The following is a 288,358-nucleotide window of genomic DNA, read 5'->3' on the forward strand; positions in this document are numbered from 1 at the left end:
TGGGCCTGCCCGATATCCCCTGCTTCACCTTCTGCTCCCGAAAGAAAGACAGCAGATCAGGGCTGGGATTCAATCAAACCCAGTAGCTACCAAAAAAAACAATGGCGTAAATACAGAAATGCTGTTTTGTTTGAATTGAGCCCCATGTCAAGAAGAAAAGCAACCTTAAAAAGTACATATTAAGTATTTCTCTTGCATTAACTGCAGTTCACGTTACAGGGCGGGAAAGTGTTTGCTATGCTGTTAAATGCATTGATGGGATAGATAGACAGGACGCATTAGCAGGATGCACTGTAGCACAATGGTGTGCAGAAGGGAATTATACATTTTATAGATTCATGATTAATATAAAGGTTTGGTTCACTTGGATGTATTTCTTAAACTTTAAAAATAGGGTGTATTTATTTGCAGAACTGATTGTTTATGAAAAAACATTTAAGTTGAATCTGGACTACCTACCATGGGTGAGCTTGTGTGCATCTGTGAAAATGTTTCTCTTATATTTGTGAAGTACCTATTTGGACACATTCCTGTGAAGTGCATATTATAACCTCATTCTTCCTCTGCTCCCCTCTCCAGAGATGACTTGATGTGCATGCTGTTGTGGTGAACCAAAATGCCTACCTCATTGCCTGCTTCAATCTCACTTTAATAACAAAAATAGGCCAAGGAGAAGGTTTAATGTGAATTAGATTACGTGGGGAGGAGAGGAATAAATACACTGTGACAACACCATTATGTACAGTTTTTGGATAGTGTGTGTAAATGTTACTGACATACTGTAACTCACGATGTACTTAGATATTAGCAACACTAAAGATGAGTAATTTCATAATTGTATATATTTTATAATTTCAGTTTGTGACTAAACAAGCAATGTAGAGAATCATTGTACCATCTAAACCACTGAAATATCGTTTCAATTTCTAAAAATATTGTATTTTCAGCTGTTTGAAGCTGGTGTACAAAACCGAAAGTAAAAAATGCTAAGGAAACTTAAGAACAGAAAGCATAGAAATAATGTATATAGACTTGCTTTCAATGAGAATGACAGATCTATAACTAACATTTCTATGTGAATTTGGTCAGTCACCTCAAAAATGACATATTGCAGTTTTAAGCCTAGTCCTGGATTTACAACCCCTTTGAATTAAGAATCTCCCATAAAAATGCTTCTTCTTAGTCTAGGACTAGGTTTAATCTGTGTCTGGCAAACTGGCCCATAGTGAACACAAGATGAAACTCTTGATTCAAATAGACCTGCACCGTCATTCAAATAGCATGCATTAGAGATCCATGATTTGTGAAGGTGCATAATGTCTGTCCAATTACAATTTGTTCATGTATAAATCCTGTATTAAATTAGTTCTTTGCCATTTGTTCTGAATGTCAGGTTCTCTGATTCTGTTAATTGATACAGATTTCAACATACAGTAGAACAAGTTACGTTTCTAAAAGTTCTGACTACTGTTGATTTCAAAATGACAACTCTCTCTTAAAATAAAAGCTTCAAAGGCAAAAATGTCCTCTGCCCGAAATATACTCTCTGATTATGCAATCCCCTACAGAAGGGTAGTCAGCATACAACAGCAGTTTCCCATTTCACCCACTAGAGGTCCTACTCTTTTCAATGTGAGAGTAGAGAAATGCACAACGTTCAATGCCAAATGTGAGAAGTTCCTTGGTTTTATTGTTGACATAATAATGTTGTGACTCTCTTTTCACGCCACTTCGATACATCTATGACCGGAAGTGATTTTTCCTAACCCTTTTTCTAACCTTAACCGGGGTAGGCCGTCATTGTAAATAAGAAGTTGTTCTTAACTGACTTGCCTAGTTAAATAAAGGTTAAAGAAAAATAAAATAAAACCTAATTCTCCTAACCTGCTAAATTAATTATCCTAACTTGCTACGTTAATCCTCCTAACCTGCCATGCTAAAGAAACTTCCCGTCATAGCTGTACAAAGTGGTGTGAAAAGAGTGTTTCTCAACAATGTGTGAACCCGTTACTGTATCCTGTTTAAATCCATGTCACTGTTTTGTTAGTCATTAGTAATGCTGCCCTGTGGTCGAATTGAACACGGATACTATTTTAGCTGGATGTTGATATGTTGTCGCTTTTGTTGATTGCATATGTGAATTTGGATACATTGTTATAGGCTATATATTATTTGGGGTGGCAGGTAGCCTAGTGGTTAGAGCGTTGGACTAGCAACCGAAAGGTCGCAAAATCGAATCCCCGAGCTGACAAGGTAAAAATCTATCATTTTGCCCCTGAACAAGGCAGTTAACCAACTGTTCCTAGGCCGTCATTGAAAATAAGAATTTGTTCTTAACTGACTTGCTGGTAAAGTAAATGATTGATTCCATATATTTCACTTTTTATTGTCTTTACAGTACATTTTTGTCTCTCAAAAAGTGAAATATATGGAAACAATCATTTATTTTACCAGGCAAGTCAGTTAAAAACAAATGTGTGGACATTCCAAGCAGAATATGCTTATTTTTGGCTTAAGGGTCACTTGTGCAGAAGGATTGAGTCTGTTTTCAGCACCAGTCACTGATATTGATACTGCTAAAAGTATTTCCTGTTGCCATAGATTAAAGAGGTTCACGCCAAAATGTAAGGTCTTCAGTAGACCGGTAGATCAGTTTCAAAATTATAAAAAACTAAATGCATTGAGGCTGGCTTTGAAAACTGAATTTGGTCTTATGTTTGGATTGCCTGTATCTGATGCACTTTGTGTTGGCCTTTGCTCTCATGTTTGTCTGAAAGGTGGCAACTGGAAAGCATCCTCAATAACAAGTGTGGAGCAATAGCAATCATCCCTACAGTTCTGCACAAGGTTGAACTGTCTCACCTCAGCCGAAGTTACCGCCATTTTGGTGACTCATGTCATGACCGAAACACACACAAACACACACACACACACACACTGAGACTAGCAAACAGGTCGATGATTAACTCCTCAAGCCAGGAACACATGCACCTCACACACACCACTATCAATTTCCACGTGAAGCATGGTAAGAGAAGGGCTGTATTCCTAAAACGAAAAAAATTGTTTACATGATGTTCATGTACTGCTACTGCTGTGACAAATCCCAAGGTTGTTTCATCACATATTGTGTGATGGCCTTTGGGCATAGCCTTTAGTAGGACAGACAGCCACCCTGTAGAGCAGGTCAGATCTCAAAGCACTCGAGCACTCCAAACTATTTGGATCCCTTGACAGGGTTGAAGGAGGCTTCATGTTACTGCCTACTCTCTCTCTCTCTCGTCCTCCCCTCCCACACACACTCTCTCTCGCTCTTTCGTCCTCCCCTCCCTCCCTCGCTCTCCCCTTCCCTCTCACTCTTCTATCCTACTACCGTTCAAACTTGCAAACATCTTGTTTGTCACCTTTTATTCCCCCTAATATCAGGATAGTGTCAGCATAGGCAATAAAGGTTTCACATTTATCCAGAGAAAACCATTTAAAATAAGTGTTTCTTATTGGACAAGTCCAGGTGGTCCCTCCCTGTTTCAGTCTGTATTCTTCCGTTCGGTGCCCAATGAACACAGCCCATGTGATAGGTTCTTCAAAAGGGTATAGTGGTGATTTGGGGTTGGGGAAACTTCTCTAACCATTAGGAACCAAGCTGACAAGAAACCTTCCTAGAACATAAAGAACATTTACACCTAGTTCCTGGTTTGTTAGATAATAACCTTCTAACATTATTTGAATATTCCTATTCAGGCATGGAATTAAACTAGAGTTCTTGAAATGTTGCTAGACTGTCTTTAAGAAATGTTGTGGAAAAAACGCCTGTTGCCTAAGAGACTTCAATTGAGGAATGAGTCAGACTCTATTGCACTGACCTGTCATCTCTCCAAAATCCTAATAACCCACTGGGCACACCACGTCATTTCCATGTTGATCAGTGAAATTAAAACCTATTTTCACCCACCACAAAAAGACAGATAAAAGTTTGTTGAATTCCTAATGTGTTATCACAATGCTTTCAACCATGCAAAAGCACAACTAAATTCCAATTGCAAATACATTTCTGATTTTTGGTTTAGTTGTCACCTAAATGTGTTATCACTCGCTTTCAACCATTTAAAAGCACAACAAAGTTCAAATAGGAATACAATGTCAGATATTTTGTTAATTTATACAATTTAATGTGTTATCACTGTGCTTTATCTAATTGCACAACCAAATGACCAGTATTGCAGTTGAGATTACATTAAAGTACATGGTGCAAGTGATCAATGCCATTTGAGATTCTGCACAGATTATTATAGCAATTGTAAATCTCTCCACAGACATGTGACCTTTGCATGCTATCTTGAACATGCACCCTTTCTATGATTACATTAGAAGACATTTGTTGTTACAGTAACCTCAAAATGCAGACATGGTTGTGTTACTCATTTTAAAGTTGAATAAATATGGTTACATTAGTTTGTAAGATAGCTTTAACTTTAGGCTATTTACTCTATTACAAAGTGATATTGAATTGTGTTTGGTTGTCATCTCAACCAAATATCAACATTTGAAGGAGATGTATTTTCTGCTTGGATAGTTTTATCTGTGCCTCTAAGTCTGGCATTAATTCCAGTTTGTCTACAAATTAATAATTTAAAGAACAGGGCTAAAGCAAACTTTAAGTACAGTTTGATATCATTTAGTCCTATTCTTTAACTTAGATTTTTGGTTGAGATGGAGATGTGAATCCAACATATTAATTATTAACTTGTAAGATGCAATTTGAAATCCACCAAAGCTTGAAACCCTAAGTCTATATGTGTTATCTATTTTAATTGAACCCTGGTTGAAATGAAACAATAGCTGTTGATGACTTCGCAAATGGTATATAGTGTAGGTCTAAATAGCATCACTGATGATATGACTGATGATGGTTACATTTCATTTGCTCTGTTAAACATACCCTTTGGAATGACTTCGATAGCAACAGTGAATCTATTTAGTGGAGATTTCTCAACAATCCCCCTCACGATAGCACATTGGTAGTGCATTGGCAGGGCTTGGTTAAAACCAAAAGGATACCTGTAGATAGATTAACTCATCACTAGGAGGTGCTGTCCAGCTTATTGTTTTTTTCTTATTGTTGATATTACGTTGAAGATCTGATGATGTTTCAAAGGTTGAATATTGGTTACCATGATGACATAATCCTGTGGTTGAAATTTTAGTGGAGGGTGATGACTTTTTGCAAATCCAATGTATTTTCCACGTAGACTCCACGTCACAATACATTATTGACAAATTAAGTTGAAACAACGTTGATTTAACCAGTTTGTGCCCAAAAGAAAGAGACGTTACCAAAGAGAGAGAGGACGAGGACATTCTTGCGCTTGTGGCTAATATATACTGTAGTTTCCCAATGTAATTGTTGCTATTCTCTTCACCTCTTCATTTCCATGTATTCCATCCAAACTATTTTATGAATTGACACAAAGGTAGATTAAATGCACTTAAATCAGTAACCCTTCTCTTGGGGTCAAGGGTGTTATAGACATAATAACCAAATGATGATTTATTTGTAATTAATGTAATACAAATTAAAACATAAATGGATGACAGATGGATTAGGATGTTTGCAAAACATTTGAGAGATCACAACTTCACTCATCCTCATTTTCTAAGTTATTTTTTTAGCCAAAGATACCATACACTTTAAAAATGGACTTAATTAAGGGCAAACTGCGACTAGGAAGTGGGTGCACACCATTTGTTTGTGCATATTGCGCCCCGTAATAAAGAATGAATCAGCAAGTTATAAAGAGAGAATTTACAAGTTGCCCTCATGCACGAAGAGTCTCCGTGCAGCTATAGTGCATTGCAGACTTCAAGGCAAACAACTGTTACCTACAAATCATCCGTCACCAATGGAAACCGGTTTTTCACCACTCCCCCTGTCCTCTTTGCATTTACTTACAAGCACATGCTGGAGCCAGCCAGGGCAACATCTTTAACAACCTGTTTAATGTGTTTCACATAACTACTTACTTTAAGCACAAAGTCCATTTCTGCAACACATGTATGTGTCAAAAATTCAATAGAAGTTTTAAGCAGTTAAATAGACTCCATAGGAAAGGAAACTAGACATTCAGTCCACAGTCAGTTGAGTAAGTGCAGCATGTGCTTGTCATCCCCCACACAACCAACAGGTGTTTATCTCATGTGACTGTCGATGGTGCGAGGGTAGAGTCAAATACAGTGTAATTACTGTGTGTACAGGAAGACAGCGTCAAATAGTTTTTAAAGTTAAAACATAGTGAACCATATACGTCGAGTGCTATCACTTTTTCGACTCTTGGAAAAATGCGCTCGAGCGCGGTTCAGACCAGTCTGGAACTTGTTTTACAGAATGTGAGATGCTGTGGTCGCCTCGCCCACGATGGATGAATCCACCCTTTTGTTGCTGTCGAATTGGGATAGTTGTTCCCAGCAACGGGGTTGAAGCCATGATTACGTTCAATAAATAACATCACTCTCATTTTTGTGGATTTTGTGACTGAAGAAAGGCACACTGCCATTTCTGGCAACTAAAATACGCACGTGCGCGCACACGCAATCTCAACTATTGACCACCATCAAGTATAGGCATGCTACAGGTCTTACTTGAAACTCAAGTCAAATTGATGAAATTGTCTTTTATTATCATAAAATCACATAAAGCTTTTTAAAATGCCTATTTGAGAGTTTTGATGGAAGATCATTAAGTTTGAGCAACCTAAAATTAAAATGGTTATTTAGCATACAAGCCCTTGAAGACAAAGACTGATACCATGAGGGGAAAGGCAACAAGTTGGTGAATCAGTTCAAGGCAAGCATGCACAGCAGCTTGAAACTAAATGTGCTAATTGCACAAAAATACAAATCATTATATTGCTATGGCTAATTGTTTGTCAATATTGTTCATTGGAATTTGAAAGTAAACACTATTAGATTAGTGATGTAATGTAATTACGTTTCATCACAGGCTCATGAGGCTGATACTGTGACTATTTCCTTTATATAGGCTAGACACTGCAAAATGTGTGTGTGTTTATGTTAAACATTCAAGTTAGAAAAAAGTATATTTATAAACTACTTGACTTGGACTGAAATAGGCTCCGGTACTCATTTTGGGTGCCGGTACTGTTTATATTTAGGTGCAGGAGCTCCACAATAGTTTTGAGGTAATATTCTATAAGAGTAACAGGAGCGCATGCAGTAGAACATTTGAGATGTTGGTACTCAGCTCTGGTGAGCTCCTGCCCAAGTCATGCACATTATGAATGTGTAAGAAGGTCCATATTTGCCTTTAATTGAATAGCTCATCAATGACCATCTTTCTTTAACTCTGCATTGGCAAATACAGTGCCTTCAGAAAATATTCACACCCCTTGACCTTTTGCACATTTTGTTGTGTTACAGCCTGAAATTAAATTAGATTAAATTGAGATTTTTGTCACTAGCCTACACACGATATCCCATAATGTCAGAATGAAATTATGTTTTTCAAAGTCTTTACAAATTAATTAAAGATGAGAAGCTCAAATGTCTTGAGTCAATAAGTATTCAACACCTTTGTTACAGAAGCCTAATATGTTCAGGAGTAAAAATGTGCTTAATAACAACTCATAATTAGTTGCATAGACTCTTGTGTGCAATAATAGTGTTTAACATGATTTTTGAATGACTGCCTCGTATCTGTATCCCACACATACAATTATCTATAAGGTTCCTCAGTTAAGCAGTGGATTCCAAACACAGATTCAACTACCAAGACCAGGGAGGTTTTTCAATGGCTCACAAAGAAGGGCACCTATTACTAGATGGGTTAAAAAAAGCAGACATTGAATATCCCTTTGGGCATGGTGAACTTATTAATGACACTTTGGGTGGTGTATCAATACACCCAGTCACTACAAAGAGACAGATGTCCTTCCTAACTCAGTTGCTAGAGAGGAAGGAAACCGCTCTGGGATTTCACCATGAGGCACATGGTGACTTTAAAACACTTATAGGGTTTAATGGCTGTGATAGGAGAAAACTGAGGATGGATCAACAACATTGTAGTTACTTCAGAATACTAACTTAATTGACAGAGTGAAAAGAATGAAGCCTGTACCGAATAAGAATATTCCAAAGCATGCATCCTGTTTACAACAAGGCACTAAATTAATACTGCAAAAAATGTGGTAAAGCACTTCACTTTCTGTCCTGAATACAATGTGTTAGGTTTGCAGAAAATCCAATATAACACATTACTGAGTACCACTCTCCATATTTTGAAGCATAGTGGTAACTGCAACATGTTATGGGTATGCTTGTAATTTTTAAGGACTGGGAGTTTTTCAGGATAAAAAATAAACAGAATGGCGCTAATCACAGGAAAAAGCCTAGAGGAAAACCTGATTCCGTCTGCTTTCCACCAGACACTGGGAGATTACTTATTAACCTTTCAGCAGGACAATAACCTAAAACACAAGGCCAAGTCTACACTGGAGTTGCTTACCAAGAAGAAAAGGAATATTCCTGAGTGTCCAAGTTAAAGTTTGACTTAAATCTGCTTGAAAATCTATGACAAGACCTGAAAATAGTTGACAGAGCTTGAAGAATTTTAAGCTCTTAGGGGTGTGAATACTTATGTAAAAGAGATATTTCTGTATTTCATTTTCAATAAATTTGCAAAAAAATTTGAAAAACATGTTTTCACTTTGTCATTATACTACCAGTATTGTGTGTATATGGGTGAGATTTAAAAAAAAAATCCATTTTGAATTCAGGCTGTAACAACAAAATGTGGAATAAAATCAAGGGGTATTAATACTTTCTGAAGGCACTGTATGTTAGGTATCTTCTTTGATTTTAAATTAGCTATAAAAAAATAAGATCTAAGATCTCACTCCCAAGATCATATGTTTGCCAGATGTTTTAAAACCTCCTGAAGTGGTCTATCAAGATGAGTCCATGTCTCAACCCCATATTAATAGGAAAGCTAAGCACCATCTAATTTCTTTATTTTATTTGGTGCATATCCTTTCCATTCAGTTGGGGTTGATTGAGCATACAGCTGGATAGAGCCTAGAGTTTAACTTTCTTAGAATGTTTAGTGATCAATGGTCAGATCAATTTGCAATAAGTGTCTTCATAAGTGTCATAAGAATGAGGTGATGCAAACAAAATTACATCCAATTCATCATATTTTGTTTTTTGAAATCTAGCACTAAAAACATCCCAAATTAGCATCATTATTATATATAATTCCTGAGGAATCACTGGCCTATTTGCTTGGCAATGGCTATGGAGGTTTAGGTTAGGTATAATCAACAGAAGCCACAATGACCAAACTCTGTAGGCTAGGCCTATCCTCTCACATTCACTATTCAGCTCATTAGGCCTACATGAAAGTTGTTTGCCTAGATTTATAATAATTAGTAGCCTAATGTATCTGACTACATCTCAATGGGGCCCAGACAGTGTGAGGGCTGTGCAGGCTCCTACCAGCTCAGCTGCATAGAGGGGAGGGAATGTTTGTCGGCCAGTGGTTGATGAGTAAAGGCACAGGGAGGGGTCTGTATCCAGAGAGGAGGGCTTGGAGGAATGTGGGAGTATGCCAGCACCAGTTGAAACTAAATTTAACAATTTAAACTAGTTAAATATAGTTTGCTTATGCATCCATCACTGGATCCTGTACCTACTTAAACATGATTTAATCATTACACTTACTTAAAAGATGATAGGTGTGTATTCGTGTTCGGCTTTTATTTTATAAAACGCATATGTTCATCGTTCAAAGTTGCCCCATAAAGAAATGTTGATCAACAACAAAGTTCTAGAACTTTAAAGGGCTCGAGTTTCCTCGACGTGCACTTCCTCTCTCGACAAGTTTTCATGTTGAGGGTACCACGCCGCTCGATAAAACTTTTTGCTCTTTTGAGACCCCTCCTGTAGAGATGCTTACTGGCTTAAGTTTTGTGGAAGCAGCCTCAGTAACACGTCCCCTTGGAGACTAGCAGGAGCAACACGTGATGCGTCTTACTTATCAGGTTAGGGGAGAGGAGAGAGCTGCGCTTTGGGGACGGTCAGAGAGGATAGCGAAATAAGTGTTTTCCTCTCGTCTCTGGACTCTTTCTTCTATCTTCCTTTTTAGGAATTTGGAAGAAAGAGGGGGGAACAAAGTTGTCGAACTTTGCACATCCTCAGAAACGCCATTTTGATTCCTCTCCGGAACAACTTTGCAGCTTCTTTTTTTTTTCTTAGCCCATCATCACCATCATCAGTATGTCTCGGCGTAAGCAGCCCAACCCCAACAAAGTCAAACGTAAGTACCTAGCTAGCTTATCGGCTTATTCTCTCAATTCTGCCTTATTTGTCTGGTTTAGTCGATATGTGATGTTAATTGCGTGTTTGGCGAAGTTTACAGTTGTTGTGACAAAGTTGTAAAACTTCGAAAAGCGACGTGGATAGGATAGTTTTCTCGACTCCCATTCGCTTCCTAGTTTCGCTGAGGATCTGATGCTCATCCATGATTAAAACGCCTGAGCGATGGAATTTCTCTTCCTTATATGATTATTCGTAACCGACGAGGTTAAGTTACTTATCGCCACTTAAAATTAACAGAAATGGTTGGAGTTCTAACTTCCATCATCGGTAACGTTTGTTTTAATTAAGGGGGCTCGAGGTGGAGGTTCAAAGTCTGCTAGCTTGCTAACTAACCGCCTGTTGCTCCGCTCGAGCATCCATATCTTCAGTGCACTTTGATCGAGCCTAGCTACAGCTTAGTGGCCATGTGTCGGTATAGCTAGTTAACGTCTTGACAAGGTCAAAATGTTTCGAAACTTATTTGTTTTTCAAGAGTAGCCTGTGTGTTAATTCGATTTATTCAATGATTCGATATCATTATTTTTTTCATTGTTCAGGAAGTAAACATAATAGTTATCCGTACTCATCACGCCGCTTGTTATCCTGGTATATATTTGTCCTAATAATTACATCACTAGAATTAAGAACGTCATTATTTGTCTTTTCACATTATACAATTATCATTCAGTGATATATGCTAATTCATTTTGCATCATCTACGAGGTTGATGTGTAAAGTATTTCTTGGTGATCATTTATGGTTCTTTTTATTTTTTGTTACTCTTTTAGACGCTCAAAAGTTACTCAAGTAAAGTGAAGAACTGATGCGTATTTGTCTCTGTCTCTTGTGGAACTGCAACGTAGCGAGGGCTGGTTAGATAATGGTTGCTAGGCATTTTTTTTCATTCGTCCCTTGCTCTCGTCGACTACTGTGCGCATGCATATAACCGCGTTGGGTAAAAGTGTAACTTTGTCTCTACTGTGTTTTTCTGTTTGCAATAAGTTATCTGGTGATAGAGAAATTACATGTTGATATTTGCATTGCATACTTTTTTTTGTTGGGGGTTGAAAATAGAAGCAACACGGTTTTAGAGCGTTCGGTGGTCGATGTTCCTCTTCTCTCGAGCTCTCTGACCACTTGGAAGAAGACAAGGAGGAGAGTGCTGATCTGGATGAGCAGTTCGCATTCCATTACGAAATTCTACACTGTAGTCGAGTAGGTCTACGACGAAAGCGGGATCAAACGCACTCATTTTGCTGTAGGGAAACTCGCCATCCAAATCTAGACACTATCAAAGATGGTGGGTTTATTTCAGATGAAGAAATACTGAAGTGTGAATAGTTTAGTTGAATGTGTGATGAAACTAACACCTCAAGGCAACACGAGGGGACGATGATGATAATGATGTGTGTGGGGGTAGTAAGCAGGATGCGTCAGTTGACTTAATTGCTTGAAGTGAATTGAGGAAAGCCTGATATAGGCTAGACAACTTTGGTTTTAAAAAAGTACTTTTTCTGTGGTAGAGAAAGATGAGTCTGTCCTGGTTTAGGGCCTGCAGTCATACTCATGCAAGGCCATGTAAATAAAATGGCAGACTAGATCAGAGGAGAATGCTTTTGCACTGTCTAGAAGACAGTTGGTTTAAAAATAAATAATGTAATCATCCCTCATAAACTATCATGTTCTTTTTGGAGGAAGTTATATAGATGGTGTGATTGAATAAATGATCAACAATTTGGCTAATTGACAACATTTGAGTCAATTGGAGGTGTACCTGTGGATGTATTTCAAGGTCTACCTTCAAACTCAGTGCCTCTTTGATTGACATCATGGGAAAATCAAAAGAAATCAGCCTAGACCTCAGAACAAAAATTGTAGACCTCCACAAGTCTGGTTCATCCTTGGGAGCAATTTCCAAATGCCTGAAGGTACCACGTTCATCTGTACAAACAATAGTATGCAAGTATTAACACCATGGGACCAGGCAGCCGTCATACCGCTCAGGAAGGAGACGTGTTCTGTCTCCTAGAGATGAACGTACTTTGTGCAAAAAGTGCAAATCAATCCCAGAACAACAGCAAAGGACCTTGTGAAGATGCTGGAGGAAACGGGTACAAAAGTATCGATATCCACAGTAAAACGAGTCCAATATTGACAACCTGAAAGGCCGCTCAGCAAGGAAGAAGCCCCTGCTCCAAAACCGCCATAAACAAGCCACACACAAAACAGATGGAATCATGAGGGAGGAAAATTATGTGGATATTTTGAAGCAACATCTCAAGACATCAGTCAGGAATTTAAAGCTTGGTTGCAAATGGGTCTTTCAAATGGACAATGACCCAAAGCATACCTCCAAAGTTGTGGCAAAATGGCCTAAGGACAACAAAGTCAAGCTATTTGAATGGCCATCACAAAGCCCTGACCTCAAACCTATAGAACATTTGTGGGCAGAACTGAAAAAGCGTGTGCGAGCAAGGAGGCCTAGAAACCTGACTCAGTTACACCAGCTCTGTCATGAGGAATGGGCCACAATTCACCCAACTTATTGTGGAAGGCTACCCAAAACGTTTGACCCAAGTTAAACAGTTTAAAGGAAATGCTACCAAACACTAATTTATTGTATGTAAACTTCTGACCCACTGAGAATGTGGTCAAAGAAATAAAAGCTGAAATAGATAATTCTCTCTACTATTATTCTGACATTTCACATTCTTAAAATAAAGTGGTGATCCTAACTGACCTAAGACATGGCATTTTTTACTAGGATTAAATGTCAGGAATTGTTCAACTGAGATTAAATGTATTTGGCTAAGGTGTATGTAAACTTCTGACTTCAAATGTAGTTGATAAATGATCAATGTGGAATCACACTTTAAAAGAGGAGGTCCCTTTGTATGTCCTCAGCTCTCCACCCTCCAAGGTCTCCAAATCCACTGCATTATTGGTACTCATGACCCTTGCCTGTTGACAAAATAGACTAGCTATGGGTCTCAGTTAGGCCCAGGAGTTTGGAGGCAAGTCAGTTTGAACAGTAAAACAAAAAAATCTTGATGTGGGATGCATAGAGTGCAATAATGTTTGATTTCATGTGATGTTGACCAGTTGTAGGTAGTTACACACGCCAGAAGGCTAAAGGCATCTTTATGGTTTAAGTTTGTTGGACTTGGATCTTACTCCAGCAAGAACGTCTTACTTACTCTTTTGGTTAGAAATGGCAGTTTGACTGCATGCCATCTTGTGGTGTTCCATCTCTGCAATTTGATGTGATAGGCTTTAATGTAGAGATGTTTGTTTTGTCTTCGGCCTAGATGGTCCTAATAATAACAATGTCATTATACACAGAGTACAAAACATAAAGGACACCTGCTCTTTCCATGAGATAGACTGACCAGGTGATTTCACATGGAAACTATGATCCCTTATTGATGTCACTTGTTAAATCCAATCGTGTTGACGAAGGGAAGGAGACAGGTTAAATTGAGACATGGATTGTGTATGTGTGCCATTCAGTGTGTTTGGGCAAGACAACAGATTTAAGTGCCTTTGAACAGGGTATAGAGTACCACAGTGTGGTATGCTATTTATTAGGATCCCCATTAGCTACTCTTCCTGGGATCCACGAGTCATAATGCCCATAAAACCTAGCTGTCAAACAAGGAAATGGTTCCAATAGTTTTTCCACCATTCATTTTTCCCATAGGGGATTTTAGAAACACCTAAAATAAGGGCTGTGTTTCGTGTAGGTTTACCCTGGCGTACCGTTTTGATAACTGTGTAAATCTATCAAGGACAAGGGGCCCTTTATCAATATATTCACCTATTTATCCCCCAAAATGAAATGCTAATTAGCTGCTAATGTGGTGATCATAAAGAACTACAAATTCTATAATGATCTGGACGAGATTGCCGCATCGAAGCGAAAGGTAAGAATCTCTGGATTAACTATCTAATGTTAGCTAAATTTAGTAATGAGCAAATTGGCTACATTTCTTTTAAATTGACAATACTGTGAACTGCCTTGTGCATGTTTTAAATTGACACAATACCTTTTAGAAAGCGTGTCAGCTAGAAATAATAATAATAATAATATATGCCATTTAGCAGACGCTTTTATCCAAAGCGACTTACAGTCATGTGTGCATACATTCTACGTATGGGTGGTCCCGGGGATCGAACCCACTACCCTGGCGTTACAAGCGCCATGCTCTACCAACTGAGCTACAGAAGGACCATGACATGACATGCAGGGATTTGCAGTTTTTCTTGATGTCTCCTTTGATGCTTATTAGTATTTTCGGATCTGAGAGTAAATGGAGCCGACTATATTGATAAAAGTCACTTTGTCTGAGAGAGATTTACATGGTTATCAAAACGTCACGCCAGGGTAAGCTTACATAAAACACCGCCCTTATTTCAAGAGTTTCTAAAATTCCCTATTGGAAAAATGAATGGTGAAAGAATGATTGGAACCATTTCCCTGTTTTGACCGCTAGATTTTATGGGTATTATGGCACCTCCACTGTGAGGCTCTATGGTAGTTGGTGCCAGGCCCGCAGGTTTGTGTCAAGAACTGCAACGCTGCTGAGTTTTTTTTTTACACTCAACAGTTTCCTGTGTGTATTAAGAATGGTCCACCACCCAAAGGACATCCAGCCAATTTGACACAACTGTGGGAAGCGTTGGAGTCAACAAGGGCCAGCATCCCTGTAGAATGTTTTTGACACCTTGCGAAGTCCACACCCTGATGATTTGAGGCTATTCTAAGGGTAAAGGTGTGGGGTGCAAGTCAAAATTAGGGCTGGTTAAAGAATATAAGTAAATAGGCCACTCAAGGGAATGATTAGTCCAACTAAACACTTGATAAAATCCAGATGTGAACCATGGATTTTCTAGCATCACTGAAACGATAACACAAGTAATTAGGAGTTTGGGTAAGCTAAAAGGACAATCATTTATATATTCTTTGACAAAAAAACAAGTCCGCCGATCAACATTCCTCCCAATAAGGTTTGGGCCAGACGAGGATGTTGTGAGCTCCCTCTAAGAGAGGTAATTAAGAGCCTTCACCCCCCTCCAATCGGGTCCCTTATGCTCTCATTAGCCCACCATTTAACCTAATAATAACCCACCCATACCCCCAAAGACACCTACTTAAACACAATGTCCCCTGATGGCAAGCCGACAGTCAAGTCCCTTCAACAATGCAGGGCATTGGTATTAGGCCCCCCCCCCCATTCTTTCTCTTCTCTCATTTAGCTGTTAACCTGTTGTTCTCTCTCCTATTCCAATGATTTAGCCTCAGAGATGTATGGGTCGAACCCCCCCGGGAGACACAGTCAAAATAAAAAAAAGTTGTGGTATTAAGACACTTTCTCTCTCTTCCTGGTGGAGATGGGTTGTGGTTTCCCCAAGGGTACAAATGGGTTGGCCCTTCGGCTCCCAGAGCTATTTTTAACCCGCCTTTTTTAGATAAGATTAAGTTCCATCTCCTGGCCGGCCAGTGGGGCATGGAGGGGACACAGGGACTTACTTGTAGGTGCAGGAGGAGGAAGGAAAGAGGGAACCTGAGGAAGATGGTTTCCAAAATGGAATCTGGGGTTGGGCCTCACTGTGTCACAACGCCCCTCCCCACAACGCCCCTCTTAAACCATCTTTGCCTCCGGAATTTCTCAAATGTAGGGTACTTGTAGCTGCTACATTGAAAATTGAAGTAATTCACAACGTATTTACTTTGCGATTTTGGGAAATGGCTAAGTTCATACATTTTACGCCTTGATGCAGTTGTTACTAATCATTGACTACTTGTTTAAATATGACAATGCACTGTATTGCACCTCATATGTTACATACCCAACATTATTGATGGGAATGTTGGGGAGGCTCCAGGTACGTGTGGGTGTTTAATGGGGATGCGGTAACAAAGTCAAGTGAGATGACAGAAATTTGAGAAGTGGACAAAGCGGCTAAGTAGGACGGTGTCGGGGCTTCCATTGTGTGCACATAGGCCGCTTTAAAGGGATGTTTTCATTGGGACCGAGGCGGGAATGGACTTCTTTTACAGGTGTGTGAATGTAAGCTGCAACTAACAAACACTCACTGAGGGACCTTAACAGTAGACATTACAACATGTCCCTGGGGTGAGTCCTTAGTTAGCCCTGCTATACTCTGCCTGTGGTCTAGGCCCCAGTGTAAATATAGGCCTAGTGGTGAGGCTCGGTGATATTTGTAGGCACAGTTACACATTTGTGGTATAAGTCCCAAATCTAGATTAATATCACTGTCTTTTTATAGGCTATACTTGGCTGTACAGATGATGTGCAAAGTAGGTCCTAATGTTTGTGGCCCGTCTCTCGAGGTACTATTGCATCACAATGCTGGATTCGGTAAACATTTGGATGAATTGATTGCTGCCATGACTACTACAAGCCACTACTAGAAAATCCATACCATCCATCCTACATTGGTGAACATTACATTTTTTGTTGATGAATGGATGGATGCCTTTATTTGTTGTTACGGGTACTAGGTGACTTATTTTACTTGCAACCCATGCCATTACAACCAGGTAGCACCTTGGTTGTCCAATAGTTCTCTCTCTCTCGTCGATCCGCAAAAGTGTGTTGTTAATATTGGCTAAGTCATCCATCTCACAGGGTGTGTCCAGGGTCTAACTGATAAGCTGCAGGGAGGGAGGGAGCCCTGCATCGGGGTGATGTCTGCCCTGTCTCAGTGCAGAGCCCTACGTGTTCTTTATCCCTCTGCCCAGCTCCGAGCTGTCACTACCACCCCCCCACCACACACACACACACACACACACACGTATACACCACAAACATACACACACCCTTCCCAACCACCGGCCACCACCTAGTCTTCAACCTCCAGCACAGGCTGCAAATAAAGCAGGTATTTACTGTGGGTTCAAAGTCTAGCTCGACGGCTGTGTCACTGATGTGAAAGAATGTCACAAGGAGGAGGAGGAGGAAGGGGGTAGAAAAAATGAAAATGGAGGCTGCAGCAGGACTTGGGGTGAAGCATGGGGGAGACAGGAAGTTAAACTGCCTCCTTTTCGAAGTGGTGGGGGAAGAGATGGAGGAAGTGGAACAACAATGGGTCTGCTCTCCAGTGTTGTCCCCTTCTCCCAAGTCAGCCCGTTTCCAAGCAGCTAGCTCTGTCTCACAGGTGAGAAATAAAGTTTAAAGTCTTTTTTTGTTTTGTTAAATTCTTTATTTGAGTTCTAGTCCATTGACTCCTATTTACCTGCAAAATAACCCTAAAAATACTCTTACCACAAAGTGGACTGTCTTTCCCCCTCCACAAGTAGCCATCTCTCTGTGTCGGCTGTCTCGGAGAGGAAAGGGTTAACACTGTAGAGAGAGTGATGGAGAGGAAAAAGGGAGGCTAAATGGAGAGTGCGCAGTAAGAATGTCTCCAGCTCTTTCGCTGTCCCTCCCTCTCTCTCCCTTTCTGCCTCCTCGCTCTGTCTTTACCTTTCTCTCGCTCTCTCTCCCCCTCTCTCTCCTCCAGCCCCACATCGCTCCCTCCCTCCATCTTTCTTGCTGACTAAACAGTTTTGTCAGCTGGCAGTTGCTCGCAGGCTGAGGATTTGCGATAGCTTCTGGAGGTTAGGGGGAGGGGGAGGGGTGGTACTCACAGGCAGCACTTGTTGCTCACTGGAGCTAGGCAGGGGAGGGAAGGAGGAACCAATGATGTGTGTAAACCCTGGATGACTGACAGGGGGCGCTGTATTGAAGCCACTGCGCAGCCATCTTGGTACTCTTACTCCATTGTAAAAGAAAGATTTTGGAAGCTATATAAATGTATTTATTAATGTCTAAATTCGTTTTTGACAAGTTTATTCTATTACAGACAACTTTAATGCATACTTATAAATGATATGTGAGCTAAACATAAATAATAATATATTCCTTAAAGTATATATTTTTTTAGAGAGTACTAATGTTACTGTCCCCACTACATCGACAAAATACTTAAATACTGTATAATTCCTTTCATTCCTATGGAGGATTGCTCCTACTGGGGAGTGCCAATATGGCCGACCAGTGGCTTCAACGCTTCAATGGCCAATAGATAGCATCAGCAATCCAGGGTTTATATACGTCATTGGGAGGAACAGAGTGAGAGACCGAGGGAGAGTCGGGAAAAAAAGTGAGTACGGCAACCTCATCGTCCAACCAGTTTTGTTTGTGTGTGTGTGTGTGTGTGTGTGTGTGTGTGTGTGTGAGAGATGAGAGAACATGCAAATATAACATACTTTATCATCAACACAGCCAGATTACTGCAATTAAAGTTTTTGAACTTATGGACATAATGTTTCAGGCAAACATTTTTTTTATACTACCTAACATTGTGTGGTGTCTTTAGAATGTAAATAAATGTCTTGAGAAATGTAGTCAAATAAATGGATGATTATAGGCTGTATCTGCTAGTTGTAATCGAGAGAAGGCTCTGTTAGTCTGTGTGTCTCAGACAGTCAGTCAGCTGCACAGAGACGATAAATATTGAAGGAAGAGCTGCCCTAATGACAGCCCACCTGAGCGCTGCATGCTGGGAAAAGATGCCAGTGAGGTCAGAGGTGACTGCTAATATTGTGCAGACGTGCTAATATAGCTTTGAGGCTTCTGACTGAATGTACACATCTATTTCCTGCAGTTTTATATTTTCATTCCTTGTGCATAACTATGGTGGAGCATTTTGACATGCATCTGATTCGTGTTACTTTTAACTCAATGTGTGGAGGTTTAGGCTAACTTCGTTATGTTTTTCTGTATACCTTGGTTTCTGGTACAAAAGAATAAAGAATAAAATAAAAAATTGAAATCCAAGGCAATATTCAAATTTCCTTTGCATTTTAATTGTTAAACCCAACTCCACCTAGGTAATCCCTATTAATCCTGCTAGGCTAGCCCTGTGTAATGCCTCTTCAAAAGGGCATCATTGGAAGAAACACTGAGCTGCCACTTCCTTGTCCCATTCTCACACACACACACACACACACACACACACACACTAGCCGTCTTTCCCTTCATCAGTTGAAAAGGTACCATTTGTTTGTTCTACAAACAGACGGCACACCTTGTCTCCATCGAGACCGGAGCACATGCCCCCAGACTTGTTGCTTGTCGCTCCTCCTTGGCCATGAAAGGAAGTTAGCTCCATACACCTTCACTCACACACACTTTCACTCACACACACACCCCCTACACACACATACCTTCACCCCCCCACACACACACACACACACACAAACACACACACTTTCCTCCCCCCACACACCTTCACTCACCCCCCGACACACACACACCTTCACTCACACCCCCCCACACACACACCTTCACTCACATCACACACCTGAGAGCATCCCTTTGCACAGCTGGGTGGGGGAGGGGACAGGGATTATGGGATGGGAGAGGCTTTAGTGTTGGAGGAGACTGGGGGGGCGGCAGAGTATGACTGCTTGATGTTACTGTTTTTTTCTTTCTTCCTGTTTTGAAATGATTCAGCGCTTACAGCAAGTAGTTTTGAACTAGCCTAGTCCTATATAAATGCACCATTTCTTTCAAACATTTTCAGGAGAGAAACAAATTTAGAGGAAAACACAAGAACTTTTCATTCTTACTGACAGGAGGAACTGTTTGAGTTTCAGTTTTCTCTTAAAAGTCCTCTCTGGTTATTAGACATGCTCTCATCATCAGCTGTGAGACAGACAAACCACACAGACTTTACAAGATGGGGTAATCTCTGTGACGTCGGCTACACACGTAACTCTGTATCATGTCGTTCCACTGGTTATAATTCAACCCCTCCCTGCCTGCTTCTGTCTCACATCACAGAATGAAAATGGTGTCGCAAAAACAAACATTTGCTAATGAGATTAAACTATTTGTTTCGAGACAGCTTTTGATTATGATTGGACAATGGATAAAGATGCGCACTGTTTCCAAAATACCTCCTCCGTCCGAAGCAGAGATGGAGCTGGAGAGGAGGAATGCATAGAGGGGAGAGGGGTGCTTAGTGGGGGGATGGATAAGAGAGGTGTGTGGGGTGGGATAGGTGTGTTCACTCTGTTGATCTGAAGTTAACACTTTCACCCCCCCAACACACACTGGGAGTAGAGTTGATGGGATAGGCTCTCTTCTGACATGCCCTGGAGGCAGGGCACACAAAGGCAAAAACACGGTCCTTTCTCTGGGTTGAAACCTGGCCTCTTCTCCCTCCACCCCCCACAACAGGAGCAGCTCGCTCCCACACAATGGAGGGACCTACCTTTAAAAGCTTAAACCCTGCCCAGACAACACTGGTTATATATAGGCCACACCGCCACCCATCTCACGGAAGGTGTACACACAGGACCACTTTTTACTTTTTTAGCCCCCCCTTCCAGTCCAAATATCACCAGCAAAGACCCTATATCATCCTCCCCCATCACTCTCCTGAGCTGTGCTCTTCCCAGCATCCTCGGCTTGGCGTGAGGTCGCGGCACCTCCTTCAAAGAGGAATTATAATTAACCAGCCATTCAGACCAGTCTGCCAGCCAGCCCTCCTCCTCTCTGCCCCCCACCCTCAGGTACCAAAGTTCACCAAAGTGGAATCATAAACCCCGTCCAAGGAGAACATTAGACATCTTTCACAGCTCTCCCGCAGGCATTGGTGCCCAGTTGAAAACCAGGTTAAGGCTTTCCTTTCGAAAGAGCAGCTGCATCAGGACAAAAGAGGAGACTTTGACCCCTTAATGTTGCTAACTACTTTCCACTGAGATGAGTGCACTCCCTCCTAGCTCTTGCTCCTTCACTAGGCATTGAACAGTAGTTGGCCAGTTTTGTCTTTGTCCATCATTCATCCTTCCCTGTCTACTGACAAACGCTTTGCTTGTTATTTGTCGCCAAATACCATCAAACATCTTCAGTCCTCTGAGTCATCAAGGCGGTCTCAATCAACACCATCTCTGGAAGATGATTCCATTTCAGGTCCGTTATGTCCAGATATGTCTCCACTTTCTTATCTTTTCAGAGCAAGGTCACCAAGCTTGTGATGCAATGACTCAGTCAGCCCCCTCAGTGTTGAAGACTGTAACAGTGTAGCAATGCCCCGGAGACGGGAGTGTTATGGCCCCGGAGACGGGAGTGTTATGGCCCCGGAGACGGGAGTGTTATGGCCCCGGAGACGGGAGTGTTATGGCCCCGGAGACGGGAGTGTTATGGCCCCGGAGACGGGAGTGTTATGGCCCCGGAGACGGGAGTGTTATGGCCCCGGAGACGGGAGTGTTATGGCCCCGGAGACGGGAGTGTTATGGCCCCGGAGACGGGAGTGTTATGGCCCCGGAGACGGGAGTGTTATGGCCCCGGAGACGGGAGTGTTATGGCCCCGGAGACGGGAGTGTTATGCTCATTGATCCCTCTAATGATCCTAATGGAGATAGACTTGCATGTTGACAATTAAAGGCTCTAAGGAATTGTGTTGGTTTACGTCTGTACCGCCATTTGGTTTGTTCGGTCATTGATGTATTTTGTTGCTGGGACTTAGCATTAGTGTGTCATTTATCAAGATTAAGACTACTTAATTCTGTCAGTGCAACTTTTTTGTGAATATTCTTGACATCATATTCTAAACTCAGCAAAAAAAGAAACGTCCCCTTTTCAGGACCCTGTCGTTCAAAGATGATTAGTAAAAATCCAAATAACTTCAGATTTTCATTGTGAAGGGTTTAAAGACTGTTTCCCATGCTTGTTCAATGAACCATAAACAATTAATGAACATGCACCTGTGGAACGGTCGTTAAGACACTAACAACTTACAGACGGTAGGCAATTAAGGTCACAGTTATGAAAACTTAGGACACTAAAGAGGCCTTTCTACTGACTCTGAAAAACACCAAAAGAAAAATGCCCAGGGTCCCTGCTCATTTGTGTGAACTTGCCTTAGGCATGCTGCAAGGAGGCATGAGGACTGCAGATGTGGCCAGGGCAATAAATTGCAATGTCCATATTGTGAGACGCCTAAGACAGCGCTACAAGGAGACAGGACGGACAGCTGATCGCAGTGACAGACCACGTGTAACAACACCTGCATAGGATTGGTACATCCGAACATCACACCTGCGGGACAGATACAGGATGGCAACAGCACCTGCACAAGTTACACCAGGAACGCACAATCCCTCCATTTGTGCTCAGACTGTCCTCAATAGGCCAAGAGAGGCTGGACTGGTGGTTTGTAGGCCTGTTGTAAGGCAGGTCTACACCAGGCAACAATGTCACCTATGGGCACAAACCCACCATCGCTGGACCAGACAGGACTGGCAAAAAGTGCTCTAAGTTGATGAGTCGCGGCTTTGTCTTACCAGGGGTGATGGTCGATTTGCGTTTATCGTCGAAGGATTGAGCGTTACACCGAGGCCTGTACTCTGGAGCGGGATCGAGGGTGAGGGCCCGTCATGGTCTGGGGCGGTGTGTCACAGCATCATCGGACTGAGCTTGTTGTCATTGCAGGCATTCTCAATGCTGTGCGTTACAGGGAAGACATCCTCCTCCCTCATGTGGTACCCTTCCTGCAGGCTCATCCTGACATGACCCTCCAGCATGACAATGCCACCAGCCATACTGCTCGTTCTGTGCGTGATTTCCTGCAAGACAGGAATGTCAGTGTTTTGCCATGGCCTGCGAAGAGCCCGGATCTCTATCCCATTGAGCACGCCTGGGACCTGTTAGTTCGGAGGGTGAGGGCTAGGGCCCCCCTCCCAGAAATGTCTGGAACTTGCAGGTGCCTTGGTGGAAGAGTGGGGTAACATCTCACAGCAATAACTGGCAAATCTGGTACAGTCCATGAGGAGATGCACTGCAGTACTTAGTATCTGTAACCGTCAGTACATTGACTGTTACTTTTGATTTTGAGCCCTGAAAATAAACGCAGTTGACAGTGAGAGTACGTTTAATTTTTTTTGTGGGTTTGTAAGTGTGTGCTGGTTGTGATGCTGTTAGCCTAGGCCTGACTAGTCAGAATAGTATGCCACCAGAGACATTTTGAGATGGAGGGACAATGTCAGGGATAAATAGAACTCTGAGAGGGAAAAGAAGACTTCTTTCTCATGTCATTCTTTGCTGAGGAAATGGGCCATCCCACAAGACTGCAAAATCTTTTGGACTTCCCCTGAACAGGAAATGGTGGCTAGTGGATGTTTTTCAGCTTTTCATAATTATGATTAGCACTTGTGTGCATCATTAGGGGAATTGTTGTCAGAAGGTGAGGGGAAATAAACTGGTTCAGAAAGAAGTAGTTGACAAAGAGAATAATCAAAATCTAGTCAAAGCGTATCCTTTGGGCACTCCCTAAGCCAGCACTTCTATCCCAGTAAACATTCACTTTTTCTTTATCAGGCCTTGTGCTCGACGAGGAGGCACTTTGCTCAGAGCCTTGAGGCAGGTATCAGAGCAGGAGCCTCCTAGATGCTAACATGTCTAGCATCACTATAAAACTTGGAAAGCAGAAACAAGCTGGCTGTCTTTGTAACTGTTCCTTCCTGCTCCATTCTCCCCCTCCCATAGTGTGTTGGGGGGGTGACTTTGAACACTTTCAAGCCCTGAAAGTAGCCCATCTAACCCATCCTGCTCTACCACTCAATAATGTCTGACATGCAACAGGCTCCATCACTGCCTAACTTGGGCAAACATTGGGCTGGACAATGAGGATGTAAATGAGATCTTTACACTCAGTCAGCTGAAATGTTACATGTCTTTTATTTCCCCACACAACACTGGGCAGAAGACCAGGGCTCATTGTGACCAGCCTCTGATGTTCCGACCCCTCTCGGCTGTAGGGGTCCCTCTGTTTGGGCCACAGACTCTAATAGTTCTACGCATTGTGTGCTGGTGGGTGTATTGGTCATGCTTTCAGAAAATTATTAATCACTTGTCTGTTTTTCTTGCTTTCTTTCTTGTCAAGGCTTTCTTTCTTGTTAAGACTCCATCTTAAGAATCACAATTCTAGACCTTAGATGATCACTTAGATGATCACAAGTACTTTTCAAAAAATGTTTTTTTTATGACACTTGTTGGATGGGTGTACTTTACCATAAGATGGCAGTTTATTTCTGTGCCCCCCCAGAAAAAAAACTGCTCTGTGAAGTTCCAGCATCTCCACCTCCCACCCCACCCTCCAGATGAATCACTCCCTTGTAGGAGCTCATGTCCCCAGGCAGTAAGGCAGGCAGAGAATCCATGTAGTGAGATCCCAGCACTGCAGGAAGAGGGGGAAAAAAACAATGTGACTCTTATTTCAGAGGGGGGTGGAGGAGAGAGGGGGGGGGGAGGCAGACAAGACATGATGTGATGCTGCTGCTGTGGGAGTCGTTTCAGTGTAGCTGTGCTGCACGGCCGGTCATATACCCCCGGGGGCGCCATGGACCCCCCCCCCCTGCTAGAAGTTGTGAGAGCCCCCTCCTACCCCCGCTCGCTGTCATTCACACGTGCGGTTCTAGGAAAACAGCTGGCCGCGGAGTACCTGATTGGGCAGAGAGCAAGGGGGCCGGTGCCCATGTGGGTAGGAGGGGCTTAGGCACTGGGCGGCTCAGTGGGTGAGTGCGAGCTGGTGACGGAAAATAGTTGGCCGATGTTGTCTGGCCTTGTACTTTGGCCTGCATCCTCACTTTAGAGTGTTAGGTCATCTAACATCAAGAAGCCAAATAAGGGGTTGGAGGATGGGGAGGGTTGGAGGATGGTGGTTAGGTGTAGAAGGACCGATACAGATAATACCTGGTGGTGCCTCTGCTGAACTGATCCATCTAGTTTTACACTTTGCTAAATGTTGGCAGACACACACACAGAGAGAGGCAATCCTCTACAAGGAGGAGGGAAGAAATGGTCTTGACAGCCACAAATCGTGTGTGTGTATGTGCGCCCGCCTTAGTCCCCAGCCCAGATGAAGGGTGTATTCTTCTTGGCTGTACAAAGAGCTCCATTATGGTGAGAGTGGTGAAGAGGCCTATCCTCCCGACCTGGGCTGTGGTTCCTCTGCTGGGAGAACCCCCACCCCCCTCCAGTGGTTTGTCCTGCTCTGTCTCCTCATCAGACATGGTGGCAGGCAGACAGACAGACAGACAGACAGATAGATGATGCTTCATGCTCCAGTTAAAGAGCATCCCAGACTCATAGGGATGCAGCATTTTAAACACAGAGACCAAGTAGTGTCAAAACATTTCACTCACATTTCACTCACTGCATTTCAAGCAGTTATTGTGTGAAATGACTTATTACAAATGTCTGAAGTGGCATACTTTTTACATCTGACAAACAAGTAGACCAAACTCATCCCAGCTGTGTATATTCACTGTGTACACAGTGTTATGTATTAAGATGAACGCTACTGTCTGTAACGACTGACTGTGAATGGCTGAAATTATTGTCTGCTTTTTAAGATCTGACACACAAGCAGTTCAGATGACTACATGGGTTGGGAGATGCTTTGGGTGGGCTTTTTTATTTTTTTGTGGTATGCCTTTGCGCATAAGTTTTCATGTAGGATGGGCTAATCCATGTGACGAGGGTGTGAGTCTTGTCTGAGGGACTTGGTGTGTTGGGTAAGTCCAGGCTTAGGCAGGTATGGCATGTATGAGCTTGTAGGCCTGAAGGCAGCCCCCCCCCACAACCTACACTCTCACATATATATATATACACACACACACACACACACACACACACACACACACACACACACACACACACACACACACACACACACACACACACACACAAGTGCTGAAAGACTGTGAGGGTTTGCGTTTGCGAAAGACAGCGACACACCCAAGTGCATTGTTGTAACACTGGGGATGTTGTTGAACTGAGCCCATCTCTTTTCACTTCAATCTCCCCCAAGATGTTATGTGCCTCAACTGTTGGTGTGTCACCATTTTATGAAGAATCTAAATAGTCATAGTTATTGGTGCTTGGCTTCATGTGGATACAAGGCGTCCTGGACCGTATGTGTAAACCTCAGCAACAAATGTTGTGGGTTGGTGTCGAGTTGGGCCTCATGGCCTACTTCGGGTGAATCGAAATGCCAACTGGAGGATGCCCCATATGCAAATAGGAGCAGACCATCCCATACAGCCTTAATGAAACAAAGTGCTTTTACAGGCTGTTCTGCTGTTCATTGGCTTGGAATACTGATACGGTAGTCAATGCCTGTTGGTAAACGAGACTATTAACTGACTTGAACTTAACAGGCCTTTTTAAGAGCTGCACATAAAGTGTGTGGAGCAGAGCAGCATTAATACAGCAGGCTCTGTTGTTGGATGTGCTGCTACTAGCTGCTGTGTGTGCGTGTGCGCGCGCCCCAGAATTTATGGAGTGGGGCTGTCACTGCCGCCCCTGAATGAATGTGCCATTTGTTGCACAGATAGACAACTGTCAGTGGAGAGCAGTCCAGGCCCACTGTGTCCTCTGTGTGGAGAGAGAGACCCATGTGACTGATAACGGGGAGGTATACTATTTTTTTGTTTTGTTGTATTGATGACACAAATAAAGTTGTGGAACATGAAGTACCAGTAAGAGCTAGACTCATCTTTACCACAGACCTTTACCGGCCCCAAAGTGTACTGTAAAGGTACGTGTGTGTTTGGGGGAAGGGGAGTGGTTGCCAGAGAGGAAAAATGAGCAGAACAGGATAGGTAGCAGACAGAGAGATGGATGGGTCTCCGTCTCCCTACATAAAAGTATCTGCTAAATAAAGGACTGGGAGATGAACATAACAAAGGGGGGGTTAAAAGCGTACCCTTTCTGCTCACTGCTGTGATTTACTCATGGCGGAGAGACATGCCAAATAAGTAGCTTGCTAGCAGGGGCTATTTATTCTCAGCCTGTTGGGGATGTCAAGCCAACTCTCCCCTACATCTATCTGGCCTTCAGAGAAGACCTTGCTTCATGTTTTGATAAAGGTATAGGCTAAGGCAACACAAGTACACACACATACACAGCAAAATAAACTCAAAAGTTATCTCTTTGGAAAGTAATCAGTCCCCTTTTTTTCCATCACTTTTATTTGTAGGAATGTTTTTAAATGAGCATTTGCTTGTAACTGTAGTGTAGCTGGCTAGCTGTTATGTGTTTGTGGCACTAAGGGCACATGCACTAAGGGCACATGCAGTACATTGCAGCCAGTTAGCTATCTGGTCGGTGCGGTTGGTTGGGTCCACGCAGCTGTCAGTGGGGCTGCATGGGATCTGTCAGGACACAATCTACATCTGCACTCTCACTCTATGTAACTGGCACCCACCACAACGTCTGTTTGTGTGGGGGGGGGGTCTGTGTGTGTGACGTCAATATAGCCTAACTTACATAAAGGTATTTTTGTGTTTGAGTGTGTTAAACTCGCAGTGATAGCCTAGCTTTGTCAATAGAGTAGTAGAATAATGTAGGATAATCTGGTTGTCGTTATCTCCCCCTACATATTTTCAACTACTGAAGATGTGGCTGAAATAGGAGCTTATCATGCCCCCCAACACAACCACCCCCACCCCACCCTGTGCTCCCAAGTGGCGCAGCGGTCTAAGGCACTGTGTCACTACAGTCCCTGGTTCGAATCCAGGCTGGATCACATCTGGCCGTGATTGGGAGTCCCATAGGGCGGAGCACAATTGGCCCAAAGTCGTCCGGGTTTGGCCGTCATTGAAAATAAGAATTTGTTCTTAACCGACTTGCCTAGTTAAATAAAAAATAAAAAGCAGGCTCATGTGAGCCTGTCAAACAAGACTCTACTCTGGAGAGTCAACACTCACTCCCCAGAGTGGCCTTGCAGCAGACCTCCATTCCCAGCCAAGGCAGCATATGTCCCATTTAGGGCTTGAATAAAGCCCTGTCTTTTCTCCTCCAGGAGAGAAAGGCCCCCAAAAGTCCCTGGCTGTCGCAGGCACCTGTGGCTGGCTGACAGCTGAGCCCCTGTGTTGCCAAGGACCCTTGTTTCCAAACCCTACTATGCCACCCTTGATCTGTGAAGTGTGTTTGTGCCGCTGGGCATCTTGACAGCTTTCCTCTGAAGCATCCAGTGGCTTATAGTCTTGTTTTTGTGTTAGTGAAATGGTCTACAGTGCCTTCAGAAAGTATTCACACCCCTTGAGTTTTCCACATTTTGTTGTGTTACAGCCTGAATTTAAAACGTATTAAATAGAGATTGTGCCACTGGGCTACACACAGTAACCCATAATGTCAAAGTACAATTATTTTTTATATATATATTTTTTACAAATTAATAAATTATAGTGTCTCGAGTCAATAAGCATTCAACCCCTTTCTTATGGCAAACCTAAATATGTTCAGAAGTAAAAATATTCTTAAGTCACATACGTTGCAATAATAGTGTTTAACCAATGCCTCGGTTTTCCAATATCTTGCAAAGAAGGGCACCTATTTGGGCAACCGGCTGGCCACAGGTTGTGTGTCTAGTAATGCCTCTAGCACTGCGTTTTGACCTCTTTGCCACTCGGGAGGCCCAACTATCATTGCTTTTGATACAAAGCCTAGAATATACTGTATGGTACATTTTCCCATGCTTTTATCAACCATACTTTTATCCATAATTTTAGCATTCCACCATTGGCTAAGTGAATCTTTTTATATGGGAAGTTATAAAACAATCTGGGCTGGAGGCAGAATGGTAGCAGATGAACATGCAGTCTGTCACTCTTTCATAATGGGCTTTAGGTTCAAATGTGAGACGACATGAGAGAGACTCTTTTTACCTCACAAGAACTGCAATCTCTACCCACCAGTTTCTCAGTGGGTTTCACAACTCTTTTTTTTCAGGAGTCACATTGATCAGTCTTCTCACAGTTCATGAGACTTTGTTTGTAAATGTTGCATCTCTGTGTGTTCTCAGCTTTGAGAAGGGGAACCTGAAATCACAGCGATCAAGTTGTTTCTCCCTGGTGTTGGATAGAAGGAAGTGTAAAGAGCTCCGTTGCCGTCAAGTTTTTCTCTGATATAAAAACACACAAGGAACTCAAGACCACATTAGGAATTGCCACACGTTTGACACGTGTGCTGGTTGGTCAGATGACTTCAATTTTTTGCATTGCTGTCATTTTTGCTCTGAAAAAGTATTCAAATGACTTAAAAAACACCATGGAAAAACATTCCCTACTCAATTCCTCATGATGCTGATCGACAAGTTTGATTTACGTAGCTTATTTAGCTGAGGGCAAGTCACAAATAAGCAACTTACACCAAAGTTTTTGATATTTCAATGTCAGTTTTTCTTCTGAAAAAAATAAAACATTCATTAGAATTGTCTTGCTCATTGGAGAAAGCAATCTCTCCAAAGTAGTCAACATGCTGGTTGTTGTGCACTGTTTGTCTCTATAAGGATGCTTAGACCAGAGCGAGGCATGGCTTATCCTGTAGCATGGGTTAGATTTGACTGGAGAGCCAATGAGCAGTTAGTTAGCTTCTCCGTTCTGGCGGCAGCAGAGAGCTGGTGGAAACAGACATGGGGCTCTCTTCCTCTCTAAACCATAATGGAGGAAACTGGCTCGTCTAGTTTGTCCAGATGATCCTCCCTCCCTGCCTCCACCTCTTCTCTTAGTGGGCTGTGCACTGCAAAGCCATTCATCTCTTTCACCTCCCTTTCGCTCACTTCCCTTTTCTCTGCCTCCATTTTCCTTTTTGCATCTGTCTGTTCCCCCCACACCTCTTTCTCTTTCTCTCTCTCTCTTTCTCTTTCTTTCTCTCTCTTTCTCTCTCTTTCTCTCTCTTTCTCTCTCTTTCTCTCTCTTTCTCTCTCTTTCTCTCTCTTTCTCTCTCTTTCTCTCTTTTTTGCTCTCTTTTGCTCTCTCTTTCTCTCTTTCTCTCTTTCTCTTTCTCTCTCTTTCTCTCTCTCTCTCTAGCTCTATCCACCCCCCCCTCTTCGCCCCCTCTCTCTGCTTTTATCTTAACCTTTCCCTGCTGTAACTGATATAGCGGGGATGCTGTCGTGTAGAGCAGGCAAAAAGTGATATCTCCCTGTGCCAACTGCTCTGCTCTCAAACCTCCAGGCTTTAGCACTTGTCTGTGCCTGTCAACCGGCTATGAGAGCAGCACAGCAGCATTCTTACACACACACACACACACACACACACACACACACACACACCCCATTGTCACTGGCTCTAGTTCTACTCCTCATCCTGTAAACTTTTTTTTTCTTCACAAGACTGCTCTCTACATAATAAAAATATACCAGTATGCCGTTGAGAAGAATTGCCTATCTTGCATACACTAAAGCTATTTTAGGCTACTTACTTACTAGCAGAAGCTCTAGGTGCCCATAGGTCCCTCCATGGGTTTAAAGTGTCTTAGTGTAGTAATTAGGCTAGCCATAAGCAACAGAGGCTACCAGTTTAGTGAGGGCTTTGTTCTGCCTGCTGATGAAACAAAGTGATAAACCTCCAACCAGTAACAAGCTGATAACTGGGCAGCTCAGTTTACGTGCTTGTATCTCAATTAGCACTGTTGAGACTGTTATTTTTGAAATTATATATACAGTACCAGTCAAAAGTTTGGACACACCTACTCATTCAAGGGGTTTTCTTTATTTTTTGATGAAGACATCAAAACGATGAAATGACCCATATGGAATAATGTAGTAACCAAAAAAGTGTTAAACAAATGAAAATATATTTTATATTTAAGATTCTTCAAAATAGCCACCCTGTGTTGTGATGACAGCTTTGCACACTTGGCATTTTCTCAACCAGATTCATGAGGTAGTCACCTGGAATGCATTTCAATTAATAGGTGTGTCTTGTTTAAAGTTAATTTGTGGAATTTCTTTCCTTCTTAATGCGTTTGAGCCAATCCGTTGTGTTGTGACAAGGTAGGGTTGGTATACAGAAGACAGCCCTATTTGGTAAAATACCAAGTCCATATTATGGCAAGAACAGCTCAAATAAGCAAAGCGAGACGACAGTCCATTACTTTAAGACATGAAGGTCAGTCAATGCGGAAAATGTCAAGAACTTTTTAAAGTTTCTTCAAGTGCAGTCGCAAAAACCATCAAGCGCTATGATGAAACTGACTCTCATGAGGACTGCCACAGGAATGAAATACCCAGAGTTACCTCTGCTGCAGAGGATAAGTTCATTAGAGTTACCAGCCTCAGAAATTGCAGCCAAAATAAATGCTTCACAGAGTTCAAGTAACAGACACATCACAACATCAACTGTTCAGAGGAGACTGCATGAATCAGTCCTTCATGGTCAAATTGTTGCAAAGAAACCACTACTAAAGGACACCAATAATGAGAAGAGACGTGCTTAGGCTAAAACACACTAGCAAAGGACATTAGACGGGTGGAAATCTGTCCTTTGGTCTGATTCCAAATTTGAGATTTTTGTTTCCAACCGCTGTGTCTTTGTGAGACACAAGAGTTGGTGAACGGATGATCACTGCATGTGTGGTTCCCACTGTGAAGCATGGAGGAGGCGTTGTGGGGGTGCTTTGCTGGTGACACTGTCTGTGATTTATTTAGAATTCACGGCAATTAACCAGCATGGATACCACAGCATTCTGCAGTGATACACCATCCCATCTGGTTTGCACTTAGTCCCACTATTATTTGTTTTTCAACAGGACAATGACCCAACTCACTTCCAGGCTGTGTAAGGACTATTTGACCAAGAAGGAGAGTGACGGAGTGCTGCATCTGATGACCTGGCTTCCACAACCACCTGACCTCAACCCCCGTTTGGGATGAGTTGGACTGCAGAGTGAAGGAAAAGCAGTCGACAAGTGCTCAGCATATGTGGGAACTCCTTCAAGACGGTTGGAAAAGCATTCCAGGTGAAGCTGGTTGAGAGAATGTCAAGCGTGTGCAAAGTTGTCATCAAGGCAAAGGGTGGCTACTTATATTTTGATTTTGTTTAACACTTTTTTTGGTTTCTACATGATTCCACATGTTATGTCATAGTTTTGATGCCTTCACTATTATTCTACAATGTAGAAAATAGTAAAAATAAAGCAAAACCCTTGAACAGGTGTGTCAACTTATGACTGATACTGTGTGTGTGTGTGTGTGTGTAATATATATATATATATATATCTTTTTTTTTTTACAGTATGAAACAGGTAGCCATAGCACTTTTTTTTTTTACACCTGCAAGTGTGTAGGCCTAATAAAGTAGATTTGAGACTTTTTATTTATTTTTATGTGTACTGATCAGTGTCTAATCATCTGTATCGATCCCTTTTTGCACCACTTGTAAAGCTTAGTTCAAACCAAGCTTCTGTGGTGGGTTTTATATGTAGGTTAAGTTATTCTCTGCTCCAGAGTAGCATGGCCTTTCACCTGTCCGACAGCTAAGTCGTGTACGCAGCACGCACGGTGACCCTGCTGGACTTACAGTGGGTCACAGTTAGTCTCCTGTGACGTGTACACAGACCAGGACGCGCATGTAGCATTTCATGTGAACAGGACTTGAGATGCTTGGGGACACAGTCCACTGGTCGTGGCTAAACAGGCATTTTGAACCGAAAATGTCTTCTCCGCCCAGCCCCATTATAACTGCCTCTCTTTCTGCCTCTTAATTAGGCCCTCTTACCAGCCACTAATCTGATAATCTCTGTTCTGTCCCTCCTTTCCTCTCTCTCGACCCCTCCTCCCTCTCGCTCATCCCTGTCCTCTCCAGTCTCTCTCATCCATCCTATCTGTCCTGTTTTAGCTAGTCATTTTCCTCCTCCCTTCCTCCCTCTTTTTCTTATCCATCCTTTGCTCTCTCTCATACACAGATCCGTACACACGGACACACTCCTCTCGGGAGACAACTCCCCACAACACCCTGCTATAGCCACCATTTAGAATGCGTTCTCCCTACCTTCCCCCCTCATCTTAGTTTCCCCCCCCCCCCAAACCTCTTTCACAAAGTAGATAAGCTGTCGGTGGCTCTGCACTGTAATGCCATGTTGTGTCCATCTATCCTTGTTTGTCTCACCTATTACCAAAATAAAATCAGCTGTCAACAGCTTTTAGTGCTAGTCTGACATGTTGGAAATAAATGCCATAATGAGAATGACTGTCTCGTGTTGGGTTCTTGGTTGGGCCTCCGTTTCAACTCGCCATCCTGCAAAGGGCCACGGTTTCGCTGTCGGCAGTGTGTGTGTTGGTGCTCAGAGACAAGTTTATGTGATAAGAGTACACGTTGTTTGATTAATTTACAGCTTAACAAGGCAAGAAATCAGTCTACTACCTCTTGAGTGTCTCACACACACACACACACACACACACACGATCTGTCATTGCATGCTGCTCTGGTCTAAGATGAGAAGGCGTGTGTGTTTGTGTGTGTGTGTGTGTGTGTATTGACGCCGGTCTCTGTGCTCTCCCTGCAGTGTGAGCAGTGGGGTGCTGACACTCGAGGTGGGCAGGCAGGCCGTGGTCTCCCACCCAGGCCCTGAGCTCCGAGCCCAGACGCGTTTTTGCCCTGGTCTCTCGACGGGTAAATATAAGGCTCTCTCTTCCATCCATCCCACCACTCAATACTGTAAACTCCCTATATACTGAAGGCTGTGCTTTAAGCTTCACTCAGCATGTCTACTTTTTTTATCTCTTTATTCGTTCGTCATCCGTATCCTTTTTCACATTTTCACATGTTCTTCCATTCTTGCGCTTTTTTTGAGTGTTTTGACATTCATCAGTTGCTTTCTATAGACGTAGGTGGAGAACAGTACAAGTTAAAGGCATTCTAAAGACTCATTTTGCTTCATTACCGATTTTGGATGAAATTGTGTCATTGTTTTCTTCCAGTAGTTTTGGTGTGTGCGTAGAGCACACTGATACTCACTGTGGCTAGCACTCAAGTCATTGTCCAGGCTCTGCGCTATGTGCATGGCATGCTGTCATCTCTACCCTCTCTTTATCTGGCTGTGCTTTTGTTAAGAGGAGTCCTTTTCCTCAATTCTTTGTCTCACACACCCCACCTCCAACGTGTGTAGGTAAGTCACACAGATTACACACTTTGAGTCACCACTCTTTGCCTTGTCGGCAGTATGGTATTCCCACCTCCCTCACCCCTCTGATTGTTGGGTCGGCCCTTGGATTGATGGGAGTCAGGACTGAACCATTTGAGTATGCACTGATTTTTTTTTTTTTCATTTTCTACCATTCTCTCAGTTCTGTTAGGTGTCATATTTAGACCTGAATATAGGCTACTGCCATGATTTTATTTACATATTATATGCAGCTGCAGCATTTCTAAATAATTTAATTGTAAATGTGTCCTATAAATTAATTATTGATGTCAAAATCCTGGGCTTGTCCATCCTATCTTTACACGGATTAATTAATGGTGTTCCTATACTTATTGTACTCCTGTTATGTACAGTCTGCCTGTCCCTAGTTAGGCTGAGAGCTTGTGTAAAGTGTGTTCTAGAGGAAGCCATGTATCCAGTAAGAACATGTTTGGGTCCCAGCATGCATACGGTCTGTCTGAAACAACTACCCTGTAACTACCAATCGCATTCATACTGAGGAGAGGAGGGGCGAAAGAGAGAAATGAACAAAGTCCTAGAAATCTACACAGTATTACAATCAAGTGTTTTTAAAAATGTATTTATAACAATTGAGAATATTAGTATAAAGTGATTGTATCAAGATGAGCACCTCATTGAACTCGGCGATCACCTCCTTGAGTTATGTGTGGGTGAAAGTATGTGTATACTGTTATTCTGTGTCTTGGTGCATGAACTGTGGCTGATTTAAAAAAAATAATAATAATAAATAAAAAAAAGTGTGTGTGTGTGTGTGTGTGTGTGTGTGTGTGGAGAGAGACGGACAGGGGGGGGGGCAGACGGGAGGTATGAAGACGGACGCACAGACTGGTGAGAGAGTGAGGACGGACAGACGGGGGGGGGGACGACGACGACAGGACAGACAGGGGGGGGACGACAGGACAGACAGAGACGGGGGGAGACAGGACAGACAGACTGGGGGAGAGGACAGACAGACTGGGGGAGAGGACAGACTGACAGACAGACGGGGGAGAGGACAGACAGACTGGGGAGAGGACAGACAGACTGGGGAGAGGACAGACGGACGGGGGGGGAGACGGACAGACGGACGGGGGGGGGGAGGACAGACGGACTGGGGGGGAGGACAGACGGACGGGGGGGGAGGACAGACGGACAGACGGGGGGAGGACAGACGGACGGGGGGGGAGGACAGACGGACGGGGGAGAGACTGACGGACGGGGGGGAGAGGACAGACGGACGGACGGGGGGGGAGGACAGACGGACGGGGGGGGAGACTGACGGACGGACGGACGGGGGGGAGGGACAGACGGACGGACGGGGGGGAGAGGACTGACGGACGGACGGGGGGGGAGAGAGGACTGACGGACGGACGGGGGGAGAGAGGACTGACGGACGGACGGACGGGGAGAGAGAGGACGGACGGACGGGGGGAGAGAGGACTGACGGACGGGGGGAGAGAGGACTGACGGGGGGGGAGAGAGACTGACGGACGGACGGGGGGGGAGAGAGGACTGACGGACGGACGGGGGGACAGAGGACTGACGGACGGACGGGGGGGAGAGGACGGACGGACGGGGGGACTGACGGACGGACGGGGGGAGAGAGGACTGACGGACGGACGGGGGGAGAGAGGACTGACGGACGGACGGACGGACGGGGGAGGGGGAGACGGACGGGGGGAGAGGACTGACGGACGGACGGGGGGGAGAGAGGGACGGACGGACGGGGGGAGAGAGGGGGGAGAGAGGACTGACGGACGGGGGGAGAGAGGGACGGACGGACGGGAGAGAGGACTGACGGACGGACGGACGGACGGGGAGAGGACGGACGGACGGACGGGGAGAGGGACGGACGGACGGACGGGGAGAGAGGGCTGACGAACGGACGGACGGGGGAGAGAGGACTGACGGACGGACGGGGGGGAGAGAGGACTGACGGACGGACGGACGGAGGGGGGGGAGAGAGGACTGACGGACGGACGGGGGGAGAGAGGACTGACGGACGGACGGGGGGAGAGAGGACTGACGGACGGACGGGGGGAGAGAGGACTGACGGACGGACGGGGGGAGAGAGGACTGACGGACGGACGGGGGGAGAGAGGACTGACGGACGGATGGGGGGGAGAGAGGACTGACGGACGGACGGGGGGAGAGGACTGACGGACGGACGGGGGGGGAGAGAGGACTGACGGACGGACGGGGGGAGAGAGGACTGACGGACGGGGGGGAGAGAGGACGGACGGACGGGGGGGGGAGAGGACTGACGGACGGACGGACGGACGGGAGAGAGGACGGACGGACGGACGGGGGGGAGAGGACGGACGGACGGACGGACGGGGGAGAGGACTGACGGACGGGAGAGAGGACTGACGGACGGACGGACGGACGGGGGGGAGAGAGGGCTGACGGACGGACGGACGGGGGGGAGAGAGGACTGACGGACGGACAGGGGGGAGAGAGGACTGACGGACGGACAGGGGGGAGAGAGGACTGAAGGACGGACGGACGGGGGGGAGAGAGGACTGACGGACGTGTCGAGGAAGGGAGAGAGGACGGACGGACGTGTCGAGGAAGGGAGAGAGCACGGACGGACGTGTCGAGGAAGGGAGAGAGGACTGACGGACGTGTCGAGGAAGGGAGAGAGAGGACGGACGGACGGACGTGTCGAGGAAGGGAGAGAGGACTGACGGACGTGTCGAGGAAGGGAGAGAGGACTGACGGACGTGTCGAGGAAGGGAGAGAGGAGAGGGAGGAGAGGATACTGAGAGGGCAGGAAAATATATATTTGGCTGGGCTGTGGGTCTCGACAGACATTTTCCGTGGCCACATTGTTCCGTGGTTGGTTGAAACACACCCCTCCCATCTCTTCCTCCCTCCCATCTCTTCCTCCCTCCCATCTCTTCCTCTCCTCCCTCCTCCCATCTTCTTCACACCAGAGCCCAGATCTGTGAGAGGAATGCAAGCCAGTGGAGCTTCCACATTACTGATGCTATCTGCATGGCTTATCAGATCGAGTTTAAACTATTTGTGGGTATGTGCGTGACTATTGGTAGCCCTATGTAGGTCTAGATGTAGGTGTGTGTGTACACGTCTCCTTTATTAGTCCAAGGAGAGGATTGAATCCGGTTATGTTAGCAGTTTGTTTAGGAGAGATTATCCTAACTCTCATTTGTCACCGTGGGATGTGGTAACTCACTTCTCTCTGCCTAGCAACTGACTCTGTTGTGACATGCTGCCCATACTGAGCCAAGAACTTTCCCTTTAGCAGAGAAACAAATATCCCGATTTATTGAATGAACTGTGTGTGTGTGTGTTGACCTGAACACATGGGAGATCGATACTTGCGCACTGTCAAACCATTTGGGGAAAACTACAAAAAGATATTAAAATCCCTGAACACAGCCATATAGCCTAACGCGTGTTAAGCATTTACCATAGGTATAGCCTTAGCTTATTATAAAAGGAGGAGGAAGCGACTGAAAGAGGGATGGAGAGAGACGGCGAGAGTGAGAAAGGGAGACGATGGAGGGGAAGGGGAAAAACAGGATGATTGAGAGGAAGAGGAAACTGAGAAGAGGCTCTGTCCGTTCCTGTATGCCTCCCCCTCCTTGCCTCTGTAAACATTGTACTGCACCGACACCCTGACCTTTGCTCTGTGAGAGGGGGTGGAAGAGCGACAGAGCTAGAGGCATTGTAGATGGATGTGGTTAAAAGTGTGTGTGAATTTTCTCTACCTGTTGCATCTGTGTTGCATTTGAGTTGGCCCTACCTGTTGCGTGTGCGTGTGCGTGTGTGTGTGTGTGTGCGCATGCGACATGTCAGGGCAGGGTAGTCTGAGGGAGGGGAAGGAGAGGGAGGGAGGATGGGTAATTGCAGCTGAGTGTGAGCTGAAGGAGGAGAGAAACAGGGGAGGGGGAGGGGGAGGGTTGGTCCTCCTAAAAACTCACAAGAAGCTGGCCAGTGAGAAGGGGGAGAGAGAGAATGCTCCCCATCAGTCAGACACAGCCACCACACACACGTGCAGAGAGAAAGAGGGAAGTGGAACACTGACTGGCGAGTCTGTGCTTCCTGTTGTGATCGAGGAGAGTGTCATGCTCTGCCACTTTGTCTAAACGCCAGTCAGTCACATCATCACAGGCAGGCCAGACAGGACCAACTGTACTTTACTGTTCTGTCACTCACAAATACACAAAACTATGCTGCTATGTATTGGCCGAAAGGCTATTCTATTCTGCATTTTCCATCAATGACCCTACATTAACTTGGATTAGGCTATTGCATTTCTTAAACCTTACACTTGTGGGAATTGGCCTATAGTGCCTTCAGAAAGTATTCATACCTCTTGACTTATTCCACATTTTGTTGTTACAGCCTGAATTCTAAATTCTTTTTTTATTTTTTATCTAAATTCTACACACGATACCCCAATAATGACAGTTATTGTACATTTTATAGAAAATAAAATATGAAAATATTTAATTTACACCCGAGTCAATACTTTGTAAAAACACCTTTGGCGGAGATTACAGCTTTGAGTCATCTTGAGTATGTATATCAGCATTGTACATCTGGATTTAGGGATTTACTCCCATTCTTGCAGATTTTCTCAAGCTCTGTTAAGTTAGATGGGGAGCAGCAATCTTCAAGTCTTCCACAGATTTTCAATGGGATTCAAGTCTGTGGTTTGGCTGGGCCACTCTAGCAGACTTTCACATTCTTATTATGAAGCCATTCAAGCGTTGCTTTGGCTGTATGTTTGGGGTCATTGTCCTGTTGGAACGTAAATCTTTGCCCCCAGTCTAAGGATGTTTGCACTCTAAAGCAGATCCCTTTCAGTCTCCCAGTCCCTGCCCCATAGCATGATGCTGCCACAAATTTGCAAACATTTCTAAAACCACGTTTTCATTTTGTCATTAATGTGTATTTTGTGTAGATTTGTGAGCAAAAAATAGATTTATCAATGTTGCAACAAAATGTGGAATGAGTCGAGGGGTATGAATACTTTCTGAAGGCACTATATGGATAGGGCTAAATTGAAATGTTTCTTACAGAAGAATTTTGAAACGCATATGCATTATTACACTGAGAAAAAAAAAATCCTATAAAATTGTATTTGTCACATGCTTCGTAAACAACAAGTGTAGACGAACAGGGAAATGCTTAATTATGCGTCCTTCCCAACAATGCAGAAAGCAAAAAAGGAGAGAGAATAGAAAACTAACACAATGAATAAATACACAATGAGTAACAATGACTTGAGTATCACGGGGTACCAACACCGAGTCGATGTGCAGAGGTACAAGGTAATTGAGGTAGATATGTACATATAGGCAGGGATAAACTGACTAGGCAACAGGATTAGTAGCAGCAGCATATGTGAGTCAAAAGAGTTAGTGCGAAGAGTCAATGCACATAGTCCTGCACATAGCTATTGGTTAACTATTTAACTACACTGAACAAAAATATAAACGCAACATGTAAAGTGTTGGTCCCATGTTTTACGAGCTGAAATAAAAGATCCCATTTGCACAAAAAGCTAATTTCGCACAAATTTTCTGCACAAATGTGTTTATATTCCAGTTAGTGAACATTTTTCCTTTGCCAAGACAATCCATCCACCTGACAGGTGAGGCATATCAAGAAGCTGATTAAACAGCATGATCATTACACAGGTAATTTAATAATCATGCCAGATCATTTAATATTGATTTCTTTACCATTCATTTCTTTACCATAAGCTGCATCCAATGTCAGTAAGTCACACCGGCCTCACAACCGCAAACCACGTGTATGGTGTGTGGGCGAGCGGTTTACTGATGTCAACATTGTGAACAGAGTACCCCATGGTGGCGTTGGGGTTATGGTATGAGCAGGCATAAGCTACGGACAATGAGCACAATTGCATTTTATCTGATGGCAATTTGAATGCACAAAAATACCGTGACGAGATCCTGATGCCCATTTTTTGGGGGTCGTATCTGTGATCAACAGATGCATATCTATATTCCCAGTCATGTGAAATGCATACATTTTATTTATTTATTTAAACGGACCGATTTGGCATGCTTGTATGCCATCAAAGCGGTATTTATTATAATACTCAACGTCTCATCTTTCCAAATACATTGAGTCTTTGTAATTAACAGCAAATCCCTCACTCAAACAACAAAAATATTGCATAACTGACCCCATATAGCAGGAGGGAGGGGGGGCACTTGTCACGAGTGGTGCTCAAGTTCAAAATGGCTGTCTGTCAAAACCCATAAAGAGCTGTGATGCGCAGAGCCTGAGCTCTGATATCATGTATAGCATGTTACTGTACAGCCACTGCGTTCCAATGTACAGTTGAAGTTTACATACACCGTAGCCAAATAATTTAAACTCCGTTTTTCACAATTCCCGACATTTAATTCTAGTACAAATTCCCAGTATTAGGTCCATTAGGATCACCACTTTATTCTGACATTGCAGTTCTTAAAATAAAGGTAGAGAGAATGATTTATTTCAGCTTTTATTTATTTCATCACATTCCCAGTGGGTCAGAAGTTTACATACACTCAATTACTATTTGGTAACATTGCCTTTAAATTGTTTAACTTGGGTCAAACGTTTCGGGTCGCCTTCCACAAGCTTCCCACAGTAAGTTGGGTGAATTTTGTCCCATTCCTCCTGACAGAGCTGGTGTAACTGAGTCAGGTTTGTAGGCCTCCTTGCTCGCACATGCTTTTTCAGTTCTGCCCACAAATGTTCTATGGGATTGAGGTCAGGGCTTTGTGATGGTCACTCCAATACCTTGACTTTGTTGTCCTTAGGCCATTTTGCCACAACTTTGGAAGTATGCTTGGGGCCATTGTCCATTTGGAAGACACATTTGCGACCAAGCTTTAACTTCCTGACTGGTGTCTTGATGTTGCTTCACTATATCCACATAATTTTCCTTCCTCATGTTGTCATCTATTTTGTGAAGTTCAACAGTCCCTCCTGCAGCAAAGCACCCCCACAACATGATTCTGCTACCCCCATGCTTCACGGTTGGGATGGTGTTCTTCAACTTGCAAGCATCCCCCTTTTTCCTCCAAACATAACGATGGTCATTATGGCCAAACAGTTCTATATTTGTTTAATCAGACGAGGAGATTTCTCCAAAAAGTACAATCTTTGTCCCCATGTGCAGTTGCAAACCGTAGTCGGGCTTTTTAATGACTGTTTTGGAGCAGTGGCTTCTTCCTTGCTGAGCAGCCTTTCAGGTTATGTCGATATAGGACTCATTTTACAGTGGATATAGATACTTTTGTACCTGTTTCCTCCAGCATCTTCACAAGGTATTTTGCTGTTGTTCTGGGATCGATTTGCACTTTTCGCACCAAAGTACGGTCATCTCTAGGACACAGAACACGTCTCCTTCCTGAGCGGTATGACGGCTACGTGGTCCCATGGTGTTTATACTTGCATACTATTGTTTGTACATATGAACACCTCCTATTGACTCAAATGATGTCAATTAGCCTATCAGAAGCTTCTAAATCCATGACATAATTTCTGGAATTTTCCATGCTGCTTTAAAGGCACAGTTATCTTAGTGTATGTAAACTTCTGACCCACTGGAATTGTGATACAGTGAATTGTAAGTGAAATAATCTGCCTGCAAACAATTGTTGGAAACATTACTTGTCATGCACGAAGTAGATGTCCTAACCAACTTGCCAAAACTATAGTTTGTTTAACAAGAAATGTGTGGAGTGGTTGAAAAACAAGTTTTAATGACTCCAATCTAAGTGCATGTAAACTTCTGACTTCGACTGTAGGTACCTATCAGTGTCCAAATATGCCATTTTCAACCTGTATACAGGTACAAGTGTAAAGGGCTACACAAAGACAATCCACAACAACCAACTTTGGTCTGCTGTCTCTCTTGGCATGTAAAAGAGAGAGACTGTTAGGAGGGGGGAAGTTGACTTCTCTTGGTGTCAGGATGAGTGAGACCAGTCTCAAGCTGGCCTCAAGCTAGGCCCATCTCATGGCTAGCAAATTAATTACACCAACTACAATACCTCTCTTGCCAATTGGCATGGACCCTTTGTCGACACGGAGCCCCGCCGATCCATCTCAACTGGTCTGCTGACGTAATTCGGCCAATGTGCTCTTAACCGGCCTTTGCGTCATGGATGTTGGTGATGATTCATCTGATTGCCCGGCCCGCTAGCTTCTTGAACGCCATGTCTCCTGCTCGCCTAGCATAGTCATCGACTACCAAATGGCTCCCTGTTTCATCTACTGCTTTTCCCCCCCAAATCAAATCAAATTTTATTTGTCACATACACATGGTTAGCAGATGTTAATGCGAGTGTAGCAAAATGCTTGTGCTTCTAGTTCCGACAATGCAGTGATAATCAACAAGTAATCTAACTAACAATTCCAAAACTACTGTCTTATACACAGTGTAAGGGGATAAGGAATATGTACATAAGGATATATGAATGAGTGATGGTACAGAGCAGCAGAAAGTAGATGGTATCGAGTACAGTATATACATATGAGATGAGTGTGTAGACAAAGTAAACAAAGTGGCATAGTTAAAGTGGCTAGTGATACATGTATTACATAAGGATGCAGTCGATGATGTAGAGTACAGTATATACATATGCATATGAGATGAATAATGTAGGGTAAGTAACATTATATAAGGTAGCATTGTTTAAAGTGGCTAGTGATATATTTACATTTCCCATCAATTCCCATTATTAAAATGGCTGGAGTTGGGTCAGTGTCAATGAGTGTGTTGGCAGCAGCCACTCAATGTTAGTGGTGGCTGTTTAACAGTCTGATGGCCTTGAGATAGAAGCTGTTTTTCAGTCTCTCGGTCCCAGCTTTGATGCACCTGTACTGACCTCGCCTTCTGGATGATAGCGGGGTGAACAGGCAGTGGTTCGGGTGGTTGATTTCCTTGATGATCTTTATGGCCTTTCTGTAACAACGGGTGGTGTAGGTGTCCTGGAGGGCAGGTAGTTTGCCCCCGGTGATGCGTTGTGCAGTCCTCACTACCCTCTGGAGAGCCTTACGGTTGAGGGCGGAGCAGTTGCCGTACCAGGCGGTGATACAGCCCACCAGGATGCTCTCGATTGTGCATCTGTAGAAGTTTGTGAGTGCTTTTGGTGACAAGCCGAGGTTGAAGAGGCGCTGCTGCGCCTTCTTCACGACGCTGTCAGTGTGAGTGGACCAATTCAGTTTGTCTGTGATGTGTATGCCGAGGAACTTAAAACTAGCTACCCTCTCCACTACTGTTCCATCGATGTGGATAGGGGGGTGTTCCCTCTGCTGTTTCCTGAAGTCCACAATCATCTCCTTAGTTTTGTTGACGTTGAGTGTGAGGTTATTTTCCTGACACCACACTCCGAGGGCCCTCACCTCCTCCCTGTAGGCCGTCTCGTCGTTGTTGGTAATCAAGCCTACCACTGTTGTGTCGTCCGCAAACTTGATGATTGAGTTGGAGGCGTGCGTGGCCACGCAGTCGTGGGTGAACAGGGAGTACAGGAGAGGGCTCAGAACGCACCCTTGTGGGGCCCCCGTGTTAAGGATCAGCGGGGAGGAGATGTTGTTGCCTACCCTCACCACCTGGGGGCGGCCCGTCAGGAAGTCCAGTACCCAGTTGCACAGGGCGGGGTCGAGACCCAGGGTCTCGAGCTTGATGACGAGCTTGGAGGGTACTATGGTGTTGAATGCCGAGCTGTAGTCGATGAACAGCATTCTCACATAGGTATTCCTCTTGTCCAGGTGGGTTAGGGCAGTGTGCAGTGTGGTTGAGATTGCATCGTCTGTGGACCTATTTGGGCGGTAAGCAAATTGGAGTGGGTCTAGGGTGTCAGGTAGGGTGGAGGTGATATGGTCCTTGACTAGTCTCTCAAAGCACTTCATGATGACGGAAGTGAGTGCTACGGGCGGTAGTCGTTTAGCTCAGTTACCTTAGCTTTCTTGGGAACAGGAACAATGGTGGCCCTCTTGAAGCACGTGGGAACAGCAGACTGGTATAGGGATTGATTGAATATGTCCGTAAACACACCGGCCAGCTGGTCTGCGCATGCTCTGAGGGCGCGGCTGGGGATGCCGTCTGGGCCTGCAGCCTTGCGAGGGTTAACACGTTTAAATGTCTTACTCACCTCGGCTGCAGTGAAGGAGAGACCGCATGTTTTCGTTGCAGGCCGTGTCAGTGGCACTGTATTGTCCTCAAAGCGGGCAAAAAGTTATTTAGTCTGCCTGGGAGCAAGACATCCTGGTCCGTGACTGGGCTGGGTTTCTTCTTGTAGTCCGTGATTGACTGTAGACCCTGCCACATGCCTCTTGTGTCTGAGCCATTGAATTGAGATTCCACTTTGTCTCTGTACTGACGCTTAGCTTGTTTAATAGCCTTGCGGAGGGAATAGCTGCATTGTTTATATTCGGACATGTTACCAGACACCTTGCCCTGATTAAAAGCAGTGGTTCGCGCTTTCAGTTTCACGCGAATGTTGCCATCAATCCACGGGTTCTGGTTTGGGAATGTTTTTATCGTTGCTATGGGAACGACATCTTCGACGCACGTTCTAATGAACTCGCACACCGAATCAGCGTATTCGTCAATATTTCCATCTGACGCAATACGAAACATGTCCCAGTCCACGTGATGGAAGCAGTCTTGGAGTGTAGAGTCAGCTTGGTCTGACCAGCGTTGGACAGACCTCAGCGTGGGAGCCTCTTGTTTTAATTTCTGCCTGTAGGCAGGGATCAGCAAAATGGAGTCGTGGTCAGCTTTCCCGAAAGGGGGGCGGGGCAGGGCCTTATATGCGTCGCGGAAGTTAGAGTAACAATGCTGCTCATTGGACCATATGATCACTCAGCTACACAGATGATGCCTGCCGGACTGTACATTAACACGGTACTTCATTTTGTTTATCTGTTGGCCCCAGCTTCGAACTCAGGCCCTGTGTGTAGCCAACTGACCCTCTCTGCCCATTCAACGCCATTTACCCGTTGTTGTTGTCCTAGCTCTTTACCCATTGTTGTCTCACCCGTTGTAGTCTTAGCTCTCCCAATCAACACCTGTGATTGCTTTATACCTTTCTCTAATGTCAATATGCCTTTATACTGTTGTTTAGAGCAGTTCTCATTGTTTTATTTTACTGCGGAGCCCCTAGTCCTGTTCAACATGCCTCGGATAGCCCCCTTGTACCACCACCCACACATGCGGAGACCACACCTAGCTTTACTGGCGCCTCCAGAGATGCAACCTCTCTCACAGTCACTCAATGCCTAGGTTTACCCCCCACTGTACTCGCACCCTACCATACCCTTGTCTGTACACTATGCCCTGACTCTATCCTACCACGCCCAGAAATCTGCTCCTTTTATTCTCTGTTCCCAAAGCACTCTAGACGACCAGTTTTTATAGCCTTTAGCCGTACCCTCATCCTACTCCTCTCCCCCTCTGTTCCTCTGGTGATGTAGAGGTTAACCCAGGCCCTGTGTGTCCCCAGGCGCTCTCATTTGTTGACTTTTGTGTGCTTTAGCACACTCCACCAACCCTGATGTCCTAGCTGTGTCTGAATCCTGGCTTAGGAAGGCTACCAATTTCCATCCCCAATTACAACATTTTCCGTCAAGACAGAACTGCAAAAGGGAGAGGAATTGGAATCTACTGTAGAGAGCCTGCAGAGTTCTATCATACTATCCAGGTCTATGCCCAAACGGTTTGAGCTTCTACTTTTAAAGATCCATCTCTCCAGAAATAAGTGCCTCACTGTTTCCGCTTGTTATAGACCCCCCCTCAGCTCCCAGCTGTGCACTGGACACCATATGTGAATTGATTGCCCCCCATCTATCGGCAGAGTTCGTACTGCTAGGTGACGTAAATTGGGATATGCTTAACACCCCGGCTGTCCTACAATCTAAGATAGACGCCCTTAATCTCACACAAATGATCAAGAACCTACCAGGTACAATCCCCAAATCCGAAAACATGGGCACCCTCATAGATCTCATCCTGACCAACTTTCCCTCTAAATACACCTCTGCTGTTTTCAACCAGGGTCTCAGTGATTACTGCCTCATGGCCTGCGTCTTGTTATGCGTCCGCGGTCAAACAACCATCCCTCATCACTGTCAAACACTTCCTAAAACACTTCTGCGAGCAGGCCTTTCTAATCATCCTGGCCCGGGTATCCTGGAAGGATATTAACCTCATCCCGTCAGTAGAGGATTCCTGGTTGTTCTTTAAAAGTGCGTTCCTCACCATCTGAAATAATGCCCCTTTCAAAAAATTTGAACTAAGAACAGATATAGGCCTTGGCGTACTGCACTAGCTTCAAATAGTTCCCGCGATATGCAACAAGTCAGGAACCAATAAACACATTCAGTTAGGAAAGCAAAGGCTAGCTTTTTCAAACAGAAATTAGCATCCTGCAGCACTAATTCCCAAAAGTTTTGGGACACTGTAAAGTCCATGGAGAACAAGAGTATCTCCTCCCAGCTGCCTGCTGCACTGAGACTAGGAAACACGGTCACCACTGATAAATCCACGATAATTGAATTTTAATAAGCATTTCTCTACGGCTGGCCATGCTTTCCATCTAGCTACCCCAATCCCGGCCAACAGCTCTGCACCACCCGCAGCAACTGACTGGTCCAAGCCCCCCCCACTTCTCCTTCACCCAAATCCAGACAGCTTATGTTCTGAAATAGTTGCAAAATCTGGACCCCTACCAATCAGCTGGGCTAGACAATCTGGACCCTCTCTTCCTCAAATGATCCACCGCCATTGTTGCAACCCCTATTACTAGTCTGTTCAACCTCTTTCGTATCGTCTGAGATTCCTAAAGATTGGAAAGCGGTCGTGGTCATACCCCTCTTTAAAGGGGGAGACACTCTAGACCCAAACTGTTAGACCTTTATCCATCCTGTCCTGCCTTTCTAAAGTCTTCGAAAGCCAAGTGAACAAACAGATCACGACTATTTCGAATCCCACCATACCTTCTCCGCTACACAATCTGGTTTCTGAGCTGGACACGGGTGCACCTCAGCCACGCTCAAGGTCCTAAACGATATAACCACCATCGATTAAAATACAGTATTGTGCGGCCGTCTTCATCGACCTGGCCAAGGCTTTCAACTCTGTCAATCACTGTATTCTTATCGGCAGATTCAACAGCATTGGTTTCTCTGAATGCCTCGCCATGTTCACCAACTACTTCTAGGAGTTCAGTGTGTCAAATCGAAGGGCTTGTTGTCCGGACCTCTGGCAGTCTCTATGGGGGTGCTACAGGGTTCAATTCTCGGGCCGACTCTTTTCTCTGAATATATCAATGATGTCGCTCTTGCTGAGGGTGATTCTTTGATCTACCTCTACGCAGACGACACCATTCTGTTTACATCTGGCCCTTCTTTGGAGACTGTGTTAATACCTTGGTTTCTGGCTGGACTGTAAACTCTCCTTCCAGACTCACATTAAGCATCTCCAATCCCAAGTGAAATCTAGAATCGCCTTCCTATTTCGCAGCAAAGCCTCCTTCACTCATGCTGCCAAACATATCCTCGTAAAACTGACTTTCCTACTAATCCTAGACTTCAGCGACATTATTTACAAAATAGCCTCCAACACTCTACTCAGACTGCATCCAATTTGCTATCACAGTGCCATCCGTTTTGTCACCAAAGCCCCATATGCTACTCACCATTGCGACCTGTAGGCTCTCATTGGCTGGTCCTCGCTACATATTCGTCTCCAAACCCACTGGCTCCAGGTCATCTAAGTCTTTGCTAGGTAAAGCTCTGCCTTATCTCAGCTCACTGGTCACCCACTTGTAGCACACGTTCCAGCAGGTATATTTCACTGGTCATCCCCAAAGCCAACACCTACTTTTGCTGCCTTCCAGTTCCCTGCTGCCAATGACTGGAACAAATTGCAAAAATCACTGAAGTTGGAGACTTATATCTCTCTCTAACTTTAAGCGTCAGCTGTCAGAGCAGCTTACCGATCGCTGCAGCTGTACACAGGCCATCTGTAAATAGCCCATCCAACCTCATCCCCATATTTATTTGATCTGCTCTTTTGCACACCAGTATTTCTACTTACACATTCTCATCGGCACATATATCACTCCAGTGTAAATTGCTAAATTGTAATTAATTCACCATTAGTGGCCTATTTATTGCCTTACCTTTCTATTGTGTTATTGACTGTATGTTTGTTTATCCTGTGTGTAACACTGCTGTTTTTGTCACACTGCTTTGCTTTATCTGGGCCAGGTCGCAGTTGTAAATGAGAACTGGTTCTCAACTGGCCTACCTGATGAAATAAATAAATAAAAAGAACGTTAGGAGGGAAGGTTGACTTCTCTTGGTGTCAGGAGAGAGACCGTTAGGACGGGAGGTAGCCTAGTGGTTAGAGCGTTGGACTAGTAACCGGAAGGTTGCAAGATCGAATCCCTGAGCTGATAAGGTAAAAATCTGTCGTTCTGCCCCTGAACAAGGCAGTTAACCCACTGTTCCTAGGCCGTCATTGAAAATAAGAATTTGTTCTTGCCTAGTTAAATAAAGGTAAACTATATATATTTTTTAAAGAATGGGAAGTTGACTTCTCTTGGTGTCAGGAGAGAGACAGTTAGGAGGGAAAGTTGACTTCTCTTGGTGTCAGGGGAGAGACTGTTTAGGAGGGAAAGTTGACTTCTCTTGGTGTCAGGGGAGAGACCGTTAGGAGGGAAAGTTGACTTCTCTTGGTGTCAGGGGAGAGACTGTTTAGGAGGGAAAGTTGACTTCTCTTGGTGTCAGGGGAGAGACCGTTAGGAGGGAAAGTTGACTTCTCTTGGTGTCAGGGGAGAGACCGTTAGGAGGGAAAGTTGACTTCTCTTGGTGTCAGGGGAGAGACTGTTTAGGAGGGAAAGTTGACTTCTCTTGGTGTCAGGGGAGAGACTGTTTAGGAGGGGGTAATAAATAGCCAACATGTGGTCATCGGATCTCTCCCTCCCTCTCCCCTTCTCTCCTTTCCCCCAAGTCCCTACCTAACCCAGTCTGAACTGACAAGCCAGCCTTGATAAAGATGGCTCCTCTCTCTCATACACGCACACTCACACAAAAACACTCTTCTACGTAAGACAACTCCCCACAACACACGGCTGTAGCCACCAGTGGAATGCTTTGAAAAGGCATCCATGCATCCTCCCTCTCTCTCCATCTCTCGCTCTCTCTCATATTTAACACAACGCTAGCTAGTTAGCGTGCTAACGTCGTGAGGGACCCAAAGGTGAACGGGTTATAAACAACACTGCTCTGTTAGTGCTGGGTGAGAGCAACCCCCCCCCCCCCACTCCCAATGTTTGCTTTGAAGAGCATGTGTCAGTTTTGGCAGTTTGGCTCAGGGCTCATTGTCTCTATCTGCCTTGCTGGTAGAGGACTCAACTTCCTTATTTAATGTATTACTCATTGAACATAAAGCTGCAATATGTAACTTTTTGACGACCCGACCGAATTAACATATGTGAGTTGTAGATCTGTCATTCTCATTGAAAGCAAGTCTAAGAAGCGGTAATCTCTAGATCTGTTCTGTGTGCTATTTCTATTCTTCCCGTTAAGTTTAGTTTTTGCGTCTTATACTTTTGGTTTTGTACACCAGCTTCAAACAGCTAAAAATACAATATTTTGGGTTATTGAAAATATATATTCAGTTGTTTAGATGGTACAATGATTCTCTACACTAAAATTGCTTGTGTTGTCACATAAACTGAAATTATGCGAACTATTAGGAAATGGCAGAAAGATTTCTGCATATTGTGTCTTAAACAATGGTTGTAGTTTTGAGTCTAATACAAGTAGCAAAGTTGCTCAAGGTGATGCAAAGTTAGCCCTGGTTTAAACACAATGCCTTCGGAAAGTATTCATACCCCTTTACTTTTTCTACATTTTGTTACGTTACAGCATTATTCTAAAATTGATTTTTTTTAAAGAACATCCTCAGAAATCTACACACAATATCCCATAATGACAAAGCAAAAACAGGTTTTTAGAAATGTTAGCAAATGCATAACTAGTATTCAGACCCTTTGCTATGAGACTCTAAATTGAGCTCAGGTGCATCCTGTTTCCATTGACCATCTTTGAGATGTTTCTACAACTTGATTGTTGTCCACTTGTGGTATATTCAATTGATTGGACATGATTTTTAAAGGCACACACCTGTTTATGTAAGGTCCCACAGTTGGCAGTGCATGTCAGAGCAAAAACCAAACCATGAGGTCGAAAGGAATTGTCCTAGAGCTCCGAGAACGGATTGTGTCGATGCACAGATCTGGGGAAGGGTACCAAAAGAATTATGCAGTATTGAAGGTCCCCAAGAACACAGTGGCCTCCATCATTCTTAAATGGAAGAAGTTTGGAACCACAAAGACTCTTCCTAGAGCTGGCTGCCTGGCCAAACTGAGCAATCGGGGGAGAAGGGCCTTGGTCAGGGAGGTTACCAAGAACCCGATAGTCACTCTGACAGAGATCCAGAGTTCCTCTGTGGAGATGGGAGAACCTTCCAGAAGGACAACCATCTCTGCAGCACTCCACCAATAAGGCCTTTATGGTAGAGTGGCCAGACGTAAGCCACTCCTCAGTAAAAGGCACATGACAGTCCGCTTCAAGTTTGCCAAAAGGCACCTGAAGACTCTCAGGGCATGAGAAACAAGATTATCTGGTCTGATGAAACCAAGATTGAACTCTTTGGCCTGAATGCCAAGTGTCACATCTGAAGGAAACCTGGCACCATCCCTACCGTGAAGCATGGTGGTGGCAGCATCAAGCTGTGTGGGTGTTTTCAGCGGCAGGTACTGGGAGACTAGTCAGGATCGAGGCAAAGATGAACGGAGCAAAGTACTGAGAGATCCTTGATGAAAACCTGCTCCAGAGCTGAAAATATCTGTGCAGCAACTCTCCCCATCCAACCTGATAGAGCTTGAGAGGATCTGCAGAGAAGAATGGGAGAAACTCTCCAAATACAGGTGTGCCAGGCTTGTAGCGTCATACCCAAGAATATTTGAGGCCGTAATCGTTGCCAAAGGTGTTTCAACAAAGTACTGAGTAAAGGGTCTGAATACTTATGAAAATGTGATATTTACATTTTATTTATTTATAAATTAGCAAACATTTCTAAAACCCTGTTCGTTTTGTCATTATGTGGTATTTGTGTGTAGATTGCTGAGGATATTTTATGTATTTAATAAGGTTTTGCAATAAGGCTGTAACCTAACAAAATAAGGAAAAAGTCAAGGGGTCTGAATACTTTCCGAAGGCACTAATTTTTAATAAAGTAAGGGAGACTGAACGGTGGCTTTAAATCTATGGAAACGTGTCACAAGTGATTTGTCACCAGCGTTTTGTCCTCACACTGGTGTCCCCTCTAGCCCAGCAGGAGGGCTGTGGTGCGACCACCCGTATGACCTTGTCAGCTGACTCATGCGGTTGCCAGATTGGTGGCAGACTGACTGTGTGTGGAAGGGGATGGTGGTGGCGGTTGCTATATTTAAATCAATGTCTTTGGCTTCTGCAAGTTTCCAATAATCTATTGAAATAGTTGATTGCATAGCCTAATACTTCCATTAATCAATCCAACTTCATGAACTTAGCTGGCTATATACATAATATATATGAGCACCTTGTAATTAATTGAACACGATTATAAAGTTTTGCAAATAAAGTGTAACAACCAATACAGACAGATGTGTTGTTCAGATTGAGGTTAAAGAGTTACAGAAGTCGACAGGAGTTACAATGAAGAAAAGGAGAGAAGCCGAGAGGGCGAGTGTGAGAGGATGGATGGAGGGAAGGACCCAGCCAGGCAGTCAGACAAAACAAGATGGAGAGAGAGGGAAGAAGATGGAGAGCAAATGGAGGTGGGAGGAGTCTGAGAGGAAGGGAGTGCGAGCTGCAAGGGGCCCAATGATAGATGAGGGGAGGGGACAGGACAGGATAGGACAGGACAGGAGAAGAGAGGAGAGGCGTGGGGAGGCATTCTTGTTTGCTGCTCTTTGGCACAGTGTGGCGACTTTTCCATCCACACACACACGCAGTGTAGTGTCTGTGTGTAGGATGGGGGTCAAAGCTGTAGTGAGAGTGATGGCTGGGAACAGATGTAGTAACAGCAGCCACTGCTGCCCCTCCTCCCCCGCACCATCTACACGCATGCACACACTCCTCTCCTGTAACACACAGCACTTTCTCTCCATGAGAGTGTGTTGGAATCTCCAAACAAGTGCAACACTCTCCTCCAGTTGCCTGCTTTGAAACATCACAACAGAAATCTGGAAACCTAGCACGGCCCTTGTGCAATCTCTCTCCTCTCCCCACACCTTTTTTCCCGCTTGGCCTTCTTTCGTTTCTCCAACTCCCCTCTGCATCGGTATCTCTTCTCTCCTCCTGTCTCTCCTCCCCCTCTTTCTTTCCTCCATCTATCCCTCTTTCATCCTTCCTCTCCTCTCCCTCTTCTCGGTTCCCACCATCTGTTGCAGTTCATTTTAGCAGGCCATAAAAAGTGCTGCCCAAGCGTTTGATCCACCAATCAGAGTGCGGGATGGAGGAAGGGGGTAATACTCAGCTAATGAAAGAAAACAAATCCACGGCTAATCTTGAGATCTGCGGTTAACACACACACACCCCTTGGCCAACCCCCCACTATTCAACATGACCATATTACTTAGTCTGTGCTTTGTATTGCTAGTTAGAGCTGCTACTCCATTAGCTACATACTACTCCACAATACTTTGGTAGTTGTAAACCAGTTGCTTTCATAAATTTTTTGCATTATTTAATAAGGTAGTCAGTTTTAATGACTCGGGTGGTCTGGGCATGGTGCTACCTGCAACACCAGGGAGTTTATGGTTTTTATATCATGTGTGCGAGTGATTCCTCACGAAAACCCAGACAAAAACAATGTAATCCATAGAATAGTACTTTGGAGGAAGGATTGTTGACATATATTTGACATTTGTATCTAAAAGCATAATTAAGAAATAAGTGATCAAAGTTGGCATATTTATAACATTTTGGCCTTACCCAGGCCTCCTTCAAGACTCCAGTGTTACATCTGTAGGTGCTATAAGGCATTGGTGTCATATGAAGCTTTACAGCTTGCTCTGTAATATGAGTACTAGTAGTGTTTTGATTTCAAAACAACTTTTTTAAAAACATAAATGTATGAATTTTGACTATACCATTTGATTTGTCCCCCAAAAATGATAGTGTGTAAGGAAAGTATTCAGGCCATTGACTTTTTCCACATTCCGTTTCGTTACAGCCTTATTAAAAAATGAATTACATAGTCCCTCCCATCAATCTACAGACAATAAATACCCCATAATGACAAAGCAAAAACAGGTTTTTAGAAATGTTTGCTAAAGTTTTTTTTTTTAACTATGACATATACATAAGTATTCAGACCCTTTACTCAGTACTTTGTTGATGCACCTTTTGGCTTCAACAGCCTCAAGTCTTCTTGGGTAGAAAGTTTGGCACACCTGTATTTGGGGAGTTTCTCCCATTCCTCTCTGCAGATCCTCTCAAGCTCTGTCAGGTTGGATGGGGAGCGTTGTTGCACAGCTATTTTCAGGCTATTTTCAGGGATTTTCGATCGGGTTCAAGTCCGGGCTCTGGCTGGGCCGTTCGGACATTCAGAGACTTGTCCCAAGCTACTCCTGCATTGTCTTGGCTGTGTGCTTAGGGTCGTTGTCCTGCTGGAAGGTGAACCTTCGGATCAGTCTGAGGTCCTGAGCGCTCTGGAGATGGTTTTCATCAACGATCACTCTGTACTTTGATCCGTTCATCTTTCCTTCGATCCTGACTAGTCTCCCAGTCCCTGCTGCTGAAAAACAGCATGATGCTGCCACCACCATGTTTCACCGTAGGGATGGTGCCAGGTTTCCTCCAGACGTGACGCTTGGCATTCAGGCCAAAGAGTTCAATCTTGGTTTCATCAGACCAGATAATCTTGTTTCTCATGGTCTGAAAGTCTTTAGGTACCTTTTGGCAAGCTCCAAGCGGACTGTCATGTGTCTTTTACTGAGGAGTGGCTTCCGTCTGGCCACTCTACCATAAAGGCCTTATTGGTGGAGTGCTGCAGAGATGGTTGTCCTTCTGGAAGGTTCTCCCAGCTCCACAGAGGAACTCTGGAGCTCTATCAGAGTGATCATCAGGTCCTTGGTCACCTCCCTGACCAAGGCCCTTCTCCCCTGATTGCTCAGTTTGGTCGGGCGGCCAGCTCTAGGAAGTAAATAAGAATTAGTTCATAACTGACTTGCCTAGTTATATAAAAAAATAAATAAAAGAAGAGTCTTGGTTCCAAACTTCGTCCATTTAAGAATGACGGAGGCTACTGTGTTCTTGGTGGACCTTCAGTGCTGCAGAATTTGTTTTGGTACCCTTCCCCAGAACTGTGCCTCGACAAAATCCCAACAAAATCCCTCCGACAAAAGTCTCGGAGCTCTACGGACTGCGCTGACATGCACTGTCAACTGTGGGACCTTTATATATAGACACGTGCACCTTTTCCAAATGATGTCCAATCAAGTTGTAGAAACATCTCAAGGATGATCAATGGAAACAGGATGCACCTGAGCTCAATTTCGAGTCTCATGGCAAATGGTCTGAATTCTTACGTCTGTTATTTTAATACATTTATAAAAATTCTAAAAACCTGTTTTCTCTTTGTCACTATGGGGTATTGTGTGTAGATTGCTGAATATTTGTATTTATTTAATCCATTTTGGAATAAGACTGTAATGTAACAATGTAAATGTAAATGTAACAAAATGTAGAAAAATGTAAGGGGTCTGAATACTTTCCGAAGCCACTGTATATGATGTTGAACATAATATACTCTACTGGCATATCAAAGTTCCAGTGTGGGATCTTTGCTAGTTTTAAAGTTATGATCTGATTTGTAAGCACTACTGACAGAGTGAACGTGAAAATGGATTCAAAATGGTGGTGATTTGCAAGATGTTTTTTAAAATGTGTTTAACTAGACAAGTCAGTTAAGAACTAATTCTTATTTACAATGATGGCCTACTCCAGCCAAACCCTAACGACGCTGGGCCAATTGTGCGCTGCCATATGGGATACCCAATCATGGCCAGTTGTGATACAGCCTGGAGTCGAACCAGGGTCTGTAGTGACGCCTCTGAGAAGCGGTGCCTTAGCACTGAGATGCGGTGCCTTTAGACCGCTGCGTCACTCGGGAGCCCACGTGATGCAAGTAAAGGACATAGTCTACTATTGGTTACATTGCCTACTATGCCAATTTCTCTGTATAAAATGGCCCATAACTGTTTTAAACTATCAAGGATCCCACTCTGGAACTTTGATATGCCTGTAGAGTAATTTATGTCAATGAAAAAAGGTGAAATATTTTGTACATGGGATGCAGTAGCAATAAGACTTAGAGTGAGACATGCACACACACCCCTCGCACTCTGACAGAAGGGTTTGTGACACTGCACCTGCTTAGGCCGTGTTGCTGTTTGTAATAGGGGTGTTGATGAGTAATCGTGTTTTCATTTAAGAAAATACATGGTGTTGGTATTCCGTGTTGGTATGCCTTCATCATAACTCTGATTCCAGGGTTTTTCTTTATTTTTAGTATTTTCTACATTGGAGAATAAAAGTGAAGACATCAAAACTATGAAATAACACATATGGAATCATGTAGTAACAAAAAAGTGTAAAACAAATCTAAATATATTTGAGATTCTTCAAATAGCCACCCTGACAGCTTTGCACACTCTTGGCATTCTCTCAACCAGCTTCATGAGGTAGTTACCTGGAATGCATTTCAATTAACAGGTGTGCCTTGTTTAAAGTTAATTTGTGGAATTTCTTTCCTTCTTAATGCGTTTGAGCCAATCAGTTGTCTTTTGACAATGTAGGGGTGGTATACAGAAGATAGCCCTATTTGTTAAAAGACCACGTCCATATTATGGCAAGAACCGCTCAAATAAGCAAAGCGAAATGACAGTCCATCATTACTTTAAGACATGAAGGTCAGTCAATACAGAGCATTTCAAGAACTTTGAAAGTTTCTTCAAGTGCAGTCGCAAAAACCATCAAGCGCTATGATGAAACTGGCTCTCATGAGGGCCTCCACAGGAAAGGAAGACCCAGAGTTACCTCTGCTGCAGGGGATAAGTTCATTAGAGTTACCAGCCTCAGAAATTGCAGCCCAAATAAATGCTTCAGAGTTCAAGTAACAGACACATCTCAACATCAACTGTTCAGAGGAGACTGTGTGAATTAGGACTTCATGGTCAAATTGCTGCAGAGAAACCACTACTAAAGGTAACCAATAAGAAGAAGAGACTTGCTTAGGCCAAGAAACACGAGCAATGGACATTAGACCGGTGTAAGTGAACAGATGATCTCCGCATGTGTGGTTCCCACTGTGAAGCATGGAGGAGGAGTTGTGGGGGTGCTTTGCTGGTGACACTGTCTGTGATTTATTTAGAATTCAAGGCACAATTAATCATCATGGCTACCACAGCATTCTGCAGTGATACACCAACCCATCTGGTTTGCGCTTAGTGGGGCTATCATTTGTTTTTCAGCAGCACAATGACCCAAAACACACACCCAGGCTGTGTAAGGGCTTTTTGACCAAGAAAGAGAGTGATGGTGCTGCATCTGATGACCTCGCCTCCACAATCACCTGACCTCAACCCAATTGAGATGTTTGGGATAAGTTGGACTGTGAAGTGAAAGCAGGCAACAAGTGCTCAGCATATGTGGGAACTCCTTCAATACTTTTTTAAAAGCTTTCCAGGTGAAGCTGGTTGAGAGCATGCCAAGAGTGTACAAAGCTGTCATCAAGGCAAAGAGTGGCTACTTTGAAGAATCTCAACCAATAAAAAACGCTTGAATGAGTCGAAAAAATTAACTACAGTCAATAAAAAATTAAATGTTGGCATTTCAATTCCCTGTGTACCAAAAAGGAAACCATGACCCCACAACCGCAATACGTACCCATCCGTGGGTTTGGCGAACCATTACACCCTTAGTCTGTAATGTCACTTCTCTACTCCCTCCCGGGACTCACTAGAATAAACACAACCAGCCGTCACCAGTCTGTTCAAGCTCACCTCTTTCACCCACTCTCCCCCCTCTCATCTCCTCCTTTTCCTCTCCTCCATCTCATCTCTCATACTTCTCCATTTCCAAGGCTTCCCCCCCTTCCCTTTCTCTCTATCACCCTCAACTCCTGTCCTCCATCCCTTTATTTCTCTACCTTTTTTATTCACTCTGGTTAGGGTGAGTCGTTTGGAAAGCCAATGTAGAGGAATGTAGACACTAAAACACACACACCCACACACACACACACTCCAACCCTCCCACCATGAGGAGGAGGAAGTGGCCTGGACCGGAGAGGAGCTTCCTGTGGGGCTGTGAACGGGAATCTGCAATTAACGGGGTGGGGGGGGCTCTCTTATTTGGGCTCTCTCTCACCCCTCTTCTCTCCTCTTTCTTGCTTATTCTGTGTCCGTATCTCTCATTCCCCCTTCTTTCTTTCCTTTTTCCATCTACCCCTCTCCTGCATCCTTTTGTCCTCTCTCTCTGTCATTCGTCTGTTTTTCGGTCACCATCTGTATTAGCTGGATCTCCTGTGATACTGTGTCATAGCATGTTAGCTGGGCCAGATAACAATAGTAGGCATAGTTAGGGATGTGTGCTGGATACAGGATGGGCCTGGGGGGATGGTACAGAAAGCGCCAGTCTAGCATGGAGTTAGAGATTAGCCCCCCCCAACCCTCCCATCGGAGACTGGCCCGGGTGCGGAGAGTGGATAGGGAAACCAAGGGCTTGAATCTGTGTGTGTTTGATTGGGTAGTGGCTGGGGGCCTATGGCTTTACTTGACCATGGACCATAGACACTATTGGTGGCCTGCTGTGATTGGTTTCTTACTCAATTTTTTAACATTTTTTTTATTTAACCTTTATTTAACCAGGTAGGCTAGTTGAGAACAAGTTCTCATTTACAACTGTGACCTGGCCAAGATAAAGCATAGCAGTGTGAACAGACAACAACACAGAGTTACACATGGAGTAAACAATTAACAAGTCAATAACACAGTAGAAAAAAGAAAAGAAAAAAAGAGAGTCTATATACATTGCGTGCAAAAGGTATGAGGAGGTAGGCGAATAATTACAATTTTGCAGATTAACACTGGAGTGATAAATGATCATATGGTCATGTACAGGTAGAGATATTGGTGTGCAAAAGAGCAGAAAAGTAAATAAATATAAGCAGTATGGGGAAGAGGTAGGTAAAATTGGGTGGGCTATTTACCGATAGACTATGTACAGCTGCAGCGATCGGTTAGCTGCTCAGATCGCAGATGTTTGAAGTTGGTGAGGGAGATAAGTCTCCAACTTCAGCGATTTTTGCAATTCGTTCCAGTCACAGGCAGCAGAGAACTGGAACGAAAGGTGGCCAAATGAGGTGTTTGCTTTAGGGATGATCAGTGAGATACACCTGCTGGAGCGTGTGCTACGGGTGGGTGTTGCCATCGTGACCAGTGAACTGAGATAAGGCGGAGCTTTACCTAGCATGGACTTGTAGATGACCTGGAGCCAGTGGGTCTGGCGACGAATATGTAGCGAGGGCCAGCCGACTAGAGCATACAGGTCGCAGTGGTGGGTGGTATAAGGTGCTTTAGTAACAAAACGGATGTCACTGTGATAAACTGCATCCAGTTTGCTGAGTAGAGTGTTGGAAGCTATTTTGTAGATGACATCGCCGAAATTGAGGATCGGTAGGATAGTCAGTTTTACTAGGGTAAGTTTGGCGGCGTGAGTGAAGGAGGCTTTGTTGCGGAATAGAAAGCCGACTCTAGATTTGATTTTAGATTGGAGATGTTTGATATGAGTCTGGAAGGAGAGTTTACAGTCTAGCCAGACACCTAGGTACTTATAGATGTCCACATATTCTAGGTCGGAACCATCCAGGGTGGTGATGCTAGTCGGGCGTGCGGGTGCAGGCAGCGAACGGTTGAAAAGCATGCATTTGGTTTTACTAGCGTAGTAGTTGGAGGCCACGGAAGGAGTGTTGTATGGCATTGAAGCTCGTTTGGATGTTAGATAGCACAGTGTCCAAGGACGGGCCGGAAGTATACAGAATGGTGTAGTCTGCGTAGAGGTGGATCAGGGAATCTCCCGCAGCAAGAGCAACATCATTGATATATACAGAGAAAAGAGTCGGCCCGAGAATTTAACCCTGTGGCACCCCCATAGAGACTGCCAGAGGACCGGACAGCATGCCCTGTTATGCTGAGGATAGAAAGAAAGGGGAGGATATTTCATCCTCTTTCTCCCTCCCGCCCGCCCCTCTTGTCTCATACGAGACCGGTTTAATGTCATAAAACACAGGCTATCATGTCTAGCTAGCGACATCAACTCGGCCAGTATTCTTTCGCTCTCCCTATCACAAGGTCACCCTCCTCTTCCTCCTCCCCTCTGCATTAACCTTCAGCCCCCTCAACCCCTCTAGGCCCTTCTTCCACTCCATAGCCAACCTATGCTCTAGTGCACACTGAAGTGCACTGCATACTCACTTCATTTACTATCTTCTGACTCCTCATGTTAACAAGTATGTACGTATGTGGCATCAGTATCTCTTTGCGCATGCCTTGTACTTTTTTAATTTGTTGTAGTGAAAAATGCTAATGCTAGTAGCTAGCTACAGACCATTGTGCTAATGCTAGTAGCTAGCTACAGATCATTGTGCTAATGCTAGTAGCAAGCTATGGAACATTGTGCAAACGCTAGTAGCAAGCTATGGAACATTGTGCAAACGCTAGTAGCAAGCTATGGAACATTGTGCAAACGCTAGTAGCAAGCTATGGAACATTGTGCAAACGCTAGTAGCAAGCTATGGAACATTGTGCAAACGCTAGTAGCAAGCTATGGAACATTGTGCAAACGCTAGTAGCAAGCTATGGAACATTGTGCAAACGCTAGTAGCAAGCTATGGAACATGCAAACGCTAGTAGCAAGCTATGGAACATTGTGCAAACGCTAGTAGCAAGCTATGGAACATTGTGCAAACGCTAGTAGCAAGCTATGGAACATTGTGCAAACGCTAGTAGCGCTAGTGCAAACGCAGTAGCTATGGAACATTGTGCAAACGCTAGTAGCAAGCTATGGAACATTGTGCAAACGCTAGTAGCAAGCTATGGAACATTGTGCAAACGCTAGTAGCAAGCTATGGAACATTGTGCAAACGCTAGTAGCAAGCTATGGAACATTGTGCAAACGCTAGTAGCAAGCTATGGAACATTGTGCAAATAGTAGCAAGCTATGGAACATTGTGCAAACGCTAGTAGCAAGCTATGGAACATTGTGCAAACGCTAGTAGCAAGCTATGGAACATTGTGCAAACGCTAGTAGCAAGCTATGGAACATTGTGCAAACGCTAGTAGCAAGCTATGGAACATTGTGCAAACGCTAGTAGCAAGCTATGGAACATTGTGCAAACGCTAGTAGCAAGCTATGGAACATTGTGCAAACGCTAGTAGCAAGCTATGGAACATTGTGCAAACGCTAGTAGCAAGCTATGGAACATTGTGCAAACGCTAGTAGCAAGCTATGGAACATTGTGCAAACGCTAGTAGCAAGCTACGGAACATTGTGCAAACGCTAGTAGCAAGCTACGGAACATTGTGCAAACGCTAGTAGCAAGCTACGGAACATTGTGCAAACGCTAGTAGCAAGCTACGGAACATTGTGCAAACGCTAGTAGCAAGCTACGGAACATTGTGCAAACGCTAGTAGCAAGCTACGGAACATTGTGCAAACGCTAGTAGCAAGCTACGGAACATTGTGCAAACGCTAGTAGCTAGCTACGGAACATTGTGCAAACGCTAGTAGCTAGCTACGGAACATTGTGCTAACGCTAGTAGCTAGCTACGGAACATTGTGCTCACGCTAGCAGCTAGCTACGGAACATTGTGCTCACGCTAGCAGCTAGCTACGGAGCATTGTGCTCATCTTAGTAGCTAGCTACGTTATCCTTAAATTTTTTGGGACTGGCAACATGTTGCTAGTAAACGTTAATGTAACTTCCTGAATTTAAATGGATTTGACCCCAACCCTGCGAAGTACCGACGCCTTCTTAGTTTTTGTGTATGTTGTGTTCCTGCAGTGATGGAGAGCACCACAGAAGACAAGCGTCCGGGGGGAGGGGTGAGCGCTGAGTTGAGCACTGTAGAGACTGAGCACTCTGAGGGGCAGGAAACCCCCGACTCCACACACACACAGGACGAGCACACAGGTGAGGGTGGTGTATGCGCCTGTGTCCGTGTCCGAGTGTTCTTGTGTGTGTTGCAAAGCTGGTGTGTGTTAGTTTGCTTTTACTAACTGTGGTTTCCTCACTCTCCCCAGGGAGTAATGGAGCTATGGAGGAAGGAGAGGAGGAAGATGAAAATGGAGAGAATATGACAGAGGGCGTGGACTTGTCATCCATCAATGCCATGTTGTCAACGGTGATGAATGCAGGCCAGCTCAACGGCGCCATGGAGCCCTCAGCCCCTGCCTCAACACCTTCCATCTCCATTAGCAAGACCACCCCACCCAGACCCACTAGTGTCAATCGCAATGCCAGGAGAAACACGGTACAAACACACACACGTAAAAAAAAACGAACCGAGGAACAGGGAGGAGACTGAGTCAGTGTGGCATCACATTTGAAATGTGTCAACTGGTTGAAGTAGAAGAGAACAGTACAGTAAAAGCTAGTTTTTCCACCAGGCTCCAACAATGATGTAAAGGTGTGTGTGTGTGTGTGTGTGTGTGTGTGTGTCAGTACTGAGGGATGGGGGGGTGGGTTGTAGGGGCAGGTGAAGAAGCATCCCCCGTCTCACTCCACAACTTGCGTCCCAGCTTCAAACGAATAGCGACAAATGGTCCTTGCCTCTCAATTCCCCTTTTGTCCCCCCGGCCATGGGTTACGTGGCTCCTATTAAAGCATGGGATTGGGGGCCATAATGCTCGGGTGTAGGACAAACAGTTGTCACTTATGGCGCGAGCGAGCACGCACACACACACACACACACACACACACACACACACACACACACACACACACACACACACACACACACACACACACACACACACACACAGGAGAATGAATGATTAAGGATGTTTCTTGACCTCTATTGCCACACACTATACAGTGGAGTTGAGCACCAGATCACTTGAGTCTGTGTGTGGAGAGAAAATGTCTACAATGCACTGGATGCCAGCGAGACGAAGGGCTGTGAAACAGACTTGAGCCCAAGCCAGCGGTGCAAAGGAACTGAACAATTCCTTTACTAGGCCTCTCCAAGAGAGGAAAAGGAAGTGCTTCCTAGAGATTGTTTTTGAAGATTCTCTGTCTGTGTGTGAAAGAAAGTATGCATATTTGTGTGCAAGTCGGGTTTTCTGTGTGCATGCATTTTAATTTTGTTTCTGCCACCTTTACACTTATACAGTGTGTGCGTGCATGGGGCGATCCATGGCAGTCCAGTGCTATGTTCAGTCAGTCCGAGTTAATTATCAGCTGTAGTGTCAACAAGAGAGAGAGAGAGAGAGAGAGAGAGAGAGAGAGAGAGAGAGAGAGAGAGAGAGAGAGAGAGAGAGAGAGAGAGAGAGAGAGAGAGAGAGAGAGAGAGAGAGAGAGAGAGAGAGAGAGAGAGAGAGAGAGAGAGAGAGAGAGAGAGAGAGAGAGAGAGAGAGAGAGAGAGAGAGAGAGAGAGAGAGAGAGAGAGAGAGAGAGAGAGAGAGAGAGAGAGAGAGAGAGAGAGAGAGAGAGAGAGAGAGAGAGAGAGAGAGAGAGAGAGAGAGAGAGAGAGAGAGAGAGAGACGCACGCACACACACCCAGGCTACAGGCGAATGAGTGTCAGGGTCAAATCCAAAACTCGCTGGGACTAGCAGGTGCAATTCTCTGTCTAATTTCTACCGCAGAATACAGATCATCAATGGGGGGGTCTGCCAGACAAAAGTAAAGTACATTTTTCACCTATATTAATTCGCCCTGACCATTCTGGTCTTTATTATCAAAAGAATATAAGTAATGACATTGCTGTATATCCCTCCACTCATGCAGAAGGATAGGATGGCAGACCCTATGGTGAATGAAGTCGCCCATCAGTGCTTCAGGCCCCACCAACCACAGACCAACTATACAATAGTTATGAAAGAGCAAGTGTTTTTATGGTATAGACTGGTTGGTTGTTTAGCAACAAAAACCGATGAATGCGCAACTGTGGGGCGAAACAGATGGGGTTGGCTTAGATTGTTAACTATTTCGTCTCCAATGTTTACTGAAAACATCAATAAATGTGCACAATGAGCAATTGTTTCTCAAATACATCATTAAAGTTGTTGGTTAGCTAACTAGCGAATTTGAGCCATATTAGCATTGGCATGAAATCAGTTAAAACACCTCAAAACAAGACATGGTATCAAGAAAAAGATGAAACGAGCTGAAATGAGCCGCTTATGATTCCCCACATGACAGTTCCTTGTCATCATTGCTAGCTATCTGGCCATGCAGAATTACAACACACAGACATTTGCCCCATTTGAAGCTTGCACATCGTTTTTTTTTACTTTGTCAGCCATCCCCTCTATTGCCAACCCTCTCAAACTTCTCCCAACGATGAAAGCTTCATAATTTCTAACATACACAGCGATCCACAAAGTTTTTTTATTTTCATGCATCTTTTATACTTTCCAATATCAAATTTAGCCGCAGTGGAAAGTTCTTGTCTCACCTGTCAATGGGATGAATCCCAACGCGCATAACCCAGATCCTCCATTGACACAGTATGCTCCCATCTTGCCTCTCTTATTAGTTGTAACTTGTAGTCTTGTGTGTCTGCTTTACAGGAAACCAAAGACGTCAATACAGATTTCATCTGTCCGCTGTGTGACAAAGACTGTATGACCCAGCACCAGCTCACTATGCACATCCGACAGGTAACACTACTATTACCATTACTACTTCTGCTGCTACTTCTACTACTTCTGCTGCTAGTCCTACTACCACCACCACCACTACTACCTCTGCTTCTACTACTACTTCTGCTGCTACTCCTACTACTTCTGCTGCTAGTCCTACTACCACCACCACCACCACCACCTCTGCTTCTACTACTACTTCTGCTGCTACTCCTACTACTTCTGCTGCTAGTCCTACTACCACCACCACCACCACCACTACTACCTCTGCTTCTACTACTACTTCTGCTGCTAGTCCTACTACCACCACCACCACCACTACTACCTCTGCTTCTACTACTACTTCTGCTGCTACTCCTACTACCACCACCACTACTGCTTCTACGACTGCTACTCCTACTACCACCACCACTAACTTCTGCTACTTTTACTCCTACTACTACTTCTGCTGCTACTACTACTACTAGTACCACCGCCACTACTACTTCTGCTTCTATTTCTACTACTACTTCTGCGGCTACTTCTACTCCTACTACCACCACTACTACTTCTACTTCTGCTGCTACTCCTACTCCTACTACCACCACCACTTCTGCTTCTACTACTACTACTACTACTAGTACCACCACCACTACTACTTCTGCTTCTATTTCTACTACTACTTCTGCTGCTACTTCTACTCCTACTACCACCACTACTACTTCTACTTCTGCTGCTACTACTACTCCTACTACCACCACCACTTCGGCTTCTACTACTGCTACTACTACTACTACTACTAGTACCACCACCACTACTACTTCTGCTTCTATTTCTACTCCTACTACCACCACTACTACTTCTGCTTCCACTACTTCTGCTTCTACTACCTCTGCTACTACCACTACCACTACTACTACCACTGCTACTATCGCTACTGCTAATAGTACTGCCACTACCGCTGCTACCACTACTACTACCACTAATACTACTGCTACTACCACTACCGCTGCTACCACTACCGCTACTAGCACTACAACTACTGCTACTACTGGTGCTACTACTACTGCTATTACTACTGCCACTACTATTACTACTACTGCTATTACTACTGCCACTAGTATTACTACTACTGCTATTACTACTGCCACTACTATTACTGCTACTGCTACTACTACTACTACTGCCACTACTACTACTACTACTACTACTGCCACTACTATTACTGCTACTGCTACTACTACTACTACTGCCACTACTATTACTGCTACTACTATTACTGCTACTGCTACTACTATTACTGCTACTGCTACTACTACTACTACTGCCACTACTGCCACTACTATTACTGCTACTGCTGCTACTACTACTACTACTGCCACTACTATTACTGCTACTACTATTACTGCTACTGCTACTACTACTACTACTACTGCCACTACTACTACTGCTACTACTACTACTACTACTACTACTACTACTACTATTACTGCTACTACTACTACTACTGCCACTACTATTACTGCTACTACTATTACTGCTGCTACTACTACTACTGCTACTACCGCTATTACTACTGCTACTACCGCTATTACTACTGCTACTACCGCTATTACTACTGCTACTACCGCTATTACTACTGCTACTACCGCTATTACTACTGCTACTACTGCTACTACTGTTACTGCCACTACTACTGCTACTACCACTACCACTGCTACTACCACTGCTTCTACCGCCGCTACCACTACCGCTACTACCACTACTACAACTGCTACTACCACTACTACAACTGCTACTACCACTACTACAACTGCTACTACCGTTGCTACTACTGCTACTACCACTACCGCTATTACTGTTACTGCCTCTACTACTGCTACTACTGTTACTGCCACTACTACTGCTACTACCACTACCACTGCTACTACCACTGCTTCTACCGCCGCTACCACTACCGCTACTACCACTACTACAACTGCTACTACCACTACTACAACTGCTACTACCGTTGCTACTACTGCTACTACCACTACCGCTATTACTGTTACTGCCTCTACTACTGCTACTACCACTGCTACTACCACTGCTTCTACCGCTGCTACCACTACCGCTACTACCACTACTACAACTGCTACTACCGTTGCTACTACCGTTGCTACTACTGCTACTACTGCTGCTCCCGCTACTGCTACTACCACTACTGCTACTACCACTACAACTGCTACTACCGCTACTACCACTACTACTGCTGCTGCTGCCGCTACTACCACTACTACTGCTACTACTGCTGCTCCCGCTACTGCTACTACCACTACTGCTACTACCACTACTGCTGCTGCCACTACTACTGCTACTTCCGCTACTGCTGTTACTACTACTGCTACTACCGCTACCATTACTTCTGCTATCACCACTGCTACTGCTACTACTTCTACTGAAACTACTACTACTGCTACTACTACTACTTCCTCTCGCTCTCTGACATTCAGTAATGGAAGTAATAATGTATAATGTGTCGTAATAATATCTCTTTCACTGTCTCTCCCCTCCCAGCACAACTCGGACAACGGGGCGACGGACCACTCATGCAGCATCTGTGGCAAGGCCCTGAGCTCAGCCAGCTCGCTGGACCGCCACATGCTAGTGCACAGCGGAGAGAGGCCCTACAAGTGCTCCTTCTGCGGCCAGACCTTCACCACCAACGGCAACATGCACAGGTCAGACACGCACACACACTCATTCTCCACCTTGCTCAGTATTAAAGAGCTACCTACTAATGTTTAGGCATTGTGGTGGGGGCGGATGTGATTTCTGCATTTGGCGTTGTTTTTGCGCATCACACAGAGGCTCGAAGAAAACGTCTCATTGCTAATGTGCGCCTGTACAGCACCTCACAAAATGGACATTAAGAAATTTAGTGGACTGTGTTAACTTCTTGGTGACGGCAGTATTTTCATGTCCGGATGAAATGCATGCCCAAATTCAACTGCCTGCTACTCATCCCCAGAAGATAAGATCTGCATATTATTATTGGATTTGGATAGAAAACACTCTGAAGTTTGTAAAACGGTTTGATTCATGTCTGTGAGTATAACAGAACGTATTTAGCAGGCGAAACCCCGAGGACATTCAGATTGTTTTATTTGTTTGAGGTAACTCTCTTTTCAATGGGTTTTCATTGGGAATCCAGATTTCTAAGGGACCTTCTTGAAGTTCATCTCGCTTCGACTGGTTGTCAACAGTCTTTAGAAATTGGTTGAGGTTATTCCTTTGTGTAATGAAGAAGTACGGCCATCTTGAACGAGTGTCACTTGAAGTGTACTGTTAGATAGAGGCGCGTGACCAGAAAGCTAGCTACATTTTGTTTTCTTCCTGTATTGAACACAGATCATCCCGTCTTCAATTTTATCGATTATTTACATAAAAAAATACCTAAAGTGGTATTACAAAAGTAGTTTGAAATGTTTTGGCAAAGTTTACAGGTAACTTTCGAGATATTTTCTAGTCACGTTGCGCAAGTTGGAACCAGTGTTTTTTCTGGATCAAACACGCCAAATAAATTGACATTTTGGATATATATCAACGGAATTAATCGAAAAAAAGGACCATTTGTGATGTTTATGGGACATATTGGGGTGCTAACAAAAGAAGCTCGTCAAAGGTAAGGCATGAATTATATTTTTATTTCTGCGTATTGTGTCACGCCTGCAGGGTTGAAATATGGTTTCTCTCTGTTTACAGAGGTGCTATCTTCAGATAATAGCATCGTTTGCTTTTGCCGAAAAGCCTTTTTGAAATCTGACATGTTGGCTGGATTCACAACAAGTGTAGCTTTAATTTGTTATCTTGTATGTGTGATTTAATGAAAGTTCGATATTTATAGTAATTTATTTGAATTTGGCACTCTGCATTTTCCCTGGCTTTTGGGAGGTTAAAATTGTATGCCGCTGAAAGGCCCAGAGTATTACCAACACTAAAGCTTTGGTCTTTAAGCCTTTCTGTAAATGGTTCCCTACCCAGGTGTGATAGCAGCACCACCCAAACACATGTGGAGTACTGCTCCCACATAAAGCCAGCAAAATCCAAGCGTTAGCACCTGTCGCTAACTGCAGACACGCCCTTTAGAATAGCCCAGCAGTTGTTATAAAACAAAATAATCTGTAAACAAACAAACCTTTTTAGTGCTCAGTTTTTCCCGGAGATAAAGCATTTACAAAAATTATTACAGAAATATTCTGCTTTTACAAAATGTTATACTGTTTGTAAATGAATTCAAATGTCTTGCTCTTGTTTAATCTTTTAGAATTGACACGCTAACGTTGGTCAGGGCAGACCGTTTGCCTGGAGGGGGATGGGGGACTGTGGCACAGAGATAAATATATAGGCGTTGTCGGGGGTTGGGATGCTCTGGGTAAGGTGTGTGTGTGTGTGTGTGTGTGTGTTGACGCTGTTTAGGCAAAGCAGAGTACAGGAAGTAGGAAAATGACTTTGCCCCACTTCAACACACACACAACAACAACTGTTAGGGCATCTGCTCCCAGCATACTTGACTGATGGCAGGGTTAAATACCTACTTCCTCTCTCTCTGCTCTCTTAGGGGTTTTATTGTGGGTGTGTGTGTTAGAATTGGGGGCTTGAGGTTTAATTGATGTGTGATGTGAGAAGCTCCATCCCTTTTGAGTTGGCCAGCCCTACAACATAAGCTTCTGAAGTTATCCTGATAAAGTGGTGTTGTAAAATCTAAACGGTTGGCTGTTGAATCTATCTGCATGAGAGGGATGCACCAGGACAGTAGTCTGCCTGCTCTGCCGTCGGAGCGCTCATATTTTCACCCTCATGTGTATGGAATGAAGAGGTGTGGGCAGGAAGGAATGAGTGTAGGCAGAGTCAATCCGAGAGAATACGAGAGTGTGTTTATGTGATGGTCTCTAGTGTTAAAGAATGCCACTGAATTCTGTGTAGAAGATACTAGGCGATACTAAGATTGTTGCATAAAAAAAAAAAGTTTTTCTTTGCCTATTCGTGTTCTTTTTCACCATTCTGTTTAGCATCTTCTCAACACTCCAAAAAGAATCGAAGCACAGGGGTGTATTTGTAACATTCAGAAATTGAGTGGTCTCTATTCATCCTATCTGCGACCTTCCTTGTGAATGTTCCACGGTACTGAATTGATCCAGCCCTAGTCTGATGTGATGGAGCTGTCCATGTGGCTGGCAGGGGAGCAGCCATTTTGTTGCCAGAGCATCACATGAAATGGGGCCTGCTGTTGTGAGCCTGTTGCCAAGGAGAGGCATCCTAACCCTACGAAGGGCCTGGCGAATAGACTGATCCAGGGGGTAGTGGATGGGCACTCTGCTTAACTCTTTACAGGACAGGGAGGACACTAAAGGGTAGTGGGGAAGAGCGGGATAGAGAAGCTGCGATGGTAAGGAGAAGTGCCCTTGGTGTGACATTGCACAAGAGCAGGCGGCATCATTTTGATGCTACAGCGCCCCCTGTCCACCCACTGTGGTGATGCAGCGGATTTTTTTCAGTTTGGATGAGAAGGGAGCTGTTGAATCTCTCTCTCTCTCTCTCTCTCTCTCTCTCTCTCTCTCTCTCTCTCTCTCTCTCTCTCTCGTAGACTTTGTTGACATGGCAAGTTAAATGACATACATTGTCAAAGTATACATATAACAAAAAATGGTAGGACCAATAGTAGTAGTGGAAATATTAATGAGAATAACAATACATTAAAGCAATAGTAGTAGACCAGTCTCTCTTGATAATGAGTTTTGTTGTAACATTTGTTGTTTCATGTCTGAGAGCCTCTCAGTAAAATTACCTCTTCAGTCCTGAAAGTAGTGTTCTTGCAATTTACAGACGAATGCATTATTGCAGGTGTGCGTCAAACCAGAGCCAACCATCAACCAACTAGATAGACTGATGGGAAATGTTTTTTTTTAGGCAGGTGAATTTAGGAGGATGGCTGAGGTGACACAAAGACAAGTTGGTTTCATCCAATCACGCTGTGCTGACATGACAGCTTAGCTCTCTTGGGATTGGCTGACGCAGTGGTCAGAGTCCAGGGGATGCGGCTGCAGCCTGTCAGGTCCCCAGATGGGTGGCCAGCTCGCTGCCTGCCTGCTATTTCTAAACCAGGCACTGACGGCAGAGTGAAAGCTGAGACCTGTGCTGCCGACCCAACACTGGCTGACCTTTCCTCTCTCATGTTGGCAAATGCACACACACACACACACACACAACACACACACACACACACACACACACACACACACACACACACACACACACACAGGCGTGCACACTCACGCCACGGACATAGTTTTACACAGACAAACACACTTATTGACGCGCACTCACATGCTCGCAGTCACACTCACACAAACACATGTCTACACAGATATAGCTAGAGTACAAATACATGCATACACACACTATCAAAGTTACTCGCAAACAAGTTCACCCACACAATTGCACAATAATGTACCCACCTTTATTAAAGCAGATGCGCAGGGACAACTTGTGAAGTATGGGTGCACAGTCACGTACACACAGAAATGTTAGTACACTCAGAGGCCCTTTGACTGACTACTGATGTAGGGCTCAGTGGGCTAGGCCAGGTCTGTCAGGGATGTACTGATGTAGGGCTCTGTGGGCTAGGCCAGGTCTGTCAGGGATGTACTGATGTAGGGCTCTTGTGGGCTAGGCCAGGCCTGTCAGGGATGTACTGATGTTGGGCTCTATGGGCTAGCCCCAGGGATGTACTGATGTTGGGCTCTATGGGCTAGCCCCAGGGATGTATTGATGTTGGGCTCTATGGGCTAGCCCCAGGGATGTACTGATGTTGGGCTCTGTGGGCTAGCCCCAGGGATGTACTTATGTTGGGCTCTATGGGCTAGCCCCAGGGATGTACTGATGTTGGGCTCTGTGGGCTAGCCCCAGGGATGTGCTGATGTTGGGCTCTGTGGGCTAGCCCCAGGGATGTGCTGATGTTGGGCTCTGTGGGCTAGCCCCAGGGATGTACTGATGTTGGGCTCTGTGGGCTAGCCCCAGGGATGTACTGATGTTGGGCTCTATGGGCTAGCCCCAGGGATGTACTGATGTTGGGCTCTATGGGCTAGCCCCAGGGATGTACTGATGTTGGGCTCTATGGGCTAGCCCCAGGGATGTACTGATGTTGGGCTCTGTGGGCTAGCCCCAGGGATGTACTGATGTTGGGCTCTGTGGGCTAGCCCCAGGGATGTACTGATGTTGGGCTCTGTGGGCTAGCCCCAGGGATGTACTGATGTTGGGCTCTGTGGGCTAGCCCCAGGGATGTACTGATGTTGGGCTCTGTGGGCTAGCCCCAGGGATGTACTGATGTTGGGCTCTGTGGGCTAGCCCCAGGGATGTGCTGATGTGTTTTCCAGGGTCCTTAGTCCTCTTGTCCTCCCTCCCTTGACACACACACACACACACACACACACACACACACACACACACACACACACACACACACACACACACACACACACACACACACACACACACACACACACACACACACACACACACACACACACACACACACACACACACACACACACACACGCGCGTCCTTAAATCAACTGATGGCATTTGACCTTTCACCAGAAAGTGTAGAGGGGGGAGGAGTTCTGTATGGTTTAGCCCCCCCATTCATTACTCTTTTCCAAGCTCTGCAGTTATCAGTGACCCCCTCTCAAAGTTTAAACTAATGTAATCAGCTTAAGAAGGACACACTCAAGTCACGTACACCTTTGCCTCTATCCCCCTCCCGCAGCTACATTGTCCCCTCCTTTTCCTCCTACATCCTTCCCCCCTCCCCCATAGATAACTCAACTTCCTGTCTTGATTGTCAGGGATAGTCAGGCCTCTTTCATAATGCCTGTGTGACATTATCTCCTCTCTTCTCTTTTTCTAGTATCTTTCCATCTCACATCTCTATCCATTCGTCTGTCTTTCTCCCTCCCCCTTTCTCTCTGTACACTCCTCCCCATCCCTCTCTCTCTCTCCCTCCCTCCGTCCCCCTCTTGATCTCTGCCTCCATCTCCCTCTCCCTCCCTCCCATTCTCTCCGCCATTTGACTCCAGCCCGACAGCTGAATGTTGTGTTGTGAGGAAGAGAAGAGAGGAGGAGAAGGGGGAGAGAGATTAGCAGCAGGAACAACAAATGCTTCCAGAGGTCTCAACAGGATTATTTTTGTGTTCCAATCATCCACCACAGTACTAATAAACATATTCTATGTCCAACTGTATTACTATATCTGAATGCCATGAATAGAGAAATAAATAGCTGAACTACTCCTGTAAACGTTACTAGAGAAGGCAAATTTGATAGACATAATATTACAGGGATGGAGATGACTGCCCTTCATGGTACCCTCGACCCTTTTCCCTGGCCCGGAGTTAGGTCCTTACATGGACCTGCTGAGCCTGCTGGATAATTGGAGCAACTTAGACTATTACCGCCTTCCCTGCCCTCCTCCCAAGTGTGTGTGTTTGGTGTGCTCGCGGGCCAGAGTATGTGAGCGGAGCTGGATCAGCGAGGAGCGGAGCATGCACAATTTGACTAGTGCATGCCCGCCCAGCATGCATTTGTAGTCTACTTGTGTGCTGCTATAGCTCCTGTCATGAAGTTCATTAATATCTTCATAAAGAAACTGATAAAACACACATGTGCAAAATCAAGGTTAATTACAAAGATGAGGAGGAGCAAGAGCGGGAGTGCGCTGTCCACAACTATAGAATCATTGTAGAATCTGAAAAGACGCGTATCCTGAAAGCATAATGGTGTACTAGGTTCACATACTAACAGAAAGGAATGAGGTGGGTAGCTAACTAAGTGTATCATTGTAGCAAAGTATTAATAAACTCAAAATCAGATCTCTTAAGTTTCCTTCATTTTGGTTCTATTTTCTATACAATAGGCTATCATTGATTTTGGCCCAATAGGCCTGACCTCTTTCAAGGAGCTTTCTGTTTTGATAAGGTTATTTTACCTGAAAACCTTTAGGCCTACCTATAGATTTAAAAAATAATAACTCTGCATCCCTACACAGCCTGGCAAGAGTGACCCGAAGGGTGTTCAGCATCCGCAGTGCCTGTGCAAGAGGGGAAGAGCCTGAAGCCACTTGTGTTTCTAAAAGTGAATTCAAAGCCATTTTTTATTTAATTCTAACTTAGTTTTACTATATGCACTATTTAATAGACTATAATGATTTAACACAACAAAATGTTGTTTAAATGCTGAGCGTTTAATGTCCCTGCCAGCCTAGTGTGTCGCACACACAAGTGCTTCACAACGTATTAATTTGTAGACTATAGCCATGAAATAATAGGCTAGTAATATGGCCTAAATAATTCATTTTTGTTCCTTCTCAGGCTACATGTCTGGCTCCTGTACAGTGTTGATATGCTATTTAATATGACATGTGGCCTATTTGAAATGATGAGCGCTTCTCATCTACTTTTCATAAAAATTATATGGTTTGGTTTCAATACTTCAAAATCAAATGGTAGGTTCAGGTAGTCACAAAAATAGTGTTGCTTAAATGGGGATTCTAATGAATGGATGGAATTCGGAACAGCATTTTTTTTTTCTGTGAGCGAGAAGCGGGATTTCCGATCGCTCAACCCCGCTCACATACTCTGGCGTGTGCGTGCAGAGATTATTGAGCCCAGCTCCCCAATCTGGCAACCCTCCAAGCTCTCTTCAGTAGATCTGAAGTTCTGGGAATGAAATAAGTGGTGTACATCAATCCAGCATTTGTTTTTAGGATCTTTACTGTAATACACCTTTCAAACCATTCTGGTGGCAGAATTTGTTGTAACTTCTCAAGGGATATGTTTTGTGTTGGACTGTGATGTTATGCCTTTCATAGACTCTTGTTGGCTCATCTATTAGCACTGGGCAGAACATTTTGCCTGCATGTTATGTGGCTTAACAAGTGGATTATTTTGTTGTTCAGTTGCTTAGTAACCTGGGCCTACTGCCGATCAAAAGCCTGTGACTTGTCTTAATCAACCAATGGGATTTTGTTTCACTGAATCTCCGTCGGTATATTTGGTTAATTCTCCGGCTGGGCAAAGAAGTGGAGGTGGTATAGCTCATCTATCACTGATCAGAAACATTTAGAAATGCAATAATGTGGCCTAAATGAAGAGTAGGCCTGCGGAGGTTGTGAAGTATGAACTCAAGTAAGACCCAAATAATTTGGAAAATAGAGACTGCTGTTATTTTCAATAGGTGTCATGATGAAGATACGCTCAATGTAAGAACCTACGCCTGCTCCCTAACAAGGCAGAGTGAGGGTAGGAAAGAGATGAAACATGATGAAAAGCCGCATGGGCTTGCCTTGGGCTCTGTTTCAAAATGTATATATTTTTTTATATGACCTCAGTTCCACACGTTGCCATGAAGTTGTGTGGGAAACATATTTGTTGTCTTTTTATTATGTTTCATAATATTCTTAGCCTATTATAAAATGTGTGTTGACTGTGATCAGGCTAAGTGTGTCTCATCTGTTTAATGAACATAATAACTATTGATTGCATGTGCATGCCACAGCCAAATGGGCTGCACAGACCAGTAACAAATTAAACTTCAAATATTTGATTAGTCTTAGGTTTCTTAGGACCTGCCTAAACGTGATATCCAATTGGTAGTTAGTCTTGTCCCATCGCTTCAACTCTCATACGGACTCGGGAGAGGCGAAGGTCGAGAGCCTTGCGTCCCCTGAAACACGACCCGCCAAGCCGCAGTGCTTCTTGACACACTACCCGGTTAACCCCGTAGCCTGCCGCACCAATGAGTTGGAGGAAACAACAACTGGTGACCTGAAGTCAGCGTACATGCACCCCGGACACCACAAGGAGTCGCTAGAGCACGATGGGACTGGGACATCCCAGCTGGCCAAACCCTCCCCTAACCCGGACGATGCTGGGCCAATAGTGCGCCGTCTCACGGGTCACCCGGTCGCAGCCGGCTGCAACACAGCCTGGGATCAAACCCAGATCTGTTGTGACACCTCTAGCACTGTGATGCAGTGACTGAGACCGCTGCGCCAGTCGGGAGCCTGTGGATTTATTTTTTATGGTATATTCTCAATGGATTTATTAAAATGGACGCCCACCCACATCTTCACACCACTACTGCCACTCGTCCCCAGCATGCCGACACGCGCACGGGCCATATACAAAAGGCATGTTCAGGCAAGAATGTGGTAAAAATGTGTCTGTTTGTAAAGGGTCCTATAAAAAAATATATATATATAACGACCATAGTTGTAGCCTGAGTGCCAGTCTTTTTCTGCTCTCCTGCCTACTCTTAATGGAATTGTCATGCCAAATAGCTTGCCAATGGAACCTGGCTATAGGAGTTGGCTTTAAAGCACAAACTGATCTGGGACCTGGCTACTTGTTCTATTCTGATGTCTTTTCTCCTTCTCTCCTCCCTGCAGACACATGAAGATCCACGACAAAGACCCAGCCGGCGTCATTCCTATTAGCCCCCCCTCGCCCACCAAGAGACGCCGCCCCTCCGCCAAGAGGAGGTCAGCCATGGACGAGGACACAGAGCGAGGCGACGAACTGCCCAACAAAAAGGTAATGCACACATATACACACACACACAGTCCGCTCCACCGCATTACATTCCCAGTTAAGTCATTGTTATTGTTACTTATGTGTGTGTCAAGGTGCTAGAGGAGAGTGTGTTGGAGGAACTGGGATCAGGCCAGGGGGATGATGAGGTGTTGCCGTGCCCGATCTGCTTCAAGACCTTTGGCTGCAAATACGACCTGGAAGTCCACATGGACACACACCCTGACACCACTCTCAGGTACTAGAGCCTAAAACACACACACACACACACACACACACACACACACACACACACACACACACACACACACACACACACACACACACAGTGGAATTACATTTATGGCATAAACGCAATACAACACTCTGCGTGTAGTTGATGTAAGAGTTAATAAATTGTCACCAAAATATCAAGCAAATCAACAGTTAGAATTAATGACAGAATGTATGGTGATAAATCCTGTAACAGTAGTGGTTATAAAGCCCCCCCAATGTCAGGGTTCAATGCTAGGGTCACAGGCCGAATGACCTCTGCCCTCTCTCCACCCAGGTCCTAAAGACATGATTCTTCATCACACTGCTAAAGGCCACCTCTGTGGCATATTACTCATTGGGAAGACATTTGCATTTAAAATAGTTTTAAACGCTTTGTTATCATGGATTAACCCATCAAATCACCTTCAGACTAAATGTTTCACTTGACAGAGTTTAACTTCAAAGCACTGTGCTGCAAGGCCAATTTTGACCCTTCTCTTCAGGCCCTGTGGCCTAAAAAGTGGGAAAAGTCGGCAGGAAGGCTATCCCCGGAAAGGGCGGGAGGGATGGAGTTGGGGGTTTAATGAGTCAGAGGGGAGGCGTCGTGATGCGGTTGGCTGGACAACGGAAGGGGGGAGGGGAGTGGTTTTACATGGACAAATCACGATCTCCAGATCACCATAGCGACTCAATTCCAAACTCAAACCCCAACTTGGGTTGAATGGATAGCCGCGCATAACTCACACATAGGAATGTATTTGTCTGAACTGAAAAGGAGACAGATGCAGCTTTCTGTAGTTGAGTTGGGCAGCAATCTGATTATTGTAGGAAGTGCTGCAAATTTAGCCCTAATCCCAGTTAATCGCAAGAGTTGAGAGGGCCAGTTAATAGGATATGGCTGCACTGGCTGGCTTGGGTACCCGGTGTACACGATTTCTAAGAAGCTGAGAAACGACGCATTTGGCATGCAGTAACACACCGGAGAGACACACACACACTTTCATTCTATTCTATTGAGCCATTTACTTTTATCTTTGTATTATTATATTTTATTTATTCTTGTTGCGTTGTCGAGGAGGAACCTGCAAGTAAGCATTTCATTGGAGGGTGTATATACCATGTGTATCCCGTACATATGACTAATAAAACTTGAAACACAAACGTACACAGACTCACAAACGCACACCCTTTAGTTGCAGCAGAATTCTCTGGGCTTGAGCCAACCTCTGTGAGATTAGACGGCTCTCGCAGACCTGTGTGAGAGACCGAAAACACACAGTCTTTCTCACAGGTATACACAAGCATGCACAGGCATACACAATGAATGTGTACACAGAGTACCCACCACATACCCACAGAGGTGTGAAACCACAGGGAATGGAGGAGGGGGCTGGGTGTGTGGGATGAGGGGTAGCTGGGCAGGTGTGTAGTGCTGGGGGAACATTTTCAATTTGAGAATACACGGAAAATACATTCTGATCCATTCTAAATCAATTATATTTAATTACCACAAAAAATCCATGAGAAACGATAGAATGACAAACCAAATAAATACGTAGGCTACAGCAGCCTAGATGTAGGTCTTCTGTCTGGTGGTGGCAGGAATGATGGAGAACTGTAGACTACAGCAGCCTAGATGTAGGTCTTCTGTCTGGTGGTGGCAGGAATGATGGAGAACTGTAGGCTACAGCAGCCTAGATGTAGGTCTTCTGTCTGGTGGTGGCAGGAATGATGGAGAACTGTAGGCTACAGCAGCCTAGATGTAGGTCTTCTGTCTGGTGGTGGCAGGAATGATGGAGAACTGTAGGCTACAGCAGCCTAGATGTAGGTCTTCTGTCTGGTGGTGGCAGGAATGATGGAGAACTGTAGACTACAGCAGCCTAGATGTAGGTCTTCTGTCTGGTGGTGGCAGGAATGATGGAGAACTGTAGACTACAGCAGCCTAGATGTAGGTCTTCTGTCTGGTGGTGGCAGGAATGATGAAGAACTGTAGACTACAGCAGCCTAGATGTAGGTCTTCTGTCTGGTGGTGGCAGGAATGATGGAGAACTGTAGACTACAGCAGCCTAGATGTAGGTCTTCTGTCTGGTGGTGGCAGGAATGATGAAGAACTGTAGGCTACAGCAGCCTAGATGTAGGTCTTCTGTCTGGTGGTGGCAGGAATGATGAAGAACTGTAGGCTACATGTGTGCACTATGACGGCCCGCTGGAGGCTTGACAACTTTGGCCAATCAGAATGTTGGAAATAAAATCTAAATTCACCAACCCCCTCTTGCGCAGTGGAACCCCGAACGATATGTGAACACTTGGTTATGGCGACACCGTTCTGCGAAGGACACGCAAACCAGAGTGGCCACCGCAAAGCCTGACCCTCTCTGATTGCCTCTCTCATCTTTTTAAGTGGGAGAACTTGCACAATTGGTGGCTGACTAAATACTTTTTTGCCCCACTGTACATGCATACATGCATACATACACACCCCTCCGTGCGCTGCTCCTAATCTGCAGCTTTTTTTGCAATGAGAATGTGCAAGGAGGCATTTTGTCAACATCTACTTAAGCATAAATAATTTCAGTTTTTCCGGATCACAAGTATCAACTGTGAATTTACGAATACGAGTACGAATATTATTATGGCCATGTCAGGACACCCCTAAATCCCAACCCTGTTCCTGGAGAGCTACCATCCTGTAGGTTTTCATTCTAATAATTAGCTGGTGTGTGTGTGTGTCTCAATGCCACGCCTTGATAAAGCTGTGTGTATTCCCCATCGGGCACCTCGTCACAGGGTGACCGATAAGAGGGTTGGCCCTAGGAGACACTGAACAGCTGTCCCTCTCAGCGCCTAACGAGGTCCGCTCCATCACTGCCACAGGACGTGCTGAGAGTTATCCACACACATTATTTAATTTACACATGATTTGATTTAAGTGTGTTCTTACACCCAACTACAACACAGCACTACAACATAGTAAAAAAAAATCACTGTATAATATAGCATCATATTTCTGTGTCTTGTCTCTAGGTGTGACCTGTGCTGCCTCTCCTTTCGGACCCACCGCGGCCTGCTGCGGCACAACGCCGGCATCCACAAGAAGATGCCCACGGACCCCGGCGGACGGCCCTTCATCCAGAACAACCCGTCCATCCCCTCTGGCTTCAACGACCTGGCCTTTATCGACTTCTCCTGCCGCAAGTTTTCTCACATCGCCCAGGTCAGAGGAGAAGTTATGGACGGAATCATGTTGCTGATGCTCCCAATGCTACTGATACTACCAATTAATATGATTATGAAACTGATACTGATACTACTAGTATGTTGGTCATCTCTCACACAAGCAGTTATGTAAAGTAGTTAAGTAAAAATACTTTTAAGTATTAGTTTTCTATTCATATTTGACAACTTTTACTCCATGCATAATAATGTACTTTTTACTCCATGCATTTTTCCTGACACTCAATAGTACTCATTACATTTGGAATGCTTAGCAGGACAGGGAAATGGTCTAATTCACACATTTATCAAGAGAACATCCCTGGTCATCCCTACTGTCTCTGATCTGTCAGACTCACTAAACAGAGAACATCCCTGGTCATCCCTACTGTCTCTGATCTGTCAGACTCACTAAACAGAGAACATCCCTGGTCATCCCTACTGCCTCTGATCTGTCAGACTCACTAAACAGAGAACATCCCTGGTCATCCCTACTGTCTCTGATCTGTCAGACTCACTAAACAGAGAACATCCCTGGTCATCCCTACTGCCTCTGATCTGTCAGACTCACTAAACAGAGAACATCCCTGGTCATCCCTACTGTCTCTGATCTGTCAGACTCACTAAACAGAGAACATCCCTGGTCATCCCTACTGCCTCTGATCTGTCAGACTCACTAAACAGAGAACATCCCTGGTCATCCCTACTGTCTCTGATCTGGAGGACTCACTAAACAGAGAACATCCCTGGTCATCCCTACTGTCTCTGATCTGTCAGACTCACTAAACAGAGAACATCCCTGGTCATCCCTACTGTCTCTGATCTGTCAGACTCACTAAACAGAGAACATCCCTGGTCATCCCTACTGCCTCTGATCTGTCAGACTCACTAAACAGAGAACATCCCTGGTCATCCCTACTGTCTCTGATCTGTCAGACTCACTAAACAGAGAACATCCCTGGTCATCCCTACTGCCTCTGATCTGTCAGACTCACTAAACAGAGAACATCCCTGGTCATCCCTACTGTCTCTGATCTGGAGGACTCACTAAACAGAGAACATCCCTGGTCATCCCTACTGCCTCTGATCTGTCAGACTCACTAAACAGAGAACATCCCTGGTCATCCCTACTGTCTCTGATCTGTCAGACTCACTAAACACATGCTTTGTTTGTTAATTGTCTGAATGTTGTGCCCCTAGCTATCTGTAAAAAAAAGAAAATTGTCTGGTTTGCTTAACAAAAGGAATTTGAAATGATTTATACTTTAACTTTTTATACTTAAGTACATTTAAAACCAAATACTTTTAGACTTTTACTATTTTACTGGGTGACTTTCACTTTTATTTGAGTCATTTTCTATTAAGGTATCTTTACTTTTACTCAAGTATGACAATTAGGTCCTTTTTCCTCCACTGCACACAGGGCCTCAGTCTGCTCTTGCACACTCTAACCTCATCTGTCTGTCTCTCCAACAGGTCTGGTGTGAAACCAATCTCCGTCGGTCCACCAGCAAGTTCCACCGTTTTGTGTGCGAGGCCTGCGACAAGGCCTTCCCCCTACACTCGGCCCTAGACCTGCACAAGACCACCATTCATCAGCAGCAGCAGCCGTCGCCCGTAGGGGGCGGCCAAGAGATCCCTGCCGTCCAGGAGAAGCCGACAACCCCGCCCCCTCAGGCCAGCTTCCTGGAATCCCTGGGTCTTCAGCACATTTCCCAGGTCAAGCCTCAGCCTTCTGAGGATGAGGTCCGTCAAGCCCAGCTGGACAGTATCCGGGTCATCCAGGTGGAGCCTCCGGACTCCACCCTGCCCCAAGAGGCGGCTTCCACAGCTTCTGGATTTCTGGGCGGCCTGGGCTTGGTGGCTGCTTCGTCCCTACAGGGCCTGTCCCAGAGGGAGGCCCTCAGCCTGTTCTCCCTGCAGCCCTTCCCCACGGGCTTCCTCTTCCAGCCGGACAGTAGCACTGCTGTCAAGCCTGTCTGTGGCGAGGCTGGCCTGATTGAGCTGGCTGACATCCAACAGATCCTGAAGGTGGCCTTGGCCTCCCCCGGTCAGATGGGCCTCCTGCCGACACTGGCCAAGGCCCCACACCAGGGAGTGTCCGGCCAGGCCCAGGCGGCCAGCTGCAAGCCCATGCCCCCGCTGAAGCCAAAGCCTATGGTGGCACCGCGCTCCAGCCCGGCTGCCTCCACGCCACTGCCGCTCCAGAGCACCCAGCAGGCTTCCCTGGGCTGCATCATCCCCAGCCTGCCTCCGCCACCCAGCCAGCTGCTCAATATGCCCCAAGAGTCTTCATCATCATCATCATCGTCATCCTCCTCTTCCTCGGGCAGCCAGGCCTCCCTGGAGAAGATGCAGATGGAGGCGGACTGCATGGGCGATGCCCACATGCCCAACGACTTGATGGAGCTGCAGATCAAACAAGAGGAGGGCCAGGCGGCCGGGGGAAAGAAGGGGTCAGGAGGGGCCAACCGCGGGGGTGCTAAGGCATCCTACCCCTGCCGTTTCTGTGACCAGGTGTTTGCCTTCTCCGGGGTGCTGCAGGCGCACATGCGCTTCCACCTGGGCATACTACCGCACCAGTGCAACATCTGTGACTACGTCGCACCCGACAAGGCCACGCTCATCCGCCACCTGCGCACGCACAGCGGCGAGCGCCCCTATGTGTGCCGCGTCTGCCACTACCCTTTCACCGTCAAGGCCAACTGCGAGCGCCACCTGCGCAAGAAGCACATGAAGAACACACGGAAAGAGATTGAGAAGAACATCAAGTATGTCTCGTCAACCACCACCCAGGATCCTTTGGAGCTGGTTGCTGCCGGCGACACCGCCTGCCGCTTCTGCGGTGAGGATCTAAAGAGCTACCGGGCTCTCCAGATCCACCTGCGCACCCACAACGGCTGCCAGCGCAAGCCCTTTGAGTGCCGGCGGTGCGGGGCGGCTTTCCTGGCCAAGAGAAACTGCATCCACCACATGCTCAAGCAGCACCCAGAGGTGCAGGAGCGGGAGATCGAGGAGCACATCGCCACCCTTCTCCCCGCCATCACAGCCTCCACCTCCAGGACCAGTCCCAGCAACCCTCTGGCTCTCAACGGCCTCACGCCCAACCCCACTGCCACCCTGCAGCCGGTCAAGGTGGAGGATCTCAGCATCTACTCCTCCTCTGGTGACCTGGATCAGCCCTTGGACTTCTCCAACAAGAGCCGCGGGACAAGCAGCACTGCGGGGAGCCTGACCGGGTCTCCTGGGATCAAACTGGAGACGATCAGCCCAGCAGCTTACGACTGCTCCATGGAACCTATTGACCTGTCCATCCCCAAGAACCCCAGCAAGAGGCTGAAGACAGACACCACCGCTGTTGCCCCGGTGAGTATGGAGCGCAGAGAGATCAAAAAGGAGCTGCCCTTCCCCAGCGTACTGGACCACCTCCCCTCAGCCCTTCAGCTGGACAAGAGCACTGAGGAGAAGCTGACGACCCCCCAGTCTGGCTCTTACCAGCTCCCCCCAGTGACCCCCTCCCCGTTCCCCATTGGCACCACCACAGGCCGGGCGCTCCGTCTCAAGCCCCTACTGCCCAAACCAGCCTCTACCTCCTCATCCTGCTCTCTGAAAGAGCTTCCCCCTTTGGCTTCCATCGCCCAGATCATCTCCTCTGTCTCGGGGGCTCCAGACCTACTCAAGATGGAGCCAGATAACAAGGCTCCTGCCGCCCTCAACGGCCTCCAGACAGAACCGGACCGTCCAGCTGGGGGTGACAACAGCTCAGAAACATCGATGGAAGAGCTCCCCCTAGAGGGCATGTCCAGAAAGCGCACTAGAAAGAAGCCAGTGAGCCAGGCCAAGACTATAGCACCTGCCTGTGTGTCGACGCTCGAGCAGAACACAGGCAGCGGCTTGGACCTGGAATCCAGCGGTGAGTTCGCCAGCGTGGAGAAGATGCTTGCCACCACCGACGCTAACAAGTTTAGCACCTACCTGCAGACGGGGGTGGCAGAGCTGGGGAGGCGGAACGAGGGGAGACAGAGCCCGGGAGAGGAGAAGGAAGAGAAAGAGTCACCACCTCAGTCTGTGCCGCCCCAGTCCAAAGGAGGGAAGAAGAATGCCTACTCCAACTCAGTGCAGAAGATGACCTGTCCCTTCTGCCCCCGGGTCTTCCCCTGGGCCAGCTCCCTGCAGAGACACATGCTCACACACACTGGTGAGCCATCGGGAAACACACACGCGCACACACACATACACACATAGGTGGCTGAGACAGATTGGATAACGCCCCAAATACCCAACACACAGCTGTCATAATAAGTCATGTTGAAATACTGTGTAAATAGACAAGTCACAACGATGCAATGATACCTGGAAGATACTGTTCAGTAATGTAGAAAAACGTTATACAAGATAACTCATTCATTTCTTGGAATTGTACTATTCATTTGACAGGTTTTTCTAAAGGGTCTAACTGCGTGCATTTTGCATATTTAAAACTTCCTGTGGGTCCACAACATGTCCCTAATACTTCTTATGTGACGTTCAGTCTTCTCTAATGTGCTGTCGGCTACAGGTCAGAAGCCCTTCCCCTGTCCCAAATGTGACGCCTTCTTCTCCACCAAGTCCAACTGTGAGCGCCACCTGCTGCGCAAGCACGGCGTGACCAACCGCTCTCTGCGCCGCAACGGCCAAGTATCCAAGAACGGCGATGAGGGTTCACACGACAGCGCAGGTAAGAAACTGTATTATACTGTATTATAGTATACGGTATTGTAGTATACGGTATTGTAATATTCGGTATTGTACTGTATTATAGTATGCGGTATTGGAATATACGGTATTGTAGTATGCGGTATTGTAGTGTACGGTATTGTAATATTCGGTATTGTATTGTAATATATGGTATTGTAATATTCGGTATTGTATTGTAGTATACGGTATTGTAATATTCGGTATTGTACTGTATTATAGTATGCGGTATTGGAATATACGGTATTGTAGTATGCGGTATTGTAATATACTGTATTATAATATGCGGTATTGGAATATTCGGTATTGTACTGTATTATAGTATGCGGTATTGGAATATGCGGTATTGTAGTGTACGGTATTGTAATATTCGGTATTGTATTGTAATATATGGTATTGTAATATTCGGTATTGTACTGTATTATAGTATGCGGTATTGGAATATACGGTATTGTAGTATGCGGTATTGTAGTGTACAGTATTGTAATATTCGGTATTGTATTGTAATATATGGTATTGTAATATTCGGTATTGTATTGTAATATATGGTATTGTAATATTCGGTATTGTACTGTATTATAGTATGCGGTATTGGAATATTCGGTATTGTACTGTATTATAGTATGCGGTATTGGAATATACGGTATTGGAATATACGGTATTATAGTATACGGTATTGTAGTATGCGGTATTGTAGTGTACGGTATTGTAATATTCGGTATTGTAATATATGGTATTGTAATATTCGGTATTGTACTGTATTATAGTATGCGGTATTGGAATATACGGTATTATAGTATGCGGTATTGGAATATACGGTATTATAGTATGCAGTATTGTAATATTCGGTATTGTACTGTATTATAGTATGCGGTATTGGAATATACGGTATTGTAGTATGCGGTATTGTAGTGTACGGTATTGTAATATTCGTTATTGTATTGTAATATATGGTATTGTAATATTCGGTATTGTACTGTATTATAGTATGCGGTATTGGAATATACGGTATTGTAGTATGCGGTATTGTAGTGTACGGTATTGTAATATTCGGTATTGTATTGTAATATATGGTATTGTAATATTCGGTATTGTACTGTATTGTAGTATGCGGTATTCTAGTATGCGGTATTGTAATATACGGAATTGTACTATACAGTATTATAATATATTGTACGGTATTGTACTGTACTGTATTGTAATATATTGTACGGTATTGTACTGTACTGTATTGTAATATATTGTACGGTATTGTACTGTACGGTATTGTGGTATACGGTATTGTACTGTACGGTATTGTAGTATACGGTATTGTACTGTACTGTATTGTAATATATTGTACGGCATTGTACTGTACGGTATTGTAGTATACGGTATTGTACTGTACTGTATTGTAATATATTGTACGGTATTGTACGGTATTGTAGTATACGGTATTGTACTGTACGGTATTGTAGTATACGGTATTGTACTATACAGTATTGTACTGCACTGTACTGTAGTACTGTACTATACTGCTATTCTGTAATAATCCATTTGTAATTTGACGGTTCATTTTGTGTGTTTTTTCCTAGAGAGTTCCGAGAATGAGCAGACTGCAGGAGAGGTTTTGGATCTGAGCAGCATGGACCCTGATCAGAAAGGCGACTCATACGAGTCGCCAAACGCAGACCAAACACCAGACATTGCTGAGCAGCTGTTAGGGGAGATGGAACCGCAACCTAGCAACAACAAAACCAGCAACAATTATGAAAATGAAGACTATGATGACAATGATTCACAGAGCAACAAGAGCTTGGACCTCAACTTCGCCAGCAAGCTCATCGACTTCAAGTTCTCGTCGGATGGCGAGCAGCCTCAGACCTCCCTGGGTGGAGAAAGGGTGGTGGTGGCCGAGCCGGAGAGGGTGATGGACGTCCAGCAGCAGGACCAAGAGTCCCCCAAGTACACCTGCAAGAACTGTAAGAAGAGCTTCCGCTACGCCGCCACCCTGGCTCGCCATGAGAAGGCTCACCTTTGTGAGAGTGCACCCCTCGAAGAGTCTTGTGGAACGGAGGGGACCGGGCCAGGCACAGAGCTCCCCAATGCTACTACAGCCACCACCGAGGAGGAGGATCAGGAGGAGGAGGGAGAGAAGGAGGTTCCGGAAAGCGAGGGAGCGGGAAGTGTGATGGACAGCGGCTCGGAGGAGGAGGAGAAAGAGAAGGAGGAGAGGAGCGATGAGGAGGGGGGCTTGGCAGAACCAAAGAACGGAGAAGGAGAGGTGGGAAGAGGGTCGGGAAGCAAAGCGGACAAGAGGAAGAAGATCTGTAACGTGTGTAGCAAACGCTTCTGGTCACTGCAGGATCTGACGAGACACATGCGCTCGCACACAGGTACTAGTTAATTCTATTGTTGTAGCTTTACTTTCTTTAAAGATATTCATACCTGGCCCTGCTCTTGTGTATGTGTGACTATTGATCTACCTGTTTATATTTTTATTAAGGCGAGAGACCCTACAAGTGCCAGACGTGTGAGCGCACCTTCACCCTGAAGCACAGCCTGGTGAGGCACCAGCGGATCCACCTGAAGCCACGGGGCAGCGATGGAGCTGATGCCAACGGGGCAGAGGCCCAGGCCGGAGACTCGGCTAGCGAGGAGGGAGAGTGCACCCCAACCAGCACATGTCCTCCTTCAGAGAACGAGAGCGAGGGCACTGGAGTGGCCAGGGAGGGAGCTGAGAAAGAGGCCCCTCTACCAGGCTCCACATCCCCGGACCAGTCCCTGTTCACCACTGAACCAGCCCAGTCTGAGTCAGCTACGGTGGCTGTGGCTGAGCTGCTCATTAAGCCAGCCTCGGAACCTGTTCTGGACCCATCTGTAGAACAGGCCTCGGACAACGTCTCTGAAATAGCTGTAGAACTAGCTGCTGTAGAATCAGCCTCAATAACAGCTAGTAATACAGCCACTGAACCAGCAACAGAAACCCCCAAAGAATCCTCCACAGAGTCCCCCACCCCACAGCCCTCTGATGTAACCCCAGAGAAAGACCCAGAGGGCCCATCGGAAGGCTTCATCCAAGGCCTACTGGAGATCCACACCAAGCCTCCCCGGGAGTTCATCCTACCTGCCGGCGAGGCTCCCTTGGTGGGCGTGGAGTGAGGGAGCCCCAGTCTCTGGTTCTCTTTACGCAGTGGATCACTGTATGTGCCACAGTGCCATAACATAGAAGTACCCCCCCCCCCTCCCCAATAATGCAAGACGATGAAATCAAGAAGAAACACCTTGTTTCTAAGTGCCTTACTACTTCTATTTTTTTATTTTTTTTGCTATATCTTTATCTACATTTATCTACGGAGGATCTAATTTTATAGCTTTTTATGATGATTACATAATTGTTTTTGGAGTCTATATAGAGATGACCTTTGAATAAGCAATAAATGAAATCTCATTTACCATGACCGTGATTTATGACATGATCAAGTGTGTGACAGACGTAAAATAACCGTTATTGTGTATTTAAACCACAGTCGTACCTTAAAAACAATGCAGAGACTGAGTCAGTTCACAGCAGTGGAGATGGTCACTCATGTAACTGGAAACACCGCTAAAGCAGACAACTGTCAGGCTGTCATAAAGGTGTCCTGAAAAAAGACTGCTGTTGTTCTCTCTCCTTTGTCTTGATTTACTCCCTCATCCCTGATTACCAACGTCTACAGTCTCTCTTTTTGTTTGCAGAATACATGAATGAACTGATGTGATTTGGTGTGAGGGGACGGGTGACTCAAAGAAAACAGACTTGACAATGGATAACCTGGCGCAACCGATAACTCTGCGTTTGTCTTTGGTTTTTAACATGCCCTCTTCCCATAGAGAACCTATCTTTTCAGAAGTAATATGGGCAATATTTGCCTGAACAGTGTGTTTTTTCAGAATCATTCTCATTTAATTCCATGTGCGTTGACCATGTTGCATTTTGAGTATTCTGTGTGTTATTCGTTCAGGTGTCGGTGGGGGGATATAAGGTTTTTGCGTAAATTGAGCTTTTCCTGAACAAAAGGGCTTGATATGTGTATCTCCCCCATCTCTCACCGTCACCCTCTAGCGTTCCTAGAAACCTCTCTCGAAGGTCTCATGTTGTCTGTACTACCACCAGTGTGTCGAGCTTGTGTCCACTTTCCCCTCTTCCCTAGTGGCAACTCATTTTCTTGCCGCTAATTTAGACGTCTTCCAAAAGGACTGTCACTGTGTTGTTAAAGCCTTACCTGTGGTTCTGCTGGGTTATTTTATATGCAGAACTCACCTCGTGCTCTAGGTGTAACACTACTCAGTTTTGTCTACTTTAACTTTAGTCGCCCTGCTGCCTCCCGTTTGGGCAATACCTCCCTTCCACCACCCACCTCACCCCCCTTCCACCACCCACCCCCTTCCACCACCCACCTCACCCCCCCCCTTCCACCGCCCCCTTAGCCCAAGAGTATATTTCCGTAGTTGGACTCAAATGTCAATCATGTCACCTTGCAGGGCTGAATTTTGTAGAAATGTATTTCCTTTTTTTCCTTCTAATTTTCTATAAAGAAACCTCAGAAGCAAACATATGAAACCTCATGGCGCACATATGAACTGTAAGACGCAGGCAGCATCGGCTGGAGGCTGACGGACAGCCACAGAGCACAGAGCACTGGACTAGTCAGGCGCCGCCAGACAACTACCCATCTGGCACTAACAACATACAAACAAACCTACTACTACGACAATAAACGACTAAGCAATCAGAGAGAGAATGAACCGAAGTGAATTTCTGAGCTGTGTTTGGAACTTCAACGTAACACAGAGTATTAAGTGGGGGGGTGTTGACAGGTGGCGAAGCTGCTACTCCATGCAGAAGACTGTCCTTTAGTGGCTGTACCCCGGTATCTCCCCCATCCCAACCCTGCTCTCAGGCACTGGGAAAGTATTGGCAGACTCGAATGCAAAATGCAATCCTGTCCTCAAAAAACACTGTCAAGGGACTCTGCTTCTCTCATTTGTCCCTGTGTGGGTGTGTGATTATGAGTCCCATAAGAATGCACATGGACTGTTTTTATTGTATTTATTTGGAAACCCAGTGAGGGGTGAAGAGATGTGACTTGAGGAGAAGCCATTTATGATTACGACATTGATGCTGCAGAGAATAATGGATTCAAATCCACAAAATGGTCGCCCAGCATCGGCCTGGAACTTCGATTATCACTATTGATTCTAAAGCTTTATGTACACCATTGTACGTGTTTTATAGATTATGTGGATCTATTTTCTTTTTCTTTTCTTTTTTAGTTTGGCAAAGATATTTTTTCTTCTCAGATATATAAATATGTATAAAACTGTGAAATTAATTGTGTATAATGGGTGAGTTTTAGGTTAGTTTTGCATGTAAACCTTTTGTTCAATTAAGGATTTTCTTTTTTTCTCTCGCTCTCAGGGTCTTTATAAAATGCATATTCAATACTTCATTTTCCTGAGTTGCAAGAAGTTCTTCCAAGTCATGATTTTATTTGTAATGCTTAACGGTCAATCACTACATTTAGCACTTGATTGTGAACTCAAATCAGGAGAACAGAGAAAATGATGTGCTCAAATCCTCGTGGTTGAAAGCGTAGTCAAGACTATTTTCATCAGCATTCTTTTTGAACGGTATACACATAAACAAGGTGTTTTTCCTTCTTTTTTTGGTCTCCTTTTGATTCTTAATTTTTATCCCTCACTCCAAATTTCTGTCACCCGTGACCATATTATCCTCTCGTTTTGAAGAGGAAATCAAGTCGTGACTCTGTAAAAAAATAAAAATAAAGTGGCTGTCTGTCACTGTCTGACGTTCTGACCCGTTGTGAAAGGGAACTTTGCGTCGCTGCTACGGCCACAACAGAACTGACCAGATAAAAGGACCTGGATCAGAACCTTCAATGTCAGCTACACTGCTCCCTCCCTCCTGGTATTACGGCGCTTCAGAATCAGAAATGTAAGCTGTTCTGTATTGAAAAAATGAAAGCAATAAAGATATATTAAGGAAAGGTGTGAATCAAACTGGCCTGGTGGTGTTTTTTTTGCCCAAACTGACCGATCACTGGTACGTGGTTCACACTGTGGCCCAGTACACGCTCTGCTTGCAAGAACACATCTAACAACAGTTGTGATACCACAGTTTGTCCTTAAACAATTACACAGCTGTTTTGGAGACGCCTCACAATGATTTATGTATCACAAAAATATTGGTTGTGTCACAACCATGGTGTCAAGTATGTGTACAACCTGATTACTTGGCGTCAAGGTTCAAACTGAGTCAGGCCGAGGTACTATGTGTTGGGCTGGCCTGCTTACACATCCACCATAGTTGCTTGAACAGTGTTGGAAAGCATGTGAACAATGTGAAAATAAAATATCCAAGCCAGCCAGCATATTACAGTCGAGTTAGCCCTATCCTATACTGTGAATCAAGCGTGTGTGTCTTGTAATCATGAATGCATGACTGTACGGCGCAAAGTGACCATACTCAGTCAGCATATTCACCCAAGCCCAAGTTGTTCCCAAAAATGTATTACTCTGTCTAGGGTCGTTCCACAAAATGAGTCCCTTTTTGGGTAGTGTAACTTTTTTGGGGGGTAGGTCAACAAAAATGTTTTCTTTCACCTAAATGTTAACATTCATTCATGACCAGCATATGTTCAACTTAATAAGACACATGTTTTCCCATCTCAATAGGCAAAATTAAATAAATTATATTAAGTGCCTACTAATTAAGGTAACAGGGTTGACGCTTTTATCTTAAATCAGTCATGTGTGGAACACGGAGGGGCAAATTAATGCAAGCTTAACAATCCATTTTTTTGTGAAAACATTTCTAGCCTATCTGGGTAACACGGTTAACGTGATATGCTTGACCCCCTCAGTTTTTCACAACAAAACACCACGCACACCTCCAACTCAATCATGAAGTTTGCAGACGACACAACAGTAGTAGGACTGATTACCAACAATGACGAGACAGCCTACAGGGAGGAGGTGAGGGCCCTGGAAGAGTGGTGCCAGGAAAATAACCTCTTAATCAATGTCAACAAAACAAAGGAGCTGATTGTGGACCGCAGTGAAGAAGGTGGGAAGCTTCCCAAGTTCCTCAGCTTACACACATCACTGACGATCTCAAATGGTCCACTCACACAGACAGTGTGGTGGAAGCGCAACAGTGCCTTTTCAACCTTAGGCGGCTGAAGAAATTTGGCTTGGCCCCTAAAACCCTCACAAACTTTTACAGATGCACAATTGAGAACATCGGACTGTATCACAACTGCACCGCCCGCAACCGCAGAGCTCTCCAGAGGGTGGTGCAGTCTGCCCAACGCATCACCAGGGGCAAACTACCTGCCCTCCAGGACACCTACAGCACCCAATGTCACAGGAAGGCAAAAAGGACATCAACCACCGGAGCCATGGCCTGTTCACTCCACTATCATCCAGAAGGCGAGGTCAGTACAGGTGCATCAAAGCAGGGACCGAGAGACTGAAAAACAGCTTCTATCTTAAGGCCATCAGACTGTTAAATAGCCATCACTAGCTGGCTTCCACACGGTTACGCAACCCTGCACCTTAGAGGCTGCTGCCCTATATACATAGACTTGGAATCACTAGTCACTTTAATAATGTTTACATACTGCTTTACTCATCTCATATTAATATACTGTATTCTATTTTACTTGTATTTGAGTCAATGCCACTCCAACATTGCTTGATCTATTTATATTTTAATATATTTTTCGTTTTTTAATAAAATTACTGCACTGTTTACTACTGCACTTTAGATACTTGCACTGTTAGATACTACTGCACTGTTAGATACTACTGCACTGTTAGATACTGCTGCACTGTTAGATACTGCTGCACTGTTAGATACTACTGCACTGTTAGATACTGCTGCACTGTTAGATACTGCTGCACTGTTAGATACTACTGCACTGTTAGATACTGCTGCACTGTTAGATACTACTGCACTGTTAGATACTACTGCACTGTTAGATACTACTGCACTGTTAGATACTGCTGCACTGTTAGATACTACTGCACTGTTGGAGATAGAAAAACAAACATTTCACTACACCCGCTAAATATGTATGTGACCAATACAATTTGATTTGAAGAGTAGAACAGGGTTAACCTTATGAGGGTTTCCCAAACTCGGCCCTTGGGTCTGGTTTTTGCCCTTTTGGTTTTTGCCCTAGCACTACACAGCTGATTTAAATAATCAACTAATCATCAAGCTTTGATAATTGGTATCAGCTGTGTAGTGTTAGAGCAAAAACCAAAACGTGCACCCCTTGGGGTCCTGAGTTTGGGAAACGTATGTTTTTTGTTTTTTTTAACCTTCAAATACAACACTAATCACGTGAAATAAATAATAAACTTACGGAATGACCTTCCAAGTAACAAACTAACGAGGGCTTTACAATGATGGTGAAAACCTGGGAGAAATCTTGGGGTAAAGTGGGTTCAAAATCTTCAGAGAAGTCGGTGCACAGAGGGACGCCTCAAAATGCTGAATTTTGGCACTTTAGCAAGTCTTTAATTCATATTAAAAATACGATTTATTGAGTATTCCATGTGGTCTCTATATAAGGGCACTTTAATTTATAGCAGGCTTTTAAAATCCAATATTGGTGTACAATTTCTAATTAAAATATCAAAGGGATGCAAAAGGGACTCATTTCGTGGAACAACCATCTAACCTGAATCATTTGGTGATTTCTTGGACTAACAACTAAACAAAAGCGATACTCCAGGTTTTCCAACTCAGATCCTGTAAATATATAAATTAGATTTGTGTGGTTTAGATATCATGCATATTAAAATGTGTACATATTTACATTTTATTTCTTAAATACAGACAAGATATACGCAAATACACAACTCACTTTATACACACACACCATCCCACATCTCCAGAAAGATAAAGTACTGTTGTTGATGGGCAGGGCAGAGGTGTTGCTTCGGGATGCGTTTGAGCGGATTATTTTGATCACTTTCAAAGTGTGTTGCATTATGGGGATAAAAATTGTCTTCACATCGACTGCATGAAAACACGTGCTCAAAGGTCACAAAGTTTTGACTGCAGTCGCTCTTCATCACCTTTATCCTGCAGTCATCACCTGCATGGTGGGAGGCTTTACTGTCAACCAATCATTAGGGTTTTTGTGTGACCCACGCGAACATGACTTGAGACGTGACTGAAACAGGAACTTTCCCACAATTCATGTATTTTTTTATGTATGTACCTTCACTTAACTAGGCAAGTCAGTTAAGAACAAATTCTTATTTATAATGACGGCCCAACCCGAACGACGCTGGGCCAATTGTGTGTCGCCCTATGGAGCTCCCACTCATGGCCCGGATATGATGCAGCCTGGATTCAAACCAGGTACTTCAGTGATGCCTATGGCACCGAGATGCAGTGCCTTAGACCACTGCGCCACTCGGGAGCCCCTGAGTTTTGTCTACAGTCGGATGCTTTCGCCTTACCACTCAAACGAGCCCACTCTCTCTGCCACAGTTTGAAGTGTGACCCTGCAGAGTCAGGATGATGGACAGATGCCTAGCCCCCTAACAACCAACCAGACACCAGGGCCCCAGGTGTGAAAGGACAGATTATGGCCCCTGGCCTGCTAGGGTCCAGCGGAGAAAGGGTTGCCTAGAGCAAAGGTTAGAAAGTTGTAGTTTCTCTCAGAGAGAGGTCTGTGAAATGGGGTGTTAGTCACCGACAGGGAATTCGTTACAATGTTCAGTGTCGTCTAGTGGGTGATGTCCTCTAGTACCTCTAGAGGTACACATTTTTGTTGTAGTCCTGGACAAACACCTCAATCAGCTTAAGGGCTTGATGATAGTTGAATCAGATAAGCTTGTACCCCCAACAGTATACATTTTTATTTGCCCAGACAACACATCTAATTCAACTACCATCAAGCCCTTAAGTTGAATGAGGTGTTTGTGCGGGGCTCCTACTCTGACTCTTTGAGGATACGGCCCCTGCCTTTGCTGTTACATCACTGTAGCTGGTGACTGGTCCCTGATCTTGCTTGGTGAATCTATAATTTAGTTGTATTATTTTTGGAAGAAAAAAATAACATAGCTGGGCATATTAATGTTATAAGCAATTTGACATTACATTTCTCACTGCAAATTATAATAAGCCTTTAACGTTACATTCACTAATAAAATGGCCCGGTAATCAATCAAAGATGTCACACTTTTAAAAGGTTATTTAATGTTTGAGCAATGCCAGAGCATTGTGGTTTGTTTGAATCCAGGCCCCTATGCAGTTATTACTCTAATTATACACTAATCAATTACTTATTTAATTGATGAAATCGGTCACACACATGGTTAGCAGATGTTATTGCGAGTGTAGCGAAATGCTTTTTCTTCTAGATCCAACAGTGCAGCAGTATCTAACAGGTCATATCTAACACATTCCACAACAGACCACGCGACCCTCTGGAGAGCCCTGCGGTTGTGGGCGGTGCAGTTGCCGTACCAGGCGGTAAGACAGCCCGACAGGATGTTCTCGTGTACCTGTCAAAGTTAGTGAGGGTTTTCGGGTGACAAGCCACATTTTTTCAACCTCCCGAGGTTGAAAAAGCGCTGTAGCGCCTTCTTCACCACACTGTCTGTGTGCGTGGATCATTTCAGTTTGTCGATGATATGTACACAGAGGAACTTAACTTTCCAACTTCTCCACTGCTGTCCTGTCGATGTGGATAGGGGGGTGCTCTGCTTCCTGAAGTCCACAATCATCTCGTTTGTTTTGTAAACATTTTCCTGGCACCACACTCCCGAGGGCCCTCACCTCCTCCCTGTAGGCAGTCTCGCCATTGTTGGTAATCAAGCCTACCACTGTTGCCGTCTGCAAACTTGATGATTGAGTTGGAGGTGTGCATGGCCACACAGTCGTGGATGAACAGGAGGGGGCTGAGAACACACCCTTGTGGGGCCCCAGTGTTGAGGATCAGAGTGGAGATGTTTCCCAACTTCACCACCTGGGGGCGGCCCGTCAGGAAGTCCAGGACCCAGTTGCACAAGGCGGGGTCTCAAGCTTAATGATGAGTTTGGAGGGTACTATGGTGTTGAATGCTGAGCTGTAGTCAATGAACAGCATTCTTACATAGGTATTCCTCTTGTCCAGATGGGATAGGGCAGTGTGATGACGATTGCATCGTCTCTGGACCTATTGGGACGGTATGCAAATTGGAGTGGGTCTGGGGTGACAAGTAGGGTGGAGGTGATATGATCCTTGACTAGTCTCAAAGCACTTCATGGTGACAGAAGTGAGTATTACAGGGCGATTTAGTCAGTTATATTAGTCTTCTTGGGAAAAGGAACAATGGCGGCCATCTTGAAGCATGTGGGGACAGCAGACTGGGATAGGGAGATTGAATATGTCCGTAAACACACCAGCCAGCTGGTCTGCGCATGCTCTGAGGACGAGTATAGGGATGCCGTCTGGGCCGGCAGCCTTGCGAGGGTTAACACGTTTAAATGTTTTACCAACGTCAGCCATGGAGGAGAGCCTAGTCTTTGGTAGCGGGCCGTGTCGGTGGCGCTGTATTGTCCTCAAAGCGAGCAAAGAAGTTAATTTGTCCGGGAGCAAGACATAACATATGTATTAGTTCACACTGTAGTAAATAAAAACCGACATAGCATATTCTCATCTCCACTTTAATTTTTCTGTTTTCTACATCAAGATGTACCAGTGTCCAAAATGAACACTTCACTTACATACTCGGCAGAGAAAAAACAAATAATCATTCAAGTTTCCGACAATATCACAGAGAAAGAAATCTACTTGGGATCCATCCATTCTCAAATGGTCATTAAAAAGCTCAGTGAAAGAGGGGGGAGGGGGTGCGATTTAATTGCAAAAATGTTGTTTAAATCAATTTGACAGTCCAGAGACCATTTAATTGCCTAACTGTGTCAGTGCCTAACAGTTAGTCCAGAGTCCCTCTCACAAGTTACTATGAACAGGCTATGATACAGTAGTAAATGTACTGTGCCTCTAAAATGCACAAGTAGTAATCCCAGACATGTCAAGAAATGCAGTATAAAAACCCATTAGCCAGGAATAAATTATCTTTGCAGTTCACTCATCTGTATTCCCCAGTAGATACTGTACACCAGTGCTGGACCTTTATTCAGATTGCAGTCTTACAAAAGTAAAAAAAATCTCATCCTGAATTCATACTTGTACTTGACGTAAAACGATTTTGGGAATATGAAGAATGCAAATGTAAAAAAAAAAAAAAAAAAAAAAAGGCACATTGAGGGAAAACTTCACCATATCCTCATTATGTTCACAGAATCATCAAAGATGGTTGAACGTTGCAGTGCACTACCAATAACAAGACTTGAAACCAGGCCTCCTCTGTGCCACCATGCAGAGGACAACAATGTGACAGAAACCCAAATGTGCAGATATTAAACGGTGCAAAACATAAAACAAGTAAAAAGGGGTGTTATGGTTTTCCAGGACACCAAAATTAACAATCACTATTCTGCCTCAAAATATATTCACAGGTGAAAAATTATGACAAGGCAGTCGCAACAAAACAGAAACCTAGAACAAAAACCCAGAACTGTATCATCTCCCAATATCATTTACCCAGCTCTAAAAACAACCACTTCCGTCCACCATCCCCATCCTCCCTATGCTTCAAGACATGCATCTTCGCAAAAGCACACTCAAACTGCATAACATCACCTCTGTGATAACGCTTCTTTTGACAGAATAATTAACAAATGGGACCGTTTTTTGTGATGTTTTGTCTAGTTTAGTGGTAGAAACCAGTCTCTTGTGAAGAGGACGACACTTGGTTCCATGGTGAGAGAAGACTGTTTGTTGCCTTTCCACGGCTAACAAGGGGAGGTATGGCTGTGTCAGGTGCCAAGCGCGAGTGACAGAACTGGGCAGGGGCCTGGTCACTCGTCCGAACCAGCCGTGCGCTTTTGTGTCCTCTTGCGGGGAGACCGTTTGGGGGAGGCCTTGTCTAGGGAAATGAGAGGAGAGTTTTAGGAAATGTTTGGAAATGGTTTTAAACGTCACTCTTTGGATCAGATAAGCAGATCAACAAATATTTTTTTCATAGGCCAAGTCTAAAATCAACAACTAGCCGCACCCTGTAGATCTTTAAGGATTGGATGAGTTTAAGCAATATGGTTGAAGCTCCACAGACCTCGTTGCCATTACCTTATTGCTTATATCCAACTGATCCATTCAGACCTATGAGGAGTATCTCAGGGTAGGAGCTAGGGATTTGAAGTCAGTGACCATAGCTATTACACCCAAGGCTAACATGAACCAATGATTGAGATTGCATATTCAGAAGCACTAATAATTACATTCACTGATGATTCAGAGGAAACGTAAGAATTTTGCACAACCACTACTCTACAACTGCTCGCTCCTGAGAGAAATGGAAGCCTCACCTCGCCGACTCTGCACTGAAGACGCAAGGAAAAAGAGAGGGAGAGAGAGAAAAGTGTGAATGATCCCATGCAGTGAGAGAACAGCTAGTTTTGAAAACACCAGCTAAACACAGAAAACTCAAGAGCCTTTAGCTAAATACACCCTGAGATGAAAACAGGCATCTATGAAACACTGCAACGTTATAAAGCCATAGAGAGAAACATAGCAAGGAGGGGGCATAGCAGCTAGGATGCGTGTTACTTCTGTCCTCTTAAACACACATTTCATGAGACACTGTCACTTAAATAGATTTTGAACTTGTACTCAAGCAGGCCAATCTAAGTTAGACCCATATATTTAACTTTACACTATTAGTAACCTAGGCAGAGCTGTTGAAGGTGCTGGCACCCCTGGAGCTAATGGCTAGCATAAACATCCTGTGACTAATGGCTAGCATAAACAGCTAGCTCCCCTGTGGCCACTAGAGAGATGTTGAGTGGTGTAGTGAGGACTTACTGATCTGATTAAGGGTCTCCTGGGGAATCCAGCTCATGTCCACGTCGTTGTGGCTGGACGTGCCCATCTCCACCTTAGCAGCTGGTCTCCTCCTCTGCAGGGGGACGACGACGACGACACACACACAAAAGGAAGTTACTAAACTGACTTCCACTAGACTTCTACAGAAACCAAACTCTAAAACGATCTTGTATGGCATAAACCCCTTTTCAGCATTTTCCCCTCAGTCTTCTGAAATGCCCTAGCATGGGTTAGAGACGAACTTCCTCCATTCAACATTGAAACATAATCCTCAAAACTATCCACCACCCCCATAACCTTTCCAATAGTCTTTTTTTCTTAATTTGACCCAGTAGTAGTAGTGGAGCACTAAATAGCTGAAACTGAATTCGCCAAAAGTCGTAAATTGGCACTTACAGTCTCCCTCTTTCCCTGTCTACCTCAATGTTCATCAGAAAACAGGTGTATTATCTCAAATCCTTTTGTCATCCTGAAAGAACATCAACTCATTAAAAAACAACCACCTGAATTGAGAGAATCCTACCGTTGAATATGAACAGGCATCTAATTAATTTCTCTCTGGACTGCTATCTACTGTCATATCTGCATTAGGTGACAATATTCTATGCAAATCTTGTCATGGAGCATTGCCTCAGCAGAAGTACATCTCTCTTTCAGTCTTCGTATCATTATCGAGGAAATAACACAAACAAAGGAATGATATGCTTAATTCATCGTCTTTCCGTCTCCTGAATCCAGTGGCGTGGGCATTGTAGCTTTACCTTTCTGGACTCCAGCAGCTGATGAAGGCCTACCACCACTAGCAGGCCCAGACCAGACAGGAACACATACATGAAGATCCTGAGGATGCAGAAGAGAAAGAAGAGTTAAGACACGTTTCACAAACACACACCCCTGGTATGGCAGCCATTCCCAATAGAATGGTTTCATTTAGCACTTCTGAATGTCTTCCAACAACAGGGCTAGTTCAAATGGCCTCACGTCTCTCCATCCAGTCCATCCTCTCTCTCGGTGATGGTCACTGTCTGGTTGAACACAGCATCCTGGAATGTGTTACCCTGAAAGAGAGAGAGAGGAGTATGAGAGAGAGGTATGAGAGAGAGCGAGAGGATCAGATATCACCTCCAGTTGGTGAACCAGGACCCCCCTTTATCTTCTTCAGGTTAATCTGAAAGTTTAACCTCGCATACAAATAGTGGGCAGACTTCAACCACACACCATGAGTTAAACTAATTTCCTAATATAAAAACAATTGCCTAATGAAATATAGATAAGGAAACTGAGAAACCAAACCCATGACCATTCTTGACATGCAATCATTTGTGAAAAAGACAAAAAATGGCTGACGAAGCTGAGGCCCACTCACGTTGCTGTCTTTGTAGTTGAGGTTGATGACCAGGCCGAAGGGGCGCCCGCCCATGGGCTCGGCTGGGATGAAGGAGTACTCGAAGGTGGCCTGGCGCCCAGCTGGCACCACTATGCCCAGCTGCAGGGCTGTGAAGTTCTGGATGTAGAACTGGAAGTCCTGTGGGTAGCGAAAGGATGCGTCCAGGGACTCCACCACAAAGTTGTCACTTCCCTTGTTGGTGAAGCCCATCAGGAACTTCACAATGTCGTTGGCTGGGAAGTCTGGAGGCAAACGCCAGGAGGAAGAGCAACAAAAGACTGAGTGGTGGCGTGATGGGGAATTTGAAGCATACACAAACTTCCCTTTCATTCAAATCATTTAGCACATACTTGTTCTTTGCAATAAATGCACTCAAATATGGAGGTTGAAACAACATATTATAGACTAAATATTGGTGCTAAGTAAATCCATCTCCAAATACTAGTCAGTCTTAGCATTAAAGTGAAACAACACAGTTCAAAACAATCATAATGACAAAAATGAAGTGCAAATTCAACATGCAGATAGATATGTTGAGACGAGCCCCAATCTGTGCCCGTACCCCTACCGTCTCCCTTGACAAAGAGGATGGTGGTGTCAGCATTGGGGGAGGCATTCACTTCTCCTCCTATGGCTTCCTCCTCTTCTTTTTCTTCCGTCTAAATATAAAAATTAGACACTATTTTTTAGATGAAATAAGCAAGGACTGATAGGGCCCATGTTAAAAAACTAGGGAGGCGGCTAAAAGTAGTAATCTCTTACCAATTCCGTGTTTTCATCATCTTCAACTTCGGCCTCATCATCCTCATCCTCTGTGTTCACATCAACATCATCCACAGCATCTTCATCAGCTGCCTCCTCATCCTCAGTAGCATCCTGTGCTGCCACCAATGGCCCTGGATTGATTGTAAGGAAGTTCATTGATTAAAATCTCACCAAATCATTTTTTTTGGAAAACAAACTTGTGTCAAAATAAAATATTATTATTTCCACACCAGGGCGCTTAGTTACATAGTTAATATTGTATCAAGGGATTAAAACTGAGTTTGAACAAATATTTTATTCATTACAGTTACAGGCCCTAGGCCTAACAAACGTAATTACATTTTTTTTCTCCTGTTTCATATCGCAAGCTTCTAAGACACAAAAGCAAAACACTGATATGATTGCCAGGCTTTGCCAACAATAGAGGGCTACTGTGGCCAAGTTCTGAGGCTGCTTCTCCTAGCCCAATAATGAACGTTACTCCTTATTGTCCAAGGAACTTACATGATCTGTTTATAGGCAAAATGGCCCTGGAAGCCAAATCAGCCAAAAACTCAATCTAAAAGGTAAATCGAGTCTTAATTACGGTTCTAGAAAGCAAGTAGGCTGGTAAGGAAGGACACGTCAGTCTAGTTAGGTAGCACACCGTTAAGTATAAGTAAGACTCACTATTAAATAATATTTGGAATAGTTACTAAAAAAACGTGTAGCCAGTATCAACATCAATAAAACTACTAATTGACAAAGGAAGTAGCTACAATGTCCTACTAGCAGAAAATACAATTTACACAAGAGCATGGAGTGGCCTTCCAAAGCTAACTTAACTAGCTACTGTAGCTAACTGTGACTGATGGCCAATGTGGTTTCTCTTCATCTCGTTAACCTAAGTTCAGTTCGGTACTCACCTTTCATGATAATCGTTGCCGGGAAAGCTAGTAATACCAGCAAAAGCACTTTATGTAGAAATTGTACCATTTTGAAGCGAAATCCGTACGCCTCCTTCCCGGTGAAATATTGCTTCACTAAATCTTACAGCTCCTTCCGACTGCTAAATTGAAATGCGCTTGTCCACATCCGGGTAGCGTGCCAGATTCAAAATATACATGTTCCGTCGGAGACATTAGAAAGGAGGAGATAAGAATCCCGTCTGGTCATCATTTTATTTCCATGAATTTACAAGCTGCTAAAAAAAATCAAAAGGTACTCGATGATATTGGATATTAAACAACACAGTTCTTAAAGATCCTATTCTCATTGGAAACATGAGAAAGATAGTTTTGCAAGAAAAGACTTGGGTCATGGAAGTAGATGGGATTTGAGTAGTCATTAAACGTGCCAAAGAGCTGATGCACCTAAAGAACCTTAGAGAAAAATAGTTGATGAGAAAGCTTGACCGTTTTCTAAAGAAAATATAATCTATCTCAAGAAGAGGAGTGTATTTAAATCTTTACTAGAATTAGAACAGCTTTACACAGACCTGGCAAAGATCAAGAGCAAAATGGATTGAAGAGGAGGAAAGAAACACTCATTATTTTTTTTCACTTGAAAGAGAAACTACAAAAGAAAATCTATAACTGTACTCAAAATGAATGATGTGTTATGCAAAGATCCCATTACAATATCAACATTTGTCAATTCCTTTTATGAAAACCTTTACAACTCACAATTTCAGGAAGATGGTTGTGAAAGCTACATTTGGAAGATGGTTGTGAAAGACACATTATGTCCCTGTAATTGAGGAGGATTTCCACTCAGTTTTCGATTCACCTGTGTCTATTGAAGAAATTAGAGAGGCTCTGAATTCAATGACAAATGGGAAATCACCTGGCCCTGATGGCCTGTCAGTTGAATTCTATAGACAGTTTCGGGGGATACTAGAATACCCTATTTTTAATATGTTTCAAGATTACATTGAAACGGGTGAAATGGTCTCCACTATGAAACAGGTCCTTATTTCACTGATTCAGAAACCTAATGAAGACCCTTCTGTCATTGACAATTGTAGACCAATTACTTGATTAAATATTGATTACAAATTGATTGCTCTGGTTTATGCAAAAATATTAAAGAAAGGAATAGATTAAAGATAGGAATAGATATTATAAATGAGACTCAAACAGGATTTATGAAGGGCTGCCACATAAGCTCGAACATTCGTTTAGTCTTGGACCTTCTACATTATTCAGATGCAATTGATGTGGTTGTCTTATTTTCGGACTTCTGTAAAGCAATTGAACATTAATTTCTCTTTCTGTCTCTTAAACTTTTTGGTTTCGGTGAACATTTTATCAAAGTAATTTGCATGTTTACAAAGATGTAAATAGTTCTGTGTTATGAAATCTTAATACATCCAAAAGATTCAGTATCAACAGAAGTGTACGACAGTAATGCCCAATTTCGGCATTTTGTTCATTTTGGTTGTGGAACTTGTATCTCTAGATATTCTAAATAATGCAAATCTGTATGGCTTAACCATTTTTAACAAAGAAATACAAATTTCCCAACTGGCTGATGATACTACTCTTTTAATAAGAGACAAAGACCAGGTTGCCCTTAATGCTGTAACTGCATTTTCTATTGCATCAGGATTAAAACTGAATGATTCTAAATGTGAAATCTTATGTCTCTGATGACAAAGAAATATAAAATATTCCTGTAAAAGACTGTGTTGAATATTTAGAAATACATCTGTCAAAAAAACACTTAGTCAGACATAGGAATTTCTCTCCGAAAATAAAGAAAACCAAGAATATATTTCATCATTGGCTACAAAGGGATCTTTCTATATTTGGGAGAGTGCTTCTGTCCAAGGCAGAGGGACTGTCTCATTTTGTGTACCCCTCATTATCTTTATTTGTAAATCCCTCTACCTTGACTTCATCTGGAAAAATAAGTCACACAAACTAAATAAGTCAGTCCTCTCTAATAAAAGATCTGAAGGAGGTCTGGAAGTGTTGGATTTTGTTGACATGAATAACACTTTCAAGATCAATTGGTTGAAAAGATGTTTAGTCAATACTGAATCAATTTATTTGGTATTTCATTCCAAACAATGTGTTTAATACATTGGGAGGTCTTCAATTTTTACTGAAATGTAATTATATCCTGAAAGATTACCAACTAAATTGGCTAGGTTTCACCAACAAGCTTTAATGGCCTAGAAAATATGTTTCCTGCACAATTCTTCCCCACATAAAGCTATTTTGTGGAATAATTACAAGCCTGAGTCTGTAATACCTACATGTTTCAAGCAGACCACCATAGGCCCTGTGCCCAAGGAAGCGAAGGTAACCTGCCTAAATGATTACCACCCCGTAGCACTCACGTCGGAAGTGCTAGGTCTGCACAACGCATCACCGGGGGCAAACTACCTGCCCTCCAGGACACCTACACCACCCGATGTTACAGGAAGGCCATAAAGATCATCAAGGACATCAACCACCCGAGCCATTGCCTGTTCACCCCGCTATCATCCAGAAGGCGAGGTCAGTACAGGTGCATCAAAGCTGGGACCGAGAGACTGAAAAACAGCTTCTATCTCAAGGCCATCAGACTGTTAAACAGCCACCACTAACATTGAGTGGCTGCTGCCAACACACTGACACTGACACTGACTCAACTCCAGCCACTTTAATAATGGGAATTGATGGTAAATGATGTAAATATATCACTAGCCACTTTAAACAATGCTACCTTATATAATGTTACTTACCCTACATTATTCATCTCATATGCATACGTATATACTGTACTCTATATCATCGACTGCATCCTTATGTAATACATGTATCACAAGCCACTTTAACTATGCCACTTTGTTTACATACTCATCTCATATGTATATACTGTACTCGATACCATCTACTGTATCTTGCCTATGCTGCTCTGTACCATCACTCATTCATATATCCTTATGTACATATTCTTTATCCGCTTACACTGTGTATAAGACAGTAGTTTTGGAATTGTTAGTTAGATTACTTGTTGGTTATTACTGCATTGTCGGAACTAGAAGCACAAGCATTTCGCTACACTCGCATTAACATCTGCTAACCATGTGTATGTGACAAATACAAATACAATTTGATTTGATTTGAAGGGCTGGTCATGGCTCACATCAACAGCATCCTCCCGGATACCCTAGACCCACTCCAATTCACATACCACCCCGCATACCACCCCAGATCCACAGATGACGCAATCTCAATCGCACTCCACACTGTCCTTTCCCACCTGGACAAAAGGAACACCTATGTGAGAATGCTGTTCATTGTCTACAGCTGAATGTTCAACACCATAGTGCACACAAATCTCATCACGAAGCTAAGGACCCTGGGACTAAATACCTCCCTTTGCAACTGGATCCTGGACTTCCTGATGGACCGCCCCCAGGTGGTAAGGGTAGGCAACACGTCTGCCACGCTGATCCTCAACACTGGGGTCCGTCAGGGGTGTGTACTTAGTCCCCCCCTGTACTCCCTATTTACCCACGACTGCGTGGCCAAACATGACTCCAACACCATTATTAAGTTTGCTGATGTCACAACAGTGGTAGGCCTGATCACCGACAACAGCCTGTAGGGAGGAGGTCAGAGAACTGGCAGTGTGGTGACAGGACAACAACTTCTCCCTCAATGTGAGCAAGACAAAGGAGCTGATCATGGACTACAGGAAAAGGCGGGCCGAACAAGCCCCCATTAACATCGACAGGGATGTAGTGGAGTGGGTCGAGAGTTTCAAATTCCTTGGTGTTCACATCACCAACGAAATATCATGGTCCAAATACACCAAGACAGTCGTGAAGAGGGCAGGATAAAACCTTTTCCCCCTCAGGAGAATGAAAAGATTTGGCATAGGTCCCCAGATCCTCAAAAAGTTCTACAGCTGCACCATCGAGAGCATCCTGACCACCGGTTGCATCACCGCCCGGTATGGCAACTGCTCGGCATCTGACCACAAGGCGCTACAGAAGGTAGTGCGTGTGGCCCAGTACATCACTGGGGCCAAGCTTCATGCCATCCAGGACCTATATAATAGGCGGTGTCAGAGGAAAGCCCAGAAAACTCTACATTTGTTTTATACACTGCTGCTACTCACTGTTTGTTATATATGCATAGTCACTTCACCCCTACCTACATGTACAAATTACCTCAACTAACCTGTATCCCTGCACACTGATTCAGTATATAGAGCCTCGTTTTTATTGTTTTTTACTTTTTATTATTCAGGTAAATATTTTCTTAACTCTTTTTGAACTGCACTGTTGGTTAAGGGCTTGTAAGTAAGCATTTCACAGTAAGGTCTACATCTGTTGTATTCGGTGCATGTGACAAAGTTTGATTTGATTTGGATTTGATTTTTAATTGACGTCTGTGCGCAGTGGGTGGGATAGTTTTATTTTTCAGTGGCACAAATATACTAGAATGACTTTTCAGTCCTGACTTAAATTTGCTTGAAAATCAGAAACAAAGTTGGAAGATCCCTTTCATCTTTGATTTCCAACCAAATGTACTGAGCTTGAGCAGTTTTGACAAAAACAATGGATATACACTGAGTGTACAAAACATTAGGAACACCTCCTAATATTGCGTTTCACCCCCTTTTGCCCTCAGAACAGCCTCAGTTTATCAGGGCAAGGACTCTACAAGGTGTCGAACGCATTTCACAGGGATGCTGGCCCACGTTGACTCCAATTCTTCCCACAATTGTGTCAAGTTGGATGTCCTTTGGGTGGTGTACTTTTCTTGGTACACACGCCAAGCTGTTGAGCGTGAAAATTCCATCAGCGTCGCAGTTCTTGACACACTCAAACCGGTGTGTCTATCACCTACTACCATACCTCATACCTCGTCTTTCCCAATCATGCTCTGAATAGCACACATACACAATTCATGTCTCAAGGCTTAAAAACATAAAAATCTTAAAAATTTAACTTAAAAATCCTTCTTTCTCCTCCACTTAATCTACAATGGTTGAAGTGGATTTAACAAGTGACATCAATAAGGAATCATAGCTTTCACCTGGATTCACCTGGTCAGTCTATGTCATGTTGCTAATGTTTTTTCAGTGTATGTTGCACTAAGAGTTGTGCAAAGTTCGTAGAATCTTATTCAAAATTATTCACAACTAATGGCTGCCAAAGGTGCTTCCAACTCTGGGCTGTGAAGACATACACAATCAAGACATTCAAGACATTCATTTGGAAAATGTTATAATTGTTCTTTGACTTTAAACGTGTAGAAGGTTGTGTAAATCGGTAGGAAAGAAAATCAAATGTTTTCCCTTTATAGATTTCATTTTAAGGCAGCAAAATATGAAGTGCAAAGGGTGTGTAGCCGTACTAGCGAATATAATACGCTTTTTAATAAGTCATGCTATTACCAACATACAAGCTCAATAATCTTAGACAAATGTTGGTCTTGTCAATACAGTAATATTGTACATTTATGCACTGACCATGTATAATCCTTTGTAACAAATTTAAAAATAAAAAAAGTTTGAATTAGCCAAATACAAAATCATTGTCGACAAAGCGTTTTTATTTTTAACACGTGACACTGCAGTTAATGACAAAAAAATAAAACAAATGGTTAACTCAGGAAAAAGTGGCATCTCACTAAAACTCAGTGATGGTGTATAAACTGAGTAAAACATGTTCTTTTACAGAGACATTTCAAAATGGAACTACCCGAAGCAATGAACCACTGGACAAAAAAAATCTATGATGTTTCTTGCTGTCCCATTATTTTCTCAAGGCCAATAAATATTACCATTTTATAACTTAGCCATTTCTGTTTATTAGCTACCAAATTCCATGATAACATGTAATCTACAATAACATGTTAAAGAGAACCCCAGCTACCATGTATCCAGAAACTATGTCATTGAATAGCCACAGTAGGCCTAGTATTCAATCATCTTTGCACCACTCAAGATATTACGGTGTAAACCATTTATAACATGCACCAATACATGCACTGTCATTAGTGTCTGCAATCCTGAAGAGTAAAATAGGATCATTGTATACTTTATAGAAGCTTATACATCACAATACTGTTCACAATAGTTCAGAAATGTCAAGATTGCAATCCAACTTCATACACCGTTATTGGGTGTTACTTGAAACTGTGTACATAGCGAAATATGACAACCATGTTGCCAGTTAGCTCTAAGTTATGTGGACATAAGTTAATCAAAGCCTGTGTGAGGCTTAACTGGTACATGTAAATAATCCACTAAACTCACAGAAAGAGGTGAGATTGTGTGACTTGTTGACTATAGATTGTATCAACTATATTTACTTGTGGAGCTGGTTTAAACCAAGCCCTTATGTCATCAGACAGAAACAGTACGAAGCGAAGTGTTAATGAGATAACAAAAGCTAAACAGCTAACTTTCTGGCAATCACTGTCAGGATTTTATTGAAACATAGATTTCTCCTCAACTCCCTCTCCCATTCCCTCCTTTGTACATAAAACTCAGTTAGTGTGGATGTCTAAAAGTGAAACATAATAATAGAAATGAAATACAAAGGAGTATAAGAAGGCCCCATTCTGGTCCTGGAGGACTATGTTGGGCTCTTTTCAAGCAAACCCGCGAAGCACTTTTCCAGGACAAGTCGAAAACATTATTGTTGTTGTGCTGCAAAACTGCACTTTTGGAATCATGAAGTCAACACAACGCTGTTACCTGTGTGAAACGAAAAGAAACTGCACTGCCTAATAAATTCAAATGTGCTTTCTATTGTGTGAAACATGTTTTCGACTGCATTCCATTGAATATGTATTTTTGTCTGCTAATGTTGTCTATTTGAGGGCTGCAATTCTCTGATTGAATTATATAAACAATTTTCATGAACTCTGATCACGTGGGGCAAGTCACCAATGCCTTAAATGAAACCAAAAGCAAAACGTATTACATGATTACTTTAAACATAATTTTCAGCGTATAGTGTGGCTATGATAGTTGGTGCCTGTAGTCTAGACAAGGTACATTGAATAACTCATTCAATTCATGTATCTTACTGATGCAGCTCTCCAGGACCAAGCCTAAAACAGATACTTGCGGAATGGACTCTGCCTACACCATGGTAAGGCTAGCCCTTGGGTGCATCTCAATAATCTAGAGTAGCCTCCTTTCCTCATCTCCTCTCCTTCATCTGTACTGACATGAAAAGAACTGGTCTGGTGAAAGTCAATTTCCCAGTAGGCATCCAATCCACCTTATCCCTTCCACCTATTCAATCATTGCAGATGGAGGAGAGGAGACAAGGGGAGAGGAAAGAAAACCACTTGAAGACTATTGAGATGAATCCCTTAGTTGAAGCACTCCACGTAGTTGGCGGGGAGCATGCCTGATTTGCCGGTCCTCTGCACGGTGCCGTACATCCAGCCCTCGTCGATGGGCTGAGCGTTGACGATGACGTCACCGTCGCGGAAGGACACCTCGTCATGGTCCTGCGCTGAGTAGTCGTACAGCGCCCGGTACACTCTCTGAACGGGAGGAGTGGGAACAATGTTAATCATGTGGGTTTGTGTCTACAACATTAATAGTACAACATAAATATCACGGCACACAAGTAGTTGACTGTGTGAATATTTTTTGGTTTATTTTCGTCAACAAATATTTGACTGACATATTTTGGATAATTTCCTAATTGAATTGACCATGGCATACAAATAAGATCCCGTAGGAATTCAAAAAAATGACAATAATAGACCGCTTGCATTGGAACTCACCATGGTGACAGATGGGGGGGACTGCACAGACCTCACAGAGGACATGCTGGTCTGGTGCATGTAGCCATACCCATGCTGCTGCTGCTGAGCACTCTGATGGTACGCCCCAGGTAGCACAGGAGCTTGTCGTCAAAGACAGACAGGAAGACACATAGACATTGATAACAACATTTTGAGACCTTTCATTTATTGCTCAAAACAGTTTTTCTCCTTTGAGTCGCACTGCACATACTAGGTGATTGTTAGAACATCACAAAGAAATCTAAATGGAACCATGCCATCCCCAGTTGACCTGGAAATCAATCAAATAGTTACTGACTGTTAAGTATGTCTGTGGGCAGGGAAGAGAACTGTGAGAGAGTTAGAATTAAAACAGTTAAACATCACAACCATCGTCAAAACCCTAGGAGGATTTCAAGCATTGGATTAGGGACTCCTGTGTACCTCATGTCAGTGGGCTGTTGGTCAGGTTGTATAGAGAAGGGCGAGGGAGGCATTCTGTTGGTCAGACACGTGCTGGGAGAGGAGTTAGGTAAGAGGGGAATCAGGAGTCACACTGATAGTCAATGGGTGAATGAATGATGTCTACTCCTTCCACCGTGTGTGTGTGTACGTGTGTACGCACGTGCTTGTTATTGGTGTGTTGACTCACAAGTCCAAGCATCTGTATGACCTAAAATTTCAAAAATCTAATTTCTAAGTGTCTATATGTTTACATTTTTCTGACTGAGCTCTTACTACCTCTGTCCTGGGACTGCAGTGCGGAGCTGCTGCTGCAGACAGACAGGCTTTTGTCCCACAGGTCAGAGGCAGAGGCCAGTGAACTCACAGACTGGGCCTGCGAGTGCACCGACTGCTGAGACTGCTGCCGGGTGAGGCGGCTCGCACGCTCTGATGCACAGCCACAAGAGGGCGACAGAGACAGTAGGAAAAACAACAGTGAGGAAAATAACAGAGCGAGGCAATGGAAAGAAAATAAACAGAGAACGTAAGGAGGAGGAAATGAATGTAGAAGAGATGAGTGGAGCAGGAGGAGGATACAGGAAAGTGTGGAGGGAGATGAAAGCATGTTGTAGGGTTTTGTAGTACCAGACAGTCTGTGGAGACTTTTAGACTGAATGTTATCCTCCACAGGGTCAAAGTCAAAGATTGAGCCTGGGTCCGTCCGCCACACCTTAAGGTCTTTGACAGGGGAAAGGTCAGGAAAAGGTCATTTAGACTTACAGAGAAAAGACAGGAAGAAAAGAGAAATCCACAGCTTAAGTCATGTAGATTACAGAGAGTAAACACATACAGTTTCGGGCCAGGTGAGTAGAGTCCAATGTGGAGCTTCCGTCTGCAGAGTGAGAAACTTGTCACAATGGATCTTTTCTGTTTCCACAAATGTAACGTGGACACATCTGGGCTTGGATCCTTGTTGTCACTGACACTAAACAACCCCTAATTGCTAGACATTAGACAGCAAATGTAATTGAAAAACCTTGTTCAAAGGACATCACAAATTCCCCGGTCTCTTCAAAGATTAGATTAATTAATTTCCCTGACTTTAAGGTCAAATCCTTTTTGAGGACGTGTGGTGCCTGCCATTTTGTGTGCTGCTCACCTACGATGATGCCTCCAGGTCTCCTGTCCATCTCCACCACCTGTGGGTGCACTCCCTTGTAGGCTGCCTCGCTCATCATCAGCTTGTTCCGGTGGTGCATTCTCTCCATGCTTTGGTCCTCCATCACTGGGGTGCAGCCTCGGCCCCTAGTCCGCTCAAAGTCCTCGTGGTATTTCGCCTGGCAAAGCAAATATGGGGGGCACCTTTTCAGCTTCACGATAACAAGTCAGAGTTTTATGTGGCAGCTTAATGAGGGGAACATTATTGATGTGCATTAACACATTTGTGAAATCGTCTCACACCAGGCAAATCCTCTGTCAAACGCACAAAAACACATGTGCCGATGCACACACACACACACACACACACACACACACACACACACACACACACACACACACACACACACACACACACACACACACACACACACACACACACACACACACACACACACACACACACACAACCAGTGTGCATTTTGGTCAGACAGAAAAGGGTGCATTTTGGTCAGTATGCAAAAAAACTCCACACAAGTAACAATGTAAAAATATTTTTATTAGTAAAACACACACTCACAGACACACTCACAAACACACGCTCATTAGGGCTCCATCATGAATGGTAACAGCCATGCTGTTAACTCTTTAGCTCTGTGGGTTAAAAGTGCAGCAGTCCCACCCGCAGTGTGCTTGACACGTGTTAACTCGCTCCATGGTCTACGCAACCGCCATGGTAACCTGAGCTCTACCATGGAGATATCGTTCTGGGACTTCCTGACACGCCTCAGTTCGGGCGTGTCCAACTCGTTGCAGGACCGGCCCTTCATCTCTTTCATCCCGCGCTGGTACTTCACCTGGAACACACAAAAGATAAGCATGGTCATCCTCACCAGCACACTCCCACCTGGGTTTTGTTGAATCTAAAATGTAGTGCCATTTCCACGACATAGGGCACTGCTTGCAGTCAGAGCCCACATACATGTTGCACAGGAGGTTACTGACCGATTTTAAGTGTGGCCCCACGGACCTCGGTGAAGACCTGATGCGGCCCACAGGCCAAAATGAGTTTGATGCCCCTGATATGAAAGCTCATCTGACCAGAATCAGTGGCACCTTAATCAGGGAGAACGGGTAATGACTGGAGTGGAATTTGTGGAATGGTTTGATGTCATTCCATTTGCTACGTTTCAGTCATTATTATGAGTCATCCTCCCCTGGAAGGTTGTCATTTCAGGTGCATCCTATGTGACTTGCCGAGCTGATGTTCTCCTGGTTCTGACGGACTCTATCCAACTCTGGGGTGACTCCCACACTGGTGGCCTGCAGCTGCTTTTTATACTTCACCTGTGGTCACACGACATTCACACAACATTAAAACAACATTTACAAGTCAGAGTTTATCTGTCTCCACAACCAGAAAACCAGTTTGCAACCAGAATATTACATTATTATGACGTCCCATGCCAGATTTTGCCTCCTAGGTATCATTAGTGATTGGCAGCTGGGTGAAAACAGTGTCTTGGTTCCGTTGCCATGGCTCCAGAATGTCCTGGGCTGCCTAGCTGGGACCCCGTGTCCCTCCCTCCCGTCTGCTCTTCTCCCTCAATGGGGGATTGTTCAGCAGGGTCCACTAATGGCTGTAATGACTTAGAATGGACCAGGACCAGTGTGAAAGGCTGTCTGTGTCAGGCGGGACAGGACAGAGTTTTCCATCCAAAATAGTGTTCAATAACAAACCAAGGGCCTGCATCTTTTGAGGAGTTTAAATGTAATGCCAGGAGCAAATTCAATGGTAGGCATTGTATCAGTAACTAAATGGTTGTTCAGTGTGTCTGCCGTTTGTCCTTTTTAGTTTGCAGCAATGAAGCTGTAGAAAACCCAAACAAAACCAGATTAAACCAGTTTTCAAAACAAGCCCTTCCTGTGAGGTCAAAGGTCAGACAAGGTTCTCACAGAGCTGATGTTCTCCTGGTTCCTGCGGACCCTCTCTGTGTCAAGGGTTTCCATGACTGCCGTCCCGCTCCCCACCCCCTCTCTGTATTTCACCTGGACATGGAACAGAGCCGTCACACAATCTTACACTGTTAACTTGCTCACCGTACAAAGGTCATAAAAATAATTCCCATCAACACTCATCATAATATTGAAGACCTTGTTAAAATAAGAAAAATCAGATCTAGATTCAGATCTAGGTTCAGATCTAGGCTCAAATCTAGGTTCAGATCTAACTTACAGCAACATACTGTAGTTCATAAGATCCAAGGCCTATATGTACAGTACATGGTTGTGTAGAACAAAGGATTACATCTTACATCACTGATTTTCTTTGTGTTCTCTCTGGCGAGGATGATTTCTGGCGTGTCGGTGACAGAAGACATCAGGCTTCTGTGCAGCTTTGAGTCCCAAGCGTACCGACACTGGAGGTTTAGAGCAAACGGGCAACTGTGTAGACAGATAATACTGCAAGTTATAAAAGTGTGTGTGTGTGTGTGTGTGTGTACTGTGTCCCTCACTGAGCTGATGTTTCTCTGGTTGTTCTTCACTCTCTCCATCTCGGGGGTGTCGAACCCATACGAACCCTTCAGCTTCTCTGCTTCATCCTTGTACTTCTTCTGCATAAAGCCGAGAGATTGACACTCCATTAAAGCACATGTCCCATTCATTAGTGCAACATAAAGGGCTACTCATGGTGGCATGCAGTACTGAGAGGTAGCCCTACCTGACTGTAGACATCTTTCATGTAGGCGGCGTGCAGTAGTTCTGGTGTGTCCGTCACCGTACCGTACGAGCTCTCCCTCAGCTGGGCTGTCTGCTTGTAGGAGGCCTGAAAAAGTCAAACACAGACTTAACACTTACAGTACACTAACAGACTTAGGTTAGCTCAGCAACAACAGGATATTAAAAGCATTATGCCAGTAACACTGGTTTTCGTTTCCTGTTACATAATGTTTGCTACTGTGTGTCCCAATGAACACGATCAAGGTCTCAAATTAAGGTTTTGTTTTAGAGTGAAACTAAATAGACACAATATAGTCTGTAAAATGAATGTTTTATGAGGTGGTTTCATAAGACAGTGATGCAGACCGACGATGCTTAGGCTCATCTATAAGTGATGAGGGAAGACCATACGTTGTCTGTGTGCGTTGCGGTTATGTAATGGAGCCCTGAGGCTGGACGAGTCCATCTGCTGCCTGTTATTTTACCTGATTATAATGACTTGGGAGCTGATTAGTATTACTGTGGGCAGGTCTGTAAAAGAGAGCAGGTGTTCTCAGATGGAAAAAAATTGCCATAAAGCAGATGTGATACTTCACTGCTGCGTCACATTTGAAATATTGAGAATTTAAAATATGACAAATGTGACTGGTTCCATTTCAGCCTCTAACCCTTTGGTCACATTGGGCACATTGTAATGGCTGGAATGTTATAAATGGAATGGCATCAAACACATGGAAACCACGTTAATTCATTCCTTTCCAACCATTACAATGAGCCCACCCTCCTATAACTGCTCCCACCAGCCTCTTCTGAACTTCGATCATCGCAGTCATTTGGTATTTGATGCAAGAGAAGAGTACCAATATGACAGCTTGTGGATTTGTAATTGGAACATATGTATGTAATCAGCTGATATCTCAAAGTGCTGTACAGAAAGACTCCTATTAAGACTAAGCAGAGCTTCCACCATAATGCTTTTACCTATGCAGACCAAAGTTGTAGGGGCTAGGTAGAGAAATGGAGGTGGGCCTAACTAGTGGTATGGGTTGGGCCCTACCTAGCTGGTTAACTAGTGGTATGGGTTGGGCCCTACCTAGCTGGTTAACTAGTGGTATGGGTTGGGCCCTACCTGGCTGGTTAACTAGCGGTATGGGTTGGGCCCTACCTGGCTGGTTAACTAGCGGTATGGGTTGGGCCCTACCTGGCTGATTAACTAGTGGTATGGGTTGGGCCCTACCTGGCTGATTAACTAGTGGTATGGGTTGGGCCCTACCTAGCTGGTTAACTAGTGGTATGGGTTGGGCCCTACCTGGCTGGTTAACTAGTGGTATGGGTTGGGCCCTACCTGGCTGGTTAACTAGTGGTATGGGTTGGGCCCTACCAGGCTGGTTAACTAGCGGTATGGGTTGGGCCCTACCTGGCTGATTAACTAGTGGTATGGGTTGGGCCCTACCTAGCTGGTTAACTAGTGGTATGGGTTGGGCCCTACCTGGCTGATTAACTAGCGGTATGGGTTGGGCCCTACCTGGCTGATTAACTAGCGGTATGGGTTGGGCCCTACCTGGCTGATTAACTAGTGGTATGGGTTGGGCCCTACCTGGCTGGTTAACTAGTGGTATGGGTTGGGCCCTACCTGGCTGATTAACTAGCGGTATGGGTTGGGCCCTTCGTTGCTGGTTAACTAGTGGTATGGGTTGGGCCCTACCTGGCTGGTTAACTAGTGGTATGGGTTGGGCCCTACCTGGCTGGTTAACTAGTGGTATGGGTTGGGCCCTACCTGGCTGATTAACTAGCGGTATGGGTTGGGCCCTACCTGGCTGATTAACTAGCGGTATGGGTTGGGCCCTACCTGGCTGATTAACTAGCGGTATGGGTTGGGCCCTACCTGGCTGATTAACTAGTGGTATGGGTTGGGCCCTACCTGGCTGGTTAACTCTGTGGCCTTCTTGGCCCTCTGCATCTCCAACACGTCACCACTGATCTCCATGCCTTTACCCATGATGTCATTCTCCAGGTCCTTGCGGTACTCTTTCTATAGGGACAGATTCAACACTGCTTAATTCTCACATAATGTAATGATGGTGTGATATTGTGCGTCACAAAAGTGAAGTGTGTGTGTGTGTGTAAATTCCATGAAGTAAAAAAACTGTGAAAGTGAAAGATGAGTTTTGAAGCAAAACTGTACCTCATTGAGGATATGGCTGGCGTTTTTAGCCCGTATCAGTTCTGGTGTGTCCTCCAATCCCAGCCCTGAGATCCCCCTCCCCTTCACCTCCAGTCCTTCTCTCCTGTACTCCTTCTGTAGGCACCAGCCATAGAAATATCATTACTGGAATGGACATTCCCAATCAAGCAAATGTTTTTGAATTCTAACTGAATCTGTGTAGATGGTGCATTTCAGCAGATGGCAAAATGGACTCAGACCATAGACTTAAGACCACATTTGAAGTATAGAGACATGTGATTTTGAGATGAACTATCCCTTTAAAATATCATAGAGGGCTATGTTGGCACAGACCTCACTCAGGACGTTGCTGGCGTGGCGGGCAGTCAGGTATCCAGGGGTCAGGTCAACATCCACTAGGGCCTTGCCCCGGATGTGGTCATCATATTCCTTCCTGTACTCTCTCTGATGTCAGTGGGGGAAAAAAGGCATGCCATCACCCTTCTGTCATTACCACACACACACACACACACACACACACACACACACACACACACACACACACACACACACACACACACACACACACACACACACACACACACACACACACACACACACACACACACACACACACACACACACACACACACACTTTAGCATATTACATCATTACAATAAAGGCAGGTGTGTCACCCACCTCGCTTTGCATTTTCTGAGCCTCCTTGGACACTCTGTAAGACTGTGTGTCCACAAACTCCATCTGGGACTTGCCTTTGTTTCTCTCATACTCTTCCTTGTATTTCACCTGTTAGGGAAGCACATCCATTAAACCACAAGAGGCAGAAACATTGACGATCAATAACGTGTGTGGGAGTTATAATATACAGTATAATATATGTACCTTACAGTACAGGGAGTGCATACATTTGTTGTGTGTGTATGTGATTCCTGCAGGAGGTGAACCTACAACCTTGCTGCTAACGTCACCCTTATCCAACAGAGCCACACAGGCCAGTTGTCTTTTTAAAAAACATCCGTGAGATCCACGCCGTTCCACCTCAGGCTCATTTAGATGTTTTGACCCTCAGCGTTGAAACATTGTTTCAGTAAACCCCATGGTAGTATAGACCACAGCGTGAGGAGTCTCTTACTATACCCACCTGGCTGTGCAGTACCGCATTCTCCCTGTGGTGGAGCTGTTCTGCTGTGTCCAGTGCTGTATGGTAGTGTCCCTTAGACTGCTCGTACTTCTTCTTGTACTCTATCTGAATAGACAGAGGACAGGTGTTTGTTAGAGCAGGGCTGGATCAAAGGCCTGCACAGTGCATATTCGGCGGCTCTCTAGGAGGGTTACTAGACGTTCTGATCTGTATCAGGGAGAGGGAAACATTTACGTTGCTCTGCAGCTTGCTGGCGTGTAGAGCGTGTTTCAGCTGTAGTAGGTTGGGCAGGTCCATGGATCCCTCGATCACCTGGTTCTGGTTGATCTTATACTTCACCTGTAGAGAACAAACAAACACAGATAGAAACCTTCCTGAAATGAGTGTTGTCCTTCACATGCGGGGGGGTGCAAGGCATGGACGAGGAAGCAATGTGAGGATTCTGTGAGGTAAACAACAGAGGATTCACCTCACTCATCCCCACGGGAGTGGTACAACTGGCTTGGGGTCTATTCTCGTTTTAATTCGAGTCAACAAAAATGGCCCATTGTTTTTAGTGAGGATGCTTTCAATGTCAATTCACTTCCTGAATTGACTGAATTGAGATGACATTAACACCAACCCTGGTAAATACACAGGAAATCTGTTCTCAAATCCTAAGACGTCTGACATGGGAACTTTCATCCTCACAGCGCAGGCTACAGCTTCTCATCCAAAGGGCCCTACTCTCTTTAGTTTCATCCAAACCCTCCATTTGCCTTTAAAAGGTTCCCATGGAAACTGCTAACACGGCAGCCTGAATTTTAGCTAAGTGCACGATGAAAGCAATAAAACATAGGAACCTCAATGGAACAAACCCAGGAGACTGGAGAGGAGCTGAGGGGGGGTGTCCCATTGAGGTTCCATTTACAGGCAGTTTCTGAAGGGACATTGGAGGAGTGTACTGTAATACCCAACTACTGAGCCGAGCACAGCTGAGCTGCCACATTCAGTAGCCAAACGTTGTTGAACGTTGCAGATAGAAATGCTACAAATAGAGCCGGTGTGATTCCTTATTCTACATGTCAGAGAGGCATGTAGAAAAACATGACTGTTCTACATAGCTTATTTCTATCTGAAAGTTGCGTCCTGCTGAACATGCCCCAGGTTACGCATCCACCATAATGACAGAACTGTGTTGGAAAGGACAATGTGGGAAGAAAATCAGAGTCAGCACAGCACAGTTTGGGCCGGTGCAATAGTGTGAAAAGGGTATATAGTTGAAGTCGGAAGTTTACATACACTTAGATTGGAGTCTTTAAAACTCGTTTTTCAACCACTCTACAAGTTTCTTGTTAACAAACTATAGTTTTGGCAAGTTGGTTAGGACATCTATTTCGTGCATGACACAAGCAAGTCATTTTTCCAACAATTGTTTACAGACAGATTATTTAACATATAATTCACTGTATCACAATTCCATTGGGTCAGAAGTTTACATTAAGTTTACATTAAGTTGACTATGCCTATAAACAGCTTGGAAAATTCCAGAAAATGATGTCATGGCTTTAAAAGCTTCTGATAGGCTAATTGACAACAATTGAGTCAATTGAAGGTGTACCTGTGGATGTATATCAAGGCCTACCTTCAAACTCAGTGCCTCTTTGCTTGACATCATGGGAAAATCAAAATAAATCAGCCAAGACCTCAGAACAAAAATTGTAGACCTCCACAAGTCTGGTTCATCCTTGGGAGCAATTTCCAAATGCCTGAAGGTACCACGTTCATCTGTACAAACAATAGCACGCAAGTATAAACACCATGGGACCACGCAACCGTCATAACGCTCAGGAAGGAGCTTCTGTCTCCTAGAGATGAAAATACTTTGGTGCAAAAAGTGCAAGTCAATCCCAGAACAACAGAAAATGACCTTGTGAAGATGCTGGAGGAAACAGGTACAAAAGTATCTATATCCACAGTAAGACAAGTCCTATATCGACATAACCTGAAAGGCCACTCAGCAAGGAAGAAGCCACAGCTCCAAAGCTGCCATAAAAAGCCAGACTATGGTTTGCAACTGCACATGGGGACAAAGATTGTACTTTTTGGAGAAATGTCCTCTGGTCTGATGAAATAAAAATGGAACTTAACGACCATCATTATGTTTGGAGGAAAAAGGGGGAGGCCTGCAAGCCGAAGAACACCATCCCAACCATGAAGCAGGGGGGTGGCAGCATCATGTTGTGGGGGTGCTTTGCTGCAGGCGGGACTGGTGCACTTCCCAAAATAGATGGCATCATGAGGGAGGAAAATTATGTGGATATATTGAAGCAACATCTCAAGACATCAGTCAGGAAGTTAAAGCTTGGTCGCAAATGGGTCTTCCAAATGGACAATGACCCCAAACATATTTCCAAAGTTGTGGCAAAATAGCCTCATAAGGACAACAAAGTCAAGGTATTGGAGTGGCCATCACAAAGCCCTGACCTCAATCCCATAGAAACTTTGTGGACAGAACTGAAAAAGCGTGTGCGAGCAAGGAGGCCTACAAACCTGACTCAGTTACACCAGCTCTGTCAGGAGAAATGGGCCACAATTCACCCAACTTATTGTGGGAGGCTTGTGGAAGACTATCGGAAACGTTTGACCCAAGTTAAACAATTTAAAGGCAATGCTACCAAATACTAATTGAGTGTATGTAAACTTCTGACCCACTGGGAATGTGATGAAAGAAATAAAAGCTGAAATAAATCATTCTCTCTTCTATTATTCTGACATTTCACATTCTCAAAATAAAGTTGTGATCCAAACTGACCTAAGACAAGGAATTTTTACCAGGATTAAATGTCAGGAATTGTGAAAAACTGAGTTAAAATATATTTGGCTAAGGTGTATGTAAACTTCCAACTTAAACTTTAAGTGCACCACGTGACTGGGGTTTGTGTGGGGACGGACAGGGCGCGTTGGAGACCCACCTGGCTGGTGAGAGCGTGGGCAGCCTGTGTGTGTTTGAAGGACACACAGTTGCTGGGGTTGTACTGCGGCTTCTGACCCTTGAACTCCCTCTCAAACTTCTCCTTGTAGTGCACCTGATGTGTGTTGTGTGTGTGTGTGTGTGTGTGTGTGTGTGTGTGTGTGTGTGTGTGTGTGTGTGTGTGTGTGTGTGTGTGTGTGTGTGTGTGTGAGAGAGTGAGAGGGAGAGAGTGAGACAGAGATATGTGAGTACACACAGCGACAGCAGAAGTGGTGAGGCACACACACCATTACCCCCTTATCCTCCCATCTTTCTCCCCTCAGCATTCCACCCCCCCATTCAGCTCTCCGCCCAGCAGTCATGACAAAGCACATCTGTGGTGCTAAACCAGGGGACCCAGCAGGTCTGGGACTAGGCCAGGCATGAATGTCCTTTCATTAAACAGTGGCCGAAGGACAGAACACTAAAAACTGCATGGCCCCGTCTCAATAAAATGGTCTCCTTCCCTTGTCTCATTAACAATGGCAGAAGGGTATGTCAGAACAGTATCGAGATGCATGGTTGTCGCAATACACTTAAACCATCTTTTTTCATTGTATCCTTTCCTTAGCTCCTTCCCTTTATGGTTGGAGACAAACTAATTCTCCAGTCAATGGTACAATACCTGGTTATAAAATGTAAAACAGTAGTACACACACACACACACACACACACACACACACACACACACACACACACAGACACAGACACAGACACAGACACAGACACACACACACACACACACACAGACACAGACACACACACACACACACACACACACACACACACACACACACACACACACACACACACACACACACACACACACACACACACACACACACACACACACACACACACACACACACATATTGAATGTTTTATTATCTTACCAGGCTAGCGAGTTTGGAGGCCACTTTGGCATGCTCGATATCAGATCTTCCCAGGACATCATTGTAGATTTCATGCTTAGTTTTACTCCTATAGGACACCTGTGAGCCAGAGGAACCAGAGAAACAAGGGCAAGCAGAGACACACTATGAAAGGGCTAACTTTGCTATTCAGTATGTATTCTCTCCGTGTTATGTTCATGGGCTTCTCCTTAAATGAAACAGACTGTGTGTATGAGAGAGAGATCCCAGCTAGGGACCAGGACTGGGACTGTCGATGTGGTGGTAGAGCAGTGGAGGTGTTGAATATTTGATGAGTGCTGCTACCCACACACACTGCCTCACCCACACAGCACAGGCAAAGTTGTGTGTCCCACTGTAAATGAACTGCTTAATAAAGCCTTCATAAACCCTTCATAAGAACTATAAAGATGTTTCAGACATTATTCACAAGCAGTTATCATATGCTATATAAAGGGTGGCAATAACGTTTATGGCAGAACACATGATGTTTTATCACCATTATGTAGTCGGACTTTGCTTAGATATGAATCGTTAACATCTATCTAGTTCTGAATCTAAAGTGTGACCCTCATCTAATCTTGGGACTAGAGTGAGGTAAATCAACACCATGTCCAACACCTTTTCATTAAAAAAAACTAAAAACTAAAAAATAGAATATATATACAGTTGAAGTCAGAAGTTTACATACACCTTAGCCAAATACATTTAAACTCAGTTTTTCACAATTCCTGACATTTAATCAGAGTAAAAATTCCTTGTCTAGGTCAGTTAGGATCACCACTTTTTTTAAAGAATGGAATGGGAAATGTCAGAATAATAGTAGAGAGAATTATCTATTTCAGCTTTTATTTCTTTCATCACATTCCCAGTGGGTCAGAAGTTTACATAGACCCAATTAGTATTTGATAGCATTGCCTTACATTTGTTTAACTTGGGTCAAACGTTTTGGGTAGCCTTCCACAATAAATTGGGTGAATTGTGGCCCATTCCTCCTGACATAGCTGGTGTAACTGAGTCAGGTGTGTAAGTCTCCTTGCTCACACACACTTTTTCAGTTTTGTCCACAAATGTTCTATAGGATTGAGGTCATGGATTTGTGATGGCCACTCCAATACCTTGACTTTGCTGTCCTTAAGCCATTTTGCCACAAATCTGGAAGTATGCTTGGGGTCATTGTCCATTTGGAAGACCCATTTGTGACCAAGCTTTAACTTCCTGACTGATGTCTTGAGATGTTGCTTCAATATATCCACATCATTTTCCTCCCTCATGATGCCATCTATTTTGTGAAGTGCACCAGTCCCTCCTCCAGCAAAGCACCCCCACCACATGATGCTGCCACCCCCGTGCTTCACGGGTTGGGATGGTGTTCTTCGGCTTGCAAGCCTCCACCTTTTTCCTCCAAAATTATGGCCAAACAGGTCTATTTTTGTTTCCTCAGACCAGGGGATATTTCTCCAAAAAGTACGATCTCCGTCCTTGTGTAGTTGCAAACCGTAATCTGGCTTTTTTTATGGCAGTTTTGGAGCAGTGGCTTCTTCCTTGCTGATCGGCCTTTCAGGTTATGTCAATATAGGACTCGTTTTACTGTGGATATAGATACTTTTGTACCGGTTTCCTCCAGCATCTTCACAAGATCCTTTGCTGTTGTTCTGGGATTGATTTGTACTTTTTGCACAAAGTACGTTCATCTCTAGGAGACAGAACACGTCTCCTTCCTGAGCGGTATGACGGCTGAGAGGTCCCATGGTGTTTATACTTGCATACTATTGTTTGTACAGATGAACGTGGTACCTTCAGGCATTTGGAAATTGCTCCCAAGGATGAACCAGACTTGTGGAGGTCTACAATCTTTGTTCTGGGGTCTTGGCTGATTTCTTTTGATTTTCCCATGATGTCAAGCAAAGAGGCACTGAGTTTGAAGGTAGCCCTTGAAATACATCCACAGGTACACCCCCAATTGACTCAAATTATGTCAATTAGCCTATCAGAAGCTTCTAAAGCCATGACATCATTTTCTGGAATTTTCCAAGCTGTTTAAAGGCACAGTGAACTTAATGTATGTAAACTTCTGACCCAATGGAATTGTGATACAGTGAATTGTAAGTGAAATAATCTGTCTGTAAACAATTGTTGGAAAAATTATCTGTGTCATGTACAAAGTAGATGTCCTAACCGACTTGCCAAAACTATAGTTTGTTTAACAAGAAATGTGTGGAGTGGTTGAAAAACAAGTTTTAATGACTCCAACCTAAGTGTATGTGAACTTCCGACTTCAACTGTATATATTATATTGTATTTGCTGTAAATGCACTTCAGAAAAAGTTTGATTTGACATGAACTCACGTCGCTGGCCAATTCAGTGGCCTGTTTGGCGTTCAGGATATCAGGTCTGTCCGCCAACGTGGTGAAATTGTGGTGTTCCTGTTTTCCTGTCCTGTAGTTGACCTGAAGGCAGGGAGGAGGGAAGGAAGTGTTAGGATTATTTGCAGAGTGATTCATTTTTTGCATTTCAGGGTCATTCATTCAATCATCATCATTTGTGTACTGTAACATTCTGTGTCAAAATGCAATGTCTCCTCACTGGTTGATATTTCTGTAACAGAGAGATTAAGCCTAGTGATAGACATTAGAACGATCAATGGGAACGATCAGTCGGATCCTTTGGCCCACTTTTCCCTGGGTGATGTTGATACATACTGACAACTCTCAAATGAGCAACGTGGCCAGAGGGCCCTCAGAATCCATTATGGGATATTGGCACACAAAAATCCCTGACCTCAACCAAGCATGCAGAATGTGGATAAAATCTGCATTTGTGTGCACTTCATTTTTCCATGGATTCATATCCACGTTGACTAAAACTTCAGAAAAATGTATTTTATACAGCACAAGTGACAACAACTAGCTAGCCTAAACCAGAACATTTCCCATGATTGTAGCTTGTGTGACCTACAGCAATATAATAGTTACCGCTGCTGCCTTAGAGTACATGTAACCAGGTTCAAATCTGGCCAACTCCCTTCTAACAAACCCTCCTCCTTACTGTCCTGTCTCTCTTATTCACTATTTCTTCATTATAAACATAAAACAGTTTGTATCAGGGGAAATGCATTGTGGGTAATTACTTCGCTCTGCTGTTTGTTGACTTCCATAGCGTGGGAGACCTCTGGTAAGGTCTCCATGGTGGTGTAAGTGGACTGGCCTTTCTCCGCGTTGTACTTCTCCTTGTACAGTTTCTGGAGAGAACGACAGACCAGAGAGAAGGGCCAGAAAACCATGACTTATTCAACGTGCTGATTACATGAGACCCTGGAATGGATACATCACCCACCCACACACAGTACACAAGATTCCCATCTAAGTGTTAATCATTTAGCAGGAGGGTGAACGTTAACAATATGCAGCTAAAGAATAACCGCTCGTTATCCAGGTATGATACCTCTGGTATGAACCAGTCACAGGGCACTGAGAGGCGACGGCCGCCAGTGTTATAGCTCTTTGGGAAATGGAGTGATGGAAGAATAGATCAAGTGGGTTGTGTAGAAATACAAATCTGAATAATACACTAAGCATATGTTGATCACCTCAAACCTCTGATCGTTGTTAGGGAGAGAGATACAGACAGAGACAGAGAGCGGACTGAGAGACAGAGACATAGAGTGGACTGAGCCAGACCGAGACTGGGACAGAGAGAGACTGAGCCAGAGACTGAGCCAATCAGAGAGAAACAGAGAGAAACAGAGACAGACAGTGGACTGAGACAGAGAGTGAGACAGAGAAAGACTGAGCCAATGAGAGAGAGACAGAGAGACAGAGACAGACTGAGCCAGACAGAGAGAGACAGAGACAGACTGAGCCCGACAGAGAGTGGACTGAGACAGACAGAGGAGGTGTGTCTGGGTCAGTGGGTCTGCCTGCAGAACAGTAGACATCACAGCTGTTCCCCTCAGCCTCACGCCTGGTTGGGCACCTTGATACCCACTCCCTTGTCCAATCCATTGGCACTGAAGTGTATTAGGGGTAAGGGATTGGTTGGGCTGTGTGTTCCACTCAAATTACAGGGCATTCCACCTGGACTTCTGTATGAGCACTGATCCAGCACATAGTTATGCTATCCTCCTTTAGCAGGTGTCTCAGACTTGATGATATTCAGGTATATCATAGCATCAAGCTGGACACAAAAAAACAGACAGAAACATGGACTACAGCTGTGGACCAGATACTGGCATGCTTACATCACTCTGGTGCTTTGCCACTTCTTTAGCAAATGCAGTCTCAATGGTCTGGGGCATCTGTGAGTACAGACTGTGGCCTGTGTCCTTCCTACCCTCTTCTTTGTAGCTTTTCTGAAACAAGAAGGGAACCTCATGGCACATACTGTTTGACAATATGTATTATAAACAACGCACCCACCCACCCACCCGGTATCGGTATACCTGGCTGTAGAGCTGTGAGAGCTCTTTGGCATGCTGGATCTCACTGGTCTGGGGCATGAGGGAGTACAGAGAGTTGCCCATCTCCTTTTTCCCAGCTTCTTTGTATTTCCTCTGAAAACAACAACAACATTGTGAACTCTTCATGGCTCTGATGATCCTTCCTCTCAACTCCACCAAGAATCCATCTAGAATCAATCAGCTTGAGAAAAAAATCAGCATAGAAGCAACAACTGGAATATTTGAGCTATTTGATGCTGGCTGCAGTAGTTGATATGGTAAGTATATGACTAATATAGAGCCATTCTGCAAGAGTGTGATTGAAGCTGCTGGTTTTTCATCACACAGTTAGTAGAACAACACTGTGAGCCGCACCTGAGACATCTCTTGAGACATTTCTTTAGCAAACTTAGTCTCCATGGTTTCAGGCAGTAGTGCGTACAAGCAATTGGAATGTTCCTGGGTGTCACTTTTGTAATTTTGCTGAAAATCAAAAAGGATACCCCCCCAAAACCCAACCAGAATGTTTGAAAAATATATACCATTCTATGTATACTTGAAGTCGGAAGTTTACATACACCTTAGCCAAATTCATTTAAACTCAGAGTAAAAATTCCCTTTCTTAGGTCAGTTAGGATCAACAGTTTATTTTAAGAATGAGAAATGTTAGAATAATAGTAGAGAGAATGATTTATTTTCAGCTTTTATTTCTTTTATCACATTCCCAGTGGGTCAGAAGTTAACATACACTCAATTAGTATTTGGTAGCATTGCCTTTTAATTGTTTAACTTGGGTCAAATGTTTCAGGTAGCCTTCCACAAGCTTCCTACAATAAGTTGGGTGAATTTTGTCCCATTTCTCCTGACAGAGCTGGTGTAACTGAGTCAGGTTTGTAGGTCTCCTTGCTCGCACAAGCTTTTTCAGTTCTGCCCACAAATGTTCTATGGGATTGAGGTCAGATCTTTGTGATGGCTACTCCAATACCTTGACTTTGTTGTCCTTAAGCCATAACTTTGGAAATATGCTTGGGGTCATTGTCCATTTCGAAGACCCATTTGCGACCAAGCTTTAACTTCCTGACTGATGTATTGAGAGGTTACTTCACTATATCCACATCATTTTACTGCCTCATGTTGTCATCTATTTTGTGAAGTTCACCCTAAGCACCCTGACAACATGATGCTGCCATCCCCGTGCTTCACTGTTGGGATGGTGTTCTTCGGCTTGCAAGCCTCCACCCTTTTCCTCCAAACATAACAATGGTTATTATGGCCAAACAGTTCTATTTTTCTTACATCAGACCAGAGGACATTTCTCCAAAAAATATGATCTTTGTCCCCATGTGCAGTTGCAAACCGTAGTCTGGCTTTTTTATGGTGGTTTTGGAGCAGTGGCTTCTTCCTTGCTGAGTGGCCTTTCAGGTTATGTCAATATAGGACTCGTTTTTACTGTGGATATAGATACTTTTGTACCTGCTTCCTCCAGCATTTTCACAAGGTCCATTGCTGTTGTTCTGGGATTGACTTGCACTATTCGCACCAAAGTACGTTTATCTCTAGGAGACTGAATGCTTCTCCTTCCTGAGCGGTATAATGACTGCGTGGTCCCATGGTGTTTATACTTGCGTACTATTGTTTGTACAGATGAACGTGGTACCTACAAGCATTTGGAAATTGGTCCCAAGGATGAACCAGACTTGTGGAGGTCTACAATTGTTGTTCTGAGGTCTTGGCTGATTTCTTTTGATTTTCCTATGATGTCAAGCAAAGAGACACTGAGTTTGAAGGTAGGCTTTGAAATACATCCACAGGTACACCTCCAATTGACTCAAATTAGGTCAATTAGCCTATCAGAAGCTTCTAAAGCCATGACATAATTTTCTGGAATTTTCCAAGCTGTTTAAAGGCACAGTCAACTTAGTGTATGTAAACTTCTGACACACTGGAATTGTGATACAGTGAATTATAAGTGAAATAATAATAATAGTCTGTAAACAATAGTTGGAAAAATGACTTGTGTCATACTCAAAGTAGATGTCCTAACTGACTTGCCAAAACTATAGTTTGTTAACAAGAAATTTGTGGAGTGGTTGAAAAACAAGTTTTAATGACGCCAAGCGAAGTGTATGTAAACTTCCCGACTTCAACTGTATATATTTTTCAAGAACACATACATTCAAATTTACAGTACATATGATCTGAAAATGCATATTTTACACAGCATATATTTTCTTCATAAAATGTTTTGTAAAATATACTATGTATATATTTTCACACAAATAGAAATATAGAGTACATTTGATTTTTAAATGCATGTACAAAACGTATACGGCATACACTCAACGTATACGGCATACACTCAACGTATACGGCGTACACTCAACGTATACGGCGTACACTCAACGTATACGGCGTACACTCAACGTATACGGCGTACACTCAACGTATACGGCGTACACTCAACGTATACGGCATACACTCAACGTATACGGCATACACTCAACGTATACGGCGTACACTCAACGTATACGGCATACACTCAACGTATACGGCGTACACTCAACGTATACGGCGTACACTCAACGTATACGGCGTACACTCAACGTATACGGCATACACTCAACGTATACGGCATACACTCAACGTATACGGCATACACTCAACGTATACGGCATACACTCAACGTATACGGCATACACTCAACGTATACGGCATACACTCAACGTATACGGCATACACTCAACGTATACGGCGTACACTCAACGTATACGGCGTACACTCAACGTATACGGCGTACACTCAACGTATACGGCATACACTCAACGTATACGGCATACACTCAACGTATACGGCATACACTCAACGTATACGGCATACACTCAACGTATACGGCATACACTCAACGTATACGGCGTACACTCAACGTATACGGCATACACTCAACGTATACGGCATACACTCAACGTATACGGCGTACACTCAACGTATACGGCATACACTCAACGTATACGGCATACACTCAACGTATACGGCATACACTCAACGTATACGGCATACACTCAACGTATACGGCATACACTCAACGTATACGGCGTACACTCAACGTATACGGCGTACACTCAACGTATACGGCATACACTCAACGTATACGGCATACACTCAACGTATACGGCATACACTCAACGTATACGGCGTACACTCAACGTATACGGCGTACACTCAACGTATACGGCATACACTCAATGTATACGTACACTCAACGTATACGGCGTACACTCAACGTATACGGCATACACTCAACGTATACGGCATACACTCAACGTATACGGCATACACTCAACGTATACGGCATACACTCAACGTATACGGCATACACTCAACGTATACGGCGTACACTCAACGTATACGGCGTACACTCAACGTATACGGCATACACTCAATGTATACGGCGTACACTCAACGTATACGGCGTACACTCAACGTATACGGCATACACTCAACGTATACGGCATACACTCAACGTATACGGCATACACTCAACGTATACGGCATACACTCAACGTATCGGCATACACTCAACGTATACGGCATACACTCAACGTATACGGCGTACACTCAACGTATACGGCGCACACTCAACGTATACGGCGTACACTCAACGCGGCATACACTCAACGTATACGGCATACACTCAACGTATACGGCATACACTCAACGTATACGGCGTACAGTCAACGTATACGGCATACACTCAACGTATACGGCATACACTCAACGTATACGGCATACACTCAACGTATACGGCATACACTCAACGTATACGGCATACACTCAACGTATACGGCATACACTCAACGTATACGGCATACACTCAACGTATACGGCATACACTCAACGTATACGGCATACACTCAACGTATACGGCATACACTCAACGTATACGGCATACACTCAACGTATACGGCGTACACTCAACGTATACGGCGCACACTCAACGTATACGGGCGTACACTCAACGTATACGGCATACACTCAACGTATACGGCATACACTCAACGTATACGGCATACACTCAACGTATACGGCATACACTCAACGTATACGGCATACACTCAACGTATACGGCGTACACTCAACGTATACGGCGTACACTCAACGTATACGGCATACACTCAACGTATACGGCATACACTCAACGTATACGGCGTACACTCAACGTATACGGCATACACTCAACGTATACGGCATACACTCAACGTATACGGCATACACTCAACGTATACGGCATACACTCAACGTATACGGCATACACTCAACGTATACGGCATACACTCAACGTATACGGCATACACAGAGTAAAGACACATTGACACACGTGTGCGCCTAGTTTACCTCGCTCTGCATTTCTGAAATCTGTTTGGCAAACTCTATCTCCTTTGTCCCCGGCAGCTGGGAGAAAATGCTGCTGGATATCTCCTGTTTCCCTTTCTGTTTGTATTTATTCTGAAAGACACAACAAGTTCAGAACAAAACTGCCATTTTTCAGTCCATCCGTATCAGTCCATTATCATAGCCTGTTGTACTACAGTAACATCCATCCATCCACCCACCTCACTCTGCAGTTCTGTCACTGTTTTAGCAAACTGAATCTCAGTGGTTTCTGGAAGCTGAGAGTACAGGCAGGTCAAACTCTCCTTTTTACCGCCTTCTTTGTACTTATTCTGGAGAAGAAGAGGTGTGTGTATGCTTCAATTTCAATGAAAAATGATTAAGAAATGCTGTTTTATTGGGAATGCTAATTCCGTACAACTGAGGACACCTGAGACTGATAACATTGTTGACTTGTCTACCTCACTCTGTAACAGAGAAGCCTCTTTTGCGTGCTGGGTCTCCATAGTCTCTGGTAACAGGGCGTAGAGACAACTGGAGGCCTCTTTCTTCCCTGCTTTCTTATATTTAGTCTGCGATGCAATGAAAACATTCATGTTATTTCTGAATTTCCTTGTCAGCACACTAACTGTTATCAAATAGAGATGATATCTACCATATCTATACTATTTATCAGCTGTGTTTTCCAACTCCGGTCCTCCAGTACCCCAACAGCACACATTTTTGTTGTAACCCCAGACAACTCACCTGATTCACCTAATTGAGTAGTTGACAAGTTGAATCAGGTGTGCTTGTCCTGTGCTACAACAAAAAATGTGTACTGTTGGGGTTACTGGAGGACTGGAGTTGGTAAATACTGCCATACAGTGCAGTCATTGGAACTTGCCGGAACATAACTTTTGTCTGTAATTATTATTGTTCAGTATACTTGAGACAGCAACTAAATAGAAAGGAAGAGGCAAAACAATCAAGAGCGTCCAAGTCTAACCTCACTCTGAAGTTCGGTCACAGCCTTCACAAACTGGGTCTGTTTGGTCTCTGGTAGTTGAGAGTAAATGCAGGTAGAGATACTCTTCTTACCTTCCTCTTTGTACTTGTTCTAGGACACCAATGGGAAGAAACCAAGAATTGGACTCAGTTTGACTTTTGGATTTAGACACTGGGGATCTGCAGAGTGTTGTTAGTCAGGTGTTATTGGGGGTGACTTAGAAATAATCAATTATATAATCAATAATAAAAACGTTCACTGTCACTAGTGTTAAGCCCAAGCTTTGTCTGTTTTTTCTTTACCTCGCTCTGTAGGTCAGAGACTTTGGCAGCAAACTGGGTCTCTGTAGTCTGGGGGAGCTGAGAGTACAGACTACTGGACTGGGTCAGTTTCACATTCTCCTTGTACTTGTTCTGGAAAGACAACAAATTGGAGCCCTCATTAAGCCCTAGGATGATATTTTCACTTTAGCACAGCATTTATTTCAAAATGAGTAAGTACGGTTAAAAACATCTCCTTTATGTGTATCTTAGAATTGGTGGAATAAAGTATGAGGCAAATAGACCTTTACCTCACTCTGTAGCTGGGAAGCCTCTTTGGCGTGCTGGGTCTCCAAAGTCTCTGGTAAGGTGGAGTAGAGAGAAGTGGAGGCCTCTTTCTTCCCTGCCTCCTTGTATTTAGACTAGAAGACAAAATACGACATGATATTATCCCACATAATAGATAATGAGTAATTTCTTATATCAACATTGACATACAACTTATGAATTACAATGTGCTGAATAAAATGTTCCCTCTTTTCATTGACTTGCTAAATGCACTTCCCGGAATAAACATTGTCACTGTATCTTATCACCGTCTCTTTCACCACTTAAGAAGAGAGCGTAGAGAGACATGCTTATCAATAAGGCAGGTTGTCTACGTCTATTTAAGAGAGGAGATAGATGAGGCATCTGCTGTGATACCACGCAGGAGTGTGATGGAAGCGGCTGGTTTGTCATCACACAGTTAGTAGAAAAAAACTGTGAGCCGCACCTGAGACATTTCTTGAGACATTTCTTTAGCGAACTTGGTCCCCATGGTTTCAGGCAGTAGTGCGTACAAGCAATTGGACAGTTCCCGGGTGTCACTTTTGTAATTTTGCTGAAAGGTACAGAAAGTGTTGACAAAAATGAATAAAGTATTTTTGTCAGGATTGAAAATCAAGATTAAACTGTTTCAGTTGGTAATGAGTGAATGCAAGGAGACACAAACAAATGATTCCTATAGTAACATGATGAAAATGAAGAACTACATGCACACACATTTGTTCTTTGTGAGTGTTTCAGCTAGACATTAGAAGGAATATTTTACAACACATAACTTTTATGGAACAGGTATAGATAGACATTCTACATTGACTAATCAAAATGAAACAGTAAAGTAATCTGAGCAAAAAAAAAAAAAACTTTACCTCACTTCGGAATTCTGATTGCTGCTTGGCAAATTGTGTGTCCGCTGTTTCTGGCAGCAAGGAATACAGGCTGTTGGAAAGCTTCTGTTTACCATCCTCTTTGTATTTCACCTGAAAAACACATCTCTTTGATTTCTGTGGATCCAGGTAATGTGTCTTTTAAATGGATGTTTTTGCAAATTGGCTTGTTGACATATGTTTTTCATGATACCTTACCTCACTATAAATATCACAGTGCTCTTTGGCTAGTTGGGTCTCTGTCGTTTCTGGAAGCAGGGAGTACAGAGAACTGGAGGACCCCTTTGTGCCACCTTGCTTGTATTTCAGCTAGAGAAGGAAAAACAACGTCTATGGTGATCATGATGATTACGATCAGAAAACATATTTATTCTGAGGGATACTAGAGGATCTGAATAGATGAATATATCTATATGAGGCATAACGTCTTAATGTATGGAATACTGTATCAGTGTAATAAACTATACCTTAACCATACTTGTACACTACATATGAAAGTATACTGTATATAAGTGTACATGTGACGTTAGGTGTGTAAAAGTACACTGTTAATCTACCTCACTCTGTAGCAGAGAGGCCTCTTTGGCGTGCTGGGTCTCCAAAGTCTCTGGTAAGGTGGCATAGAGAGATATTTGCTTCTTTACTGCCTCTCTATACTTTTTCTAAAACACAAAGTTATGTTTTTTTAGTTTCCAAGGTCTGCTACATCTTTACGTGCTTCCTAAAAGTTTCCCACTCAAATCTTGAAAAAGTCGGTTACATTTTACGTAGACCATCCGTCATGACATAACAGACCATCCGTCATGACATAACAGATGTCTTAAACAATCATGACAGTTGATGTCAGTTTATTAAAACATACTTTACACTGTCATTACACAATACATTTGTTTGCTACGCCATTTAGCTGGTATAAACATCGTTGGTGTCACAACAGTGTAAAATCAGTTGCCATAATCCGACACCAGCTGTCACGACTGTATTAATAATCTGTTGGGCAACATAAAACATGACACTGTTGTTTCGCCCATGATGAAGGGTTCAAGTAGTGTCACCAAAGTCTGTTATCTAAAGTCTTACCTCACTCTGGAGTTGAGAAACGGCTTTCAAAAACTGCGTCTCCTTGGTCTCTGCTAGTTGAGAATAAACGCTTGTCGAAAGACTCCTTTTCCCATCTTCTTTATACTTGTTCTGATGGACATAAAAAAAGCATTACACTTGTTCCTTTAGATGATGTAACCAAATGATGACATGGATTGCATTGGTGCAAATAAGCTTAGTAGACAGAATCACAGTAAGATGATTTGAAGTGTTCTAGCTAGCTACCTCACTTTGGAGCTCTGTAAGCTCTCGGGCAAACTGGATCTCTATTGTGTCAGGAAGTTGAGAATACAAGGAAGTTGACATGTCCTTTTTGCCTCCCTCTTTATAGTTATTCTGTCAAAAAAAAGAAGTACTGAATGTTGTAAAAGCTCATTATCAGCCAGAAAAAGGCATGATGCAAAAAAGCACTGGTAGCATATAAAGCACTCGAATACAGACCCCATGAATTATGTGTGTGTGTGTGTGACTCACCTTGCTCTGTAGCTGGGAGGCCTCTTTGGCGTGCTGGGTCTCCAAAGTCTCTGGTAAGGTGGAGTAGAGAGAAGTGGAGGCCTGCTGCTTGCCTGCCTCCTTGTACTTGGCCTGCCGCCCACCCACACACACACACATTCATTTGCAAATCTCAGTTCTAGAGTCAGTGGCAATTATTGACTGTCATTGAATGTCATTGGTGGTTGTTATCAGTTCCATACACATGGGCCTCGACTGTCCATCCTCCCTCTAAGTGTCTCCTCTTATCTCTCGACCTGTATGTCTTTAAACTGACCCCCACAGCCCAAGCCAATACCCTACCACCAACCTGCCTGTCTTTAAACAGACCCCACAGCCCAAGCCAATACCCTACCACCAACCTGCCTGTCTTTAAACAGACCCCACAGCCCAAGCCAATACCCTACCACCAACCTGCCTGTCTTTAAACAGACCCCACAGCCCAAGCCAATACCCTACCACCAACCTGCCTGTCTTTAAACAGACCCCACAGCCCAAGCCAATACCCTACCACCAACCTGCCTGTCTTTAAACAGACCCCACAGCCCAAGCCAATACCCTACCACCAACCTGCCTGTCTTTAAACAGACCCCACAGCCCAAGCCAATACCCTACCACCAACCTGCCTGTCTTTAAACAGACCCCACAGCCCAAGCCAATACCCTACCACCAACCTGCCTGTCTTTAAACAGACCCCACAGCCCAAGCCAATACCCTACCACCAACCTGCCTGTCTTTAAACAGACCCCACAGCCCAAGCCAATACCCTACCACCAACCTGCCTGTCTTTAAACAGACCCCACAGCCCAAGCCAATACCCTACCACCAACCTGCCTGTCTTTAAACAGACGCCACAGCCCAAGCCAATACCCTACCACCAACCTGCCTGTCTTTAAACAGACCCCACAGCCCAAGCCAATACCCTACCACCAACCTGCCTGTCTTTAATACCCTACCACCAAAATAGACCGTTCAACTTACTCTCTGTTTAAAGTCTATGTTAAGGTCATCATTTATGGCTATATTTCTTCCCCTATCCAAACTTCACCATGACATTCTAATAGTCTACAACTCCTTTATTAACTGTTTGCAATGCAGTAGTTTTGACTTAGCTACAACCAGCACAGTAAAGGCTTTCAGAAGAAATCAAGAAGAGGAATAATTCCACACACAAGCTGCAAGTCACAAGCTACCCAATCAAATCTAAAAGGTACGTTTTTATATATATATTTATTTTACCAAGATGGAGCAAGCTGTTACTGTTGGCCATGAAAAGCAAACGACATTTCAGGACAACAGCTTAGTTTGTGTGAGTGGAGTTGCTTTTTTTTATCACACATTTTAAAACAACTCTGTGAGCCCCACCTGAGACATTTCTTGAGTCATTTCTTTTGCGAACTTGGTCTCCATGGTTTCAGGCAGTAGTGCGTACAAGGTATCGGGCAGTTCCTCAATGTATCTTTTGTACTTTAACTGGAAAAGTACAAAACATATCCCCAAAGGTTTAAGAGCAAGTCATTTTTGGTTTTGAGAAATTGAAAGGTTGACATGGAAATACATGAAAGAAATGAACTAAATAATTTCAGAATAGTAACTTTTTTTGTGACATTTGTAAAGAGAGGAAACAAATTCACAAGAACCTGACAACAACACACACATAACATATTTTTGAGAATAACGAGAATAAACCAGAAATGGTCAAATAGTTGATTTAGTGTTAAAACAGATTCTGTACCTCACTCTGTATTTCTGACATCTGTTTGGCAAACTGAGTGTCTGCTGTTTCCGGGAGTAGAGAATAAAGGCTTGAGGAAATGCCTTCTTTACTCTCCTTTTTATACTTCACCTAGAACGAAGTCATAATGCATGTTTCATGTCCCTATTTCAAGAGGCACATACGAAAACTCTATTTAAATGCTTCTGTCTAATCAATACATTTAATTGTTGATCAGTAAAATGGAGGACATGAGAGGAGGCAGAATCCACAGTATTTGACTGTTGTGTTGGCATGACTATACTATTTTGTACCTCGCTCAGCAATTCAGAGTGCTCTTTGGCTAAATGAGTCTCTGCCGTCTCGGGGAGAACAGAGTAAAGAGAAGTGGACATCTCCCTTTTCCCGGCATCCTTGTATTTGAGCTGGAATAGAGGAAGCAAAATCATTGATGTAGCATTTCTAGCTACAACACAATATTGAATTACCAGAATTGAAATGTAATTAAACCTAAATTTTAACTTTCTTAGTCATTAGAAAAAGTGTGGGACTAAAAATGGGGAATCCTAACGTCTACTGAAGTCAAATTTGCACTTAGTCTCCCACTGATGGGTCAGCTGACAACACCATGAAAATGATGCACACGCTTTAAATGGGGCAGAAGTTCATATGTTGTGGTGATTCTGGATGATCAGATACAGTGGGGCAAAAAAGTATTTAGTCAGCCACCAATTGTGCAAGTTCTCCCACTTAAAAAGATGAGAGAGGCCTGTAATTTTATCATAGGTACACTTCAACTATGACAGACAAAATGAGAAAAATCCAGAAAATCACATTGTAGGATTTTTAATGAATTTATGGTGGAAAATAAGTATTTGGTCACCTACAAACAAGGAAGATTTCTGGCTCTCACAGACCTGTAACTTCTTCTTTAAGAGGCTCCTCTGTCCTCCACTCGTTACCTTTATTAATGGCACCTGTTTGAACTTGTTATCAGTATAAAAGATACCTGTCCACAACCTCAAACAGTCACACTCCAAACTCCACTATAGCCAAGACCAAAGAGCTGTCAAAAGACACCAGAAACAAAATTGTAGACCTGCACCAGGCTGGGAAGACTGAATCTGCAATAGGTAAACAGCTTGGTTTGAAGAAATCAACTGTGGGAGCAATTATTAGGAAATGGAAGACATACAAGACCACTGATAATCTCCCTCGATCTGGGGCTCCACGCAAGATCTCACCCCGTGGGGTCAAAATGATCACAGGAACGGTGAGCAAAAATCCCAGAACAACACAGGGGGGGGACCTAGTGAATGACCTGCAGAGAGCTGGGACCAAAGTAACAAAGCCTACCATCAGCAAGGGCATTGAAGATGAAACGTGGCTGGGGTCTTTCAGCATGACAATGATCCCAAACACACTGCCCAGGCATCGAAGGAGTGGCTTCGTAAGAAGCATTTCAAGGTCCTGGAGTGGCCTAGCCAGTCTCCAGATCTCAACCCCATAGAAAATCTTTGGAGGGAGTTGAAAGTCTGTGTTGCCCAGCAACAGCCCCAAAACATCACTGCTCTAGAGGAGATCTGCATGGAGGAATGGGCCAAAATACCAGCAACAGTGTGTGAAAACCTTGTGAAGACTTACAGAAAACATTTGACCTCTGGCATTGCCAACAAAGGGTATATAACAAAGTATTGAGATAAACATTTGTTATTGACCAAATACTTATTTTCCACCATAATTTGCAAATACATTCATTAAAAATCCTACAATATGATTTTCTGTTTTTTTTTTCTCATTTTGTCTGTCATAGTTGAAGTGTACCTATGATGAAAATTACAGGCCTCTCTCATCTTTTTAAGTGGGAGAACTTGCACAACTGGTGGCTGACTAAATACTTTTTTGCCCCAATGTATCTATCAACAATGACAAGAATCGTACGTTTCTCCTTTCAGCTTGTTTTATCTTGTTCTTGATACCATATCTTGTTTTGAGGTGTTTTGACTGATGTCATGTTAATGCTAATAATATTAATATTAGCATTGACATGAAATGAGTCAAAACATCTCTAAATAAGACATGGTATCAAGAACAAGATATTATGACCAAAATTTGTTTGCTAGCTATACAACAACTGTAATGATGTATTTGAGAGACAAGAAGTGGTCAATATGCTAATGTATTTATGTTTTCAATAAACATTGGAGATAAAATATAGTTTACATGTTGTCAACAAACTAAGACTACCCCGTCTGTTTTGCCCCATAGTTGCGCATGTGTCGGTTTTGTTGCTAAACAACCAACCCGTCTATAGACATCAATGCATGAATAAGATAAAATTATTGGAAGTTAGGGTTCGCCCCTACAGTAAGTGCTTATTTCATTGGCCGTGCTACTGATAAAGCAGAGATGTTCTATAAGTGTGGTGAGGGGACGTCAGTGTTCGTGCTCTAGGCCTGTACCTGGCTCTGAAGCTGGGAGACCTGCTTGGCATGTTGGATCTCCAGAGTCTCTGGCAACACAGAGTAGAGAGACTTTGCCTTATTCTTCCCTGCCTTCTTGTACTTAGTCTGAAAGAAAATCATTCAAACCAATGCAGATAAACAACATATACTGTGATTGACTTCAACTCCATATCAGAGGTTTATCTTTGGCAACAGCCATAAAATCTGGAAATTGCTTCTCTCACAAACATTGTCATTGAAGTACGAAAATCTATGTGAACCGGCTGCTCTTCTCACCTGACTTTGCAGTTCAGAAACATTTTTGACAAATTGGGTCTCCATGGTATCTGCTAGTACGGAATAGACGCTTTGGGACATACCCTTCTTCCCACTCTGTTTGTACTTGAGCTAAAGAAAAGACAATGAATCCATGATGGCTTTTAACATGAACCTAAAATTATACTTCCACAAATGACACGATTAAGTCGTATTTAGTTACTCTGTGGATAACGCTGATATATTCATAAAGATTTGTAAGTAGTCCTATAAAATTTGCAATGTTCCTATCAGCATTAATATTCATGTCTTTGGGGAAAATTCATGCTCACCTCGCTCTGCATCTCTGTGAGCTCCCGAGCTCTCTCGGTCTCCATCGTCTCAGGGAGTTGAGAGTAAGCCGAACCAAAAAATACTTTCTCACCTCTGTATTTCAGCTGGAAAACAAAGTAATGGATGTGAGTTGTGGTAGGCTTCAGGAAACAAAATAAAGTAGGAGAGGTGCTGCTCAACAACAGAGACAGGAATAAACAAAAATAGGGCTTACCCTAAAGAAACATCCAATAGTGTAGTTATTTATGGTAAAGGCATTGGAGCACTCAAATAACACAGGTAGAGATTTGCCTCATCTTAGAACGCTCAGGCTTTATTCCATTAGATGGACAGGCACACTGATGTTTGAAACTGATTTAATGGATGTTTGTCAGTAACAGGAAGGGTTTCCTCTGAATTTGTTATGACAAAAAAAGTCATGTACAGACATCAGATGGGCAGCCCATGTTCTTACCTCACTCTGTAGCTGGGAAGCCTCTTTGGCGTGCTGGGTCTCCAAAGTCTCTGGTAAGGTGGAGTAGAGAGAAGTGGAGGCCTCTTTCTTCCCTGCTTCTTTGTATTTTGTCTGGAAAACAACAGCAACAAAAGACAGTGGTGGAAAAAGTATCCAATTGTCATACTTGAGTAAAAGTAAAGATACATTAATAGAACATGACTCAAGTAAAAGTGAAAGTTATCCAGATACTTAAGTATCAAAAGTAAATGATCAAATATACTTAAGAATCAAAAGTAAAAGTAAAAATAATTTTGAAATCCTTATATTAAGCAAACCAGACAGCATCATTTTCTTGTTTTTTATTTATTTACAGATAGCCAGCGGCATCCTCCAACACTCAGACATCATTTACAAACGAAGTATGCGTTTAGTGAGTCCAACAGATAAGAGGCTGTAGGGATGACCAGTTATGTTCTTTTGATAAGTGTGTGAATTAGACAATTGTATTGTCCTGCTGAGCATTCAAAATGTAATGAGAATGTTTGGCTGTCAGGGAAAATGTATGGAGTAAAAAGTACATCATTTACTTTAGGAATGTAGTGAAGTAAAAGTTGTCAAAAACATAAATAATAAAGTACAAATACCCAAAAAACCTACCTAGTAGTACTTTCAAGTATTTTTACTTTACACCACTGCTATTTTTGTAGACATAATGAAAATATACAGGTATTCTCTGACTAAAATACATTTTGTTGTACATGAATATTGATAAAGTAAAAGGATAAAGGTTTCTGTGTTGCTCTTGGAAAGGGAATTCCTCATTCTCTGGCTTCAGTTATCGACAAATGGCAACATCCAATTTTGAGAATCACATTTTGGACGAATCACTCGATTGATGTTAATGGGGGATTTACAGTAAAATAACACAAGTTCGTACCATATTCAGCCCATGTTGATGTTTGGTGATTTTAAACAGATATTTACCTCGCTCTGCATTTCAGACATCTGCTTTGCAAACTGTGTCTCTGCTGTCTCGGGGAGCAGAGAGTAGAGGTTGATTGAGTTCTCCTCAGTATCTTCTTTATACTTGATCTGATATAATAGAAATGAAGATGACAGCTTATGAACCAGAGATAGTTGAGACCAAACCTACAAAAGCATTATTTATTTAACTAGGCAAGTCAGTTAAGAACAAATTCTTATTTACAATGACGGCCTAACCCGGACGACGCTGGGCCAATTGTGCGCCGCCCTATGGGACTCCCAAATACAGCCTGGAATCGAACCAGGGTCTGTCGTTTCGCCTCGACCACAGCGCCATTCGGGAGCCCGAGTAGCGCATTACCAAACAGCAGTATGAAAACCTTGGTATAGTATGTGTTCGCTTCCCTTTTAGTTATTTAGATATATTGGATATGAAGAGGCGACATGAAACATTTACCAGCGCTGACCCACAAACCAAAATACGCGGTAGCCTGAATGAAGTTATTAATGCACATTTTTGGGGGGAGAATGCACATTGTACTCTCTGTGTATTCATACAGCATATACACACAGACATATTCTTTACCTCACTTCGCATTGCTGATTGTTGTTTCGCAAAATTTGTCTCAATTGTTTCGGGCAGCGTAGAATAAAAACTGGGGGAGGTGTCCTTTTTCAGTCCTTCCTTGTACTTTAGCTGGATTAAAGGAAACATCACATGAAAACATTGTTTTGAGATAAATGTAATAGCACATAAATAGCATTAATAAAGCACCTGGTTTCCACAGGTTTCCCTTTTCATTTCATCTGGACTCATGGGTAGACGTAACGTACCGCAGTAAAAGTACATTTGGGACACTCCAATTAGTATGATATGTTACCCTTCGTATGGTATGTATTCATTTGCGGATGTCCATCAGCCATTTCGTATGATATGTTATGAATTGCAATTTGTAAAATATGTAAGTCGCTCTGGATAAGAGCGTCTGCTAAATGACTTAAATGTAAATGTAAATGTTACGGATTTAGGGGTAGGGGTTAGGGTTTGGGGTTAAGGTTCGGTTTAAGGTTAGAGTTATGAGTTAGGTTAAAAGGTTAAGGTTATGGTTAGGGGAAGGGTTAGCTTACATGCTAAGTAGTAAGTGCTAAAGTTAACTGTGACGAGATTAGAACAAGCAACCTTTGGGTTGCTAGACGTTTGCATTATACACCCATCCCACCCACCTGCTTTTGTTTTTGCCTTAATTAAGTAACCTTCTGTCTTATGCAACCATGCCAAACATAACATATCACACTAATTTCAGTGTCTTGAATTTACAGAGTATACCAAACATTAGGAAAACATTCCTAACATTGAGTTTCACCCCCTTTTGCCCTCAGAACAGCCTCAATTCGTCAGGGCATTGACTCAACAAGGTGTCCAAAGTGGTCCACAGGGATGCTGGCCCATGTTGACTCCAATGCTTCCCACAGTTGTGCCACCTTTGATTAGTTGACCATTCTTAGTACACAAAGGAAACTGTTGAACGTCAAAAACCCAGCAGCGTTGCAGTTTTTGACACTCAAACCGGTGTGTCTGGTACCTACTACCATAGGTAGTTCAAAAACACTCAATGGCACACATACACAATCCATGTCTCAATTGTCTCAAAATCCTTCTTTAACCCGTCTCCTCCCCTTCATCTACACTGATTGAAGTGGATTTAACAAGTGACATCAATAAGGGATCATAGCTTTCACCTGGATTCACTTGGTCAGTCTGGGTCATGGAAAGAGCTGGTGTTCTTGATGTTTTGTAGACTCAGTGTACATTTACTATGTATGTTACATCTCTTTCATGAAATCAGGCTATTTGATTGTACTACCATCATTCTTTTCTACATTCTAAATAGTCTACATATATATTATATGTGTGAGATTATATGCAGGTAATTGTGAATACAGTATGTCTTTATACTCTACCTCACTCTGTAGCTGGGAAGCCTCTTTGGCATGCTGGGTCTCCATTGTTTCTGGTAAGGTGGAGTAGAGAGAACTAGAAACTCCCTTCCTCCCTGCTTCTTTGTACTTCATCTAAATTGAGAAAAAACAGATACAGCATTTTATTCAGAATTTATTTCCAATGACTTTATTCAAGGATCTGTATCATTTTAATGGGCAATGCAAAACCGTAAAGAGGTTATCATGAATTTGAAAGAAACTTACAGGCACCTCAGTGGCAAGTCAAATTCTGTATTTCATATTTCAGTAAACTTACTGTAATATAAATATGATATCAAAGCAAGTACTGTGTAATGACACTAAGTACAATAACGTAAAATTGACTATATTATACTGTAAAATAGTAAATGCTGCCTTAATTGGAATTCATAAATAAATGAATGGATGAATGACATTCATTGAGGGTAAAGATTGTATTTCACAGTATTTTACTGTAATCACAAGGTACAAGCAGGTTGGCTACTAGGTAAAGTGTTTACATGTTACAGCATTTGAATTCATATACGGTGTTTTATATCACTTACACTTCTAGAGGCCTTAAAAAAGGCTTCCATACGAGCAGCGAAACAGACCAAAAGCTCATGGCAAAATGCTCAACCATTTAAGGCTCAACCACCCCAATCTGTCCCCTATACATTTTAAATGAATGGGGCACTATAAACACATAGGAGTTAAATTGGTACAGTATTCTCACTCAGGGGTGCAACAAATAGCCTCTTACAAGGCATGCCTCAAAACATGAGCCAGAAACAACAATACCATGCACCCACTAATGGTCAAAAGGTTTTTGGAGCTTCAAAGATACAGTACTTTATTCTGTGGGGTGGAATTACAGTACCATTCGAAATACAGCAATTATTTCCTCACCCACATTTTCAGAGTAACTTACTGTTGATAATTCCCCAAATACTGCATAAATTACAGTTTTCCATTACAGTGCATCATTCCAAATGGAACAAACATGTAAGAAAATTGTCCCTTAACTGTAAGGGATAATAGTTGCTAACCTCACTCTGAAGTTCAGATACAGCTTTCGCAAACTGTGTCTCGGTGGTTTCTGGAAGCTGAGAATACACACTCGTGGAGATATACCTTTTTCCTTCTTCTTTGTATTTATTCTGGAAAAAAGGAACGTTTTGTGATATATAATGATTCTACCTTTTTGGTTAATTCTCCATCATTATACAGAAAAGCTCCCAAAACATTTATGAACTAAATGTCCAGCCACCTTGCTCTGCATCTCTGTCATTTCTCTGGCAAACTGTGTCTCTGTGGTCTCTGGGAGTAGAGAGTAGAGGGAGGTTGAGATGTCCTTCTTTCCACTCTCTTTGTATTTGATCTGAGAAACAGAGAGAGATGAGTCTGTATTAACACTCATTTAATGATCACAATCCAGGCACTTGTGTAGATATGAAAGTATTGGATACAGGGCCTTCAGAAAGTATTTGTACCCCTTGACTTTTTCCACATTTTGTTGTGTTACAGCCTGAATTCAAAATGGATTAAATAGATTATTTTCTCTCACCCATCTACATACAAACCCCATAGTGACACAGTGAAAACATGTTTTTTGAAAATGTTAGCAAATGTTTTGAAGATGAAAATGAAATATCTAATTTACATAAGTATTCACACCCGAGTCAATACTTTGCAGAAGCACCTTTGGCAGCGATTACAGCTGTGAGTCTTTCTGGCAATGTTCCCTCTAATGTTTTGGGGCACTGAGCTAAGTTTTGGTCTTGTGAGTGGAAACTTGAATGTTGTGAAAGTTTTGTGCAACTTCCGGCTCGCGTTTAGAGTAAACACTGAGGCTGTACCATTACAGTTTTAGCCAATAGGCTATCGTGGCTATTTGAGCATTATGTAGGCCTACCAACAAAACCAATGCCGCAAATCCCATAACATTTTCACATGGAAATAGCTTTTTATTTCTATGATATAGCCTACAGTAGCCTATACATTTTTACATTATGAAGGGCTTGACATTAATTAAAGTGACTGTAAATTGCATAGTATTGTGTTGTATGATGCAATAAATCACTTTACAAAATAAAATGTATTATTATTACCATACAGAGAATTAGACTATATAGGGTACCCCTCTGCCTATTGGCTTATTTGCATATTCTAGCCTGTCTCAAAATACAACACTGCCTCATTTAATTAAGACAAAAGTTTTTTACCTGACTCCCTTTTCAAAGACAGCTTGAAATGTAGCCGACACATTTTGTGCTCTTGCAGGAAGCATTAAGTTCCCATTGCTGCCCTAAACGTCTCCATAACTGGGCTAATAACTAGCTAACTAGCAAAGAATATCAACAAACGTTCACACGCGGCTCTGATCTGAACTGTTCTGAAAAAAGTGCATTCATTCACTCGGGGTGATTGAAAGACCCCTCATGGGCTACCTGCCCAAATTTGACTTTGTTGTGCTCTGGCTCTGCCTACAGCAAAATCACAGACTCAGTCTTGCAAAGTTAGATTTGTTTTGGTTTGTTGCAATGAAAAGGGGCTGATATAATGTCGATTTGATCACAAAAAAACATTGATCTGTATAGTGCAAACTAATGTGGTGAACTCAGTGAAGTTCAATCTCTTGCGTCTCTTCGCGTGGCCTGGCACAGCTTAGATGAAACTTTGCTTTCTGGGTCTTGAGCTCTTCAAACCCAGAAAGCAATGTTCCCTCACTTGGATTGTGCAACATTTGCCCATTATTCTTTTGAAATTCTTAAAGCTCTCTCAAATTGGTTGTTGATCATTGCTAGCTAACCATTTTCAGGTATTGCCCTAGATTTTCAGGTAGATTTAAGTCAAAATTGTAATTTGGCCACTCAGGAACATTCCTTGTATTCTTGCCCCAAACATAACACTTTGTATTCAGGACAAAAAGTGAATTGCTTTGCCACAATTTTTTTGCAGTATTACCTTGTTGCCTTATTGCAATCAGGATGCATGTTTTGGAATATTTGTATTCTGTACAGGCTTCCTTCTTTTTACTCTGTCAATTAGTTTAGTATTGTGGAGTAACTACAATGTTGTTGATCCATCCTCAGTTTTCTCCTATCATCACAGCCATTAAACTCTGTTGCTGTGTTAAAGTCACCATTAGCCTCATGATGAAAACTCTGAGCGGTTTCCTTCCTCTCCAGCAACTGAGTTAGGAAGGACGCCTGCATCTTTGTAGTGACTGGGTGTATTGATACACCATCCGAAGTCTAATTGATAACTTTACCATGTTCAAATGGATATTCAGTGTCAGCTTTTTGTTTTCTTTCACCCATCTACCAAATGTTGCCCTATTTTGCCAGGTATTGGAAAACCTCCCTAGTCTTTGTGGTTGAATCTGTGCTTGAAATTCACTTTGACTGAGGGACCTTACAGATAATTGTACTGTATGTGTGTGGTACAGAGATGGGGTAGTCATTCGAAAATGATGTTAAACACTATTATTGCACACAGAGTCCAACTTATTATGTGACTTGTTATTTAGGCTTGCCATAACAAAGGGGTTGAATGCATATTGCCTCAAGGCATTTCAGATTTTCATGTTTTATTAATTTGTGAACATTTCTAAAAACAAAATTCCACTCTGACATTATGGGCTATTGTGTATAGATCAGTGACACAAAATCTGCATTTAATACATTTTAAATTCAGGGTGTAACACAAAAAAATGTGGAAAAAGTCAAGGGGTGTGAATTCCTTCTGAAGGCACTGTACTCAGGAGAATTGTTTCTGAACCCGGATTATGTCTGAAGACATCTGGAGTGCCAATGGAAGTTGCTACCAGAATGACTATAACGCAAATATATTAATGCCAGGAGCATTCATGCTAACCTCGCTCTGCATTTCAGTGAGCTCCCGAGCTCTCTCTGTCTCCATCGTCTCAGGTAGTTGAGAGTAAGCCGAGCCAGAGAAGACTTTCTCACCTTTGTATTTGAGCTGGAAAACAAAGTAATGGATGTGAGTTGAGGTAGGCCTCGGTGCTTCAGCAAACAAAGTAAAGTAGGAGAGTTGCTGCTCAACAACAAAGACAGGAATAAAAACTATGGCTTACCCTAAAGAAACTTCCAATAGTGTAGTTATTTATGGTAAAGGCATTGGAGCACTCAAATAACACAGGTAGAGATTTGCCTCATCTTAGAACGCTCAGGCTTTATTCCATTAGATGGACAGGCACACTGATGTTTGAAACTGATTTAATGGATGTTTGTCAGTAACAGGAAGGGTTTCCTCTGAATTTGTTATGACAAAAAATGTCATGTACAGACATCAGATGGGCAGCCCATGTTCTTACCTCACTCTGTAGCTGGGAAGCCTCTTTAGCGTGCTGGGTCTCCAAAGTCTCTGGTAAGGTGGAGTAGAGAGAAGTGGAGGCCTCTTTCTTCCCTGCTTCTTTGTATTTTGTCTGGAAAACAACAGCAACAAAAGCCACTGCTACTTTTCGAGACATAAAAATATACAGTTATTCTCTGACTAAAATATATTTTTTTTGTACATGAATATCGATAAAGTAAAAGGATAAAGGTTTCTGTGTTTCTCTTGGAAAGGGAATTCCTCATTATCTAGCTTCAGTTATCGACAAATGGCAACATCCCATTTTGAGAATCACATTTTGTACGAATCAATCAATTGATTTTAATTGGAGATTCACGGTAAATTACTGAAGTTAGTACTGTATTCAGCCCATGTTGATGTTTGGTGATTTTAAAGAGATATTTACCTCGCTCTGCATTTCAGACATCTGCTTTGCAAACTGTGTCTCTGCTGTCTCGGGGAGCAGAGAGTAGAGGTTGATAGAGTTCTCCTCAGTATCTTCTTTATACTTGATCTGGTATAGTAGAAATTAAGATGACAGCTTATGAACCAGAGATAGTTGAGACCAGCCCACAAAATCATTGCCAAACACCAGTGAGAATAACTTATGTGTTTGCTTCACACACAAAAGCCTGCCCAAAGGTTAATTTATAGTTGTTTTAGAAAAATTGGTTATGAAGCAACATTAAACAATTCTAATCACTGACCCACAAACCAAAATATGTGATCAAATTATTCATGATTTCTCTGCGATTGTAATGTTCTTGTAGTTATTATGCAAGAATGCACATTGTACATACATGCTGTGTATTCTAACAGGATATACACATATACACACATATACCTGGCTCTGCATTGCTGATTGTCGTTTCGCAAAATTTGTCTCAATTGTTTCGGGCAGCGTAGAATAAAAACTGGGGGAGGTGTCCTTTTTCAGCCCTTCCTTGTACTTTAGCTGGAATAAAGAAAACATCACACAAAAACATTTTTTTCAGACACATTTAATTGCCAACTAATAACCAATTATAAAGCACACTTTAACCTGCATATCTACCAGAGCATTCTGCAGTGATACGCCATCCCTTCTCGTTTGCGCTCGCTGGGACTATCATTTGTTTTTCAACAGGACAATGACCCAAAACACACGCCCAAGCTGTATAAGGGCTATTTGAGTGATGAAGTGCTGCATTAGATGACCTGGCCTCCACAATCACCTGACCTCAACCCAATCGAGATGGTTTGGGATAAGTTGGACCGCAGAGTGAAGGGAAAGCAGCCAACAAGTGCTCAGCATATGTGGGAACTCCTTCAAGACTGTTGGAAAAGCATTCCTCATGAAGCTGGTTGAGAGAATACCAAGGGTGTCATCAAGGCCAAGTGTGGCTACTTTGAAGAATCTCAAATATTAAATATTTTTTGGATTGTTTAACACTTTTTTGGTTACTACATGATTCCATATGTGTTGTTTCATAGTTGATGTCTTCACTATTATTCTACAATGTAGAAAATAGTAAAAATAAAGAAAAACCCTGGAAGGAGTAGGTGTGTCCAAACTTTTGACCGGTACTATATATATATATATATATATATACAGGACATTTTTATTGTACAATTTTTCTGTACAGTCTAAATAGTCAATAATACTGAATACTAGATAAATGTGTGAGATTGCAAGTATGTGTGAGTACAGTATAGCTTTATACCAGTGTTTTGAAAGCTACTCTGAAAATATAATTTACCATGCTACACTAAAGCTACTCTTAAGGAAAATATAGTTTACTTAATTAAAGTTACTTTAAAAAAGTAGTTCACTACATCCAAATGACAAAAGTATTATACGAAAATCTGAAATGTCATAAACGACATATTGCAAGACAGATCCCTTTTAGATCATAATTTAACAGAATGTGTAATTTAGCCTATTAGAATAAAAAACATGAGTTGGTGCACACACAGAAAAATGATTTGGTGTGGAGAATAAACTATAAAAATAAAGAGTCGCACACTCCATATATAAACTCCCATATATATACCCCCATTACTGTGCTGAGAGAAGGACAGTGTACCGTCTAGCCATACTCCCATGTACTTGTATGAGGTGACTAACTCAAGCTCTAAACCCTCAGAGGTAGTAATCACATATGTGGGGAGAGGGGCATTTTTCTTACCAAACCAAATTACCTTTGTTTTGGAGGTGTTAAGAACAATGTTAAGGCCAGAGAAAGCTTGTTGGACACTAAGAAAGCTTTTTTTGAGAGCGTTTAACACAAAATCCGGGAGGGGCCAGCTGAGTATAAGACTGCATCATCTGCATATAAATGAATGAGAGAGCTTCCTAGTGCCTGAGCTATGTTGTTGATGTAAATTGAGAAGAGCGTGGGGCCTAGGATCGAGCCTTGGGGTACTCCCTTGGTGACAGGCACTGGCTGAGACAGCAGATGTTCTGACTGTATACACTACACTCTTTGAGAGAGGTAGCTAGCAAACCAGACCAAAGACCGCTCAGAGACACCAATACTCCCTAACCAGCCCAAAAGACTGGAATGGTCTACCGTATCAAAAGCCTTGGCCAAGTCAATAAAAATAGCAGCACAACATTGCTTAGAATCAAAGGCAATGGTGACATCATTTAGGACCTTTAAGGTTGCAGTGACACATCCATAACCTGAGCAGAAACCAGACTAGCCTTCTTTATAGACATAAAGAAGGCTAGTCAGTTGATTACTGACAAGTTTTTCCAACACTTTTGATAAACAGGGCAAAATAGAAATTGGCCTATAACAGTTAGGATCAGCTTGATATCCCCCTTTAAATAAAGCATGCACAGTGGCTGCCTTCCAAGCAATGGGAACCTCCCCAGAAAGGAGAGAGAGGTTAAACAGGTCAGAAATAGGCTTGGCGATGATAGGGACAGCAACCCTAAAGAAGAAAGGGTCTAAACCATCTGACCCAGATGTTTTTTGGGGGTCAAGTTTAAGGAGCTCCTTTAGCACCTCAGACTCAGTGACTACCTGCTGGGAGAAACTTTGTAGCGGGGCAGGGGAAAAAGAGGGAGGAGCATTGGGGCGAGTCGCATTAGAAGGGGTGGGAGATGAGGAAATGTTGGACGGGCAAGGAGGCATTGCTGAGTCAAATAGGAATTCTGACTTCTGACTAATGAAGTGGTGATTAAAGAGCTCAACCATGTGCTTCTTGTCAGTAACAACCACATCATCAACATTAAGGGACTTGTCAAGCTGTGAGGAGGAGGGTTTATTCTCCAGGTCTTTAACTGTTTTCCAGAACTTTTTGGGGTTAGATGCACAGAGAGAAATCTGCTCCTTAAAGTAACTAACTTTGGCTTTCTGGATAGCCTGAGTGCACTTATTTCTCATTTGCCTGAACGAGATCCAGTCAGCCTGAATATGCGTGTGCCGAGCGTTTCACCAAATGGAATTCTTGAAGTGGAGTAACTCTGCCAGATCACGTTCGAACCAGGGGCTGAACCTGTTTTTAATTCTCATTTTCTTTATGGGGGCGTGTTTGTTAACAATACCACTGAAAATGTGAAAAAATAATTTCAAAGCGACTTTGTCAGAGGGGATCAAGCTGATTCAATGCCAATTTACAGAGGCTAGGTCATGAAGGAAGGCTTACTCATTAAAGTTTTTTAGCAAGTGTCTATGACAAATCAGGACAGGTCGTTTCACCCTGCAGGCATTATGAACACAGGCTGTAAAACAGTGATCACTAAGGTCATTACAGAAAACACCAGACTGATACCTATCAGGATTATTTGTGAGTATAACATCGAGGAGAGTAGCCTTTTCTGGGTGTTTGAAGTCATACCTTGTGGGATTGGTAATAATCTGAGAAAGATTTAGGGAGTCCCATTGTTTAGGACTTGGTCAGGTGGTTTAAGCATGTCCCAGTTTAGGTCACCTAGCAGGACTTAGTATAAGGGGCCAGGAGAGAGCTTAGGGCATTTAGGGTACAGACCGGTGCTGACGGTGGATGATAGCACTCAGCAACCGTCAATAAAGAGCTATTTGAAAGTTGAATGCTTAAAACCAGCAAATCAAATTGTTTGGGGACAGACTTGGAGACAACCGAGCCCTGAAGGTGATCCTTGGTAGAGATTGCCACTCCACCACCTTCGAAAGATCTGTCTTGCCGAAAAAAGTTATAACCAGAAAAACTAGCATCAGTGTTCAAAACACTCTTTCTTAAACACGTCTCAGTAATGACCAACACAACTAGATTGGAGCTGTGTGCAATAAATATACAGTATATATTAAGTATTAAAGCACAATTGTACTGTATGCTAGCATGTTTTTCACACTGGTTTAAGCCATGGAGGGAGCAGGCCAGCCAAGGCACCTGTTGCCTAGCAACGGCTGCCTAACACAACCACTGCCACCGTTCAGTCCCTTCATATTTCACCCAATCACTTCTCATTGCACTTTCAGTTCATACGCAACAACTGTAGTTTAGACATCGACCACAACCACACAACTACTGACCACATATATTGACCAGAACAACACAGCTACAGGTCATAACTACTGAACACAACTCCTGACCATTACTGACCACAACTACTGTCCACAATCACACAACTACTGAACTAAAGTACTGACCAAAACTATTGACCAAAACCACACAACTACTGACCACAACCACAGAACCACAACTACTGACTACAACTGTTGACCACAACCATGCAACTACTGAACCACATAACTACTGACGACAGCTACTGAACTAAAGTACTGACCAAAACTACTGATCACAACTACACAACTACTGACCACACAACTATTGAACCACACAATAACTATTGAACACAACTCCTGACCACAACTAATGACCAAAACTACTCACCACATCAACACAATTACTGACCACAACTAATAACCACAACACAATTACTGACCACAACTAATGACCAAAACAACACAATTACTGACCACAACAACACAACTACTGACCAAAATTACTGACCACAACCACACAACTTTTGACTACAACCACACAACTGCTGACCACATCTAATGACCACAACCACAAAACTACTGACCACAACCACACAAATATTGACCACACAACTACTGACCAAAACCACACAACTACTGACCACAACCACAACTTCTTCCATTATCACAAAAATACTTGTAAAAAGTTCAAGCAAGCCCCACAACTTTATTTGTAATGTTACCATCTAGTTAACAATTGAAAACACTGCCAACCAGATTATGGAACACCCTGCCAACCAGTGTGAGAGAGTGCAGTACCTTTGTTAGCTTCAAGGCAAATCTGAAAAAGTGGCTAAAGGCAAACCAGTCATGTGAACATTAAAACATTCAGACTCTTAAGATGTCAGATACTGTAGAACAAAGGCACATTTAAACTCTGATGTAATATTAGCATTATATTGTCTATTGTATTTTTCAATGTTTTATATATAGAGATATTTGAATAGTGTTTTGTATTGTAGCATTGTAATGATGTAATGATGTTGATTGTTTTCTGCCCAGGGACTACAGATGGAAACTTGCTATCTATCTAAATCTGGTGCAATGGCATATTGTACATGGCCCCTGACAAATAAACACATTTTAATTTAGTTCAACTATCACCAAGGTACTGCAAAATGCATTTAAATTACTAGTTGAACTACATGTAGTTCAGTACTCCCCATTACTGTTTATACTCTACCTCACTCTGTAGCTGAGAAGCCTCTTTGGCATGCTGGGTCTCCATTGTTTCTGGTAAGGTGGAGTAGAGAGAACTAGAAACTCCCTTCCTCCCTGTTTCTTTGTACTTCATCTAAATTGAGGAAAAAAGATTCAGCATTTTATTCAGTGTTCATTTCCAATTACTTTGCTCAAGGATCTATACCATTTTGATGGGCATTGCCATCATTCCAAATGGAACAAATATGTAAGAAAATTGTCCCTTAACTGTAAGGGATAATAGTTGCTAACCTCACTCTGAAGTTCAGATACAGCTTTCGCAAACTGTGTCTCAGTGGTTTCTGGAAGCTGAGAGTACACACTCGTGGAGATACGCCTTTTTCCTTCTTCTTTGTATTTATTCTGGAAAAAGGAAAAGTAGCGTATTATGATATATAATACATGACCAAAAGTAGTTGGACACCTGCTAATCGAACATCTCATTCCAAAATCATTGGCATTAATATGGAGTTGGTCCCCCCTTTGCTGCTATAACAGCCTCCACTCTTCTGGGAAGGCTTTCCACTAGATGTTGGAACATTGCTGCAGGGACTTGCTTCCATTCAGCCACTTATTGAGTTCAGGCACTGATGTTGGGCGATTAGGCCTGGCTCGCAGTCGGCGTTCCAATTCATCCCAAAGGTGTTCGATGGGGTTGAGGTTGGGGCTCTGTGAAACCAGTCAAGTTCTTCCACACCGATCTCGACGAATCATTTCTGTATGGACCTCGCTTTGTACAAAGGGGCATTGTCATGCTGAAACAGGAAAGGGCCTTCCCCAAACTTTTGCCACAAAGTTGGAAGCACAGAATTGTCTAGAATGTAATTGTATGCTGTAGCGTTAATATTCACTGGAACTAAGAGGCCTAGCATGAACCATGAAAAATAGCCCCAGACCATTATTCCTCCTCCACCAAACTTTACAGTTGGTACTATGCATTGGGGCAGGTAGCCTCCTCCTTTCTCCAAACCCAGATTTGTCTGTCGGGCTGCCAGATGATGAAGCGTGATTCATCACTCTAGAGAATGTGTTTCTACTGCTCCAGAGTCCAATGGCAGGGACCTTTACATCACTCCAGCCGACGCTTGGTATTGCGCATGGTAATCTTAGGCTTGTGTGTGGCTGCTCGGCCATGGAAACCCATTTCATGAAGCTCCCGACAAACAGTTATTGTGCTGACGTTGCTTCCAGAGGCAGTTTGGAACTTAGTAGTAAGTGTTGCAACCGCGGACAGACGATTATTACACGCTACGCACTTCAGCATTCGACGGTCCAGTTCTGTGAGCTTATGTGGCCTACCAGCCGCTGTTGCTCCTAGACGTTTCCACTTCACAATAACAGCACTTACAGTTGACCGGGGCAGCTCTAGCAGGGCAGAAATTAGACAAACCCGAATGATCTGAAAAGTGGCATCCTATGACAGTGCCACGTTGAACTTCACTGACCTCTTCAGTAAGGCCATTCTACTGGCAATGTTTGTCTATGGATATTGCATGGGTGTGCGCTCGATTTTATACACCTGTCAGCAACGAGTGTGGCTGAAAAAGCAGAATCCACTAACTTGAAGGGGTGTCCACATACTTTTGATTATATAGTGTATAAACTTTCTACTTTTTTGGGTGATTCTCCATCATTATACAGAAAAGCGCCCAAAACAGAAGTTATGAACTAAATGTCCAGCCACCTTGCTCTGCATCTCTGTCATTTCTCTGGCAAACTGTATCTCTGTGGTCTCTGGGAGTAGAGAGTAGAGGGAGGTTGAGTTGTCCTTCTTTCCACTCTCTTTGTACTTGATCTGAGAAACAGAGAGAGATGAGTAAGTATTAACACTCATTCAATGATCTCAAGCTAGGAAACTTGTATAGATATGAAAGTATTGGATAGGTATAAGAAATATGGTATAAAATACACCTAGAAAGACAGAAAGGTAGAGCTGCTACCTTATTGCTTATACTTATCTATTTATTTTAGAACTACATCAAGTGCCCAGGGGAATTGTTTCTGAACTTGGCTTATGTCTGAAGAAATGTGGAGTGCCAATGGAAGTTGCAAACAGAATGACTATAACAACATTATGTTAATGCCAGGAGCATTCATGCTAACCTCGCTCTGCATTTCAGTGAGCTCCCGAGCTCTCTCTGTCTCCATCGTCTCAGGTAGTTGAGAGTAAGCCGAACCAGAGAAGACTTTCTCACCTTTGTATTTCAGCTGGAAAACAAAGTAAGGATGTGAGTTGAGGTAGGCCTCCGTGCTTCAGCAAACAAAGTAAAGTAGGAGAGTTGCTGCTCAACAACAAAGACAGGAATAAAAACTATGGCTTACCCTAAAGAAACTTCCAATAGTGTAGGTATTTATGGTAAAGGCATTGGAGCACTCAAATAACACAGGTAGAGATTTGCCTCATCTTAGAACGCTCAGGCTTTATTCCATTAGATGGACAGGCACACTGATGTTTGAAACTGATTTAATGGATGTTTGTCAGTAACAGGAAGGGTTTCCTCTGAATTTGTTATGACAAAAAATGTCATGTACAGACATCAGATGGGCAGCCCATGTTCTTACCTCACTCTGTAGCTGGGAAGCCTCTTTGGCGTGCTGGGTCTCCAAAGTCTCTGGTAAGGTGGAGTAGAGAGAAGTGGAGGCCTCTTTCTTCCCTGCTTCTTTGTATTTTGTCTGGAAAACAACAGCAACAAAAGACAGTGGTGGAAAAAGTATCCAATTGTCATACTTGTACTTAAGTACTTTACACCACTGAAAAGACACTGCTACTTTTGTAGACATAATAAAAACATACAGGTAATCTCTGACTAAAAGGCTTTTTTTTGTCAGACGGATAAAGGTTTTTCTGTGTTTCTCTCTGAAAGGGAATTTCTCATTCTCTGGCTTCAGTTATTTACAAAAGAAAAAATCACATTTTGAGAATCATATTTTTACAAATCAATGAATTGATATCAACCGGAGATTTTCACGGTAAAATAACTCGAGTTTGAACTGTATTCAGCCCATGTTGATGTTTGGTGATTTTAAACAGATATTTACCTCGCTCTGCATTTCAGACATCTGCTTTGCAAACTGTGTCTCTGCTGTCTCGGGGAGCAGAGAGTAGAGGTTGATAGAGTTCTCCTCAGTATCTTCTTTATACTTGATCTGGTATAATAGAAATGAAGATGACAGCTTATGAACCAGAGATAGTTGAGACCAGCCCACAAAATCATTGCCAAACACCAGTGAGAATAACTTATGTGTTTGCTTCCCACACAAAAGCCTCCCCAAAGGTTCACTTATACATGTAGTTGTTTGGATAAATTGGATATGAAGCGACAAGAAAGATTTCTAATCACTGACCAACAAACTAAAATATTTGATATCCTGAAATCAAAATATTTATGACTTCTCTGAGATCGTACTCAGAGCAAATTTAAATAAACAATCAAATAACTATTTTACTCGTAGTCATTCTGTGAGAATGCACATTGTACATGTATTTAATTTAATTTATTTTTTACTTAACCAGGCAAGTCAGTTAATAACAAATTCTTATTTACTATGACGGCATACACCGGTCAAACCTAGACGATGCTGAGCCAATTGTGCGCCACCCTATGGGACTCCCAATAACGCCCGGTTGTGATACAGCTTGGATTCGAACCAGGGTGTCTGTAGTGACGCATCTAGCACTGACATGCAGTACCATAGACCGCTGTGCAACTCGGGAGCCCATACTGCATACTGTGCATTCTAACAGCATATACACACATATGTATTCTTTACCTCACTTCGCATTGCTGATTGTCGTTTCGCAAAATTTGTCTCAATTGTTTCGGGCAGCGTAGAATAAAAACTGGGGGAGGTGTCCTTTTTCAGTCCTTCCTTGTACTTTAGCTGGAATAAAGGAAACATTACATGAAAACATTGTTTTGAGTCTAATTGAATTCTACTCATATAGCCAATAATAAGGCAATAGCGGTTAGAGCGTTGGGCCAGTAACCGAAAGTTCGCAGGTTCGATTTCTCAAGCTGACAAAGTGAAAAATCTGTCGATGTGCCCTTGAGCAAAGCACTTAACCCTAATTTGCCCCAGGGGTGCTGTACTACTATGGCTGAAACTGTAAAACAACACATTTCACTGCACCTATCCAGTGTTTGTGACAATAAAAAACATATGTACTCTATATTTATAGATATGTTTTTTATGTACCATTTTTCTGTACCAGCTAAATAGTCAGAAATACTGAGTAATAAATAGCATATGTGTGAGATTGCAAGTATGTGTGAGTACAGTATAGCTTTATACCAGTGTTGAGAAAGAAACGATGAAAATATAATTTACCAAGCTTGCAAGTACAGTACCAGTGAAATGTTTGGACACACCTACTCATTCCAAGGTTTTCTTTATTTTTACTATTTTCTACATTGTAGAATAATAGTGAAGACATCACAACTATGAAATAACACATATGGAATCATGTAGTAACCAAAAAAGTGTTAAACAAATCAAATAAATATTTTATATTTGAGATTCTTCAAAGTAGCCACCCTTTGCTGACAGCTTTGCACACTCTTGGCATTTTCTCAACCAACTTCATGAGGTAGTCATCTGGCATGCATTTCAATTAACAGGTGTGCCTTGTTAAAAGTTAATTTGTGGAATTTCTTTCCTCCTTAATGCGTTTGAGCCAATCAGTTGTGTTGTGACATGGTAGGGGTGGTATACAGAACATTGCCCTATTTGGTAAAAGACCAAGTTCATATTATGACAAGAACAGCTCTAATAAGCAAAGAGAAACAACAGTCCATCATTATTTTAAGACATTACATTTCTTCAAATGCAATCGCAAAAACCATCAAGTGCTATGATGAAACTGGCTCTAATGAGGACCGCCACAGGAAAGGAAGAACCAGAGTTACCTCTGCCGCAGAGGATAAGTTCATTAGAGTTACTAGCTTCAGAAATTGCAGCCCAAATAAATGCTTCACAGAGTTCAAGTAATAGACACATCTCAAAATCAACTGTGCAGAGGAGACTGTGTGAATCAGGCCTTCATGGTCGAATTGCTGCAAAGAAACCACTTCTAAAGGGCACCAATAAGAACAAGCGACTTGCTTGGCCCAAGAAACAAGAGTAATGGATGAGTAGGTGTTCTAAAACTTTCGACCGGTAGTGTACATGTGTCACGACTTCCACCGAAGTCGGTACCTCTCCTTGTTCGGGCGACGTTCGGCGGTCAACGTCACCGGTCTTCTAGCCATCGCCGATCCACCTTCCGTTTTCCATTTGTTTTGTCTTGTTTTCCCACACACCTGGTTTACATTCCCTCATTACGTGACATGTATATAACCTTCTGTTCCCACCATGTCAGTGTGTGGAATTGTTGGTTGTAAAGTGTTTGTGCATTGCTAACTGGTTTGCGACAGGTTATTTCAACCCGTATTTTGTTGTTTCTGGGTGCAGTTTGTTTTGCCTAATAAACTGCTCCGGTTGTTACCCAGTTCTGCTCTCCTGCACCTGACTTTCCTGCAGCCAGTTACGAACCTCTTACTACATGTAGTTCAGTACTCCCCATTACTGTTTATACTCTACCTCACTCTGTAGCTGGGAAGCCTCTTTGGCATGCTGGGTCTCCATTGTTTCTGGTAAGGTGGAGTAGAGAGAACTAGAAACTCCCTTCCTCCCTGCTTCTTTGTACTTCATCTAAATTGAGGAAAAAAGACTCAGCATTGTATTCATGTATTTATTTCCAATGAATTTACTCAAGGATCTGTATAATTTTGATTGGCATTGCCATCATTCTAAATGGAACAAAGATGTAAGAAAATGACCCCTTAACTGTAAGGGATAATAGTTGCTAACCTCACTCTGAAGTTCAGATACAGCTTTCGCAAACTGTGTCTCGGTGGTTTCTGGAAGCTGAGAGTACACACTCGTGGAGATACGCCTTTTTCCTTCTTCTTTGTATTTATTCTGGAAAAAAGGAACGTTTTGTGATATATAATGATTCTACCTTTTTGGTTAATTCTCAATCATTATACAGAAAAGCGCCCAAAACAGAAGTTATGAACTAAATGTCCAGCCACCTTGCTCTGCATCTCTGTCATTTCTCTGGCAAACTGTGTCTCTGTGGTCTCTGGGAGTAGAGAGTAGAGGGAGGTTGAGATGTCCTTCTTTCCACTCTCTTTGTATTTGATCTGAGAAACACAGAGAGATGAGTCTGTATTCACACTCATTCAATGATCTCAAACTAGGCACTTGTGTAGATATGAAAGTATTGGCTAGGTAAAATAAATATGGTGAAAATGAATTCTAAATGCTATATAGTACCTCACTCCGTAACAGGGACGCTTCTTTGGCGTGCTGGATGTCCTTGGTCTCAGGGAGTAGAGAGTACAAAGAAGTGACCACCTCCCTCTTGCCCACTTCCTTGTACTTGGTCTGCAACACCACAATAAAACTATCAATTCACATTGCAGGGCCCTTGTGCAGACGAGTGTAAAGTTAACTTTAACGAAAGTTAGATTTTGTTTGGAATGAATGTTCACCTCGCTCTGCATTTCAGACATCTGCTTGGCCAACTGGGTCTCTGTGGTCTCCGGAAGCAGAGAATACAGGCTTGTCGAGATCTTCTCCTTCCCCCCCTCTGTATACTTGAGCTGAAGGAGGAGACACGGAGATATGTGTTTCTTGATCCTGAATCTTCTTAAACCTTCTCTGAAGTTCATGATACATTTCTGTAATACTTTCTAATAACTTAAATTAATTAGCATTTAAGTATTTATAAACTATAAATAAGTATTTCATTATTTGTAAACATGTACAATGAATAAGCATTATTATGTATAAGTATTTACAATGGATTATTCATGAACGGTATGATAAAGTTTTACACCAAATTCTTCTAATCATTCAGTGACTCATGTCTATGAGTCATAGGCCTTCTGTGCTGTGAAATTACCTCGCTCTGTAAGTCGGAGACCTCTTTTGCAAACTGGGTCTCTGGTGTCTCCGGGAGCAGAGAGTAGAGGCTAAAGGAGTTCTCCTTCCTGTCCTCTTTATACTTTTTCTACAAAATGGTGGAAAATAATTTGAGTCAACATGATTGAACTTAAAAAGAGTGGAGGATAAATCAATAACATTTATTTATGAATCCTTTTTTACATCACTCGATGCAACAAAGTGCTACAAATCCTTGTGAATCATCAAGAAATATACTCCTTCTGTTTTTTGTTGTTGATAAATTGGATAATGAAGAGGCGATGTAAAACATTTCCAACCGCTGATTCACAAATTAAAATACATGACAGATTGAATTAAATTGTTCATGATTTATCTGAGATTCTACTCAGGGCAATTTCTTTTTAAAAGAACCTTCCCTTTTTTATGTAGTCATTCTGTGAGAATGCACATTGTACTCCCTGTGTATTCTAACAGCATATACACACAGACATATTCTTTACCTCACTTCGCATTGCTGATTGTCGTTTCGCAAAATTAGTCTCAATTGTTTCGGGCAGCGTAGAATAAAAACTGGGGGAGGTGTCCTTTTTCAGTCCTTCCTTGTACTTTAGCTGGAATAAAGGAAACATGAAAACATTGGTTACCTCAAATGAAAACTAGAGAAAACTAGAAACTCCCTTCTTGACTGCCTTCTTGTACTTTATCTGACACGAAAACAATAACAGATATCTCAGGACAAGCTAAAAAAGACTTCCCTTTAAAAGGACCAAATATACAATGAACCAAATTGACCATTGAAATGGGTCTACATAAGGCTTTCATAACACATTCATAACACATTCATAACACATTCATAACACACATACCACAAGTATATAAGTACTTCATAAACGCTGACGTCAAATGCCAACAACCGCAAGTTGATATTTTTTTTATTATGCTGTTTTTGACATATACAATTATGAAAGGCTTATGTCATTGCTTATGAATGTGATATGTATGGGCTATGACGTCCTTATGTAAGTAATAGCGTTCAAGTAAAGTGTTACCTAACATTTGGCCATCACGGTTGACAACTCCATTGTGTCCTCCTCCCAGAGCGCTAAGAACCTTGGCGTGATCCTGGACAACACCCTGTCGTTCTCAACTAACATCAAGGCGGTGGCCCGTTCCTGTAGGTTCATGCTCTACAACATCCGCAGAGTACGACCCTGCCTCACACAGGAAGCGGCGCAGGTCCTAATCCAGGCACTTGTCATCTCCCGTCTGGATTACTGCAACTCGCTGTTGGCTGGGCTCCCTGCCTGTGCCATTAAACCCCTACAACTCATCCAGAACGCCGCAGCCCGTCTGGTGTTCAACCTTCCCAAGTTCTCTCACGTCACCCCGCTCCTCCGCTCTCTCCACTGGCTTCCAGTTGAAGCTCGCATCCGCTACAAGACCATGGTGCTTGCCTACGGAGCTGTGAGGGGAACGGCACCTCAGTACCTCCAGGCTCTGATCAGGCCCTACACCCAAACAAGGGCACTGCGTTCATCCACCTCTGGCCTGCTCGCCTCCCTACCACTGAGGAATTACAGTTCCCGCTCAGCCCAGTCAAAACTGTTCGCTGCTCTGGCCCCCCAATGGTGGAACAAACTCCCTCACGACGCCAGGACAGCGGAGTCAATCACCACCTTCCCGGAGACACCTGAAACCCCACCTCTTTAAGGAATACCTAGGATAGGATAAGTAATCCTTCTCACCCCCCTTTAAGATTTAGATGCACTATTGTAAAGTGACTGTTCCACTGGATCTCATACGGTGAATGCACCAATTTGTAAGTCGCTCTGGATAAGAGCGTCTGCTAAATGACTTAAATGTAAATGTAAATGTGTTCTTGATGTCCATACCTCACTCTGGAGTTCTGACACAGCTTTAGCAAAATGGGTCTCAGGGGTCTCTGCTAGTTGAGAGTAAATGCAACTGGAGGAATTCCTTTTGCCACTTTCTTTGTATTTGTTCTGAAGGATGACAATGCAAAAATACTCAATTTTTAAAACCCAGGCATAGACAATAAGCAAGCTTCAATCTGCACAACATGTAATATTGACTGAGGCTGAGCTTAACTTTAGACCACTTCTGAGGTACACAAAACATCTCACAAACTTTTATTTTGGGGTGTTCTAAATCTTGAAATAGCTCTGAGACTGTAGTTGCAGTAAATGCTTCCCTGACTTTACAAATGAATACACACCTCGCTCTGCATCTCTGTCATTTCTCTGGCAAACTGGATCTCTGTGGTCTCTGGGAGTAGAGAGTAGAGGGAGGACAGAGTACCTTTGCTTAACTCTTTGTATTTCATCTGAAAAGGAAGACACAGAGAACAGCAACTAATGACAACGTTCTAATTGAATTCAGGTTCAACACTTCAACATTTTCTTTCAAATGTACTGAGTAGAGGGCATTGACTGTCTTGGGTTTAGGCGGGTATCACACTAAACACACTTTTAAAGGGCTAGAGCCTTTAATTCCATTCTTTTCAAAGGTGCGGACACACTAGGACTGATCCTACACCGTAACACGCCTCCCCTCGCCTCACATTTTCGTACTGTTGTCTATGGCTGTTGGTGTGACCTTGTGTCGTCATCAATGTCCATGTTGTTTGTAAATGTTGATTATAAATGATGATTGCCTTTGCACTTAAGACACGTTCCTCAATAAGGCCAATGAAGTGAACTGAAGTTAGAATACCTCACTCTGTAGCAGAGAAGCCTCTTTGGCGTGTTGAATCTCCATGGTCTCTGGTAGCAGGGAATACATGGAAGTAGACAGCCTTCTCTTCCCTGCCTCCCTGTACTTGTTCTGCAACACAAGAGAAATAGCGTCAGTTGGTTTTTACTGCTTGACTCATTGTATTCTGGTCTCACCACTCTAGGCTGTGTTTAATACTGGCAGTGGTATATTGATCATGCCTGGGGTCATGGGATTTGAATGGTAGCTAACAGTCTGACTGGGAAGTAGACTCAGTTCATTGCCCATCAGACCGTGGAGGCTAGGTACCCGGACGTCTTTGCCACTGGCCATCTCGGGTTGGCCAATCAGTAAAGGGAGAATGTTAAAGAATGTTTATACAGTGACCCCATGTGCGTAACATTAGAGCTACCATACGATCGTTAAATCTTTCCTCCTCATGATGAGAAGAGGAAGCGGAGGAAGAAGAGGAAGAGGAGGGTGATAATTACCTCACTCTGGAACTCTTTCACTGTTTTAGAGAGCTGCATCTCAGTGGTGTCTGGAAGCAGCGAGTACAGGCTGCTGGAGATCTCCCTTTTCCCCTCCTCTCTGTACTTGCTCTGGAAAAGAAACAAGCACATTCCAAAAACGCTGCCATTCCTAGGCACATTGCGAGACCAGTGCTAAGTGAATGAATTTTCTTGGCACTGTGGTTGATGCGTCAGCCACTCAAGTGGATGATATACGATTTGAATGTCGTTCGTTCTCAATTTGACCAAATGGTGTCAGAAGTGGGAAAAGTTCTCACCTCACTCAGCATGTCCGAATGCTCCTTCGCAAACTGAGTCTCAAGGGTCTCCGGGAGCAGTGAGTAGAGAGAAGTGGATATCTCCGTCTTCACATTCCCTTTGTACTTGATCTGGAAAAAGACCAAGTTAGTATTGTATTAATATCTACTGTAATCCTTGTTATTTATCTGATGCCAAAGTGTTTCAGTGGCATTTAACATATTTATCGACTGAACGTATTCAACCTTAAGCCAGGTAAATCTTCGAGCACACATTATCTTTTACAATAACAACCCGTTTTGGAATTACTGTGAAGGGTGACTTCAAGCTCAAGATGATCAGGCTGGACATATTCAGCCAAGCAATTACACTCTATAACGCTTCTGTGTAGCTAAGTCAGAGAGGCTGAAATAACAAGGAGGTTTGGTGTGATCACTACCTCACTCTGTAGCTCGGAGGCCTCTCTGGCGTGTTGGGTCGCCATTGTTTCTGGAAGCACTGAGTAGAGACACATTGCTGTTTCCAACTTTCCTTCCTCCTTGTACTTGGTCTAAAACATAACAGAGATGGAAAGACAATACAAATAATCCCTACTAGTATCCATGCTAAGACAAATGCACAAACACAAAACATACCTGTGTCATAGTTTATGAACATAGTCTAAAATGACAAAGTGCTTACGACAAAAAACGACTTAAAATTATAAGGAAAGGGCCTCCCGGGTGGCGCAGTGGTCTAGAGACTCTGGGTTCATGCCCAGGCTCTGTCGCAGCCGGCCGCCGTGAGGTCCGGGAGGTCTGTGGGGCGACACAAATTGGCCTAGCGTCGCCGGGTTAGGAAGGGGATGGCCGGTAGGGATATCCTTGTCTCATCGCGCACTAGCGACTCCTGTGGCGGGCCGGGCGCAGTGCACGCTAACCAGGTCGCCAGGTGCACGGTGTTTCCTCCGACACATTGGTGCGGCTGGCTTCCGGGTTGGATGTGCACTGTGTTAAGAAGCAGTGCGACTTGGTTGGGTTGTGTTTTAGAGGACGCTTGGCTTTCGACCTTCGTCTCTCCCAAGCCCGTACGGGAGTTGTAGTGATGAGACCAGATACAGTGGGGCAAAAAAGTATTTAGTCAGCCACCAATTGTCCAAGTTGTCATACTTAAAAAGATGAGAGAGGCCTGTAATTTTCATCATCGGTACACTTCAACTATGACAGACAAAATGAGAAGAAAAAATCCAGAAAATCACATTGTAGGATTTTTTATGAATTTATTTGCAAATTATGGTGGAAAATAAGTATTTGGTCAATAAACAAAAGTTTATCTCAATACTTTGTTATATACCCTTTGTTGGCAATGACAGAGGTCAAACGTTTTCTGTAAGTCTTCACAAGGTTTTCACACACTGTTGTTGGTATTTTGGCCCATTCCTCCATGCAAATCTCCTCTAGAGCAGTGATGTTTGGGGGCTGTTGCTGAGCAACACAGACTTTCAACTCCCTCCAAAGATTTTCTATGGGGTTGAGATCTGGATACTGGCTAGGCCACTCAAGGATCTTGCAATGCTTCTTACGAAGCCACTCCTTCGTTGCCCGGGCGGTGTGTTTGGGATCATTGTCATGCTGAAAGCCCCAGCCACGTTTCATCTTCAATGCCCTTGCTAATGGAAGGAGGTTTTCACTCAAAATCTCACGATACATTGCCCCCTTCATTCTTTCCATTACACGGATCAGCCGTCCTGGCCCCTTTGCAGAAAAACTGCCCCAAAGCATGATGTTTCCACCCCCATGCTTCACAGTAGGTATGGTCTTCTTTGGATGCAACTCAGCATTCTTTGTCCTCCAAACACGACGAGTTGAGTTTTTACCAAAAAGTTATATTTTGGTTTCATCTGACCATATGACATTCTCCCTATCTTCTTCTGGATCATCCAAATGCTTTCTAGCAAACTTCAGACGGGCCTGGACATGTACTGGCTTAAGCAGAGGGACACATCTGGCACTGCAGGATTTGAGTCCCTGGAGGCGTAGTGTGTTACTGATGGTAGGCTTTGTTACTTTGGTCCCAGCTCTCTGCAGGTCATTCACTAGGTCCCCCCGGGTGAGATCTTGCGTGGAGCCCCAGATTGAGGGAGATTATCATTATTATGTCTTCCATTTCCTAATAATTGCTCCCACAGTTGATTTCTTCAAACCAAGCTGCTTACCTATTGCAGATTCAGTCTTCCCAGCCTGGTGCAGGTCTACAATTTTGTTTCTGGTGTCCTTTGACAGCTCTTTGGTCTTGGCTATAGTGGAGTTTGGAGTGTGACTGTTTGAGGTTGTGGACAGGTGTCTTTTATACTGATAACAAGTTCAAACACGTGCCATTAATACAGGTAAAGAGTGGAGGACAGAGGAGCCTCTTAAAGAAGAAGTTACAGGTCTGTGAGAGCCAGAAATCTTGCTTGTTTGTAGGTGACCAAATACTTATTTCCACCATAATTTGCAAATAAATTCATTAAAAATCCTACAATGTGATTTTCTGGATTTTTGTTTTGTTTTTGTCTGTCATAGTTGAAGTGTACCTATGATGAAAATTACAGGCCTCTCTCATCTTTTTAAGTGGGAGAACTTGCACAATTGGTGGCTGACTACATACTTTTTTGCCCCACTGTAGTAACTACAAACAATTGGATACCACGAAATTGGAGGTAAAGGGGGCACATCTTTTATTTTTTTATTAAAAAATGATAAGGAAATAACCAGAGGAAATGTGCACTACTGTTTTAATGCTTTTAGGATGTTGGACCAAGCGTAAAATTATTTTTTTGCTTCTATCCATGTTTAAAAGACCAGCCAAGCCTTTTTCACAGTGAAAGGTCACATTATATGAATATATTAAGCTTGTGAGATCTTAAGGTGAAGCATCCGTGTTGAATATTGATGTGAGTTTTATTCAGTCAAACTGTTTTTTGTCTGTTTATGTGCATGATGTATGTACACACATCTACACACATTCATATGTGTGTTATGAATGTGTGTGTTGATAGAAGCGGAATGCACTTTAAAAGTGCAACTAGGGCCTGTTAACAAAAGACAGGACAGTCTATCCACAAGTAGAGCACCAAAACAATACCTTTCTATCACAGGGCTGACAGACACTGTGACTGGCATGACAAAGCTCAGCGCTGAGGAATGTGTTGTGTCTCTGCGGTTTGCCAAGGTGCCAAGGACAGGGGAGAGAGAGAGTGAGATAGGGGGAGGGGAAGAGCGAGAGAGAGACATAGACAGAGAATGACGTCAACAACACACAACTCACCTCAGAGATGAAAGCGTTGATGTTCTTGGAATGCTGAAACTCTACATCGGGGATGAAGAGGTTCTGGGCCTTGGATTTCTCATAGCCCTCCTTGTATTTCACCTACAGGGTAGCAGGTAGCAGTGTTATGTTTTGTTATTTTCTCTTTCTTAGGCCCACCACCACCCACTATATTTGAAGGACAACTTTATTATTTTAATAACATGGTTATGACAAACAGTAAAATACAGGTCGATACAAAGCATACCGTTATCTACACAGGCTGCTTTTCCTCCTAAACCTTTACAGGTGGCTACACCCCATTACTGGACACTGAGCCAATCCTGCCACATTCTCCCACAAAAACAACAGGCTGTAAAGAACAAAGAGGATGAATCCTACTTACGTCACTTGCCAGAACACTGCATCTCCTGGCAAAACCGGGTTCGGGCAAGACGGGCTTAGCAGCCGAGGCCTGACAGGAGGACAAAGCACATAGTTACAGTCTGCAGAGGGTTAAAACCTGTAGGATGACAGCTGATATGTTGGGCCTCATAATGGTTGAAAATAAGCTTATTGCAAGCTACAGTAATTAGGTAATGACACATGTATTTTACCAGGTAAATTGACTGATAACACATTTTCATTTACAGCAACGACCTGGGGAATAGTTACAAGGGAGAGGAGAGTGGATGAATGAGCCAGTTGGAAGCTAATAAACTAATAAGGCACTTTATATGGGTGACCGTGCACCAAGAGCTCATTACTAATGAATACAGTAACTTAAGTGTATGGGTCTGCTTGGCACGTTGTCTGACTGTACCGGTTGTGTTACAGTGTCTATTGTAGCTACAGCATGAAGCAGACAAAAGCTCAGCTAGACAATTGTTCCTCTGGCTGATACTGCTTATCAATGCTTTTCCATTTGGACACTGTACCAACCACTGGCATGGCATTACAATGGGGGCATATATTTGACCTTCTACATTTTACCAGCAAAAAGTCAGGCAAAAAAAAGCTTCTACATCTCCAGAACAGGGGGGAATAGAGAAGGTCTTTCCATGTATTCAACTAGGGGACTCAGACACTGAAGAGAGAGGAAAAGAAAACATGAAATATAATAAAACTACGCGGAAGTAATATACTGTAGTGTCAGAATGTTCATTATTTATGTCCTATAATCATGTTTCCACAAATTAATTTTTTCCTGCCAAAAGTATTCAAATAGCCAGAGTGCTTCTCCGCTCGTGTGAAATTGTATGGCCAGCAGTTGCTAAAAGTTTTATCTCCACTAAGTGGTGGGTGTGATAATTAGAGAGCACTTTGAGACTTGTCGGAATTATTCTACATCACAGATGGTTAACAAGTAATTATGCAGATTCATGGTGCAAAATAATTGGTTTATTATGTTGACAGACAACAGGGAAACATTCAAATGGCCAATCGCAAATCTCTTTAACCAGTCATCCCGCCCTCACGTTTTTTCTCCATATTACCAGAGGAAAAATGAAGGGGCGGGGTCTTCTGAATGATAAGCAGCTGAAATCCAAAATAGCTATTTTAGGACACCTTCAGACGCCAGACTCACCTCTTTTTGAGCTTAGCTTCCATAGTAATCTCTATCTCCTAAGGGTGTTGAGCACAAAAAAGGGTCCAACCTCTCATTTCAGTCCAGATTAATTATCCCCAGATTGGCCAACAAGCCTCTTCATCTGTGGTGCTGTGGTGTAGGCATGACTAAATCCCTCAAGGGCTTTCCTCCAAATCCTTTACAGGTGGCTATAACCCATTACTGGACACTGCAGTGAATCCTGCCACAACTTCACACAATTACAACAGGCTGTATTAGAGAACACAGAGGATGAATTCTACTTACGTCACTTGCTAGAACACTGCACCTCCTGGCGACATGCACACTGGGTCTGCGCAAGACGGGCTTAGCAGTCGAGGCCTGACAGGAGAACAAAGCACATAGCTACAGTAGGTATAAATCCCCCCACAGCTTTAGAAAAGCATGCCAGTCTGTGCCAAGGTCATCAGAAAGACACACAGGCCGGGGCAACGCCAACTGGCGTTCTCACCTCGACTGCCCCTTCTGTGCCATGCTCGTCCACCGCTGCTTCTCCCAGCACCGTTTCCTCCGATGGTTCTTCCATCCAGGTGACTCGTCCTGTAGCACGCTTGACCACCACTGCTTCTCCCGACACGGTTTCCTCTGACATTCCTTCCATCAAGGTGACTGTTTTCTCCGACGTTCCTTCCATCAAGGTGACCGTTTCCTCTGACGTTCCATCCATCAAGGTGACCGTTTCCTCCGACGTTCCTTCCATCAAGGTGACCGTTTCCTCCGACGTTCCTTCCATCAAGGTGACCGTTTCCTCTGACGTTTCTTCCATCGAGGTGAGAGCTTTTCCCGACGTTTCTTCCATCAAGGTGACCGTTTCCTCCGACGTTTCTTCCATCGAGGTGAGAGCTTTTCCCGACGTTTCTTCCATCAAGCTGCCCGTTTCCTCTGAAGTTTCTTCCATCTAGGTGACTTCTGGGTAAAGAAAACAGTAAAACACACAAAATAGATGGTTTTGAGGCAGGTAATGTAAATGTGGCCAGCCTAAGAGTCAAAACGCTGTTCTGGAAGGATTTCGTTTTCTGCCTCAACTCTCCCTCTTGACTCTATGTTGGGTACTCGTTATCATCCCCACTTTCCCGATTTAGACCCCACTTAGGGCGTTATCAATGGTGATGCCGTACATGTGAATCAGAGGGCCAGTCTTAAGGGTGGGAGGGTGAGGAGGTTCAGGAAAGGTGTTGCACACTGGATGGAATGTCCCAATCCAGACGTGTCCTCTAATAACAAAAGTATTTTTGTTATTTGAGATAACAAGTGCAAGTCCAAAAAGGCAACACCCTCCTTAACCTTCAACCTTTAACCTTACAAAAAACCTTCACTGGCCTGACCTTATGGGTAACCATGACAGAATGAAGAGACCAGTGGAGAGGAGTGAAAAGTTGAGGCCAATAAAGCAGATATGGAGGAGTTGGCATGAGAATAATATTACCAGAGCGCTTTACACTCTTGTCCTCCCACTCAGTCTCCAAACAAGCTGATTGGATGCAGGACACAATTAATTGGCGTTAACATTCAATATCCCTAATTTAGACCTGACTATTACCATAATTGACCCCTAAATATAGGGCTTTAGGCACCAGTCCTGTGGGAGGTTTTCTCCTCTTATTATATGTAGTGGAATAGGGTAGCATTGGGTTTGTATGGCACAAAGAAAGCTAGATAGCTTTAACTAGATTACAGACCCATTTGGAACCAAATCTTGATACCAGTGAGTCTACAGTGAGGAAATTCAATTTGGCCCAGTGACTCATGTTGCAACAAGCAGCACTTGTTGTTATTATGTATCCTGCCAAGATGGAATGTGAGGAAATTCACTTGTAGGTGCAAAGTCGTCAGCATACAGTAAATTACAGTTCTCTAAAATTTTATTTTATTTTACCTTTATTTAACCAGGTAGGCTAGTTGAGAACAAGTTCTCATTTGCAACTGCGACCTGGCCAAGATAAAGCATAGCAGTGTGAACAGACAACACAGAGTTACACATGGAGTAAACAAAGAAATCAAGTTGTTTCGCATTGCTCTCAATGCCCTGGCTTCTAGCCATTTAAATTACACAGAAAAGTCAAAGAGATAGCAAATAAATATAACACATTAACATTCTAATCTGAAGAATGCCTGTTTTAAAACTAGATCCTGTAGAACCGCAGTGTGCCAGTCAATAGCTCTAGCAACAGCACTCCCTATTAGCAGAGAGGTCGTCCATGGGAAGTCAGTTAAAGAAGGCCCTATTCTTCCTGCATGCGGTCATGTGCCTGGGCTCTTATCTCAAAGGCACTGAGCAGAGCTGTGGTAGCAGAGCCCTCACCTTTATTCAGCCTCAACACAAAAGAGCCTTCACCTTTTAGCTCAAACCACCTGCCAGCCGTATGTTTGACACCCCTGAGTTGTATAATGCTCGTTTCGCTGTGTAGATGGATATGTGAATGAATTTCTGCTATACAATACTTTTCTTTCTCTGGTTCACCTGAGAGGAACTGAAACCAATGTGTTTACTTCTGAGTAAGTGTGTCAGGGGGAAAAAGTTAGGGGTTTTGAACACACACAAAAAGGACAAAACAATTCAACGTTGTTTGTAGAGCATGCAATGGCTATTAGTAAAATTGTTGTGTGGTGGTATTATACATTTGGTATTTTAAACATGTCATGGTGTAATAATGTTATATGATATACTGTTTTAGATGTAATGTAAGGGCCTTAATGTGTTTGGAACTCAGGAAGAGTAGCTGCTTGGTAGGAACTAATGGGGATCCATAATAAACCCCCGGGTAGAGGGTTTTAATGTCAATTTATAGGATACTGTGAAGGGTTAAGTTTTTCTGACTGAAATCAGTCATCACCCTCATTACCTCATGCCCACCCACCTATGCACAACTTCTACTCTGCAATCAGTACAAACAAGATTCTAGGAAACAGCAAGAGATGTGCATGTTTTGGGGTCCTCCACACATTTGAGGCTATTACAGTGGAAAAACAATCACTGACAGCCATATGTCATCCCTGTCCACCGTCTAATCTAATAGAAACAGACTTTTACCATTCTGCCACGACTACCAGCAACGGTAGTCTGGGATGATATTGCCAGCTCATCAATTTTCATTTACAGTTGAGAGTACTGTCAGTGACCTAAAGCTTTCTCCATCGCTGACAGAGTTATTCATACGACCCAGAGAAGCCAAGGGTGTGGACTGTAGCAATTCAACCATCAATTAGTGTCAATCAATTAGAGTTCATTGAAATGTAGTACTATGGAGCAAATAACATCTTAGCAGTCCTTTAGGATTGGAGAGGAGAAGTCTTGTAGGTTTCTGGTTGGGTTCTCCTGTGACACACGACATTCCCGAGATAGATGAGCACCACATTGACTGTGAAAGTCATTCATTAGACTTCTCGCCTAAATAGAACTGCAGGTCGCTATGGCAGATTATATGTTGGAGGTAATGAGGTTTCAGTAATGTGGATCACAATATGCACTGCTCTTTAGAGGGTCATTTTTGAAGACAATGATGTTGCACGAAAACTGGGTTCAACCTGTATTTGTTTTCTTTTAAACACTTTAGCTTCGCCAGATTGAGCTGGAATCAATGGAATGGTCCCAAATGTGCAACTCCCTACCATCTGGCACTCCAGGCAGGCTCCATTAAAATGCTCAAAGTATTTAGAAGAAAACAAAACCTCAGGTTTGGACTTTACATTGTGGAGTGAGGTTTGGGCTGAATAGTGTGCCCATCCATACAGTAGCATGAACAGGACCGTTCATACAGTAGCATGAACAGGGTGGCATGGGCCAAAATGATTTGTATTAGTTTTTTTAGTAGGGTGTCAGATGCTGGTTTAAGTTCACTCAACCATTTCAAAGGGGGACCAAACAGCCAAAATCTCGAGATAAAATTCGACCCATTGTCTCCTTTGAAGCTCTGTCAACATCGCTTGCAGAAAAATCCAAAACAAACATACCTGAGGGCCAATCATGTGGTCACTGCTGCACTTCACCTCCTGTGAACACTATCGCTACTTTCCATTTAGTCACATTTTACATCAGAGCCACAAAAGCCTGTGCTTTTGATACATCACGTCAGCACTATTTATAAAGTACTGATTGCAAATCCACTGCCTCGGTCCGTTAGCAGTAAATTGGGGATGCAGTATGAGAACTAAAATCCTTGATTTACAATAAGTCACCTTATGTTTTTTTTTTTAACATGATCTTGACAATAGCTAAAATGTATTTATTCATAATTTACTCATCCTGTATTCGCACAGGTGGGGCGGCAGGTAGCCTAGTGGTTAGAGCATTGGACTAGTAACCGGAAGGTTAGGAGGGAAACAGGGATGGGACAGCCTTTAGAGTGGGACTCGCACCCCTCCTATGGACCGCATTAACATAAACAACCAATCCCAAATAAAATGATATTTTCTGGTTAGATTAAAAGGAAAATGAGTCCCAAAATCAACGCAACAGAAAAGGGATTTCTATCCAGTTATTTTCAAATTAGGGATAATTCAAAACAGCTACTGCATATCCGTGTACAGTTGAAGTCGGAAGTTTACATACACTTTATATATATAATATAATAATAATAATATAATATATAATAATAATATATATATAATATAATAATATAATAATAACACTTTAGCCAAATACATTTTCACAATTCCTGACATTTAATCAAAGTAAAAAGTCTTAGGTCTGTCTTAGGTCAGTTAGGATCACCACTTTATTTTAAGAATGTGAAATGTCAGAATAATAGCAGAGAGAATGATTTCTTTCAGCTTTTATTTCTTTCATTACATTCCCAGTGGGTCAGAAGTTTACATACGCTCAATTAGTATTTGGTAGCATTGCCTTAAATTGTTTAACTTGGGTCAAATGTTTTGGGTAGCCTTCCAAAAGCTTCCCACAATAAGTTGGGTGAATTTTGGCCCATTCCTCCTGACAGAGCTGATGTAACTGAGTCAGGTGTGTAGGCCTCCTTGCTCGCACATGCTTTTTCAGTTCTGCCCACACATTTTCTATGGGATTGAGGTCAGGGCTTTGTGATGGTCACTCCAATACCTTGACTTTGTTGTTCCTAAGCCATTTTGCCACAACTTTGGAAGTATGCTTGGGGTCATTGTCCATCTGGAAGAACCATTTGCGACCAAGCTTTAACTTCCTGACTGACGTCTTGAGATATTCCTTCAATATATCCACATAATTTTCCTCCCTCATGATGCCATCTATTTTGTGAGGTGCACCAGTCCCTCCTGCAGCAACGCACCCTGACAACATGATGCTGCCACCCCCCTGCTTAACCGTTGAGATGGTGTTCTTCGGCTTGTAAGCCTCCCCCCTTTTCCTCCAAACATAATGATGGTCATTATGGCCAAACAGTTCTATTTTTATTTCATCAGACCAGAGGACATTTCTCCAAAAAGTACAATCTTTGTCCCCATGTGCAGTTGCAAACCGTAGTCTGGCTTTTTTATGGCGGTTTTGGAGCTGTGGCTTCTTCCTTGCTGAGTAGTCTTTCAGGTTATGTCAATATAGGACTCGTTGTACTGTGGATATAGATACTTTTGTACCTGGTTCCTCCAGCATCTTCACAAGGTCCTTTGATGTTGTTCTGGGATTGATTTGCACTTTTCGCACCAAAGTACATTAGTCTCCTTCCTGAGCGGTATGATGGCTGCATGGTCCCATGCTGATTATACTTGCGTACTATTGTTTGTACAGATGAATGTGGTACCTTCAGGTGCTTGGAAATTGCTCCCAAGGATGAACCAGACTTGTGGAGGTCTACAGTTTTTTCAGAGGTCTTGGCTGATTTCTTTTGATTTCAAACAAAGATTTGAAATCAATGATGTCAAACAAAGAGGCACCGAGTTTGAAGGTAGGCCTTGAAATACATCCACAGGTACACCTCCAATTGACTCAAATTATGTCAATTAGCCTACCAGAAGCTTCTAAAGCAATGACATCATTTTCTGGAATTTTACAAGCTGGTTAAAGGCACGGTCAATTTAGTGTATGTAAACTTCTGACCCACTGACCCAATTATGTGAATTATAAGTGAAATAATCTGTCTGTAAACAATAGTTGGAAAATTACTTGTGTCATGCACAAAGTAGATGTCCTCACCGACTTGCCAAAACTATAGTTTGTTAACAAGAAATGTGTGGATTGTTTTAAAAACGAGGTTTAATGACTCCAATCTAAGTATGTAAACTTCCGACTTCAACTGTATGTATGATGAAGTTGCTGATGCATATGGGAAGACTGTTTGTATAAATAACCCCATGCATGTTTTTCCATGTTATTTGGGATTTGATAACAGGGTAAGGCTGGTAGGCGTGGTGCAGCTAAAAAGAGCCCGTAACAACCCAGATGTGGTTGAAAACCACACCAGAGGATTCTGGGCCAGTGCGGTAGAAGTGGGGCAGTGGGTGTGTATTTTGGGGGGCCTCCGCTCTGCATTCTTAGCGTCATACTAGCCATGATGCAGAAACAGAAGGCATTCAACCCTGTCTCAGTACTATACCATTCATATACAAGTCAACCGTGTACATGTTGTTCTGAGGCTAATGTAGCATTAGTTGCTAACTAGCATTAGCAGCTAAACCTGAGGGTAATGTAGCATTAGCCACTAACTAGCATTAGCACCTAAACCTGAGGGTAATGTAGCATTAGCCACTAACTAGCATTAGCACCTAAACCTGAGGGTAATGTAGCATTAGCAGAAGGATAGATGTCTCATGCTCTGGCACGATGCTTTTAGGCCCTGAAAACCTGCCAAAAGTGCTAGATGACACACACACAGGCATTTAATAGATGTTGTATAATAAAGATTTATTAGGCTGGTATTTGGATTAGACTAGCAGCATTCATATGCTCCTCTCTGATAGCACTTTTTAGAGTAAAAAATAACATAACAACAAAGAATTTCCTATAGGGTTCAGAGTGTCCTCCTGGTAACAGAACCAAGCGTTGGTTTTAGAGTGCCCTCCACGTGTGCTCTGATGTGTTAGTTAATGAAGGAGGTAGGTGTATCCACGGTAATACTCTACGGGTGGGTTTACACAGCGGAATAATGCAATCACACAGTCAGACGACTTGACCCTGAGCAGTGAGTGGGGGTCGCTTACCTGGATCAGCAGTGGTTAATGTGCCACATCTGGGACGATGGTGCCCGTAACCCTATCCTCCCCCTGGAGGACCTGTGGGCACTAAAATCAGATATGGTGAGAGCACATACAACAGGGGTGACAAACTCATTCCATGGAGGGCTGAGTGTCTGCTGGTTTTTGGTTTCTCCTTTCAGTGTGTCCAATTAAGACCTAGACAACCAGGTGAGGGGAGTTCCTAACTGATCAGTGACCTTATTTCATCAATATAGTACAAGGGAGGATCGACACTCAGCCCTCCGTGGAATTAGTTAGACACATAACATACAGTATGTAGAAGAGTAAGGTCTGGATTCAATCCGTATCACTTTAGTATCTCGGAAGACCTGCATTAAAATGTAAAGGTAATTTCTGACATATGCAGCGTTTACCATGAGTGAAGTCTCAGCGATGGTGGGAACATTACCTTTAACTGTTAATCGTGCTATGAAGCGGATCTTCAGCGCCAAGGACTGAATAGAGCCCCTAGTGTGTTGTATTTAAAGGGGACTCAAGACAATGCCATCAGTCTAAAGCAGTGTCCTTTCCTTGTCTCCTTTACTTTGAACTGATGTGAAAACACTTGACAGTAGGACCTCCCTAGTAGGAATCCCCCATGTGGATTCACCCACACTGTCTTATGTAGCAGATAAAGGAAACGAGGACAGGAGAGGAAGCCAAATTAGACTATTGAGATGCACCCGAGGTAGATTTCTCACCTGATAGGAGTGTTGAATTCGTTTGGCAGCACATTTGGTCTCAGCATACTCTTGAGTCGAGGGGTTGGCACAGGGATGTTCACTGGCACCGCTTAACTGTTATATGTCATCTACATAAACTGAGGCTGGCCGTGTGAAGGCCCCTCGTGCACTTACCAGTACTGTAGTGTGTGCATGTGTGGGTGTCATTATGGAAAGGTAGACATTCAGTACGTGTATTATTTCAATGTAGTCAGTCTGTGATACAGAAGAGAGATTATGAGTTGATAGGACCAGATAAGAGAAGAAAGAGAGAGAGGAGCATACTGTATGTTGAGTGTATGTTGAGTGTGTGTGTTTGTGTGTTGTGCAAACCCGTGATTTTGCTCAGTGACCAAAATGCACCCTCTGATTCATACACTCGTCCAGCGTTTCACGCACCACTTCTCTTGCTCGCACGCACGCACGCACGCACGCACGCACGCACGCACGCACACACACACACACACACACACACACACACACACACACACACACACACACACACACAGTTCAGACACTTTCCTCTCCTCCATTCCTCCACATTACGTAACATTGACAGACACCCCACAGCAGTACAAACAGGACACCCACACTAAGGTCAGGGGTGTGATGAGGTAACAAGGACAGGAAGAGGAAGGAGGGGTAACCATGGAGACCAGGGGATATAGAGGAAGTGACCACACAGAAGCATACATTACTGATCTGCTCCTGTGTCTTCCTCAGTCTCTGTTGCTCTGGTGTGTCAGATACAATGCTGAAGCCTCTGCCTTTGCTATCCTCAAAGTCCTTTTTGTATTTCACCTGAAACAAGAGACAGGGATGAGATTTGAAAAACGACTTAGTCGTAATACTTTGCCATTTGAAAATCCTTCCTTTCCACGGTGGTTCTAAGCTGCAACACAATAGTCTGACACGTATTGTGATGAGAAAGAGAGCCTGCTGTTTTGAACTGAAGATACCAAGGTAAAAAGATGCTGGTCTAAAACAAATTAAGTGTTTTGTTTGGAAATAAGCTGGTTAGTTTAGGTTTGTTCTTGGTTCCATTTAATCTCCGAAAATATTTAAAAGGACAGTTGTTTTGTAGTCCCTCTCATCGCTAAAGAGCAAGACAACAATTCCGACAAAATTATTCTTGATTCAAAGCCGTTCATCTTGTAGATACCCACACTATACAATAGCTTTGTGTAGGGAACATATTAAACGCAAATTAGAATTCTAATTAAACCTTCATCTTTGACTATTGGAGTTTTGAGAGCTTTATTCTCCAACACTTTGAAGTCTCATATCATGACATAAGCTCTTACATAAAGTATTAATGTGGCACACCTGATCGTTATCTTATTGTGTGGAATAATTATACTTTGTCAAGGGCACACTAGGAATAATTCATACATCACTAGACTGCTAGCTATATAGGATTGTAAAAAAAGCAAAGGAAAAGGGGATGTACAACTGAATGCATTCAACTGAAATGTGTCTTAACCTAACCCTTCTGAATCAGAGAGGTGCGGGGGGGGGCTGCCTTTATCGATATCCACGTCATCAGCACCCGGGGAACAGTGGGTTAACGGCCTTGCTCAGGGGCAGAACAACAGATTGTCATCTCAGGGATTCGATCCAGCAACCTTTTGGTTACTGGCCCAACGCTCCTACCCGCTAGGCTACTGTTAGTCAAGGCTTCATGTCACTTTACCCCTACCTACCTATTACAAATTATATTATTTTGTGTTAATACAAAAATCAAGAAATACAAAAATCAAAAATATGTAGGGGTCAAAATTATTGATACCCCTAAAGAATCTTATAAAGTAGTCAAATGTTTTGTATTTGAAAATAAGAAATGAGTATGTTTCTAAACACTACATAAACACTACACAACATGAATGTGGATGCTACCATGATTGCGTATAGTCCTGAATAAATCATGAATAAGGATGAGTGAGAGCATTAGAGGATGAAAGATCATACCCCCAAAACATGCTAACCTCTCACCATTACCAATAACAGGGGAGGTTAGCATTATATATCATACCCCCAAGTCATGCTAACCTCTCACCATTACCAATAACAGGGGAGGGTTAGCATTTTATATCATACCCCCAAGTCATGCTAACCTCTCACCATTACCAATAACAGGGGAGGTTAGCATTTTATATCATACCCCCTAAGAAATGCTAACCTCTCACCATTACCAATAACAGGGGAGGTTAGCATTTTATATCATAACCCCAAGACATGCTAACCTCTCACCATTACCAATAACATGGGAGGTTAGCATTTTATATCATACCCCCAAGACATGCTAAACTCTCACCATTACCAATAACAGGGGAGTTTAGCATTTTATATCATACCCCCAAGACATGCTAACCTCTCACCATTACCAATAACAGGGGAGGTTAGCATTTTATATCATACCTCCAAGACATGCTAACCTCTCACCATTACCAATAACAGGGGAGGTTAGCATTTTATATCATACCTCCAAGACATGCTAACCTCTCACCATTACCAATAACAGGGGAGGTTAGCATTTTATATCATACCCCCAAGACATGCTAACCTCTCACCATTACCAATAACAGGGGAGGTTAGCATTTTATATCATACCTCCAAGACATGCTAACCTCTCACCATTACCAATAACAGGGGAGGTTAGCATTTTATATCATACCTCCAAGACATGCTAACCTCTCACCATTACCAATAACAGGGGAGGTTAGCATTTTATATCATACCCCCAAGACATGCTAATCTCTCACCATTACCAATAACATGGGAGGTTAGCATTTTATATCATACCCCCAAGACATGCTAACCTCTCACCATTACCAATAACATGGGAGGTTAGCATTTTATATCATACCCCCAAGACATGCTAACCTCTCACCATTACCAATAACATGGGAGGTTAGCATTTTATATCATACCCCCAAGACATGCTAACCTCTCACCATTACCAATAACATGGGAGGTTAGCATTTTATATCATACCCCCAAGACATGCTAACCTCTCACCATTACCAATAACATGGGAGGTTAGCATTTTATATCATACCCCCAAGACATGCTAACCTCTCACCATTACCAATAACATGGGAGGTTAGCATTTTATATCATACCCCCAAGACATGCTAACCTCTCACCATTACCAATAACATGGGAGGTTAGCATTTTATATCATACCCCAAGACATGCTAACCTCTCACCATTACCAATAACATGGGAGGTTAGCATTTTATATCATACCCCCAAGACATGCTAACCTCTCACCATTACCAATAACATGGGAGGTTAGCATTTTATATCATACCCCCAAGACATGCTAACCTCTCACCATTACCAATAACATGGGAGGTTAGCATTTTATATCATACCCCCAAGACATGCTAACCTCTCACCATTAACAATAACATGGGAGGTTAGCATAGGAGTGTTTAGAAACATATTCTATTCTTATTTACAATAAAATGGACTCCAAAATACATTATTTACCATTTATTTTATATGGTACAAAATAATCTGAAACACAACCAAAAACTACAAATGAGTCAGAATCCTGATGTAGTCATTGCGCTTGCGCGTTAGGAATATGAGATCAAATACTAAACTTTTGACTACTTTATTTTGATTTCCCTACTTTATTTATAATAATCTTTAGGGGTGTCAATAATTTTGACCCCTACCTTTTGAGCAAATTAATTATTACATATTCAACAAAATCTTTTTCTCTGAGCAATTGTATTAGTATAAAATAATATGATTTCAACAACAGTGCATACAGTAGAGCTCAGTATTTGATTTCTTTATTTTATAGAGTCATTATTACTCATCATTATCAAGGGTGTCAATAATTTTAGACCCTTCTGTATAATTCATACAAACACGAACAGACAGAGCTAGGCTACTGAGCCCTACAATAATGAAGAGTGTAAACCTCGTGGACAGAATGGGTTATTAATTGATCAGTTTACCCAAGAGGCTTTAATGTACACGTTTCAGCTGATTTCTCTCAAAGTAGCCTATCAGTGGCGATATTCTGTCCTTCAGTATTAATAGTCTATTGTTGCTACTGTTATGTAAGGCTCAACCTGTGATTTATGACTCATATCATTAGCATGTCAAATTAAAGCTAGAGAAACACAGGTTGATAAATATCCCAGACGTTCATGTTTCTGGCTGAGGGACTGGAAGAGGTTCTCAGACAGCACAAGGGAATGGCTGGGACGAGAGGCAGTTCGTTCCACTAAGCTTGCATACTTAGCAGGGCTGGAGAAAAAGCCTGCATACCTACTACAAGTAGCTAGAAGCTCACCAAGAGCTAGGGTTAGCCACCCTGTTACACATCCAAAACCATATGAATTAAATCCAGCAGTCTTCTCAGCTCTGGGTTCTGCTGGTTGACTCACTGAAAAGTGATGTACAGCAGTGGAGACTGCTGAGGAGAGGACGGATCATAATAATGGTTGGAATGGAGCGGCTTCAAACACAAACCATATGTTTGATGTATTTGATACCATTCCCGTCCTCCCCAATTAAGGTGCCACCAACCTCCTGTGATGTACAGATGTACATTATATAATAGATCCATTATGCAGACGTTTCATAGTGTACCAGTGTACTTTGATGGAAACAGACAGGTAGATACGTTAACAGAGCATCTCAATTGGTGTGAAGAGGCTTGTGTTTATTTGTGGCTCTAGGGCAGGTGCTGTACGTGGTAAACAACAGTAGAATGGATCTGGTGAGAAAGGCATTGCTTTGCTCCTCCGTGATAGTCGATAAGCACAGTCACTCACTCACACTGACCACCAGAGAGACAGAGAGAAAGAGAGAGAGAGAGAGAGAAAGAGAGACGCCGGGGTAAATTACTCTAGTAAATCTCTGATGGTAAATTACACTGTCAGGTAATCACAGTTCCTTTTATTACAGCATCCATGGCTGGTGCAGAGAGAGCCGGCAATAATACACACAGACCTGGCTGTTGCTCTACACTGAGGATGTCCTCAGTTGGGTTTGAGGACAGTGATCGATATGAGTAGGTATCACTGACTGGGTTTGCAAAGAATTGTGGGCTGATTGTAGAGGGGGGCATGGCTACCTCATATGGTTTCTCTGACACATAGAATCTCAGACCATCTGGTAACAGAGGGGGCAACTGCACGGCCATTGTGGGGGTGCTTGGACGCCAGACAATAATGAGCAGGGGCCAACATGATCTCAGTGACTGTGTCAGGGTCACTGAGCCAGTTAGGACAGCACTCTGGGGGGACAGAGAGGGAGGATTATCCCAGGCCAGTTAACAGACAAAAGCTGAAAGTGCATCAGGAGTGAAGGCACCGATGCCACAACACACTCATAGGACAAAACACAAATGAGGATGAACAATCAATGTGCAAGAGCTAGTTCTGTCAGTGAGAGACTGGAGTGTTCGATAGACATCTATATTTTGTGTGAGTGTGAGTGAGTGAGTGAGTGAGTGAGTGTGTGTGTGTGTGTGTGTGTGTGTGTGTGTGTGTGTGTGTGTGTGTGTGTGTGTGTGTGTGTGTGTGTGTGTGTGTGTGTGTGTGTGTGTGTGTGTGTGTGTGTGTGTGTGTGTGTGTGTGTGTGTGAGAGAGAGAGTGAGAGTGTGTGTGTCAGAGAGTGAGAGTGTGTGTGTGAGAGAGACAGAGACAGAGATGCCCCTCTACCTGGCCTGGGACATAGCCTGACTCCTTCTGGAGACCACTGAGTGGAAAGCTGTCCCTCAGTGAACCAACAATCTGCTGCCAAAACATGCTACCAAACATGACAGCTTCAGACGATGGTGATTTATAGTATGTTTTATGAAAATGTTCAGTTGCCAGACATGCCCCAAAATGTTGTCTATTTTGTACAGTATGTCTGCATTGTTGTTCAGGCTACAACAAAGGAGAAGAAGGAGAAAAAAACAAGGGAAATCAAGCGTGAAAGGTGACATAAGAGTCAGACATTGTTGACCGACTCCTCTAGGGCAATGGGCGTTCCACCAGAAAGGCTGACATGTTGTGTCTAGAAATGACCCAGATGTGAGCCAGTTTCAGGCTAAAGCTAACAGTCATACCTAGAGAGCCTAACTTAGAGGGAGGGAGTGCTGTATGACTGTGCCCCTGACATAGAAGACAACTTGTTCTGACAGTGTCCTCATCTCTCCACCCTCACTTAACAGGCTGTCTGATTTTCTAGTGTAGGCCCAAGTTACAGCAAATATCACACCAAATATTAGTCACCGAATTTAGGTTGTGTCTCGCTTCAGGAAACTAGGTGTATGTTGCACATCACTACTTCACAGGAGAGGCATTTGATTGTAAACATGTATTTTTTTAATCAAAATGCGTTTTTGGGCAGAAATGCCTTCTTAAGTTTCATGTGCCTTAATAAAACACTTGTTTTCCGTAAATACAAATAAAAACATTAAATTATGAGCATAGTTGGTTTAGCCATGGAAAAAGACAGGAACCTTCCTGCTAGCCATGATTGGCTGAGATAATGGATGGGTTGATGGGAGATGAGTTTGGATTGGTCTGCCATGTAGCATGCTTCTGTCTATAACGTGAGCTATTCAGTATGTGTTCAGTATGTGTTGATAGTCCTTTCTACTGTGCCGTTTTTGAAAGATATAACGTTAGCCATCGAGAACTACAAAAGTTTTGCTACTTTTCTCAACAACATTGATGCCCTGAATATAGCAGGCACTATTGGACAGTTGGAAAAAGTGACGGGCTACTTTCTGCACATGCCACGGTCAGTGTGAACCTGAGTGACTTGATACAACGCTGGCCAAAAAAAGATATAGCTACAAACAAAACAGAGTTAAATGGTTCCAGTCTGCCGTGAGCGTTCAACCATGTATAAGGGTAAGAGTCTAGCTACATTTATAGATATAAGTTTCAAATTTAGTCAGAAAGTCGTTTTCATTGCAAGTTAAAGCATACTGTTAGCTAACTAGCGAAAGTTTGCCTTCCGGGTTGCTAACTAAAGTCACGTGTATCATCTGTGTACTAATATTATTCAAATCAGAAAATCCATTTGCATTGCTAGTATAGCCTAATGTTAGCTAGCTAACATTGAACCTGGTTGGTTAGCTTTAGCTACCTACAGAGTCATACTACAGCTTTGACAATGTTTGTATTGGTAGTAGTATGAGGTGGGATTATGTCGGTTTATTGTTTAGCTACATGTCTGAACAAAAGACTCTACTTTGCCATGATGATTACATTACCCATCGAGTTAGCCAGGTATTTTAATATTTTTTTATATATTTTTTTCTTCAAGTTAGACAGGTAGCGTATTTTTACCTGGAATTTTTCCTTATTGTAGGCTACCACTAGTCTACATCTTTGGTTGTTTACTAAACTACTCACTCTGTTTAGCACATGGCCTCATATGTGAATCCTTAAAGAGATGGATGGAGTCTTAAGAGGATGTGAACGATACTGATTGGGTTTAGACAAAGAAGAGCTCTCCAGTAGGTGTACCAAACATTCAAGGGCCATTTTCCCAAAAGTGGGGTTACAATTGTATCAACTTTCAAAAGAAGAATTACTTTCCCATTGTTCCTCAACTGCAGTGTATGATATACCATTTTCTATCTCAGAGTCTCTACTGGTCACATAGAGACTCTGATATACCATTTTCTAGCTCAGAGTCTCTACCGATCCCCGCATTAGCCTCATGCTCCCTCTACTTTGCCTCCCTGCTTCTGCTCATATCCTGTCATCAAAATAATAAAAATACCTAAGGAGATCGGAATTCTGTTCTCCTTAAAAAAAACATTAAAAAAAGATTGTGATGCACCGAAAAGAAACAGGTAGAAACAATTACTGGTGTAGTTCGAAATTAGGAGTAGGAATGTTAAAATAGATATTCCAACAACAATCTTTTTAAACACTTGATCCTATCTCTTTGGGGCCATGTAAATAGAACCATAGGTTAATCAGGGAAATCTCCAGTGGAGCCGGAGCCCTTTCGGCCCCTTAGATTAGTTGCTTCAAGCTTAAATAACCAAATTACTGACGCGCCACCGCCTTTGAGAATGTGCTCCAAAAAACAGGCCAAAGAATGGATTGCTTGTGTGTGAAACAAAGACAAGATGGTATTTTCCTATCCACTGGTTGTTACAGTGTGTGTGTGCAATAAACCCTAATGCACTGATACAGTTGGATGAATGTTGACATACAGCAAAGTGATTGTGTGTGGCTCAGTTGCAAGGAAATGACAAGATCAGGATTGTAGGTTCGATTCTCACTGGGGCCACCTACACAAAAATGTATGCACGCACTACTGTATGACACTAAGTATAAAAGCCTGTGCTAAATGGCACGTATAAGTAACTAACAATCAAATGATCTGTAGTTATAGAGTACATCATTTGATCAGTGGCTATGGATACATGAGTCTATGTGAGAGTGGGGGAATGGAAGCTGCTGATGATTAATACAAGTTATACGATCCAATAATCTGTATGAAGAGGATGATGAGAGTACCTTGATGATTCTGATAGTCAGAAGTTCATCATTACAGAGAGAGCTGAGAGCCTTGCTTGTGAATACATATAACGCTATCCGTGTCTTCAGACACATGTTTGATGCCTTTAGATGATCCGCAGTGTTTATGACTGCAGAATGAAAGCAATACAGCTCTCTGTAGACTAGAGATTCAGGGTAAAACAAATCAGACAGATCCTGTTAGTGAGCTCCCCTCCCTCCCTCCCTCCCTCCCTCCCTCCCTCCCTCCCTCCCTCCCTCCCTCCCTCCCTCCCTCCCTCCCTCCCTCCCTCCCTCCCTCCCTCCCTCCCTCCCTCTCTTTGACGTTCCTGTCTCTTCCTTTTGGCTGTGTTCTGAGCCAAAGGACTGGCATGTGGACAGACACCCAGTGTGTCTATGTTTCTTTGACAGATGGGCCCTGGCTGTGTGTCCCTGTACAGGCGAGTTAGGAATCTGACAGCCAGATACAGGCAGAAAGGGAGGTATAGTAAAGGAGCAAAACATGGGAATGGTGTTTCACTGCTGTGGCATATTACACCTCTGTGACGACATAGAAGTTTGGATCCTCTAGTTCCCCCATTTTTAACAATGTGTTTTCCAGCCCAGCACCTGAAAATGATGTGAATTTGACAACATACACAAAAATTGAAGGCCATCTCACCTGGCTCTGCAATTCACTCTGATGTCTCAGTCTCAGGTTCTCTGGAGTGTCAGTCACAATGGTGAAGGACTGCTTGGGGTAGTGCCTGGAGAGAGGTAGGGAGGTACATATGTGAATATTGAACTACTGCTATGAGAAGACAATTCTTCTCCTTTGCACAAATTATTTTGTCTTATAATCTAATGGCAAAGAATGGAGGCATTTTCATGTTTACCATCCTTAACGTTAAAGTAGGAAGTCTGCTAATTGATTCCCCAAAAGTTAGTGTCAAGTATATTTGAGTGCAAGGTTGTCTCCTACATTTTGGTTATTCACAAAGGATCTAGCTTTTCAGACCCACAATTACAACAACTGAGTCCTATTGGCATATGGACAACTTTTAAGAACAATCATCAAGTAAAATGCTCCTAATAAACATTCCCCAAAAGCCCAGATATACACTGTGTTGAGAATAGAAAATGTAGAATGTGAATAGGACTTAACAGGCACAGGCAATACTTGCTAAAACAATTGCCTATTGAAAAGTCTAAAAGCTGAAAGTTCAGCTATGACCTGATGACAACATTGAAAAAGGGAAACTTTGAATGACCTGAACAAAGGTGAGAAACATATCACTGTTACATGGGAAACACTAGGCTCTGACCACAGCCTTTTGGTTTGAATGATGGAATGACAACTCAAAGCAAAAGAGCAAACTGCGCGCACACACACACACACACACACACACACACACACACACACACACACACACACACACACACACGCACGCACGCACACACACACACACACACACACACACACACACACACACACACACACACACACACACACACACACACACACACACACACACACACACACACGCACAAACAAACAAACAAACAAATCAAACACAAACATATTGGTCTTCTTGAGCTTCAAGATTGCATGTTTGGCCCAAGTAAAGTGCAAATTGGTTCAATAAAGCGTATTGTTAAATGAATGTATGATGAAAACATCAAGTAAAAGTCTTTGGTTGGTTAGGGTTCATGGAAATCACACCTAAACTATCCCTCTGATATGCCCCATGTCCAGTGAGGAAATAGGAGGCTGGATCTGTGTCTGTGTTTGAGAAGATGCTGGAAGGGGATGAAGGGCCCTTGAATGTGTTTGCCTGGGAGGGACAGAGGTAGGAAATAATGGAGGGATGAAGGGATGAAGTGGTTGACCACACTTCACTCCTCACAGGCTGTGACTAAGGATGCCAGGGGGAGCTGGCAAAGGTCCCCGACTGTACACATGGGAGTCTAGAGAGAACATCAAAAACAGAGAGATGGACAGAGTACTGAGAGAGAGAGAGAGAGAGAGGGCCAGATAGTGAGTAAAATGGACAGAGTACTGAGAGAGAGAGAGAGAGAGAGAGAGAGAGAGAGAGAGAGAGAGAGAGATGGACAGAGTACTGAGAGAGAGAGGGCCAGATAGTGAGAGAGATGGACAGAGTACTGAGAGAGAGAGAGAGAGAGAGAGAGAGAGAGAGAGAGAGAGAGAGAGAGAGAGAGAGAGACAGATAGTGAGAGATAGTGAGAGAGATGGACAGAGTACTGAGAGAGAGAGAGAGAGAGAGAGAGAGAGAGAGAGACAGAGAGAGAGAGAGAGAGAGAGAGAGACAGACAGATAGTGAGAGATAGTGAGAGAGAGAGAGAGAGAGAGAGAGAGAGAGAGAGAGAGAGAGAGAGAGAGAGACAGACAGATAGTGAGAGATAGTGAGAGAGATGGACAGAGTACTGAGAGAGAGAGAGAGAGAGAGAGAGAGAGAGACAGACAGATAGTGAGAGATAGTGAGAGAGATGGACAGAGTACTGAGAGAGATGGACAGAGTACTGAGAGAGAGATAGTGAGAGGGATGGACAGAGTACGAGAGAGAGAGAGAGAGAGAGAGAGAGAGAGAGAGAGAGAGAGAGATAGATGAGAGAGATGGACAGAGTACTGAGAGAGAGAGAGAGAGAGAGAGACAGATAGTGAGAGATAGTGAGAGAGATGGACAGAGTACTGAGAGAGAGAGAGAGAGACAGATAGTGAGAGAGAGAGATAGTGAGAGAGATGGACAGAGTACTGAGAGAGAGAGAGAGAGAGAGAGACAGACAGATAGTGAGAGATAGTGAGAGAGATGGACAGAGTACTGAGAGAGAGAGGGCCAGATACTGGCTGTCCTATTATTATTATTTTTTAATAAAATGAAATGTAAAATGAAATAAAATGTATACCCTGTTTTCTCCCCAATTTCGTGGTATAGTTTAGTAGCTACTATCTTGTCTCATCGCTACAACTCCCGTACCAGGTTCTTTACAGATGGGTTTCCCAGGTCTTAAAAACAGTAGAGCGACGTAGTCTCAATGGTCTAGCGATCAGTGCCGCTGCGCTCAGAATGCACACGTAACAGTGCCGGCGTGGGTTCAAATCTGACCCCCTGCTTACACTCCCTACTCCAGTCTTCAACTGGCTGTCCTATTATTATTATTTTTTAATAAAAAAATGTATACCCTGTTTTCTCCCCAATTTCGTGGTATCCAATTGTTTTGGATACGAATGTTGAAAGTCATGCGTCCTCCGATACACAACCCAACCAAGCCGCCCTGCTTCTTAACACAGCGTGCATCCAACCCGGAAGCCAGCCGCACCAATGTGTCGGAGGAAACACTGTGCACCTGGCAACCTTGGTGAGCGCGCACTGCGCCCGGCCCGCCACAGGAGTCGCTGGTGCGCGATGGGACAAGGATATTCCTACCGGCCAACCCCTCCCTAACCCGGACGACGCTGGGCCAATTGTGCGTCGCCCCACGGGCCTCCCGGTCGCGGCCGGTTACGACAGAGCCTGGGCGCGAACCCAGAGTCGCTGGTGGCACAGCTGGCGCTGCAGTACCCTTAACCACTGCGCCACCCGGAGGCCCCAACTGGCTGTCCTATTGATAAAATACCAACTCCTTAAAAGGCTGGAGAGCTGTCATTCAGAACAGTGCTGAGAGGATATTCAGCGGCACAGTTTGACCACTCCACTAAACTGGAGCTCTTGGTGTTTTGAGGGGCTCTGCTTCCCATTCTCTTTCAGCCTCATTCCCTGCCATCTCTCTCGAAGGGTTTTGCTGCCAATATACCCATCAACCTTTCTTTTGTGGTTTTCCTACTTACAAGGTACAGAATTTGATCAATGTGTTTTCCTGCTACCTGTCCAAAATACCAGACCCCTCAGTATGACCTCAGTATGACCCTACCGACCGCACAGAACACTCACTCAGCAAGAGCTAACTTGTGTTGTAAAGAAACACGACAGGCTTTGTCACTTAGTCGCCACTGTTCATAAGATTTCCACACTGGAGAGCAGAGAGCAGCTATAGGATGGGAGAGGGAATTTGAATAGATGTCTGTTAACAATGACGTTGTGGAAGCAACCATTTTGGACATTATTCTACCACTAAAGTACAAATTCAAGCCCCTGACTATTAGCATATCCACATTGCTCAATGTGTTAGACATTAAACAAAGATTGTGGGTGTGATAAGGGTACATTGTAAGTTATTCTGAGTAAGAAAGAACATTTGCTAAAATTGTCATCTTGTTGCATTTTAAATGTGTTACTGTTCTTGTCTATCAGTGTATTGCTTCTTGACATGTTCTATGTTTTTGTGTGGACCCCAGGAAGAATAGCTGCTGTTTCGGCAAAAGAGAATTGGGATTTGAATAAACCATTGAACCATTTCCCCTCTCATACGATCCTCAGAAAAACAAAGAGAGCAATGTGAGATGATGAGTCAAGACCTTCACTGGAGTACAGTATACTGACCTCACACTAACATTACAGAGCTTAACTGGAGTACAGTATACTGACCTCACACTAACATTACAGAGCTTCACTGGAGTACAGTATACTGACCTCACACTAACATTACAGAGCTTAACTGGAGTACAGTATACTGACCTCACACTAACATTACAGAGCTTAACTGGAGTACAGTATACTGACCTCACACTAACATTACAGAGCTTAACTGGAGTACAGTATACTGACCTCACACTAACATTACAGAGCTTAACTGGAGTACAGTATACTGACCTAACACTAACATTACAGAGCTTCACCAGAGTACAGTAAACTGATCTCACACTAACATTACAGAGCTTCACCAGAGTACAGTAAACTGATCTCACACTAACATTACAGAGCTTCACCAGAGTACAGTAAACTGATCTCACACTAACATTACAGAGCTTCACCAGAGTACAGTAAACTGATCTCACACTAACATTACAGAGCTTCACCAGAGTACAGTAAACTGATCTCACACTAACATTACAGAGCTTCACCAGAGTACAGTAAACTGATCTCACACTAACAGATTACAGAGTACAGTATATTGACCTCACACTAACATTACAGAGCTTCACCAGAGTACAGTAAACTGATCTCACACTAACATTACAGAGCTTCACCAGAGTACAGTATACTGACCTCACACTAACATTACAGAGCTTCACCAGAGTACAGTAAACTGATCTCACACTAACATTACAGAGCTTCACCAGAGTACAGTAAACTGATCTCACACTAACATTACAGAGCTTCACCAGAGTACAGTAAACTGATCTCACACTAACATTACAGAGCTTCACCAGAGTACAGTATATTGACCTCACACTAACATTACAGAGCTTCACCAGAGTACAGTAAACTGATCTCACACTAACATTACAGAGCTTCACCAGAGTACAGTATACTGACCTCACACTAACATTACAGAGCTTCACAAGAGTACATTATACTGACCTCACACTAATACAACTTCACTAGGGTGCAGTATACTGACCTCACACTAACATTACAGAGCTTCACTAGAGTACAGTATACTGACCTCACACAAACATTACAGAGATTCACTAGAGTACAGTATACTGACCTCACACTAACATTACAGAGCTTCACTAGAGTACAGTAAACTGATCTCACACTAACATTACAGAGCTTCACCAGAGTACAGTATATTGACCTCACACTAACATTACAGAGCTTCACCAGAGTACAGTAAACTGATCTCACACTAACATTACAGAGCTTCACTAGAGTACAGTATACTGACCTCACACAAACATTACAGAGATTCACTAGAGAACAGTATACTGACCGCACACTAATATGGCTTCACTAGAGTACAGTATACAGACCTCACACTAATATAGCTTCACTAGAGTACAGTATATTGACCTCACACTAACATTACAGAGCTTCACTAGAGAACAGTATACTGACCGCACACTAATATAGCTTCACTAGAGAACAGTATACAGACCTCACACTAATATAGCTTCACTAGAGAACAGTATACTGACCTCACACAAAAATAACTACACTAGAGTACAGTATACTGACCTAACACTAACGTTACAGAGCTTCACTAAAGTACAGTATACTGACCTCACACTTAGAGCTTCACAGGAGTACAGGATATTGACCTCACACTAACATGACAGAGCTTCACCAGAGAACAGAATACTAAATTCACACTAATAGAGCTTCACCAGAGTACAGTCTACTGACCTCACACTAACATTACAGAGCTTCACCAGAGTACAGTATACTGACCTCACACTAATAGAGCTTCCCCAGAGTACAGTCTACTGACCTCGCACTAACATTACAGAGCTTCACCAGAGTACAGTATACTGACATCACACTAACAGAGCATCACTAAAATACAGTATATTGAGCTCACTAACATTACAGAGCTTCACGAGAGTACAGTGTACTGACCTCACAATAACATTACAAAACTTCACTAGAGTACACTATATTGACCTCAAACTAACATTACAAAGCTTCACCAGAGTACAGTCTACTGACCCCACACTAACATTAGAGCTTCACCAGAGTACAGTATACTGACCTCACACTAATAGAGCTTCACCAGAGTACAGTATACTGACCTCACACTAATAGAGCTTCACCAGAGTACAGTGTACTGACCTCACAATAACATTACAAAACTTCACTAGAGTACACTATATTGACCTCAAACTAACATTACAAAGCTTCACCAGAGTACAGTCTACTGACCTCACACTAACATTAGAGCTTCACCAGAGTACAGTATACTGACCTCACACTAATAGAGCTTCACCAGAGTACAGTGTACTGACCTCATAATAACATTACAATGCTTCACTAGAGTACAGTATACTGACCTCACACTAATATTACAGAATCATCACTGTCTGAAAATACATAGACAGGCAGCCCCATGGGAGTACACAGTTAACCACAGCCTAGGTCAACTCAAACAAGATAGCCACCCAAAAGAGCCACTGCTTTTCAGTGTGATGTTGCGGATAAGACATATCTATGGAAGGCTTTACCACTGTTATTGTGTATTGGTGACCCTAATAAAGTCTGTCAGTATGTAACATCACTTTCCATACAACAATTACTTATTGGAAACAATCTGTTGAGATCCCTTAACACGTCTCTAGGGGACGAGCTACACAATACAGGGAGGATGAGGAACAAGAGGACCAATGAAGTGCATCGACTCTTCTGTTTCTCGTCCTCTATTTCCAGCTAATTTTCACCACTGGTAACACAAATGAGATGTCAGTAGTGTTGTTTAACTCCTGGCCTCGAGGTTCCAAGTACTGCTGCTTGTTCTTTTTATCACCACGCACCTGGTGTCCCAGGTCTGAACCAGTCACTACACCACTCTGTTTATGTCACGGCTCTCAATCAGCTTCTCATTAGAGGTATGGCCCCTCAGGCCAGGAGTTGAATAGTCCTGCCACAGGGCATCTAAAAGACGTCAAGAAAGACAGGCAAATAACTTGGTCCCAGTGGTACTATTCCGGAAAACCAAACTTGTAGGTAGAGTGCCTTCAAAACAAGCATTCTCTCTCTCTGTCACAGGAGCGGAGGCTCATAGAAAGGTTTCATGTGCGGCTTTGGTTACCGTCTCTTGGGCATAGACAGCTAAAAGACCTGGGGAGAGGAGAGAGTGTATGTGTGGGTGGCCTGTGTGTATAAGTATGTGTGGGAGCTCTGTCCTCTACAGGTCCTCTGTTTAGCTGCCTCTACCTCCCCCTCTCCAGGCCTAGAGTTACACTTCAGTGGCCCCAGTCTCCATTGACAACGCTGGACACTTTGTTTGGGCGGCGCAACCCAATCCCCTGAAACAAAGGCCCACTCTGTGGGATGTCATACACTCGCTCGGCAGCCAAGGTACCTCTTCCTTGGCCAGAATAAAAAAGAAAGGTACAATAAGCTATTTATCCCTGGACTACCGAATTAAAAAACCTCCTGGAATGTGAGATCCCCCATTTTTTTCCCTGTTTGTATTTCATTTACTTTGAGGTTCTGACCGTGTTCATTTTTTCCCATCTGGTAGCAGAATGGAGACATCAATCAGTTTGACCTTGAAAGAAATATGTGATTGCCACAACAAAATGAGCACAAATAACCTCTGTTATATACGTGTTGCCACAACAGCTGAGCACAGGTAACCTCTTAATAAGGACCAACCTGGGTATAAAGACAGGAATATACAGGCCAAAGCACATCCACTCGCTATGCTAACAATGCTTTTACTTCCGCTACATCTGAAACAACTAAACAAACAGATTGCTTTGTGTGTCCTTGCGTCGCAAAAACAGTAAAATATGAAAAAGTAATCAAATGTGGCATATCAAGAAACGCCAAGTTCCAACCACATTCAAACTTCTAGTTAAACCTCCCAGCATAGCCCCTGTCTGGGGAGCAAGGTGTGGCCTATAACATCAACTGCATGCCCTCTATACAAAACATCACAGTAGGAATCAAACATTTGGTTCTTGTTTTGGTGTGCTTCAAATCAGGTCTCTAAGGTCTACTAAGTCAAAGGGCCAGATGTACAAGGAGTTTTTCCAATAGGTGATGGGAAATGAAAACAAAGCTCCCCCAGCCATTCCACTTATTTCATGTATTCCAGTCCGAGCCCATCTGATTCAGCCAATTCATGACTTGATGACCAGGGGAATCTAGTGTGTTAGTTCTGCAACAGATCAAATAAGTCTAACAACTGGGGGTAGTTGAGGAGAGGTTTGGGACACAGTATAGTATCTAATATAGGTATTTCAGTGAAAATCACAACTGTCACTTTCTCCTGCCTCATTACACAAGTTTCCAATTGGCTCATTCCACCCCTCTCCTCTCCACTGCGACTCTTTCCCAGGTTGTTATTCAGAAAGAGAACGTTCTCAAGCTGACCTTGTAAAATAACGTTGAATGCATAATGTTTTGGCTCAGGACAGATCCAGAGAAATGGGATCGTTAAGAGGAGGGAAAGATACGGTGACTTGGCTTGCTGCCCTTTGCTGTGGGAGGGATTCTTAACCCAGGAAATAGAAAACAGTGCAAAAGTCAGTTCAAACGAAGCATGAGGGCACACTGCTCACACACACACACATATACTTTTCATGCTGGCTTGAACACAGACATATAGACATATATATATATATATATATAGCTTACTTTTTAAAAACATTTATTTTACCTTTATTTAACTAGGCAAGTCAGTTAAGAACAAATTCTAATTTTCAATGACGGCCTAGGAACAGTGGTATATAACCATCCAAATATGCACTAACTAGCATGACCTCTATCAAAAATGGACCCCCACACCAACGCCTGCACGGACACACACTCCAATACCTTGACTTTGTTGTCCTTAAGCCATAACTTTGGAAGTATGCTTGGGGTCATTGTCCATTTGGAAGACACATTTGCAACCAAGCTTTAACTTTGTGACTGATGTCTTGAGATGTTGCTTCAATATATCCACATAATTTTCCTCCCTCATGATGCCATCTATTTTGTGAAGGGCACCAGTCCTTCCTGCAGTAAAGCACTCCCACATGATGATGCTGCCAAATCAAATCAAATCTAATCAAATTTTATTTGTCACATACACATGGTTAGCAGATGTTAATGCGAGTGTAGCGAAATGCTTGTGCTTCTAGTTCCGACAATGCAGTGATAACCAACAAGTAATCTAACTAACAATTCCAAAACTACTGTGTTATACACAGTGTAAGGGGATAAAGAATATGTACATAAGGATATATGAATGAGTGATGGTACAGAGCAGCATACAGTACAGTATATACATATGAGATGAGTATGTAGACAAAGTAAACAAAGTGGCATAGTTAAAGTGGCTAGTGATACATGTATTACATAAGGATGCAGTCGATGATATAGAGTACAGTATATACATATGAGATGAGTATGTAGACAAAGTAAACAAAGTGGCATAGTTAAAGTGGCTAGTGATACATGTATTAAAAAAAGGATGCAGTCGATGATGTAGAGTACAGTATATACGTATGCATATGAGATGAATAATGTAGGGTAAGTAACATTATATAAGGTAGCATTGTTTAAAGTGGCTAGTGATATATTTACATCATTTCCCATCAATTCCCATTATTAAAGTGGCTCACCACTCAATGTTAGTGGTGGCTGTTTAACAGTCTGATGGCCTTGAGATAGAAGCTGTTTTTCAGTCTCTCGGTCCCAGCTTTGATGCACCTGTACTGACCTCGCCTTCTGGATGATAGCGGGGTGAACAGGCAGTGGTTCGGGTGGTTGAAGTCCTTGATGATCTTTATGGCCTTCCTGTAACATCGGGTGGTGTAGGTGTCCTGGAGGGCAGGTAGTTTGCCCCCGGTGATGCGTTGTGCAGACCTCACTACCCTCTGGAGAGCCTTACGGTTGAGGGCGGAGCAGTTGCCGTACCAGGCGGTGATACAGCCCGCCAGGATGCTCTCGATTGTGCATCTGTAGAAGTTTGTGAGTGCTTTTGGTGACAAGCCGAGGTTGAAGAGGCGCTGCTGCGCCTTCTTCACGACGCTGTCAGTGTGAGTGGACCAATTCAGTTTGTCTGTGATGTGTATGCCGAGGAACTTAAAACTTGCTACCCTCTCCACTACTGTTCCATCGATGTGGATAGGGGGGTGTTCCCTCTGCTGTTTCCTGAAGTCCACAATCATCTCCTTAGTTTTGTTGACGTTGAGTGTGAGGTTATTTTCCTGACACCACACTCCGAGGGCCCTCACCTCCTCCCTGTAGGCCGTCTCGTCGTTGTTGGTAATCAAGCCTACCACTGTTGTGTCGTCCGCAAACTTGATGATTGAGTTGGAGGCGTGCGTGGCCACGCAGTCGTGGGTGAACAGAGAGTACAGGAGAGGGCTCAGAACGCACCCTTGTGGGGCCTACCCTCACCACCTGGGGGCGGCCCGTCAGGAAGTCCAGTACCCAGTTGCACAGGGCGGGGTCGAGACCCAGGGTCTCGAGCTTGATGACGAGCTTGGAGGGTACTATGGTGTTGAATGCCGAGCTGTAGTCGATGAACAGCATTCTCACATAGGTATTCCTCTTGTCCAGGTGGGTTAGGGCAGTGTGCAGTGTGGTTGAGATTGCATCGTCTGTGGACCTATTTGGGCGGTAAGCAAATTGGAGTGGGTCTAGGGTGTCAGGTAGGGTGGAGGTGATATGGTCCTTGACTAGTCTCTCAAAGCACTTCATGATGACGGAAGTGAGTGCTACGGGGCGGTAGTCGTTTAGCTCAGTTACCTTAGCTTTCTTGGGAACAGGAACAATGGTGGCCCTCTTGAAGCATGTGGGAACAGCAGACTGGTATAGGGATTGATTGAATATGTCCGTAAACACACCGGCCAGCTGGTCTGCGCATGCTCTGAGGGCGCCGCTGGGGATGCCGTCTGGGCCTGCAGCCTTGCGAGGGTTAACACGTTTAAATGTCTTACTCACCTCGGCTGCAGTGAAGGAGAGACCGCATGTTTTCGTTGCAGGCCGTGTCAGTGGCACTGTATTGTCCTCAAAGCGGGCAAAAAAGTTATTTAGTCTGCCTGGGAGCAAGACATCCTGGTCCGTGAACTGGGCTGCCACCCCCTTTGTTTCAGGGTAGGGATGGTGTTCTTCGGCTTGCAAGCCTCACCCTTTTTCCTCCAAACGATGGTCATTATGACCAAACAGTTCTATTTTTGTTTCATCAGATCAGAGGACATTTCTCCAAAAAGTATGATCTTTGTCCCCATGTGCAGTTGCAAACCGTAGTCTGGCTTTTTATTGGCGGTTTTGGAGCAGTGGCTTCTTCCATGCTGAGTAGCCTTTCAGGTTATGTCGATACAGGACTCGTTTTACTGTGGATATATATACTTTTGTACCTGTTTCCTCCAGCATCTTCACAAGGTCCTTTGCTGTTGTTCTGGGATTGATTTGCACCTTTCGCACCAAAGTACGTTCATCTCTAGGAGACAGAACGCGTCTCCTTCCTGAGTGGTTTGACGGCTGCGTGGTCCCATAGAGTTGAACGTGGTACCTTCAGGCGTGTGGAAATTGCTCCCAAGGATGAACCAGACGTGGAGGTCTACAATTTTTTTTCTGAGGTCGTGGCTGATTTCATTTCACAATGATGTCAAGCAAAGAGGCACTGAGTTTGAAGGTAGGCCTTGAAATACATCCACAGATACACCTCCTATTTATTGACTCAAATTAAGTCAATTAGCCTTTCAGAAGTTTCTAAAGCCATGACATAATTTTCTGGAATTTTACAAGCTGTTTAAAGGCACATTCAACTTAATGTATGTAAACTTCTGACCTACTGGAATTGTGATACAGTGAATTATAAGTGAAATAATCTCTCTGTAAACAATTGTTGGAAAAATTATTTGTGTCATGCACAAAGTAGATGTCCTAACCAACTTGCCAAAACTATAGTTTGTTAACAAGAAATGCGTGGGTGGAGTGGTTGAAAAAGGAGTTTTAATGACTCCAAGCTAAGTGTATGTAAACTTCTGACTTCAACTGTAACTATTCAGACCCTTTGCTATGAGTCTCAAAATTGATCTCAGGTGCATCCTGTGTCCATTGATCATCCATGAGATGTTTCTACAACTTGATGGGAGTCCACCTGTGGTAAATTAAACTGATTGGACATGATTTGGAAAGGCACACAGTTACCAGTGCATGTCAGAGCAAAATCCACGAGGTCGAAGTATTTGTCCATAGAGCTCCAAGAGATGATTGTATCGAGGCACAGATCTGGGGAAGGGTACCAAAAAATGTCTGCAGCATTGAAGATCCCCAAGAACATAGTGGCCTCCATCATTCTTAAATGGAAGAAGTTTGGAACCACCAAGACTCTTCCTAGAGCTGGCCCTTCGGCCAAACTGAGCAATCAGGGGAGAATGGGCTTGGTCAGGGAGGTGACCAAGAACCCGATGGTTTCTCTGACAGATTTCCAGAGTTCCTCTGTGGAGATGTTTTTTCTTTGTCATTATGGGGTATTGTCTGAAGATTTGATGAGGGACAAAAACAATTGAATCCATTTTAGAATAAGGCTGTAACGTAACAAAATGTGGAAAAGGTGAAGGGGTCTGAATACTTTCCAAATGCACTGCATATTACTTATCCACAAGGGGAGATATGGAAGCCAACAAGGCATTAACATGTCATTATGCCCAAGCTCTTATTTATGATTTTAAAAGCTGGGTTGGATGATACTTAGTGTTTAATGTTGGACTTTGCAATGCATCTGTAAACCAGAGCTGGACATTGAAAATTGATTACCAGACCTGCAGGAGAACAGTCACAAATTATAGATGAGTGATCGATTGATAATCCTGACAGCGGAAGCAAAACTGGCCTCAAAGAGGAGATTATTACCATGGTTGCTTACCAACCCAGTTAATGGCCCAGATGTAAAATTGTATGAAGAGGCATACAGATAGTTGATTGCAGTGGTGATTTTAGCGTGTAAATCTTTGTGGGGCAAAATTTTTTAAATATATATTTTTGATGCATGCCAGCAAAGCCACTACACAACATTAAACAATACATTAATTGCACCAACAAACTGTTAGGGCCTACATAAAGCTGTCCCAACAGTAGTCCAAACACCTTACCACTGCTACACCTGGCTATCAGTGGAACCTTGTCTGGCAGCGAAACAGTTCATTCAGCCTCATTTACTGCCTTTAAAAAAACATAGCTGATATGGCAGACTTGCTTAAACAAATGTGGTTTCTACTGACAATTGAGATGTACGAACTATGGCATAAGGGGACGACGAGCGAATAAGAGGGAATCCGTCATTTCGCTAGGACGGACATAGACAATTTCCAGTTGATGTCGGAAGTTTACATACACCTTAGCCAAATACATTTAAACTCACAATTCAAGACATTTAATCCTAGTAAAAAATCCCTGTCTTAGATCAGTTAGGATCAACACTTTAGTTTAAGAATGTGAAATGTCAGAATAATAGTTGAGAGAATGATTTATTTCAGCTTTGATTTCTTTCATCACATTCATAGTGGGTCCGAAGTTAACATATACTCAATTTGTATTTGGTAGCATTTCCTTTAAATAGTTTAACTTGGGTTAAACGTTTTGGGTAGCCTTGTGATACAGAATTGTGATACAGTGAATTATAAGTGAAATAATCTGTCTGTAAACAATTGTTGGAAAAATGACTTGTGTCATGCACAAAGTAGATGTCCTAACCGACTTGCCAAAACTATAGTTTGTTAACAAGAAATTTGTGGAGTGGTTGAATAACGTGTTTTAATGACTCCAACCTAAGTGTATGTAAACTTCAACTGTAACTATTTGTTCAGCACTTTTGAAATGTACAGCGACAGAATTCAGAATAAATATGGGCCGTTCTTACTGTGTTCTCCCTGTACACCAAGTCAGAAATGTAGGATAAATAAAGAGGGCATACAAGCAGACAATGAATGCTCTTCCAATATTCAATGATTACCGGTACCAAATTATTAGGGTGAGTCACATGGGCTACTAACAGCTTACTACAAAACATACACTTAGTATTACTTTCTTAGCTACAGTATACATATTTCCCTGGCATATTACATCATTTATGCAGCAGAATACAATACATTTTTGGACTTGTTGTGCTGTGCTCACTTGAACAGGAAGGTGGTGCGCCGGTCCTTCGTCTGCAAATTGTGTCATCAAATTTTGTCAACAAAGTCTGGCATTCTCTGGATTTATGGTGCTTTCAAGACAACTGGGAACTCTAAAAAAACAAAACAATAATGATGCCATCAGTGATCTTCAGGTTGTAGCTCTGGAAAGAGGCCCGAATTGCCGACTTGCAATTCTGAGTTGGATGACCGTTCAAAACGTATTTTCCCAGTCAGGGCTAGTTTTTCCCCAAGTTCCCAGTTGTCTTGAACTCACTGAAGTCCGATTTCCCAGTTCCGAGTTTCCAGTTGTTTTGAGCACGGCTGAAGTCATGCTAGATGTTTATTATTTATTGGGGTGACAGCGTAGCCTAGTGGTTAGAGCGTTGGACTAATAACCGGAAGGTTGCGAGTTCAAACCCCTGAGCTGACAAGGTACAAATCTGTCGTTCTGCCCCTGAACAGGCAGTTAACCCACTGTTCCCAGGCCGTCATTGAAAATAAGAATGTGTTCTTAACTGACTTGCCTGGTTAAATAAAGGTTAAAAAAAAAAAATTATAAAAAATTATTTTAAGCTTGGAAAAGAGACCCTTAAAACCAGACTTGGGACCACACACCCACTTCACTCAATAGCAGGCTAGTGATTGCTTGATTGATTCCTTCCAAACCACTCATAGTTGAATTTGCGATTTCCAACTTGTTGTGTAATGTTTATGTCCAATGGCCGATGAGCACCGATACATTTTAGTTATAATTTATCTTCATTATTTTCCTGAATGATGGGTCACCAATGGTTGATTGCCATTGTGCATACCCACTGGGTATGCACTAGTTGAATCAACGTTGTTTCCATGTCATTTAAATAAAATTACGTTGCACCAACGTGGAATTGAAGTTGATTTGACATCTGTGCACAGTGGGTAGTCACTGTAGAACTAAAGTATACTTTCAAATGAACACAAAGTGACGAATGATTGGGATGAAAATGGTCTCCCGTAGCAACGGCTCACTCATACACGTCTCTTTCAACCCTGAGAATTCACTGGTGTGTATGCTGAATGGGACTATTTTAGAAACAAGTTTATTAGGCAGGGAAGGAGTGGAGTGGATTGGGGTGGGTCTTGTAAGTCTCTCTTGTACCTCTGCACACACAATAACACATTTTCTTCTCCCAGCAGGGCAGAAAAACATGGCTGCCAACCAGGTGTGCGTGGTCTAATTAGAAGAGTCAGGGTCAATGTGGGGTGCTGTTGTTGACATTGGTACAGCTCACCCCCCCCCCCCCTCTCTCTCTCTCTCTCTCTCTCCCTCACTGTCTGTCTTTCCCTCTGTCTCCAGGTCATCCATCTATCAAGGATGGCTCATTTACTCGCCTCTCTCTCTCTCTGTGTTTTGGATGAATATGTGAGGAGAGTCTATGGGATACCAAGCTTCAGTCATGAATCAGCTTGCTGCTCACTGTAAACAAATCTGGCAACCCATCTACCTCTGCCTCGAACACAACACCTTGGGTTTGCGTCTCTCAATTGTCTAAAGTGTCTTCCTCTTTCCATATCTCCTCTTTCTTCTGCTTCATCAAATTACTGATAGAAAGATGTCTAGAATTAGATTTTCACTTGTCCAGTTCTTAAAGGAGCAGTAGGCAGCTTTTTGGGCGACCCTACCAAATTAATGTAGAAATGCGAGCCATTTTAATTTTAGTAACCAGGAAATGGCGGAGTGATTTCAGCCTATTGTACCTTTAAATATCAATGTACAGTAGATTGATGGAAGGAGACAAGGAGCAGAGGCTACCGTCAAACAGAACCCCATTACTGATGAAAAGTAACATAGCTAAAGAGGACCCAACAATGTGCATTTTGACATTTGACCATTAGCAATGTGCATATTTCTCATCTGTGATCTAAAAATGCATTACTCTCTGTCGTGATCTAACAATGCATTGCTCTCTGTCGTGATCTAACAATGCATTACTCTCTGGCGTAATCTAACAATGCATTGCTCTCTGTTGTAATCTAACAATGCATTGCTCTCTGTTGTAATCTAACAATGCATTGCTTTCTGTTGTAATCTAACAATGCATTGCTCTCTGTTGTAATCTAACAATGCATTGCTCTCTGTTGTAATCTAACAATGCATTGCTCTCTGTTGTAATCTAACAATGCATTGTAATCTAACAATGCATTGCTCTCTGTTGTGATCTAACAATGCATTGCTCTCTGTTGTAATCTAACAATGCATTGCTCTCTGTTGTAATCTAACAATGCATTGCTAACAATGCATTGCTTTCTGTTGTAATCTAACAATGCATTGCTCTCTGTTGTAATCTAACAATGCATTGCTCTCTGTTGTAATCTAACAATGCATTGCTTTCTGTTGTAATCTAACAATGCATTGCTCTCTGTTGTAATCTAACAATGCATTGCTCTCTGTTGTAATCTAACAATGCATTGCTCTCTGTTGTAATCTAACAATGCATTGCTCTCTGTTGTAATCTAACAATGCATTGCTTTCTGTTGTAATCTAACAATGCATTGCTCTCTGTTGTAATCTAACAATGCATTGCTCTCTGTCGTGATCTAACAATGCATTGCTCTCTGTCGTAATCTAACAATGCATTGCTCTCTGTTGTAATCTAACAATGCATTGCTCTCTGTCGTGATCTAACAATGCATTGCTCTCTGTCGTGATCTAACAATGCATTGCTCTCTGTCGTGATCTAACAATGCATTGCTCTCTGTCGTGATCTAACAATGCATTGCTCTCTGTTGTAATCTAACAATGCATTACTCTCTGTCGTAATCTAACAATGCATTGCTCTCTGTCGTGATCTAACAATGCATTGCTCTCTGTTGTAATCTAACAATGCATTGCTCTCTGTCGTAATCTAACAATGCATTGCTCTCTGTCGTGATCTAACAATGCATTGCTCTCTGTCGTGATCTAACAATGCATTGCTCTCTGTTGTAATCTAACAATGCATTGCTCTCTGTCGTGATCTAACAATGCATTGCTCTCTGTCGTAATCTAACAATGCATTGCTCTCTGTCGTGATCTAACAATGCATTGCTCTCTGTCGTGATCTAACAATGCATTGCTCTCTGTCGTGATCTAACAATGCATTGCTCTCTGTCGTGATCTAACAATGCATTGCTCTCTGTTGTAATCTAACAATGCATTGCTCTCTGTCGTGATCTAACAATGCATTGCTCTCTGTCGTGATCTAACAATGCATTGCTCTCTGTTGTAATCTAACAATGCATTGCTCTCTGTCGTAATCTAACAATGCATTGCTCTCTGTCGTGATCTAACAATGCATTGCTCTCTGTTGTAATCTAACAATGCATTACTCTTGTTGATAATTGGCACTGGAAAAGTGTTATAGCTAATTACACAACGCACCACTTCCATTTGATAATGTTATCAATTTCTACTTCAAGGCTTTGCGTGAGTGTGCGCTCATAACCCCTGGTGAATAAAATAAATAAAAACAGCACTGAGTAAATTACAAAATGCTAAATGGGTCTTTGCATTCCCCTTGTAAGACAGAAACCGATCCCAAACTGCTTGATTTACATGACTGAAGCATTTTGTTCTCACATGCGCGTCAGACCTAAATATAACCCCTCGTGTCCTTTCAGACACCGTTTCCAATAATACACTCAGAGACATCCTGTTCACATCAAAAGTTTGCTTATTATTCGGGTGAAACGGCAGAGATTTACAATGCTCTGACGCTGGCGTATTATGAGGACCGATGTGGAGGGCATTGTTTAAATGTTACTGTGGCATTAGAATGCTGTCTGTGGGTGACCCTCCCAGTCTGCAGTAGCACTAGGTTGGTCCTATTCTGCACTGTTTTGGTTTGGTTTCCTGAGCGAGAGAGAAAAAATTGTTGCTTTGATGTCCGGGCGGCGGGGGTTGGTGGGGGTTCCAAATTCCTGTTACCTTGGCCTGGTGGGATATAACAGAGGGAGCCACAGATGGCCACAAATGCATGTCCACGACACCATTGTCCATAACTTGTTAAACAATGCTGAGTGAATTATCACCGACAGGCTGAATCTGGTGTTCTCTGGTGTTCCCCCTCTTTTGCCGGTTCTGTGACTGCATGCTGAGACAACTTATTTCAATTCTAATGCTGTTATCTCCCATGTATGGCATATGACTTTCACATTCATCATTCAAAATGCCATGTCAGTGAAGCAACATTTTTCCACTGACCAGTCACCCTCTATAGGCACCTGATGGGAGAGGTGTTGATAAAACTGTGTGACTTCTAGCAGCTGAAATAAAACCTTCCAAGGACGTGTCGTCTAGTCCAGGTAAATCCATCCGTACAAGATGGTCTCTTTGTACTTTTTCACAAGCGAACCTTTCTCGTCAGTTGTGTGATGCTTAGCCAAGGGGAAATAAACATGGGTCAGCTCCAAGTGTTGTTATACAGGTTGCTGCACAGAGTATCGAAAGAATAGCATTGTCTGGACTTTTAAACTGGCAGCCATGTTCCTAACTACCACCCAAAAACATGGACACTACAGCGAGTATTCTTCCTGCCTTGTTACACTACCTGTGTGGTATTTCACCAAGTAGGAGTGCAGGATTACTCTTGAAAACACTGTATTGTGAAACAACTCTACATTGTCTGCTGTGATTGTACTTTATACAGTAGGAGCCATAATATAATGGACCTTAGTTATGTTTCAGCCTCACTGTAGACTGTATATTACACTTAACATGTATTATCTTACCTCGGGTTTACAGCCAAAAAACATGTGTCCCCCAAATCAGGGTGGATCCATGGCACCAGTGTCAGACTGTGATTCTCCCCCTGTCTGTGTAAATGGTGGGGCACATGTCCACCCCGGGGGCCTTTTCCCCACAACAGGCCTGTTCTGGAGCTATACTCTGTGCTAGTCCATATGTTCTACAACAGCCTCTCATCCCGGCAGTGACCCCAAAAACAGGCAGATCTCAGAACCTTCACTTATACAAATGAAGAAGAAGAAAGTCGCATACACTAGTTTCTCCTTGCTGTGTATTTACAGTATATGACTGAGCTGTCAGTTAAAGAGCCTTCATTCGGGTATGAACATACACTTAAATATCTTTACAGATATACTCAGTGGCAACATGTCTTTCAGGGCATTCTGTTTTGAGCCCCACATTTTTAGCAGAGCCTGATTTGCATGTTATTTTGGCATTAATACGTGTCACATATCAGCTTGCAAACAATAAAAAAATATAAAATGTGAGATTTGGGTTTTCATAAGGTAGGGCTCTGCTCAATCAGTGGCCCGCCCCTGTGAAGGGACATGGGCTATAAAACTTTCCAAACACGCCCTCCTCTCCCTTCCTTTATAAAGCATTGACGACAATATAACCTCCTGTTCCGTGGATGTGAGGACGACGGTCCGATGTCAGAATGGTTCAGATGATAACTACAGAACGAAGCCAACATCAGCGTAAGCGAATGGTATGAACTTTGAACTCTTATTCACTACCGAAGTGATGCCTCCTAGCCGTTGAGTTAGCAACAGTAGCTGCAAACACAGGTTAGGAAGGAACAGGCAGAGTATCCCGTCTACCACACAACGACGTTACTACAACGTATCCAATTTAACAGCAGATACATTCTTCAAAGGACAAAGGACTCGGTTGGCAAAACGGCCTTCCATCTACCACCAACCTACCGAAGCGCAGCTCAGAGTAAATATTTATTGTATTTTTCTTTTCCAAATGGGCGTTAATTTAGAATGCATAAGATATTGTATTTAGGATAGCACAGCTTTGCTCTTTGTTCCTCAGTCTTCCCGCTCTTTCACTCAAACCCAGCCCCTTTTCTTTTGCTTAACAAGCTGTCATATCTATTCCGTCCGCTAGGGACGTTTTCCTTTATGATGTAATTTGTAATCAAGATATGGTTCATTCTTTGTATATGTAATTCTGTGTGATTAGTTAGGTATTTAGTAAATAAATAATTAAACCCAATTTTGTATTGCTGATTCAACTTGTTAGCCAGGGTTTGTGAAGATAACCAAGAATTTACAACTTTCAGATGAGACTGAATTAAGGTGACGATTAATATTGACTGCTATTGATGTAAAATATTACTAGGTTTTTAAGAGTTTATTTCGGAAGATAACAGCTCTATAATATTATTTTGTGGTGCCCCGACTCTCTAGTTAATTACATTTACATGATTAGCTCAATCAGGTAATATTAATTACGGAGAAATTAATTTATAGAATAGCATGTCATATCACTTAATCCGGCATAGCTAAAGACACGACACATACATGGCATCTTTATTGTTTTCTTGAGTAGGGCAGCTCCAAAATGCAGGTGTTTCAGCCTAGCTCAATGCTTTCTGTGGTGGTGGGGCAAGCCAGCAGAAAATATGGTGCGTTGCGCCGTGATTGGCTCAGTGTTCTGACACTCATGGGGACAATACGTCACCGTCAAGTCTAAGTGTAGAGCTTGAAAATTCAAGCCCCATGGGTGCTGCCATAGACATTTACATTTAAGTCATTTAGCAGACGCTCTTATCCAGAGCATTAGAAGTGCCCATCCAAGAAGGCTCAAGGTCATTGGCCACAGATAAAATGACGTCAAATCACGTTATATCGACAGTAGCTTTGATTGGACTGATCACATCAACATCATATTTTCAAAATCTTAGCGAGCAGTCATCATGAATCAAGACGACAATCTACTGGCAAATCCTTTTTAATCCTTGTCATATGAAGAGAAATAATGCGTATCGTTGCTCATCGGCTATAAACATTACACAACAAGTTGTAAATCGCAAATTCAACAATGAGTGGTTTGGAAGTTATCTGTGGTTAACTGCAAGCATTGCAAAGCAATCATTAGCCTGCTATTCAGTGGAGTGGCTGTGTGGTCCCAAGTCTAACATTAAGGGTCTCTTTTCCTATTTTAAAATTATAAACATTCAACATTGACCAATGCCCGTCAATGAAGCATGATCTGTGCCGTGCTCAAAACAACTGTTGACTCGGAACTGCAAAATCTGAATTTAGTGTGTTCAAGACAACTGGGAAATCGGGAAAAACCTTTTGAACTTTTATCCAACTCGGAATTGTAAATCGGGAACTCGGGCCTCTTTCGAGAGCTACGACCTGAAAATCACTGACGTCATCATCATTCAACCTTTTTTTTCTTCTTAGTTCCCTGTTGTCTTGAAAGCACCATAATGCCAGACTTTGATGACAAAGTTTGATGACAAAATTTGCCCACGAAGGACTGCTGCACCACCTTCCTGTTCAAGTGAGCACAGCACAACAAGGTGAGTCCAAAAATGTCTTGTATACTGCTGCATAAATGTGTATGTTGTATAGTAAGAAGTTAGTAGCCCATGTGTCTCACCCTAATAATTTGGTCTATTTTCCCCTCTTAATTTTGCCTACTGTTCTGACTTGGTGGTGCACATGTAGCATACAGTATAACCAGTTTTAGAGAAATGTAATCATTGAATATTGTAAGAACTTTCATTGTCTGCTTATATGCCATCGTTATTTATCTGACGGTTCTGACTTGGTCTACAGGGAGAACACTAAGAACGGCACATGACAAGGCTCTGCTGATAGCCAGGTGTAGCAGTGGTATAGTGCAATTGATGTATTGTTTAGTGTTGTGTCGTGTCTTTGCTGGCATGCATTCCACATTAAATGTTTTTTTTGCCCCACCTAGATTTACATGTAAAAATCGCAACTGGATATACTCTTATCTATAGACTTTGTTTATGGCCTGTACATAATACATATATTCCCACAGATTTAATGAGAACCTATGGTGCATTTGGAGAAGCCATATTATGTTGTTTTTCAAAATCCTTAAAACAAATATTTTCTTAGGCTACCCGGATTGACTATTTTCACTCTTCTTGAGGCAAACCAGGTAGAGTAAATCAAAAAGAAAAATATATGGCAAATAGAAATCAAAACTGGATGGTGTTTTGAGATAGATGGGAGGGGTTGAGGGGTTGGAGGGGGAGGGGTTGAGTGAAGCTGAAGGATGGGACTAAAAACAAAAGAAAGAAGTCGAAGTGTTGTTGTCCATTAGTTTACTCCAATTAGGGGAGGGGTGATAGGGTTAGGGGAAAATAATAAAGGAAAATGTATTCAAATATATATTTACAAAAGGAAATTACGTAGGCAATTACCTTGATGGAAGCCACAATATGTGCAATATTAAAGCTTATCTAACCCCCAAAAATAATAAAAAATAAATAAATAAAAAACAGTTTAAGATAATTACTTTACGGCAAAGAGAGAGCCAGGGAGATCTATTATCGTCTTCACGGCTGTCGAGGTGATTAAAAGCTGTTTGGGGCTTTTTTTTATTCAGCGATAAGACGTTAAAACTAAGACATTCACTGAATAATCCATCTTGCCCTTGGTGCTGGCTGAGTAGATCCTTTCCCTTAAAGCACAACACAACCTCAGCAGTTGTAGAGTGAGAGAGAGAGAGAGAGAGAGAGAGAGAGAGAGAGAGAGAGAGAGAGAGAGAGAGAGAGAGAGAGAGAGAGAGAGAGAGAGAGAGAGAGAGAGAGAGAGAGAGAGAGAGAGAGGCTCCAAGCAGGGTTCTTATCACTTAACATGAGAAATCTCTTTTAAGCCTTATAAGCATAATGCAAGGGTCAAATTAAATTGGTCAAATAAATTGGTGTCATTTGCTATTAAGGCTGCATCCTCATCATTGAAAAGCACCTTAGCTATTATATTAACAGAATAATTTTACAAAAAAATGCTATTCTATATACTTTCTATATGATGGAATTTAACATTCCACATTGTTTATATGATTGTCTCTGTTCTCCTTTGAAAGCCACAGAGGAGGATTTCATTTATTCATATAGGCCTCCATGAGCAGTCTTATTCTAAATTACACCACTAGGTCTACCTGAGTAGCCGGTAAGGATGATGACCTGACATTAGCTTAGACATTCTTGGCCAAATCTTATATTCAGATCTGCACTACAGATGTAGGCTCTTCATTTGATCACCCTGTTGTGGGAGAACTTTCCTGCAATGTAGCAAATGTAAAACGTGATGCGTATTTGAGGTTCAAAAAGGCTTATGAAGTTTGAAATTTCCACTTTGAAATTTCAAACATGATTTTCCTTACTGAAACATTTAGCCTGGAGATCACAACATTAAATTAACCAACCTTTCCCATCAGAAACAAGCTGCAATGTTAAAGCCAGTGGTGGAAAATGTATCCAATTGACATACATAAGTAAAGATACCTTAATTGTCAATAGAAAATGAGTCAAGTAAAAGTGAAAGTCACCCAGTAAAATACTACTTGAGTAAAAGTCTTTGGTTTTAAATATACTTAAGTATCAAAAGTATATGTAATTGCTAAAACATTCTTAAGTATCAAAAGTAAAAACACAAATCATTTCAAATTCCTTATATTAAGCAAACCAGACAGCGCCATTTTCTTGTTTTTTATTTTATTTATGGATAGCCAGGACAACATTTACAAATGAAGCATGTGTTTAGTGAGTCCGCCAGATCAGTGGCAGTAGGGATGACCAGGGATGTTCTCTTGATAAGCGTGTGAATTGTACCATTTTCCTGTCCTGCTAAGCATTCAAAATGTAACGAGTACTTTGGGTGTCAGGGAAAATGTATGGAGTAAAAAGTACAATATTTTCTTTAGGAACGTAGTGAAGTAAAAGTTGTCAAAAATATCTAAAAAGTGAAGTACCAATACCCCAAAATACTACCTAAGTAGTACTTTAAAGTACTTTACACCAATGGTTAAAGCCCATCACATTGAAAGTACCGTATATAAAGTCAAGCAGAAGCTTCAAGCAGAAGCTCAAACAGGAAGTACCTATGATGCGCTCAATAGAGAAATGGTCCTCAGAATCAGAGGCTATGCTACAAGACTGCTTGCTAGCACTGACTAGAATATGTTCCGGGACTCCGTCGATTGGATCGACGAGCTAACCACCTCCTTCACTGGCTTCATTAAGAATTGCATTGCCAACGTTGTCCCCACAGAGAAGGATCTCAGCATTCCTAATCAAAAGCCCTGGATTGACACAGAGGTTGGTGCTAAACTAAAGGACAGGGCAACCACACACAGGGCTGTCGCAGACAACTCTGAGGCTACGACTGAAGACATGAACAAGTACAAGAAGTACTGCTAATAACTCTGCAGAGCTATCAAACAAGCAAAAGGACACTATAGGAACGAGGTGGAATCCTATTACACAGGCTCCAACGCCCGCCACATTTGGCAGGGGCTACAATCCATTACGGATTACAAAGGAAGAGCCAGCCGTGATCTGCCCAACAATATTTCAATATTTTATGCACAATTCGACAAAAACAACACTGAGCTGTGCATGGGGCCCCCCCGCCAACCCAGAGGACTGAGTGATCTCGCTTTCCGAGGCAGACGTGAGTAAGGTTTTTAATCAGGTCAACACTCGCAAGGTCGGACGGTATTCCAGGGCGAGTTCTCAGAGCATGCGCATGAATAGCTGGCAGGCATATTCACTTTAATTTTGAACCTCTCCTTGTCCCAGTCTGTAATCCCCACGTCTCAAGTTCTTTGTTCCCAAGAACTCTAAGACTACCCCCATGTAGCACTACAGCTCAACACCGAGCTTGGGACCCTGGGACTGAACACCTCCCTCTGCAACTGGATCCTGGACTTCCTGACAGGCCGATCCCAGGCCGATCCCGGAAGCAAGGAGAAAGGCTGTCAGGACCAAGGTAAAAACGATGTTGGAAGCTGATATAATCGAAGAGTCGAATAGTGAGTGGTGCAGCCCCTTAGTGTTGGTGACAAAATCAGACGGCACCATTAGATTCTGAAATTAGTTTAGAAAGGTAAATGAAATCTCAAAGTTCGACACTTACCCCATGCCCCGATTTGATTAATTAATCGAACGGCTAGGACCGCCCGATTTATCAGCACGCTTGACCTGACAAAGGGTTAATGGCAGGTGCCCTTAGCTCCCGAGGCATGGGAGAAAACTGTTTCTGCCACCCCAGACGGTCGGTTCCATTACAAGAAGCTGCCCTTTGGACTGCACAGGGCCCCGGCCACCTTCCAGAGGTTGATGGACTGGGTTCTCCGACCCCATCGGAAGTACACTGTGGCATACATCGACGATATTGTGATCCATGCGAGTGAGCGGGAGACACATCTAAACCAGGTGAGCACAGTAGTGCAGGCCTTACGGGAGGCGGGGATCACAGCGAACCCAAAGAGATGTTGGCTCAGCACCTAGGGTACCTTGGGTACACGATCGGGAGGGGATGTGTCAAATCCCAGATTGAGAAAGAGAAGGCGATTTGGGAATGGCCCCGCCCCCTCACCAAGAAGCAGGTACGCACATTTGTGGGGTTGACTAGTTACTGCTGGATATTTATTCCCCACTTTGCCTCCCTTAGCCAGCCCCCTGACAGATCTGACCAGGAGCCGTCTGCCTGCCCATTTGACGTGGACTAAGGAGACGGAGAAAGCCTTCCAGGACCTAAAGGGAACACTGTGTTCTCGACCCGTGCTGGTGACCCTGGACTTCTCCAACCAATGTTTGTACAGACCGATGCGTCTGAAGGGTGGGTGCCGTCATATCACAGCTACAAGAAGGTGAGGAACACCCAGTCATGTACATTAGCCAGAAGCTGTTATCGCGCAAACAAAGATATTCCACGGTGGGGAAAGAATGTCTAGCGATCAAGTGGGCGCTGAAAACGCTGAAGTATTACTTATTGGGACGGCATTTCACCCTCGTAACAGACCGGGGGGGGCAGATCGCAGGGAGAGGTGAGGGGAGATATCTTGCAGCCCACTGGCTCCACCCCCGAGCCGTATATGGACTTCCTGCCACAACAAGGTGAGGCTGTGGTTTGTTAACTTCTCTAGGATAGGGGGCAGCATTCGGAATTTTGGATGAAAAGCATGCCCAAATTCAACTGCCTGCTACTCATCCCCAGAAGATAAGATATGCATACTATTAGTCGATTTGGAAGAAAACACTCTGAAGTTTCTAAAACTGTTTGAATCATGTCTGTGAGTATAACAGAACTTATTTAGCAGGCGAAACCCCGAGGACAAACCATTCAGAGTTTTTTTTTGAGGTCACTCTCTTTTCAATGGGTTTTCATTGGGAATCCAGATTTCTAAGGGACCTTCTTGCAGTTCCTACCGCTTCCACTGTATGTGAACAGTGGAAATTGGTTGAGGTTTTTCCTTTGTGTAATGAAGAAGTTTGGCCACGAGGTTAACTTGAAGTGTACTGTTAGATAGGGGCGCATGACCAGAAAGCTAGCTATAGTTTGTTTTCCTCCTGTAATGAACACAGATCATCCCGTCTTCAATTTTAGCGATTATTTACGTTAACAAATACCTAAAGTTTTATTACAAAAGTAGTTTGAAATGTCTAACTTTTGAGATATTTTGCACTCCCTTTGCGCAAGTTGGAACGCGCCAAATAAATGGACATTTTGGATATATATCGATGGAATTAATCGAACAAAAGGACCATTTGTGATGTTTATGGGACATATCGGAGTGCCAACAAAAGAAGCTCGTCAAAGGTAAGGCATGAATCATATTTTTATTTCTGCGTTTTGTGTCGCGCCTGTAGGGTTGAAATATGCTTCTCTCTCTGTATACTATGATGCTATCCTCAGATAATAGCATCGTTTGCTTTCACCAAAAAGCCTTTTTGAAATCTGACATGTTGGCTGGCTTAACAAGTTCAGCATTAATTTGGTATCTTGCATGTGTGATTTAATGAAAGTTTGATTTTTATAGTAATTTATTTGAATTTGGCGCTCTGCATTTTCACTGGCTTATGGCCAGGTGGGACGCTTCCATCCCACATATCCCAGAGAGGTTTAACCAGGGAATGTTTGGAGATAAAGGAGGAAGCAGCCTGCACGAAGTGGCAGAGTAAGGAGAGAACAAAGTGCGTTATGAAGAGTGGGAGAAGAGAGAACAATATCTGTGTGATTACACGTTGTGACCTGGACTGTCGGACTACCCCCCTTGTGCACCGAACCGGATTGGCTGAGGACCCGAGTGTGAGGATTACCCCTCGAGAACGGAACGAGAACGGCGTGTGGACTGGGAAGTAATTGGTGAATTCTTCCTTCTTACCCAGTGTACCAAAATACCTATTAAACTCCCTATTTGCATTCTAGTTGTGCTCCTGGTGCATGTTTTGTTATTGAACTTGGTGACGTGGAAACCCCACTCCCTTGAGCCTGCTACAACATTTATTATGGTATTGGCACTGACCCTGGAACTGACCCTGTATATAGCTTACTTACTTTTCTTGTGTTCTTCTTATTTCTATTTCTCGTCTTTTTTTGTCCTACTTTACTTGATTGTATAGTACTATACTGTATATTGATATTGATTATTGCATTGTTGGGAAAATAACTTGCAAGAAAGGCATTTCACCCCTACTTGTGCAAATGACAATATAAAAATAAAACTATAAATCTTTACTGATCTGAAAAGACAGTTTAGGTGATAGCAATATAGAAAACGATGGAACTGAATGACCTGTAAATCACTTTCACCTGTCCCGTTCTTTGATATTACTGTAGAAGAGGCAAGGAGATGAGGAGAAGATGCAGCGCATTTGACTATTAAGATGCACCCTTTGTGTTAAGACAGCAGGTAAACCTTTATGACAGAGAGGCTTATCAAATGACATGCTTTGATGCAACACATAACTAATGGTTTTGCTTTTGTTTCTTCAACTATTCATGCATAACATTCTTCTTCTATAAAATATACTCTGCTTTAGATCTATGCCTTTTCACAGCTTTTCAGTTCTGGGTCATCTCATAAAAGATTAGTCAGAGAGTTACATAAGTTTCCCTCATATTTCTTGTCTGCATGACAAATGACGTTGTCTCTGTCTCTGTCAGACAAAAGAACATTGTCAACCCCTGTATGTGTTGAGTACAATGAAACGTCCTCTTATCTTGTGTATTTGAAATGCTACTTAGCTTTTGGGGCATTTATCAAGTCCTTCAATAGCAGTCGTTACGAAATGTCACTACACGAAAGGCTCAGAAATGGGGTACATCTTTGCATCATCACTTTCTAATGAGCTGTCAGACGTCAGATAACATACTGTTAATTATTCTAACTGAAAAATAAATATGAATATAAATATTTGAAGGAAAATTGTATTTAAAAGATGGAAATGGCAGGACTGACTATAAGCCTTCCTTTACACTGCAATACAAGAGCAGTTAAATATTAGTAATCTGCTTAAATATTAGTGATGAACTGGGCACAGTGTCAAACAGGTTTATTTCAAAAGAACCAGGAATGGCAGATTAAAAATGCCCTCTTCCCCTGACATATAATTGACCGTGTGCTTTCCCTTGACCTGCAGTGAGCTCAAAGCATTGTCTATTAAAAAGGGGCAATCTGCAGTTGTTACATCCATTTTTGGACTTATAAGTTAATGATATGTCCTAGAGGTCGACAGATGAATAAGAATGGCCGATTAATTAGGTATTTTTGGGTGCCGATTTAAAAAATATATATATATATTTTTATACCTTTATTTAACTAGGCAAGTCAGTTAAGAACACATTCTTATTTTCAATGACGGCCTAGGAACGGTGGGTTAACTGCCTTGTTCAGGGGCAGAACGACAGATTTTCACCTTGTCAGCTCAGGGGATCCAATCTTGCAACCTTACAGTTAACTAGTCCAACGCAATAACGACCTGCCTCTCTCTCGTTGCACTCCACAAGGAGACTGCCTGTTATGCGAATGCAGTAAGCCAAGGTAAGTTGCTAGCTAGCTAGCATTAAACTTATCTCATAAAAAACAATCAATCATAATCACTAGTTAACTACACATGGTTGATGATATTACTAGATATTATCTAGCATGTCCTGCGTTGCATATAATCTGACTGAGCACACAAGCATACAAATATCTAAGTATCTGACTGAGCGGTGGAAGGTAGAAGCAGGCGCGTAAACATTCATTCAAACAGCACTTTTGTGCATTTTGCCAGCAGCTCTTCATTGTGCGCCAAGCATTGCGCTGTTTATGACTTCAAGTCTATCAACTCCCGAGATGAGGCTGGTGTAACCGAAGTGAAATGGCTAGCTAGTTAGCGCGCTAATAGCGTTTCAAACGTCACTTGCTCTGAGCCTTCTAGTAGTTGTTCCCGTTGCTCTGCATGGGTAACTCTGCTTCGATGGTGGCTGTTGTCGTTGTGTTGCTGGTTCGAGCCCAGGGAGGAGCAAGGAGAGGGATGGAAGCTACACTGTTACACAATACTAAAGTGCCTATAAGAACATCCAATAGTCAAAGGTTAATGAAATACAAATGGTATACAGGAATATAGTCCTATAATTCCTATAATAACTACAACCTAAAACTTCTTACCTGGGAATATTGAAGACTCATATTAAAAGGAACCACCAGCTTTCATATGTTCTCATGTTCTGAGCAAGGAACTGAAACGTTAGCTTTCTTACATAGCACATATTGCACTTTTACTTTCTTCTCCAACACTTTGTTTTTGCATTATTTAAACCAAATTGAACATGTTTCATTATTTACTTGAGGCTAAATTGATTTTATTGATGTATTATATTAAGTTAAAATAAGTGTTCATTCAGTATTGTTGTAATTGTCATTATTACAAATAAATGTAAAAATAATCAGCCGATTAAATCGGTATTGGCTTTTTTGGTCCTCCAATAATCGGTATCGGCGTTGAAAAATCATAATCGGTCGACCTCTAATATGTACCCATTGATTCTTGAAGAACATAACTTAGAAATGCCTCACGAGCTTAGTTTAACTGTCATACTATATAGCCTCAAAACATTGTTTAAACTATAATTTTTATATCATGTATGGTCAGTCGTTGCATCCATAGCTCTGTCTATGAATTTGAGATTGGTTACATTTCTCCAGCCCCATCCCTCAGCTTTTTACCAAAACAGGGGTGGGGAGTACGCTTTGTTATTGTTTCTACTGCTGATTGCCACTTTAAGCGGAGGTGAACGCTGCACAGAGTGACTCCAGGGTCTCACTTGATTCATCATACCACCCCAGGACTGACTGTACGTCGCTCGGTATAAGACTAAAATGTAAATGCAAGACACAATCTGTAAGATTTGAGAGTTTATTACAACTGTATTACTGTATCATGACCAAAAATCTGACAACATATGTGTGTATAGAGGGAGATACTGGAGAATCCAAAAGTCTTCCTGTTTTCTCTTATGATACAGCACATAGACACAGAGGTGGGAAAAGTTTCCATTAATGCAACTTTGTAGATTCTGTCCTGAGACTCCGGAAGAGAGGGAGGTCAAAGGCTAAGTAGCATTCCTTTCCCCAAAATGTTGAAAGAGAAACAGAGAGCAACATAGAAAGGGTGAGAGAAAGCAAAAGAGTGAGCATGAGAGTGAGAGAGAGCAATAAAGAGAGAGATGAGCACTGCACCAATGTGTAAATGAAGGTAGCACAGGACTGAAAATTAATTGCACTAAATAACACACAGAATCCTAAGAGGGTTGAGCATGTTGATGTTGGGAAGGCCTGAATCCCAGCACAATGCTGACAATGTGCTTTTCTAATCCTTCCTCAATTTTCTCTTTCATCTTCCCACTGTAAAAAGACGGGGCAATTGAGGAAGGAGAGAGAGAGAGAGAGAGCGAGAGAGAGAGAGAGAGAGAGAGAGAGAGAGAGAGAGAGAGAGAGAGAGAGAGAGAGAGAGAGAGAGTCCCAAGAACATTGATTATTGTAAGAACCTTTGAGGAACTGACCCAAGGTTTGGAACCCGTGGGGGTGGGCTTAATTAAAAGAATGCACCACCCCAACACATTAAGGAACACCTTCCTATCAGGGATACTGAATATCACTTAAGGAATTTGGGAAATTCCACATAGGGAATATAGTCAGAACACTAAGGGCTTCTATAGGCTATGGAGAGGTGTAGTATCATAATGAAATAGGTGGCCTATTCTACAAGTCTATTAGCCAGTGAGAGGAAATGGTTTTATGGCCCTAAGGGGTCAGAGGTCATTTTCACCCAAAGGAGCCATTAATTAAATGCTATTGGGTGTGTGACAAGGGTAGGACAGAGTGTAGAGGCTGTGTTTCGGTAGGCTTTCCTGTATACATTTATAATGCAGTCTTTTCTTGGGGATTACTCTAAACAAATGTGTTGAAGCAGCATGCAACAGACAAACAAGATATTTGCTGAAAACATTTTTTTGGCATTTCTACTGTGTGTGTGCGTGTGCTGATAATACAGCAAAATAGATCGTGTCTATGCTTTATATATTGTTCAAATGAAGGCTACATTGAAACCCAATCAATAACAACATAAGGACAGCAGATTAAATATACTTTAAAATGCTGTTGTTGAAATGCTGGAGGTGTTCCTCGTCAACATACTGCACTATACTTCCACACTAGCATCAGACCCTTGAACGGACCCACACTTGTTCAGGTAAGAGGGTTTACACACACCCCTTCCCTGCAGATCTGAACAAGAGCTCGGTAGAGGTAACCAAGAACATGAGCTGTGGTTTATGTAAGGGATAATCAACGAGGGGCTATGTGTTCTATGGAAAATAATGAACTACGTGGAAGGTCGGTTCCACAACGCGCTAGCGGAGTTGAAGGCGTGTTCCACAACGCGCTAGCGGAGTTGAAGGAGTGTTCCACAACGCGTTAGCGGAGTTGAAGGAGTGTTCCACAACGCGCTAGCGGAGTTGAAGGAGTGTTCCACAACGCGTTAGCGGAGTTGAAGGAGTGTTCCACAACGCGTTAGCGGAGTTGAAGGCGTGTTCCACAACGCGTTAGCGGAGTTGAAGGCGTGTTCCACAACGCGTTAGCGGAGTTGAAGGAGTGTTCCACAACGCGTTAGCGGAGTTGAAGGAGTGTTCCACAACGCGCTAGCGGAGTTGAAGGAGTGTTCCACAACGCGTTAGCGGAGTTGAAGGCGTGTTCCACAATGCGCTAGCGGAGTTGAAGTCGTGTTCCACAACGCGTTAGCGGAGTTGAAGTCGTGTTCCACAACGCGTTAGCGGAGTTGAAGGCGTGTTCCACAACGCGCTAGCGGAGTTGAAGTCGTGTTCCACAACGCGCTAGCGGAGTGGACGTCGTGTTCCACAACGCGTTAGCGGAGTTGAAGGCGTGTTCCACAACGCGTTAGCGGAGTTGAAGGCGTGTTCCACAACGCGTTAGCAGAGTTGAAGGAGTGTTCCACAACGCGTTAGCGGAGTTGAAGGCGTGTTCCACAACGCGTTAGCGGAGTTGAAGGAGTGTTCCACAACGCGTTAGCGGAGTTGAAGGCGTGTTCCACAACGCGCTAGCGGAGTTGAAGGAGTGTTCCACAACGCGTTAGCGGAGTTGAAGGCGTGTTCCACAACGCGCTAGCGGAGTTGAAGGAGTGTTCCACAACGCGTTAGCGGAGTTGAAGGAGTGTTCCACAACGCGTTAGCGGAGTTGAAGGAGTGTTCCACAACGCGTTAGCGGAGTTGAAGGAGTGTTCCACAACGCGCTAGCGGAGTTGAAGGAGTGTTCCACAACGCGTTAGCGGAGTTGAAGGCGTGTTCCACAACGCGTTAGCGGAGTTGAAGGAGTGTTCCACAATGCGTTAGCGGAGTTGAAGGCGTGTTCCACAACGCGCTAGCGGAGTTGAAGTCGTGTTCCACAACGCGTTAGCGGAGTTGAAGGAGTGTTCCACAACGCGTTAGCGGAGTTGAAGGAGTGTTCCACAACGCGTTAGCGGAGTTGAAGGCGTGTTCCACAACGCGCTAGCGGAGTTGAAGTCGTGTTCCACAACGCGTTAGCGGAGTTGAAGTCGTGTTCCACAACGCGTTAGCGGAGTTGAAGGCGTGTTCCACAACGCGCTAGCGGAGTTGAAGTCGTGTTCCACAACGCGCTAGCGGAGTGGAAGTCGTGTTCCACAACGCGTTAGCGGAGTTGAAGGCGTGTTCCACAACGCGTTAGCGGAGTTGAAGGCGTGTTCCACAACGCGTTAGCAGAGTTGAAGGAGTGTTCCACAACGCGTTAGCGGAGTTGAAGGCGTGTTCCACAACGCGTTAGCGGAGTTGAAGGAGTGTTCCACAACGCGTTAGCGGAGTTGAAGGCGTGTTCCACAACGCGCTAGCGGAGTTGAAGGAGTGTTCCACAACGCGTTAGCGGAGTTGAAGGCGTGTTCCACAACGCGCTAGCGGAGTTGAAGGAGTGTTCCACAACGCGTTAGCGGAGTTGAAGGAGTGTTCCACAACGCGTTAGCGGAGTTGAAGGAGTGTTCCACAACGCGTTAGCGGAGTTGAAGGAGTGTTCCACAACGCGCTAGCGGAGTTGAAGGAGTGTTCCACAACGCGTTAGCGGAGTTGAAGGCGTGTTCCACAACGCGTTAGCGGAGTTGAAGGAGTGTTCCACAACGCGTTAGCGGAGTTGAAGGCGTGTTCCACAACGCGCTAGCGGAGTTGAAGTCGTGTTCCACAACGCGTTAGCGGAGTTGAAGGCGTGTTCCACAACGCGCTAGCGGAGTTGAAGGCGTGTTGCACAACATGCTAGCGGAGTTGAAGGAGTGTTCCACAACGCGCTAGCGGAGTGGAAGTCGTGTTCCACAACGCGCTAGCGGAGTTGAAGGCGTGTTCCACAACGCGCTAGCGGAGTTGAAGGCGTGTTCCACAACGCGTTAGCGGAGTTGAAGGCGTGTTCCACAACGCGCTAGCGGAGTTGAAGGCGTGTTCCACAACGCGCTAGCGGAGTTGAAGGCGTGTTCCACAACGCGTTAGCGGAGTTGAAGGCGTGTTCCACAACGCGCTAGCGGAGTTGAAGGCGTGTTCCACAACGCGCTAGCGGAGTTGAAGGCGGGATCCACAACGCCCGGAAAGCGTGTTCCATAACTAGCGGAGTGGAAGGCGTGTTCCACAACGCGCTAGCGGAGTTGAAGGCGGGATCCACAACGCCCGGAAAGCGTGTTCCATAACTAGCGGAGTGGAAGGCGTGTTCCACAACGTGCTAGCGGAGTTGAAGGCGGGATCCACAACGCCCGGAAAGCGTGTTCCATAACTAGCGGAGTGGAAGGCGGGTTCCACAACGCGCTAGCAGAGTGGAAGGCGTGTTCCACAACGCACTAACGGAGAGGAACTGACTTTCAATGGAGTTGCATTATTTTCTAGAGAACGCATAGAGCCCCGATTGATTATCTCTGTTATAAACCACAGCTCATGTGCTTGGTTACCTCTAACGAGTTCTTGTTCACCACACAAACAGTTCTTGCTTGCTATTATGAAAATAACAAAACTTTTTTAAATTCGACTTTTGCTTTCAAAAGCAGCTCAAATAAAACGTTTAAAAAGGAACTATAGCCATAAAATTCTACCATGCAAATACACTGTGTGTTATAGGGAAATAATGATCGCTCTAGAATGCCTTTCAAGCCAATCAGAAAAGAGTATTCAACAATACCACGGTATAAATAGAACGAATAATGTATTATGTCCTGTGCTCTTAAATGTAAATGACAGTAATTGCACTTCTGTAAGTGTGTGTGTGTGTGTGTGTGTGTGTGTGTGTGTGTGTGTGTGTGTGTGTGTGTGTGTGTGTGTGTGTGTGTGTGTGTGTGTGTGTGTGTGTGTGTGTGTGTGTGTGTGTGTGTGTGTGTGTGTGTGTGTGTACACGCATGTACGTGCATGCGTCCGTCCACGTGAATTAATCTTCTGTGCGCTACTGCAAGAGCCTCTAATAAGCTAAGGGACGTTTATCTGAGAAGTAAAGAGAAACGCAAAGCAGAAAACCAGGCAAAAGCGTTGGCCCTCCATCTGCTTTCATGCTGGGGGACAGAAATAGACTTGTTGTGCTCTCTTATAGAAGGCCCTACTTGCCATGTTGCTCTATGGATCAGGCCAGTCTCCAGCCTATACTTCAGATTTCTCATCTGAAAGCTTTGCCAGACACATCTGGATGTTATGAGTGTGTTTCAGATGTAACAAGCCTGACATTACTAGTAGATTAACCAGGCTTTGGAGACGAGGACAGACATGGGCCTCTCCTGTACTCTAACACTGTCTTGTCAGGAAATTCTCATCTGGACTCAACTCCCTTTTTCTATGTTCATGTGGAACTGGTGGGAATCGAACCTGGGTCTCGCGCACACCAGCCCAACAACATTAGACCAAGAAGATATCCTCATGGCCAAGAGCGAAATAGTATCAGGCAGGTCCACCTTATCACAAGAGCGGGATTGGAAATCACCTCCACTATAAATGCATTGCCCATTAATGCCCACTGCTCATACCCTACTTCTGCCACTTCATCAACAAAACTGTTTGAGACCACTGACTTAAGCCCTAAAACCAAAGCGTATAAATAACTGAAGCAACAAATGTACTCACGCATTGCAGTAGGGCTTCTTATCGTAGCCTTTGTAGTTCTTCATGTTCAGGGTCATCTTACACACCTCGCAGTGGAAGCATCCTTTATGCCAATTCTGGAAAGGAAAACACAAATTATATTTCAATTAAGTTTGGCCTTCTGCTGGTGCTCAAATTTGAGAATTGTGAATGAATAAGTGCCTTCATTAGTTGAAAGGCATCCGAGACATAACTAATATTCCAGAGTTCTATGACCACAACCAAGAGAAGTGATTCTAAACAATTAAGTGAAAAAGAAAATAAGAAAGGTTTCTGAATTCAACAAAGGTTACCGTATCAAAACAAATCAAATGTGCCGAATACAACAGGTGTGAAACGCTTACTTACAAGCCCTTAACAATTATTTTTCTTAACTGCATTGTTTGTTAAGTTTTTAAAAAGTTAAACAGAATTTTTTTTTTTTAAAAGAATTAAAGAGCAGCAGTAAAATAACAGTAGCGAGGATATTTACAGGGGGTACCGCTACAGAGTCAATGTGCAGGGCACAGGTTAGTCAAGGTAATTGAGGTAATATGTACATGTAGGTTGAGGTAAAGTAACTATGCATAGATAATAAACAGAGAAGCAGCAGCATAAAAGAAGGTGTGTGTGGAGGGGACAATGCAAATAGTCCGGGTAGACAATTGATTAGCTGTTCTGGAGTCTTATGGCTTGGGGGTAAAAGCTGTTAAGAAGCCTTTTGTAATTCGACTTGGTGCTCCGGTACCGCTTGTCGTGCGGTAGCAGAGAGAACAGTCTATGACTTGGGAGGCTGGAGTCTTTGACAATTTTTAGGGCCTTCCTCTGACACCGCCTGGTAGAGAGGAAGCTTGGCCCCAGTGATGAAATTGGCCATACACATTACCCTCTGTAGTGCCTTGCGGGCCAGAGGCCGAGCAGTTGCCGGACCAGGCAGTGATAAAACCAGTCAGGATGCTCTCGGTGCAGCTGTAGAACCTTTTGAGGATCTGAGGACACATGCCAAATATTTTCAATCTCCTGAGGGGGAATAGGCTTTGTCGTGCCCTCTTCACGACTGTCTTGGTGTGTTTGGACCATGATAGTTTGTTGGACACCAAGGAACCTGAAGCTCTCAATCTGCTCCACTACAGCCCCGTCGATGAGAATGGGGGCGTGCTTGGTCCTCCTTTCCCTGTAGCCCACAATCATTACCTTTGTCTTGATCACGTTGAGGGAGAGGTTGTTATCCTGGCACTACATGGCCAGGTCTCTGACCTCCTCCCTACAGGTTGTCTCATCGTTGTCGGATGATCAGGGCTACTGTTGAGTCGTCAGCAAACTTAATGAAGGTGTTGTTGTCGTTCCTGGCCATGCAGTCATGGGTGAACAGGGAGTACAGAAGGGGGCTGAGCACGCACCCCTGATGGGCCCCCGTGTTGAGGATCGGCATGGCAGATGTGTTGTTACCTACTCTTACCCCCTGGGGGGTGGCCTGTCAGGAAGTCCAGGATGCAGTTGCAGAGGGAGGTGTTTAGTCCCAGGTTCCTTAGCTTAGTGATGAGCTTTGAGGGCACTATGGTGTTGAAAGCTGAGCTATAGTCAATTAATAGCATTCTCACGTAGGTGTTCCTTTTGTCCTGGTGGGAAAGGGCAGTGTGGAGTGCAATAGAGATTGCATCATCTGTGGATCTTTTGGGGCGGTATGTAAATTGGATGGGGTCTAGGGTTTCTGGTAAAAAAGGTTTTGATGTGAGCCATGGCCAGCCTTTCAAAGCACTTCATGTCTACATATGTGAGTGCTACGGGTCAGTAGTCATTTAGGCAGGTTACCTTAGTGTTCTTGGGCACAGGGACTATGGTGGTCTGCTTGAAACATGTTGGTATTACAGACTCAGTCAGGGACAGATTGAAAATGTCAGTGAAGGCACTTGCCAGTTGGTCAGTGCATAGTGCATGCTTGGAGTACATGTCCTGGTAATTCGTCTGGCCCTGCGACCTTGTGAATGTTGACCTGTTTAAAGGACTTACTCACATCGGCTACGGAGAGCATGATCATACAGTTGTCCGGAACAGCTGATGCTCTCATGCATGCTTCAGTCTTGCTTGTTTTGAAGTGAGTGTAGAAGTAATTTAGATTTTCTGGTAGGCTTGAGTCACTGGGCAGCTCGCGGCTGTGCTTCATTTGTAGTCTGTAATAGTTTGCAAGCCCTGCCACATCCAACGAGCATCAGAAACGGTGTATTACAATTCAATCTCAGTCCTGTATTGTCACTTTGCCTGTTTGATGGTTCGTCGGAAGGCATAGAGAGTCCTGCTCCTTGAAAGTGGCAACGCTACCCTTAAGCTCAATGCAGATGTTGCCTTTAAACCATGGCTTCGGGTTGGGGTATGTACGTATGGTCACTGTGGAGACCACGTAATTGATACACTTATTGATGAAGCCAGTGACTGATGTGGTGTACTCCTCAATGCCATCGGAAGAATCCCAGAACATATTCCAGTCTGTGCTAGCAAAACAGTCCTGTAGCTTAGCATCTGCATCATCTGACCACCTCCGTATTGAGCGAGTCACTAGTGCTTCCTGTTTTAGTTTTTGCTTGTAAGCAGGAATCAGAGCTTTGTACGCAACTCTGTGTGTGAAGTAAAGGTGGTCTAGAGAGTTTTCCCCCCTCTGCTTGCACATTTAACATGCTCTTAGAAATGAGAGAAAACCGATTTAAGTTCCCTGCATTAAAGTCCCCGACCACTAGGAGCGCCACCTCTGAATGAGCATTTTCTGTTTTCTTATGGCCTTATACAGCTCATTGAGTGCGGTCTTAGCGCCAGCACCGGTTTGTGGTTGTAAATAGACAGCTACAAAAATATTGAAGAAAACTCTTGATAAATAGTGTGGTCTACTGCTGATGATGAGATACTTTACCTCAGGCAAGCAAAAGCTCGAGACTTCGTTAATATTAGATTTCATGCACAAGCTGTTGTTTACAAATATACACAGATAATCTTGCAGATGCAGCAAAAACCCCGCAAGTTTTATGCTATCCATGTCATCGTTCAGCCATGACTCTGTGAAACATAACATATTACAGTTTTTAATGTCTCGTTGGTAGGAAATTCGTAATCGCAGCTCGTCCATTTTGTTATTTAATGATTGTAGGTTGGCAAATAGGACTGATGGTAGAGGCAGATTACCCACTTGCTGTCAGATCCTTACAAGGCACCCCGACCTACAGTTGAAGTCGGACGTTTAGATACAGTTAGGTTGGAGTCATTAAAGCTTGTTTTTCAATCACTCCACAAATGTATGGTTAACAAACTATAGTTTGGGCAAGTCGGTTAGGACATCTACTTTGTGCAAAACACAAGTAATTTTTCCATTGTTTACAGACAGATTATCTCACTTATACTCACTTGTATCACAATTCCAGTGGGTCAGAAGTTTATATACACTATGTTGACTGTGCCTTTAAACAGCTTGGAACAGTCCAGAAAATGATGTCATGGCTTTAGAAGATTCTGACAGGCTAATTGACATAATTTGAGTCAATAGGAGGTGTACCTGTGGATGTATTTCAAGGCCTACCTTCAAACTCAGTGCCTCTTTGCTTGACATCATGGGAAACTCAAAAGAAATCAGCCCAAGACCTCAGAAAAAAAAGTATAGACCTCCACAGGTTTGGTCATCCTTGGGAGCAATTTCCAAACGCCTGAAGGTACCACGTTCAACTGTACAAACAATAGTACGCAAGTATAAGCAACATGGGACCACGCGCCGTCATACCGCTCAGGAAGGAGAAACGTTCTGTCTCCTAGAGATGAACATACTTTGGTGAGAAAAGTGCAAATCAATCCCAGAGCAACAGCAAAGGACCTTGTGAAGATGCTGGAGGAAACAGGTACAAAAGTATCTATATCCACAGTAAAGTGAGTCCTATATCGACATAACTTGAAAGGCCACTCAGCAAGGAAGAAGACACTGCTTCAAAACTGCCATAAAAAAGACAGAATACGGATTGCAACTGCACATGGGGACAAAGATCGTACTTTTTGGAGAAATGTCCTCTGGTCTGATGAAACAAAAATATAACTGCTTGGCCATAATAACCATCGTTATGTTTGGAGGAAAAAGAGGGACGCTTATATGTTTGGAGGAAAAAGGGGGACGCTTACAAGCTGAAGAACACCAACCCAACCGTGATGCACGGGGGTGGCAGCATCATGTTGTGGGGATGCTTTGCTGCAGGAGGGACTGGTGCACTTCACAAAATAGATGGCATCGCGAGGCAGGAAAATTATGTGGATATATTGAAGCAAAATCTCAAGACATCAGTCAGGAAGTTAAAGCTTGGTCGCAAATGGGTCTTCCAAATGTACAATGACCACAAACATACTTCCAAAGTTGTGGCAAAATGGCTTAAGGAAAACAAAGTCAAGGTATTGGAGTGGCCATCGCAAAGCCCTGACCTCAAACCTATAGAATATTTGTGGGCAGAACTGAAAAAGGGTGTGCGAGCCAGGAGGCCTACAAACCTGACTCGGTTACACTAGCTCTGTCAGGAGGAATGGGACAAAATTCCCCCAATTTATTGTGGGAAGCTTGTGGAAGGCTACCCGAAATGTTTGACCCAAGTTAAACAATTTAAAGGCAATGCTACCAAATACTAATTGAGGTTATGTAAACTTCTGACCCACTGGGAATGTGATGAAATAAATAAAAGCTGAAGTAAATCATTCTCTCTACTATTATTCTGACATTTCACATTCTTAAAATAAAGTGGTGATCCTAACTGACCTAAAACAGGGAATTTTTACTAGGATTAAATGTCAGGGATTGTGAAAAACTGAGTTTAAATGTAATTGGCTAAGGTGTATGTAACCTTCCGACTTCAACTGTATGTCACCGATATATCTCTCTTCTTCATGAGAATGATTTGGGTGTCTGAACTAAATCCTTTGCGTCCGACTAGTTAAAGAAAAAATCTTCATCCAGTCCGACTCGTTAAAGAAAAAAATATTAATCCACTACGAGGTGAGTAATCACTGTTCTGATATCCAGAAGCTATTTTCGGTCATAAGAGACGGTGGCAGAAACATTACGTACAAAATAAGAAAAAAAACACACAATAGCAGAATTGGTTAGGCACCCGTAAAACGGCAGCCATCTCCTCCGGGAACTGAGGTAATTGCTGATTCCAAATTGAGCAAATAATTTAACTAAGAATATGCCTCTATATGTGGCAGGTGTCAGAGCTGTACAATAGGCCATGCATTTGGTTGCAGATACGCCTGTGCTACAACTGTCCACTGGCGTTTTGGCCACAGATTTGCTTGGATAGGTGACCGAAAGTAGTCAATGTCCGTGATGTGTTCCGTTTGATTGCATGTGCATGATGTGATGTAATGTGTGATGTCCTTAGAAAGTGGGCCACATTGATACCATATGGCCATAAAGCAGGACCAGGGTTTGTGGTTTAGATAATGGGTAGGCCTGCAGGGTTACGCAGGACCCAGGGCTGAGTGGTCAAGATAAAGGCTATACCGTTGGTTTAGCAGACATAAGATGCTCACTTCTAAGTTACCTTTTTACAATTAACCTGTAGTAGTAGCAGTGATTGTAGCCTAGTATAGACCTAGGTCTGATTTAGACAGCAATAATATTAAACGATCATGAACTAGTATTATTATATTCCACCATAAATCAGCATTCATATTTTGATCTAGTGAAAAGAAAAGATCACACTCAAGAACATTTCACAGTCATTCCATATTGAGCAAATCTGAATAGTCTATGTCCTTCAGGGGATAAAGGCTAAACTTGCAGGCTATTCCGTCCCCTTGTCATGTCAATATGATTCATAGGCCTAAACTCATAGCAACTTTTTTTTCTATCTATAACCTATCATAAGCTAAAAGGGTTGTTTGGCTTTCCCCATAGGAGAACCCCTTGAAGAACCCAAAATGGTTATTCAATTGGGAAAGCCAAAGAACCCTGTTGGAACGATTTTTTCTTAGAGTGTATGCTACAATAGATAGGCTACTATAATACACCTATAAACTTTGGCATAATCTGGTCTTGTGTGTAGCAGTGCACTCACTCTTTTGTGACATTAGGCTATGTGGCCAAAGATAAGTTTGAATCGAAGTATAAAAATCTACCAACAGACTCCTGAAATACAGCGCAGTCAATTCTGATTAGACAACTGCCTAAAATTGTGATCTGACCTTATCAAGGCAGTTGACTTTCTCTGTCGGATAGACAATTTTCCCACAGCGCGCGCACGGCGGGTTCATTTTCAAATATGCGTCTTTATTCCACACGACAATAAATCCAATATATTCGTGCGCAATAGTGGTTCAAAACCTGGCAACAGCTCTGTATCATATCCCGAGGTCAAGTCGGTAAAAATAAAGTAGCGCGTCTCTCTCTGAGTGGTGTGTCTCGCAAGTACGTTCGTACAGTCACTATGCTGTCCTGAGTGGATGCCGCATTAAAATTGCACAGACGTAAACTGTGGCTGCTTGTGTGACACAGCACCTACCACGATCCAAGCTGTTTGATTCAGCAACGAGACGACAGCGCCAAGCCAGGACCACATGATGTTCGTGCATTCGTAAAGAGAGAGAGAGAGAGAGAGAGAGAGAGAGAGAGAGAGAGAGAGAGAGAGAGAGAGAGAGAAATGGGGATGGATGGAGAGAGAAAGACAGAGAGACGGAGAGAGATATCCTTTAGACCAAAATCCCATTAATTTAACATGCCTGCTTCTTTTTGCCTGCTTTTTCGTACATCTGAAAAGCATAGGGGATTGAAAAAGACACTGCAAATTAGAATACACCTAAAGACCTAGTCATGATTCAGGCATTTTCACAGATCACATAACCTGTGTAAATGGTTCTCTGCTTTTTTGCAGGTAAATTCATGAACACTTCCATTGTTTAACACCTCCCTAATTTGAAAGGCTGTTGCTTTCAGGGGCAGTTTGGAACACGGTAGTGAGTGTTGCAAACGAGGACAGATTCATTTTACGTGCTATGCACTTCAGCACTCGGCGGTCCCATTCTGTAAGCTTGTGTGGCCTACCACTCTGCGGCTGAGCCGTTGTTGCTCCTAGACATTTCAACTTCACATATAATAGCACTTACAGTTGACCGGGGCAACTCTAGCAAGGCATAAATTTGATGAACTGACGTGTTGGAAAGGTGTCATCCTATGACGGTGGCACGTTGAAAGTCACTAAGCTCTTCAGTAAGGTCATTCTACGGCCAATGTTTGTCTAATCAGATTGCATGCCTGTGTGCTCGATTGTATACACCTGTTAACAACGGGTGTGGCTGAAATATCCGAATGCACTAATTTGAAGTGGTGTCCACATACTTTTGTATAGATAGTGTATGAATTATATTGTAACAGTTACATGTAGACCTTTGTATCTGTAATTAAAAAGTTGTTCGTACAGTATGTCATCACTATTGTGTTGAATGATTAATTCCATTCAGTCATTTTGGATTCAAAAGGCCTATGTAATCACTCAAAGTTTGAATATAAACCAAATTTGACCACATTCACATTTTCTCAGAACACAAATAAATGTGCTTATATTAGTCTATAAGTACATATTTTAGGCTATAAATACATGATGTTATTGCTTTGTTTCCCCTGACCAGGCCCAGATCAGATCAGAAGGAATTTAGGCTACCTGCAGCTGTGGTTGTTATAGGCTGCAGTTGATCAGACTAAGGCACAGATTAATTGTATATGCGTCGACAAATCATGAGGCATTTCAATGTATACATTTTTTGGGGTGGCAGGTATAAACTTTCATATAAAACAGCTTGTTGCCACTTCCCAGTGAATTCACTTATATACTATAGCAACTATTTCAGTCCCAGTTTGATTTTACCACATCACATATAGGCTGAATGATTTGCAAGGCATTGATAAAGTGAAGCCTGACTTGCTGTAATGTTGTAAGTTAGGCTTACTGTACTTTTATATTCGTATGAGAGGGATAGTAGGCCTAACTGTTAATTTTTTACAGGCTAACGTTACTTGATGAAGACATGCTGTTAGCAACATGCTGTTAGTGCTTTTGTCCTGAAGCTAAAATGTAATGAGTGTAGCAGCATACAGACAAGAAAATAAACCCTTTATGTCTGCACATGCTTGTGAATTATTGCATTATTCAAAATCGGCAGGTAGCCTGGCGGTTAAGAGCATTGGGCCAATAACCGAGCAGGTAGGGTGGAAAAATCTGCCGTTCTGCCCTTGAGCAAGGCAGTTAATCCCCAACAACAACAGGAGCCGCGGACGTTGATTAAGGCAGCCCCATGCTCCTCTCTGATTCAGAAGAAGACACATTTTGGGTTGAATGCATTCAGTTGCGTAACTGACTAGGTATCCCCTTTAATATGGTTTGGTTCAGTTTTTCAAACGTGTAATATGGTTAAAATCCTTAAGAGTCTATTGACGCACCCATGCGTCAATCTAAGTAACATAATAAAAAAATCTCCATAAAAATACACCAGTTTGGGCCTCCCGGGTGGCGCAGTGGTTAAGGGCGCTGTACTGCAACGCCAGCTGTGCCATCAGAGACTCTGAGACTCTCTCTGTCGTAACCGGCCGTGACCGGGAGGTCCGTGGGACGACTCACAATCGGCCTAGCATCGTTAGGGAGGTCTTGGCCGGTAGGGATATCCTTGTCTCATCGCGCACCAGCGACTCCTGTGGCGGGCCGGGCGCAGTGCGCGCTAACCAAGGTTGCCAGGTGCACGGCTGGCTTCCGGGTTGGATGTGCGCTGTGTTAAGAAGCAGTGCGGCTTGGTTGGGTTGTGTATCGGAGGACGCATGACTTTCAACCTCCGTCTCTCCCGAGCCCGTACGGGAGTTGTAGCGATGAGACAAGATAGTATCTACTAAAACAATTGGATACCACGAAATTGGGGAGAAAAAGGGATAAAAAAATAATAAAAAATATGCCAGTTTAAGCTAGAGATATCAGTTTTTGGGCTACGTCTCAATCCACCTCACCGCCTATGTCTATGCCATCCTGAAAATCGGTTTTGTCACATACACATGGTTAGCAGATGTTAATGCGAGTGTAGCGAAATGCTTGTGTTTCTAATTCCGACAATGCAGTAATATCCAACGAGTAATCTAACCTAACAATTTCACAACAACTACCTTTACAAGTGTAAAGGAATTAATAAAAATATGTACATTAAAACATGTATGAATGAGTGATGGTATAGAACGGCATAGGCAAGATGCAGTGGATAGTATAGAGTACAGTATATACATATGAGATCAGTAATGTAGGGTATGTAAACATTATATAAAGTGGCATTGTTTAAAGTGGCTAGTGATACATTACATCAAGATGGCAAGATGCAGTAGATGGTATAGAGTACAGTATATACATATGAGATGAGTAATGTAGGGTATGTAAACATTATATTAAGTGGCATTGTTTAATTGTGGCTAGTGATACATTTATTACATCAATTTTTCCAGCGGCTGGAGTTGAGTCAGTATGTTGGCAGCTGCCACTCAATGTTAGTGATGGCTATTTAACAGTCTGATGGCCTTGATATAGAAGCTGTTTTTCAGTCTCTCAGGTCCCTGCCTGCCTGTCTGCAGTGTCCAAACGGTTTGGCCTACAATCTATTATCACGACTCTATGGAAAGGGGAGATTATAAGTATGGAGGTAGTTTGTTTGTGCCAACAAATATAAGGGATTAAATGTGTCCAAAAAAACCAAAATATTTCCTGAGCTTTCTTATATCTCCTAGATATAGGACAGACACTTCAAAACCGTATTCCTTATTCTACATTTGTGTACTATTTTTTTGTTGCCATCTACAAATGTGTTGTTCAGTGCATTTCTATGCGGTAGTAAAGGCCAAATTCATTATTTTATATATCTAATTGATCAGCGGTTGTCAAAGCTGAAATTAGTGCAACAGTCAGGCGTTTAAAGTATACTCAATTTTCGAAATATCACATAGTATAACACGTTATTCTTCCGCATACTCAAATGGAATACTATTTAGGATGCAAGTACGGGTATTCGGACATGTCCAGGGTCTCAATTTACTGTTGAGAGTTAGAATAGTTGAATACACAATGTGTAAGTTCGAAAAGTGGTTGTGCATCAGCAGTTTGCCTTGTTTTGCCAGTCACAGCAAGAGAGAGAGAGATGGGAAGGAGAGAGACCAGACTAAGCAAATGAAATGCAACACAAGCTTAATTATTGAATTAAAGCACTGTTTAAAGCTGATGGATTGCGCTACAATTGTTGTCAAAGGCCACTAAAACGAAGCACGTTGTGACTTGTTTATGTTGTGTCAAATACCAAGCATCATATGAACGGTTGTTTGCATCAATTATCTTCACAATATTTAATTTAAAAAACATTCTCTTTGCAATCTTTTCATTTAAACATGCTCATAATTCACAATCATAATCATTGTTTCCAACTGAGTGGCGATCGTTAATCTGTAGACCAGCATCACAACTGTATCAGCACAGGCACAACATTTCACATGTTCATTTGTGTAAAGAGAAAGAGACTGGCAGCCTTACATAACACATTCAGTGGGAAGAAGAAGATCAAAGGGTCCCATCCTAGAGTTTTTGTTCATATGATTGCAAGTTAGTCATGAACTATAGCCCCGCCCACATAGCCTGCACAACAGCTCTAGAAATCTTGTGTCATACTTTTTTTTGGCCAGACAGAATAAGATACATGGGCTGAGGACAACGAGGGCTATGAGCTTGCGGTCTCCACGGAGGACGTATGTAAAGTCATTGAAACCTATTAACCCTCGCAAGGCTGCCGGACGAGACGGCGTCCCTAGCCGCGCCCTTGGAGCATGAGCAGATCAGCAAGTTGTTGTGTTTTCAATCTCTCACTAGCTCAGGCCGTTATCCCCACCTGGTTCAATATATCCACTCTCATTCTCGTACCCAAAAGAGGGAAAGTAACTGAACGACTACCGACCCGTAGCACTCACTTCCGTCATCATGCTGTGGTTCGAGAGGCTAATCAAAAATCACATCACCTCCTCCCTCCCCGACCCTCTCCAATTCACCTTCCGCCCTGACAGATCCACGGAAGATGTAAACACCATTGCAATGCACACTGCCCTCACCCACCTGGACAAAAGGAATGCATATGAACAGGAATGCCTATTCTCTCCGCTTCTATCACTCAGACACGGGCAGTACAGGAGCATCATGGAAAAAACCGGAAAGAATGGCTAATAGCTTCTACTCCCAGACCATTAAGCGGCTGGCTGAATAGGCATTGTTTCATTTACTTCTCTTTGACCTGCACTGTTGGAACTTAAAAAAAGGTCACTGTACCACGAAAATACATTTGCGACCCTGTACATGTTATAAAGAAACTCTACCAACCATCTACACATACTGAGACATAGGGGTGCCGTTTTGCTCGCTCGGATGCTTTCTCCGGTGAGATTAATGTGTCTTGCTATCGGCGGGCGTCTTTGTCAAACTATCAATATTAAGAGACCCCCCCCAAAATTGGACTTTTGTTCAAATTAGAGGAGCTCATGTCTTTAGCTTCCCAGTAGAGGAGGCCATGTCTCTGACTTCCTTTTAATTGGTCTATTGATTGTAACAGGCTGCACTTGTTTCAATTGTTTGGTGAGTGCATTAAGAGGCCAGACCAGAGCAGCAGGATCCAAGGCATGCAAGATGTCAGAAGCAGAACGGTCTACTTAGATTTTTTATTTATTTTATAGCCAATTTAAAATCAAGACAAAGCAAAAGTCTGTCCCTAAGACTTTAATTTGTAATTTGACTCATCACCACTGGTGTAAAAGTACTTTAGTAAATATAATTTAAAGTACTACTTTAGTCGTTTTTTGGGGTATCTGTACTTTACTAAGCACACGTGCTTTGTAAATTATGTCCGAATGTTGGAGAATGCCCCTGGCTGTCCTTAATTAAAAAATATGAAAAAAAGAAAATGGTGCAGTCTGGTTTGCTTAATATAATACATTTGAAATTATTTATAATTTTACTCTCCATACTTAAGTATATTTTTGCAATTACATTTACCTTTTGTACTTGAGTATTTTAAACCAAATACTTTTTGACTTGTTTTGTTGGGTGACTTTTACTTTTGTCATTTTCTATTATGGTATATTTCATTTTACTTAAGTATGACAATTGGGTACTTTTTCCACCACTGCTCAGCACTCAAGACACGGCACTGTAGCCCATGATAGCAATGCCAGTTTCAGAGACGGTAGAAACGATGTTCTCCAGAAATATCACGGATGTGGTGCGCCGCCGAGTGGCTAATAATGGTAAAATCATTGCGCCTGATACATTGTATACGTCAGTCTTAACGTGTCGTTCAATAGTTAAAATTACAGCATCTTCCTATTTGCGTGTCTCGGAAATAGTGTCCTAAAAATCAGGGAATTAATTTGATTGGTTCAGTCCGTCCTGCTATTAGATTCAACACAATAATGAGGTTTTAGCTTTTTAGGATATCCCATAATGCACTACCAATTTCTACAAAGAACATAAAAAATATTTCTCAAAATATTGCTTATATTTCAGCGAGCAATCATTATACTAACTGCAATGGTGGAACACATGTTGTTCGCATAAGGTTTCTACAATGTCACTAACCATGATTAAAAACTATATTTGTTCATGTCTATATAAATACTTATGGCGCTATAAACAGCAGTTGACTGGTCCGATTGTAGTGGGTGTAAACGATTCATAATGTTCGCAGTCAGTTACGTAGAGTCCACATTTGTGACCCCAACCTGCTCACTACACAACTTGACTAGTCTTTTGGAAAACAGAAGTGTTTCTCGTAACTTGCATATACATATTTCTATTATCACTCATCTTGTAATACTTTCTAGTTGTAACTATGATCAGAAAGGAATATACAAAAAATATTTGCCTGAACTCAATCTAACAAAATATAACTAGACCAAAAGAAATATGTCAACCCATCCACTATCTATCCCAACTAACGAAACAACTCGGATTTCACTAATATATTTTACTGTCCAATGAACTCGTTTTATGGACTCATGAATATTCAAAATAATTCCCAGCGTACACCGCGCCCGTACAGTTGTGAATGCACATTTCTAAATTACCTGCAGTAAACAGTATTTCACTCAAAGCGTGGATATATTACATTAATATACGATATTCTGAACACTACGTGAGAAATGTACAATCACAAACTATCACCCAAAGCATCGAATCCGTACTACCATATAAATAACTACCATCTTAATAATGTGCAACAAAACAAAAAAGTTTTCCTGGTTGGTCCGAACTCAGTAGAAATTACACTTGATTGGTTCAGTCAGTTTAAGAAATTCTGGTTTCTTCTCTGCACTCTCCCACTGTAGACTTTGGCTACCTTTTTGCTTGGCAAACATTCTTATGTTACCACTATCCAAACACATTAAATAGCATTAGAAAAGCATACAAGATACTGATCGCTGCAGCTGTACACAGCCCATCCAACCAACTACCTACCTCATCCACATATTTGTTTTTCTGCTCTTTTGCGCACCAGTATTTCTACCTGCACATCCTCATCTGCACATAACGTAAACTCACTCACATTTGTACGGAATTGGGTTAGCGTATGTTATATAACTCCTGTGTAAATTGCTAAATTGTAATTACTTTGCCACTATTGGCCTATTTATTGCCTTACCTCATTTGCACACACTGTATATCGATTTTTCTATTGTTATCGACTGTGCGTTTCTTTATACCATGCGTAAGTAACTCTGTTGTTTTTGTCTCACTGCTTTTCCTCATCTTGGCCAGGTCGCAGTTGTAAATGAGAACTTGTTCTCAAATGGCCTACCTGGTTAAATAAAATAAATAAAAAACAAGCATTTCCCATTTTCCAGTAATCTCTTTGTGTATGTCTAAGGTCCTTCTGTGTGTCCAGCACCAACTATGTACGCAACCATCTAAAAACAACAAGTCAAATTCAAATTAATCTAGGGACCCAAAAAATACAAAAATGATTTCCTTTGCAAAATAATCCTGTGGTTATTTAATTTGTTGCACTATCGAACACAACCTAACTGCCGACAAACTATGCCTATGCTATTACAAGATACCATGCATTGTACAGACTGGAAGCACATCTTTTGCAAGGGGTCATTTAAGTGTCCCTATCCTTCAATCTACCTCTATATTACTATATGCAATGACTTGAACACATTTTTCACTACAAATAACACAAGTGTTCTAACAATAAAATAAAAAATGTTTTATTAATAGTACATACAATGCATGAAGGCTGAGCGTGTAGCTACATCTTGAGTGGAATTATTAAACTATTTACAGCAATACAGTAGCAACATACATAGACAATACATTTAAGGCCTTGAGATTTGTAAGCGTATTACATAAAATACTAAACTATAACATACAAACTTTGTTCGAGGTCTAAGAGTACACCTTTTACATTTTAAAGATGAAATTCCACTGAGAATAAGTTATACTTTTGGAAGTGCATGACGGCAGTGTTGATTTTACAAGCTTTTCACATGTTTTCATGTCATCTTAAATCAACCACAACTTCTCAAATGAATGGAATGTGTAGTCTAGGATCACCCATCCCTCCTCCTGGAGAGCTACCGTCCTGCAAGCTTTCTTTCCAACCCTTAGCTAGCACACCTGATTCTACTGCTCATTAGCACCTAGATTAGCTGAACGAGGTGTGTTACGATGGGGTTGAATCAAAAACATACCTACACACTAGCCCTTCAGTAGGAGGGATGGCCAATTTGATCCTGAAGAAAACAAACCTTCTCAGCTGACTTTTGTGTTAGACAACGTTTGTCTTGCTAGGCCACCGCTGGGATGAAGTATTGCAGAGACACGTCTTCATGTAGTAGAATCAAATGAATGATCCTCTTGTGGACAATATCTGGTGGGAATAATAGAATGCTCATCAGTGATCTGCAATCAGTGGATCTTTCTTATGACTCAGTCTTAACAATTGTTTTCCCTCACTCACACAATTCATGTCCACATCACTACTCATAATATAGTGATGAATCTGATAAAGCATCACAGAAGATGCAACAGTAACTCACTGGTACAGTCAAGGCGCTCTGTCTGTCATCAGATGGCATAGTCCAATCTTCACCAACCCTGGTCCTAAAGAGCTACATGGTATGCACGTTTTGTGCGGAAAATCTGTTACTTCAGGGCTGGAACAAAAGCCTGCATCACCTTGTGGGTCTTTGGGACCAGGGTTGGTGACGTTGACATTAGAGGAGCTGATTGATTGGTCAATGTGGTTAATATTAGTAAAAAGTCCATGAGACTCACTGCACATTGCCTTGCTGGGGTTGACCTGCTGGCCCACGAGGAACTGTTGCAGCTTGCGGATGTCCACGCGGGTGTGGGCCATGACCTCAGGGTCTCTGCTCTGACTGCGCCCCTGAGAACCATCGTCACCTGAGGGGGGCCAAGAGAGACGAGACTGAAATTAGTAAAAGCCCTGAGACAGGCTCCAGTTTGTTGCCATGGCTAACATGAGTTTTTTCAAAAAGGATTTTCTACGGTGTGCCTTAATGCACACGACACAAGTAAAGGGGATGCACCTACCCCAGGGAGGATTACCCAGGTCTTTGAAGTGGGTGGTGACAGACACCAGGTCAGTTTCAATCTTCAGGTTCATCTCTCCATTCAGGTTGGCCTCCATCACCTAGGACAGAGGGCACCGCAACTTTGTATTGAAAGCTAATAATCCAATCTACAAACAGCTCTATTTTACGTTACTTTAAAGGACATCATGACATACCGGTGACTTCCAAACAATGTTTTCCTTTATATTTAAAATATTAAACATACACTGAAGATATTTTAACAAATATATCATAGTATGTTGGGGGCATGTGTAAAATTATCTGAGCTCATAGTAAACAGTCTCTTACCAGAAAGTTAGAGAGATTCTTCATTCGATCCACAACATTTTTCATAGTTTTCAGTGGAGGCAAATATATGCTCACCTGAAAAGCATTAGATATAGTTATCATTAGAACAAATTAAATAACAGTACACCTGACGTGTTAAACTGGCATTACTTTAGAGGACTTGCCTGGATGCCAGTCTGGTTCTGCTTTAGTCGGCTTCGGCAGAACGAGACTGGGATCCAGGCTAGAGTGGCTCTGGTACTCACGTCAAAGTCTGGCATTCTGGGCTCTTTGAAGTCGTGCCAAAGCCTTCTGGGTATCACGTCCACCGGGATGTCATGGGTGACAACACGACTGACGCTGGAAAGTGTTGGCTAACAGGAAGAAGAGGGCAGGGAAAGATAAAATGACTGAACTTCTGACGTATCCAAACTTCTAGCCAGCTAGGAGGATGAGCTGCGTCTATGAAGTTTGGTTCCTCTCAAAGTTATTTCCTACCTGGAGAAATTTTCTCTGCCACGGTTGGGTTCTGAGAATATGAAAATATACTTATTCATGTCACTGATGGAGTGCCGAGGCTTAGAGGGTCTACACCAGAATTGAATGGTTATAGAAGGAAGGTATATAGTGTGTGCAATTAAGCTTTGAATGTGTTGAGTGCAGGGAAGCGATCACATGTGGCAGGCATTGATAAACTGAGAGAGCCATGGATTAGTGATGGAAAGGGGTTGAGGTCAGGTCACCTTAAGGGAGAAATAAAACTTTATGGCCGTATAACTAGTGTCCTGCCTAGCAGTAAAGAACAATGTTTGTACGGATGAGTAGGAGGTTAAACAGCTAAATATCAGTGCTTGTGTGAAAACGTTTTTTGTCTAATACAGCTGTATTAATCTTCTGGGAAGAATAAACTTGGTTAAGCTTTCATAATGTCCGTTGAGTGTTTTACTCTGAGAATTATAACCTAACACCACAAACATCTTGCTTTTAGGGGGGTTAAGACAGTTTCATTTATAGGTGTTAAACATAAACCCGTTTGTTAGAAAAGTGTTACTGACTGACTGACTGCTTGGCATGTCAAAGTAGTCACTTACAAACATGGACAATATAGTCAACAGAATTACACATCATAATCAACACAGCCCAGTGAGTGTTGACAGTTTTCCCTTGAAGCAGACACATTGGATATAATTGCTGTAGCTCTTACCAGTTCTGCAACGAGAGTGAGACAAGGACAGTGCTTCTTGGTCAGTTTGATCTTCACACACTTGGCATTCTGAGAGGTTCTCAGAGCCCTGGAAAGGTTTTCGGGGGTCACCTCTAGGCAGATCTCATTAGCGTCAGGCGCCACACCTTCCAGCTGATACTCATCAAAGAAGTTGGCCTGGTCAAATACAACACAAATCGAGAATGGCTTGTTGGATAAGTATAGAGTAGACACCAGTGAACACAAGAGTCTCTTACAAGCCAGAATGTTGAATAAAATTATATTTAGAGTTACTTTACAGGTTGTCCATGCTGTTAGTTTTGCTGTTAGGAGGTGGAGATGGGGTATCCACAGGAAAGTGTTTAGCTGACTTTTTGCTTCGCCAGTAGGTTCTGTGGTTTGAATTTGCAATCTTCTGACACATTGCACATCATGCACAATATGTAAACAATAGCCGAATGTAACCGAACGTAGTTGACCAAAGCACGTTTCCCCGCAATCAGCTGGAAGTGGTTGTGAAATTTGCAGGCTAATTGCGTGGGACAATGTTCTGTCTGTGGTTTGGTTACGCTCAGCCATATCGTGCAAGTGTTTGTCGCGTGCGATAAACCAATATAACGACCAGCAGGTTGATAACGCTTCCCTGTGGATATTTTGTCCCAGATTACCGTCAACATAAGGACAAAAATCGGCAGACAACCGGTCAAGTGAGTTAAAATGAAGTTATCACCATTTCAACATTCTGACTTGTAATGATTGGAGAATAAACTGGATGAGCTTTGTTCAAGACTATCCTACCAACGGGATATTAAAAACGAATATCTTATGTTTCACTGAGTCGAGGCACCTAAAACCCTCGCAAACTTTTAGAGATGCACAATTGAGAGCATCCTGTTGGGCTGCATCACCACTTGGTACGGTAACTGCACCTTCTGCAACCGCAGGACCCTGCAGAGGGTGGTGCGTTCTGCCCAATGCATCACCAGGGGCAAACTACCTGCTCTCCAGGACACCTACAGCGACCGCTGTCGCAGGAAGGCCAAAAAGATCCAGAGCCACTGCCTGTTCACCATGCTATTATCCAGAAGGCGAGGTTAGTACAGGCTCATCAAAGCTTGGACTGAGAAACCTTGGACTGAAAAACAGCTTCTATCTCAAGGCCATCAGACTGTTAAATAGCCACCACAAGCACATAGAGGACGCTGCCTATATACATAGACTTGAAATCACTGGCCACTTAAATGGAACACGAGTCACTTTAATAATGTTTACATATCTTGCATTACTCATCTCATATGTTTACACTGTATTCTATAATATTCTACTGTATCTTAGTCTATGCCACTCTGACATTGCTCATCCACATTTGTATATATTCTTAATCCCATTCCTTAATTAGATTTGTGTGTATTAGGTATATGTTGGGAAATTGCTAGATATTACTTGTTAGATATTATTGCACTGCCGGAGATAGAAACACAAGCATTTCGCTACACCCGCAAAAACATCTGCTAAACACGTGTATGTGACCAATATAATTTGATTTGATATGAACGACATGGATAATATACAGTTGGCTGGGTATTCTGTGCATCGGCAAGACAGAACAGCTGCCTCCGATAAGACAAGGGGTGGTGGTCTGTTTGTCAATAACAGCTGGTGCTGTTGGTCAGCTGGTCATTACCACAACCTGTACCCCCCGCACATTGACTTGGTACCGGTACCACCTGTATATAGCCTTGTTATTGTTATTTTATTGTTACTCTTGTATTTTATTAACTTTAGTTTATTTAGTAAATACTTTAACTCTTATTTTCCTAAAACTGTATTGCTGGTTAAGGGCTTGTAAGTAAGCATTTCACGACAAGGTTGTATTCGGAGAATGTGACAAAAACTATTTGATTTGATTGGAGTGGGACTGTTCCGGAATGCCGAGCCTACATGTTAGAGAAGAGACAAAGTATTTCACTTTCGGAAAATAGTTTTTTTTTCCATATAATGGAAAGGCAGACTGACCTCTCCTTGGAGTTTCTGTTCTGCTCCATTCACATGCCAAATTTAAAATAATGAGCAACAGTGTGCAATTCATAATCCATAGGCCTACATATAACAATTGAGAGTATTAAAAACGTAATTGTGTGAGCAATCGAAGTACAACTCATTGGTAGAAATAGACATATTGTATTGCATGGGCATGTACCTGAGATAATTCACACCACATGCCGACTCCTCCGCTGGCTACCTTACCAGACAGTACAAAATATAGGTTGTTTGGAGTAAGTCGCAGGATGCATGTCTTCGTTAGTTTAGAGATGGTATTCACCACACCTGATGGGGAGAAGTTAAATGTAAAATGCTACGAAGTGTTGCATGTTCGACTCGCAAGAGAAAATTCACGAGGGGTTCCGTCCATCTCTAACCCTGTCCGTAAGCATAGAAGTTGCCTGTTTACCTCTTGGTCGGTTCAGGGTTCAATTGATAAACATGCAATCTCTCAAGTCGCGAGGTCATCTTCCAAATATCGTCTCTTTGAGCAAAGGACCCCCCCGCCGCTGCTTTTAACCAACCTGAACACAATTACCCTTACCTGCTACGTTAATTCACCTAACATACTGCGTAAGTGTTCTATCACGAAAAGTCCATTCTGACAAAGACCGTATCCCATATAACCAAAACCGAGTCAGAGAAGTTTGGTCATGGTATATCCTCTTTGGCAAACGTTGTGTTCTATCAGCCACATTTAGAACGATGAGGGTTAACGTTAGTTATACAAATCTTTGTATCAGTGTCTTTGGGCTAGTTTAGTAAACAGCCAACTTCTTTGCAGACAGCACCCGCACCAACCATATATTTTATCTTGCAAGTGAAACACGCTTGCTAGCAAGTAACAGTAGTTGGTATAATTGTTCAACTTTATGTGAAGCCTAGAGAAGGACTTTGCTCAAATTGTTAGTCTAGCTGCTAACGTTATTAGCGAGCTAGCAATGAATGCTTAATACTAGCTAGCTACACAAGAGCAACATTATATTATTAACGTTAGACTTACGAGTGAAATGGTTAAGGCAACCAACATCAATCATTTTTGCTCGGAACTTCATGATCAATTTTATTTTCACTGACAAAAATCAAATATTTTCTTTAGGGAGTAGCTAAGAGCAAAAAGCGTTGTTGTGACGTTCAATTTGGCCCGCGCGCCAATGACACAGCCCTGTTATACTTTCCCTGGGAAACAAGTGTTTTTCCTTTTCAGTTCCTATTTCATTTGTCTGCATTGAGACGTTTTTTCTTCTTCGATGAGGTTTAACGGCGGTTGGCATCCAATAAATGTTGCACTACTGCCATCAACTAGACTGGAGTATAAGTCCCTTATACTTTGATTGGAAAAAAAATAATTAAAAACCCACCACCCTACTCCACTAAATCTATCTAGTTATATCTCAGGCCAACAGCCTGAAAGGACAGGACACCACCACTCAACACACAATGTAACTCTTCTGACGTCAAATCTCGTACACCAAAATACTTCTCTGCAGCTGCCACCACAACCTACATTTTCTGCGATTTGCAGTACAGTTGATAACCATTGCTGTAAACACTAAAAATCCAAACTTACTGAAGCATATATCACTTGTTGGCCTATCCCTCTGTACTGGTTCAGATCTACTACTCACACCACTCCTTTCAGTATCCCTCCCCCTTCACCCATCTTCCTCTACTTCTTAACTACCTCAGTATATGACAACTTCTGCACTACTCTAACCCTGGTAACCTCAACTTGCCTCTCTCTCATCAGACATTTCTGATCCCCAGCCCCATGAGCACCCCTACAATTAGCACATATCGCTTCTTTACCCAATCCTACACATACAGTTGAAGTCGGAAGTTTACATGCACCTTAGCCAAATACATTTAAACTCAGTTTTTCACAATTCCTGACACTTCATAGTAAACATTCCCTGTCATAGGTCAGTTAGGATCAGCACTTTATTTTAAGAATGTGAAATGTCAGAATAATAGTAAAAATAATGATTTATTTCAGCTTTTATTTCCTTCATCATATTCCCAGTGCGTTAGAAGTTCACATACACTCAATTACTAGTTGATAGCATTGCCTTTAAATTGTTTAACTTGGGTCAAACAATTTGGGTAGCCTTCCACAAGCTTCCCATAATAAGTTGGGCGAATTTTGGCCCATTCTTCCTGACAGAGCTGGTGTAACTGAGTCAGGTTTGTAGGCCTCCTTGCTCACACACACTTTTTCAGTTCTGCCCAAACATTTTCTATAGGGTTGAGGTTAGGGCTTAGTGATGGCCACTCCAATACCTTGACTTTGTTGTCCTTAAGCCATTTTGCCACAACCTTGGAAGTATGCTTGTGGTCATTGTCCATTTGGGAAGACCCATTTGCGACCAAGCTTCAACTTCCTGACTGATGTCTTGAGATGTTGCTTCAATATATCCACATAATTTTCCCTCTTCATCATGCCATCTATTTTGTGAAGTGCACCAGTCCCTCCAGCAGCAAAGCACTCCCACAACATGATGCTGCCACCCCCGTGCTTCACGGTTGGGATGGTGTTCTTCGTCTTGTAAGCATCCCCCTTTTTCCTCCAAACATAACGATGGTCATTATGTTCAAACAGTTCTATTTTTGTTTCATCAGACCAGAGGACATTTCTCCAAAAAGTATGATCTTTGTCCCCATGTGTAGTAGCAAAACGTAGTCTGGCTTTTCTATAATGGTTTTGGAGTAGTGGCTTCTTTCTTGCTGAGTGGCCTTTCAGGTTATGTTGTTATAGGACTCGTTTTACTGTGGATATAGATACTTTTGTACCTGTTTCCTCCAGCATCTTCACAAGGTCCTCTGCTGTTGTTCTGGGATTGATTTGCACTTTTCTCACCAAAGTACGTTCATCTCTAGGAAACAGAACGCGTCTCCTTCCTGAGCGGTATGACGGCGCGTGGTCCCATGGTGTTTATACTTGCGTACTATTGTTTGCACAGATGAACGTGGTACCTTCAGGCGTTTGGAAATTGCTCCCAAGGATGAACCAAACCTGTGGAGGTCTACAATTGTTTTCTAAGGTCTTGGCTGATTTATTTTGATTTTCCCATGATGTCAAGCAAGTAGGCACTGAGTTTGAAGGTATGCCTTGAAATACATCCACAGGTACACCTCCAATTGACTAAAATTATTTCAATTAGCCTATCAGAAGCTTGTAAAGCCATGACATTTTCTGGAATTTTCTAAGCTGTTTAAAAAGGCACAGTCAACTTAGTGTCTGTAAACTTCTGACCCACTGGAATTGTGATATGCATTAATTATAAGTGAAATAATCTGTCTGTAAACAATTGTTGGAAAAATTACTTGTGTCATGCACAAAGTAGATGTCCTAATCGACTTGTTTGTTAACAAGAAATTTGTGGAGTGGTTGAAAAATGAGTTTTAATGATTCCAACCTAAGTGTATGTAAACTGTACCTTTGTCTCATGCCCTTCTGCACACTTCTCACACCTAGGAACCTCCCTCCTCCACACAGATGCCACATGCCTATAAGCTAGACACCTGTAACAACAAAATGTATTCAGTACAAAAGCTTGTACTTTTCACCTTTATTTAACTAGGCAAGTCAGTTAAGAACAAACTCTTATTTTCAATGACGGCCTAGGAACACTGGGTTAACTGCCTTGTTCATGGGCAGAATGACAGATGTTTACCTTGTCAGCTCGGGGATTCAATCTTGCAACCTTTTGGTTACTAGTCCAACGCTCTAACCACTAGGCTACCTGCCGCCCCTTAACAACTTGATACCTGATATATCCTAACATCACTTTGTCAGAAAAAGACTCAACATCAGAACTCAAAAGAATAGAGAATTACTTTTTTGTTTCTCCACTCGCCACCCTGTCTGTGCCGCAGGGTTGCACCAAACAAGGAGCATCACATTGGTCCTCTTCATTGGTCCACTTTCACATTTACCGCTACCCTAGTAATCACTCCTTTCAATGATACCCTTTTCTTGAGAGCAAAACGTTTCACATCTCTTGTCCCCAGCCGTTTGATACAGAGCGCCTGTTCCCTCTGACCAACAGAAACAATGATCACAAAACCACTTTGGGTTACCTTCACCGATTTCACAGCACCTAACTCTGTTTCCATCCCTTGAAGTACAAATTGTCCGGCCAAAAGGCAAGGGTCCACTTTTTCCAAGAATTTTCACTCCTATTGTCAAAGACTCATCTGTATCCTAGGCCTTGGGCTCCAAGAACTTCTTACACTTTCTACCATTCTTCTTCAACAAACCATCTCCCTTTTTTCCTAAATTCTTTACAAGTTCAAGCTCACCCCCTTCCTCCCTCTCTCTCTTAGACCTCCTCAGCCTCTCTTTTTCCCTCCATTCCTCCTCCGTAATCCAAGTATACGTCTCCTTATGATAATACTGCACTTCTCCTGACATACATGTCGTTCTTGCCCTCTCAAGGGACGTCATTCCCCACTCTCCCCAGCCCTCCTCTCAGTTTAAACTGTCCCACTGAGACATTTCTCAGGAAATCCTTAAGATAGTGCTCGGGTTACTTTTCTTCCTAGATGTAATCCTTGAGTCAAATAAAGCATTTTCATCTTTATGAAAAGGAATATCTAAACTTTATACAATTTGATATTGTTTTAAGTCTTTTTTTTTGATATTCCCAACATAAGCTATGGATTTAATCTTTCATACATTACTTTGAATTATAGCATTTGACAGGTTAAAATGTTTGCATAATATTGTAGAAGATGGCCTAGATCAGGGATGGGCCACTTTGATGGGGGTGGGGGACAAAAAAAAAATCGGAACTCATCATGAGGGGCCACAGTGGCTTGTGGGTCTGTGTACCCACATCCATACCCACACATGCAGTCAGAGCCTTTTGGGGGCCCTAAGCAAATTGTTGTTTTTATTTTATACTAGGCTACTTTTCCTTAGGTATAGGTGGTAATACTTTATAACTTTCATGTATGGACATGTATAGAAATATTAAAGCATTCAAAAACATTGCACAAGAATTAATAATCCTACATAAAATGAAATGTAATCATCTATAACGCATTTATAAAAGCTTACAATGTCTTATTCTTCAAATCAAATTCAATTGTTTTCGTCACATGCTTCGTAAACAGCAGGTGTGGACTAAGAGTTAAATGCTTACTTAACCATCCTTCCCAACAATGCCGAGAAAGCCATTAGAAAATGTAAATGAGTCATACAATAAAATCGTTATCATATCATTCATATTAAATTGCCAATGTCATGCTTTCTAGCATATGGAATGAGATAGATCGTCCCCTTCCTCTCCCTTCCTCTCTCTCCTCCTTTCTCCCTCCCTTCTTCCCACCCTCCATCTGAAAGGATGCAAGGAAGCGCATAAGTCATTTTAACAACGAGATGTGCAGGAAAGCACATGTGGAGGTTTGATATTAGGAGCCAGAATTGAGGAGGTGTTGCGGAGTTCGAAGTTTCAAATACGGGCTGACAATTTTGCGTGACGACAGACTCGTGAACCATGAAGGGACTTGCGCGCGCGTGCTTTCAGTGAATTTGGATAATTATGGTTTGCCACAGACATTCATCACCCACCTGAGATCTCATTGAATGCTTCTGAATCGTGTGTGTGGGATCTTTATTCACGACGTGATGGATACACATCCTTTGGCTGTGTTGAGACTTCTACTTGTTGGAATTTTGGGTGAGTATTCTATGGTATTTTATTAGCATATTATGTAGTCTATGATAGTTTTCTAGAATATTAAAATAAACTATTTCTTAATGATTTAATAGTCTATTTTTCTGCATGTTGCGTCTGTTTTAAATGGGTTCATATCATGGAATAAATTAATGAAAAATGCATTAAAATAATTCTCAGATCCTTTTGATTGAAATCTGCTGTCATTGTTCATTCTGTAGCCAATAAGACATTTTAGTTGCATGACCTATCATCTTTTAAAAGGCTGATAATAAATATGAAATAAAAGGGATGTTGATCAATAACTTCATGAATTTCATATAATTTCATCATATATTTGATCAAATATAGTTAATAGCCAACCTAACACCATCTGTCTCTTGACCCTGGTGGATATGTAAATTACTGTTGGCCTATGATAAAATGCCATTAGAATCCATTAAACAATATAAGAAGCTCCATACCAGTACGCTGTTCAAAAAATATTTCTTTAACGGAAAATTCCACCCCAAAATGTTATTTTGGTATTTGTTTCATTAGTCCATTGTTGATATAGTCCCAAAATGTTTTGCATGTCAGCAATCAAGTTTTCAAGATATATAACTTTCATAATGCAGAAATACAGCCGGTATGATAGATTTTGCATCAAAGGAAGTTCTGTTTTACATCATATGATGCAAAATGCATCCTGCCGGCTCTATTTCTGTATTTTGAAAGTCATATATCTTTAATTTTTCTTTAGCAGATGATGACGATGGATGTCGATTGAAAGGGGCTAATGCAGCCTATACGATTGTCTATAATGACAAGCAATCATTAATATCTTTCAGTTACCACAAATTCATGTTTATATTTGTAACATATGTTACAAAGATAAACTTTGTTGTCCCTGTGATGAGATTAATTCTTCTTTGGGGAGGATTTTTTCTGATTCTCTCATCAGGGGGAGACTTGGACAGGAACCCACCTCCATATACCCACTAGCTTATATTCAAAGCTGAGGCCCAAAGATTATGGGTCAGGGATATACTAAAGTCCCGCAAAATAGCCAATGTATAGTGGAAAATGCAAAGGCAGGTTTTGAGGTTTTACAACCCAAATGGGACCTCTTACATGCATGCATGGTATCCTCAAAAGCTGCATGTATCCAACTGTATGGGGCACAGGGGGACTATGATTTATATGTTGTAAAATGTATTCACAAAAGAGTATGTCATTACATCAGTGCTGCAGCACAATTAGCATGGCTCCACTGAGTAAGGTCTGTTTACTTGAATTAGCAGATAATAATGGTTAGGCTATAAAGGGGCATCGAAATTCCGTAACCAAGGAAAAAGCCTTAGACTCTTCAGTTCTGCAGGTTTTGGCTCCTGTATTTGCATGAGCAGTGTCTTTCGCCTTGAGTTGGCACTCAATCAATAGCACTGCTCTGTTAATGGGTCACCGCCTCCGATAATGTAATAGTGCTGATGAGCGAAACCCTCAGTTGGAAGCCAGACCTCTGGCTTGGCTTCCCACGGTCACAGCAAGAGGGCAGAGTTGGAACAGTGTTGTGGCTCAGCCAAGGAAAGTGTAGAATGCTCTTTGTGTGTGTGTTTGTGTGCGTTTGTGTGTCTGTGTGTGTGTTTGTGTGTCTGTGTGTGTGTTTATGCATGTTTGTGTGTGTGTGTCTGTGTGTTTGTCTGTGTGTTTGTGTGTGTGTTTGTGTTGTGTGTGTGTGTGTGTGTGTGTGTGTGTGTGTGTGTGTGTGTGTGTGTGTGTGTGTGTGTGTGTGTGTGTGTGTGTGTGTGTGTGTGTGTGTGTGTGTGTGTGTGTGTGTCAGTAGTTTGAATATGTCGGCCAGGAATAAATCCAGGTTTCGTTTGCATGTCTCTGTGTGATGTGGAAGTGGGGTACGTTCACTTGGATTGTGTGAACGTCTGGAAGAGAGTACTCTGTGTGAATTGAAACTGAGGTGAACCCTCATTGCCATTTTTCGTACCTCAAAATGGGTTTTAAGTACACTGTAAAAACAAATCCTGTTGTTTTTACAGTAACTTACTAGCAGCAAATTACCTGTAAATTACTGCAAAAAAAGGTACAGTATGTTACCATTAATTCCAAATACATGTTGGTTTAACAGTACATTAATGTAAACTGTTCAGTAATGTAAATCAAATCAAATGTTATTTGTCACATGCGCTGAAAATAACTTGTGTAGACTTTACTGTGAAATGCTTACTTACGAGTATGTGGAGTGTATATATAGACTAGTGAGTGTGCGTAGGGTCAGTGCAAGATAAGAGTCAGTGCAGATAGTTTTGGTACCATTAATTGACTATTTACCAGTCTGGCTATTTAGCAGTGTTATGGCTTGGGGGTAGATGGCATGTACTGTTAAATCAAAGTTTATTTGGAATTTACGGTAACATACTGTACGTATTTTTACAGTAACCTACAGGTAACTGGCTGCCAGTAAGTTACAGTAAAAACAACAGGACGTTTTTTTAACAGTGTACTGAAATGGAGTGCTGTGCTGTGTAAGTTCTCTGTGCCTGATTTCAAACTCTAAATGGGGTGGCCATACCTGTGTCCTCTGTCTCACTCACTCGCACACACACGTGCACACGCACACACACGCACACACTTTCTTCTCTTTTTCTCCCTTCCTATCACTCTTATACACAGCAGGTCACAGAGCCACTTTGGCAATGGGCTGCCCTCCTGCATGGCAAGGGTCATTGGCACTAACACAGATTTTCTAAATGAGCATGGCTTACAAAAATGGTGACTTTCCATTAATTAACTCTTGCGCTGTGACTTACTAAGGCTGACACAGTTTCCGCCTAGTCTTGGACAAAGAAGACATTTCGGAAGAGCGAACCGCCATTGAACTTGTTTTTTAAAGTCTAGGTCTAGGCTTAATCTGTGTCTGGAAATTAATGTTTTAGAGATAAGATTCAGTGGTGTAAAGTACTTAAGTACAAATAATTAAAGTACCATGTTTTTTACATTTTTGCTATTAATATTTTTGACAACTTTTACTTCACTACATTCTTAAGTAAAATAATGTTATTTTTACTCCATACATTTCCCCTGGCACCCAAAAGTACTTGTTACATTTTGAATGCTTAGCAGGACAGGAAAATGGTCGCTATCACTCACCAAGAGAACATATTTGGTCATCCCTACTGCCTCTGATCTGGCGTACTCGCTAAACACACGTCTGAGTGTTGGCTATCCGTATAAAAAAAGTCTTAAAAATGGTTCGCTTAATGTAAGACATTTAAAATGATTTATACTTTTACTTTTACTTTGAACTTTTACAGTTGTACGGGGAGACAGATATCGATGCTGGTTCTCATGGAAACCATAGCCTTGCCAGCTCAACTGTTTGAAATCTCCCTAAACAACTTTCTTTTGACTTACGGGTCCCTTGTACGTCAATACTTCTGCTGGATTTAAAGCATTGTCATTGTATTGTGTCGCCATGCAACTGCTAGAATGCCAATGGTATTTAATTTTTTTCTTATTATTTAATTAAGTTCATGTGCTAATAGACTGCCTTGCAATACCAGTGTTGTTTAAAAATATATATCTGCCAGACATATTATGTGTGGTATTTGGAGAGAACTGAAGGCAGAAGGGGGCTGGAGGATATTTTTTTCATTTTTCATGAATGGAATAGTTGACTTGAAGCAGTGACTTTCAACTAAATGCCTCAGTGACTTTTCCCAACTCTATTTTCTGTTTGGTTTTCTCTCCCTCATATTGGAATGAGTTTAAATTTCAAGGGCTTTTATTGAGTGGCTCAGAGGCCTCCGCTCCAGCCAATTCACCACGTTGTAATTTTAAGATTTTTTATCTGTAACCAACAGTCTGCATTGGTAATATTGACTGATCATGGTGATGTTGTCACACACCCATTGTATTTTCAGTTAGCAAAAGGAAAGCGTTCCCATTTGGTTGTGAGATGACATTATCTAATCCTGTCTGAATATTATTGGAATGGTGTCAGGTATGATGTTCTAGAAACATCCTCAGCACGTTCAAGCAACATCTCCATGGCTTTTTGAGAATAATTGTCGCTGCAATGTTTTTTCAACTGGGACATTCTCAGAACAATTCCATCCTAGACAATTAGATGTTAAAGGAAAATGATCATTATGTGAACCCAAACATGTTTTTAAGCTAAAATAGAGAAAATACACCTCAGATATTTGGTCAGGTATCTGTGTTTACATGTGTCCCATTGTCTACACCTCCTACATGAACTTTCCTCTCCAAACAGGAATGGGTTAATGCTATAGCCTCTTTGGAATGTCCCTCCTTGCTTGGAGTGACCATCCCTCACATGATTTTAATTCAGGCTTTCTCTTTCCCCCGGCTATGCAGTGTTTATTTCTGTCCCTTTTCAACATGGCCATTCATGACAACCCCTTCCTGCTTTTGTTTGCGAAGTCCAGAGAGCCTCTCTCTGTCTTCAACATCCGTGTCAATCCTCAGTCGCCTTTTCCGCTCCACTTTCTCATCCAATCCCCATGGCCCGGTATCACAATCCCACTTTGAACCTTACCCTATGACTTCGGATTGAGGTTGTGGTTGCCAATCCACAACATCCATGTAATCTTGAGCCTTTGTCCCCTGGTCCACTTAGTGGTTCATTCCCTCAGTCAGGGCAGAAGTCGTGCACAAGGTACAGATGTAGGGTCCTAATTTGAACCAGTTTGCTACAGCAGGAATATAATCTTGCAGCAACAGTAAATGGTCATTATTATTTGGATTATAATTAACTGACATTAATTTACAAGGGTTGATACTTGAAACATCTAGTCAAAGTGGAAATTACAAACTTCATAAGCCTTTATAAACCTCATACATGACAAGTTTTACATTTGCAATCCAGGAACGTTTTCCTGCAACAGGGTGATCAAATTAAGATCCTAAATCTGTAGTCTAATACTTCAGAACCTCTTGGGGCTAAATGGAAGAAATGTATTAGCAGTTAGCAATTAAGAATCATTTCATAATATGTACTTTTGTTCATTATTTAGGCGAATGACTGGGGCAGTCTAGGGCATTTTGTGGTGTTAAGTCATTAGATGTTATCACGTCTGCCCAGTTTAATTTGAAGTAAAGTTGATTGAGTTGACTTAAAAGATCACACCCACCATGCTCAGAGGTACATTTTCTATTTGGATTTATGCCTGTCTTCCACCAAGGTGTAGTGGCCTGATTGAAATGTGAATTATGTTGTCCAAGGGATTTGATATGTGTGATAAAAATAATCAAAGGGCTTTGATCAAAGCATTCATGATGAAGCCTGTTTAATGTGTATAAGTCATCTAAGAAGATCTTAGAAGACGATTATAACATCGATGTTGGTTATTAATGTGGGGAATGGATGTTTTACGTGCTTCAACACCTGCATTGCTTGCTGTTTGGGGTTTTAGGCTGGGTTTCTGTACAGCACTTTGAGATATCAGCTGATGTACGAAGAGCCATATAAATCAATTTGATTTGATTTGATTTGATTTACTGGTCCTCTTGAATTAGTTATCTACTCTTTTTGCAGCAATAGGTTTTGAACCTATGTAATTAGCGGGCAAAACTGGCTGCAATGATGTCTTAAGACTTCATGGTCAGGTTGTATACTGGTTTTAAAAGGACAACTAAAGTAGGACTTATTTCCTATGACATCTTGATGTCGTTATGAATAATACATCTTTGCCTTGTCTTAACAGAGACCAGTTTGTTGTAAATCTAGTTATGTGGAAAATAAGCAGCACAATTTTAAAATCACAGCAGAGGTCATTTCAACGTTCTCTTGCAAAGCTGAAATGACGGAATCCAGCCCTCCAATTCTCCCAAGTACAAATCAATAAATAAGACAGGTCTGGGAACATTGCTACACTACTCTGGTAGCGTATCATTCTTTTATACCATTACTGATCTCAACACAAAAGTGTGACAGTGAAAAATGTGCATTTAAAGTATGTGACTTTAGACACTATGTGACTTTAGACACTATGTGACTTTAGACACTATGTGACTTTAGACACTATGTGACTTTAGACACTATGTGACTTTAGGCATGGAACAGGATTTAAGTCAATTGACTTGGGCTGTATGGGAGCATAAGTCTAACTTGTGAGTATATGATGCATAAAAAAATGTCAATAGAATATTTGAGTTATGTGCTGGTATAGTATTTGGCTTAGTAAGAATGCAAAGTTGGCCACATAACAGAAGTAAAATGTATTGCAATAGCTATAGTACAGTTCTAAAACATTTAATCTGGATTGATGCCATCTGCTTATTGTAATTGATTTGTTTTTCAACAAATCTCCCCCCAATTTTCATCTATTGATTGAGAATGAATTGCAAGAGATATCAATCCTAGTCCACATAGATAGTTTCTCTATATATCCCGACATACATTTACATTTACATTTAAGTCATTTAGCAGACGCTCTTATCCAGAGCGACTTACAAGTCGCTTACTTACATGGCCAGCACTAAATGACAGCCTTTTTAGCCTTTAGAGCACAACCTTAGCAGGAAGAGGTGTGTACTTCAATGAGTGACAGACAAGCTTCAAATAGATTGTAGAATGACTTTGGGGAACCTTGGCCAGTCGAAGTTAGTATCACAACTACATCCTCCCATTGTTGCTGTAACACAGGGTGCATACTAGTTTCTGCGCCTGTGGTGAGAGTCAATTTATTAAAATCACAGTTAATGACAGCAATTTGGACAATAGCAAATTTGAGAGCAGACTGTTTCAGTTACCTGCACTAATGGCTTCTATATTTTTGATGAAGTCTTCGAGGACCGAAATGTCAATATTATCAACCAAAATGAATCGATAAACGTCCCAGTTTGTTAAACAAGTGACAGTGTTACCTTTATCCTCGCCATTTTTGCTCTGTATTTTTTGCACCCAGACAACCTGTACTCAAATATGATCTCATTTGAAACAAACACTCCCTTTTGCAATTGACTTCAATGAGCACATTCTATGACATAATTTATTCATTGAGGAACTGCAAATGACCTCAGACCATAAGAGTGGTTTGAATGTAACGTACGATGCAATGCAATGTATGATAGGAACCATGTACTTGATTAGAACTGCATCATGGACTTGACAAGTCCAACACCCCCCCTCCTCTCAATCTGTCTCTGTCTCTCACTATATGACACCTCCCCATGCATCCCAGCAGATCATTTGCCTTCATTGATATTTTCGTCTCCGCTGAACTGTTTGTTTCAAGTTATCAGCCGCAGAGCTCGAGCAACTTCAAAGGACCACCTCAACTTGAAATTAATAGAAACGCCATAGGTCAACATTAGCATTGATGATGTTTAGCATCAACAGAAGCATACAGTGAGTTGAGATCGAGCCGAAGAGCCTTGCTCTCTGCAAAGAGACAGCCATAATGCCAAGGGAACAGGGAGCTGTAGCGTTATCATTTTTTGACAGCTGAGGCTATACTTGAGAGGCTGAGTAAGTCTCCTCGCTCCATTTGTGAAGTGGACTCCAGTGCCCGGCGAAGCATGACGTCTTGACACCTGCAGATAGATGACCTTAAACTGCTATCGAACAGAGTACATACTGGTTATTTTCTGATTACATTTGGTGTCTGGCCCTGTGTTAACCTCTAGCAGCCTCAAGGAAATTACTGGGAGATTAGTATCACATCTGAGAAATTAGCGCTTTTAATTAAGCCTGGATATGGTCTCCGAGAAATGTCTCCCATTAAGAGTTCCTGGCTAATTACGAGGAATCTATCAAGAAGGATATAGAGCAGGGGTGTCAAACATATGGCCCGTGGATAGTTTGAGTAAAAACAAAAATCTTTATGAAATAATCATCTTTAAAAAATTAGCTCGATATACTTTAAAATGACTAAAACCAAATGGAAACTGTAGAAATGAGAATGGACCTACATTCTTCACTGTGTCCGGCTCGGTAATATTCACAGTAATGAAAGCCATACAGTGGATACAGGACTATGTCTTGCCAATTTTGATGGTAAGGAAACATAAAAAGGTTCAATGCGGCCCTCTGACCTCATTGAAGACCGAATGCGGCCCTCTGACCTCATTGAAGACCGAATGCGGCCCTCTGACCTCATTGAAGACCGAATGCGGCCCTCTGACCTCATTGAAGACCGAATGCGGCCCTCTGACCTCATTGAAGACCGAATGCGGCCCTCTGACCTCATTGAAGACCGAATGCGGCCCTCTGACCTCATTGAAGACCGAATGCGGCCCTCTGACCTCATTGAAGACCGAATGCGGCCCTCTGACCTCTTTGAAGACCGAATGCGGCCCTCTGACCTCATTGAAGACCGAATGCGGCCCTCTGACCTCATTGAAGACCGAATGCGGCCCTCGGGGCAAAATTAGTTTGACACCACTGATGTAGTGGGACATATCATACTGACGATATGTTACGCACCCGGAACAGGAAAGGACCAGCCTTGCCGAAACAGGTAAGGGCCTTCCCTAAACTGTTGCCACAAAGTTGGAAGCACAACATTGTCTAGAATGTCATTGTATGCTGTAGCATTAAGATTTCCCTTCACTGAAACAATGGGGTCTGCCTGAACCATGGAAAACAACCCCAGACCATTATTCCTCCTCCACCAAACTGTACAGTTGGCACTATGCATTGGGGCAGGTAGCGTTCTCCTGGCATCCGCCAAACACAGATTTGTCCACTGGACTGCCAGATGGTGAAGCGTGATTCATCACTCCAGAGAACAGGTTTCCACTGCTCCAGAGTCCAATGGCGGCGAGCTTTACACCACTCCAGCCAACGCTTCGCATTGCTCAAGCTTAGGCTTGTGTGCGGCTGTTTCACCATGGAAACCCATTTCATGAAGCTCACGACGAACAGTTCTTATGCTGACGTTGCTTCCAGAGGCAGTTTGGACCTTGGGTGTGAGTGTTGCAACCGAAGACAGACGATTTTTAGGCCCCACATGCTTCAGTACTTGCCGGTCCCGTTCTGTGAGATTGTGTGGCCTACCACTTCGCAGCTGAGCCGTTGTTGCTCCTAGACATTTCCATTTCACAATAACAGCACTTACAGTTGACCGGGGCAGCTCCAGCAGGGCAGAAATTTGACAAAATGACTTGTTGGAAAGGTGGCATCCTATGACGGTGCCACGTTGAAAGTCATTGAGCTCTTCAGTAAGGCCGTTCGACTGCCAATGTTTGTCTACTGAGATTTCATGGCTGTGTGCTTAATTTTATACGCCTATCAGCAACGGGTGTGGCTAAAATAGCCAAATCCACTAATTTGAAGGGGTGTCCACATGCTTTTGAATATATAGTGCATCTTGTTTACTGTCTACATTAGCCCCGCTACATACTCCATTTTTGCAGTAGCTGCATTTACACCCTACTCCATCACACTCAGCGTAAAGTGTATTTCTATGTATAGAATGTTTATACGACAGACAAGTTGGCAATTCAGGAACATGGCAACGCTACAAGGTGAAGCCTTTTTGTATCTTTGTATTTCATGCTTCAGTCGACATTCTCTACTGACAAGTTCTTAATTGTTTCAACCACAAGACTATATCAGGCATATAGAGGGGTGAGGTGGGGGCATGTGGGGAGGTGTTGACAGTCACAGCATTGTTCCCATATGAAGATAAAACCCAATGAGAAGTGTTATGCTTGATGGCCCTGCACGTGGCACAATGCTATGCTTCTATTTTTATTTTCCGAACCTAGCATGTTGGTTCTATAGCTTCCCTAATAGACTTCTACAAAATGGATTATGTGGTTGCTAGGAAGCGACTAATTCAAATACTGTCTCTTCAATTTGAAACAGCATTTTCTTTTGTTTATTTTGATTTATTTTCGAGTCAGGATGCAAGTGAATTTCTCAGCTTTCTGAATGATATCCTTGTAGTGTGGAAGAGAGACTGACAAGGGTGTACTAGCTCCAGTCTTATAAAAGCTGTGTTTTAATTTCTCTATTTAATGGATGGATTTGGCCCTTTGACTCACTGCTGTACAAATGTAAACCAGGAATATTACTCAAGAGACACCTCATTGTGTAACGGCGTTCTTCGTTTGTCGAAAGAGAGTCGGACCGAAATACAGCGTGGTAGTTACTCATGACTTTATTGGAAAAAGCGACACATGAAATAACGATACAAAATAACAAACGGAACGTGAAACCTATTACAGCCTATCTGGTGAAACTACACAGAGACAGGAACAATCACCCACGAAATACAAAGCGAAACCAGGCTACCTAAATACGGTTCCCAATCAGAGACAACGAGAATCACCTGACTCTGATTGAGAACCGCCTCGGGCAGCCAAGCCTATACAACACCCCTAATCAGCCGCGATCCCAAATACTACAAACCCCAATACGAAAATACAATAACATAAACCCATGTCACACCCTGGCCTGACCAAATAATATAACGAAAACACAAAATACATTGACCAAGGCGTGACAGAACCCCCCCCCCTAAGGTGCGGACTCCCGGATGGGCAGCCCGGAACTGAGGGGCACTGAGGGGCAGCCCGGAACTGAGGGGAAGCCCAGTACTGAGAGAAAGCCCAGTACTGAGAGGAAGCCCAGTACTGAGATGAAGCTCAGGCAGGTAGTAGGCTCCGGTAGATCCTGGCTGGCTGGCGGATCTGGAAGATTCTGGTTGACTAGCAGATCTGGAAGAGACTGGTTGACTGGCAGATCTGGATGAGACTGGTTGACTGGCAGATCTGGAAGAGACTGGTTGACTGGAAGATCTGGAAGATCATGGCTGACTGGCGGATCTAGCTGCTCTATGCAGACTGACAGCTCCTTGCAGACTGACAGCTCTGGCAGCTCCATGCAGGCTGACAGCTCCTTGCAGACTGGCAGCTCTTTGCAGACTGACAGCTCTTTGCAGACTGACAGCTCTGGCTGCTTCATGCAGACTGACAGCTCTGGCTGCTTCGAACAGACTGACAGCTTTGTCTGCTCCATGCAGGCTGACAGCTCTGGCTGCTCCATGCAGGCTGACAGCTCTGACTGCTCCATGCAGGCTGACAGCTCTGACTGCTCCATGTAGGCTGACAGCTCTGACTGCTCCATGCAGGCTGGCAGCACCTTGCAGACTGGCAACTCCTTGCAGACTGGCAGCTCTGGCTGTTTCATGCAGACTGACAGCTCAGGCTGCTCCGAACAGGCAGGAGGCTCCGGCAGCGCTGTAGAGGAGGAAGGCTCTGATAGCGCTGAACAGGCGGGAGACTCCGACAGCGCAGGAGGGAAGGAAGGCTCTGATAGCGCTGAACAGACAGGAGACTCCAGTAGCGCAGGAGGGAATGAAGGCTCTGGCTGTGCTGAACAGGCGAGGTGCACAGAAGGCCTGGTGCGTGGTGCTGGAACTGGTGCTACAGGATCGAGGACACGCACAGGAAGCCTGGTGTGGGGAGCTGCTACCGGAGGACTGGTATGTGAAGGTGGCACAGGATGGACTGGACCGTGAAGGTGTACTGGAGTGCCTGAGAGCAGGACTGGCACAGGACGTGCAAGGCTAGGTAGGTACACAGGAGGCTTAGTGCGTGAGGCTGGCACATTTTTCACCAGCCGACTAACACGCACCTCAGGACGAGTATGGAGCGCTGACCCAGGTGCCATCAAATCCCCGACACGCTCCGTCGGACGAATCTTGTACCTAAAGCACCAAGATAGCAACTCCCTCATTACTCTCCACTCCACCTTCCCCATTAACTCCTTCACAGTCTCTGCTTCGCTCACGTCTAACACCGGCTCTGGTTCAGGCAGGTCTCCTCCTTGGCTCCTCACGATAAACAAGGAGAGTTGGCTCTGGATAGACCGGACCGTGCAGGAGCACTGGAGCTCTTGAGCACCGAGCCTGCCCAACCTTACCTGGCTCGATGCCCACTCTAGCCCGGCCAATACGAAGGGCTGGTATGTGCCGCACCGGGCTATGCACCCGCACTGGAAACACCGTGCGCTCCATAGCATAACACGGTGCCTGCCCGGTCTCTCTAGCCCCCCGGTAAGCACAGGGAGTTTGCGCAGGTCTCCTACCTGGCATAGCTATACTCTCTTTAAGCCCCCCCCCAATAATTATTTTGGGCTGCTTTTCGGGCTTTCTTGCCAACCGTGTTCCCTCGTATCATCGGCTCCTATCTCCGGCTGCCTCTGCTCTCCTTAGTGCCTCCACCTGTTCCCATGGGAGGCGATCTCTTTCGGCCAGTATCTCCTCCCAAGTGTAACAACCTTTACCATCCAACACGTCTTCCCATGTCCATTCTCCGAATAATACATCTTCCTTTTGCTGCTCCAGCTATCGCTGCCTGTTTCCACGCCACTCGGTCCGTGTGTGGTGGGTGATTCTGTAACGGCGTTCTTCGTTTGTCGAAAGAGAGTCGGACCGAAATGCAGCGTGGTAGTTACTCATGACTTTATTGGAAAAAGCGACACATGAAATAACGATACAAAATAACAAACGGAACGTGAAACCTATTACAGACTATTTTTTTAAAATAAAAAATAATTTATTATCTTCAATACCGTTCATTCTTTACAACTCATAATTTACATACATACTCAAATAATGGTATTTTAATTTAACTCATTAAACTAAACATAAACCCCAAACAAAACCTCAGGGGAGCATCTTCCCTCCCCGTCACCCTACAAAATACCTTTCCCTATCTCCCCGTCCCTAATCTATCCTCTTACAAATCTAAATGACACCCAGCCCTAAACCCCCCTTCCACCTCTCCCGAGCAGCATGCTGCCCCCACTTCCTCTCCTCCCTCTTCATCCTCCCCTCAAATCTCCTTCCACCCTCCTCACTATCCCTTCCACCCCCAATCTCTCCCTGTCTTCACCATGTTCTGCCTTGCTTCCCACAGCCCCCGTTTAAAGAGACTCATGAGAAGCCAGAGCAGAAACCTGTCCCTATCCGTCCCTCTCGCTCTCCCTACACCCCTCTCTAACCTGGCCCACGTCAATACAAAATCCCCCTTTACCAAACCTAACAACACCCGTGCCCTAGCCCATAGTACTCCGGCAAAGGCACAGTCCCAAAAGACATGGCGCACAGTCTCCTCCCTGCCACAAGAGGATCTTGGACAGGTGGGGGATTGCACCAAACTATACCGGTACAAGATGGAACGTACCGGCAAACACTTATGAAGGCTCAACCAATTCAGGTCCTTGAGCCTGTTGTCCAGACCCCGCGCCTGCACTCCTTCCCAGACCACTTCCAAGATACCCACTACAGGTGCCGGACTCCCTGCCTTTCTGACCTCCTCGTACAGGTGCCTGTGATCTAAACCTACTCGGGCAACTTCAACCTCAGGGTGCGCACGCAGCCACTTGGCCGCATGACCAAAGTGCCACGGCAGCTGTTCCGCCCGAGGACCCGTGTTAGACCACACCATTATGCTTCTTGCCTGATACGAGAAAAACACCCGCAGGAGGTAACCGGACGGGTGTATCACTGGCTGAGCAAGCTCCGTTAACAAGAAAGGAACAAAAATTGTGCCCAGCTTGAGGGGGAAATGTGGTATCCCCCTACCTCCCACCCCGATGGGACAGATCATGCGTGCCCTGGCGACCCACTCGCACCTGCCACTCCACATAAACTGAAACACAAGCCTCACTAGAGGCCTCCTCAGACAAGCCGGCAATGGGTAGATGTATGCCAAATACAAAAGAGACGGCAACACCTCCACCTTTAGGACCAGGACTTTGCCCATAAAAGACAAGTACCTAGCTTTCCACATTGCTAGCTTCCTCTGTACCACTGCGATACGCATGTTCCAGTTTAGCGTCGCTGAGCCAGAGGTCTCAAAATGGACCCCGAGAATCCTCAGGGTCCCCTCACAGAGAGATAACCCCCCAGGCACATCCGTTCTACCGCGCCATCTTCCGAAAAACTTGACGGAAGACTTTGCATGGTTCAGAACTGCACCCGACGCTCAGGTGAAATCCCCAAAGATGGCAAGGGACCTTGTCAGGCACGAGTCCTTGCACAACAGCAAGGAAGTGTCGTCGGCGTACTGCGTCATCTTAACACGCAGCCCACCACTTCCAGGGATCAGCAAGCCTTCCACCCCTGTGTCTGCCCTAATGGCAGCCCCCAGAGGCTCCATGTACAGAACGAAGAGGAGAGCCGAGAGTGGGCACCCCTGCCTGACCCCAGACGAGAGGTCAAAAACGTCACCCAAGTGACTATTTACACTAACTCGGCACCCCGCTCCGACATATAATGTACGAATCCATCCTATAAACTTCTCCCCAAATCCTAATCGACCTAACACTCTGAATAAAAGGATCTATTCACGCGATCGAAGGCTTTCGCCTGATCTAGCGCTGCTACCATTAAAGGCAGTCCTCTATCTTCAACCCAAGCGATGGAGTCCCTGATTAACTGTAGGTTCCATCTAATAGAGCGGCCCTCTACCCCGCACGTCTGATCCTCATGAACGACGTAGGGAAGGGCTGTGCGCAACCGGTCTGCTAAAACCTTTGCAAGTAGCTTGTAATCTACACACAGCATGGTCAACGGCCGCCAGTTGCCAAGGTCTGTTACTTCCCCTTCTTATATAAAAGTGACAGCACACCAACAGCCATTGATCCCCCGGGACCCCGTCTCAAGGATGGCCTTCAAGACCTCGAGGACCACTGGTCCAAGTATACCCCAAAACTTGAGATAAAACTCAGCCGGCAGCCCATCCATCCCAGGCACCTTCCCTTTTCCCATCCTCCTAAGAGCGCTCTCAACCTCTTCTAGTGAGATCTGGGCCTAGATCACTTCTCTAATGTCCTCCGGCAACCGCCTGGACAAGTGTTCTAAAAACACATTTCCCTGCTCTACATCTATTTCCCTTTCCTTAAATAAACCTTGGAAATGATCAGTTGTCACCCTGACCATATCCTCTGGTTCTCTAACTATACTACCATTTTCTTCCCTAACACCATGCATTACCTTCCTACTCTGTCTTGCCCTAACCAACTTAAAGAACATAGCAGAACAAGTCTCATTATGTTCTAGAAAGCCACTATGCGCACGCTCCAGGAAAGCTCGAGCCTTCCGCTCCTGCAACTCCCTGAGCTGCGCCTTTAGGGTTGCGGATCTCTCCCAGTCAAACGACCCGCCGAGGTTGCCTGCCTCGTATTCGAGTTCAATTAACCTTTGGATACGATCCACCTCCCTCCTCTCCTCCCTTTTTTTCCTCTTACAATACCCTATTATAAAAGCCCTAATCCTCACCTTAACTAATTCCCACCACTCTAACACCCCCTCGCACATGGACCGGAGGCCCTCAAGACTCCAAAAGAAACCATAAAACCCGTCAACAAAAGCCTGCTCCTCCAGCACATCCCGATCTAGCTTCCAGTACCCCCTACCAAAGAGGCAGACTGGCGACCCCACCTGCAGGAGCACCCCGTCGTGATCTGAAAAGAAAACAGGCAACAGCCGCCCAGACAACTTACCCAAAGACCTGGGTACAAAAATATAGTCGAGCCTCCGCTCAACCCCCCTGGAGTTGCGCCATGTAGGACTGTCCATTTTCGGAGTAGTGTGCAGACCACCATCTACCAGACCATGGCAAGCCATTAGCCTGGCAATGGCGCCTGCACTGATATCCCCCCTCTTCCTAAATCTGTATTAAAATCCCCCCTATCACTAATTTCCTATTTGTGACACACAGGGGCGTCAGACAGTCCACCATCTCCCTCCTGTCTGCCACCACCTGTGGCCCATACACCACCACTAATCTAAATTTACAATCCCTTATCGTGACATCCACCCCTATAACCCTCCCCTGCATTACCACAAAATAATCCTCCACTTTTACCTCCCTGTGCCCACACAAAATCCCTACCCCTGATGAGTGCACCCCCCCAACACCCCAAACCGACTCCCCCTTGTCCCACTCCCTCTTAAACCTATTAACATCCCCTCCATCCCTCAGGTGAACCTCCTGTAAAAAACAAAAATCGAACCCCACACCCTCCAAATAACTAAAAACCGCCCTCCTCATAACAAAATCCCTTAAACCCCTTAACTTTTAAAGTAACAAAAGTAAAATAGACCCCATGAAAAAATAAAAACATGTAATACACTCAAATTCTAAACCCAGACAGAAAAAAACAAAAAAACAGGAGACTCACCCGATGCTCCCCTGCTCCATATCTACCGGTGAGAACACCATCCGTACTCCCGACATCCCCCTCTTCCTCCATCACACCATCCCAGGATGCAGGAATAGTGTTTGGCTCCGGGGTGCCCTGCACCCTGGGTCTACCCCCACAATCCTCCCCCTCCCCAGTGTTGCAGCTGGTTTGAAAAAAATCGGGGAGGCTGAGTCCCCAAACAAAAAACTCCCCACCTCCTCCTGTACCCAGTCCTGAGTCTTGTTAGGTGTGTCCCCACCCAACAGAAGTTGAGGGCCTGGGGAAACCAGCAGCAACCCAGAGGTTTCTCCCACCCCCATCACTCTCTTGGCCATCCCCTCCCTCTCACTGTCGGCCAATCGCACCCTCCTCTTCATTCTCTTCTTTGGTGATGACGGCAGTGGAGAGATACCACCCCCCCCCCCGCCAGCTCCTCCACCATACCCCTCATCTCTTCCACCAGGGCACTTTCCCCCCAGTCCACTTGCTCTTCCACCGTCTCCTTCTCCACCACTCCTGCCTCGCTTTCTTCTCTCTCATGCTCCTCCACTCGGTTGCCTTCTTCCTCCGCTTTTCCTGGTTCTCCTACTCCCGTGCCTTCCGTTTCCTTCTCTCTTCCATCCGCCGCTTCTTGCTCCTCCTCCTTCCTTGTGGCCTTCCCCTCTGGACCTGAACTCTGGTCATGAGGCGTGCTTCCTTCCCCTCCTCTTCTTCCCCCATACCCCGCCCCTGCTCCCCCCCCCAGCCGCAGACGCATATGACCTCTGACGGGCGGGGCACCCCCGCCACAGGTGTGCTGACGAGCCACACCCATGGCACGTCTTAGGCTTGTCACAATCCCTCGCCTCGTGATCCTCAGATGCACAAACTCTGCATTTTCTTGTACTGCACGAGGCGAATATGTGACCGTAGGCCATACAGCGCCTGCAAAATGGGGGCTGACGTGCATAAAACAACGTCCCCCTGTCAGCCCCTAGGGAGAACATAGCAGGAGGATGGAGGTAGCCACCATGTCCCTTTGGGTCCTCTCTGAGGAGGGCCTGGAAGCCTCTCCTCCCATTCCAAAACCCAAGGGAGTCTTTGAGGTGCCTTGCTGAGGAGACGTTATCCATGTATCTCCCCAGAAAAGCTCTCACCTCTTCGTCCTTAACGTAAGGGTTGTAAATGTTGACAGTTACAACCCTAAAGTTATTCTTCGCCAGGCTTGTTATTTCGTAGTGGCACATCGGCCTCTCACCTCCCACTGCTCTTGCCCTTCTCAGGATATCATTGTGTTTTTCCTCTGTATATAGTGCCACGTCGTATGCTCCCTCCAACAGCTTTAGAATCCCCATCAATATTATCCTTCCAAAAGATTCCCGTCCTAAAGGCTCCAACTCCTTTTCCTTCCAAGCAAACCGAATCGTGTTGGCCAGCCCAATCCCAGGGACCGACCGTGTTGATGTATTTAGCACCATCTCCGCAAGGAGAATGGCGCTCGTTATCTTCTTCCAAAACAAGTAAAAAAGAAAAACCAAAGTGACCGAGCCTATCTGGTGAAACTACACAGAGACAGGAACAATCACCCACGAAATACAAAGCGAAACCAGGCTACCTAAATACGGTTCCCAATCAGAGACAACGAGAATCACCTGACTCTGATTGAGAACCACCTCAGGCAGCCAAGCCTATACAACACCCCTAATCAGCCGCGATCCCAAATACTACAAACCCCAATACGAAAATACAATAACATAAACCCATGTCACACCCTGGCCTGACCAAATAATATAACGAAAACACAAAATACAATGACCAAGGCGTGACACATTGGTTAATGTGAGACTTCAGATTTCTAGTTGCTGCTTCTCATAAACCCTGTCATCCTATTGCCAAGTGAGAGGGAACAAGGCTGTAGTAAAAATGAAGGCACCCAAAGCAGCAGCAGACAGACACCACGCTGTCTTTGTCAAACTCACGCAATGGACGACAGCCTCAACTCACATATGCATTCTTCAGGTCATAAAGCTAGTGATCCAACTGTAAACGGACGTGAACTTAATAGGGCTTAATGAAGCCTTCATAAACCCTTTATAAGTCCTATATAGATGTTTCAGACATCATTCATAAGTAGATATGAGATTCTATAGCTATGCAGTACAACGTGGCAAAAGCGTTATGCCACATTTGGCAAAGCACCAGACGTAAGGACCTTTTATATCTTTATGTAGTATGACTTGTTCTAATCATTTGTGTATCATCTATTGAGTGCTTATGAATGCTCTATAAAGAAGTTATAACTTGTTCTTTTAAAGTGGCACCATAAGAGAGGCAGGTCGCCTAATGGTTACAGCGTTGGACTAGTAACCGAAAGGTTGCTAGATCGAATCCCAGAGCTGACAAGGTAAAAATCAGTTGTTCTGCCCCTGAACAAGGCAGTTAACCCACTGTTCCTAGGACATAATTGTAAATAAGAATTTGTTCTTAACTGACTTGCATAGTTAAATAAAAGTAAGAAAATTATTTTTTTCTACTTTCCACAAGAACAGCCGTCAACTATTCAGTGTACCCAGTGTGACAGTCAAAGCTGCATTTAAACTGATCGTGGCAGGGGTTTGGCATTCCCCAGCCTCCGCTATCTACCTCAAGGAAGGCTGTGCTCTGACACTATCAAATGGTTATGCAGGCAGCTCAGCGGTGTGTTGTCGCCTTGGGCCGCTTGGTTTACCAGAGAGATTTCATATTCATGGTGTGTGCTCAGAGCTACCTCATGCTGCATTGACTGTTGGATGTTATTTTGGTCCTTGCATATGTTTGCAAAACCATCGCTGAAGTGTGACACAGGAGGGAAAGAGTGAAATACCTTCCTCTTCCTTATTAACCTCTACAGATACAGTGCTTTCCATGACATTGAGTGTGTTATGAGTGTGTCATCAATGTGTTATCAGTTAGTTTTTAGTGTGTTATCAGTGTGTAATCAGTTTCAGTGTGTTATCAGCAGTGATGTAAAGTACTTAAGTAAAAATACTTGAAAGTACTACTTAAGTTGTTGTTTTGGGTATCTGTACTTTACTTTGCTATTTATATTTTTGACAACTTTATACTTTTTCTTCACTACATTCCTAAAGAAAACGATGTACTTTTGCTCCGTACATTTTCCCTGACACCCCAAAGTACTTACATTTTGAATGCTTAGCAGGTCAGGAAAATTGTCTAATTCACACACTTATCAAGAGAACATCCCTGGTCATCCCTCCTGCCGCTGATCTCGCGGACTCACTAAACACATTTTGTTTGTAAATTATGTCTGAGGGTTGGAGCGTGCCCATCCGTAAATTGAAAAAACAAGAAAATGGTGCCGTCTGGTTTGCTTAATATAAGGAATTTGAAATGATTTCTACTTCTACTTTTACTTTTGATACTTAAGTTTATTTGAGCAATTACACTTACTTTTTATACTTAAGTATATTTAAAACAAAATACATTTAGACTTTTACTCAAGTAGGGTTTTACTGGGTGACTTTCATTTTTACTTCAGTCATTTTCTATTGTGTTATCAGTGTGTTATCAGTTTGTCATCATTGTGTTATCAGTTTGTTATCAGTGTGTTATTAGTGTGTTATCAGTTTGGTATCAGTTTGTCATCAGTGTGTTATCAGTTTCAGTTTGTTATCAGTTTCAGTTTGTTATCAGTTTGTTATCAGTGTGTTATCAGTTTCAGTTTGTTATCAGTTTCAGTTTGTTATCAGTGTGTTATCAGTTTGTTATCAGTGTGTTATCAGTTTATCAGTTTGCCATCAGTGTGTTATCAGTTTCAGTTTGTTATCAGTTTCAGTTTGTTATCAGTGTGTTATCAGTGTGTTATCAGTTTGTAATCAGTGTGTTATCAGTTTCAGTTTGTTATCAGTGTGTTATCAGTTTGTTATCAGTGTGTTATCAGTTTAAGTGTGTTATCAGTGTGTTATCAGTTTCCGTTTGTTATCAGTGTGTTATCAGTTTCAGTTTGTTATCAGTTTGTTATCAGTGTGTTATCAGTTTATCAGTTTGCCATCAGTGTGTTATCAGTTTCAGTTTGTTATCAGTGTGTTATCAGTTAGTTATCAGTTTGTTATCAGTGTGTTGTCAGTTTGTTATCAGTGTGTTATCAGTTTCAGTGTGTTATTAGTTTCAGTGTGTTATCAGTGTGTTATCAGTTTGTTATCAGTTTCAGTTTGTTATCAGTGTGTTATCAGTTTCAGTTTGTTATCCGTGTGTTATTTGTGTTTCCCTTCCAGACTTTTCATACGAGATGCAAAGGCCCCCATATCAATTTCCAGACCCGCTAGAAACTAAAACTGTCAATTGAAACCCATAATAGCCAAACTCTTTCAGCTGGGCAGAAAGTGAGCCTTGAGCCACCTATACAATTGTGGGGGAACACTGTGTGGGTATAAGGGAAGCTGAATGCCTTTGTGTTTGGGATGTACATAATATTGAAGGTTTGTCAGGAGAGGGGGGGACTGATTTGTGAAAACACTCATTGTGACGACTCTGTATTTGTGTCATGCCTTGATACCGTTTGAACTTATCACACGTAGCGATCACAGACCCCTCTGCTTTGAACACATATCCTGCGGGAGGAAATTGCTAAATTTAGAGTAGTTATCCCCCGGGTGAGACTGAACTAAACAGCATAGTTTTTGTAATCACAGAGCAAGTAAAAACAACTGTGGGTTCCCTCAGAATGCTTACACTGTATTTGTGGTTTTGAGTCAATATCCAATAATGACGAAGTCTACGAGACTGTCCGTTTTGAGTGATTCCGCAGTGTGGTTTACCTATCTGTGATTGATTGAATTTGGGCATAAGACTGGCACTTGATGTAAAAAACAAGGAACATTGTAAGAAAATGGGGGGAGAGTGAGACAAAGAGCGATCGAGGTGAAAACTTAACGAATGTGTTTGTGTGTGTGTGAGAGAGAGAGAGAGAGAGAGAGAGAGAGAGAGAGAGAGAGAGAGAGAGAGAGAGAGAGAGAGAGAGAGAGAGAGAGAGAGAGAGAGAGAGAGAGAGAGTGTGCTCGTGTGTATTCTCTATTCAGTGATGCTCTGGTTTTGAAGAGGTGCAAAATGGGCTTCAAATTCCTACGTAACAGGATTGCTGCACAGACTCATTGAGGGAGTAACATGCAGCTGGGTCAGAGAGGGGGATAGAAGATTGATTATGTGTGTGTCCCACACTTGGCAGTGCCAGTGCCAAACAACCGACATGGCATGAGGTCGGATTGGAGGTTTCTCGCTGAACCATATCGCCTCTCCTCCCTCTCTGTCCTATCCTGTGGTAGTGTATGCACTCTAAGCAGTGTTTCTCAACCCTCTCCTCCCTCTCTGTCCTATCCTGTGGTAGTGTATGCACTCTAAGCAGTGTTTCTCAACCCTCTCCTCCCTCTCTATCCTATGATGTGGTAGTGTATGCACTCTAAGCAGTGTTTCTCAACCCTCTCCTCCCTCTCTGTCCTATCCTGTGGTAGTGTATGCACTCTAAGCAGTGTTTCTCAACCCTCTCCTCCCTCTCTATCCTATGATGTGGTAGTGTATGCACTCTAAGCAGTGTTTCTCAACCCTCTCCTCCCTCTCTGTCCTATCCTGTGGTAGTGTATGCACTCTAAGCAGTGTTTCTCAACCCTCTCCTCCCTCTCTATCCTATGCTGTGGTAGTGTATGCACTCTAAGCAGTGTTTCTCAACCCTCTCCTCCCTCTCTATCCTATGCTGTGGTAGTGTATGCACTCTAAGCAGTGTTTCTCAACCCTCTCCTCCCTCTCTATCCTATGCTGTGGTAGTTTATGCACTCTAAGCAGTGTTTCTCAACCCTCTCCCCCCTCTTTATCCTGTGCTGTGGTAGTGTATGCACTCTAAGCAGCGTTTCTCAATCGTCTCCTCTGGGATCCCCGTTCTCTGAATTTGAAAACCGAGCACCGCTACGGTCTTCCTGAGAGCTACAAGTACCATCTCCCGACAACCAGAAGGTGCTTCTGGATTATGTTGTGTTACGGTGCAGAGGGTTGTCAATTTCCACTCTGTCAAACAAACACACAAGATTGAACTTGTCAGCTAATCATCAAGCCCTTAGTCTAGACGAATTAGGTGTGGAAGTCAGGTGTGCTTGTCAGGTGTTCTAGTCAGGTGTTCTAGTCAGGTGTTCTAATCAGGTGTTCTAGTCAGGTGTTCTAGTCAGGTGTTCTAATCAGGTGTGGTAGTCAGGTGTGGTAGTCAGGTGTAGTAGCCATGTGTGGTAGTCAGGTGTGGTAGTCAGGTGTTCTAGTCAGGTGTTCTAGTCAGGTGTGGTAGTCAGGTGTTCTAGTCAGGTGTTTTAGTCAGGTGTGGTAGTCAGGTGTTCTAGTCAGGTGTTCTAGTCAGGTGTTCTAGTCAGGTGTTCTAATCAGGTGTGGTAGTCAGGTGTGGTAGCCATGTGTGGTAGTCAGGTGTGGTAGTCAGGTGTTCTAGTCAGGTGTGGTAGTCTGGTGTGGTAGTCAGGTCTGATAGTCAGGTGTTCTTGTCAGGTGTTTTAGTCAGGTGTGGTAGTCAGGTGTTCTAGTCTGGTGTGGTAGTCAGGTGTTCTAGTCAGGTGTTCTAGTCAGGTGTTCTAGTCTGGTGTGGTAGTCAGGTGTTCTAGTCTGGTGTTCTAGTCAGGTGTTCTAGTCTGGTGTGGTAGTCAGGTGTTCTAGTCAGGTGTTTTAGTCAGGTGTGGTAGTCAGGTGTTCTAGTCAGGTGTTCTAGTCTGGTGTGGTAGTCAGGTCTGATAGTCAGGTGTTCTTGTCAGGTGTTTTAGTCAGGTGTGGTAGTCAGGTGTTCTAGTCAGGTGTTCTAGTCTGGTGTGGTAGTCAGGTGTTCTAGTCTGGTGTTCTAGTCTGGTGTGGTAGTCAGGTGTTCTAGTCAGGTCTGATAGTCAGGTCTGATAGTCAGGTGTTCTAGTCAGGTGTTTTAGTCAGGTGTGGTAGTCAGGTGTTCTAGTCAGGTGTTCTAGTCTGGTGTGGTAGTCAGGTGTTCTAGTCAGGTGTTCTAGTCAGGTGTTCTAGTCTGGTGTTCTAGTCAGGTGTGGTAGTCTGGTGTGGTAGTCAGGTCTGATAGTCAGGTGTTCTTGTCAGGTGTTCTTGTCAGGTGTTTTAGTCAGGTGTGGTAGTCAGGTGTTCTAGTCAGGTGTTCTAGTCTGGTGTGGTAGTCAGGTGTTCTAGTCTGGTGTGGTAGTCAGGTCTGATAGTCAGGTCTGATAGTTCAGGGCAACAACAACATTGTGAAACATATGGGGCTCCACAAGGAGAGATTTGACAAACACTGTATTAAAAGCTCTGAGAAAATTTCTACCTCCTATCCTATCCATACGCTGAGAGTCAGATGCGACATTGCTGTATTAGTAATCACGGCAGGGGGTGGACTCCTGATGGAGTAAATATTCATCAGAAAGAGCCCCATCGGGGTGAGGGCACAGGTTCAGCCGAGAGGACGACAGGTGTCCTAAGAGACAGAAAGGAGCTCTGAGCAGTGCCAGTCACAATTTCTTTATCCTTCCCTTATCACTGAACTCTGTCTGAGATACAGACAGCCACTGCCACAGACAGCCACCGCAGCACACAGTTAAGTGCTTTTCACACTACTGAGCCGATCCAAGCAGAAACAAACCAAGCTGTACTGAGCTGGCCTTTTTACACATCCACCTTCGTTGCATGGTTTGGTTCAGGTCAGCATGATAGTGTGCAAAGGGATACTAGCTATATCCATCTCCTCAGCTTCAACATTATATGAATGCTGTCTTCCAAATCAAATGTTATTTGTCACATGTGCCGAATACAACAGGTGTGGACCTTACAGTGAAATTCTTACTTACAAGCCCTTAACCAACAATGCTTTAAGAAGTTAAGAAGAAAAAATAGATATGTGTTAAGTAAAAAATAGATAAGTAAAAAATGTAATATAAAAGTAACAAATAATTAAACAGCAGCATTAAAATAACAAGGGAGGCTATATACAGGGGGGACTGGTACACAGTCAATGTGCGGGGGCACCAGTTAGTTGAGGTAATATGTACATGTAGGTACTATGCATAGATTAAAAACAGAGAGTAGCAGGAGCGTAAAAGAGGGGTCTGGGTAGCCCTTTGATTTGCTGTTCAGGAGTCTTATGGCTTGGGGGTAGAAGTTGTTAAGAAGCCGTTTGGACCTAGACTTGGCGCTCCGGTACCGCTTGCCGTGTGGTAGCAGACAGAACAGTCATTGACTAGGGTGGCTGGAGTCTTTGACAATTTTTAGGGCCTGACACCGCCTGGTATAGAGGTCCTGGATGGCAGGAAGCTTGGCCCCAGTGATGTACTGGGACGTACACAGTACCCTCTGTAGTGCCTTGTGGTCAGAGGCCGACCAGTTGCCATACCAGGCAGTGATGCAACCAGTCAGGCAGGATGCTCTCGATGGTGCAGCTAGAACCTTTTGAGGATCTGAGGACCCATGCCAAATCTTTTCAGTCTCCTGACGGGGAATAGGCTTTGTCGTGCCCTCTTCACAACTGTCTTGGTGTGTTTGGACCATGATAGTTTGTTGGTGATGTGGACACCAAGGAACTTGAAGCTCTCAACCTGTTCCACTACAGCCCCGTCGATGAGAATGTGGGCGTGCTCGGTCCTTCTTTTTCTGTTGTCCACGATCATCTCCTTTGTCTTGATCACGTTGAGGGAGAGGTTGTTGTCCTGGCACCACATGACCAGGTCTCTGGCCTCCCTATAGGCTGTCTCATCACTGTTGGTGATCAGGCCTACCACTGTGGTGTCATCTGCAAACTTGATGATAGTGTTGGAGTCATGCATGGCCATGCAGTCATGGTCCTCCCCCCTGAATTTAGTGTGCGCTTGTGCATGACAACAGCAGCAGCAACAACATCCGACATCAGACAGCTTGGCATTGTTCCAGAAAACTCTTTAACGAATTTGTTCTTCTTGCCATCATTTACTCAATTAACGATTCTCACACAACTGTTTCATAAACTGTGGATTCATGTTTCTTAATTTTTTTGTCAGCCAGAATGTGTTTAGAATGGGAAAGGTAAGGGCCAGCAGGTCAGAATTGTCAGTTTTATGTTATATGTTATATGTTTCAGTTGTGTTTTGACAACAACGTTTAAAACTGCAATATGTAGCTTTTTTGGCGACCCGACCAAATTCACGTAGAAAATTGTGTTCTCGATCAGTCATTTTCATTGAAAGCAAGTCTAAGAAGCGGTACATCTGTTCTATTTGCACTTTTTCTATGTTTCCCATTCTTAAGTTTTGTTTTTGCATCTTTTACTTTCGGTTTTGCACACTAGCTTCAAACAGCTGAAAATACAATATTTTGGGTAATTTAAAATATATTTCAGAGTGATTTAGATGGTACAATGGTTCTCTACACTATACATTGCTTGTTTTGTCACAATTTTAAATTAGGCAAACTATTAGAATTTTAGAAACTAGGAAATGGCAGAGTTATTTCTGCATATTGCATCTTTAATGTTGGTCCCAAAAAGTCATGCTTCAATGAGACTTTTGTCATGACTACTAACACTGTTTCAAGTCTCTGTTATTTTGTCTTTGACAGTGAACTCTTGGATGACAAGAGGATTTTCAGGTAAGCAAGGTTTGCTTACATCCTCCTTCTGAAGACATGAAACACTGTGGAACACAGCTTACAAATGCTGTACTTTTTATGTTTTTATAAGTCATTTTAACGCTGTGATAACAATAATAGTCAAAATTGACAAAAAAATCAGATTTTCTGACTTCTGACAAACCCTGTGCCAGAAGTATATTCACTTCAGGGTTGTGTTCATGAGGCAATGAAAAGAAAACTGACTAAAACAGAGAGGGACTATCTGGACACTAATTTTCATTTTCAGTTGTAGAACTTTTTCTGTTGCTTGACCTAATGAACACGATGCTAATGTTACTGTGGAACATTGAAGGTCATGTTTCTTTCTGTAATTTGGACCTTTTTATGTCCTGCAGCCACCGAGAATATCAACGTTGAGTCTGTACCACGAAGGCCTAGTGTGGCTCTGTGCAACGAGACCCAGCTGCTGTGGGAGATGGAGGTGTGTGGAGAGGGTTTCAAGCGAGAGATGGCTTACGTGGATCCCCAGAACTGGTGCAACTTAACACACTTCATCAGGTAAAAGACTCCCCTGCCGTCTCTTGCCCTTTCAGTCTTATCAGAACAAGCCAGTGTCCTATCAATTCACTGATCCAGTTCTTAAAGGCACTCAGTATAATTTCTGTGTGTGTGAGAAGGGAAAGGTGGGATTAGTTCCAGCCAGAAAAACATGTGTAGCCCCACTCTATCTGTTGGTAAACTTTTTGCTTTTGGAGGCAGTCTGAGATTTGGATATTAAAGCCAAAATAAAACATATTTCCACTAAAATGATAATTTCAGCACAATAATTATTGTACAATGTCTTGGGGAAGCTCAGAACAGTTTTCCTACTTAAAAAGTTGACTTAAGAAACCTACTGTAGGATAAATCAAAGAATACTGTATTGCAGTGTAGGTAGTCTAGTAAAATAAAATAAAAAGTGCCCACTCTGTGTGTGAATGCATGCATCTGGCTGTTTGTGTATGAACAGGCGATTGGCATCCAAATGCTAGTTGGCATTGCAGATCCAGGGGGCTGTTTGCCTGGCTGGGCCTGCCCACTGATAATTTCCCCCTCACCAATGAGTGGCACCTGTGCTTGCTGGCTGACCCAGTATGGTTCTCTAACACACTTCAACCGTCCACACACACAGATAAACACACACATGGACACACACATCCACAGGCATATCCACATCCACCTTTTCCACATTTTGTTATGTTACAGCCTTATTCGAAAATGGATGAAATTGTTTACCCCCCTCATCAATCTACACACAATACCCCATAATGACAAAACAAAAACTGTTTTCTAGACATTTTTGCAAATGTCATTTTAAAAAATACAAAAATGAAACTATTCAGACCCTTTACTTAGAACGTTTTTGAAGCGTCTTTGGCAGCGATTACAGCCTCAAGTCCTCTTGGGTATGACGCTAAAAGCTTGGCACACCTGTATTTGGGGAGTTTGTCCCATTTTTCACCGCAGATCCTCCCAAGCTCTGTCAGGTCGGATGGGTACTGTTGCTCTACAGCTATTTTCATGTCACTTCAGAGAGCAGGTTATCATCAAGGATCTCTGTACTTTCCTCAGTTCATCTTTCCTTCGATCCTGACTAGTCTTTCAGTCACTGCCTCTGAAAAACCTCCCCACAACATGATGCTGCCACCACCATGCTTCACCGTAGGGAAACACTGTGCCAGGTTTCCTCCAGACGTGACGCTTGGCATTCAGGCCAAATAGTTCAATCTTGGTTTCATCAGACCAGAGAATATTGTTTTTCATGGTCTGAGAGTCTTTTAGGTGCCTTTTGGCAAACTCCAAGTGGACTGTCATGTGCCTTTTTCTGAGGAGTGGCTTCCGTCTTGCCACTCTACCATAAAGGCCAGATTGGTGGAGTGCTGCAGAGATGTTTGTCCTTCTGGAAGGTTCTCCCATTCCCACAGAGGAACTCTGGAGCTCTGTGAGAGTGACCATCGGGTTCTTGGTCACCTCCCTATATTCTATATTTGAGATAGCCACCCTTTGTCTTGATGACAGCTTTGCACACGCCTGGCATTCTCTCAACCAGCTTCATGAGGACCTTCCTGGCCTGCACTGTCTCACTAACTACTGGAACTGAATGAGCTATTAGAATCTAAAAAAGCAAGAATGCGGCACCTACAACAAAGGTTATGATAAAGAATTCCAAATCAACATGTTCTGAAAACAGTGTACAAGATGAGTTTTGTGTTAAGTGTTAACTAAAAGGGAAAACTAGACCGTTCGATCTCGTAGACCTGGCATGCATTTCAATTAACAGGTGTGATTTGTTAAAAGTTCATTTGTGGACTTTATTTCATTCTTAATGTGTTGTGACAAGGTAAGGGTGGTATACAGAAGATAGCCCTATTTGGTAAAAGTCTATATTATGGCAAGAACAGCTCACATAAGGAAATAGAAACAGTAATCCATCATTACTTTGAGATATGAAGGTCAGTCAATCCGAAAAATGTCAAGAACTTTGAAAGTTTCTTAAACTGCAGTCGCAAGAAACATCAAGCGCTATGACGAAACTGGCTCTCATGAGGACCACCACAGGAAATGAAGACCCAGATACTTTGAAGAATCTCAAATATAGAATATATTTTGATTTGTTTAACACTTTTTTGGTTACTACATTTTTAAATGTTTTATTTAACCTTTATTTAACTAGGTAAGTCAGTTAAAAACAAAATCTTATTTTCAGTGACGGTCTAGGAACATTGGGTTAACTGCCTGTTCAGGGGCAGAATGACAGATTTGTACCTTGTCAGCTCGGGGATTTGAGCTTCCAACCTTCCGGTTACTAGCCCAACGCTCTAACACTAGGCTACCCTGCCGCCCCATGTTTACATATGTGTTATTTCATAGTTTTGTTGTCTTCACTATTATTCTACAATGTACAAAATAGTAAAAATATAGAAAAACCCTGAAATGAGTAGGTGTCCAAACTTTGACTATTACTTAAGCTTCCATCTAGGTACCTGTCTATTACCAACTGGCCAGATGTTTATGTGAGAGACAAATTATCTTTACAGGGTGTAACAGCCATTTCCACGAACCCTTCCCTCCCCATCTGTACCTTGTACAATACCTCATATTATGTCCAGTAGCTCGTATTGTCAAGACATTGCTTAAGTTTTCTATTTTCAAGACATCCGTTACCAAACATACCAGCTTGAAGGTCCTACTGGCAGCCAGTAAAAAGTCTATCACTAGGAAATGGCTACGAAAAGACCCTCCCACAGTGACACAATGGATAGACATTGTAGAAGACATATACCACATGGATGGTATGACCTTTGCTTTAAGAACAGGAGAGAGGTCAAGAATCCTGGGAAAAATGGGTTTCGTAATTGGAAAGGGTCTAATTAAAAAATGTCAATGTAACTAATATGAAGATATGATGATGAAGGTATGAAGTGCACTGCAACTGACAGATATTTTTTGTTGTTGTTTTATTTTACTTTATTTTTCATTTCTTTGTGTTCCTACAGTAAAAACAAAGTATTAAAAAAAACACACCAGCTTGAAAATTATATTTACAGTACTTGTTAACAAGTTATTCATGAGACATATGTGTTCTCATGGACATCCCCAGGGAATCTGTGGCGCTCTGTTTAGAGAGAGAGAAAGAAATAGAATGAGAGAAAGTGAAGGACCTTTGGTCCTCGTTGATGTTCTGCGCTGAGAGAAACAAAGCATGCGGTCATGTCTGCGAGGTGTAAGTTAGATGGAACTCTCTCCAAAGTGCACGGCCATCTACACATATAAGATCTTCATTTGACCAGTTTCTCATAGCAGTATCCTGCAGCAACAGGAAATGTGAATTATTGTGTGGATTATAATTAATGGACATTTTTTGTAGGGGTTGGGGCATATTAAGTCTGCTATTTTTAAGGGGAAATTACAAACGTTGACTTTTTAAACCTTGAATACGCTAGAATTTTTGCATTTCCTGCAACAACATGGTGATCAAATTAAGATCCTAAATCTGTATATTGATTCAAATGAGCAAATCTGAATCTCACCACGGTCAAGAGAATGGGACAGCCGAGGAGGCAGAACATCAGAAGAGACTGAATGCCAGGCACGGTGCCGTCCACTGCTAATGAATATTAACACAGGGACATTATCAACAGCAGGCCTAGGGACATTATCAACAGCAGGCCTAGGGACAATATCATCAGCAGGCTTGGTCTGCTTTCTAACTAACAGATGCTCCTTCAAGGTCAACAGTGCATGTTAGTGGCCACAAATGACCATTTGCAAACGCAATGAGAATTTACTGTCTGTGTAATTTAGTAGAATAGAAAATTTGGTAATTACAGTACCAGTCACAGATGACATACGGAGGGAGAGGAGAGTTGGAAATAAAATCAATTTACCACAACTTGAAGGGAACCGTTTTTTTTCTCCAGGTCCCAGGTCGATCCCTTGGGATTGCTACTGTATACCACTTGAATGAAGAAGTAAAATGCCATTTTTGTCAACTCCGCAAAACATCAACTCCGTCAGAGTGCTTTTATTGGGATTTTCAAATGAATCATTTTCCATATTTTAACAAATGTTTGTATTACAATTACATTTTTAGAGGCAAAAATATTTTAGTCACTGTTCTGCAACATATGCTTAAACAATTGAATGATTTGCTGTGCTAGACCTAAGGGATAATGTTTGCTTTTTAAATGTTGTTTCATGTACTAAATCTAGAAAAACTTGCCAAAATTCTAACAAAATTAGCCCTGGACCATTTAATAGTGGTCTAAAACAAAACAAAAAGAAGTTTGGAGATCTGTATTACATATTTGAATAATGTAGTGTTATAATTAAGGCCAATCAAGACCTTTAAACACTTGTTGGACAATACTTGTAAAAATGAAATGCCTTTTAGGATGTCTGATGGAGTTTACATAAATCCAGCAAAACTGTGCTATGCCACTGTCTCTTGGGTCGAAAACAAATGACCTCAACAACCAAAATCCAAAACAAATCCAGCAAAAATCCATCTTGGATGACACTGATACATTTGTTGTAAAGTCTATGCAATTCACTGTACCATTTACAACGTGCATCCTGTGGACGTGACCAATAAACTTTGATTTGATTTATGTCCTCTCCTCCCTCAAGTATGCCTGTCTGTACATATCCTTTATTCATTTTTTTTAAAGAGCGGTGCAGAATTTGTCTGCAGCATAGCTTCTTCTGACAACCTAATGGACTCATTGACTACACAATCAGACATAATCATATTTTGTTATGTTTCTGACAAGTTGGACTCAAAACACTAACACAGGATCCCATTGGATAATCAACACTTTAGAAAGCCTTTTTAGGACACTCATAAAGTCTTCATAAGCAATACATGGATACTTCACAAATTATTTATAAGCAATATTATCCAGCATAAACTGTTATATAAAAAGGTCCTAGCGTGTTGTTTGCTGATGAATGATTTCTGAAGCATTTTTATGGACCTTATAAAGAGTATGAGGCTTCATTAAATACATTTTTTCCTTGAAAGTATTGTTTGTGGCCATTTCTGAACAATATTTGTGCAGGCAATGTTTGGCAGTGAAGTTGACCTGTAATGTTGGCATTGTGGTTTGGTTTTGTTTTGCGATTGGGAAGCTTTGAATTTTCCTTGCCTGAAAATACCTATGAGAAAACATTTAAAATATGCCTCAGCTCTTCTCGTGCACCAAATGTACAGCTGCTGGAAATAATGTAGTTTTTCCAGTTATTAATTTATCTGAAGCACAGCAGATTTTGAAAACAAATTTGCCAATGCTACAGAAGGCTAGTAAAGGCCCAGTGCACAACTTTTGTGTAATAAAAATATATATATATATGTATATCCTTTTTTAATTCACATTTTTCAGGGGGTGCTGCAGCACCCTCAGCACCACTACTTCTCCCAAGTGGAAGCAGTGGTCTAAGGCATCCCTACAGACCCTGGTTCGATTCCAGGCTGTATCACATCCGGCAGGGCATTGGGAGTCCCATAGGGCGGCTCATAATTGGCCCAACGTTGTCTGGGTAGCCCATCATAGTAAATAAGAATTTGTTCTTAACTAGCTTGCCTAGTTAAATAAAGGTGTTTGTCAGACCATGAGACATCCTGAAAATTGGTCTTCTCATGAAAATGTCTGTAGTGTTCCTTATGGTTTAGCCTACAAACTATTTTGACCCCTCTATGGAAAGATGAGACTCTCACAAACATGATGGTGTTGCTCTGGGATGCCCCCAAGCCTCACAAGGAGTCTGAAGCCAGGTACCAGTTTAAAAAATCAATGGAAGCATAGATGGAGATAGTTTTGTTCCTAAGATAAGGGGTTAAATACATGTAATTTAAAATTTAAAAAGGTATATACATACATAGGACAGACACTTCAGAACAAACTTCCTTCAGATTATTTTGTTCACTATCTGTTTATCCATGTATGAAGCTGTTATTAAATGTGTTTCTATGAGCTAATAGCAGTAAGGTCAAATTCAATGTGTCATCCCCCGAAAAATGTGTTTATAGTTTTGATACCTTAAGGGGTCCTACAATTCCAAATCAAATAGCAAAATTATCCTTGGTATGACCATTTTAAAACAATTCCATATGTTAGTTTAGTAGAACCCCTTCCCCCAGCTTAGACTCTTAAGGATTTTTAAGCAAGAGACAGTCAGCTTTTATAAGAATGTATTTGTCCTTTTAATGATGTTTTAAGCTTTTGCCAGTTTTAAATTATAAAAGAAAATAACACAGCACGCAGCTAAATATATATGGTAACTTCACATATTCTATCACTTTTCAGTCTGGGGTCAACATCTTGTACCATCATTTTTTTACAATAATATACAAGCCAAAAAGCTATTCCAGAGTTACCATACAATTAATCCATTCATTTACAGCAGCCTCCCTTATGTCCGTATGGAGACACAGTCTACACGCTTGACCGAGACTCATTCAATTTGCAGCACTTAGGCGGAGGTCGTCTGAAAGCAATGATGGGGATTGGCTGACGTCAAACCACACCGCTAGTATGAAAGGCGTAGGAGGGGAAACTGATGTTTGTTAAATATAGAGCTAACCACTTTGGTCTTGACTAGTTTGACTTAATGTGGTCTGATAGGATCTGTTTTGCTAGGTAAGCATCATGGCTGGGACCCCATGTTACCCAGAGTGCTATTATATCAACTCTAATCACCCATTTAGCTCCTAACTGTGTACTGTAACAAGCCTGGGAAGTGCAGGTAATTTGTGTCATATTGGAAGAAAAACTGTGTGTGTTATAATGGGTTGCTTTTAGTGCAGTTTATAGGGCATAGTACATACAGAAATGCACCCTAATGAGGCAGCCTGTGTCCAACTCGTAGATAATGATGTAAACTTGATGAGGAGCACACACATGGCATATGGCTACTCCATCAGTTTCCAAAGTGACATACTTTGAACAAAAACAATGTTACAAGGGCTTTATAACACATTCATAAAGCATTCATAAGCACTACATAGATTCTTCAAAAATCCTCTATTTAAATGTGTCATACCATATAAATTAGAAAATCCTTAAGCAGTGCTTAATGAATGCTCTATCAATTGTGGTTCATTTAAATGTAGATAAGTGAATTGTTTTGCCCCACAGTTAGCCATGATGATTAGCTAGCCAGCCAAAATGGTTTACAGTTACTGTAGCTAGCAATCACTTATACACTATTTTGCTAGCTACAGTAGCGCTACCGTGCCTCCAAAAATAACGTCTTCAAAAATGTACTCCTTATTTAGTTCAGTTCATTCTGTTTGTGCCTTTGAGGTATTGTTCGTTTTGACTCTACTAAGCCTTTTCCTAATTCGTTTGTGAAAACCAGTTATAGCCTTCAGTCCTAGTTTTATTTCACCTGCCTATTTATGACCATTGCCTGCATGTGACCACGATTCCTGCCTTCGCAGAAGGCGAAATAAACACCTGTCATGCTCTGTGGGTGAATCCACACCTTTTTATCCCTGATTATTCATTACACTAAGTAGCTGTGCATATGGCAACAGCTAAGATGCAAAATCTGCTAAGTAGACCCCTTATCTCTTCTCCCCTGAAATAGAAAATAAATACGGAGATACAGAGAACATAATTTTCAATCTAATCCATGGCCCCAGATTTCCTGCCTTCTGATTGGCTAAACACTTTGTGTTCCTCTGCCACCCGGACCAGGGATTGGCCAACCCTCCTCCTGGACAGCTACTTTTGTTCCAGCCCTGCCACAACACCTGAATCTACTGATCAGCTGCTCAGGGGCTGTTAGAGCAGGGCTGGAACAAAAGCCTACTATACATGCCCAGGAGGAGGGTTGGTCAATCCCTGCTCTAGGCCGGGAGTACTAGAGCCATATATGTACATCTCTATGGCTTTGGTGAGTACTAGCCCTTTCTCAACCTGACTGTTTATTTTAAACATTTGTGTTTCTCTGCTCTCTCCGCAGTGAGTACCACGTCTTCTCGCTGTGCACAGAGACCAACGCCGGGCGCATCAACTGCTACTGGCCCAACCCGCTGGTGGAGAGCTACATCATCCGCATCCACAAGCACTTCTTCTCCAACTGCACCCTGGAGAGGGTGATCCTGGTGGACCCGCCAGACGACACACTCACCATCCTCATCCTCATCCCTGTCTTCCTCACTCTGGCTATGATCGCGCTGGTGGTGTGGTGCAGTAAGCGCAGCGACATTCTGGCTTAAGATGTTGGTATGTTTGGTTCCCATGTGGCTGTGCAATGTGACTGTCCAGAGACCTATGAACTTCCTTGACTGGAAATACTTTATTGATCCCCAGAGGGGGAATTGGGTGAGACAGGTAGCCTGGGAAGACAGGTAGGGAACCTACGAAGGGAACTTTTGTTTGTTCATTGTGTCATTTCAGGATTATGGTGGATTGAATGGACCAAAAGAAGCTACTTAACGCCTTTGAGGGAGATGCATCCTAAATCCATTTTGCTAGCTTGAGACGGTCCAAGCCCTTTTGAGAGATATACAAGGACTCAAGGCACAGAGCTACAAGACATTCAGGATTTTTGATCCTTGGTGTAAAAAGGGACAAACGCCCAGGGACTGCCTCAACATCATCACCTATCAGACGCCATTTAAGCTTGTGGTTATATATTCTGGTGAAGATTCTTCTCGATGGGAGAACACCGACAAGTTGACACCTGAACATGTACAATACTTTTCTGTACCAGTGCCGTCTACTGTAAAGACCCTGAGTTTTCCTCCCTTAATTGCCTGCCATTCTTTCTCAACAGCAGTGTTCCTGGCACCATGGCCTTCTTCACGCTCCCTCATCTGTTATGTGTTGTCACTATCAGTTCAAGCTGCAAAGACCGATACAACAATTTCTTTCCAAAAAATCTGATTTTTACCCAACCCTGATTTAACTTACCCTAACCACACCCCTAACCATATGCCTAACCAAAACCTTAATTTAAGGCCAATTCTAATTTTCATGTTCATGATATAGGCAATTCTGACTTTGAAGCTTGGCCATAGAATGGGAACAAACCCTATATGTGTCGCTGAGACTAGAGAACTTGGTTTGTTTCTTGAAGTGAAATGGTTGTTTGACTTCTTTATTTATCTTGTCTCTGGGTTGTCATTGCAATGCCCCAACAGTTGTTATCACTGATCGCACTGCTCATGTGGTGAAACCTCAGCAGGAATTCTGCTCACTCTAATTGTAATTTAATTTCACAGTTTAGTCGTTCTGGGAGGTATGGGCGATAGGAACATAAATCACTGTCAAGATTACGGACTTGTTTTGAGAGAATTTCTTTGTGCCAGAAAGCTTTTGGTATTGAGGAGCTATTGAATGATTTACTGTAATGCTATTTAATGTTTGAATTAAATTACTTAGAATTAGTCAATGCTTTGGTTATTAATCAACATGTCCATAGGGCAATTTGCCCCTTTTTGTCCTCTGCCGTTTCGAAACCATTCCTACCTCTACTTCAAACTACATCCATCTCGATGTAACTCCAATTCAATTGAAACATCCTTAGTACTGTAGTCATAACAAAATAATATTGTTTTGACATTTCAGTGTGTAAATGTAGTTAAACAGTCAAATCCGCAAAAAAATCTGTTCTGACGTTTAGGTTAATTTCAAGGTAAAACTCAACATTGCTGTATGATACATTACCATATGGGCAAAGCTACTAACAAGGCTGTATGAACATTTCAGAAGGGATTCGGGGGGGGGTGTTCATATTCCTCATCAGTGGTGTAATGTACATAAGTAAAAATACTTTAAAGTACTACTTCAGTTTTTTTGTGTATCTGTACTTTACTATTTATATTTGACAACTTTTACATTTACTTCACTAAAATAATGTACTTTTTACTCCATACATTTTCCCTGACACCCAAAAGTACTTGTTACATGTTGAGTGCTTAGCAGGACAGGAAAATTCACGTACTTATCAAGTGAACACGTGGACATCCCTACTGCCTCTGATCTGGCAGACTCACTAAACACATGCATTATTTGTAAATGATTAGTGTTGGAGTGTACCCCTGACTATTTGTACATTTTAAAAACAAGAAAATGGTGCCATCTGCTTTGCTTAATAGAAGGAATATGACATTTTTACTTTTGGTACATAAATATATTTGACTAATTCCATTTACTTTTGATACTTAAGTATATTTAGAACCAAATACTTTTAGACTTTTACTCTAGTATTTTACTGGGTGACTTTCACTTTACTTGAGTAACTTTCTATTAAGGTATCTGTACTTTTACTAAAGACAATTGGGTACTTTGTCTACCACTGTTCCTCATATTCCAATTTAAGACAAAGTCACTTTATAAAATGGGGACTATTTCTTCATTATTATGCGATCAAAACAAACATATGAATCTAAAGATGTTGACATTCAGCTCTGATCATCAGGATGTCAAACGAAGTGATATACACTGAGTGTAAAAAACATTAGGAACACCTTCTCGTTCCATGACATAGACTGACCAGGTGAATCCAGGGGAATGCCATGATCTCTGATTTATGTCACTTGTTAAATCCACTTCTGTCCGAGTAGATGAAGGGGAGGAGACAGGTTAAAGAGAAATTTTGAAGCCTTTAGACAATTGAGACATGAATTGTGTATGTGTGCCATTCAGAGAGTGAACGGGCAAGACAAAGTTTTAAGTGCCTTTGAACGGGGTTTGAGTGTGTCAACAACTGCAACGGTGCTGGGTTTTTCATGCTCAACAGTTTCCCATTGTGTATCAAGAATGGACCACCACCCTGTTGTAACTCTCCTGTGACGATCTGAAGGATCAGGTTACAGTGGGTCCGCTATACAGCGTGCTCTCTCTCGTAGAGGGGGAGAGCGGGAAGTCGGCTGTTTTATGGCGGTCGTAAAATACGCTGCCGCTATGCTCTATGGTGTTCGAGATTGGAATGTAAACTGTGGAACACAGAGAGACAGTTTGAAAAAGTTTGAATAGTTAAACAATATATTTGTGAGAATGTGGGAATGGTCCATGGGTATTTAAAGAACAATCCTGTCAAAGTTGTTTTATTTTGTGACATCAGGAAAGGCAGTAGGACAAGATAACGGTATCTATGGAAGTGCACATTCCTCAGTTATTCGTTTTCTACCTGAATGTTGTATAAAATGAATGAGTAAATATGAAACTATTTGTGAAAAGATGTAATGTGATGTTTGCCTTCTAAATGAATATAATAATAATATAATATATGCCATTTAGCAGACGCTTTTATCCAAAGCGACTTACAGTCATGTGTGCATACATTCTACGTATGGGTGGTCCCGGGAATCGAACCCACTACCCTGGCATTACAAGCACCATGCTCTACCAACTGTGCTACAGAAGGACCACATGAGAAAAGTTATCTTCATATAAAAGGGTTTAACGAAGTCGGTGGCCATGCCCACGTGACCAGACATCTCATTAGGCATCATGGAACTGCCCCTTCTTCCACAGAGTATAAAACCCACTTCCGACAAAATGTACGCAAGATCAGAAAACATGAAGCCGTACCTATGTTGAAATGGTTGGCAATTTAAACTAGAGTCAAGATAAGGGCGGGATTAGGTCCCCACGGTGGAATGGCTGTCACTCAAGACCAAAACATGCCGGGTGAAGCTGTTGTGTGAAGTGGTTCAAACTACAACTCTATCAAAGGACAAGATCAGAAAACATGAAGCGGTAGCTGCATGATGAAATGGTTGGCAACTCTGCAAGAATTAAAAACGTAGGGATGAGGTCCCCACATTGAAATGGCAAATAAATCTACAAACTAAAGAACCATTTTTCAGACTGTTTAAATACTTTAGTCTGGTAAACGCATCCGATCCTAAGAACAGTCCCGTATAGTACTCTGAAGTATCCATTCTAACAACCTACGACTTTAATCTCTGGTGGACAAATCAGAGACTCTGTCGACTGACTATCCAGCAGACTGACCGGCAATCACAGAGAGGGACAACAAAGGCAGACACTCGTAAATATGTAAATTGCAATACTTTTCGAATGAGCAGTTGTTCATATTCAAAGTATTAGCAGTGTAGTAATCCTCTGAGTTTCCCTGAAGTGGTCCCCACCCCTTTCCTTTGTCTACCAAGCCATCATATCGGTTTTGTCCGCTAGAGACTTTTTCTTTGTATCATGTAGTAACCGATGTATGAACTATTTGTGTGTGTGTTTATGTCATTCTGTGATTGATTAAGTTACTTAGTAAATAAATAAATAATTAAGACAATCTGTATATCGCTAATTCATGATCTAGGCTAGGTTTCGTGCAGATATCCAAGGGTTTGCAACGTTCAGTAATGAGACTGGTGAGGTAAATTTAGTTAACAAGCGACTGTTTGGATAAGATATGAAAATATCTGAAGAGTTATATTCGGGAAATTTAAACTCTATAAACAACATGTTCCCATGGTGCCCGGACTTCCTAGTAAATTAAAGTTACATGATTAGTTTAATCGCGTAATTAAATCACACATATAGAATTCATTTGATAATATACAGTCTTCACATTTAATGATAGGCAACGACACGACAGCCCAAAGAACATCCAGCCACAACTGACACAACTGTGGGAACCATTGGAGTCAACATGGGCCAGCATCCCTATGGAACACTTTCGACACCTGGTTAAGTCCACGCCCCAACGAGTTGAGGCTGTTCTGAGGGCAAAAGGGGATGGAACGCAATATTAGGAAGGCGTTCCTAATGTTTTGTACACTCAGTGTACAATGAGAAATTATTATTATCATAATTTTGATGGATAAACAAAGAGGGACAAGACAAGCATGATTTATATGACAAAAAACAGCCCGGCATTGTATGAGGTTTTAAGACGCAAACAAAAAGACAATTGTTCATGCCCTCAAGGATGACTTGCCAGTGCCACTGCAGCACAAAAGTTGGACTGCAGGAAGGATGTACAATTGTTTCCCAGAGCCGGCGAAGAATTAAAGGAAATGGGCTGGCTATGATTTTAACCAAAAGAGGTACAGGAAGTGCAAAGAGTGCCATACTTCCTCATACATGCATTGTTATGACTGGGTCCGCCAACGGCACTGTTCAGCTCTGAGAGTTTGCATGTCTCCACCCACCCCCCCTTGGGACCCCCACCCCCACTCCACCCTCCAGTCGTTGATTACAATGTGTAGAAAATATGAATGGTTACAGTATGAAAGGTTACAGTAATGATTCATGAAAATGTTAAGTTAAACGTGTGGTCCATAAAGAGAGAGAACCATAGGGAGGAAGAGAGTCCAAAAGCTGCCAACTGCGGGGGAAAAAACGAGTGTGTGCGTGTAAGCACCCTATTCCCACGGAGTCCCTATAACATGACTCCTTGAGGCCTCCAACAGGCCCTGCTTTTCATTTTCTCTCTCTCCCTCTCTCCCTCTCTCTCTCTCTCTCTCTCTCCCTCTCTCTCTCCTCCCCTTTCCCACACTAACTTGCTCCAGTGCACATGACCTTAACAGGACATCCCCCCCCCTAACTCCTCTCACCCCCTCACCCTTACCCTCCCCTATCCTTCAGCAGCACTCGAGTGGTCTGTAGTATTTAATCTGTCACTGATAAGCATTCTACAGACACAAACATGGTTTACAAACCTGCAAATCATCCTCTCAGGCACACTGGCCAGTCCACAGGGAGTCTCCAGAGCTCATTTCATAATGTAATTCATGAGCAGGGCTTTTTTTTGTTGGTTCGTTACCACAACCTGCTCCATTTGGCAGCTGGACTTATTCATGTGGATTTTGCAATGACTTGCATCATTTTATGATTGCGTTTCTAATGATATTCAATTGAATCATCCCAGCAAGTCTTTTGAATGTGCTCCCCCCAGAGTTAGCAGTGAGTCAAATGTCCTGACATTCGAGTTAGATCTTTTCCTCCTTCTCTGTGGGAGTACTTACATAATTTATGAATTGTAAAATCCTCCGCTGGTACACAGCTCTCAATGATTTGTGTAATTAATTTCTACAGTACTGAATTTTAGTCTCTGGATTGCTTTGATCGTTATCAAGTTTTACATCTAGCGTTACATAAAGTTGCCCTCATGCCATACAATTACTCTAATTTAATACACCTACATAGATCTCAGAAAATAATTACTCAACTGCACATATGGCAAATGTAGATAATGTATAGCTATAAAACGATTACTAAATTGTGTAGTGAGAGGAAAACTGGCCTAATATGAGTTAAGACTCGTATAGTTACTTTGAAGTTATATTCCATGTAGATGCATGGTATATGTGGGTAACTGTGGTGTACATTTGTATTTTAGGTGTTCCATCCTGACAGTACAAGTACAAAAGGAGAATTTTCTTAAAGCTCAATGCCCTCGAACACTACCTTATTGTTTACCCAGCGTATTCCACTCTGCTGCGTGAGTTCACACTGAAGCTAAGCCCATGCTATTTTTTTGTTTCGTGGATGTTATCGCTAAACTTCAGACTTCATGAATTTGGGGTTGTGGTGAAATATACAGTAGCTTGTATCCACGTTCCCATATGTCAAATATGGATGTAGCCAGCTGTGCAACTGTGGCATTTGATAGTCTTTCTCTTATGTAGGGCCTACTGACAGACGCTTTAATTGACAAAAAATAGACGTGTGAACTTTCAGTTTAATCAGATAGCTAGTCGCTGGAAAGTGAGATGAATTGCTGACATATTTTAACCAATGATGTGTATAAACCCTGGATTGCTGATGTTATGTAATGGCCAATGAGAGGCTTTGAATCCATCGGCCACCACATTGGTACTCCTCAGAAGGAGTAGTCCTCCATAGGAATGAATGGAATTCTACAGTATTTCAGTAAAATGTCTCAAGGACAGAATTACACATATTTAAGTATTTATTTGTTGTAGTGGGGACAGTAAAGTTGGTAGGATAGTAGGGGGTAACTCCCCCCGTAATTTAGATGAAGCCCACAAGATGTCACCAAATTATTTACCCAACACTTTCCCTGGCTGTCACTGTTCTTGTTGAACAAATCGATTGTGGTAAGTTTATAAATTTTCTTTACATTAAATAAAAGTTGTAGATGTATATATATTTTTTAAAGTAATATAAGTAGGGACCCTAAATAATCCACTTGTTTAGAGAGTTAGAATTTTAGATACTTTTGTAATAAATAGTAATATGTTGAATGAATGTGTTGGGAGCAACTCGCCCCCCCTTTATGGTTATGAATGTGTTTGTATCTGTCATTTAGACAATGACTAGCCCAGTTAGCGCTACTGTAGTTTAAAAGCTATTTAGCGCGCACCACCACTAACTAGCTAGCTGTTTCACATCTGTTACACTAACTTGCTAGCTAGCAACTTCCCTAGCCGTAAATGCTAGCCAGCCAGTTATCATAAGCTGCTAGGAGTACTAGCTAGCAACCTTACTATCAGATCGTCTGAGGTAAAATACATACAAAAAATTACTTCATTTCGGTTGTAAATGTTTCCACTAGTGACTGATTGTTTTACAGTTAATGCAACTTTATAGCCTTTTAGCCATTATGCACAGCATTTTATGTCATATATCTATCTACATTTTTAAGAGAGTTTTCAATTGGCATCTCTCCCCCTGTTTTCAGTCACAGGTGGGGATTGGATTAGGTGTGAGCAGTGCAGGAGGTGGGCTCATGAGTTGTGCTCCAATTTTACTGGGGATAGGTTTATTTGTGACCTACAGGTACAAATGAGGATAGTGCAATAGCAGAGCATAAGAGAGTTGCCACATCAATATTACACTGAGTTAAATTAGTTAAGTTATTGTTATTAAATATGATTAATTATTCTCCTTTCCAATATTATATATATATTTTGTGAATTTAAAACTATTGAAAACCTTTTGCTCCTGAAAGTACTTTTAAAGACTGCTGGGATTTAATAGCTTGCATTATTCAAATCATATTTAGTGCAATTGTACATAATGGATTATATGGAAAAGTAACAAACAAAAGAAAATGAATGTGCAGGTGAGTTAAAAAGTGGAACTTTACATCAAATCTCCTCATAGAGCAGATATTAACGGTGACGCATCCCCTTTTTTTAAAACAACATTTCATGAAATAACTTTAAAAAGTGTCAACTGTAGCCATTTCCCTTTATAGTTTATTTGCCTAAGCATGACCTAAGCATGAATTTTTTCCAAATGTTGATTTTTTTGTGTCAGCAATTAGGCATTGTTCTTAGGGGGACTAGTTGCCCCCTAGTACCATACTGTTATGCTCAGATCACATAAAATCATTTAAAAGTATGTGTTAAGGTATCTGAAATAGAATATACCTTTAAGAAATGAATGTAAGCATAAATACATTTATTTGTATAGCTTCCAAAATCTTTTTTACAATGAAGTACCAAAGTGGCTTCAAAACAGCGGCCCGTTAGTCTTCTAGGGTTAATACATATCATTGGTTTCAACCGTTCTCACTTGCATTCAAAATGGTAGACAACATAAAAATAAATACAAAAGGTAGAGGAATACTAGCCCTTCTTAAATGAACAGGTGCAAACCTTGCAAGAGTGCAATCTTCCCACTGCAGTACACGCGTAGTAAATGATTCCCCATCTTGACAGAGTCCTATGAGACAGCAGGTGAGGATAGAAGACCCCCCTGGGTCGCATCCCTCCATTACCGCCATATAGATATCTCATGAAAGTGTGTTACCAAGTGACCATGGAGTAAATTGGCTTGGCCATTACGCCAGCTAGTCTCCCTGCACAGTAAGCCATACTAGTTCCCGAAGCAATAAGCTCCCTAGTTTGTTTGAAGACCATCTCACCTGTTTTTATTGTTTGATGATGGTTCAAGTAACCATAGAGAACACCAAGGTAGCTGTACACAATCCAAGTGCGGTCATAAAAACAGGCCATATAAGCCCTAAATATCCTGTCTACCAACTTGAAAACGGGCTTAAAAATGACTTAAAATATGTAATAGGGAGTAGTAGATTAACCTGGGCCACATTCAGACGGAACAAAGAGGAAACAATTTTAAAACAAAACTAATATGGACTAATAAGACCTTCTTGTGGCAATACTCAGTTTAAAAACAAACCTTCCCCCATTCCATGCCTTCTGAATGGGACCCAGTTTTGTTTATCGGCCTGAAATATTACCTTGCCTTTCCCTGTCGAATGCCCAGATTCAATAAAGAGATGTATTACTTCTCATTACGCTCTGTCGCAATCACAAACCATACGAGAAAATCCTGATGAAATTGGCCATTTTAGGCCCTTTTTAGAACTATACATGCCTCCTGTAAGACCCTATGATCTTTGAACTGTACATGACACAGACAACATCCTGGTGTCATTATAGTCCTTATAGTGTGCTCTAACATATGGAGTGTGTGTAGATTCTGAAATACACATTTTCACATGAATGTATTCAACATGAAGAATATGAATATCTCAAAACCACTCTGATTGTGTTCATTTTAAGATAGATTGTTTGGAACTGTTAGATTGTAAATAATTGTCGTTTGTGAGATCAATAGCTTTTGTGTTTTCACAGATCATAGGGTCTTACAGGAGGTATGTATGCAGTGCCTTCACAAAGTATTCACACCCCTTGACTTTTTCCACATTTTGATGTATTACAGCCTGAATTTAAAATGGATTAAATTGAGATTGTGTCACTGGCCTCC

The 288,358-nt window shown here is 43.0% G+C and overlaps 6 protein-coding genes across 54 annotated transcripts; 2 read left to right on the forward strand and 4 right to left on the reverse strand.

Annotated features, from left to right (window-relative positions):
* The first annotated feature begins 9,876 nt into the window (after positions 1 to 9,876).
* LOC118370331 (ras-responsive element-binding protein 1) lies at positions 9,877 to 88,569 on the forward strand. Of its 6 annotated transcripts, XM_052503342.1 has the most exons (14): positions 9,878 to 10,327; positions 31,983 to 32,192; positions 33,738 to 33,844; positions 61,561 to 61,689; positions 61,800 to 62,029; positions 64,291 to 64,380; positions 66,898 to 67,061; positions 75,827 to 75,971; positions 76,064 to 76,206; positions 79,248 to 79,437; positions 80,913 to 83,634; positions 83,968 to 84,153; positions 85,745 to 86,545; positions 86,656 to 88,569. In XM_052503342.1, the coding sequence occupies exons 4-14, from the start codon at positions 61,563 to 61,565 to the stop codon at positions 87,309 to 87,311; spliced, it is 5,454 nt and encodes a 1,817-aa protein (XP_052359302.1). In that variant the 5' UTR covers positions 9,878 to 10,327; positions 31,983 to 32,192; positions 33,738 to 33,844; positions 61,561 to 61,562; the 3' UTR covers positions 87,312 to 88,569. The 6 variants fall into 6 exon arrangements, with proteins under 6 accessions (XP_052359287.1, XP_052359302.1, XP_052359303.1 ...); XM_052503327.1 differs by lacking the exon at positions 33,738 to 33,844 and having other exon boundaries at positions 9,877 to 10,327; XM_052503343.1 differs by lacking the exon at positions 31,983 to 32,192.
* A 7,300-nt stretch (positions 88,570 to 95,869) lies between these two features.
* On the reverse strand, positions 95,870 to 101,403 carry LOC118370353 (translocon-associated protein subunit alpha-like). 2 transcript variants are annotated; one of them, XM_035755313.2, is made up of 9 exons: positions 101,227 to 101,403; positions 100,319 to 100,452; positions 100,125 to 100,215; positions 99,536 to 99,798; positions 99,151 to 99,227; positions 98,931 to 99,009; positions 98,149 to 98,242; positions 97,653 to 97,667; positions 95,870 to 97,213 (listed from the first exon to the last, which is right to left on the reverse strand). In XM_035755313.2, the coding sequence occupies exons 1-9, from the start codon at positions 101,294 to 101,296 to the stop codon at positions 97,146 to 97,148; spliced, it is 891 nt and encodes a 296-aa protein (XP_035611206.1). In that variant the 5' UTR covers positions 101,297 to 101,403; the 3' UTR covers positions 95,870 to 97,145. The 2 variants fall into 2 exon arrangements, with proteins under 2 accessions (XP_035611206.1, XP_035611213.1); XM_035755320.2 differs by lacking the exon at positions 97,653 to 97,667 and having other exon boundaries at positions 101,227 to 101,401.
* A 5,436-nt stretch (positions 101,404 to 106,839) lies between these two features.
* Positions 106,840 to 174,326, reverse strand: LOC118382816 (nebulin-like). 39 transcript variants are annotated; one of them, XM_052503351.1, is made up of 79 exons: positions 174,185 to 174,326; positions 167,514 to 167,971; positions 167,309 to 167,383; positions 165,839 to 165,907; positions 165,454 to 165,555; positions 162,605 to 162,715; positions 162,186 to 162,296; positions 161,887 to 161,997; positions 161,396 to 161,506; positions 160,899 to 161,006; positions 160,555 to 160,665; positions 159,163 to 159,273; positions 158,661 to 158,768; positions 158,248 to 158,358; positions 158,030 to 158,140; positions 157,786 to 157,896; positions 157,562 to 157,672; positions 157,292 to 157,402; positions 155,483 to 155,593; positions 154,751 to 154,858; positions 154,274 to 154,384; positions 153,815 to 153,919; positions 153,396 to 153,506; positions 151,964 to 152,074; positions 151,695 to 151,805; positions 146,842 to 146,952; positions 146,404 to 146,511; positions 145,978 to 146,088; positions 145,518 to 145,622; positions 142,909 to 143,019; positions 142,688 to 142,798; positions 141,642 to 141,752; positions 140,266 to 140,376; positions 139,680 to 139,787; positions 138,714 to 138,824; positions 138,259 to 138,363; positions 137,948 to 138,058; positions 137,669 to 137,776; positions 135,521 to 135,631; positions 135,228 to 135,338; positions 134,858 to 134,965; positions 133,475 to 133,585; positions 133,226 to 133,336; positions 132,980 to 133,090; positions 132,457 to 132,561; positions 132,098 to 132,208; positions 131,882 to 131,992; positions 131,464 to 131,571; positions 131,000 to 131,110; positions 130,731 to 130,841; positions 130,429 to 130,539; positions 129,902 to 130,012; positions 129,662 to 129,772; positions 129,444 to 129,554; positions 125,427 to 125,534; positions 125,055 to 125,165; positions 124,854 to 124,964; positions 123,744 to 123,854; positions 122,962 to 123,063; positions 120,595 to 120,693; positions 119,664 to 119,777; positions 116,944 to 117,048; positions 116,710 to 116,814; positions 116,247 to 116,354; positions 115,901 to 116,011; positions 115,568 to 115,681; positions 115,304 to 115,414; positions 113,384 to 113,488; positions 113,178 to 113,276; positions 112,977 to 113,081; positions 112,618 to 112,710; positions 111,919 to 112,008; positions 111,414 to 111,518; positions 110,663 to 110,840; positions 110,354 to 110,395; positions 110,149 to 110,241; positions 109,801 to 109,950; positions 109,060 to 109,181; positions 106,840 to 108,813 (listed from the first exon to the last, which is right to left on the reverse strand). In XM_052503351.1, exons 2-79 carry the CDS (start codon positions 167,958 to 167,960, stop codon positions 108,637 to 108,639), a joined length of 8,853 nt encoding a protein of 2,950 aa, XP_052359311.1. In that variant the 5' UTR covers positions 167,961 to 167,971; positions 174,185 to 174,326; the 3' UTR covers positions 106,840 to 108,636. The 39 variants fall into 39 exon arrangements, with proteins under 39 accessions (XP_052359311.1, XP_052359319.1, XP_052359317.1 ...); XM_052503359.1 differs by lacking the exons at positions 125,427 to 125,534; positions 174,185 to 174,326 and having other exon boundaries at positions 167,514 to 168,095; XM_052503357.1 differs by lacking the exons at positions 111,919 to 112,008; positions 174,185 to 174,326 and having other exon boundaries at positions 167,514 to 168,095.
* Positions 174,327 to 175,347: 1,021 nt separating this feature from the next.
* On the reverse strand, positions 175,348 to 226,125 carry LOC118370384 (LIM zinc-binding domain-containing Nebulette-like). 2 transcript variants are annotated; one of them, XM_052503539.1, is made up of 4 exons: positions 226,041 to 226,125; positions 219,526 to 219,620; positions 184,108 to 184,192; positions 175,348 to 175,743 (listed from the first exon to the last, which is right to left on the reverse strand). In XM_052503539.1, the coding sequence occupies exons 1-4, from the start codon at positions 226,095 to 226,097 to the stop codon at positions 175,453 to 175,455; spliced, it is 528 nt and encodes a 175-aa protein (XP_052359499.1). In that variant the 5' UTR covers positions 226,098 to 226,125; the 3' UTR covers positions 175,348 to 175,452. The 2 variants fall into 2 exon arrangements, with proteins under 2 accessions (XP_052359499.1, XP_052359493.1); XM_052503533.1 differs by lacking the exon at positions 226,041 to 226,125 and adding an exon at positions 225,724 to 226,034.
* Positions 226,126 to 233,784: 7,659 nt separating this feature from the next.
* On the reverse strand, positions 233,785 to 239,881 carry hus1 (HUS1 checkpoint clamp component). Of its 3 annotated transcripts, XM_035755432.2 has the most exons (8): positions 239,707 to 239,881; positions 238,861 to 238,988; positions 236,661 to 236,837; positions 235,723 to 235,830; positions 235,478 to 235,552; positions 235,149 to 235,248; positions 234,870 to 234,998; positions 233,785 to 234,462 (listed from the first exon to the last, which is right to left on the reverse strand). In XM_035755432.2, the coding sequence occupies exons 1-8, from the start codon at positions 239,756 to 239,758 to the stop codon at positions 234,380 to 234,382; spliced, it is 852 nt and encodes a 283-aa protein (XP_035611325.1). In that variant the 5' UTR covers positions 239,759 to 239,881; the 3' UTR covers positions 233,785 to 234,379. The 3 variants fall into 3 exon arrangements, with proteins under 3 accessions (XP_035611325.1, XP_035611332.1, XP_035611316.1); XM_035755439.2 differs by lacking the exon at positions 238,861 to 238,988 and having other exon boundaries at positions 239,707 to 239,874; XM_035755423.2 differs by lacking the exons at positions 238,861 to 238,988; positions 239,707 to 239,881 and adding an exon at positions 236,955 to 238,830.
* Positions 237,620 to 280,074, forward strand: LOC118370444 (receptor activity-modifying protein 3-like). Of its 2 annotated transcripts, none has more exons than XM_052503546.1 (4): positions 237,620 to 237,753; positions 270,126 to 270,155; positions 270,533 to 270,695; positions 278,646 to 280,074. In XM_052503546.1, exons 1-4 carry the CDS (start codon positions 237,732 to 237,734, stop codon positions 278,899 to 278,901), a joined length of 471 nt encoding a protein of 156 aa, XP_052359506.1. In that variant the 5' UTR covers positions 237,620 to 237,731; the 3' UTR covers positions 278,902 to 280,074. The 2 variants fall into 2 exon arrangements, with proteins under 2 accessions (XP_052359506.1, XP_035611342.1); XM_035755449.2 differs by lacking the exon at positions 237,620 to 237,753 and adding an exon at positions 244,062 to 244,387.
* Positions 280,075 to 288,358: the final 8,284 nt, after the last annotated feature.

This window comes from Oncorhynchus keta, chromosome 4 (genome assembly GCF_023373465.1).
Source record: "Oncorhynchus keta strain PuntledgeMale-10-30-2019 chromosome 4, Oket_V2, whole genome shotgun sequence".
Taxonomy (NCBI): domain Eukaryota; kingdom Metazoa; phylum Chordata; class Actinopteri; order Salmoniformes; family Salmonidae; genus Oncorhynchus; species Oncorhynchus keta.

What these genes read in the sequence shown, in the direction of transcription:
- hus1 (XM_035755423.2), bottom strand. Translation starts at nt 237,239, where the DNA reads ATGGCTGAGCGTAACCAAACCACAGACAGAACATTGTCCCACGCAATT. An exon ending in TCACTCTCGTTGCAGAACTG is followed by an intron (nt 235,831 to 236,660) that starts GTAAGAGCTACA and finishes TCTTCCTGTTAG; the next exon opens with CCAACACTTTCCAGCGTCAG. An exon ending in CCAGAATGCCAGACTTTGAC is followed by an intron (nt 235,553 to 235,722) that starts GTGAGTACCAGA and finishes AATGCTTTTCAG; the next exon opens with GTGAGCATATATTTGCCTCC.
- LOC118370353 (XM_035755313.2), bottom strand. Translation starts at nt 101,296, where the DNA reads ATGGTACAATTTCTACATAAAGTGCTTTTGCTGGTATTACTAGCTTTC. An exon ending in GGCAACGATTATCATGAAAG is followed by an intron (nt 100,453 to 101,226) that starts GTGAGTACCGAA and finishes CAATCAATCCAG; the next exon opens with GGCCATTGGTGGCAGCACAG. An exon ending in AGCTGCTGGAGTCCAGAAAG is followed by an intron (nt 98,243 to 98,930) that starts GTAAAGCTACAA and finishes GTCCCCCTGCAG; the next exon opens with AGGAGGAGACCAGCTGCTAA.
- LOC118382816 (XM_052503351.1), bottom strand. Translation starts at nt 167,960, where the DNA reads ATGGAAGAAACTTCAGAGGAAACGGGCAGCTTGATGGAAGAAACGTCG. An exon ending in CGTCCCTGTTACGGAGTGAG is followed by an intron (nt 157,897 to 158,029) that starts GTACTATATAGC and finishes TGTGTTTCTCAG; the next exon opens with ATCAAATACAAAGAGAGTGG. An exon ending in ACCTGGAGGCATCATCGTAG is followed by an intron (nt 110,396 to 110,662) that starts GTGAGCAGCACA and finishes CTCACTCTGCAG; the next exon opens with ACGGAAGCTCCACATTGGAC.
- LOC118370384 (XM_052503533.1), bottom strand. Translation starts at nt 225,792, where the DNA reads ATGAACCCGCCGTGCGCGCGCTGTGGGAAAATTGTCTATCCGACAGAG. An exon ending in AAGTCAACTGCCTTGATAAG is followed by an intron (nt 219,621 to 225,723) that starts GTCAGATCACAA and finishes TTTCCTTTCCAG; the next exon opens with AATTGGCATAAAGGATGCTT. An exon ending in AGAGTGAATTGCAGAGCCAG is followed by an intron (nt 175,744 to 184,107) that starts GTGAGATGGCCT and finishes CTCTTGTTTCAG; the next exon opens with GTGAAATACAAAAAGGACTT.
- LOC118370444 (XM_035755449.2), top strand. Translation starts at nt 244,294, where the DNA reads ATGCTTCTGAATCGTGTGTGTGGGATCTTTATTCACGACGTGATGGAT. An exon ending in TCTACTTGTTGGAATTTTGG is followed by an intron (nt 244,388 to 270,125) that starts GTGAGTATTCTA and finishes TGTCTTTGACAG; the next exon opens with TGAACTCTTGGATGACAAGA. An exon ending in GATGACAAGAGGATTTTCAG is followed by an intron (nt 270,156 to 270,532) that starts GTAAGCAAGGTT and finishes TATGTCCTGCAG; the next exon opens with CCACCGAGAATATCAACGTT.
- LOC118370331 (XM_052503327.1), top strand. Translation starts at nt 32,153, where the DNA reads ATGTGGGAACTCCTTCAAGACGGTTGGAAAAGCATTCCAG. An exon ending in GCAATGCCAGGAGAAACACG is followed by an intron (nt 62,030 to 64,290) that starts GTACAAACACAC and finishes TCTGCTTTACAG; the next exon opens with GAAACCAAAGACGTCAATAC. An exon ending in ACGAACTGCCCAACAAAAAG is followed by an intron (nt 75,972 to 76,063) that starts GTAATGCACACA and finishes GTGTGTGTCAAG; the next exon opens with GTGCTAGAGGAGAGTGTGTT.